At 44.4% G+C, this 284,781-nt stretch overlaps 9 protein-coding genes and 1 long non-coding RNA gene across 28 annotated transcripts in view; 4 read left to right on the top strand and 6 right to left on the bottom strand.

The window, feature by feature from the left end:
* IL17RC (interleukin 17 receptor C) overlaps positions 1–24,768 on the bottom strand; it is a 43,940-nt gene extending 19,172 nt beyond the window's left edge. The window contains exons 1-8 of one of the 5 annotated variants that reach the window (XM_078388785.1): positions 17,247–24,768; positions 16,176–16,328; positions 15,530–15,613; positions 15,319–15,428; positions 9,388–9,505; positions 9,239–9,283; positions 3,326–3,471; positions 691–747 (exon numbers count right to left, since the gene is read on the bottom strand). In XM_078388785.1, the coding sequence (XP_078244911.1) occupies positions 691–747; positions 3,326–3,471; positions 9,239–9,283; positions 9,388–9,505; positions 15,319–15,428; positions 15,530–15,613; positions 16,176–16,260 (645 nt within the window). In that variant the 5' untranslated portion in view covers positions 16,261–16,328; positions 17,247–24,768. Of the gene's footprint in view, positions 1–690; positions 748–3,325; positions 3,472–9,238; positions 9,284–9,387; positions 9,506–15,318; positions 15,429–15,529; positions 15,614–16,175 lie in introns of all 5 variants that reach the window. The other 4 variants (XM_078388786.1, XM_078388784.1, XM_078388787.1 and 1 more) reach the window with 4 other exon arrangements.
* Positions 24,769–31,355: 6,587 nt separating this feature from the next.
* On the bottom strand, positions 31,356–83,156 carry IL17RE (interleukin 17 receptor E). Of its 6 annotated transcripts, none has more exons than XM_072989259.2 (17): positions 82,701–83,156; positions 71,990–72,147; positions 64,498–64,513; positions 58,937–59,089; positions 57,776–57,879; positions 56,044–56,167; positions 54,657–54,796; positions 53,682–53,750; positions 52,826–52,892; positions 50,183–50,370; positions 49,354–49,401; positions 47,777–47,822; positions 39,651–39,802; positions 39,443–39,511; positions 39,034–39,085; positions 35,045–35,152; positions 31,356–33,010 (listed from the first exon to the last, which is right to left on the bottom strand). In XM_072989259.2, exons 2-17 carry the CDS (start codon positions 72,104–72,106, stop codon positions 32,316–32,318), a joined length of 2,148 nt encoding a protein of 715 aa, XP_072845360.2. In that variant the 5' UTR covers positions 72,107–72,147; positions 82,701–83,156; the 3' UTR covers positions 31,356–32,315. The 6 variants fall into 6 exon arrangements, with proteins under 6 accessions (XP_072845360.2, XP_072845363.2, XP_078244907.1 ...); XM_072989262.2 differs by lacking the exon at positions 82,701–83,156 and adding an exon at positions 76,535–77,912; XM_078388781.1 differs by lacking the exon at positions 82,701–83,156 and adding an exon at positions 74,834–76,527.
* Positions 64,626–72,997, top strand: LOC140704320 (uncharacterized). 2 transcript variants are annotated; one of them, XR_013542780.1, is made up of 4 exons: positions 64,626–66,531; positions 70,247–70,386; positions 70,505–70,633; positions 72,874–72,997. It is a non-coding gene; the product is annotated as an uncharacterized LOC140704320 (long non-coding RNA). The 2 variants fall into 2 exon arrangements; XR_012083441.2 differs by lacking the exon at positions 72,874–72,997 and adding an exon at positions 71,419–71,537.
* Positions 83,157–94,288: 11,132 nt separating the features above from the next.
* JAGN1 (jagunal vesicle mediated transporter 1) lies at positions 94,289–98,035 on the bottom strand. Its single transcript, XM_020795456.3, has 2 exons — positions 97,881–98,035; positions 94,289–95,784 (listed from the first exon to the last, which is right to left on the bottom strand). Exons 1-2 carry the CDS (start codon positions 97,967–97,969, stop codon positions 95,322–95,324), a joined length of 552 nt encoding a protein of 183 aa, XP_020651115.1. The 5' UTR covers positions 97,970–98,035; the 3' UTR covers positions 94,289–95,321.
* A 48-nt stretch (positions 98,036–98,083) lies between these two features.
* Positions 98,084–113,956, top strand: RPUSD3 (RNA pseudouridine synthase D3). Of its 3 annotated transcripts, none has more exons than XM_020795452.3 (9): positions 98,085–98,331; positions 99,836–99,978; positions 101,746–101,790; positions 103,004–103,100; positions 106,790–106,897; positions 107,381–107,465; positions 108,223–108,349; positions 110,293–110,432; positions 112,835–113,956. In XM_020795452.3, the coding sequence occupies exons 1-9, from the start codon at positions 98,195–98,197 to the stop codon at positions 113,042–113,044; spliced, it is 1,092 nt and encodes a 363-aa protein (XP_020651111.3). In that variant the 5' UTR covers positions 98,085–98,194; the 3' UTR covers positions 113,045–113,956. The 3 variants fall into 3 exon arrangements, with proteins under 3 accessions (XP_020651113.3, XP_020651111.3, XP_072845358.2); XM_072989257.2 differs by having other exon boundaries at positions 98,193–98,331; positions 98,563–99,978; XM_020795454.3 differs by lacking the exon at positions 101,746–101,790 and having other exon boundaries at positions 98,084–98,331.
* A 1,132-nt stretch (positions 113,957–115,088) lies between these two features.
* Positions 115,089–167,566, bottom strand: TTLL3 (tubulin tyrosine ligase like 3). Its single transcript, XM_072987052.2, has 19 exons — positions 167,407–167,566; positions 166,767–166,885; positions 159,971–160,082; positions 159,787–159,882; positions 158,684–158,854; positions 144,573–144,639; positions 143,417–143,512; positions 140,874–140,959; positions 140,581–140,755; positions 140,395–140,450; positions 139,196–139,324; positions 138,889–139,003; positions 137,243–137,371; positions 135,198–135,390; positions 133,334–133,491; positions 131,905–132,148; positions 130,157–130,592; positions 128,106–128,661; positions 115,089–119,117 (listed from the first exon to the last, which is right to left on the bottom strand). The coding sequence occupies exons 1-19, from the start codon at positions 167,407–167,409 to the stop codon at positions 118,879–118,881; spliced, it is 3,180 nt and encodes a 1,059-aa protein (XP_072843153.2). The 5' UTR covers positions 167,410–167,566; the 3' UTR covers positions 115,089–118,878.
* A 71-nt stretch (positions 167,567–167,637) lies between these two features.
* TADA3 (transcriptional adaptor 3) lies at positions 167,638–185,155 on the top strand. 3 transcript variants are annotated; one of them, XM_020795462.3, is made up of 9 exons: positions 167,638–168,096; positions 168,786–169,005; positions 171,792–172,042; positions 173,408–173,513; positions 177,004–177,136; positions 178,018–178,121; positions 178,339–178,448; positions 178,624–178,809; positions 181,081–185,155. In XM_020795462.3, the coding sequence occupies exons 2-9, from the start codon at positions 168,799–168,801 to the stop codon at positions 181,271–181,273; spliced, it is 1,290 nt and encodes a 429-aa protein (XP_020651121.1). In that variant the 5' UTR covers positions 167,638–168,096; positions 168,786–168,798; the 3' UTR covers positions 181,274–185,155. The 3 variants fall into 3 exon arrangements, with proteins under 3 accessions (XP_020651121.1, XP_020651122.1, XP_020651120.1); XM_020795463.3 differs by lacking the exon at positions 167,638–168,096 and adding an exon at positions 168,117–168,311; XM_020795461.3 differs by lacking the exon at positions 167,638–168,096 and adding an exon at positions 168,117–168,554.
* Positions 185,156–186,780: 1,625 nt separating this feature from the next.
* On the top strand, positions 186,781–228,085 carry CAMK1 (calcium/calmodulin dependent protein kinase I). Of its 2 annotated transcripts, none has more exons than XM_072989253.2 (12): positions 186,781–186,960; positions 195,134–195,295; positions 201,273–201,404; positions 206,409–206,483; positions 206,953–207,091; positions 216,882–217,008; positions 218,397–218,472; positions 220,765–220,877; positions 220,994–221,072; positions 223,388–223,475; positions 224,230–224,326; positions 226,478–228,085. In XM_072989253.2, exons 2-12 carry the CDS (start codon positions 195,210–195,212, stop codon positions 226,540–226,542), a joined length of 1,077 nt encoding a protein of 358 aa, XP_072845354.1. In that variant the 5' UTR covers positions 186,781–186,960; positions 195,134–195,209; the 3' UTR covers positions 226,543–228,085. The 2 variants fall into 2 exon arrangements, with proteins under 2 accessions (XP_072845354.1, XP_072845355.1); XM_072989254.2 differs by lacking the exon at positions 186,781–186,960 and adding an exon at positions 191,207–194,673.
* A 160-nt stretch (positions 228,086–228,245) lies between these two features.
* Positions 228,246–241,961, bottom strand: OGG1 (8-oxoguanine DNA glycosylase). Its single transcript, XM_072989256.2, has 7 exons — positions 241,587–241,961; positions 238,986–239,359; positions 237,511–237,690; positions 234,820–235,001; positions 234,418–234,565; positions 232,138–232,187; positions 228,246–229,911 (listed from the first exon to the last, which is right to left on the bottom strand). The coding sequence occupies exons 1-7, from the start codon at positions 241,844–241,846 to the stop codon at positions 229,807–229,809; spliced, it is 1,299 nt and encodes a 432-aa protein (XP_072845357.2). The 5' UTR covers positions 241,847–241,961; the 3' UTR covers positions 228,246–229,806.
* A 2,055-nt stretch (positions 241,962–244,016) lies between these two features.
* Positions 244,017–269,444, bottom strand: BRPF1 (bromodomain and PHD finger containing 1). Of its 4 annotated transcripts, none has more exons than XM_020795423.3 (14): positions 269,264–269,444; positions 264,078–264,687; positions 261,010–261,969; positions 257,997–258,198; positions 256,990–257,124; positions 255,640–255,786; positions 254,146–254,452; positions 252,587–252,892; positions 250,694–250,978; positions 248,598–248,745; positions 247,378–247,514; positions 247,144–247,262; positions 245,096–245,250; positions 244,017–244,906 (listed from the first exon to the last, which is right to left on the bottom strand). In XM_020795423.3, exons 2-14 carry the CDS (start codon positions 264,671–264,673, stop codon positions 244,723–244,725), a joined length of 3,681 nt encoding a protein of 1,226 aa, XP_020651082.3. In that variant the 5' UTR covers positions 264,674–264,687; positions 269,264–269,444; the 3' UTR covers positions 244,017–244,722. The 4 variants fall into 4 exon arrangements, with proteins under 4 accessions (XP_020651082.3, XP_020651084.3, XP_020651085.3 ...); XM_020795425.3 differs by having other exon boundaries at positions 255,658–255,786; XM_020795426.3 differs by lacking the exon at positions 256,990–257,124.
* Between the last annotated feature and the right edge of the window lie 15,337 nt (positions 269,445–284,781).

The following is a 284,781-nucleotide window of genomic DNA, read 5'->3' as shown; positions in this document are numbered from 1 at the left end:
TTGATATGTGCCCAAATTGAAATGAGCACCAGCTTGAATTCTGTAGATACTCTTATTTATTAGCTTATCTATGAATCCATCTGTCTGTCTCTATGTATTTTAATTTCATGCAAAAAAAGAGTGCTTACTGTTTTAAAGAAATCATTACAATTCAATAAGAAGCAATTGAACATTAAGGAAGCAAAACAAAAAGCTTGTGGGCATTAGGCATAATAACACATACACAGTGTCACCAAAAGTGCTCAGTAGAGCTACTTTAATGGATCAAAAGTACATTTAGTGAATGGTTTTTTAAAAAAGCACTCTACTCTTCTGCACATATATCCTCACAATTTTCAGTGTGGTATAGTGGACAGAGTGACAAACTAGGACTCTGGAGAACAGGGTTTGAATCCCTGCTTGGCCACGAAAACTCACTAGGGGAGGGTAACGATTAAAACTATTCTTTAAATATCACAGTTATTTTGAAAGCCCTATTAGGGTCCCTATAGGTCGATTCTGAATTGATGGCACAGGACACACCCATTTAAGGAAGCCAACCAGTGAGCCCAGAAATTCAAATCGGGGCTGCTTTGTGTGTGTTTTCTTTTAAAGTGATAATGTAATAGTTGCAGCAGGAGGGAACAAATGTATTCAGATGTAATAATGGGGTTCAGCAATACAAAGAGTAGTGGGAATGTAAATCCTTACCTGCAGGCATAGACAGGGAAGCACCCAGGAAATAGGTATGCTCACATTCTCAGGCCCCTGAAAATATAAGAAAGGGCATCAAGAAGAGTGAGTCACAGAAACTCCCCTGGGGTTCAATTCTCTCCTGCCCCAGTACCTCTTAGGTATTAATAGGATTCAGCTAAACAGAGTTCACGAGAAGAGAAGACTCCCTGGAAAAGACCCTGATGTTGGAAAAGTGTGATGGCAAGAGGAGAAGGGGACGACCGAGGATGAGATGGCTGGAGAGTGTCATCAAAGCAACCAACATGACTTTGAGCCAACTCCAGGAGGCAGTGGAAGACAGGAGGGCCTGGTGTGCTCTGGTCCATGGGGTCACGAAGAGTCGGGACACGACTAAATGACTAAGCAACAACAACAAACAGAGTTTAGGTGCTCCTTTCTGAGTTTCAAGAAGCCAGATCAAGTAAGAGAAAAAGCTATTCCTTGTGTTTGTTTGTTTCTTTTCAAAGAAGATATACCTGTTTAAGACCAGGGTCTTTCCTGCATGCTGCAGATCAATCAGATGCAACCTTACCAAACAAAGGCAGCAGGCAGTTTTTCTGTTTCAACATCTATAAATTTTCCATGATAAGGAAAGAGAAACAGCAGTAGGAAAACAAGGGAGGGAAACAAAGGGAGACACCATCACTTTGATCCCACACTGTAAAAGGACGAAATATGTATTCATTGTAAGGTGTGATCTGACCTTGAGTAGGGAAATCACTCTTATGTTCATTGTACAAAAAAAAATTCTGACTGAAGAAAATTGTCTTTTACCTTGGAACTGGAGATAAAGAATATGGGGTAACCCAAAGGTGATTTGGGAGTACAGAAGCAGATAAAGACATTTCTCAATTTGCTGGTTGAATTTTGATTATAAGTTTTGCAAACAGATGGACCTGGGAACTAGAAACGAACTTCTGCATTTACAGACTGTATATCTTCATAGCATTGCTGTTAACAATGAGACCTAGAGACTTAACTCTTTCTTGTGCTTGAAACATGAAATTCTCAGGAACACAATGTAGAAGCTTCTGTGTTGTTATTTGTGGTGAGGTAAGAATTAAGGGACTGCCCAACCACCTTATATATGTATTCGCGAAGGCTTTCACGGCCGGGATCTAATGGTTGTTGTGGGTTTTTCGGGCTTCTTGGCCGTGTTCTGAAGGTGGTTCTTCCTAACGTTTCGCCAGTCTCTGTGGCCGGCATCTTCAGAGGACAGCAAACTGTGCTCAGTTTGCTGTCCTCTGAAGATGCCAGCCACAGAGACTGGCGAAACGTTAGGAAGAACCACCTTCAGAACACGGCCAAGAAGCCCGAAAAACCCACAACAACCACCTTATATATCTCCTGAGAAATCTATTATGTGGGATAGGAAGCAACAGTTAGAACTGGATATGGAAAAACTGATTGGTTCAAAATTGGGAAAGGAGTACAACAAGGCTGTATATTGTCCCCCGGCTTATTTAACTTATATGCAGAATACATCATGCGGAAGGCTGGACTGGAGGAATCTGAAGCCAGAATTAAGATTGCTAGAAGAAATATCAACAACCTCCGATATGCAGATGATACCACTCTGATGGCAGAAAGTGAGGAGGAATTAAAGAACCTCTTGAAGGAGGAGAGCGCAAAAAATGGTCTGAAGCTCAACATAAAAAAAAAACCCTAAGATCATGGCCACTAGTCCCATCATCTCCTGGCAAATAGAAAGGAAAGATATGGAGGCAGTGACAGATATTGCTTTCAATTAGTAAGACGCCCATGGATAAAGAGTGGGCTTGGCACCTCTGTGGCGGGACCATGTGCCCCAGTCTGAGGAGGCCCACGAGAAAGTCCACGGATCATGAATGGTTTAGAGCAGAGGTCCCCAACACCCGGTCCGTGGCCTGGTGCCGGTCCGTGACCTGAGCCGGACCAGGCTGTGAAGACAGACCTCCTGCCCCAACTCCTGCACGCACTCACCCCCACACAGCCTGTCTGTGCCTGTGCACGCGCTCCAGCATCCCTGTGCGAGTGCTGTGCTGCCATTTGCGCATGCACACAAGTATGAGCGCACCCGCACAAATGCCATGCCACTGTTTTGCGCATGTGCACGAGTACGCTCACACTCATTCACGCAAGAGAGAGAGCACTCATTCACACATACAGATGAGCACAGGGGGTGCCCCGCCTTCCCCAGCCGGTCCGCGGGGTGAAAAAGGTTGGGGACCCCTAGTTTAGAGTGAAGCCCTGATGGTGAACTCTTTTTTGCTGCCTGAGTTAAAGGACAGTTACGTTAAATGTAAAGAAATTGAGGGACCCGTTGGTCCAAATGAAGTTATTCATAGTACTCCATTGTTTGGAAATAAAAGCATTTGTGAGAGATAATTTACTATTATCCATGGTTTTCAGTATCCACAGCGGACCCTGGAACCAACCCCAGTGGATATGGGTGTGTGGAGGTGTTTTCCTACTGCATATATATTTTTTTTCTTTGAGTGCAGTTTCCTGGATCATCCAGGTACCAGGTCCACTGGTGGTACCAGCTGGACAATTCTGAGAATTTCAGCCCAGAAGAAGTAACTATGGCGATCTCTAACCTAGCAGAGATCAGGCAGGGCCCTTCACTTACTGTCAACATGGTTGTCCCTTCGCCCATGCTTTCAAATTTACTTGTCTGATTCAGATACAGCAGTAGGTGGAAATGTAGTCCTTCAGGTACATCTGACACATGAAGCACAGCCTCCTCTGGGCCCACTGAGGCCTCCAACTTGGGCACTGAAAGAGAAATGTTCTCATCAACATTCCCGTATGCATTCACAATTCCACAACGGATCCATGGCATCCATAAGTCAACAGTCCTATGACTGAGCCAGAAGTTGGAATGTTCCATTTAAAAAAACAACAACATGCTGCCCGGCAGCTTACCTTGTGACTATCAGTTTCCTGATCTCATTCCATTCTCTTTTGCAGATTCCTTACCACTTGCCCAGAGAAAATAAAGGGAAGTATTTTTTTTGCTCCCATTTGAAGCCAGTTCTGATGTTGCACCTTGGAAATCTTTATCTTAAAAATTGCACAAGAGGAATCAAATAAATATTTCTTTTGCCACTTAGGACTGACAACAGAATGTCAAAAACCCTGACATATTCCCGTCAAAATACTCCTTAAAAGGCAGTAAAATGTACCTTTCTAAAGGTACACCCTAAAAAGTCACCTTCTGATTACTATTTGCATTCTTCATTGTCCAAAAATGTAATTACGGGTAACTAGTAGTAGTAGGCATCCTTCAGTCTCGAAAGACTATGGTATCGTGCTCTGTATGGAGGACTTGGAACAGCGTCTAGTGTGGCTGAGGAGGCCAATTCGAGAGTGACAATCCCTTCCACACTGGAGACAAATCCAATCTGTCCCCTGTCCAGCTCCCTGGTTTTGCTTCCTTTGTGACTTCCTCTTTGCCTCAGCCTGCTGGACAAGGGTCTCTTCAAATTGGGCGAGGCCGTGATGCACCGCCTGCCTCCAGGCTGAACGATCAGATGTCAGAGTTTCCCATCTGTTGAGGTCTATTCCTAAGGCCTTCAGATCTCGCTTGCAGATATCCTTGTATCGCAGCTGTGGTCTCCCTCTGGGGCGATTTCCCTGCACTAATTCTCCATATAGGAGATCCTTTGGAATCCGACCATCAGCCATTCTCACAACGTGCCCAAGCCAGCGTAGACGTCGCTGTTTCAGTAATGTATGCATGCTGAAAATTCCAGCTCGTTCTAGGACTACTCTATTTGGAACTCTGTCCTGCCAGGTGATACCAAAAATCCGTCGTAGGCAACGCATATGGAAGGTGTTCAGCTTCCTCTCCTGCCGGGCACAAAGGGTCCAGGACTCGCTGCAGTACAGGAGTGTGCTCAGGACATAGGCTCTATAGACCTGGATCTTGGTATGTGTTGTCAGTTTCTTATTGAGCCATACTCTCTTTGTGAGTCTAGAGAACATGGTGGCTGCTTTCCCAATGCGTTTATCCAGCTCGACATCTAGAGAGAGGGTGTCAGAGATGGTTGAGCCAAGGTACACAAAGTCATGAACAACCTCCAATTCTTGTGTGGAGATGGTAATAGAGGGAGGTGAGTCCACACCCTGGCCCATGACTTGTGTTTTCTTCAGGCTGATTGTTAGTCCAAAGTCTTGGCAGGCCTTGCTGAAACGGTTCATGAGTTGTTGGAGGTCTTCAGCAGAGTGGGCAACAATGGCTGCATCGTCTGCAAAGAGGAAGTCCCTCATGCATTTCAGCTGGACTTTGGTCTTTGCTCTCAATCTAGAGAGATTAAAGAGCTTTCCATCTGATCTAGTCCGGATGAGTCCGGGTAACTATGTTGTTTCTAATTGGTTACTTCCAAGTTCAGAGTTGGACGCACCGGGATTCAAAACTAAAGATGTCTGAAGAGTTAAGCACTGAAAACCCTGGATATGTGCATATTAATAGGTCAGCTTTTGGTTTCTCTCGCGTCTGAATTTCTTAAAAGATCTTTCCCTCCTGGATATACCAAAAAAGCGATTACCAGGAATTTGAAATCAAAACTGAAATTGAACGAAATTCACACGGATTCCTATTCCTGAGTAGCTCTTTGTCAGGAGCTTCAGGTGGCCTTCTTTCCCCCTACTGTTTCTACTGAAAACTTGGCATATAATGTTCATAGCAAGAGTGAAGAGGGCAGATACCAATCAGGTATTGCAATGGGGGGGGGAGGCAGAATTAAGAAATATTTTCTTCTTTTTTGGACAGGAATGTTCAGAATCCCTCCACATTCATGACCACTGGCACTCAGACAAGGATCTGAGGACATCTGCCTCCTCTTATCACTGGAGTTCCTTGTAATGTGTGCCTAGGTGGGAATGGCAGCAGGTCAGGACAGAACATGTGAGGGAACAGATGGGAAATAATGGCCCATTTTCTTATATAAAAAGGATTAAGAAAACTACTGTAGTTAGCCTAGCAGTCTCTGATTGAGACCAATGCTTTGCTCTCCTGCTGCCTCAAAGGGACTCAGCCTCCCTCATGAGGAGACACTGGGTCCATTTGCCATCCTATGAAGCTGCGCCGCAAGGATTCACTCTGTTCATGCCCCAGAACTACACTATCTCTTTGCTACAGTGTAACTTTTAGATAGGGTAGAGATTTGCTTTTATTATTTTCTGGTGTGTTATCTTCCTGAATGCTTGCAGATCTATCTTCACATTTGCTCCTGTATTTTGAAAAAAAAATATTGTAACTCTGGAACTTTTACCCCTTTGCCATTTTGAATTGTTTTTCTTTTTAATGAATTACAAAAATCCTCTCACACAGCTGTCTGGATTTTCAACTGAAAGGGTTTGTGGTATCGAAGCACTTTGCCCTCCAGCGAGCTGGACTCTCAATTTGCCGACTTTGGAAGGATGGAAGACTGAGTCAACCCTGAGCTGGCTATCTGAGCCTATCAGGATTGAACTCAGGTTGCGAGCGGAGTCCTGACTGCAGTAGTGCAGTTTAACTACTGTGTCACAAGGCTCCTCAATCACACAGGCTGGAAATGAACCAAAACCAGAATGATTCTAACTGCACCAACCCTCCCCCCCCCCAGAAAAAATTACAGAATCTCCTGACATGGATCCAGAAAGGTATGAGTAGGAATGCTCTGAAAGTGGTCTGGTTCACTCCGACAACAGCCAGCCAGAAAAAGAAATGAAACAGCCTGTCCCTGAAGCAGACAAAATAGTAGGACAAATTCCTATCTGATTGCACCTTTAATCTCAGGAGAGATAAGATTTTATCACCTTCTAATTGTGAAGCTGCTGCTTATATATATATTTTGCCTCTCAAAGTAAAATCCAGGCAATAATGGTGGTGGCGCTGTGGGACATGGTGGCGCTGTGGGCTAAACCGCAGAAGCCTGTGCTGCAGGGTCAGAAGACCAGCAGTCGTAAGATCGAATCCACGCAATGGAGTGAGCTCCCATCACTTGTCCCAGTTCCCGCCAACCTAGCGGTTCGAAAGCATGCAAATGCGAGTAGATAAATAGGGACCACCTTGGTGGGAAGGTAACAGTGTTCGGTGTCTAAGTCGCACTGGCCACGTGACCACGGAAGATTGTCTTTGGACAAAACGCTGGCTCTGTGGCTTGGAAACGGGGATGAGCACCACCCCCTAGAGTTGAACACGACTGGACAAAAATTGTTAAGGGGAACCTTCACCTTTACCTTTACCAAAGTAAAATCCAGGCAATAATGGACAGAAGCATAAATGGAGAAGAGCTGCAGTGGCAAAGCACATATCTTTTTTAATGCAGAAGGTCCAGGGTTGCAAATTAGGTAATTCCTGGAACTACAATGAAAAACAACTGTTTGTGCACCTGTAGAGCTGCTGCCGCCAGTGCAAACAAAACAGTACCAGATAGATCAATGGTATGACTTAGTACGTACTAGGGAACTTCCTATGTTGCTTTCGAAGATCACAGCATGGACCAAGAAGAAGCTGTTGAAACGGTATCTGCCAGCACCTTTTCTTTAGCCAATCACATTGTATTCCAGAACTCCTACTGTGTCTCCAGGCATTTTAGTCACTCTTTTTAATAACCTAGTTTAAATAAGGGAACTGCCAGGAGTCTGATGCCAAGTACTCTAATGTCACGCAATCTGAACAGATTATGCAAGTAAAGGTATTACAAATCTTCATCCAGTTTCTAAATTATCGTCAGCATACATGTACAACATTTTCAAATGTCTCTCTACTCTTCTGAGGACTAGAATTTTGCTACTTAAAAAAATGAAAGCTGTGATCCCCAGAATGTCAAGTCTCTAAAAAGATTCCATGCTTGCATGATAATCGTGGCTCTTACTAGCAAAGTCTCAGCGATGATGGCTTACATAGGATTCTTCCAGACATACTTTTATTGGAGTTTTTGCACCCACATATGCTGCCTTTAGCAAGTTTGGCTGGAAAGGACTTTTTTGGGCTGGGGTGACTGCCAGTCTATCCAGCACTAATAAATTGTTCCTTCCCTGCCTCTGAATTCAAAGCCTCTCTGCTCTGAGGTTTCCCTCTTCTTTCGAGTCTGTTGAAGTCTATAGCCGAAAGCAGTCATGTTTGTTGATTTGCTGTTTGATCTGTTCAATTGTAAGCAAATGAAATTGTTTTTCGTACTAACGTCTCAGAGTGAGTTACTGAGATTGAAAGTACCAGTTAATGAGAAAAGCAATGTTCTTTTTCTGGAGAACTTGAAGCTATTCTGTTCCATGAGTTCCTGACCTTCTGCTGCTCAGCCAGAGAAATTTAACCAGAAATTAAATTGCAACAACATTTTCCTTTGTCCTGCACAGGATTGGTGCTGATTAATTTGCAGCATCCAAATGGTGTTCATCTGGTTCTGGTTTGTTTTGCATGAATCACAATGAAAATCTGATGCATTTATTCCCCTAGAGATGTATTTTTAATCGTGATTTTTTTTGTGCTCAGTTATTCTCATTCTCTTGTGCATATAATGCACAGAATGTGTATTGATGCCAATGGGATGTCCTCTCTGGTATATATAGTGATGTACATGACAGCAGGGATTTATCATCTCACATAGCACCCTTTTGCCCTGTTATTATTTCATTTCCATTTCTGCTTGGTCATGTTCTCCTAGCTCCACAATAGCAAATTTTCCTCTGCTTTGTTTTCATTTCCTTTTTGCTATTTGGGGGCTTTTAAAAAAGCAGCTACATTGAATTATGTGTATTAATGGCAGGAGATAAAACAAAACAGACAAAACATCTCACAGCTGCAGGAGCCTTTTCTGCTGCTGTGGTTTTAACTTGATACCTGGTCTTCTATTTGGGTAGGTGGTTTGTTTGGTTTTTTTTGGCAATACAGTAATGCAATTTAGCACTAAACCACTCTTGCATTATGCCACTTTTTTAAAAAAATGCTGAATCAATGCAGTGAGATTTTGGACAGGTAGAGAAGGTAGAGAAGGATACAACATCTATGAGTTACAATAGCCTTTGCTGTGGCTTTTGCCAGCAACTCCATACAGTTTCTGGAGTTTAGCATTGCATCTTTCAGCACTAACCCACCACTGTTAAAAAAATTGCACCATTCCTGTTATTTGGTACAGTACTTTGCAATGTCGCACCCCCAAAACCAGCTCAAGGTGGATAGCATATCAGAGTATGGAAGTACGTAAGTACATAATGAGTGGAAAAACATAAAAGATTGATTTGCAAATGTATGAAGTCCCTTCTGATCCTTCCACATGGAAGCTTACGATTTCTCAAGAACACACCTGATTGCCAGATGTTGCTACAGTGTGCAGACAAGAAAAAAAAAGGAGTATTTTCTCCCCCAAAAACTTATCTGGAACTTTAGTTTGATCTGGCTGGCAGTTCTTCACATGCTAAAAAAAGGTTTCATGGGGATTTCCTGAATAAACTAAAGTTACTGATCGAACTGGCTGCAGCTTATGTGCCTGATCCCTATCAGTGTCTCAGCAGGGGAGAAGTACAGTATTGGCAAATTGAAGGCAGGGCTACATACCTTGGCAGAGGCGAACAGCATCTTGAGCTTTATGCCAGGTACAATCTGTGGGAAGGAAAGGCCGCAGAGTAATCAGGCCAGGACAAGAGACTGGTTTTAATTCAAAGTTTGATCGGCTTCTAATTGAGGGAGGCTTGAAGGCAACTCACCTGGGCCGTAGTGTGTGAGTTGTAACAAACCCGCAGACGGATAGGGAGGGTTGGTGAAGGCTGTGACATACAACTCCCCACGAATAGCAACTGGGAAGCAGTCAAAATGGAGGAAACCCTAGGAAGGAAAGGAACAGAAAAGTCAGTAATGGATGGACATTACTATAAGGTTGTGGCACCTTAGAGACTGATAAATTTTATCTTACATACGATTTTGTGGAGCCTGGCCCACCTCTTCAGATGCACAGAGTTCGGATGCATCCTCTATGTAGTACATATGACTCTCACACCCACATCTTGGGAAAGTTAGAAGGCAAGTTGGAGGCTCTGACTACAGCTCTCAGAATCCCTCAGCCAGGATGGCCAGTGCTGACTAAGTGACTCTGGGAGTTGTAGTCCAAAAAATGACTTCCCAAATCTAGTCCCCTCTAGGAGACACAAGGAAAGAAGTTGTTATTACCTGCAGGACTTGAAAGCTAGTTTGTTTGTGGGGCTTCATGGTATCATCCACCCAGTTGTGTACAGGGAACCCAGGGTTTGAAAAACAATAAGAATAATGGCCGACTTGTGTGGTTCTCATTAGGATATCTCTGATCAGCCACTGTGGGAACAAATTGCTGGGCTAGACGGGAATTTGGTAGAGGTCTAATGCAGAAATTACCATAACAAAACCGCATAATGATTTTAAGCACAACTCTGCATTTCGAAAGTCAATGGAATTCAGTGGCGGGGATGGAGATTTCTGAGTCACAGCATGGAGTACATGGAGCTCTGGGTTCGGGATAGGGTGGGGCAAAGAGAGGAAGTGGTGGGCAGGCTGACTCACCCACACGTCCTACAACGTGTTGTCTGCCAGGAACTCTACCAGAAGTCACAACCTGCACCGGCAACGCCGCACTAAGCAAACTCATCCTCTCCATGTTCCCCCTTGAATCCCACTCTGGAAAATAGGGCCTCTGTTGCCTCTTTCAACACAACAACTGTACAGATATCAACACCTCTCTCTTTCCTCCATGTGGAGCTGCTGCTGCTGCTTCCTCTTCTACTGGAGGTTGGGCATCATAACAGCTGTTTTTAATTTCAACATGTTTGCTTAAAACCAGACATTCTCTCTCTCTCTCTCTCTCTCTCTCTCTTTGCCATGGCCATAAACAGAACATGGCAGAAACAGAGGCCAAATGATAATTGTGTAAGTTACGTAACAAACCTTATAAGGTGGTGTGTGAAGAACTGTTTCCAGTCTGTGGCCCCCTTCAAATGTGTCCAGGGCCCCCCAGGGGGCAATATGACTCCCTATTGAGAATGGCTGGTCTAAATAATGATATTAGGCTGCATCTAAACCAGTCCCTAAGGTTTTCTTTTCAGCCAACAAATTATTCTCTTTCCTGCTCTTTTTTCTCAATTATTTTACCTTTGATGATCAGTTGGAACAAAGCTATCTTTTTGGTTTTGATTACTGTTTTCTGACAAATGTAAAGATCTCATGCCCTGCTCCTTCAAATCTGCCTCCCCTAAATAATTTTACTAGAGATCTGAAATGCCATTATTTTGGTTTGGGAGAGGAAGAAAGACAGGCAGGCAAACCATGGAGGCTGATGACTCCTGATTTGACAGGACAGTTAATCTATATTGGGTTTTAGTCCAAACTTTACAAGAGACACGGAATCCTATCCCACCATAGGTCCAGCACCTTGATCAGCTCTTTTAAAATGTCAATTTAAACCCAAAGCAAATTCATATCCGCAGCAGAAACTGGCCTCCTCTGTAGGTTATTCTCCTCCCTGCATTTTATCTACTGCAGGGGGAGAAATGTTAATTTTTGGCACCAGGAGAGGGGAAGAGGGTTATGACTTTGATTGGTCCAAAGTGGCACCACCCACACACAACAAACTTTACATTACAGCCTAACTCTGAGAGAAAGAAAGGCGGGCAATTTAATAGGTGAAGTACTATACACGTGCATCATAGGAGCATGCAAGCATCTATGTACTAAGGAAGATAAGGTATAATTGTTTCCTTTCCTGATTTAAAAATGTAAAAAAAAATCCCTAATGTTCAATATGCTTTTACAAATGAGACACACACCCCTTGGAATCCTGAGATCACCACTACTTGAAAATCACTATTATAGAAAATAATAAATCTAGAATGGCAAGTGCTATTCAGCAAATGTCCTTTATAGCTGCAAACAGCCTGGAACCAGATTATCTGAAACTGCATAAGCCAACCTCTAGTCATGAGATTGGCTGCAGGGGACCGGCTCAAGGGGTTATTCCAGTAATGTGGTTCATCAGATTTGCAGGCACAAAACACACACACACACACACACACACACACACACACACACACACACACACACACACAAGTTGTTGTAACTGTTGCTGATATTTTTGTATATTTCAGTTGCAAAGGAAGGTTGTTATTTTAGTTAATTATACTCCTGTTTCTCTTGTTTCACGTGCCTACTTTGTAAATCAGGTTTTTATTTTGACCAGCAGGATAAAAATAGGGGAAAAAACAAATAAAATGAAAATATAATATGTTAATATTTTAAATAAGCTAGTGTGAACTGAGCAGCTTCCTTTATTGTTTTGATAGAAGGACACCATGCCACTACTTTGTCTTTACCTCTTTAATATGTTTTCTGTAGTAAGGGTCTAAGACTCTCTGCTCTTGATCAGCCCTTGTTCCTCCCTAGTGTGTCTCTATGGGTTTGAATCCTTCTCCAGTAATTTTTATTTTTTCATTCCCCCACCCCCATATTAGCAAGCTGAGCACAGAAACAGTAATGAACAGAAAAGCAATCAAATATGCTTAACCTTTTGCCTATTCCACCTGAACGGGCCTTGCTGAAACTGTATTTCAGTGTGACCCCATGGCAAAGTGCAACGCAAAAACCGATTGATTTCCATGGTTTACAACCATCGGGGAAAACTGGTGGACTTAGAGTAGCAACCATTAACTAGAACTGTCACTGGGAAGCATGGGAACATCGGACGCCAGACCCACTGGCCCATCCAGCCTGATGGTGTTAATGAATGATGAGATCCAAGCCTACCCCCCACCCCACTTACTACAGTACATGACACAAAACTAATCACAAGTATTTCCAGTCCTTTTTCATGGTCTCTCTGTGCATTCTGCTCACTGAGAAAAGAATATGATTTTTTTAAAGGTAATTCAGGGCACATGGATAGTAGCCGTCTGGGTTTCAGAGACCTGGGGATAGAACCTCAGGCCTGCAGCAAGCAAAGCAGAAGCAAGAGTCTAAGTAAGGGCTTGTCTATATGGCTGGGCTGGAGAAGGGGCCAGAGTAGGCTGAATAGGGCATCTAGGAGGTCTGTTGTGCCCTTTGGTGCAATCCTCACATCAACTGGAATATGGACCTCAAGCAACCCTATTTGGGCCACTGCAGCCTAGATGTCGGTTTGCCAGTACAGTGGACCCTCTACTTACATAATTAATCCATATTGGAACGGTGGCTGCAGGTCGAAAAGTCTGTAGGTCGAGGCTCCATTGACCTACAATGCATTGAAAACCGATTAATCCATAACCAGCCACTTTTGTTCTATTTTTGTTCCACTTTGGTTTTTTTCTGGTCTGTAGGTCGATTCTCCAGATCTAAGTCGAACCTAAATTTTGCAGCCAGAGAAGTCTGTAACTCGAAAAGTCTGTAAGTCAAGCCATCTGTAAGTCAAGGGTCCACTGTATAGTGAAGTGGCTTGAGAAGAGAGCCACTTCACTGTATTGGCACATGAATCACTTCTTTGGCTCTGTGGAAGAGCTCAGGATGTGGTGGTGGGGAATTAAGGATGTGTGAGAGCACTGAATATGCACTGCATCACTTGAAAGAACAGCATTAGATATGTGTACCAGGTATGTGTGCCTAATACATATATTAATACAGATACCTAAACTGTAATACACATATCTCATGTTGTTTCTAAAGCGATGCAGCACATAATAGCTGGTCTAATATACACTTAAATTTTTTTCCCGCTTCCTTGATCCCTCCACAGAGCAGTGTCTAGTTTGCCAATAACGTGAAGTGGCACTCTTCTTAAGCCACTTTATAATATTAGCAAATTGAACAAGGAAGGCTTGCCTTGGTTCATTTCCAACAACTGCACATGCTGGAAACAGACCAAAAAAGGAGCAATCTTACAGACACCAAAGAAGTAGAAGCCAGAAATTTGCAGGTAGGACCGCTCTGAGGGTGGACTGGTTAGTGCTCCAGCAAATATGTCATCTGCTCGTTGTCTTTAGGAGTGAACCAGGCCATTCCTGCAGAAGAGCGAACAGCAAGCTAAATGCCTTTTGCCTCTTCTGCATCAACTTCTTGGTGATGGCAGTAACTGGGTTTCAGATATCAGATTCACTTCCTAACAACTGGCTTTACGGGGACTAAAGGAGAGTATACTCAAAGTGGTGAGATACTACCATGCAGCTCATAGTGGTGGCCCTTCCATCTCCCAACTGCCATCAGAAGTGGTTCTGAGGTGATTCCACTTTGGCCTGAGGGAATGGGAGACAAAGCAGATAAAATATGAGACGCTGATTATCATTCAGCTCCCAGGGTTGGCTCGTCCCTCTAGTTACCAGAATAACTTCTGAGGAAATAATTTTGTCCTGAGGGGATGCTTGAAGAAGTCAGGACCAGAAAGCAAAAGGAGAAGAGAAAGAGAAGAAGAGAAGAAAGAGGAGAGGAATAACCCAGCAAAACATGCCAGCACAGAAAAAGAACAGAGGTAAAGTGCAAAACTGAAGCCCAGTTGAATCCAGAATACTGTATATATATTTCCATCATCTTGGCAAGTCAGTCAATCACCACCATCATGTTTTCCCCTCTTCTCTACCCTTTTCCTTATGTCTCATTTCTTTTAAATTGTAAGCCTTAGAGCACAGACTTCCGAATTATTGTTTTTCTTAAGTCACTATGGAAGACATTTTTGCTTGAAGAGCAGTCTAAGCATTCCTTACATTAACTAAAGCCAATTGATTAATCAACCAATCAATCACTTTAATAGTTACTCATCCACATGCCCTTTCCCCCTAAACCCCAGTGATACAACCACACAGAGGGAACAGCTAAGGCGACTGAAAGCTGTGTTTTCTTCTCCTCATACAAGACTTTGCTCATGCAATTGGAGAGATCAGGTGAGGTGTGAGTGACACCAGACAACCTTAGCATCAGCAGAACCGGGGAACTTGGAGGGCCATTTGCTTGGATGTGGGCCTCAGCACATGCCTAATCATGTCAATCTCTGAGAGTAAAGACTAGACACGATATTTTTAAATATATTTTTCAGCACAGTGACCAAATTCCGCAGGAATTCCCCCAACTAGAATTCTGGTAGCTTTAGTCAAAACATTTAGGTTTTTAAAGGAGTTTCAGGAGACATACTTATTTTTTGCCAAGGCTCTGTCTGCAGCTACAGCCATTAAACATGGAGAACAGCATGGTTGGGGCTTTTTAATCTCCATGGGAAATGCACAGTATTAGAAGACCCATAATTTTTTTGATCAGCACCTTCTGTAGAGCCTAATGAGCAGAGAGCCTGCTAGCCCCTAATGCCTTGTAGTTGCCATGGAGTTCAAAAGGCTCTATCCATGTCCTTCTTCATGCTTAATGATTGTCACTGCAGAAAGAACCTGGACAAAGGACACACGTATATCCTGATAACTGCTCTAAGGGGTTAGATTTTTTTGGCCAAAGCTACCAGAATTCTAGCTGGCAGAATTCCTGCTGAATATTGGTAGATATAGTGGGGGAAAAAAAAATCCAAAAATGCCATGCCTAGTAAAAGCAGTGAAAATGGCAGGATGTGACAGAAGAAGGGAGTGAGGGACCACTGCACATCCCTATCCACACAGGATGGATCCTCCTTGGTATCCGTCTACTTCCAAGGATGCAGGTGACAAGCTACTTACCAGGCTGCTGTTGTTCCAGTCATGACCATGGGGAAGCCTAATCTCTACCGTAACACACCGGGAAGAAGGATATGTCCAAGATGAAAGCAGTACATGTGTCTGCAGGACTTCTGAGGACAGAGAGAATAAAGGAGAACACAATCAGATGGCCAGAGAGGGGACTTTTAGATAGCAAGATGGGGATGCTCTAGATAAGTGGCTTCTAGCTCACCCCCAGTGTTGCCATGATGTCTCTTGGATGACATGCTGCTCTTTTCTGCTCCTCCATTTTGCTTTGCATCCAGTGCAGGCGGCTCTACAAGGAAATGGAAGAAAGGTGTCACTTGATGTTAAAATATGAACAGGCCATGCTCTAAGACAACTTCGTAACTTTTTTTTCCAAGCAGAGACCATGCCACAGCATAGGGGAAGGCAACATGCAGTATGTGGGCTGTATGTGGACTCCCCAGGAGTTCAAATACATCTCCCAGCACCTATAGGCAGACCATTCCCTGATTCACAGAAAATGGGGTGGGGGTGGGGAGAGGAATTAAAGTCAGAAAGCCTCCTTTCTATGGCACATGGGAGAATTTTTCCATGAGAGAAGCGTAGAACACTCCTAACATATTTTTAGGTTTATTAAAATTGGGCCACTTGAGGGCACAAGGAGGGGGTCAGTTATATACTCAAATAAGTAAGGGGGGAAATTGAGGGTGGGATTCATGGGCACAGGTGCATGTTTCCAAGATCATGAGGTGGGCGTTTCTCAGCCACAGATCAACAAGCCTAACGAAAAGGGGCAGGAAGGCCAGGTATCTCATCCAGATGACAAGGGTACGGACAGATCAAGGCATAGATGCCGCCACCATCTTTCTCACCCAGCAGGCCAAGGCGTAGTGTCACCTGCACACAAGGGATGCAGTCTTTCTGTTTCTGGCACCGAAGCGTGTTGCTCATCTCCATGTGGGTCAGCGTCAGGATTGCACCTCGGTCGGGATCGGGCACTGTTTCTCCACACAACCCATCCACCTCTAAGACACACACACACAAAAATAAACTATACCATTCCCCTGTAAATCACTCAGGGTTACAGCTGCATTTATGGAGTGGATTTAAGACTGTGGTGTAGGAATGTGCACCCCCACCTGAAGAGGCTTCTCCAGGAATGGTTTCATCAACATACTGGACCATGGAGGTACTCAAACGGTCTTTAATAACTCAATCTTATTATCGCTCATTATTGTTTTGACTTATTTACCGCCCACAGTGCTTAAAGCACTCTCTGGGTGGTCTACAACATAATTGTGCTAGGAACACTTTGATCTCCAGCAACCTGGATACTCGTTTTACCAACCTCTGGAGGATGAAAGGCTGAGACAACCTTGTGCCAGCTATCTGAATCTGTTGGGACTGAATTTGGCTCATGAGCAGAGGCTTGATTGCAGTACTGCAGTTCAAACACTGTGCCATGCATCCTGGGTCAACAGACTGAGGGGTCAGAGTTGTCCAGGAACGAGTAACACTGCACCCCCTACCCCATGCACTGGTTTCCTGCATCCCACACCCAGTCTGTTCATCCCTCTTCACTGTTGCTTAGTTCTCCTCACTAGCCCCTGTCCACCTGTCACTCCTCACCCGGACTGAGTTCCACTCATTAGCCCCAACATCCCAGCCCTATTCAAGTTGGGCCAGTAGCTCCCAGACAGAGGACAGTTTCCAAAGAGCCTGAGAGGTGCAATTGCTGGAAGTGGCCTATTTTCAGCATCACCACTGGATGAGTATGGCTTCAAGTGGTTGAGTGCCTTCAAGTCATTGCAGCTGATGATCTGGTGGTTTCGGGACAGGAGGGGGGAAATGGGTGTGCCACCCCCGAATCCGAATCCCTGGGCCAGGGATGAGGATTTTATTCACTTGCCAGATCAAGGGTCCCACAGGACATCCAGGCATACCTTTGTTAGCACGCAGAATCCTGGTGGCAGCTCTTGCCACGCTTCTGCTGATATCTCCCCCTTGTCTTCCTCCTTCCCCTCCCCTCCTATTCCAGGTTCAGCCCCTTCCATTCCACTGGTCCTCCCCCCCCCCAGTGATTTACACCATAGTAGTTTCAGTCTCCAGCAAAAACACATATTTTTCTAAAGGGTCTCTCTATAGTCAGTCTGGAAACAAGCCGTCTCTAAATATTTGCATTGTGACAGGAATAGCTGGCAAGAATGTACTGTTGCAAAAAAAAGGGGAAAAGGCATGTCGCTGACCTCCCAGCCAAGATACTCAACTTAGTTTTGAAGTCGTTCAGGGAAGTAAATGACATTATCAGCTCTGCTGATCAAAAAATCATGGCATTTCAATGGTTTTAGTTCTAGATAAACTACAACCCTGGTTGAGGGAGCACTGTACTTATTGAAGGGATACCCTTATATGTATTAGGTGCATTAAAGGAGGACAACATCATAGCTGGGTACCCTCAGATCTATCTGCTGCTACTCAGATCAGATCAGACTTACAGACTAGCCAAAAACAAAATGGTGCTCCTACCGATTCCAGAAACAGAATGTGGTTGGATTGGTCATGGGACAGTGACTCTCACTGCACTTCAAAGCAACAGGTTAGCTTCCAGGTGTAGGGGGAGAACCTTTAAGGAGAGAATGTGTGCCAAGGGGCTTAGAATAGACTGTGTGGCATCTGGCACACCTGTAACGTCTTGCTGCTGCCTCCTAGCACCTCTGTCCTGTTGGAGTTTTATTTCCAACCTCATACACTGTCTGTAGTTTGTGTGACTAGAGGGCACTTTTCTGGGCTGAGGTGAATATCTATTTTTCCAGCACTAAGCAATTGTTAATTTCAGCCTTTGAATTCAAAGAGAGACCCACCTCTCTGGAGTGTGTCCCCCCTGTATCTCTGTTGGTGACAGTTTTTTGTTTGCTGTTGATCTGTTTGGTTTGTTGCTAAAAATGCATGCAGTAAAGAAGCATACACAAGTCTATAATTGAATTAAATATAAGTAAAGACATGGTTTTTTTTATTCTTTCTCCTGCAAATGTCTCAGAGTAAGTTATCAAGACCTCAAGTGCCAGCTAATGAGAAAGAGGTGGACTCTGTTAAACTTGTAAGATATTCTCTTCTGTGAGTCTCTGTACTTCTATTGTGTAATGAAAGGGAATTTTACCAGAAATTAAAATCTCTGCAACATGTCCTAAGGCAGCTGCTTCATTTCATAGGCCAGCTCTGAAAACGGGTTAAAGCTTGTAATGAATCCAGAGCAGTCACAAGAATTAATAGATGGCCCTAAGATAGACAGTATCTCCTGGGCCCCATTCCTGTTTCTAACTCTTCACAATTTAACTGGATCTGCTAGTTGCTAGAACATCACTTGCCTTTTGCGCACGTCAACAATGTGACGGCGAGCTATTGCAAAACAGAAAGGGCATGTGCTTTAAAACCACAACAATGGGTGTAAAACGAGGCGGTCTGACTGGTTTCATGACACACTGGGTAGATGGCATGCTATTAGCACAGAGGCGGGGAATAGCTCTCTGATTGCTACAAAAACAAAACAAAGTAAACACTTACCCAGAATCCTGCAGCCTAGACCCTGTGGACAGAAAAAAAAATGTCAGGTTCAAGGGCTGATAAGGATCCTGTCAAATACAAGCCACTTTTTCTCACTCCTACCCCAGAGTGCGACCGGTCTGGCTGAAGATTGAATGACACTGCTTTTACAGTTGTGTATGCCATTTGTCTTAAACGTACCAAATCCATGCCAAATATGGGAGAGATTCTCCCAAAATGGCAATCTGAGAGTTCAGCCAGTTACACATTTTTTCTTGTCATCAGATGCCGAAAACGGTGTACATCTAATGACAAGAAAAATGTGCAACTCTCAGAAAAGATCTCTTTGCCAGGAGCAATCTCCCCTGAAGTGACCTTTCTGGTCATAAGAGAATTGCTCCAGCCCGGCTCCAAAGAAAGCACTAGCCCTGCTGATGGACCAAAAAGGTCCAGCTTGGGTATGAACTGGCCTTGGCTGGCGTGCTATTGCCTCTAGGTTGTATGTGTGATCAGCGGGAAATAGCTTATGTTGGACTGTGCCACAAGCGGTCTAAGATGCAAGCTATATGCCTATGTAATCATTCCCTCAATATGAGAAGACTGTTTTTCTTGCTGTTGTTCTATGTACTTAGATATTTTTCTCTCACACAATGCAGAGATTGAGTGTCAACATCAGGTTCTGCAGAGACCCAGGTTCCAGCCTCAGCCATGAGTTCATTAGAACCTTCCAGAACACAGAGGCAACGATCCTGTGGCTTTAACTTACATGCAGTGTAAAGGGATGTAAACTGTGTGGAGATTTCTTCAAAATTAAGCATTTATTATTCTTCCCCATCAAAGGTCCCAAAGCTGTCTAGGGACCCCTTTCATTGTGGGCAAGCTATTAGGGGCTGCAAGACAAGAGGGAGTCTTTAATTTCCTAAGCTCACAGCCAGTGGGATAACTTTACCAGTGCTTGTTAATTTTAGAAATTAGACAAACTCCCCCCCCCCCTCATCTTACAGCCCCCAGGATCTTCCCCATGCTGAAAGTTATCCCAAGGGTGCCCTGGGACATTTGGGAGCAGAATCAGAAAAAGTTACTTTGAAAGAAAGAAAGAAAGAAAGAAAGAAAGAAAGAAAGAAAGAAAGAAAGAAAGAAAGAAAGAAAGAAAGAAAGAAAGAAAGAAAGAAAGAAAGAAAGAAAGAAAGAAAGAAAGAAAGAAAGAAAGAAAGACAGACAGACAGACAGACAGACAGACAGACAGAAAGAAAGAAAGAAAGAAAGAAAGAAAGAAAGAAAGAAAGAAATTTTCTTTAATTTTCTTTAATTTTTACATTAAAAAAGCATTTTTAATAGGGTAAAATCATCCCTTCTCAGAAAGCATAGGTTTCTTTCTCCCAAAATGGCCTACTTCTCATATATAAATATACACTCTAGTTTTAGTATCCTGCTCTGAAAGGAATAAACTATTTAACAAGAGCAACAACTCCTATAAAGTGACCTGCAACATCCCCCCCCCACAAGAAAACACTTTGTGACGCCCCCCCCCTTAGGGATCATGATCCTCAGGCCGGGAAACACTGCTCTAAGGAGATGATGCAGGGGGTCATCTGCTTTTCCTAGCTTCCACCCCAAAGTGAAAACATTCCCTTCTAGTTCTCCCCAAAAGCCTGCTTAGCATAACTGAGGGTTTCAGGGTTGTTTCTTATGGAGCCAGTAGCCTACATCAACATTTATTAAGATGTTGGGCTTTTCAGTTTTTGAAACCACCACAAGAAATCAATTTATTCTTCGTCTGACCCATAAGACAAGCCCCTTGTTTTCTAGGATCTGCACCCGTGTCATTATCAACAATCAAGCACACAAGCTGATGGCTGTCTTCTTGATTTAGGAATAACTCATACGAACGGTTGCTGCCTGATTAATCTTCTTAAAGGCCAGGCTGCGACTGAAGAGAAAGAAAAAGAGCCAGGGTAAACGGGAAGGGCAGCCACTATACTGGCATAACCTGACCGGCTCCTTCTTTGCACTTCACGCGGGCACAATAACCTTTTATTCTGGCACTTGGCATTTATCGTCTCCTTGGTGACGAGCTCGAGGACACCTTGGCGGTGCCCAGGCAAAAAAAAAGGCTGTGGGAGCGCCGGCAACAGTAACAAAAACATGCAGAGGAGATGATGACCATTCCTGAGCAACCACAACACTCCTGTTGTTTTTTTTTGCTTCGTGCGAGATCCAGTCCATGCTGAGCACAAGGAGGAGGGGGGCACAGACTTATTGCTAGTTTATTTAAATTATTTTAAACATATAATTTATAAGAGGGGAAGGGTGAGCAAATTACGCCTGAACTCCCACAAGAAGAGAAAATGACTAAACTGACGACGTAGTGTGAGAAGGTAAAAAGTAAAGGTTCCCCTTGACATTTTTAGTCCAGTCGTGTCCGACTCTAAGGGGCAGTGCTCATCCCATTTTCAAGCCGTAGAGCCAGCAGTTGTCCAAAGACAGTTTCCGTTGTCACATGGCCAGCGTGACTAGGGAACGCCGTTTTACTTTCCCACCGAGGTGGTACCTACAGTATTTATCTACCTGCATTTGCATGCTTTCAAACTGCTAGGTTGGTGAGGAGCTGGGACAAAGCGACGGGAGCTCACTCCGTCGCGTGGATTCGATCTTACGACTGCTGGTCTTCTGACCCTGCAGCACAGAGGCTTCTGCAGTTTAGCCCGCAGCGCCACCATGTCCCCGTTAACAAGATTAACTGGAAAAGACATGAAAGGTAAAGAAAGTTAAAAGGTGGCAGGAAAAGAAGAAGACCTAATACGAGATGCATTGACTGAGCAAAGGAATGCACAGCCTTTAGTAAGAGAGGCGTGAGCAGGGCGTTAAATGACAAGGCCTTTGGGAGGTTCAAAAGGCTGCCACATCATGTCAAGTGACTTGATGTCACTCAACAACAACAGAGAGGCAAGGGAACATTTCCTTACCCTCTGAGGTTAAAAAGTTTAGAAGGTGAAGCCACAAGATGTTCCACATATTAGGTCACGCATCAATTTGTCACCCCAGGCATTGTGTGTGTGTGTGCACACGTGTGTGTATATGTGTGTATCAATGAAACATCACCACCACCATACCCTTTATCAAGTCCATTCAGCTGTCTACTGAAGGCAGGACACTAGTCCCTGGAACTTTGCTGTGTTAAAAAAGGCACCCAAGTTCAAACAGACACGCAGACGAACTCAGATTCCTGGAACTCATAAAACAAGCACGTGGGGAAAAGTTGTATCAGAGTTCATAGTTCTTAAAGACGGTACCTAAGTGTGCATACCACAGTTCGGCGAAAGGTTGGAGGCTGAAATATGTGCCTGGACAGAGGCGTGGGTACGTCTTATCTGCATCTAATCTTTCTCCAAAGCCCTTTTGCTACTGAACAACCTAGGTCGCTAAATTATCGTATAAATGCAGGATGCTCGTCCACAGACTTTTGTTGTGTTAAAGGCACCCACCCAGCAACCACAGCTGTATTTCCTCCCTAAATCTATGACATTCGGCCATATACATTATATACACAAAACCCCATGCCTACTTGCACATTATGTCAACTAAATAATTTAGAACAAGGAGGACCTGTCACAGGGAGGGGCGTTCTTAAGCTAATCAATAACATCCTTTTTCGAGGTACTTCTTTACTTTCCCAAGCCTAGTTTTTTGGAGACACAACCACTGAGCTTGCTCAGTTTTCAATGAGCAGCAGTTTTGACCCTTTGAAGAAGCCCTCCTTCGTTTCTTAACTTGAAAGGAAAACTTGCAAATCTTGAGTTTTTCCCCCAAGCCTCCTAGCAACTTCTCTCGCGTGGGTGGTGCAGTTTTGGCAGTTTTAGGATTCTAGGCTCTGAGTCACACTTGTCCACTTCTGTTTTACAAGGAGTGTTGTGGAATGATGCATACCCTACATTATTTTGTCATATGTACTGTGAAGATGCTGCTTCCACATTAAATCCAGTGTGGGTCTCTCACATCTTTCTCACCAGGAAGCCAAGCTGGATAGGATAGTGAATAGCTCTAAAAGCTAGAGGTCAGCTTTCAATACAACAGTGCCACTGGGGCTTGGAAAAGCAGGTTTGGGGTTTTTTTTCTCTTAAGAGTACCACTTTGGAACCCAATTTTTTCCCTTTCTTTTATACTCAATCTTTCTTCTAGCAAGGGGACTCAAGACGGCTGACAAAACTTTAAAAATAAAAGATTTCTCTCTCTTTGAATCATGCTAGCAAGAGAATTGTAATTTCATGCTGAGAGAGAAACAGACAAATACATACATGCCATTAGACCAGTGATGAGGAGTCAAGAGAGAAAATATCAGAAAGGAAAGCAGACTGATCAGATCAGAGCCAAGAAAGTAAAGGGACTTGTCAGCAAGAGAAGTCCTGCCTCCCACTTCCATGACGAGGCCTAGGCCTACCTGTGAGCAGTTGACAGTGTCCAGAATTGCTGAGGGATGAAAGCAGGCAAAGGGTATATGTGGAAAGATCAGGGCAAGGACCCAGATCCACATTGCTAGGATCCTTGATGAGCTAAGCAATAGCTATACCCCATAATACGTCATCACAGACCCTTTCCTCTCCATCTCAGGACTTGTCTTCCTGCAGAACAAATCAGGTCCCGCCTGAAGAACATGGATAGCACCCGGCTGGGTTCATTTCCTTGTTTTCTCCCTTCGGGAAGTGAGTCTCCTTCTAGCATTCCCAGCTCTTACAAGCCAGTGCAGAGGCTGGCATGTAAGAGGCTCTTTGCCAAGCCTCAGCCTCACTTCCCAAACCGCAGGAGCAAGGACAGCCCAGGATCTGAATATCAAAGCAGGATGCTCGGTCTCTTTTTTCCCAACCACGTTTGCCAGGATTTCAGCCGGCAAAGGATTTTAAGTCAGTGTTTCTCTCTTTTTTATGATACCTAAGTGATTACGTCAAAGAGGAATAAAGGTGGAGAGAGCGTAGCAGGAACTAGAAATGGGCTTGGAGGCGGGACAGGCTTGGCTTTGGCCTGGGCCTAATGCCAGAAATCGAGCTGAAGAGAAGTTTAAAAGGCTAAGGGAAGAAACATTCCCAGCCGGGTTTAAAATCTTACCCATTTCCCAAATCTTAGCTGGAGAAAAACTTAAGTTTCAGAACATTTCAGAATGTTGTCTCCAAAAGTTGACAAAGTACAGTAATGTACTGAGGCTCTAACCTTTTCCAAAATACTTCTGACTTGTTTACTTCTATCTCCTGGCTCTTGTGGCTTGCCTATAATTTAAGCCTTTAAGCCTTCAAAACGCCGGACCAGCCTTTCATCTCAGTTTCCAAGAGGAAACTCAGGAAACGGGTTCACTCCCTTGAGGTCTTGGTTGTGGACGGGGAGAAGCCGAGACAGGGAGAGAGGGACCAACAACCTGTAGGGTCTTCCAGGGACCTTCAGGCATCATCCTACCCACAGACAGACAGCTAGCTCCTCAGCTGCTGGGATTGGAAGTCTCCAGGTTGGAGGACGCCAATCTGGACAAGAGGGAAACCATCCTCTAGGTGGGAACCCTTCTTCAGGTGATGTGCCTGTATTTGGTTGCACTGAGGATACTCCTCATGGGGAGGGGGCTTCTGGTAGTGGGCAATGCGATTGTTAGGAACATAGAGCGAGGGGTGTGTGATGGTTGTGAAGACTGCATGGTGACTTGCCTGCCTGGTGCAAAGGTTGCGGACATCACATCTCGTCTGGGTAGGCTGGTAGAGAGTGCTGGGGACGAGGCAGCAGTGGTGGTGTATGTCGGCACCACCAACGTGGGGAAATGTACCTCCAACAGGACCTCAAAGGTAGCATTCTCGGAAGTGCTACCTGTCCCTCTCTCGAGGCCAGCTGGGCAGGCGGAGCTCATGACTCTCAATGCGCGGATGAGACGGTGGTGTCAGGGGGAGGGGTTTAGATTCATTAGGCACTGGGGAACATTTTGGGAAAATCCAGGCCTGTACAAGAGGGACGGGCTTCACTTGAACGAACACAGAACCAGACTGATGGCAGGTGACTTAAAAAAGGTGGCAGAGCAGCATTTTTCTTCTTCGGCTGGAACGGATTAATTGCATTTCAATGGGGAATGGTGCTTCGACTTATGACCATTTTGAGTTACGCCCATCTTCCGGAATGGATTAAGCTCATAAGTCGAGGCATCGCTGTAATTAATTAATGAATTGCAGAGAAGTGAATTGATATTGTATTCTAGGAAGATTCCACATGTGGAGCTGATTCTTCTAGGTACTGGACACCCAACCCAGTTGAGGAAGATGTCTTGAATTTTTTTCTGAGTTTCAATTCAAGGAGACACTTGAATGTTGCAATTTTGCAAACAACTTGCATATTGGTGCTGTTGCCTAGGATTTGGGTGTGTAGACTGTTGTTATAGTTGCTCATGTTATATAACTGTGAATAAGACTCATTTTGTGAAATTATGTTTACAAGGTTCATCAATAGATATTGAAGCAAATAGATCCATAGAACTTAAAAAGAGTTACACACACAGCCCCCAAGGGCTCAAATATAGTCCCAGCAGCCTGCTCCAACCATTTAAAAAAGGCATTGTATTTTTTTTTTAAATTGCCCTGTTTCCTGTAGGGAGTGTGGGGTAATTTTGCCACATTTGGGGGTCCCCAAATTTAAAAAAATGATTTGCCACTAAGGGATGCATGTGGCTATTACACTTAAAATTTTTTAAAAAGAAACTTGTTCTCAGGTGAGTAGGTGTGGGTGCCGGTCATGGTGGGGGTAGGACTTCTCTGTGGGCCTCCCCCCCCCCATCTCCATTATATTTGTTTTGCTGGCTGTATTTATAGTGTTCTTGTGAGTGAGCGTCTGGCCTTATTAAAAAATCAAAACTCATTGCAAATATGCTGTAAGATTAATTAGGAGAACTGTGCTTAAAATGTTATGTATTTATACAGTATATGCAGTTGGTATACTGCCGCGCTTTGTGACAACCCCATTACTGTACTCTAGGGCAATGAACACAGAAAATAAAGCATAAAAACTCAAATAATCCTTCCTATAAATAACAATATAAATTGGTTGTTGTGGGTTTTTCGGGCTTCTTAGCCGTGTTCTGAAGGTGGTTCTTCCTAATGTTTCGCCAGTCTCTGTGGCTGGCATCTTCAGAGGACAGCAACCTGTGCTCTGGGTAAGGCTTGAGAGTGGAGTATTTATGGCTGTGAGAAGGCCTTCTCACAAACAAGCCTTCTCACAGCCATAAATACTCCACTCTCAAGCCTTACCCAGAGCACAGGTTGCTGTCCTCTGAAGATGCCAGCCACAGAGACTGGCGAAACATTAGGAAGAACCACCTTCAGAACACGGCCAAGAAGCCCGAAAAACCCACAACAACCATTAGATCCCGGTCGTGAAAGCCTTCGCGAATAGAACAATATAAATTAATCACACAACAGAAAAACATATGGTGACCTCCAGATGTAGGTCATAAAATCATTAGCCCAGGGGCAGCATGTTTTTAAAAGCTTCTTTGTAAAGTTCCGCCTTGACACGTTTTCTAAAAATACAGAGGGAGACGGCTTGGGCGCACCTCCACTGAAGACATTCATTGTGAACACACAAGGATCTCCCTTGTCTTGTAACTGGGGGCAGGGTGGGGCGAGGCGGGGAGAGGCTTTGGGGTGGGACTTTGTGCATCCCCATCCACACCATACCTCAAGCCTGACTCAGACTCAGGCTATAGCACCTGGCCTTTCGTTGTCAGGGCTAGGGCCTACTTTGACACAAAGCATCAGCCTTGGGGAGCAGATTTTGGGGGCACAATAACAGCAATCCCCAAACCTTTCCTCATTCCTGTGCCCATTCTTGCCTGTTGGAAGGCACAACCGGGTGTACCACCTGACCTGTTCTGTATCTCCATGGCTCGTTGATTCAGCTGCATGTACAGTTTGCTCTTCTGTTTTGAACAGTGGAGGCCATCTTTTCCTTTGCATCATACAGTGGTGCCTAGACTTACAAACTTAATTGGTTCCAGAACTCCGGTCATAACTCGAAATGGTTGTAAGTCAAAGCACCATTTCCCATAGGAATGCATTGAAATGCAATCAATCCATTCTGGCCAAAGGGGGAAAAAATCACCAAACCCAAAAAAACACTGCAGGACCCATCGGAAACGTGATTAATCCATTCTGGTTGAAGGGGAGGGGAAGCAAACAAATCGCGCAGGACCCTTCGGAAAAGCAAAAAAAAAAAAAAAAAAAAAAAAAAAAAAAAGCAAGGCAAAAAAGCAAACAAACCATGCAAGACCCTTCAGAAATGCAACAAAAGCAAAGCGGAAAGCAAACAAAGCGTGCAAGACCCATCAGAAATGCAAAAAAGCAAAGCAGAAAGCAAACAAACCATGCAAGAGCCACTGGAAATGGGGGGGGGGATTGAAAAAGCCGACAAACCCTGCAAGACCCATTCTAAATGGGGGAGAAAAAAAACCCAAAACTAACAAAGCCTGCAAAACCCATCACAGCGTAGAAACATAATAGCACCACCCAGCCCAAAACCACGCTGCAAAACCCACCCAGAACACTTTTTAAAAAGTAGAAAGAAGCACCTTACCTTACCAGGCAGTCTGAAGACTCCTCCAATCGCACACTCTCTAACTACTGGGGCAAAAGAGCTACAAAGAAGCAGCCTCTTTGCCACCAATGGTTAGCAATTTGAATTCCCTGTCCTTTTTTTGGTTGTAACTCGAAGCTTCGCCCGCAAGTCGAAACAAAATTTTGCGGCCGGAGCTGGTCATAACTCGAAATGGTTATATGTCGGGACGTTCGTAAGTTGAAGCACCACTGTATTGGGAACGTCTGCCTGCTGTCCAAGAGTTCCTGCTGATGGGCTTTGAGCCCAACGGTGGCATTATTCATGAAGCCAAAGGACATTCTCTTTCCTCTAGCCTCCATCTTTGGGTATGATTTTTTTTAAATGGCATGACATTTTTATATAAAGCTTATGGAAACACCATTTTGAATGGCACCCCAAATGAGGACTGCAGGTTAGCTGCAGACAGATGCAAATCTACTCTTCACACATATCCAAATTGCACTATTTTTTGTTGTAATCCTGTGGGCACATTGTCATAGTGAGCATATCAGGGGATGAGCATGAAGTCATGATGGGAAAGTAACACCCTGCTCCTGTCCCTGTTTTAAATTTTTATTTAAAGGTGCTTATGCACACATTTTCAGTTTTGCAATTTTAACTGCACGTTAAAGAAAAAGGTATCACACATCTGCATGTGTGAATAGAGATGCCCAGGAGAAAAAAAATAAAGAAATATTTAAGAAAGAAGTGAGTAAGGATGGCAAACAGGGAAGGTGGGGAAGGGACGGGCAGAAAAATGGCAGGAAAAATAGGGTGGCTCTGTACTGCCCAATACTGTGGTGTGTCTGTGAAAACCAGGGCAAAAAAGAATAGGATTTGGTTCAGTTTTGAAGTGCACTAGGGGGTGATGTCATGTGATATGCCAAGAGTTGCTGTGCATTTGATTTGGATTGTTGGCGTTTTTGCAAACTTGCATGCTTAGCTATGAGGGATCTTTCTGGTCTGGAGTGACTGTCAGTCTATCCAGCACTAACTAATAATGCTTTCCCTGCCTCTGAATTCAAGGAGAGCCCTACATCTCTGCTGAGAGTTTCCCCCCTCTCTTCTTGAGTGTTTTGAAGACTGCTGAAAGCAGTTGTGTTTGTCAGTTTGCTAATGATAAGTGAAGAAATGTGTTTTTTTATTCTTTCTTCTTACAGTATAAATATCTCAGAGTAAGTTATTGAGAGTATAACTGCCAGTTAATGAGAAAGGGAGATAATCTATTCTGGAGAACTTGAACCTATTCTGCTCTGCAAATCCCTATACCTCTGTTGCGCAGTTAGAGGAATTTAACCAAAATTCAAAGCTCTGCAGCATGGATAACATGGGCCCGGCATTGACCTGTAGCTTCAAAGCCCACCTCTACAATTGATTCATTGTGGAGTGCCAGCTAGGGGCTGGTATGTTTACTTTCGGTTAATAATTCATAAAATGTGGACTCATTATAACTTTGCGTATGAGGGAGAAAGATAAAAATATTGTTAAGTTCTTCACTCAGGAAAGCTATTTGGGGCATATGGTATATTATTCAGTCTGATTAAAGAGCAGCAATAAATAGGCCTTTAATTTTTCTTTCTTTACAAAGGCTGGAACTGATAAGGGGAGGAAGAAAGAGTTCGCCCCTCGTTATAGAAACAAGGCCCTGGAGGCCATCTGTTCCTATCTCTGCACCCGGGTCTATCAGATTTTTTGCAATTAGTACAGATAAAATTATAGCCCCTTTTATGCTATAAAGAGAGAACCAATTAGGGCAGGAGAAGTCAGTAGAATTGGTGCTAGGCCTTGCACTTTTTTCTGTCACTGTCCACCATCCCTGGGTTTAATCCACATCAAGAGGCAAACCAGAAAGGATGGTGCCTGATAACAGGTACTACTGACACATCCTCCCATGTCATAAAATGACTATTATTGTTCAAAGAACAGTTGCAGCTATGATGATTAAATCTGTAACTCAGAGGTTAGCCAGGTACCACAAGACACAGTTTACAACTGCAACCAGCTACATTCCAAAGGCTTTGACAATATTAAATAATAACCAAAAACAATGAATTAAAAAAAAGCAAAACTGTTTAATATGAATTGATGCTAAACAACCTTATATTCTGAACACAGAAGCCCTTGGCAGCAATTGTTGTTGTTCAGTCGTTAAGTCGTGTCCAACTCTTTGTGACCCCATGGACCAGAGCACGCCAGGCCCTCCTGTCTTCCACTGCCTCCCGGAGTTGGGTCAAAGTCATGTTGGTCACTTCGATGATACTGTCCAGCCATCTCGTCCTCTGTCGTCCCCTTCTCCTCTTGCCTTCACACTTTCCCAACATCAGGGTCTTTTCCAGGGAGTCTGACAGCATTAGGTCTCCAATTTTATAGGTTTAATTTAACATCAATCTGGATCCAGTTCACAAATATATATTAAATATTGGATGGCTGCAATGTCAGGCAGAAAATTCCATGGGTGGATGAGCTAACACAGGTTACCACCACTCCGAAAGCTACTTTTCCAAGCTTTGGATTAAACACTCTAGATCCAGGGTGAGCAACAAATGGTTACAACAGCCCTTACTGTTCACCGATAGCCATGCTAAGGCTGATGAAAGCTGTAGTCCCAACAGTACCAGAGGGCCCTGTGTCACCCACCTCCATCACAGGTAGCATTTTACTATCACTACAGATATGCCCTCCACTGGACTCTGTTCACACATGCAGTTATAATACTGTAACTGTTGTGTGATAGAAGGAGGAGAAATCAGGCAATGGGCACGCTTGTTTCAACCAGCCACTACATCTTTTGGATGTTCACTTTCTCCTAGGTTTTTTTTTTCAAATTTCTCTTTGGATGCGGATGTGTTTACATTTTCACCACTTGGCAAACTTCTGTAGGCAACTGGCTTGCCACTGGTTACATACACCTGAAGAGCAAAGGCCAAACTCCCTGATATTATGCCCCAAGCTTTTTTTTAGGCGGCTATGAAGCTGACCATAAGAGGAGGCAGAAAAGAGTGCTTAATACTCTCCTACCAGCCAATTTTGCATTAGAAATCTCCATCCCCACTCCCCCAAGACGTCTGCTTTTGGACACATGGATTTCCTAATGTATATTTACAAAGGCAATCAAGCAGGATAGAAAAATGACCATTTTTACTCCAAGATGCACACTTTCCAAGCCAAATGCATACCGGCCCTCAAGGTGATCTGCCAGATGCTTGATAACTGCAGCTGTGTTTGGAGAGTGGGGCAAGCAGGAAAAGAACTGGCCCTTTGTTGCAGTTCTATACAATACGTGGCAGCTGTGATGTTCACCTGGATGCATCTCAAATTAGGAAGCCCTTCTACAGGGATAAGAAACCTTGTTGGACTACATTTCTCATCGGTTTGTACCAGTATACTCCATGTAGAAAGAGGATGAGAGCTGCAGTTCAATTGCAGCTTGTGGCAGCCTAGTCAAAACACATCTGGAGGCCAAGAGGTTTGGGAAAGCTGAGGCAGAATTTGAAATTGTTAACAATAGAATTTGAAATTGTTAACAATCTGCAGAAGTAGTAAAGAAACAGCAAGGCACTCGATATAACCCACATATGCAGGGCCACTGATAAACAACTCCCACCTTACAGAGTGATTTGTATTTAAGTAGGCTGATAAGACTTTGGAGGCAGAATTGTATCTGGAGAGGGGAACTAGAAGCCATTACAATGTGGCAGGCTGCGCCTCGTCCCTCACTGCTAGCCTTTTCTCTGTTCTGGAGTCTTTTTTTTTTTTTTTTACAATAAGGCCTGTAAGTTCTCAAATGTACCTTCAAAGCCCAGATATGTGTTCAAGTGAGAAATTGTGACTCTAGGAAACCACACTGTATGATAACCATGCTTCGTGTGCCCTGCAGGTGAACAGTACAAGTGCCCTGAATATGCACTATTCATAAATGTCATTTTATTATCCTGTTGTAAGGAAAACAGAAAAACAGGAACAGATGTACGACTTGCGTACGAAATGAGTTTAACACACGCAATACAACAAGAGTGCCCTACAAAACTCCTCAGTGACATGTTTGCTTAGTCCCTTTTTTTTTTAAAGACAGGAGACGCCGAAGAGAGGCAGACTGTTAGCCAGGATGAAAATACAGGTGGATTAATGTTTACAGTCATCTCACTGTACTACGTCTCAGAGCATAAATGGCTAGAATGCTAATTTAATTCTTTCTATCTCCACAGGTAAAATAAGAGATTTGCTCAGAAAGGGACACGGACCCCCATTATATTCTTGAGCACCTCACATATCTGGCTAGACCAAATCTGGCTACAGCTCTAAAGGGAGTGACAGCCCTTCTGACCCAACTGTTGAGCAATGTCAGAATTCAATCTGACCAATTCACCAGATGAAATCATAAAGACATTCCTGCGCCTGGTCAAGGACCTGTCAGTACAACTGGCATTGCTGCGCCTGTCCTCTGGGGGGGACACTTTCTCAGAAACTGCAGCTTTTGGGTCCACTGCATGAATTACAGATGACGACACAGACATTTATATTGCACAACCCATCTTTCAGTGCCAAGGCCTTCTTGCCTTTCCTTACCCTTGCGTGTTGCTTGTACTAACTTATCCTGCACTGGGCATCTCCATGGCAACAGTTGCCATTGCTAGCGTAGGAGGGCAGGCCTACCTGTCAACCAGCCTTTCAATAGCTAAGATATTTTGCTGATATCGGCCCTTCCTTTTTTGCAGTGCTGGACTCACGGCTCAGCAGGCTACTGATGCCTGACTTTCTCGGTTCCATTTCTCAGGCCGCTTTGTCACGAGTAACCTGGGTGGCTGCTCAGATTCCCAACCCACACTCCTCCAGCGAAAATTCACATATCTCTTAATCGCCATTCAAGTGCAGCTTGGCCGACGCAGCTTTGGATGAGTGAAAGGGACCAGGGAGCCTGTAAACCTCTCGGTGGGTGTCCTCCAGGATCGATACAGCCAGTTCCTTGGTGCTTTCTTTTTCTCTGCCTTCAGCAGGCGGTACACTAAGGCCTTGGCACTTGCATGGAGCCAGCTGGGTGCTAAGGTGGACGGGCCCTGCAGTATCTTGACGAGTCCTGGTAGTTCCTGAGGCAGGCGGTAGCGGGGAAGAAAGCGCAGCGCACGGGGGATGTCCCGCCGGCCACACAGTTTACTGAAGTAGGCTATGACCCAGTCTCTCTTCTCCACAGTTCCTGATACACCCTGGAGTTCGCCTTGCAAGCAAGCCATGGCTGCCCCAAAAAGGTCATGGGGTTCTGGCGCCTTCCTGCCCTCTCCACTCGCCTTCCCTCGCCAGAGTGCGTAGGCACGCGCACTCCCTGCACTCCACAGGAGAAGCACCTGGCCTTGCTCCCGGCCGACGTGCTCTCGTTGGGCGTACATCCAGGGCAAGATGCCCAGTCGCCCCACAAGGCCCAGCTCCCAGAGGTCCAAGAGAACAGGGCATCCCAGTGCGGAGCGCAGCAGGGCAGCAAAGGCACACACCAACTTCTTGTGCTCTTCTGAATCAGGAGAATAGATCAGCAAGATGGGACGGGAAGGGTGCCTGCTCGGTGCATCTGGAAAAAAGCAAGCAAGCAAGAAAATGTAGCTGGTGGGTGTGGATGGACCCCCAATCCCTGTCATCGAGAATGGCTCTTCCAAGGTTCTCAGTCCCAGTTTAATGGATCTTCTCTGCAGCTGCTCTCTAGAACACATATGGCCGACTCATGGCATGAAAGCCACATGGGGCTCACAGAGACTTTCTGTGCCCATTGCCATGAGTCCCCCACCCCCCAAAGCTGCCACTACTAAATTCAACTCCCTTCATTGCAGTATTTCAAATTTTATTGGGGAAGAAAGCTCTGAAGAGAAATATCTGTTCTGGTGCAATCGTGCTTCTTAAAGACTAGCGGCCATATTTTAATGTAAGCTTTTGTGGACAAGTCCACTTCCTCAGAGGTAAGAGTGGGACTGCATGGCAAGTATTTATACATCGTTCCAAATCAGAAGCTGTAAGTGGACACAAGTCGTTGACCTGGCAATAACTTTTAAAACCCCTGTTGTTATTCAGTTCCCCTCCTAGGAAGCATTGTTCTATAAACCGTGACAGTGATTAGTTAAACCGTGACAGTGATTAGTGGCTAAACTAATCTCAGGCTATAGATAGGGAGCAGGAACAATATGGTAATTAGTATCCCTAAACACCAATGGGGCTTGTGAGGTCCTGTACTTGTTCATGAAAGCTCACATTAAAATCAAATATAGCAGTTTTTAAGTTGTCACAACTTTTTTAAAAATTTTTTATTTTGGGTTTGCCTGATATGCTAGCACAGACTGACATAGTTACCTCTTATGAATCATGCTTCTGATACACTGAACAGATGTTTGGCAAGTTTTGGGAAGCATAACCGTTCACTGGGTTGCTGGAATGTCTCTCTCTCACACACACACATGCAATCTTCTTCATTTAAATTGTGTCACCCACTGTATTGTGCCCAGCTGACTGGTGCAGTGAAAGAGGTATGACAGGGTCTCACAATATTTGGAAGGAAGAGTTTAAACCTCACCCCACATCCTAATATGTAGAAACAGGAGGAGTGGTGTCTGGATTCATAAGTGGATGCCACCATGCAGCAAGACTTTGTTGGCCATTCTCCTTCCACCCTGGCTGTGAATCCTTGCAATTAACCTCTTTCTGAGAGCTTGTTGCCAATTGGAATTAAGCACATAGAACCAAATATGCTCATATTCATCCCTTGTTAATGCCATTCCCTCTCCTTTCTTTGTTGCCTCCCCTACTGTCAAAAATGTAGATTGTAAACTCCTAGGGATCAGGATTTGCCTTAGTTTTGCTCATTTTATTTCATTAAACCCTATGGATATGTTGACAATATTATACAAAATGTTCAAGGGTTGTTTTTTTTTTGGTTCTTATTAATGTATTTCAGCCAAGAAATCAGAAGAAGACGGACACTCAGAAGAACAGGTGATGAAGGAACTGAATAAGTTCATCCGTTGTAAGGATGGGTCATTGGGAGACAAATGCCAGGATCATCCACACAATTGTATTCTCAATTACGATGTATGGTTGTGAAAGATGAAAAGTGACAAAAGCTAATGGGAAGAAAAATTGTTTATTTGAGAGGTGGTTTTGAAGATACCCTGGACTAGATCAAATCAAGCCTGAACTTTCTCTGGAGGCAAAAATGCTGCAGCTGAGGTTGTCCTATTTTGGGTACATCATGAGAAGGCAAGATTCGTTAGGAAAAAAACAACAATAATGCTGGGGAAAAAATTAAGGGCAGCAGGAAAAGAGGGAGCCCAGTTATGGTTTGACTCCCTAAAGGAGGGCCATGGCCTTGGGTTTACCAAGAGCTGAACAGGGCAGTCGAGGACTGGCCATTATGGAGGTCACTTATTCAGAGGGTCACCAAGTCAAAGGCTACTTGACAGGATGTAACAACAACCATTTCCTGAAACTGGCACACATGACTTTTTGATCTACAGCAAAACAAAACATCATGGGCAAGCATGTCCAGTTTCCAAGCTCTGCATTTCCCATCTTCATCTATCTCCCCAAACCACCTTTTTGGTTGTTCGAAACATCTTACCTTTACGTAGCCTGTGAAGACCCCAACGGAGCAGCAGAACGATTGTGACCAGCAATCCCAGTGTAAGACTCACTCCAAAGGCCAGGAGGCCCCAGTGCCTATGTGAAACTAATTAAAGAAAAAGCTTTGAAGGTAGGTATGAAATCTTTACCAAAAGCGATTCTTCACGGCCTTTATATCCCCCAAATACTTTGGGGAAAAACTTAGTGGGTGATTTCTTCATCAAAACACTAATGGACAGAAAAGTTTATGTGGCATTGCTTTAGTTCATTCATTAATCTCTAAGTGCAGAAAGGAGATCGGAGGGAGAAGAGGCCTCCTCCTGTATTTTCCTATCACCTTTTCCAATTTTTTTTCCTTTGAAAAAAGAGCACTGAGGAGGGAAAGGCAGAATCACTGTGGGACAGAGGAATGAACAGAGGTTTATGGAAGAAAGCATGGCTGGAATATGAGCCTCGGGGTGCAGTAGATAAACTGCAGCCAAAACTCTGCTCATGAGCTAGGTTTGATATGAGGTAGCTGGCTCAAGATTCACTTAGCTTTCCATCCTCCCGAATTTGGTAAATTGAGTACCCAGCTTGCTTAGTGGGGGGCAACATGTAGCCTGCATAATTAAATTGTAAACGGTCAGAGAGAGCTATACAGTTGTGCCTCGCTAGACAATTATAATCCGTTCCACTGAAATCGCTATTTAGCGACATCATTGTCTAGCGAAAAGCATTTCCCCATTGGAATGCATTGAAACCTGTTTAATGTGTTCCAATGGGGAAGAATTGTCGTTGTCTAGCGAAGATCAGCCATAGGAAAGCCGCTTTGTGAACCAACAATCAACTGTTTAAATCGCTGTCTTGCGAAGCTTACGTCCCGAAAACACCTGTTTGCAAATGCGGAGGGAGCTGTCAAAATTGTTGTCTAGCGAAAATCAGTTTACGAAGCAGGGACCAAACACTGTCCAGCAAAATTCCCCCATAGGAATCACTGTTTTGTGAATTGCTATAGTGATCCCAAAAAGCCAATGTCTAGCGAAAAAAACTGTCATGTGGGGTAACTGTCTAGCAAGGCACTACTGTATAAGCACCACACTTTTCTTGTTGTTTTGGAATTGTGAACAGGATACTGTTCAATAGTACACTGCAGTATTTTCTTACACGTTGCTCTTGGCCATTTCAGGCTGAAGGTTCTGAACTTCTTTTTTTCTTGGAACAGAGTGGAAATGAGCCATTAAATGCTTACTACTAGCTCCGCTGTAAAATTCTACCATCTCATGAGCTTTCATTGAGAATTCTATTCTATTCTAAGCTGCATGGTCCCAGAGAACTCCCTGAAGGAAGGATGAGCAAACCATTTCTGAGTACAGGCAGGGTTGCCATAAGTAGGAATGCAATTGATGCCCCATAATAATTATTACTACTAATTAACTTGACCAGAACAGTTCTCCATACTAGCGCATAAAGACAAAAGATTTTTGCACCGTGACCAACTGCCGTAAAAAAAACAAGGCCTGCATCATGTCCTACCCAGAGCTTGGACAAATTTGTTTTTGGATTACAAGATGTGAAATTTTATATGCACCAATTTAAATTAATTTAGTGGTGTGTGAAAAAAAAAAACAGTCCTGAAAATGAAAGAGCTTTTAAAACAAGGCTTGAATAGAAGTTTAATAAAAGTAGCTGCAAAACAATCAGTGTTTGCAGGTCATATAATTTGCACCCTCTGTAATGACAGTATTCTGGGTTTTGCAATATCTTGATGTACCAGATTTTTTTTAATTTTACAAGTCTTTATTCCTCCAGACTTTGTAAATTTTAATCACAACAATTATTATCATAATAGCCTGTCAGATTCTGAGTTACAAGCCCTTGTAGTTACAGGAGCTACAGGAATTATACAAATTTCTATTATAAAATTCCTGTTGGTGTACCAGGCCCCTAGACCTCCAGGCTCTGCAGAAAGGATTGTTGATAGATTCATACTGGCCTGACTGGGTGAGCACTGAGAATAATTTTAGTGCATGTCTAGATATGCTAAACAGCTAAGTAATATATGTTACTTTCAAAGATGTTTAATTTTAACAACTTTGATATTTCTAGAGATGTATTCCACGCATTCTGAATTAGCCTTGTTAGTCTATAAGCTCCTGCATTTTTAGAATATAATTAAACATTAGTTTTGGTATTTTAATTGTATTTTTATGCTTCTGTATTGATTTAATTAAGATTAAATTAGAATTTGACTGCAGCTTAAGTTTAAAGGTAAAGGTTCCCCTTGACAATTTTTGTCCAGTCGTGTTCGACTCTAGGGGGCGGTGCTCATCCCCGTTTCCAAGCCATAGAGCCAGCTTTTTGTCCGAAGACAATCTTCCGTGGTCACATGGCCAGTACGACTTAGACACGGAACGCTGTTACCTTCCCACCGAGGTGGTCCCTATTTATCTACTCGCATTTACATGCTTTCGAACTGCTAGGTTGGCGGGAGCTGGGACAAGCGACGGGAGCTCACTCCGTCACGTGGATTCGATCTTACGACTGCTGGTCTTCTGACCCTGCAGCCCACAGCGCCACCACGTCCAGCTTAAGTTTAGTTTTCATATATTTCTAAAGTATATATGCCTACAGTTTTTACCATAGCTATAAAATTTATGGATGTTCTCAATAACTTTTAAGTGTTTTTGTAACTATGGAACATAGAAGCAACGTAGAAGAATAAAACTTATAGAAATAGACAGTGATTTTGCCTGGAATTACAGCAAGAATGAAATGATGCCCAAATTAATTCTGATGTGATTGGAAAGGACTGTCTGTATTCTTTCTGGAATTAACCCTTAACTGCGATAAATGCCAGCTGTGATGAACACAGGCTTCTGATTGTGTACCGGTACCAAGCCGTGGAGACAAATGTCCCACCCCCCTGCACACACATACGCACGCACACCCTGCCCACAGATGCACAGATGTCCCACCCACCCAAGGACGCCCCAACCACACATGCACAAATGCACACACATGTACGGATGCACACATGCCTCAATCACGCATGCATGAATGATGTCGCCCCACCTCCATGCTAAACTAGTCCACGGTTCAAAAAAGCTTGGGATCACTGTCCTAGAGGTCTATAAAGTTCTGTAAGGTACTTAGAAAGTAAGAAAAAACCACTGGGTGAGTCAGGTATAATCTAAACCAAATTGGAAGTGAAGAACAGATTTAAGGAACTACTGTACATTTGGTGGACAGAGTCTGTGAAGAATTATGACTGGAGACTCGTAACACTGTACAGGAGGCAGCAACAAAGAAAAGGAAATGCAAGAAAGCAAAGTGGCTGTCCAATGAGGCCTTACAAATAGCAGAGAAGGGAAAGGAAACAAAATGCAAGGGAGATACGGAAAGCTACAGAAAATTGTGTGGACCACAGCAAACTATGGCAAGTTCTTAAAGAAATGGGGGTGCCTGACCACCTTATCTATCTCCTAAGAAATCTATATGTGGGACAGGAAGCAACAGTTAGAACTGGATATGTAACAACTGATTAGTTCAAAACTGGGAAAGGAGTACAACAAGGCTGTATATTGTCCCCCTGCTTATTTAACTTGTATGCAGCATACATCATATGAATGGCTGGACTGAATAAATCCCAAACTGGAATTAAGATTGTCGGAAGAAATATCAACAACCACAGATATGCAGATGATACCACTCGGATAGCAGAAAGTGAGGAGGAATTAAAGAATCTCTTAATGAGGGTGAAAGAAGAGAGTGCAAAAAATGGTCTGAAGCTCAACATCAAAAAAACTAAGATCATGGCCACTAGTCCCATCATGAAGATGCCAGCCACAGAGACTGGCAAAACGTTAGGAAGAACAACCTTCAGAACACGGCCAAAGAACCCGAAAAACCCAAAACAACCATTAGATCCTGGCCGTGAAAGACTTCGTGAATATAGTATCTCTTTTACTTATCCCACCTCTCATCCAACGTGGCACTGCAACTTACCATCTGGGCAGAGACGCTGTTTGCCAGCAAAGCGCACATCTGAACGCCAGACCTAACAAACAAAAAAGAGAGAAGGCAGGTAGGACACTTGAAAACAGAATGCTGTTAACACACATTTGCACACGTGTTCATTTGCTATTGCCAAATCACAACTGACATCACAACTGATACCTAACTTATTTTGCCATTCTCTAGTGTATTAATATTATTGTTTTGTTTTATTTTAATACTGTTGTTAGCCGCCCAGAGTAGACCTTGGTCTAAATGGGCGGGATACAAATTAAATAAATAAAAAATAAATAAATAATCACTGGTCCATGGGATCCTTAGCAGCCCAACCTTCCACTAAAAATGGCACCTTGCTCAGAAAAGTATACATTGAAATTTAGAAGCAGATGGTGGTCCTTACCAGTACACAGTGATTCAAGGACCGCCAGGGAAGGATGAGGTCCAAATCTGCCAGGGCTGATCCCGCTGGCTGCAAAGCATAAGTAACAAGTTGAGACTCCAAGTTGAAAAGATCTCATTTCCCCCAGCCCTTTCTCAGGTCCTCTTGACTAAAAGACTTAGAAAACCTACGTCAGTTCCCCCATCTTTCTCCCCCTGTAGTCACTTACATGTGTGATAGTATAGACGGGGGGTTCAGGCTCACACTGGTCGGAAGACTTCAGCTGACAATGGGCTGAACTGAAGGAGGATGGAATGCGGGAATTGAAGCTTAAATGCAGCTGCAAAAATGTGACACTCAGAGAGACCGTCCAGGCAGGGCCTAGGGGAGGAAAGAGCACAGTGTTGTCTCAATGGCTTCACTTAATACAGTACTGTACTTTGCTAACTGCCATTAAACAAACATCCCAAGCAGGCCAGCTAAGCAAGCTAACCCCAAGAGAGGCCCAGAGGGAGAAGATGAGAAACGGGGCCTTCTCAGTGGTTGCTCCTCCACTGTGGAATGAACTCCCTCCTATATCTGGCTCCTTTGCTAGTGATTTTTAAAAAGTCATTATTCAGGCAGGCATTCCAAAACATTACATCTCCTGAGTCAGCTGAGCTTATTTAGCCTTAATGTGATCAATGCTGTCATTTAAAATGTTTATTTATGTAAATGTACTTTAATGCTTTTGATTCTATTATTTGCATTTTATTATTTTTATTTTCTGTTCTGTCAAATTGGTATTTTAATTATGCTGTTGCTGTCTTTGTTATAAACCACCCAGAGTGCTTCTCGGTCAGATAGGAGGTATAAAAATGAAATGAAATGAGTAAACAAACAAACAAATAAAACTAAATGTAAGCCTATTAAGCTTTTGCTATTTTCAGAAAAATAGGTATGTTCAACAACTCACCCTATGGCTCTCGATACTAATAGCCCAACAGTACTAACAATCCATACTAATACTGTATGGTTAAATCGTCTTTTTATTTATTTGTGCTTCGCCATTGTTTAAGCTCAAGGCAGCTCGTCCTATAAAAAGGATAAGCATTTTTAACTTAATGCCTGAAATAGCTTATGATTTGATACCGTAAATTCTTTCAACTGTATGTTTTATCTGGGAGGATGGAGCTTTCAGAAAGTGGGGGAAGAATAAAAGATATCTCTTTGATTCTTCCCACTGCTGCAATATCCTTGTGTATAGGATGAGGAGCATATTTATTTATTTATTTATTTATTTATTTATTTATTTATTTATTTGTTTGTTTGTTTGTTTGTTTGTTTGTTTGTTTGTTTGTTTGTTTATTTATTCATTCATTCATTCATTCATTCATTCATTCATTCATTCATTCATTCATTCATTCATTCATTCATTCCATTTATACCCCGCCTATCTGGTCATTGCGACCACTCTAGGCTCTAGAGATTCTTTTCATCTCAAAACAGCCATCCTTTAGTACAGCAATTCTCAACCTTTTTTTTGGCTATGGCCATAAACACAATATGAAAAAAACTATAGGCCAAATCAGGATTTTATCAGTCGCATAGAGAACCTTATAAGGTGGTGTGTGAAAAATTGTTTCCACTCTGTGGCCCCCTTCAAATGTGTCCAGGGCCCCCAGAGTGCCATATGGCCGCTGTTGAGAATAGCTGCCTTGGGACACTATACCTTGTCAGAGGCTCAGGCCCCTGACGTTCATTTATCTTGTCATGCACTTTATTCATTCCCCCTCCCCTCCTTCAGTGGACATACTCAACATTCAGGAGATTCTGGAAGCTTCTAATCGAAGGTCCTCGCATGGCCATTTTGGTAATTTAAGTACTTTTCTTATTCTACATATACTGGGGAGCCTTGGCAACATGCAGAAACCATAAACTTTCAAGCAGGGCAGCAAGGCCCCATTTCACTTGTAAAACGAGAAACACTGGGACCACTTAAATTTAGCACAAAGGGAATTAATGGGGACTACAATACAGAGCAACAGGCACCTCGCTGGCAAAGCAGAAGCATGCCTAGAGATGGGCACTTCGTGTCCTATTAGAAACGAAAGACTGCACCGCAAGTGGTGCCAATTCCTGTCCTGTATGCCCAGAACTGGCCGGTCCACTTACTGGGCTCTGCACAGCACAGGGGTCCACCTTCAACATTGGTGCACCAAGCCAAAAAGGAGCCTGGCCGACTGTTGCCACCTCCCCAGTCAGCTGACCACTGCGGCGCGCAGTCTCCCCAATCAGCCAATGAGTGGTTGGCTACTCAGGGAGGCAGGGAAGAGCAAGCCAGGCTTCTTCCTGGTGCACTGGTGATGAAAGGGGACTCCTGTGCCACACAGAGACCGGTAACCAGGCTGGCCAGTTCTGGTGTGCAGGATGGGAATCAGCACCACCTGTGATGCCATGCCTCATTTCTAATACGATATGAAGTCCCCATTTCTAGACCTGTCCATTTCAAAGAAAGGCCAAATGGGGAGGTGTGTGCATGCACATAGCCTGTGCTTCTTTGAAGAATTGGTGTGTGACTTTCAATCCACAGCTGCCTCAGCTGTAACCTTAAAACAGCTATCACTGCTTTCTGCACCTCTCCTTATTTACATTTAAGAAAGATGCGCTTGGTGAAATCCATCTTGCCATGAACTTTTTGACTTTTAATTTCTTCATACTGGTACAAGCCCATAGAAGTGGTGTTTTTATTTACAAAAGATTGCATATTGTATGATGATTTTAATGGTCTGTAAAGGTACAGTGGTGCCTCGCTTAACAACAATAATCTGTTCAGGAAAATCGCCATTAAGCGAAAACATCGTAAAGTGAAAATAAAAAAATAAAATAAATAAAAAGCCCATTGAAACGCATTGAAAACCTTTCAATGTGTTCCAATGGGCTTAAAACTCACCGTCCAGCAAAGATCCTCCATATGGCGGCCATTTTCGCTGCCTGTATAGTGAGGAATCCAACCCTAAACACAGCGGGGAGCCATTTTATTTACCCGGTGGCCATTTTGAAACTGCCGAAGCAGGGAACCGATCATCGCAAAGCGAAATTCCCCCATTTAGACCATCATTTTGTGATCGCAATTGTGATCGCAAAAAGATCGTTGTAAAGCGGATTCGTCGTAATGCGGAGCAATCGTAAAGCGAGGCACCACTGTATCACCTATTCTTGGATTTGTATTTTATTTGGTTTGGACCACACGGCTCCCCTTTATTTCAAAGGCACTTTCGAAATATTCACTCCAATCAGAAATTCCACTCCTTGCTTTGCTTCTCCATTGGTTCTCCATTCCCAAGAAGTAGGGTAACATCCTCTCCCACTGCTGCTCCTTAGTAAACATGTATTTAGAACCATGATTTGTTTGTTGCTTATTCATTAAGCCGTGTCCAACTCTTCGTGACCCCATGGACCAGAGCACGCTAAGACCTCCTGTCTTTTACTGCCTCCTGGAGTTTGGTCAAATTCATGTTGGTAGCCTTGATGACACTGTCCAATCACCTCATCCTCTGTCGTCCTCTTCTCCTCTTGCCTTCACTCTTTCCCAACATCAGGGTCTTTTCCAGAGAGTCTTCTCTTCTCATGAGATGGCCAAAGTATTGGAGCCTCAGCTTCAGGATCTGCCCTTAGTGAGCACTCAGGGTTGATTTCCTTTAGAATGGATAAGTTTGTTCTCCTTGCCGTCCAGCGGACTCTCAAGAGCCTCCTCCAGAACCACAATTCAAAAGCATCAATTTTTTGGCGGTCACCTTTCTTTATGGCCCAGCTCTCACTTCCATACATCACTACTGGAAAAACCATAGCTTTGACTATGCGGACCTTTGTTGGCAAGGTGATGTCTCTGATTTTTAAGATGCTGTCGAGGTTTGTCATCACTTTCCTCCCAAGAAGCAGGCGTCTTTTAATTTCATGGCTGCTGTCCCCATCTGCAGTGATCATGGAGCCCAAGAAAGTAAAATCTGTCACTGCCTCCGTATCTTCCCCTTCTATTTGCCAGGAGGTTATGGGACCAGTGGCCATGATCTTAGTTTTTTTGAGGTTGAGCTTCAGAACCATGATTAGGACTGACTGATTGCCTTATCCTCAACAAATTTATCTAACAAATAAATTACTAATAAATAAATATTAGTCTTTAAGGTAGCAAAGGACTTTTTTGCTGGCTTCATTGCAACAGACTGAGCTATTCCTCCTGAATCATCTGGTTTGACTACCCACTGCAAAAATTTTTACTTCCTTTTCTCCACTCTGAATATTTATATCCCCATTCAGCTTTATCAAATGATTTTCAGTACTAGTGTTACAAGAGACGGAGAATAAGATTTCTGATTACTTTCTTTATTCCTCATAACATTTTATGTATACCTCTATTTAAACCTCACAACAAGGAATAAAATACCATCTACATTAATTTAATATACAATGGCAAGGCAGCAGACCTTAGTTTCCCATCCCTTTGGGACTCTTCAGTGGGACACAACTAATTAAGGGACATCCACACAGACAGAAGAGGTCACTATTTGGTTTACACCGTCCACTTGTTTTGATTTAAAACAATCCATTTTGCTCTTTTTTGGAGCTCTTTCACTCCATTTTTGACACAGCAGTAGGGCTACAGGGTTTTCCTTTTTTTGACATTATTTGGAGCACTCCTAATTGTCCAATTTTGTAGCCGATGCAGATGGTTAGTCCACACACAAATAAGAGCTGTGGGCGGTGTTGTCTGAGGTGACAACCCTGTGATATATTTGGTGAGTTGTGGTATTGAAAAGAAACCAAGAAAGACCCTCTTCCCACTCTATTTTCATCTACTCTACTATTTTAAATTTTACAATATATTTTCCTACTGATGCAGTGTTATTCTAGACACTGCAGCAGCAGAACCAGAAGTGATGGTGGCGGAACCAGAAGTGGCAGCGGAAGGGGGAATCCCGGCACGGAGCTGCCCTGAGACCCCACTCCAGATCCGCTGCCAGCACCAGCTGCTCTGGATGCACCTGCTGAAGCACCAGCACCGTGGCTGCAGCCACCTTCTCAAATTTGGCTGTGCAGGTGGGGGGAGTAGCAATCTAGCAACTTATGGCTTGTGTGCCGGCAGGAAGGGGTCTGCATGACACAGGTGACACGTGTGCCATAGGTTCACCATGGCTGTTCTAGATAAATGATATACATTGGTGGTATAATGCATACCATGCTAGATAGATGCTGTTTCACTATGTCACTTACTTTATTTAACCAGAGAGAGACAGAGAGAGAGAGTTAGAGACAGAGACAGAGAGAGAGAGAAGTTGCCAGAGCCTACTGAATCATGGCTGCTGAAAAAGGTGGGGAAGGAGGCGGGAAGGGGAGTGTCATTAATCAAAAGGGGGACAAATGAGAGCAATCCAAAGACCTGTCTGGACCCTTCTAATGGGAGAAAAAATGTCAATCGGTGTGAACTGAAGGATCGCTCAAGTGAGAGATAAAATAGATTGTACTAAAAATAAGAATCTTTTAAGCATGAACCAGACCATTCCAAACCCTGCCATGTAGACATGCCCTAAGGCCTGGGTAAGTCTACATTTCCTCATATTCACTTTGTGTGGGTGAAATTTGCTTTCTGTGATGGCAACAAAATCACAACTCCTCCAGATTACAGCTGGAGAAAAACACACTACAAGCTTTCTAAAAATCAACCAAGGGCATTTAATTTTTAAAATTTCCATAACAAACTCCCCTGCTTTCACAAAACTACTTTGGTTAGAAAAATCTTTATCTTATTTTCTACTAGCCACAAGCAAGAACACTTTGTCTTCAAGATCTTATTGTTTATCAATGACACATTTTCTGCTTGCTAACTACAAGTACTGTATATATTTACATTAACGACTGAGTGGCTGCCAACACCCTAGTCCGAAATATCTGAATAACCTCAGCAGAGAGCAGGCTTCTGAGTTCGCTAACAGAGGCCCCCATCCTCTTAAAAGCCTTAGGCACCAACATTTCCACGGGGTATTTGTTAATCAAGGGTTAGAGTCCATTGTTTGCAAGTTTCCCTGGAAAGCAAAGTTTCCCTGGAAGACAATGTGCAAAGAGCCATAACTTAGTCATAGAGCAAATATGCAAGTTTAATCTCTGGCACCTCCAGGAAAACCCTTGGGAAGCAGTGCATAAGACTAGAGATGCACAGATTTGTGTCTTTGGACTACAGCTCCCAGAACCCCCCAGGTAAGCAACTTCTTATCCAAACAAAAAAAATCTTCACATGTCTACTTAAAACTGTGGAAAGTCACTGTCAGTTACAATAGACCAGGAGTTGGAACAGAGAATGCTTGCTGATAAGTTGCAGACCATAAAACGAACTTTTCAAAGCTCTGGAAGAGAATGGGGAAGATAGAACTTCTCTTACATTTTACTAGGATCTTGAGATCCATTATTTAGCCAGGGGCAAAGGCATATTCTTAGGAGAAAAGAACAGAGTGCTTCCAAGTAATTTTTGAGAATAAATAAGAGGGATGTCTTTCCAATGACACCATGAGGGCATATATTTAGGTTGGAAGGTCAATGTCCCCAAAGCAGAATAAGCAGGAAGGCCCCCAGAAGTCACAGTGTTGGCAAGCCATGCTTGAGTGCAGTGGTTCCCAACCTTGGGTAACTCAGATGTTCTTGGACTGTAGTTCCCACAAGTCCTCACCACTAGCTGTGCTGTGCTGGGCTTCTAGAGATGTAGTCCAAGAACACCAGGGTTATCCAAGGTTGGGAACCACTGCTCTAGTGTAAAGTAATACAATGAATGATCCACATTTGAGAGATTCCAAAATTACTTGATTGCACTACTCTTTGTTTTATATACTACAGCTACACAAAGCTTGATGTCTTTCCACAGAAAGATCCATTCTGGTTACCATAAGTTTTCTATTGGCTGTATTACAACCTACATACGATGTCTTTGAGAGGTATTAACTGGGAGGGAATTTCTGTACTGCAGTTAACGTCAATCAAGCAGTAACAGCCAATAATTCTCTCACTACCTCAGAGTCTTTCCCCGCCTTTTTACAGTTAGTCAGAGTTCTAAGAGCAGTATCAGAAGTAGATAGTTAGGGCTAAGTGTTCTGTCAGGTATGTAACCAGTCAGTTAGTCAGTAATGACACTAGTTAACCTGTTAAGCTCAGTGATATAACCAGTTAATAAATTTCCACACAATATGATGCTTGTTTTTATCTACAAAGAACTGTAAATGAACAAAACACTTTATTCTTTCTCATTACCAGAATTCTCTGAGTGAGTTTATTGAGACAACAAGTGCCAGATGAGGTAAACTAACAAATAAGGGATAGTCTACTGAGAGAGTTGCTCAGTCTGCTCTGTAGGTTCCTGACTGAACCATTTTATCAGCTGTGTAATTAGGAGAAAGTTTTACTTTAATTTTGTTAAACCCACACTCAATTTCCTCACACACTCTGTCCCCAAGATTTTCTTCATTTCAACGGTGGTAATTTTCTCCTCTCAATATTGTTAAATAACTAGAAGTCAAAAACTCGTCCTCAGTAAATCCCAATTTATTCCCTCTGTGCTCCTAGAGCAGACACAACATTAGGCTAGACAATCCCAGGCAGGACCTACATATCCAAATGCAGCACAGTCAAGCAGCCAAAATCCTGCTGGTTACAGCAATAGACAATGCAAAAGGTGTAGCTTTTGACGTGAATTGCCTCAAATTACAGACTGAGTTGCATAACATAATGGCTGAAATCTTGTTACTTAGTGCAAGATCTGTAACCTTCAGTCTATTCCTCACTAGTAAGTAAATAAAAGTGTCCCCATCATGGTTCTCTGGTGTGTGCACACATGCACCAAGCCAAAGTGGACACACACAGAGAAGAATAAGCTTATGGACTCTTTATTTACAGCCAAGGAATGTACCCCAAAGTTACAAAGTTTCTTAAACAAAGCAACAGGATTTCAGCCAATCTCTATGATATATTCTTAACTTGAGGCAAGTTGCTTCCCAACGTTACACTGTTTATGTTGCATCAGAATAAAACTCCCAACAGAATTTTAGTCAGTATGTTACAGAGAGAGAAACATGAGGACTCAGTGGAAACACAAGGGCTTCTATTGTCTGTTCTTGAAGGAGACTACTGTGGTTTGACCATCAGGTGTGACTATGTGTGTGTCACAATGAGGAAAAGAGTTTAAAGGGCCAGACAAACAAACCTTTTCTTAATTTGGTGCTTGCAAACCTAACAAGTATGATTTCAGCATTTATAAATCACCCCCTTGGCCTATAAATTTTCCACGATTCCACTGTACCAAACCAGAAATTTGTGCTGTGCTTTAGATGGACTTACCTGCCTCATGAGGGCACTTAATGTGGCTTGAGTTCTTGTACGAGAACTAGAAGAGACCAAAATGATGGAAAATGTTATGATTGGTTATATTAAAACCTGCACTCTATACTCCCACCAGCAAAAGGCAATGAAAAGGGAATTCATAGATCTGGTTTCCAGAATTCCTACAAAAATACACACATGTTCCCGCTCCTTCTATGGTGGGTGGCCTTGAATGTAAGACTTGCACAGACTACACAAGATCATCTAACTCAGCTTCTTCCAATAGGCAGATACATTGCACTTCCCATTATCACTGCCTCCAGGGATGATGGGGGGTCAGAGTCTAATACATCTCAGATGGGCACCACAATGAAAATAAGATAAGCTAGCTGCAGCCCCATAGATCCAGCCCACTGAAACTCATCTAGTGATGAAGATCTCTCTGTGTTCCAGCACTGTGGCACCACTTATTATTATTATTATTATTATTATTATTATTATTATTATTATTATTATTATTATTATTATTATTATTATTATTATTATTATTATTATTATTATTATTATTATTATTATTATTATTATTATTATTATTATTATTATTATTTTATTTATTTATTTATTTATTTATTTTATTTATTTTATTTTATTTTATTTTATTTATATCCCACCTATCTAGTCACACACCTCAACAGTTCTTCCAGATTTCTACTATGGATTTCTGTACCCATTGTTATTTATCTGGAGCAACAACAGCTGCAACCTTCTACATGCTTACTTGAGAGGGAGCTCCACTGCATCCTGTACGGCTCACTTCAGAGGCAACATGGAAATATAAAGCTCAGCAAACTTATTTCTGAAGAATTCTCAGAATCCTGACTTGGCCAGATCTGTGATTTGGACTGTTTATTCCTTTCCTTATTGTAGGCAATGCTTTACACTGTGTAATGATTTATCAGACCGTTGTTCTGGGTTTTTCGGACTCTTTGGCCGTGTTCTGAAGGATCCCGAAAAAACCAGAACCATTAGATCCTGGCCGTGAAAGCCTTCGTGAAAATATTTATCAGACCTTTCTGATGTATTAAAAAAAAACATACACAGAATGAACTGAGAAGTCTTGCACTCTACTGGATCCACCTTGCTTTTCTCAGGACATGTGAAGACATATTTCCATAAAAGCAGGACTAAAATTCACCTGCAATAGCCTATACACTTTCTCCTACTAGAATCCTAGCCATAAGTTTTCATTTCTCTTTAAGATTTCTGAGTGTGGCCTGGGAATGCTCCCCCCCCCCGCCCGCTGAAACATTTTACAGCCTAAAAACACAAATTCCCCACATCATTTTGCATGGCCTGTGGTGAGTCTAATGAGTGAGGAATTGACTCCTGGCATTGCTCAAGTTTCCCGCCCCTGGTTTAGAACTCTGCTATTGAAAGAAACCTTTGAAATCATCTAGACTAACCCCTTGCTCAACACAGGATCAGCAATGCAGACTCTGCAGCTTCAGTGCCCTTGACTCCTGTGAAGCCCTCACTGTTGTAAAGTCTCTCTTGTAAATGAGCAGTGGTAGTGACCAGGCACATGAATGTCTCACCTTGAAGCAGAGCTGGGGATGCACATCAACCCCTCCCAAGATGTATTCCTAGAAAAAAGAAAGTATGTCAGGATTCCCTAAAGGTTTCCTTTTCTATATTATGTCCAACAACCATGGCCTTTCCTGAAGCTGACCACCCGTTTGCATAGCCTCACCATAAGGCAGGAGCCATGAGCGAGTCTTCTTGCTAGAGTTTTCTTTAAAGCAGATTTTCCAGTTGCACAGATGGCCTGTCAGATCTCCAAAGCCAAACCTGGCTCTTTAGGCTGTGTCTGTTACACTGCCATCAAAAAGACCTGCAAACTTTCAGTTCCGCTAAAGGTGAAGAAAAGGAGGCTCCTGCCCAGAAGAAAAAGCCATTTAATATGGCTTGGGCAGTTTGCTTTAAGTATGGAAACCAAGTACTTCCTAACCCTTATATAAATTGTGTAACATGATGTAACCGGTCATTTAAGGTTTTAAAGAACCAATATACATTTCCTGTCTAACTACTATTTCTTCAACTGCACGTCTATCAGTTTCCAACTCCACATTTTGCATCCAGCTGCACCCTAAAGGAAACTCTTGCATCTTGCTACCTGTCTGTATAACTTGGGGTTCAGTAACATGCCATAATATTCCTGTAGCAGTGGGAAGAAAGGGAAAAGCAGCCGGGTGGACTGGGCAAGTACATGGTGGCAACAGGAAAAAAAGGGGAAGAGTGAACAAAGGAGAGAGTGTGCCCTGGAATTCCCCCAAATTTTGGCTACTCATCTCCTATTCGTTAAGACACGAAGGTCACCCATCCCTGCTTTACTAAGTTCGAAGTACGCCCACAGCATTCCTTTACCTGGCCCGATCTGGTCATTGTGGAATTGGGGATGTCTCGACAAACTGCTTCTGGCGAGATGTTTTCCTTCCAACAAAGGGAAGCCGTGGGCTGGACCAGGCAGCGGCCACGCAAAAGCATACTCATCTCGCTCTTCTCACTGTTACTGCTGTCTTGGAACTGTGTGGATGACCAAAGATCTTTGCCAACTGGAGAAGTAGTGCAATGGGGGTGGGAAGTGGAGAGAGAATACAAATTAAAAGAAGTCCCAAACAGACAATGGTTCATTAGAACTTCTAGTGACATGCACGTAATAGTATACGCCACTCATCCCTTCCCCTTTCGCTTAATTTTTCTGCTTCCCTCAGTGTTCAAAACGTTAAAAAGAGTAGCTGGAGAATCAAAATATGTGCTGTATCACTTTTTTAAAAAAGCCAAAGAGAAAGTTTCCTCCCAGAAACTTTTGTTTGCTTTTTCTCTTAAAGGTCTGTTTGAGAGCCTGCTGATCCAGGAGGAAGCTTTCCATTGGTCTTTTATTTTTTTTATAATGGTGCATATTTGCTGTTCTAATAGACACTTAAACATTTTTTCACTTCCTCCCCCCCCCCCCCCCATTGAGCTGAGGAAATGATGAATTTGCTGATATTCTGAAATGGTTCTTTTCTTAAGCCACTTCATTTATTTTATTTATTTATTTATTTATTTTATTTCTATCCCGCCTATCTGATCATATTAGACCACTCTAGGCGGCTTACAGTAAAAACAACAATGTAATTTTAAAACTTTACAGCAGAAACTTAAATAAAATAATAATAATAATAAAGAACAGAATAAGAAAAAAGATCGTCAAGGGTTTTCTGTTGGGAAGGCCCGCCTATACATCAATGTTTTTAGTTGTTTCTTAAAAATGCCCAGCGAGGGAGCCGCGCGAATCTCAGGGGGCAAGTTGTTCCAAAGGCGAGGAGCCACCGCCGAGAAGGCCCGGATTCTGGTCTTTTCCTTTCGGGCCTCTCTCGGCGTTAGGCTCCTCAGCCTTATCTCCTGGCTCGCGCGAGTGACACGGGTAGATCTAGATGGGAGAAGGCGTTCCGCCAAGTATCGAGGTCCTAAACCATTTAGGGCTTTGTAAGTAAGCGTTAACACTTTGAAATCAATGCGGAATCGGATTGGCAGCCAATGCAATGCGGCCAGAGTGGGGGAGATATGTTGGTATCTTCTCAGCCCACTGAGTAGTCTGGCCGCCGCATTCTGCACCACCTGTAGTTTCCGCAGCAATCTCAAAGGTAGCCCCACGTAGAGCGCATTACAGTGGTCTAATCTCGAGACTACAAGCGCATGCACCAGAGTGGTGAGAGACCCCACATCAAGGTAGGGCCGCAGCTGGGCTATCCGCCTGATATTGGCAAATTATTCATGATATTGGCAAATTAGAGGAAGGGTCACTTTTTGTTGATTTCCAGCAATCACATGCTCTGGAAACAAACAAAACCATAGCGATCTAACCCTCATCAAAAGAGTAGACGCTACTGACAAGGGGTCCAGAAAGATGAGGGTAGGAACGCTCTTCGGATTATTTGGTTCACTCCAGTGATAATATTGTGGGATCACTGTCAAAAATGAACCCATTCCCACAGTGGTCTACAAGGCCAGGCTAAATGCCTGTCTGATCACACTCTTAATGAGTTTTGTGGCTAAGCAAAGTGCTCTTAAAAGCACAAAGACTTTGTGGCGATCACCCTGCTCATGTTTGAAGTTATTTGAATACACGAATGGAAGCTATTGGGAGGCGGAGCCAGATAAATCAGAAGGGAGGGGTGAGTCAGGTAAGAGAAGTTTAGTGAGTTAAATGTATTCTCAAAGGCTTTCACAGCGGGGATCTGATGGTTGTTGTAGGTTTTTCAGGCTGTCTGGCCGTGTTCTTGAGGTTTTTCTTCCTAATGTTTCGTCAGTCTCTGTGGCCTGCATCCTCAGAGGACAGAAATCAGAACTCCGTTTTGACTCCAGAGCGCAGACAGAGTTCTGACTCCTGTCCTCTGAGGATGCTGGCCACAGAGACTGACGAAACGTTAGGAAGAAAAACCTCAAGAACACAGCCAGACAGCCCGAAAACCCTACAACAACCATTTAGTGGGTTAGTTCAGTCAGTTAGAGTCAGAGATGAGAGTCTGAAGTAGACGTTAGTCTGTGGTAGTTAGGTAGGGTGGCAGAGTTAGGAGTTAAAGGAGGCAGTTAAAGAGTGTGGAACTTCTAGAGAACTAAGAGAAAACTAAGAGTAAAACAAGTTATTACTAATCTAATGAATACATTAAAGTCTGTGAAGAACCTGTTTAAGCAAACTGTAATCAATAAACCTGTGTTATTCAACCTTGTACTCAGCTTGGACCTCAGTCTTTCTAATTAAATGGTATTGATAGAGGTCAACTGGTGGCAGCAGAAAGAAGAAAACGTGTTGTGGGCCTCAGGCTAGTGAAACAAGCAGGGGCCACGTGGGTAAATGTCAAAGACATCGTTCAGCAAAAATTCTGGCAACCCCACCTCTCACACTGGCCCCTTGATTCTCCACACAGCTAAGCTATTGGTGAAAGATTGCTGCCATAATCTATCTGCAGGCCTAGCAAGAGTATACTGGTGGAGACACTGATCTGGCTCAAAATCAAGACTCACAGATCTCTGGCTGATCCTGGAATGGGCAAACCTTCTTCCGCAAGCTATCCAGATGGTCATACGATGCCTAAAGAAAAGAGGGGAAGTCAGAAAGAGCCCAGCTGGCTATCTTCCAACTTTGCTTTCACTGGTTGTCTTGGGGTTAGAAAGAGGGATAGCCTTCTGCAGCCAAACAGCCCTTCTCCTAAAGGCAGACAATAAGCCCACGCTGCTTTGGATACTGTATTCTGCTTGCTAAACCTGGGAATCCAGCTGGCATAACTTAGTGCAGTGGTCTCCAACCTTGGGCCTCCAGATGTTCTTGGACTTCAACTCCCAGAAATCCTGGCCAGCAAAGGTGGTGGTGAAGGCTTCTGGGAGCTGTAGTTCAAGAACATCTGGAGGCCCAAGGTTGGGGACCACTGACTTAGTGGGTTGGAGCACCTGGCAGAGGGGCTAGCCCAAATCACATACAGAGTGTCTTGTGCTGCTTTGGGCAAGCTGCACAGTCCCAGGACACCCCCAGAAGATGATACTGGTAAACCACTTCTTAGTATTTTATACCTGAAGACACTGGAAGAGTCACTATAAGTCAGAACTGACTTGACAACACTTCATCATCATTGCTGTTGTTGTAATCCTGAAAAGTAGCTACCTTTTCTGTTGGGCAATATGGTGGCCATTGGCTGAAAATCTCTCAGAACTCTGAAAGGTACAGGCACGTCTATCAAAAAACAAAAGTCTGCATGGAATCCATCACAAGGCTCATCTCTGTCTCCATGCACAATCCTTTCATCCCATTCCTTCCAGTTCTGTGTCCTGAACTTCCCTTCAAGCATTTTTTCGGGCCTAGGCTCTTAACATGACACATACACACCTCAATACATAAGCAAGGAAGGAGAAGCTCATATGGCAGCACAGCAGGGTGATTTCTGGAGACCAGGGCCTGGCAGGGAAAAGGGACAAAGGAAAAGGACTATAAAACAGGTGTGAGCAGAATCCAAGTGCCTTATATTATATTATCCATCTTGTTTTTCCTACAGCTCCAAGAGTGCACTGCTAGAGCCCATAGTATTCACATTTAAGAACCTCTGAGCATGTTTTAAGGCCAGAATTTTTTTTCAGGACCAGAATAAGAAGGGGCATCACACAGCTGATCACTCCCTGTTGCTATCAAACCTTACTCATGTCAGCAACCGACATCATATGGTGGGATCAGTCATTTTGCTATTGCTACAAGCAAGTACCTGATAGTCAGAAGGCTTACTTACTTACTTATTTTAAATAGTTTCATTCTGCCTGAAGTAGAACAGAATGTGCTGCCTTATGTATTTCTTCTAACTCAGCCCACACAATGTTCTCTCTATCCTCCTTCACTCTTTTTGCCTCTCCCTTTTCTCTGCAGTGCGATATCTCAACAAGCATGGCCCACATATCTCTGGGTATCTCAAGGAGCCCCCTTTCAGTTCTCTCTCTGTTCTCTGACCAAGACAGATGAAACAGCAGCAGAAGCTAAAGATTATCAGATATCAGGCCACTGATGATGGGATGTTGCCTTCTTCTGCATCCCACCATCTTGTTGCCCAGCTAATCTCCTACTGCTCACACCATCTGGCTTCAACTCTCAGCCAAAGGTCTTTGCCTGGGGTGGGCCAGGACATTTGGCTTCCTGAAGTAAAACAGCAAACTGTGCCCTTGGAAACATGCTTGCTGGGAAATGTCGGAAAATGGAAAAAGGAGAAGTAACTTCTCCATGCTCCAGTGTCTCCCCCATTCCACCAGGTGAATGAATAATCCCCAAGAGCGGTCAAGCTATTCTGGCATCTGAGGTAGGACATTTCACAGTTCCTACCTGCTTGTGGAAAGGTTGGTGCAATTCTTCACACTCCAGAGCCAACTGATGGCAGAGGCGCACCATGACGGCACGGCCCTCAGGAACAGACACCTCAAAGGCTTTTTCTCCTGGCAACCAGGTGTAGTGAAATTCAGGTCCTGGGAAAAGAAAACCGTCCATAGCAGGCATCAGGACAAAGCCCCACCACACTAATGTCCTTTCAAAGGACACCATCTCTCCACAAGAACCTGACATTCTTCAAGTTTGAACAAGTTACTGTTTTGGACTATTCCCTGGACCCCCTGACCATGCTAGCTGGTGGACAATGAGGGTTATAGTATGAAAAAAAAGTAACATTTCTAAGCTCTGATCGTTCTCTCTTATAATTGTGCTTCTCCCATAATTTTCTTTCTAGTTTCCATTTCTATTTGTTTTCTTCTGCGGTACAATGCTTACTACAGAGCTACCTTTCTTGTAGTAGCCCTCTAGCCTACTGCAGAATACGGAGAAATTTGTTGTTGCTGTCAACTTATATATCACTCCATAGTGCTAGAGCATTCTCTGAGGGTTTACAACATAATTATGCAAACAACAATTTGCCCCTCAGCAAGCTGGGTACACAATTGGATACCGATCTTAGAAGGATGGAAGGATGGGTCAATCTCGAGATGGCCACCTGAACTCGTCAGGATAGAACTCAAGTTGTGAGCAGAGGCTTGACTGCAGTACTGCAGTTTAACCACTGCACCGCAGGGCTCAGTTCAGTCTGTATTTAGTCATTTGCACTTGCTAAACCAATACATACACCAAGATGCCATTACATTTTGAAATGAATTATATGGATGTAAGAACATAAGGCACAACAAATGCATTTTATTTAGGGAAAATAGTTAGGAAAAGTATGTATATCTAGCCAAACTGTATGATGCAAAATACATATAAAGAGAAACACAAAAAAGTGTATGAATATTTCAGCAGATTTTATTAAAAGTTATAGAATTTATAATCCAATTTTCCATTAAAAATAAAAATAAAGACTACTAACACTAAAAAAAAACAAGCTATATATAAAAACCATGAAATAAAAGGACAGCTGTAAAATTGCAAACCCATACAGGAACAGGACGGAAAAAGTTTGCAGACTGAAAAAATAAATTTAAAAAACTAAGCAAAACTGTCAAGATTTGTCCATCTCTGGTTTTACCTGTGATCCTCTTTCAGCCTTTATCTTTTACTACTACAGCAGTTCTGTATGCCATAGGTTTTTACCTCCTTTATAATTATTCATTTAATGAGCATCATTTATTCCCACTACGGATTTGGAGCATAGAACGCGAGACCTTTCGGTGCTAGTAGACAGAGGCTGCAATAAACTAGGCCGCTCAGTATTCTGGCTGTATCTTACCTGACTGCTTGTTAGTGACGAAAAGGCTTTGGTTGAGCCTCAGCACCCCAGCAGGAACAGTTTCTAGTGAGACAAGCACCTGCTGGCCACTCTCCACTGGGAAACACTCGAGATGCACCTGCCACTGGGGAAAAGACTGCCATGGTGAGAACAGTAGCCTCTAGTATTTCCAGTTCATGAATTATACTGTGAATCCTGAGTCTTAAAAGAGCAAGTCTCGTTCCCTCATGAAATAAACATTAAAATGGCTGAGCAATTCTGCTTTTCTCCTATTAAAAGCAGATGGAAAAGGTTCAAAGGTTGTGTTGGTACACCATGTGCGGGCACACACAGCACATGATGCATGTGCCCCCATTTCTGTATTTCAGGCTGTAATACCATTCACAGTTATTGGGAATGTACCTTTTTTATCTCCCCCAGAAGCAAAATTTTACATTCAAAATTTATAAATGTAGTTTTCAAAGAAGTAGCCATGTTAGTCTGTGCAAGTAGATCTGGGGACACACACACACACACACACATGACAGCAACTGTAAAAAGGCTAACTGGGAGCTTTCATGGATCCATCCACTTCTTCAGAAAACTCCAGATAGGAAGGTGAGCTTTAAGGTGCTACATTTTTTGTTTCTTTGTTTTCTGTTTTTATTTTTGTCTGGATGAGATTTATACAGATATCCACTGACTAGTTACCAGTGCCTAGAATCATTGAGCTCAGGTTACTTGCAGAGGCCAGGAAACAGGTTTCTGATTCTGTCTGGCCCCTCCAAAGTCCTGCTGACTCCTAAATTTGGCAGAAAAGTGTGATCTGTTGCTGAAAGATACTACTTTGAGTGAGGACTCTGCAAAGATTAGTAGTTTCCTAATGCAGCAGCCTGAGAAAGATTGTAAGACGTAATAACATAAAAAATATATACAGTGGTGCCCCGCATAGTGACGATAATCCGTGCAGCAAAAATCGCTGCAAAGCGATTTCGTCGCTATGCAAATTTAAAAAGCCCATAGGAATGCATTGAAACCCCTTTAATGCGTTCCTATGGGCTTCAAACTCACCTTTAAGCCAAAATCCGCCATCTTTGCTGCCCGGTAAGCGAGGAATCCGGGCGAAAACACAGCGGGCGGCCATTTTTTTTACCCGGCGGCCATTTTGGAACCGCCAATCAGCTGTTGGAAAATCATCACTATGCAATGATCGGTATGCGAAACAAGGTACCGATCATCGCAAAGCGATTTTTCTCTATCTAAATCATCACAATGTGATCGCAAAAGCGATCGCAAAAAATTCATCGCTACTCAGATTCGTCGTTAAACGAGGCGCCCGTTAAGCGAAGCACCACTGTATAAGCAAAATGTTGATGCTATGATTTCCCTGTGTCTCCCACCTTTCTTTCTCAGTAGTGCTCCAGTAACTCTAACAAAGCCATCTGCAACTTCACCTCCATTGTTGTCTACAGCTCCCCTCATCCCTGAGCACCAGCCACTGTGAAAGCTACTGGGAACACTGGGAGAGACTCAGTTTGCAGAAACTGCTCTAAAAGCTGCATAAATGGCAGCACTTCTACTGCTAGAATGCTTTCCTTCGTGCATAACATGAAAGAACATGTTATTTCTGTCTGCTACATTGATCTTAAGAGACACCCACACTTTACAAGGAAAAGAAAGGAGCAGCCTTAGAAATGCATCCAAACTGAAGACCAACCCACTCACAGGAAAAGCAGGGCCATCAAGAACTCACCAATGTCCCTGTATATTCCTGGTTTCTCTGCTTCTTAAAGACCTGAAGCCGGCCAAAGCGGTTAGTTCTCAGAACCAAAAAATTCAGCTCCAGCCCTCTGATGCCTAGAATGGAAAAAGAGAAACAAGACATGTCCAAATCTTGAGAGTGGTAGCCCATGGTAAGAAGTTAGCTTCCAAGTAAATCTTTTCCTGAGCCTCCCCCTTTTTTTCCTGTACCAAAAAACCGGATTCTGCCATGGTTTTTGTCCAAACTTTACAGTACTGTCTCTACACGATGCACTTGGACATCTATGGTGCAAGCCCACAATTATGCTCCTACAACATGAAGCTCCCTTTTTTCAGAAACTTTCAGTTTTGTGAAAGGCAGTTTCTCATCTTGGTGATGACAAACAGATGCTTGGAATTGATTCCATGCTCCACTGTGCTCACGACCTGGGGTTCAAATCCCAGGTAGCCGGCTCAAGGTTGACTCAGCCTTCCATCCTTCCGAGGTCGGTAAAATGAGTACCCAGCTCGCTGGAAGAGGCAATGTGTAGCCTGCATAATTAAATTGCAAACCGCACAGAGAGTGCTTGAAGCGCTATGGGGCGGTATATAAGCAGCACGCTTTGCTTTTTTGCTTTTTTATCCTTCTCAGAATTATTTCGGCCCTAAAATACAGAACTAAAGAAGCATACAGAGGACCCTCGACTTACGGAATTAATCTGTATTGGAACAGTGGCTGCAGGTCGAAAAGTCTGTAGGTCGAGGCTCCATTGACCTACAATGCATTGAAAACTGATTAATCCATAACCGGCCGATTTTGTTCCATTTTGGGCTTTTTCCCCGCTCTGTAGGTCGATTCTCTGGCTGCAAGTCGAACCTAAATTTTGCGGCCAGAGAAGTCTGTAACTCGAAAAGTCTGTAAGTGGACCCATCTGTAAGTTGAGGGTCCACTGTATTTGGGGTCTAAACTGATCTGATTCAGAGTTCAGAAAAGTCACTTTTTGGATTAAAACAGGCTGGAGATCCTAGACATTACAGTCTTGAAAAAAAGTAACTTTTCCAATCTCTTGCTTGAGCCTACAAGGTCCCTAAGGTCCCCAATACCTCCAAACAGAAATTTTATGTTTTCCCCATCTCAGTTTACAACCACCTTCCATCCACTTCTGTCCCATACCTGTAGCGTTTAGAGCCAACTGGATACGGACACACATCTGGCATCCAGGTTGCTGGCATGGCTGAACTGCATTTAGGGCAAGCATGGGCAGAGGCAAGGAGGGGCTCTCCCGGAGCTTCCGCTGGCATCGAGGTTTGGGCAGGGCACCATGCACTGTGGAAGAGAGTGGAAGGATCAGGATGCAGCTCCAGCGCTAACCATACCGCAGCCAACCTTCCGAGTCTTTTAGGCTCACAGGCTTTTAGACTCAGAAAGGCCTTCTAGTGTAAAAGTCTTCATTTTCCAGTCCAACCTGTAATCAATGCAGAAAACTACAAACATCCTTGCTAGAGGGGCCATTCACACTCTGTGTCAATGCGTCTTGCAATCAAGGAATATATCCTACTTCACCTCGTTAGATATTTTGTCCTGACGTTTTAACTGAAGCCTCTGTTTTTGAACTACAACTCCTAGCATTACTCAATCATAATTTTTAAAAGGGTAATTTTCCCAAGTTCTGTGACCAATCCCTCACACCTGCCTTATATGATCATTTAGTCCTTTATTTATTCAACAGAACATTCAGCCTGGATTTGATCTAGCAGTCTGTGGCATCTCTAAACCTCTGCTCCAACAGCACTTTCCAAATGAATTGATTTTCTTTTCCTCTCCTCAACCTTTCTTCACCAACCAGCTTTTGCAATCAGCAATCAGGAATGCCACAAGATGGATGATCTTGGCCTTGGCCTCCAGTGACATATCTTTATTCTTAAGGATCTATTCTGCTTCCTCCATTATTGCCAAGTCTCAGCCTTAACTGACGGGAGGACTGAACCAAAGTACAAGAAATCCTAAAACAAACTGTAATGTCTCCACTGTCAACATTAATGTTATTCAGTTCTTTTGTAGTAGTTATATTTATCTTTTCAAAGTCCATTTGTAGTTCCACTTTTAGGCCACCTTCTTTAACTTTTTTCTTCCCAGTCATTTCAAGTCACTGCTGCTTTCTGCAGCATGTCTTAAATTATACGTATTTCTTCCAACAAATTCCTTAATTTGAATCTAATCCAGGGCTCCTACACTTTTCCAGTCAGTGTAGAAAAGGGAGGTTTTGTAATTTTGTGGCTTGCATAGCAGACCACAACTTCTGAAATTCCTGTTTTTGGTTAACTGATAAAGGTGTAAAAGTGCTGTCCTCTTCTGCATTTGGACATCATAATAGAACCCAGTGCATACCCACATTGAAGTACATCCCATTAAACTCAAGGTAGCTCACCACTGAGTAAACATGCACAGGATTAGGCTACATTTCTTTCTCCGCCCCCCCCCCCCCATGGATCCAGTACCAGAACTCAAATAAGAATGTCTGCTTGAACTATGGTAGCCTGGCCCTCTCTCAGATCTGGGTAAGCAATTCCTAAAAGGTGGGGCTATGTCACTTTCAAAGTAGCCCTGTGCCCAACTACAGTACAACTTAACTACTCTGGCAAGGCAGTCTTGTGTGAGCCAGTTCAAAGGTAAGCCCCACTGCCTTCCATTCACCCTACTCCTGAGGAATACTGCCTGAGAAGAGGCGGATTTCTATTAGGATCAGTTCACACTGTCAGGAAGATACAGAGGCAAGTGGAGAGTTTCTCATCCGACTAGGAGCCATTTGATTTGGTTTCCCTCCCCCATGGGGGGGGGGAATCCTGTGCAACACAGCACCTCACCACAGCATTTCAACTCCTTTTCCATAGCTTACTTCTCCATCCCAGGTGCCTACGGTCTCCAGCTGCTATGGTGGCCAGAAGCAACAGAGGACGGGGTTCCATTCTGGGTTAAAGGTAAAGGTAAAGGTTCCCCTTCATGGATTGCTGCCTTGTCGTGGCGAAGGGGCTTGAGTAACTCAGAGAAGCTATGGGCTATGCCGTGCAGGGACACCCAAGACGGACAGGACATAGTGGAGAGTTCCAACTAAACGCAATCCACCTGGAGTAGGAAATGGCAAGCCACTCCAGTATCTTTGCCAAGAACGCCCCATGATCAGAAACAAAAGGCTAAAAGATATGACGCTAGAAGATGGGCCCCTCAGGTCGGAAGGCGTCCAACATGCTATTGAGGAAGAGTGGAGGACAAGTACAAGTAGCTCCAGAGCTAATGAAGTGGTTGGGCCAAAGCCGAAAGGACGCTCAGCTGTGGACGTGCCTGGAAGTGAAAGGAAAATCCAATGCTGCAAAGAAGAATACTGCATAGGAACCTGGAATGTAAGATCTATGAACGTTGGGAAGCTGGAGGTGGTCAAACAGGAGATGGCAAGAATAAACATCGACATCCTGGGCATCAGTGAACTAAAATGGACGGGAATGGGCGAATTCAGCTCAGATGATTATCATATCTACTATTGTGGGCAAGAATCCCGTAGAAGGAATGGAGTAGCCCTCATAGTCAACAAAAGAGTGGGAAAAGCTGTAATGGGATACAATCTCAAAAATGATAGAATGATGTCAATACGAATCCAAGGCAGACCATTCAACATCACAATAATCCAAGTTTATGCACCAACCAGCATTGCTGAGGAGACTGAAATTGAACAATTCTATGAAGATTTACAACACCTTCTAGAACTGACACCAAAGAAAGATGTTCTTCTCATTCTAGGGGACTGGAATGCTAAAGTAGGGAGCCAAGAGATAAAAGGAACAACAGGGAAGTTTGGCCTTGGAGTTCAGAATGAAGCAGGACAAAGGCTAATAGAGTTTTGTCAAGAGAATAAGCTGGTCATCACAAACACTCTTTTCCAACAACACAAGAGGCGACTCTATACATGGAAATCACCAGATGGGCAATATCGAAATCAGATTGATTATATTCTCTGCAGCCAAAGATGGAGAAGCTCTATACAGTCAGCAAAAACAAGACCTGGAGCTGACTGCGGTTCTGATCATCATCTTCTCATAGCAAAATTCAAGCTTAGACTGAAGAGATTAGGAAAAACCACTGGGCCACTCAGGTATAATCTAAACCAAATCCCTTATGAATACACAGTGGAAGTAAAGAACAGATTTAAGGAACTAGATTTGGTGGACAGAGTGCCTGAAGAACTTTGGATAGAGGCTCGTAACATTGTCCAGGAGGCAGCATCGAAAACCATCCCAAAGAAAAGGAAATGCAAGAAAGCAAAGTGGCTGTCCAACGAGGCCTTAGAAATAGCAGAGAGGAGAAGGGAAGCAAAATGCAAGGGAGATAGGGAAAGTTACAGAAACTTGAATGCAGACTTCCAAAGAATAGCAAGGAGAGACAAGAGGGCCTTCTTAAATGAACAATGCAAAGAAATAGAGGAAGATAACAGAAAAGGAAAGACCAGAGATCTGTTCAGGAAAATTGGACATATTAGAGGAACATTTTGCGCAAAGATGAACATGATAAAAGACAAAAATGGGAGGGACCTAACAGAAGCAGAAGACGTCAAGACGAGGTGGCAAGAATACACAGAGGAATTATATCAGAAAGATTTGGATATCCCGGACAACCCAGACAATGTAGTTGCTGACCTTGAGCCAGACATCCTGGAGAGCGAAGTCAAGTGGGCCTTAGAAAGCCTGGCTAACAACAAGGCCAGTGGAGGTGATGGCATTCCAGTTGAACTATTTAAAATCTTGAAAGATGATGCTGTTAAGGTGCTACATTCAATATGCCAGCAAGTTTGGAAAACTCAACAGTGGCCAGAGGATTGGAAAAGATCAGTCTACATCCCAATCCCAAAGAAAGGCAGTGCCAAAGAATGCTCCAACTACCGTACAATTGCACTCATTTCGCACGCTAGCAAGGTTATGCTCAAAATCCTACAAGGTAGGCTTCAGCAGTATGTGGACCGAGAACTCCCAGAAGTACAAGCTGGATTCCGAAGAGGCAGAGGAACTCGAGACCAAATTGCTAACTTGCGCTGGATTATGGAGAAAGCCAGAGAGTTCCAGAAAAATATCTACTTCTGCTTCATTGATTATGCGAAAGCCTTTGACTGTGTGGACCACAGCAAACTATGGCAAGTTCTTAAAGAAATGGGAGTGCCTGACCACTTTATCTGTCTCCTGAGAAACCTATATGTGGGACAGGAAGCAACAGTTAGAACTGGTCATGGAACAACTGAGTGGTTCAAAATTGGGAAAGGAGTACGGCAAGGCTGTATATTGTCCCCCAGCTTATTTAACTTATATGCAGAATACATCATGCGGAAGGCTGGACTGGAAGAAACCCAAGCCGGAATTAAGATTGCCGGAAGAAATATCAACAACCTCCGATATGCAGATGATACCACTCTGATGGCAGAAAGTGAGGAGGAATTAAAGAACCTTGTAATGAGAGTGAAAGAGGAGAGTGCAAAAAACGGTCTGAAACTCAACATCAAAAAAACTAAGATCATGGCCACTGGTCCCATCACCTCCTGGGAAATAGAAGGGGAAGATATGGAGGCAGTGTCAAATTTTATCTTCCTGGGCTCCATGATCACTGCAGATGGAGACAGCAGCCCTGAAATTAAAAGGCGCCTTCTTCTTGGGAGGAAAGCGATGACAAATCTTGACAGCATCTTGAAAAGCAGAGACATCACCTTGCCAACAAAAGTCCGAATAGTCAAAGCTATGGTTTTTCCTGTCGTGATGTATGGAAGTGAGAGCTGGACCATAAAGAAAGCAGACCGCCGAAGAATTTATGCCTTTGAATTGTGGTGCTGGAGGAGACTCTTGAGAATCCCCTGGACTGCAAGGAGAACAAACCTATCAGTTCTAAAGGAAATCAACCCTGAATGCTCACTTGAAGGACAGATCCTGAAGCTGAGGCTCCAGTACTTTGGCCATCTCATGAGAAGAAAAGAGTCCTTGGAAAAAACCTTGATGTTAGGAAGGTGTGATGGCAAGAGGAGAAGGGGACGACCGAGGATGAGATGGCTGGACAGTGTCTGCGAAGCAACCAACATGAACCTGACACAACTCCGGGAGGCAGTGGAAGACAGGAGGGCCTGGCGTGCTCTGGTCCATGGGGTCACGAAGAGTCGGACACGACTAAACGACTAAACACAAAAGGTTCCCCTTGACCATTTTTGTCCAGTCGTGTTCGACTCTAGGGGGCGGTGCTCATCCCTGTTTCCAAGCCATAGAGCCAGCGTTTTGTCCGAAGATAATCTTCCGTGGTCACATGGCCAGTGCGACTTAGACACGGAACGCTGTTACCTCCCCACCGAGGTGGTCCCTATTTATCTACTTGCATTTATATGCTTTTGAACCGCTAGGTTGGCGGGAGCTTGGACAAGCGACGGGCATTCACTCCGTCGCGTGGATTCGATCTTACGACTGCTTGGTCTTCTGACCCTGCAGCACAGGCTTCTGCGGTTTAGCCCACAGTGCCACCACGTCCCTTTTTCCATTTTGGGGTACAAATTACCATTTCTAGATGTTGTTACTTGTACAGCCTGCAAATGTACCTCCTTTTGTGTAACTATTAAAAGTTACAGGAGCGCTTTCCTTTTTTCTGCATCTGGCCACACTACCTGTTGTGCCCTGATCAACACAGACTAAAAGCACAGGGATGATTGTTTCCTTACTTACCATTTGCTCTGCAATCCTATGAAAAGAAGAAAAAGAAAAGAGTTACTGGGGAAATCCAAAGGTAGAGGGTGGAAAAAGAAACAACAACAACAACAACAAATCATGTAGCACCTTGAAGACTATTATTTTTAATGTGAGGTTTCATGGCTCATGTCCACTTCTTCAGACATATGGAATAATGCTACTGGGGAAATGTGGAAACTCAGTAACCTCCCTTATTCACTCTAAAGCTGCAGAACAGGAAGTACGCTCAAAGTAAACAGTCAAACTGAGCCGGGCTCAATATGAGGAGGTACAAATTGCACAAGTGTTTTGCTAGCTTCCCCCCCCCCCCCCCCGGTCCAAAGACTTCAAGAAGTAAAGAATGTTCTTTTCCACTCCCATATAATTCTATTATAGTATTTCATGAAGAATTTACTGCAAGAAAAACATGGCTCTAATGGTACCTGTACTAGGCAACCATAGCTAGAGGCAAAATACCATTGAATTAAGGTCACCAGGCACAAAAGGACAGGGCTCCTGTCTCTTCAGTAGATGGGTGAAAGAGGTAATTTTGACAGCTGCAGTTTGTCATGAAAGCCACACCTACTAAAACACCCTGTTCTCCACAAATATAAAAAAATGCAAAGTCCTGCCTTCTCTTGTATCTAATCAATTCAACACTGAGTAAACACCATGTGCTGAAGGATCAAGCAATGAGGAGAAGTCTTTTGCCTTATTATCTTGCTTGGAAGCTTTTTAGGGGCATACATTCAACCATGCCAGCCTTGATCTGGACCCTACTGGACATTCTTTACATTCATTTGTGCTGAAATCTGTGCAGGCCCCATGGAAAGGGGGACAGGGCTCCTGAACATTTGTGCAGAAGAGTGAACATTAGCAGGTTATGGATTGTCATGCAAGCTACTCCTGCTGAAATTCCCTCTGCCACACAAGTATTGAATTCGCAGGAACCCTGGCCTGCTTTTCATGCACCCATCCTATTGCTACCCAGTGCCGGTGAAATGCTAACAACCAGAAAGGGATGAGGAACAGGATTTTTAAACATAACTATGTGTCTGTAAAAATCCTGAAGCTGCCAGCTTCCAAGCCTGGAATTAGGCAGATTGAGCCAGCCTCCTCAGACAACACCTCGTGACAGGTGAGGAACAGACAAAGCTACTCAACCCCACAGTTGTCTCTTGCTCTCTAGTGCAGTGGGGAATGTGTATTCCTTCCTTAGCATTGACATTATGGCTTGACAGCCAGTCCAGTTCGCTTTGCACATGGGACATGGGAGGGAGGTGTGGGGCAGCAAAGTGGCTTGAAATAACCCTCCCTGGCATCTTCACAGTTTGCTTCTATTTCATCCCAGACTTATCTGGCATTAATTCAGGACAGGATTGGACTAAATTAGGACTGCCAGATTTCACTAGACTGCAACCTTCATCAGTGACTACGGATAATGGAAATTGTAGTCCCGTGGGAGCATCTGGATGGTGGCACTTTGCCCAACCCCTACTTTAACTTAACCCTAAACAAACAGAGGTGCACCAAAGACAGCAGCCTTCTTGTCTACAGAACACTAATTATGTGTGGCCTAAATGAAAAGTTGAGGCGGGGGAGAAAAACCCAAGCTGAGTAACACTTCTCTACCCAGTCACCTGCAAATGATTCTTATCTCAGGAAAGTGGCAATTGACAAGCGTCCTTCAGCTCCTGTTGTGTTCTCTCTCTGAGGGAGGCTTTGGCTGTATGTGCATGCTGTGCCCACAAATGTGGTTTTCTCTGTGCGCACGAAAGCGACCTCTGTTCTTATCGTGTGTACACACACACACACAGAGCCACACCTTTGATTGAGTAACATCTTGGGCAATAATAACAAATCACTGAAAAGCTTGTGGGCAATGTGTTATCACTGAAATGAGTTTAAACTCTGAGATGCACTACCTGAAATACAAGCCTTTAGTAACTGCAAAGAAGAAACGGCTCACTCCAGAGGAGACCGTTTTGAGGGAGCTGCTCTCTCAGTCTGCAGGAGATTAAGGGAAAGGAGGTAAAACCATTCCATCATCTCTGCTGGGAGACCAACTCCAGTTGGCTTTTCTGACCATTGCCTCCCAACCAAAATGCACAAGGCTGCAGCAGAGCAAGCTGTGCCACACCATAATCTCTGCTAAGGCTTTTCGGTTCTCCTCATCTCTGCTTTTTCATTTTCCTCAACTGTAGCAGCAGCCAGACTATCAGACTGTGAGATGGGGGGGAGAGATGGAAAGCAAGGCCATTTTAAAAGGGCACAGCATGTTGATTTTCCTCTTCTCGCCTCAACACTTTTTCCTTTTGTGTCAACTTCTATTTAGACAGTAAGCCTGAGGGTGGGGACTGTCTAGTTTGTTTATGTAATTGTGTGTAAGCCATTCTGGGAACCTCTTCAAGCAAAAAGTGGTATAAAATTGGTCTCATGAAGGAGGAAATGAATAAAAGCTACACGAGGGGTAGGAAAACAAATACAGCCTTCAATGGCATGAAGACATTGATGGTAAAAAATGTCTCATCTTCAATTCATGCCTCTCATGCAGATTATTAAAGGCTCTGCTGGGGAAACATCTGGATAGCTCAGTGGTTCAGATATCTGACTGCAGAATTGGGGAGTCTGATTCCCCATTGTGCCTCCCTGACAAGGATTGGACCCAGTAATCTATAGAGTCCCTTCCAGCTCTGCAGTTCTATGATGATGATGATGACAGTCAGCAAATAAAAGGTAGCTGAAGGAAAACATGAGGGAAAAGTGCATGCGCAAAAGTATGTGAGCAGATATCTTAACCCAGAGTAACTGTGATACAGAGAACATGGACAGAGAAAATTTATCTCCCTTTTTCTCCCTCCTTGTATTAGAATATAAATATCTATGGCCACCTGTAGAGTCAGGGGTTTGAGAGAGGTAAGAGAAAGTGCCTCTTTATGGACTGCATATTTTACTGACAAATATCATGTAGTGATGATGGCCAACAACTTGGACAGCTTTAGCATCAGACTAATTTATGGAGGGGGAGTGGCCGCTGTGCTACAAGGTCAGAAGACCAGCCCTCATAAGATCTTATCCATGGGACAGAGTGAGTCGCTTGTCCCAGCTCCTGCCAACCTAGCAGTTTGAAAGCAAGCAAAAAATGCGAGTAGATAAACAGGTACCACCACAGTGGGAAGGTAAAAATATTTTGTGTCTAGTCGCGTTGTCCACGTGACCACGGAAACTGTCTACGGACAAACACTGGCTCTACGGCTTGGAGACAGGGACGAGCACTGCCCCCTAGAGACAGACACGACTGGACTAAATGTCAAGGGGAACCTTTACCTTTACCTAATTTATGGAGGGCAAGGCAACTGGTGGCTTTTAAATGTGAGGCTGATATAATACTCCCACCATCAGGGGCAATATGCTTTTTAATACCAGTTTTTGAAAACCATGAGCAGAGGGGCCTGATTGCACCAATATTCTGCTTCTGGGCTTCCTAGAGGCATCTAGTACATCACTGTGGGTCCAGAAAGCTGGATTAGATACATCATGGTTCTTATGTTCTCACTTATTTGCATGAATACATTAAAAAAACATAAAGGTTGTGAATCTGGAATAACCAATTGTTGCCAAGGAGCAAAAATGCTGGGCTAAATTGTTTGTCACAATTATGACACAGCTACTAATATTGAATAGGATTTCTTAATGGACATCTGTGTAAATTCTATAGATCCAGTTAGTATATAGGGTACTAATATAGAGGCTGAGGATGTGATCAGAGGGAAATAGATTACAGTGGGGTCTTGACTTGAGAATTTAATCCGTATTGGAAGGCGGTTCTCAAGTCAAAAAGTCTGTAAATCAAGTCTCCATTGACCTACAGTGCATCCCGTAACAGGCCGTTTTTGTTCCATTTTGGTTTTTTTCTGGTCTGTAAGTCAATTCTCAGGCTGCAAGTCAAACCTACATTTTTGCGGCCAGAGAAGTCTGTAACTCAAAAAGTCTGTAAGTCAAGCCATCTGTAAGTCAAGGGTCCACTGTACCTTTTGGACGGCTTGTGGGGTAGTCCAGTGCAATCAATTTCCTGGCGATCCCATGATGCACTGGGAAATGCCTCTCATGCAGATTATTAAAGGCTCTGCTGGGGAAACATCTGGATAGCTCAGTGGTTCAGATATCTGACTGCAGAATTGGGGAGTCTGATTCCCCATTGTGCCTCCCTGACAAGGATTGGACCCAGTAATCTATAGAGTCCCTTCCAGCTCTGCAGTTCTATGATGATGATGATGACAGTCAGCAAATAAAAGGTAGCTGAAGGAAAACATGAGGGAAAAGTGCATGCGCAAAAGTATGTGAGCAGATATCTTAACCCAGAGTAACTGTGATACAGAGAACATGGACAGAGAAAATTTATCTCCCTTTTTCTCCCTCCTTGTATTAGAATATAAATATCTATGGCCACCTGTAGAGTCAGGGGTTTGAGAGAGGTAAGAGAAAGTGCCTCTTTATGGACTGCATATTTTACTGACAAATATCATGTAGTGATGATGGCCAACAACTTGGACAGCTTTAGCATCAGACTAATTTATGGAGGGGGAGTGGCCGCTGTGCTACAAGGTCAGAAGACCAGCCCTCATAAGATCTTATCCATGGGACAGAGTGAGTCGCTTGTCCCAGCTCCTGCCAACCTAGCAGTTTGAAAGCAAGCAAAAAATGCGAGTAGATAAACAGGTACCACCACAGTGGGAAGGTAAAAATATTTTGTGTCTAGTCGCGTTGTCCACGTGACCACGGAAACTGTCTACGGACAAACACTGGCTCTACGGCTTGGAGACAGGGACGAGCACTGCCCCCTAGAGACAGACACGACTGGACTAAATGTGCTCAAGATGGAGAGTTTTTGGTCCAGCTGTAAGGTTATTACTTCAGAGGGCCAGGCTGAAATAAATTTGGAATGGAAGGGTCGCTTTAAGAGAGATTGCTCCCTGCAAAGTAACCCTTTCCAGTGCAACCCAGTGGGCATCTTTCCAGCAATTAGACAATTAATTTAGCCGATTTGTATAGGACACAGCTTTCATCTTCCTGTCACTGTTCCTTGTTTTCAACAAGGGCACAACAGGCAGAAAATCCACATGTCAGCTTTTCCTGGGATGGAAATGTTGACACTTGAAAACGTCTGCACGTCAGGGTTTTGTCAGTCATGAAATCATTTACCTTGGAAGAGTACTGCCTAAAGTAAAAACAAAAATTCTAGGCAGGATAAATAAACAACATTCATGAGAGGAGCTTGCATGTGCCACTGCCACACTAAAAGAATAAGGGAGGTTTACTGTCTTGGCGCCAAGGCAGCAGCAACGCAACTACAATTGCTGACCGGTCAGTTTATAATCTTAATTGCAGCTTCATAGGGAGCAATGGTGAAAACTGGATATAAACTTTATGACATCTTCCCCAAACTCCTGCCCTTCAAGCTGGCTAGGGGTGATGGGAGTTATAGCTCAACATTATCTAGAACCCATCAAGTTGCAGAATACAGGATCATCACCAAGAAGTGATTGCAGACAAGAGGAAAAAGTAGCATTGCCAGTTCCTATACAAAAGGAGTTTCTGTGCTATAAAGGCATAGAACTCTGTTTAAATTTCTGTTTATAGCATCAGAAATGGGTGGCAACAAAGGAATGTTTCTCAGTAAAAGTTGGCCCTAATGAGAAAACTTCCAGTTGTTAAATGTCTTGCCCATTTTTGTGTATTTGTACAGGGCGTGCGAGCCTCAGGCCTTCCTCTAAAAGTTAGAGGCTCCAAAGTTCAGAGAGCTTATGGTCATGGAAAGGAAGAAAGAACCGAGTCGGGGGGCAGTGCTGACCCTGTAAACAAGAACCAAGGAAACGCTTCATAAAGGTAAGGTTGTTTTTGTTTTAAAGACAAGAGGGCAGGACTCTCCAGTTCTATGGGGCACAACTGGGGGGGGGGGGGAGGAATGAACAGTAAAAATACCTCCTCACACTTCTGTCCACAGATGACACACAACAAATATAGGAAGCTTAACTTCCACCTTCCTGCCACGACACACAATAAATCGATTTTACACTTTGATGCAGCACACAACAACACATGACATGGGTGAAATCATGTGCTGAAGGATAAGGTACGTAGTAATTTTCCTGGACCTACCTCCTTCCAACTGAGTTGGAACATGCCTGTGTAAAAATATCCATATCTTAAATAGCAAAAACAACAACAACAACAACAACAACAACAAAAACCGCACATGCACAAACAATGCTAAAAAGAATGAGCAAAGGGTTCAGGTCCTTTCCTCAAACATGCTAATACGCTATGCACCAGCGAAGGAGACAAACAAGATGCACATATCTGTGGTCTGAGAACTGATAACCCTCTGCCCCAACTTGATTTTGCTGGCCCTGAATAGCTTGCATTTTGCCCTGCACCTGAGGAGTTGTTCCTATATGGCAACCTGGAGATGAATACTGTGCCCGCTGAATGGAGCTTACAGTCCTTCTGTATCATATTCTGCACTTGTTTATATACCCCAGCCCACCTTTCTTTGTTTCAGCAGCCTAAAATTAGGACAAATAGAAATCACTTGGCTACTGGTCATAGTTCAAGGACGAGAAGCGAGTGTAGCCTCTGTGTGCTGCTGGACAGCATTTTTCTGCAGCCCCTGCCACTGGTTATCGCTTACCAGGGATGATAGGAACTGTCATCCCACGATATCTGTTGGACCACACCTTCTCTACCCTTGCATCAGATTCTTCTCATCCCACCCATGCTATAAGGCTCCAGTCCAATCTCAGCTCCATGATTGCTTTCCTGGGGAACCGCAGCCGTGTCATAATGCCAGCATTGCTCATGGACTAGTAATGGAATGCTTGAAATTGCTCAGCACACCACCTCTTTTCCCATGCACAGCTTTCAGCAATCTGAATGACTCTGTTGGTCACGACATCACACAACCGCGTGTCAGAGCCAGATTGGAAGCAAGCAGGGCAAACCCACTCCCAGACCAAGGGGTGTCCCGGACATAGGAGAGGAGACATCTTGGACACCTGAAATAAGAAGCTGCATGGAACTCAGAAAGCTTGCTGCACTTCTCCTGCTTCACAAAGCACGAGAGATCAGATTTTGGAATGGCTCATTTTCTGGACTACAACTCCCATGCAGAGCCAGCATAAGCCACGGCCATGCTGACTAGGGGGCTCTGGGAGCCGTAGTCCAATAAAGTAAAAGTTCCAAACTCTGCAAGAAAGAAGCATGCTGAAGAGTACATGTTTCCACGACCATTCAACCCCATGCTTAGCACCCACATGCCCACCCTCCCTCCCTTCGAGCAATCATAAATGATCTTATACTCTAGTTATAAGAAAATATCCACAATTTTAAAACCCTCTATTGCACGGTGGGGTGGACCATCCCTTTCCCGCACCACCACCCTCCACCTCACATTACCAAATCTTTGCCCAAGTAAACCAAAGCTCCTTACAAAGTTGGTGAAGACTTGCAGGTGGGCGAGCGGCAGGTGACTCCGAGGTGCAGCAGGCAGAAGGCTCAGCAGAAAAGCAGTGGGGAGCAGGAGGGCGCTTGGCGTGGGGCTCCCCATGGGGTGCCGCGCTGGAGCTCAGCTGGGCCGCGGGAACATGGCTGTTGTTAAACAGTTAAACAGTCAGAACCTTTCCACATAACTTAGGCTAGGCAGGCAGCCTCAAGGCAAGTCTCCACCCCTGTGTCTCAGTGCGCTGCTCAGCCTTGCCCTGCCTCAACCTCACCGCTCTTGCTTGGCTGCATTCCTTGGCTTGCTACTGCTGCAGCTGCTGTTTCTGCTGGTACCTGGGACCACCAGAGGAGCATTATCTGACTATTTCAGCTGTCATTTCCCTTCGGGATTCTCTGTCTTCCCTCTGCGAGTGTGCAACCCAGCCTGGATTAATCATTTCTAGTTTTGAGTAAGGGTCTAAAGGGCAGTCAGTACCTTTGCAACAAACCCCCCCCCCAGGACACATTCTTTCAGAACAGATAAGGCAGAATTGAGCAGAAAAGTAGACCTGGATTCCCTGGAAGATCTATGAAGACGGTTCTGAGCATTCAGGTGTGAAATTTTTATCCATGACTGTGAATTCCCCATTCAAAATTTCTGGGCTCGGAATTTTTTTAAAACTATAAAGCATATATCTTTGTTACAGACTCTGGTTGATAAAGCTTTGGCTTCTAGTCAAAAGCAAACAGATCCCCTAAAGCTGAATTCTGTTCACCCATGCTCTTCAGAGGTAGAGCCCATCTTACAACACTTTTTGTTCTGAAGCAATACGTTGGCAATCTCTTTCTACAGCCTTGCAGAATAGGTAACTATTTTTCCTTTTTTCCTGCAAGGAATTGAGGCCGAAGAAACAATGGATAGATACTGCCAGAGATAGCTCGCTTCAGAATTACCCTATGGGTGTGCTGTCTGGATTGTCCCTTCTAGTAAATAAGATACAGTGGTGCCTCGCTTAACAGGCTCTCCATTTAGCGATGAAATCGCTTAGCGATGACTTTTTCGGATTGTTTTTGCGCCTCATTTAGCGATGGTCCCTATGGGCGATTTTCGCTTAGCGATGGTTGGGACCATGCTTCGCATAGCAATTACATTTTGGGTCCCCTGTTTCACTTAACGATGGTTTAAACAGCCTCATGTTTGCTGTTTTTTAAATGTTTTCCTGTTATTTATAAAGTTAAAGTTTACTGTTCAAAATGTTTGAAATCATAAAGTGCACTTAATAAACCCTTTGTTAACCAAATTTGACTTTATTCTGACTCTTCTTTGATTTGTTGGTGTATTTTTCCCCCATTGAGATGCACTGAATAGGTTTCAATGCATTTCAATTGGGGAACCGCGTTTCGATTAGCGATGTTTCCTATGGCAATTTTCGCTTAAGGAGGCAATTCGTTCCTATTGGAACATATTATACGGTTTTCAATGCATTTCAATGGGAAACCGCGTTTCACTTACCAATGAAATCACTTAGCAGCGATTTTTTTCAGAACGAATTAACATCGCTAAGCGAGGCACCACTGTATTCAGCTCTATGGATCTGCTTTATGGCATCTCTGCAGGATAATAAATTAAAAGATTCCTTGTATTTATAGGTCACCCTCATCACTGAACCTATTGCAGCTATCCTTGATTTCCAAATACAAATCCATTGCAAATGGCTGTTTACTTCTACCAGGATCCCACCTGTAAAATAGGAATAATACTTTGGCTGATAGAACTGCTCCAAGAGAACTGAGGACACAGAGCAGAAATATCAGCCCCAAATTTTGCACTTTATTTTGTGGGCTGTGAACACTGTGGAACCTGTGCCAGTCACATTTCTACAGTAAGCTATAAACGCAGACCAGGTTTGCCCATTCTAATGAGGAGAAGTGAAAGCCAAGAGAAGGGAGAACATTTATGTACTACTGCTTAGGCAGGTGAGAAAGAGTTCCATTTTCCTAACAGCTACGTGCTACAAAGCCTACAAAAGGAAGAAGGGTGTGTCTGGTTGTTCAGGCAGTGGAGATGAAAGAAAACAAAGCTGCATTAACCATGCTGGCTGAGTGTAGATGATGAAAAATTTAGTCCTCCACATTTGGAGAGCATCTGGCCTGGAAAGTCTGGGAAGATGCAGGATCTAACTAAGCCTAGGAAAATGCAGAGCTTAGGAAAAGTTAGGTTTTTGGACAATTACAGGCCATGCTGGCTGAGGAATTTTTAAACACAAAACAACCTTATCCAAGCTCTGAAAAAGGATGATGATGATGATGATGATGATGATGATGATGATGATGATGATGATGATGATGATGATGATGATGATGATGATAATAATAATAATAATAATAATAATAATAATAATAATAATAATAATAATCTATCAAGTAAATTCTAACTTATGGTGACCCTTTTCAGGGTTTCCTAGAGTACTCAGATGTAGTTTCCCATCCCCTTAGTTTGGGGATATCTTGGGACTCTGTAGCTTGCCCAAGGTCACATAGGCTGGCTGTACTTACAAGAGGCGCAATGGGAAACTGAATACCTAATCCCTGGCTCTAGAGCGGGATATCTAAACCACTGAGTTATCCAACCAAGGGGAATGGAAGGAGAAAGAAAGGGAAAGGCTCCTACCAAAGTAGTGTGGAAGAAGGAGATTTAAAAAAAAAAATAGACAAAGGAAACAGGAAGAAAATAGAGAGTGCTGAAAGTTTTGAATGTGCCACTTTCTCTCCAAAAATTCCAAACCTTCCCAGGCTGCTCTGACTAAAATACTACTTCCCAGTTCCTCCCTTTCCCTCTCAACCCTAATCTTACCTCACCATCTGTTGTCCTTCCTGCTGTCCTTCATCAAGAGTTTCAACATACGGAATCTAATTTGGTTTTTCACAGAATCTCAAGGTTTAGTGTGCAGGAGCCCGGTGCAAAGCTGCAGCTCTAGAAGTCAGACACAGAACTGAGGAAACATTTGCCCCTGGAAGCACATGCTCAGCACACATCAGCTGCAGAAATGAACCTCAACGTGTACATCTTTTCACATAAATACTATTTCTCTTCATGCATTCTTGATTTGAGCCTCTTAACGGGAACCACTGCTCATTTATTGAGAATAACTTCTTACCGTTTTTTTGTCTTCTTTATTCTTTTTATTTTTTTTTGTTTTTGCTGATCTAACAGGAGATCCTACCTTCTTGCCTGTCCCTGCCAGACTTCACTCCACTCCTGCTATAAGGTTTGCACTGAGAACAACAGCATCAAGGGACACACAGAAAATGATATGTTGATGCCCCAGCTAAACCCCCTTGTTATGCTTATCTTAGCAGTAGAAAGCTCCTATCGAACAGATTCTTCCCATGGATTGTTAGGGAGTTCATCCTTTTCTTGGCTGCTGGTGATAGTACATACCATTCTAGAGACACTCCCAAGACATCCTAGCCAGCTTTTAAGATTTCAGTGCCAATGGTAATAATGTACTACTTGTCTTCTAATGCTAGCTCTCACCCCCCCACCCCCACCCCTCTACTCAGGGCATGACGTCCCAAAATGGACTGTCTGGGGGAAGGTGCAGCTTGGTTCACCTTTCCTATAGTAAAAATTGTATACATTGCAATCGGTTGGAAAAAAAAACACACTATTAGGACATCTGAGTCTTGGTTTTAGGGGTACAGTATACCAATAATCAGGTGGTATTAAAGGGTGCCAAAGTTAAACCTCAAACAAGAGGGAAAAGAGGAAACACAAATCTGAACATCTCTGTTTTAAGTCTAGCCACTCTAAATAGAAGCAGCTGAGCTTCAGGTTTGTGCAATCTACTTTTGTATTTTTTTATTACTGGACCCTTTAGGTCCAAATATAGTCAGGCACAAGAAACACATTTTTTTTCTTTAAACAAATTTTAAGTTCATAAATCAAATCAAAAAAGCTGAATAAATTGCCACCGCCACCACTTTTTTTTTAACAAACCAACAGTGGCCAAAAGTAAACAAAAATGAGTGATTCTGCTCCTGTTAAATAAAGGGACTCAGATATCTTAGTAATACTATCCAACAAACACCAACAGAGCATGGACAGAGTTCCTACTCCAGTCCTCTGAAGATGCCCATGGCCGCAGAGACTGGCGAAATGTCAGGAAGAACAACTTTCAGAACACGGCCAAAGAGCCCGAAAAACCCACAACTATTAGATCCCGGCCGTGAAACCCTTCACGAATATATTGGACTCAGAAATCCTTGAAGAGCTACTGCAGAAGACTCAGAGATCCAGCAAGAAGGTCCTGATTTATTAATGTGTGCTCTGTCTAGTATTTGCGATATTTTTCCAGCTAAGTTTAAACTTACCTACACCTTCTGGTTCCCAGGCACATTGAATTCCCCTGCCTCATTCATGTCTCCTCCAGACAGCGTCTGACCGTGTTTCTCCCCCCACACACACACACACATACGCACACCTTCTCCACCAACGAAAAAGTCTTGCTATAAAACTCAAGTGGAGAAGAAACTGGGACATGCTCTGGGTGACCTGGTTTAGCTGAGGTTTCCTGTAAGGCTGACTCGACAGGTAATAAGAACGTTTCACACGCCAGCTTGAAAGCCAGTGTGGTAAAAGAAGCACGTGCAAAGGAGGAGGAGGAGGAAGAGGAGGAAGGAGGAGGAGGAGGAGGAGACGGAAGAAAGCACTAGTCTCATCCCTCTCAGGAGCCAGCCAGCCAGGCCCGCCTTGGCCACACCTGTGCTTGGGCTTCTTTGCTCTCTCAGCGTAGCATCACGTGGAAGCAACAGTTGTTTCTTAAGGGCAGAAATACTCCCAGCAAAGCGTAGGAGTCCACAGGCTTCGGGAACCAGACAGCCTCGCTGTGGTGAGCAAGCCCTGTGTAAATATTGTTCAGTCCAAAAACAGTCTCGATTCTCAGAGTTTAATTTCTCAAAGTAGAGAATCCATACCCTAAAAGTCTCACTGGCCAGTATCCTGGTGCTCCTCTTAGTTACAGAGTAGATCCACTGAATAATCTGCTAATACCATTGAAGGTATGATCCCATGGGCATATGACTCACATTTTGGACGGCTTATGAGCCCTTGCCCAGTGATAACATGATGTCTGGGCAATAGCGCTTCAGTCCAATTCCACTCCATGTCCAAAATGGATCTTTTTGGTCCAGCAGTAGGAAGACTACTTCTGGAGACCGGGCTGGAGCAATTCCCCAACAGACAGAAAGGGTCACTTCAATGAAGATTGCTCCTGGCAGCAATCCCCCTTAAAGCCACCTTTTTCTGCTGTGAACAGACATGCACCTTTCTTGCTGTCTAATCACATCCTCAGTCAGTGAGTCTGACTCTAACTGGGACTAAAAGGAAGACACTGGTCATCATCTCTTACCATAGTACAGTGTCCCAGTACACCTGTGAATTCTCAGGTCTAAAGGTGACTTTCCCATTAAGATCCATGATAACGCCATCTGCTCCACAGGTGGATTATAAACACAGCAGCTGATGTGCAAATGTTTTTTCTTCTAGTAATAATATACTGTTGTGATGGTTATGGTGCAGAATATTTTCAGAGACCTTGAACCTGATATAGCAATTGAGAACCATCAAGCTTTAAAAAGACCCACACTGGGTGAAGAGGGATGAAAAAAACCCTGCTAGAACAAGTCTGTTGATATGGATGATTAAAGCTGCCTGCATTGGGGGGGGGGCATTCAGTGGAGGTTGGATGTAAGATTTCTTTATTAGAACCCTCACTTAAATATGTATCCCACTACTACTGTTTAGAATGCTTATACAAAGGTAATGTTAGTGGTCCTTGACAACAAACCTGTAGTCATATTATTTATTTACTGTATTACTACCTCACCACTTGCCACCCATACAATTTCAATAATGAAGTTCTGGATAGTATAGATGAATTTGACCCAACTCCAGGAAGCAGTGGAAGACAGGAGAGCCTGGCGTGCTCTGGTCCATGGGGTCACGAAGAGTTGGACATGACTTAATCACTAAACAACAACAACATGCCTATCCAGTGAGTTGAATGGGGTGGGTGAGCCTCAGTGGGGAAAAAAAACAGATACGATATGATCATTAGAGCATGTTAGGTGCCAGTCACAACGAATGCTTGTACTGGGTCTTTGATTTAACATTTCATCCATAGCCATTTATCATTCATTAGAGTAGGGCAGTGATAGGGAATGTGTAGTCCACCAGACGTTCTTCAACTCTCATCAGATCTAGACAGCATAGCCAACTGTGAGAGATGATGGCAAGTATACTTTGAACTCCAGAGCCAGAAGGGTATGATGAGAGTGGAATATGGATCATTGAGCCCAGCCTCTGTCAAGGAGTCACAACAGAGAATGGAACTCCCACCCTCTGCTTCACAACCAGATACTTAAACCAATGACCTATCCAGCAATTCACTGGGCTATCCTGCAGTTCAGCCATATCTGGAGGGCCACACATTCCCCATCCCTGGATAGAGTTTCAGAAGACTTTAAAGTTCCTAGCATCCTACAGACAGCATGGCCAGTGCCCATACTGTTTGGGGGCCTCTCGCAGTTGTACTCCAAAGCTTTGACCCTAGGGTAAAATCACAGAATTATAGTTGGAGGGAATCCTGAGAGTCATCTGGTCTAACCCCACGGACTAGTTTTCCATTGGGTAGTTTTCCAAGCCCTGGAGCAAGGGGCCATTCTCAAATTAAGAACTAAAATTGAATCTGGCAAATCCTTCATGTTGTGGAAACATTTGTCCATCTGTGGGGTTCAATGTACTCTTGAAAGGTTAAAATTAGATGCAGGGTGATGAGAATATCCAAAAACCAATATTTTTTTCATTTAAACCATTCAAATAATAAACCACAGCTCAGTTGATACATGATTCCAAAGCTGAATCAATTAAAATTTAGATTGATAGCACCTGGCGGTTGAATTAAAACTGTTTTCAAACATTGTACTTCCTACAGAAAGGATGCCATGTAGTGATACCACACATATTTTACATGGAGAAGGCTTACTGAAAAGGAACAGGTAGCAGCTGTTTGCCTAAATAATCTTCTGCCAGCTGAAGTAGACAATGGTTTGAGATATGTCCATATCACCTAGTCCTCTATGTTAGTCAACATTACATTACATAATGCTTGGCAGGGCTCAGAATGCTTCACATATATTATCTTGCTGCTAATTCTTACAAAAACCCAGTAGCTTTAAGTAGGTCAATGTCATTATCCCCATGTTGCAACTAGGGGAACTGAGTGTGAGGTAGCAGCTTGCCTAAGGCACCTAGTGAGTTCACAGCCAACACAAAATTCAAAGCAGGGATTTCAGTATTTGTGGCTCTGTCACATGTTCTGTATGCTATTCTCCAAAATTACCTAAACCTACATCACTCCTAACTAAGGACACATCTATACTAGCTGTCTTAGAGTGGGCTGATGTGAGCTAACAGAGTTGCTTGGGGTTGGGTGGAGGTGTGATATGTCATTTAGTGTGATCCTGACATCCAGATCAGAGTTCAAGATACCCTATTTGGACTGGCTCCTTCCAATGTTGTGAAGTGGCAAATAAGTGAAGTACTTTGGGATATCAGCAAATTGAACACCTCCTCTCCTTTAAAAATGTAAGCTGCCTTGGGGCCCTTCTTAAGGAGAAAGGCAAGGTAAAAATATTTTCATAAAATTATTGAATAACTGAGTTGGAATGGGGCCTCTAAGGCCATCGAATCCAACACTCTGCTCAAAGCAGGAATCCAAATCAAAGCAGATCTTACAGATGGTTATCCAATTTTATCTTGAATGCCTTGAAGTGCTCATCACCTCCCGAGGTAGTTGATTCCACTGTCATACTACCTTTTCCCTTTTTTAATTTTTTTTTTTATTTTTAACAAAGGGTAACAGGAAGGAAAAAGGGATTGAGGTTAAAAGGAAGAGGAGGAACAATTACATACTAATATCAATTCTATACATATTGCCATATCAACATTCCAAATTGCTCTTTTTGCTATTTTCTGCCTTCCAGATTTAAGTTCTCATTCTAATGCATGTTCTTCAAGCGATGTCTAATGACTCAAACCATTTGTAGAATAAGTCCCATCTTTCAGTTGCCTTTTGTAGAGGACAGTCCTTCATCACTCCTGATAAAATGTCCATTTCTGCTGTTTCCCGGATCTTCTCTATAAGATCTTGTTTCGGTACCATCGGACTTTTCCATTTTTTGGCATAAAGAATTCTAGCTGCAGTGACTATGTATATAACTATATACAGTACTTCTTTGCCTTATCTATGTTATCAAGTGTCATACTCAATAAAAACAGTTCTGGGGTTAGTGGAACCTTACAAAACAATATTTGTTGCAGCACAGCATGTACTCTTTTCCAATACTGTTTCGCTACTCTACATGACCACCACATATGATAATAAGTCGTACTACTTTTTCCTGAAATTCAACCAAAATCTGGCTTCCTGTAGCTTGAGTCTATTATATGTCTTGCACTCTGGGATGATCGAGAACAGCTCCTGCCCCTCCTCTGTAGAATGACATTTCAAGTATTTGAAAAGTGTTATTGTATCTTCCCAGTCTTCTTTTCTCAAGGCTAAACATGTCCATTTCCTTCAGTCCTTCCTCATTGGACTTGGTTTCCAGTTCCCTGATCATCCTTGTTGCCCTCCTCTGAACATGCTCCGGTTTGCTGCCATTCTTCTTAAAGAGTGGTGTCCAGAACTGGACACAGTACTCTAGATGAACAGAGGACTGAAAGGAGGGGGACTAGTACCTCACAGGATTTGGAGACTATACTTTTGTTGATGCATCCTAAAATCGCATTTGCCTTTTCTCTAGGATTAATGTAAGGCTGATCAGTCTGTAGTTCCCTGGTTCCCTCTTTTTTGTCCAACACTGCAGCTGTTTTGTGTATCTCGTTTTGTGGTGCCAATACAATTTATATTTACTATACAGTATAAAGTCAGGACCTTCAATACGATACACCCATACAATGAAGCGACGTCGTAGAGCATTGTCTTATGTATTGGTTAGGCAGCGGAATCCTGCCTGGTGTGAACCTCCTTGGATCCATTTCTAGAAAACCTTTCAGCAGGATGTTTTGCTGCCATAGATAGATAGATAGATAGATAGATAGATAGATAGATAGATAGATAGATAGATAGATAGATAGATAGATAGATAGATAGATAGATAGATAGATAGATAGATAGATAGATAGATAGATAGATAGATAGATAGATAGATAGATAGATAGATAGATAGATAGATAGATAGATAGATAGATAGATAGATAGATAGATAGATAGATAGATAGATAGATAGATAGATAGATAGATAGATAGATAGATAGATAGATAGATAGATAGATAGATAGATAGATAGATAGATAGATAGATAGATAGATAGATAGATAGATAGATAGATAGATAGATAGATAGATAGATAGATAGATAGATAGATAGATAGATAGATAGATAGATAGATAGATAGATAGATAGATAGATAGATAGATAGATAGATAGATAGATAGATAGATAGATAGATAGATAGATAGATAGATAGATAGATAGATAGATAGATAGATAGATAGATAGATAGATAGATAGATAGATAGATAGATAGATAGATAGATAGATAGATAGATAGATAGATAGATAGATAGATAGATAGATAGATAGATAGATAGATAGATAGATAGATAGATAGATAGATAGATAGATAGATAGATAGATAGATAGATAGATAGATAGATAGATAGATAGATAGATAGATAGATAGATAGATAGATAGATAGATAGATAGATAGATAGATAGATAGATAGATAGATAGATAGATAGATAGATAGATAGATAGATAGATAGATAGATAGATAGATAGATAGATAGATAGATAGATAGATAGATAGATAGATAGATAGATAGATAGATAGATAGATAGATAGATAGATAGATAGATAGATAGATAGATAGATAGATAGATAGATAGATAGATAGATAGATAGATAGATAGATAGATAGATAGATAGATAGATAGATAGATAGATAGATAGATAGATAGATAGATAGATAGATAGATAGATAGATAGATAGATAGATAGATAGATAGATAGATAGATAGATAGATAGATAGATAGATAGATAGATAGATAGATAGATAGATAGATAGATAGATAGATAGATAGATAGATAGATAGATAGATAGATAGATAGATAGATAGATAGATAGATAGATAGATAGATAGATAGATAGATAGATAGATAGATAGATAGATAGATAGATAGATAGATAGATAGATAGATAGATAGATAGATAGATAGATAGATAGATAGATAGATAGATAGATAGATAGATAGATAGATAGATAGATTAGATAAAGAGCAAAGGGCACCTTCATCCCCTCACATCAAGCTGCAGCATAACCAACGCCAGTGAAGTCATTTTGGTACATGAAGCAGGAGATCCTGGTGGCCCACCTTTTCAAGTATTTTAAGAAGAATAACCAATAACCCGGTTTCCTCCTTTCCAGCTGTAGGGCTGATCTGTGCATATAACCCATCCCTGTAGTTCTGGTAAAAATGGAAAGACTGGTGGTTCTCAGTGAAGAGCCCAAAGGAAAGAGGTTAAAATGCAAATAAAAACCGCTATGGATTAGCACCCGGAGCAGCCCGTTTGTAAATGAGAAAATACTTACCCAGCGGTTCTTTCTCCTTTTACTCTTCCTCCTCTCCCCGTCCTGTTTCTTTCTCAGTGCTCTGATTTTCCTCTCTTTTTTTCCCTTTCAGAAAAGGAAGACTGCAGGACATTCTCTCTTTCTCTTCATTCCTCGGGAAGCGCTCAAAACGTTCAGGAGGGCAACAACCGGGCGGGGGGGGCGGGGGAGCCTTCGGAAACCATGGATGCCCTAATCCTGTTGGCGCCTTCTCGGCTGATTAGGAAAGGTTCCAGACATCAGCAGCGAGGGAACAAAGATAGGACCGTCGATGAGAATATCTAGAAACTGAATTTTAAAAATGCAAAGTTGGGCTGCTTATATAGCATCCCGTCGCACCTTAAAGCAGGCGCTGGGAAGTTTGCAGATTCACCCTGCAGGCTCCGCGTTGCCCCGCCCCTTTCCGCGTGAGGTGGTTGTGAGAGTGAGGAGCGGGAAGAGTGAGCCGAGGGCCGCGTGCCGTTCTCTGCCGCCCCCTCGATGTGGGGCTCAGAGACCTGGCCCCGGAGGGCCCTCTCAGACCAGGCAGCCCAGAAGCCCTGCAGAACCAAGTGGTGGTGGTGGTACTAGGAACCCTACGAGCGGGAAAGCCTGGGAGGACTTTTATTTATTTATTTATTTATTTATTTATTTAGTTAGTTAGTTAGTTAGTTAGTTAGTTAGTTAGTTAGTTAGTTAGTTATATCCCCTATCTGGTCAATTACGACCACTCTAGGCGGCTTACAACATAAAATACACAGATAAATATAAATATAAAAAGGATTATTGCATAATAAACAAGAAAGAGAGAGAGAGAGAAAGAGAAAGAAAGAAAAAAAGAAAGAAAAAGAAAAGGGTTATAAGGATCGAAAGAGGAGGAGAGACGAGGGAAAAAGGAAAAGCTGGCGACAAGGGAATTAAATAGTTTTTTAAATGGACTGTTGTGCTCTGCTTTTAAATGTGTTTTTAGTCTTTATTTTATTGGCCGTTTTTAATATAATGCTTGTTTTAATGCTTCTGTTCACATTTGTATACTCCCTGTGTTTAGCGTTTAAATATCGCCTTTTAATTGTTGTAAGCTGCCTTGGGTCCTTTTGAGGAGAAAGGTGGGGTAAAAAAAATAGGATGGTTGGGAATGGAGAAATGAAGACAACCTCTGGACCGGGAAAGGCTTTTGGGAGCCATCTGAAGAAACAGAAAGATTCAGAAATTACTAACCTCCTCCCAAAACATTTTATTGGGGAGGGAAGAAAGAGCAAGGAAGGGACGAGAAAGAGAGGGGGAGAAGCAGCAAAACAGGGGAGAAAGAGAGGAGAATTGGGAAGCCCCTACCTACAAGGAAAGACAGAGGGAAGAAGGAAAGAGAAGGCTTGAAGCAGTGGATTCAGAACTGGGGATTCTGCCCATGTTGTTGTCATCATTAATGTTCGGGTCTCCAGCCATCCCGACATACTCGCCCCATCTTGGACCCCCATGGCAGCAGCCATCATCATGAAACACAACTTGGGCTTCGAAGCCAGTTGATATTATGAGCAAAGAGGTGCCCAAGGACTTTGAACCCTCTGAAGTCGTTAGTGATATACCTAAAGTTATATTGAATATATTGTTGTTAGTGTTACACCCAAAGTTATATTGAATGTTGATATAAAAACAACTGCCTCTGCCTGTCACCTTGGAACTTGAGACCGCTTCAGAAAAATTTATGGAATCCAGTTACAGAGGTGAATACTTAATTTACCGACCTTGGAAGAGCAGAAGGCTGAGTCAGCCTTGCGTAAGATACAGTACCAGAATCCACTGGGATTGAACACAAGTCGTGAGCAGAGTTTTGACTATAGTACTGCACTTTCACAACTGTGCCATGAGGCTTCTTTACGTAATGTTAATTAACTAAAATGTATTAACCTGATTTAAAAACAAAGCCCTGGGGCTCCCCTTAGTATTAATATCAAGTAATACATAAATAAAATTAAAATATAAAAAGTAAAGTGAAGGGGTCCAGTTAATACAAATAGAATATATATGTATCGTAGCCTAACTGTAGCCATCTTGCTTTCTGTAACTGCTTTGCTGCATAAAGATTAAGTTTCTGTTTACTAGACAAGAACAGATAAAGGAGAGAGGACTCCTGCATTCCGTTGGTTGTAAGTAACTGGACTAATGAGGAGTTTGTCTTTGAACTGATAAGAGATTTGGGTGTCTAACAGGGAACCCAGGAAGGATGAATTATGGCCGGTTGCCTAGCTTTTTTCCCCTCCTTCTCCACACCCCTTTGTCTCCCTTTTTTCAGGTTAAACTTACAAAAATGTGTACTTTGTAATAAGGGGGCGCACGTCTCTGCATGTTTTCCGCATGTGAAGTTTGCACCTATTTGCTTGCTTTCAGCTGAATATAAACAAATGTCTATCGGATCTCTCTGTCTCTGTCTGATTGATTAATGTGTTAGAGACAGGCAAAAACCAGGAATTAGTTTGGGCACCCTTCAAAAGTAAAAAAAAGTAAAGAAATACTTCTATTCTTATTTGCCCTGAAACTCCTACCATGGACAATTTAACTGGATGGCCTCATATCTGAGATGTAGAGTGATGATTTTATAGATATATATTTCCTTGCAGATATGAGTGAAGGGGAACAAGACTTTTGTGGCAAAATAACTTTGTAACAATGGCATACTAGTGCAATTTCCAATGGACACTACCTTGATAACACAAAAAACTAATAGTGTCAATATTTTCGATTTAAAATTTAAAGAATTGTTTTTCATTTGCTCCAAGAATTCCACACTCTGTATCAAAAGTAGCAAACCTTTCTCAAACATCTTCCCCACCAAGCTTTCTTTTTTAGGTTAATATTAAGGCAGAGATGAACAAAGTGAGGCTTGTGAGCTGCACATAGTGCCCCCCAAAGCATCTCCAACGCTAGCTGAGAATACTATCATTTTTTAAAAAATGAATTTATTTTTAAATTCCTCCCTCAGCCTCTTTCTCCTCTTAGAAGCCTCTAGAATTGACTGGAGTGACTTGGAGTATCCCATAAGACATTCCCTCAAAAAAATATTTTTTTTTCAAAGCTTGTTGGCATTGTCCACATCTGTTTTGAGCACACAGAAAGAACTCGGTGTTACATAAGAAAGTTCTAGAGCTTGGCCACATGTTGTGATATTCCTGGTTTTGTGGTGGGGTTTAGCATGCTTGAAATGGCTTTAAAAATATCCAACGTACAGCTAAACACATTTTTGGGTCAGAAAGTAAGTTTTTAAAAACACCCACAAGAGGGGTTCTTTTAATTCAATCTATTAATGCTGTTTATTTGGAATAATTTTGGCATGTGTGAAGATCAGGAAAAAACCTCTTAACTGTTAAGGGCACTATGACAATGGAACTACTGTACCTCAAGAGGTGTTGGGCACTCCATTGTTGGAGGCATTCAACATAAAAATGGACAACCGTCTGTCAGATCTGCTTTGATTTGGATTCCTGCGTTGAGCAGAGGGTTGGACTCAGTGGCCTTATCAGTCCCTTCCAACTCAATTATTCTATGTTATAAATCTATGTTAATCTTAAACACACTTACCCAGAGCTGGTAGGTTGCTGTCTTGCAGGATTAAATGGCAGGACAGTTTCCCATCTGCCTCCGAGAAAGAAAAATGGAACAAGTGGGAGGGCATGTATCTCTGACTTGTTTTGATTCCTCGTAAAGCCAGCCCTGAGTCAGGACATCACACACATTTAATCTCGACAAAGACATACAGAGACTTTGCCATTTAAACACCTTTCATAGCAACGTACAAAGGCTGGAAATGCTTCTCTTTTGGGGAGGGGGAGAGTTCTGTCAGTTGGGGGGTTTGGGATTTGTAGTCCAAACAGTAAGCTTTCCAAAATCTGGAATATTATTCTTTTCATTATTCCAGACATCTGGACAGCTGTTGGTGTTTTAGCCAGTGATAGGGTGGTAAATTTTGAAGTGTAGGATACATGCACCATCCACGCTGCAGTAGTTCTAAGGACAGTCCAAAACGGTGAGCACTGCAGATGTTTTATAATTTCTGTGTATCCCAAAGAACAGGCCATAAAAGGAGCTGTGCTGGGTCAAAGGAAAGGACTGAAATCTTATTGTTTATTGTAATGAGTCATACTAGAGGAGGTCCATTGAATCAGTGAGGACTTGGTGAACCAAGACTCCCATACGTTCAGTTGATTCAATGGGCCCATTCTCGTTGCATCATATTATGCTAAGGAACAGGATTTCAGCAGAGGCTCCTAGGAAGCCCACAATGTTGAGAATTTGTTAATGTATTCTCATTGGACATAAGCAGAGTTAGGAGACACCAGGTTGCAAAGACACTATAATACTGAGAGAGTAAAATTCAACTTAATTTACAAATACACAGAGAGCATAGACATTACTTTAGCAACATGACGTAACATGATACAATACACAGCACAGAAATAAGTGATCTGACTTAACAGCAGATAACAGGTCCCCTTTTTATACATTCTTGGGAGCAATCACAAAATACTGTACATTACTTCATTTTACACTTACATAAGGTTACATCATTTTCTCTAGCTGCACAACATCAAGTCTTCAACCTTGGTACACACACCTGAATAGACTTAGTACATGACTCAGGTAAAACCAGCCATTTTACTTTCTACTATACAACATTAATATTTAATACATATTCAGATCAAAATCTCAACACACAAGCAGGCCAACAACACTCTTCCGCTCATGTTCTCCGGCTATTGCTATTGATAAACAGACTGTCTATGATACTGGAGATAAATTAATATCCATCATGAGAGGTAGAACATTTAAAATAGCCTCATTCTTCATAAATTTGTTTGCTCATTCCATTTGGCCACACAGAGCTCCCATTCTTCTTTGAGGATGTATACTAAGGGATTGTGTTGAAGGTTTAATTTAAATAAATAGATAACTGGAGAAACAGGGTGACCGTAAGAAGAATCTGCTCGATCAGACCACAGGTCTATCTAATCAAATATTTGGTTCATATGGTGGCCACCAATTTGTTTATGAGAAACCAATAAGCAGGACAGAAGGGTGATAGCACCTTCCTTGTGTACCCCAGCATCTAGTACTGACAGGCATATGCTGTATGTATACCCACTAATACTGGACGCCATATATCTCCTTCATGACTATTGACCATTGATACTTTGCCCACTATTTGTGTAACCTGCTTGTCAGGCTGTGCCCACTGCTGACCACATCTTATAGCCAGCTGAGTCCACAAATTTAACTCTTCCCCACTAGTGTGTGCAAGATATGGATTTGTATATGCAGAACGTGAATGAAGAAAATATGGTTTTAAAGTAGTCAGGGACATTCAGGGGAGTAGTCAGCTCTGTTGCGGAGAGGTATACCGGGAATTTATTTTCTGTGTACTGTAACTTGCCTTCTGTTGATCCTCCAATTTCATGGGAAGCTCTAATTCACTCATGCTCTACTTCAGAAAGATTAAGAAGAGTAGGTTGAAAGGCAGATAGTATGGTTGGGAAGCAGCTTGTACTTCCAAGTACGTACTCCTCTTCCTATGATGAGCAAGTCTCTTAGCCCACATCTCTCCCTAAACAGGACTGCTGTTATAGTTTCCTAAAAGTTTTTTATATTGGTTGTTGTGGGTTTTTCGGGCTCTTTGGCCGTGTTCTGAAGGATGTTCTTCCTGACGTTTTGCCAGTCTCTGTGGCCGGCATCTTCAGAGGACTGGAGTAGACTCCTGCTCTAGTCCTCTGAAGATGCCCATGGCCACAGAGACTGGCGAGACGTCAGGAAGAACAACCTTCAGAACACGGCCAAAAAGCCCGAAAAACCCACAACAACCACCCGATCCCAGCTGTGAAAGCCTCCGAGAATACAGTTTTTTATATTATTTGTTTTAATACTTTAAGCCACCCTCAGTCCTCTTGAGGAGAAAGGAGGGCATAAATATTTAAAATAAATAAGTAATGTTTCTAAAAAGTGAGTGACTAATTCAATAACATATTTAAAAGAAAAAGGAAAAAAAGTGAGTGATTGAATTAGATTGCTGTCTAGTTAGTTCTGCAACAAGTGGGTCTTACATTTATGAGATTGTTGCTTCATGTCAGGTTTAGGAATTTGTGATCCTCCAAATGTTATTGAAATACAACTCATAACATACCTGATTACTGGCCTGGCGGGCTGGTGCTGTAGAGAGTGTTGCACAACTGTAATTTTCTAGTAAATTTCCTTATTGTTGTACAGCAGAAGTACAAAGACTTACAGAGGAGAAGAGGGAATAGAAGAGCCTCAATGAAATAGTTAAGCCTCACTTTGACCAGATTTAGCCATAGTATGTCCCTATAGCCACTTAATGGGTTGGGACATGGTGGCGCTGTGGGTTAAACCGCAGAAGCCTCTGTGCTGTAAGGTCTGTAGATCTTCAGCTGTAAGATCGAATCCATGCAACGGAGTGAGCTCCCGTCGCTTGTCCCAGCTCCCGCCAACCTACCAGTTTGAAAGCATGTAAAAATGTGAGTAGATAAATAGAGACCACCTCAGTGGGAAGGTAATAGCGTTCTGTGTCTAAGTCGCACTGGCCATGGGACCACAGAAGATTGTCTTCAGACAAACGCTGGCTCTATGGCTTGGAAACAGGGATGAGCAATGCCCCCTAGAGTTGAACACGACTGGACAAAAATTGCCAAGGGGAACCTTTACCTTTACCTATAACTACTTAATAGCAGTTGGACAAAGAACATCCTTCCCTCTTCAATGTAAGCACTGCTGTGTTTTGTGTTTTTTGTTTTAATTTACCAATCATGGCCACATATCAAAGCCTCAGCAGAAAAAAAGGATAAGGCAAAGATAAGGCTACACAGGGAGACTCCACGGTGTGTTAAAGAGAGCACCAAATAAAGAGGTATGATTTGCTGCATGGAAAAAAAATGAGAAGCAAAGCTATCAAAGGAATAGTAGACAATTAGGAACTGAGAAGGGTAAGCATTGATTAACAGATATAATCACAGAACCAGAAAGTGGGTGGGGAGAAGCTGGTGAACAGTTATCTTTTTGAAAAGGAGTGGGTGGGGAAACTATTTGATGTAAGAAACAACATAAAAGAAAATAGCAGTCATATCATACTACTCTCTCATTGTAGATTCTGCTAAAACAGTGCAAGCCAATCTATTTTTTTAAATAAATTCCTAACTTGCTTGCAATTAACCTCCCTCACTTTCATTGAAATGGTCAGTGTTGCATAATGGAAGGATCAAATCTCCACTTGATCACGGAAACTCACTGGAGGTGGGTGTGGAACTAGGAAAACCATTCCTTAAATATAGCAGTTTTAGAATAGGTAGCTTTGTTAATCTATGTGTGCATATCAAAAGAAAAATATAATATATAGATGACACAAACATTGTGGCACCTTTAATGTGAGCTTACATGGGCAAGTCTGAAAAGTGGACTTGTGAAAGCTCACATTATAATATAGCAGTTAGTATTTTAAGATGCCACATTTTGCCTTCTTTATTTTTTATTTTTCTTTTGTGGCCTTATAGGCCAGATGGGCGGGGTATCAACCAACCAACCAACCAACCAACCAACCAACCAACCAACCAACCAACCAACCAACCAACCAACCAACCAACCAACCAACCAAACAAACAAACAAACAAACAAACAAACAAACAAACAAACAAACAAACAAATTTTTGTTTTGCTTTAAATATGTCACTTACCTTGAAAGCCCTATTAGGGTCACTAGAAGTCAGATCTGACTTGATGGCACATTCATGCACGCACATAAAAAAACACACTTTTAATTCCTAAAACATAACAGGAATTATGTTTTGCTGATGATACTCTTGTACTAATGGCACTTTCCCAGCATTTCTCTAACTCAACATTTTAGGGCTGCCTGGAAATTAGAGTTGTTGTCATCTCTCATAACCGCAGAGCAGCGGATTGCCAAAACTTGTTCTAGATAACCACAGGTTTCAATCTGTGCTTCCACATCACAGACGCCAAGCATTCTTCTGTATCAAGGACCATTCCTATTTTCTGAAGTCTATCAGTATTTTGCTTTGTTTTGTTTTCTGTCTCTTGAAAACACTGTTTTAAAATGTTGTTTGTTTCAATTCCTCAAGCATCCTTCCCCAATCTGTTACCACCACCACCACCACCACCCCAATGCACTGGGACATCACCAACATCCAGCCAGGTTGAAGAACACCATGAATTATATCTTCAGGGCTCAGCCTGAAACCCCAAGAAACATTGGGCTTGAAGGGTGGTGGTGTGTATATAGATGCATCTGGGCTCTAGTGTGCTTTTATATAGATTTATGTGCACGCACATCAGGTTGACTTATGAAACAGATGTTCCAGACAGACAGGAGATGGACTGTAACCCCGAGTTGTGAATTTGTGTGAGTGGGATGGCACTCAAGTTAGTAATCCTTGACACAATGTCCTTTCTTGCATCCTCTTCTTTCTCTGCTGGCATAAGATTGCAGATCTGCTCTTAATTAGCTATGGCTAGCTCTCTTTTTTGATCTTTCAGTTGTTGGCTGATAGAGCCATCAATATCGATTGCTGTTTTTTCACCTGCGAGGATAACATTTTGTTCTCTATGGAACTGGACTTATAGAAGGATTGGTTTCTATTGCGCCTTGTGAGAAACTTGACATACCAGCACAAGACTACTGAGATGGGTGGGTGTCCCCACTTTGGCTAACAGCCTTCAAGCAGAGGCTAGACAGTCATCCGTAGGAGATGCCCCAGCTCTGTAACTTTACCTGTTTATTCAAGCCTTTCTTGTGCACTTACCATCTGTAATGTGATTTTGTACTGTGTACTCCATGATTGTGCCTGGCTTTGAAATCCTGAGATCCTGCATTTCTAAATATCCATCCATCCATCCATCCGGACACACTCCAACAACAACCTCGATCCCATGTGTAGGGTATCCATGGCCTTCCAGATGTTGTTGGAGTTCAGCTTCCACAATCCTTAGCTGTTAGCCATGCCAGATTTGACTGACAGCAGATAAAAATTCCAAGAACATCTAAAGGACAACGTTAAGTACCCAGTTCTGTCTTCTATGACATGTAAATGCCACCTTCAGAAGAGTTTCTGTACCTTTCCTCTTTCTCCTTCAGAGGGAATTGGTGCCAGAAAAATCTAACATCAGAAAGGCAATATACAATAAACCACAGAACAGTGGTTCTCAGCCTTGGGTAATCCAGGTATTCTTCAACTGCAACTCCCAGAAGCCTCTACCACTAGCTGGTGCTGGCTGGGGTTTCTGGGAGTTGCAGTTTAAGGTTGATTTAAGTAATTAAGTAAGGGCAGCTATAAAAGTGGTGGGAGGGTTTTTGCCAACAGGCCACCCAACTATCCTCTGGTTGCACAACTGACAGCTGACAAAACTCCTGTGCCATTACTCTCATGTGTGTGGTTTCGCACTAGGATTTTTAGCCACGTGTATTAATTGACTTAGCCAGAGCATGTAGGTTATTAGCATTCATTTTGTGAATGGCTAATTTTAAGTGTCATAGGATATTTTGAAGTTTTAATTGCAACTGAGCGACATGACCTGCCCCTTTGAAAATGGGACTTTTTGCTGCTTTACACAAGGGAATTTCGAGGGGAAAATAGGGCTAGAAACTACCTTACCAAAAATTTCCAGTATACCAGCAGAATAAGAGATTCTTATCATGGTTCAGATGTTAGTGATACTGCATTTGTCACTGCTAATAATTGTGCGTTTGAATATGCTCTTCGCCAAACCACTGTAAATTCATAGATATCTGAACCTCTAAGGCTGTTCTCTGTGTGTTTGAAGAAAGGGACTGTGTTCCATGAAAGTTAAGGGGGGGGGGTGTCCCATAGCATCTTGCTGGTTTTCCCCCTGAAAACTGACCTTTTAAATGTGACCTGTGTCTTAATGCCATCTTCATCCCCTCAATGAACCAAAGTGCAATCTGCAAACGAATGTTTGACTTCTAGTCATTGCTATTGCTTCCTCCATGCATTTGTTATTTTTGCTCCCTTTACTTCCCACAGGCAAATGTTAATATATAAGTGCTTTGGTTGCAGGGAATTATTTTCTTTGGACTTAAGCTCTGTGCACATTTATGGTACTTTATTTTTTAAAAAAGCCCAAGCAGAGGAAAAAAATACTCAAAGGCACCCATCTGACCCTGCCAACTGAAAGAAGGGTTGCTCCTCTGAGCAGGGATCCTGACCAAACTTCACATAGCCTCTGCCCCTTCCCTGCAGAGGGTAGGAGCAAACAGCCAGGTCCCAAAAGAAATGTCAGGGCACCTATTTGTAACAATACTGCAGCTGTATCGCCTTTCCACTTCCTTTTGAGCTGCAACATCCCATCAGTCCTAGCTGGGGCAGGCAACGGAATGGTATAAAAGGGAGCTGCAGCCTTAAAACATCTGGAGGGCCATACAGTGGTGCCTCGCTAGACAGTTACCCCGCATGACAGGTTTTTTTGCTAGACATTGACTTTTTGCGATCGCTATAGCGATTCGCAAAACAGCTATTCCTATTGGGGAATTTCGCTGGACAATGTTTGGTCCCTGCTTCGCAAACCAATTTTTGCTAGACGATTTTCACAGCTCCCTCCGTGCTCGCAAAACAGGTGTTTTCAGGACCTAAGCTTCACAAGACAGCTATTTAAACAGCTGAGCGGCAGTTCGCAAAGCGGCTTTCCTATGGCCAATCTTTGCTAGACGACGATTCTTCCCCATTGGAACGCATTACAGGTTTCAATGCATTCCAATGGGGAAATGCTTTTCGGCAGACGATGATTTCGCTAAACAGCGATTTCAGTGGAACGGATTATCGTCTAGTGAGGCACCACTGTAATTGTTCACCCTGCTATAGATAAGTGGGAATTAGAAACCTTTACTGACTATTCAGAGATCAACCAATAGGTTTTGATCTGCTTTCTCACCACCTCATCCTACAATGTGGCATTATAAGGCCCTGTACTGCCTCTGAAGAAAGAACAAAACCCACAAGAATGAGTGTGACTCTTATTCTGGAAGTTCCCCAGGTCTCCTCCCTCTCATCCTTTAAGAGGAGGCTAGATTTTTATTTTTCCAGGAAGCATTTAAGGGCATCCTCCCTTAAGTCATTTTGCATATTTGCTTTCCAGAGTCCAACAGTGTTTCGGGGTTTATTTGATGCATATATTCATCTTATTTGCTTTGTTGGGCGTTTGGGGTTTTTATTTCCTCTTTGTACGCTGCTTAGAGTCGTGTCCCACAATAAGTCTATGGTATTTAAATTTACAAAATAAATAAATAAGTAAACTGCAACAACAACTGCCAATAAGAACTTGATGTACAGCCTGGAAGAAGATGGTTTATCATTGAGAGATCACGATTTGTTTTTTTGTTTGTTTGTTTGATATTCTTAACGGTAGATTAAACCTACTCCTGCATTTCTATCGCAACGAGATCCATATAACTGACTCTCCCCCAAGAGTCCCAGGGATTTTTAGACTCCCCATCAATCCAACATTCTTACATGGAATCTGACACAACTCTCGCCTCAGAAAAGACCCACCTGCCAAGTTAGCTCTTCAAGTTAGCTCTTTTATTTGGTACACAAGCACATAAGATGGGGTGGTGAAATCCATGAACCAGGAATGGGGTGGCAGCATCCGTCTCTGGGGCACCCAAGCGGTCCAAAGAGAAGGCAAGAGTAAGGATGGAATCCCAAGGAGAAAGGATCAAGAAAAGCAGGCCAGACTTGGGAGAATCAGCATCATTCCCAGGACCCAAATTTGATGCTTGGCCTACAGCAGGCCTTCTTTGGCAGGGCAGGGGGAACCATTAAGCTTGAGAGCTTGGCCACCGTGGAGGGAGAAGGCGGCTTTCTTCTCTGCCGGGAAGGTCTTTCCAACAGTGTTAAGAGAGTACAGCTTTCCCCTGAACTAGGAAATTGGTTTTTTTGGGGGGAGGGGGGAAAATACACCTCCCAGAATCCCTCAGCGGTCATGTTAGCTAGGTGACTCTGAGGTGTGTTGTCCAAAAAGAAAAAGAAAAGAAAAATGTCCAAGTTCTGGCTATTGGAGAAAATAAAGGCTGCACCAAGCACACATCTGTTAACAGGGCTGGGAGTTTTCAACTGGTTGTATGCCAAGGATCCCCAGCTTCACTGTGATCTGTTCTGCCTCCCAACTGGTTTCAAGTGAGCCATGATAGTACCCTAAGGAGTCATTCCCTCCCCCAGTGCAAAGTTGTCTCGACCTGGTTCAAAGTTCATTCAATGAATCCGGAGCCTCCACAGCCTCTTCCCACCCCTCTATCCACAAAGGTAACAGCGACCTTTTCTTTGGTCAGAGGATTCCCCTAAACCGGTCCCGAAGTTGTCCAAGTTTGCAGTTGTTAGTCTTTGGTGGGTGGGATGGAAGACACCTATGCAGGACACAACTTTTGCTTAGCTCCCATGCAGCCCCTGTGATGTTTTAATTTGCTTGACTCAGTAGGGAGGCAGAATGGCTGCAACATCTGCAACATCATCTCCCTCTACTTGAGCAGGACACCCGCCCCCCACCCCACCCCCAGCCCCAAGACAGTGCCTCCTACATGCAACTCCCTCCCCACTTGTCTCATTTCTTCTTTTTCTCTTGGGTGCTGGTGAACCAGGAGTCCAGGAGCTTCTTACTGTAATAAAGCTGCCAGCCATGAACCTGCACAGCGATCACAATGAGCAGGTACATGACGGACACAGCGGAGAAGCCAAAGATGAAACGGTAGGCCTTTCCATGGCGGTAGAGCTGCTGTGCCATTGGAAACATCTCCATGCTGCCATAGATGAGCGGCGCTATCGAGAAGAGGCCAGTGCTGATCATGGAGATCACCAAGTAGCTAATGTTGTTTCGGGGGAAGGAGAGGAGTCCAAAGAGCGAAGGGACGATACTAAGCAAGTATGGGTATTCCCATTGGTAAGGCATGGCCACCTGGTCATGGGGCAGGAGTTTGAAGTGAGCTACGCACATCTGAGCCACCACCAGCAGCCACAGTGACACCTGCATGTAGATCAGTTTCTTGATCTCAGACTTGAGAGACACGCTGCAGAAACCAGAGAGAAAGAGATAAAGAAAGGAAGGTTAAGCAAGAGCTAATGCTAACTCTAACTGCAAAGTGTTAACTTGGACTATCATAATCTTCCATCAGTCTGGTTTTAAAATAATATAAAATATAACTGACAGAGTTTGTGCACAGCAGTTTTGAGCATTATCATTAGGGAAAAAAACACTTGCAGAGTAAAACGATGTTCTCCCTTGTGTGTGTTTGTGCCAGTAGTAGAAAGTAAAAAAAAAGATCACTTGGTCTTTGTTACAAACATTAAATAACTTTTACTGTTTAAAACACATGTTGTTATTGTTTAGTCATTTAGTCGTGTCCAACTCTTTGTGACCATAGCCATGTAGAATATAATAAACTACCAGTGTTTTGTTACTTGTTACATAGCCACCCAGAGTAGACCCAGTCTAGATGGGTGGGGTATAAATCTAATAAAATAAATAAATAAACTTGTACTTGACTTTATTATTATTTATTATTTATTTTATTTATATCCCGCCTATCTAGCCAACTCAGGACCACTGTATATGATTTTTAAAACTTGACAGACATACAGTATTTACTCTAACAACTAAATCTCGCATCCTATAACATGTCTAACATATACCTGTCAGACCGTACCCTACTATATAACGTATTTGCCATATCTGGCCCTATGAAATCCTGTCACCCTTATCAAAGACTGCTGGCTCATGCTTTATGTTTATCTATCTGGCTGGCGCCAGACACATTCTGATTGGTCAGAAAGCTTCTTTATGTCAATATCACATTCTAGTCTTTCCATATTAACATATATACACTTATGTAGCAAACAGGGTCATACAGTATTTAACCCCACACTGATACAGTGTTAATTTATTCTTACACTTGCATGTCTGAAAAAGTGGACTTTTCCACTTAGGCTCACATTAAAATACTGTATAGCACTTTGTCTTTAAGGTGCCACATTTTTGTCTTTATTTTTTCATTTTTCTTTTCTTTTTGTCCAACATGCTTAATGTGCACTTAACACATTTATATTTCTAAGATGCACAGATCTTTTAAGAGTCTAAAGAATGGTAACGGAAATCAAGTCACCAACTTTTTTTTCCTTGCCACTTTAATCAGCTGCATAACAGGAGAAATTCCACAGACAAGGATTCTCCTATTCTGCAGGTAGCTCCCATCCATCTGTTCATCAGCTGTTAAATAACTGATTAATAATAATTTAGCATTTTAATCCACTAGACCTGAAAAGGTTTCCATGGAGGCCTATATAGTGATTGATAAAGCAAGCCAATTTCTGCCTACAGAGTCACAACATACAAAGATAGGCCTTCATGGCACCAAGAAGTTGGCAACCAGCTTAGCAGGCTGCTCACTTTCTTCCACCTACTGTATCTTCTGCTTCCATTTGACTTGCCAAAACAAGGCAGGGAAACCTGCGGCCCTGGCTCTGCAACAGCCATCAGCACTAGTCAGTACAACCAATAGTGAGGGATCATGAGAGCGGAAGGCCACTCGTTTCCCCAGCCCTGTACTAAAACAGCGATTAGCCAGATACTCTGCACGACGATATTAAAACACTTATCAATTTAAAAAACATTGAGAAGCCTGCTCCTAGGGCTGCCAAATCAAAAACTGAAAAGGTCATCAATGAATATATGGAAAAGGGCAGCATAGTTCAACTCCTGCGACGTTGCTGGAACCAGTTGTATTGGCTCTTGCCTTTCCATTGGGCCATTTCAGCGACGTGGAGAGGAGGGATCTGCTGCTTGGGTAACAGCCTATCCTCCATATTACTTTACCCAGGCTTCATGCTCTGGAGAGGACACGCCTCGATTCAGAGCATGTTACCATAGTCTCTCGAGACTGAAGGATGCCTATGGAGTTCCTAATCCTCCTCTGCCCAGGCTGGGGACAAATGCATTCAGCCCAGTTCCAGAAGCAGCAACCAGGGACAACCCACGAAGGGAGGACATGACTAAAGGAGGGGCCTTTGCAGCTCGATGCCACGGAAGGGGGACCGGCGACGGCGTGCACGTTGCAGAACCTGGAGCGGCTCTGGTTTTCCAATGGCGTGCACGCCCCCCCCTCCTCACCTCATTTGGAAATGCTCGGCCACGCGCTCCCGGTGCCGGAAGTCGCTGCCGTCGGTTCCCGTGGCTCGAGGTCCCGCGCGGGAAGCCATCTCTCAAGCGGGGGGGGGGGCACCACGCCAGCCGACGTCACCACAGGATGACGCCAGGTACGCATGCGCGGCAAATACTTCGTCTGCGCTTCCCCCAGCGAGTTCTCCCCTCTAGGTGGCGCTTCACAATCCCTCTCTAACGGGAAACGAACCAACGAGTGAAAGGCGGGCCTGTTTTGTTCGTGCAGAACTACATCTCCCAGCAGACCCCCCTCCAGCTTCCAAATGGCGGCTCCGTCTTTCTGCGCGCGAGCGTTCGAGTGGAACTCTCTGCTTTTATCCCGGTCGCTCGTGATGTTCCGCTCCGGTCCTTGGCCCCTGGTCCGTGGAAGGCTGCGGGCGCCTCTTAGCACGCTTGCCTGGTAGGAGGCTCGTGAGGAAGCGGGCTGGGTGTAAAACCTGGGTCGAGGAGCGAGTCGCCATTCCTGCTTAGAATTATCTGTTTCTCATGGCAGGGCTTCTGTCGTCATGGTGTATGACAAGCAGGCAGAAATCCAGCCGGTGGAGTTCTGCCCGGCACGGCAGTACTGTATTTGGGGGGGGGGGGGGGGAAGAGAAGCATCTCTTGTTAAATGTATTTTTTTTTTTTTTAGAGATACAGGGGAAGCCTCAGAATGAGCCCAGGAAAAGGGCAGTGTGCGCTTTCTGGAGAAGTTACAAGATGTGTGTGTGTGTCGTGTTTCTTCTCCTCGCTACAACGCCACATGGACAGTTTAAATACCTTAGTATTTAACGACACAGAAAGATATGTACAGATTAATTTGAGCTCCCTAGGATTTAGCCCTGGAGCCTGTTTATGGTACTGTACTTAATTATGAAAAGTAAACATAAAAACCTCAAAGTATCTGGAATGTTTCTTTATTTCATGGATGATCTAACGTTAAGAAGTACGAATCCTAAGATGGGTGTCTGACTCTTCGTGACCCTATGGACCAGAGCACGCCAGGCCCTCCTATTTTCCACTGCCTCCCCGAGTTGTGTCAAATTCATGTTGGTCGCTTCAATGACACTGTCCAACCACCTCATCCTCCGTCGTCCCCTTCTCCTCTTGCCTTCACACTTTCCCAACATCAGGGTCTTTTCCAGGGAGTCTTCTCTTCTCATGAGATGGCCAAAGAATTGGAGCTTCAGCTTCAGGATCTGTCCTTCCAGATGGGATGGGATGAGTATAGCTCAAATATGTTTGTTAACAAAGTGGAAGATAGGCCAGGAAATTGGTGGAGTTGCTTAGGCAGAAGAAAGGTTGGTTGTAGTTATTTAGTTATTTGAAATTTGAGGAAAGTAGCAAATCTTTGTAAGTGCCTAGCAGCCCACTCCAAGTTTACATTTAAGTTCTGTTGACTCCCATGCGGAGGTGGCAGGGAGAGTACATGCAGTACCCCAGAGTTTTGGCTATGTATCACAAAGTATCCTATGAGAGGCATGGAGACAGGCAAACAAGAACACTTTCTTTATGTCTGCTGTTGAATTCATCAGGAGTTACACCTTCTGGTGATCCTTGTCCGTGGTCAGAAGCACAAGTTCTCTAAAGAGATATTTAAAATTCCAACTTCCTCCTTGTGTATGGCACCTGTTTTCTTCATCTCTTGCACACTATGAAACCTTTAGTGGGGGATAGCTCAATTCTGTCATTCAGGACTGTTGTTAGCAGCCCAGGGTCACTCACTGGTAGAGACTGGATGTTCATTTCGACATACATTTCCAATAATTGTTGCAAGAAGGGAGGCAATCCAGGCGGCAGTGCGTGGAATAGTAAAAACTGGTGATGTCAAGATGTCAAATGGAAAGAAGGAAACTTAAACCTGGCTGGCTAGTGCGGTATGCAGTGGGGACACTTTTTACAGTTTTTTTCCCCTTTTCTTCCAGGTACCAGATGGTCTTAAAGGGAAAAGGCTTGGGAAAACCAGTGACAGAGGATTTCAGCAGAGTCAGCATCTTGGAGCCTGGAAAACCACGGAGCCGCGAGGAACTGCTGAAGCTGCTGGAAACATCTGTCATTCACAGAGACGGTGTGTACACTTTGGTTATTTCCCATATTGTTAAAGGCAAGGGGTGGAGGGACCCAGCTGTTGATGCCCACCAACTCTTGTCATTCTTGATCATTGGCCCTATTGCCTCTAACGGCTGTCAGCTTAGATGGCTTCCATGGAAGATTATGTTAATCAGTGTATAGAATCCTCTTGTACAATTCTGTACGTGAATTAGCCATAAGAATACAGCTGCCTTGGATAGCAGGTGCTGCGGTGGACTAGTGGCAGCAGTAAAATGTCAACCCCTCTGTAAGAAGAAAAAAATGTTTGTGCTTGACCTTTCCTGCCCTTTTTCCAGGCATGATAGGGGGTATTGTCACAGTACCAACACTGAAGTAAGGTCCAGCAGCGCATCCTTCTATATAAGAGGTGACAAAGCATCTTTGTTAGCAAGCATGACGATTGCTCTGTGGAATCTCAGATTTAGAAACTGTATGCCACCCTGAATGCCATTGTTAAGGGTTAGCAGTGGGAGACAGTTTCTGATTTTGTGCCCCCTTGTAAACTCCGTATAGATGGAGCTATGAGAATCATGGTACATGCCTGGTAAACTGATTCTGCTTCGTGGGTCACAGACCTGCTGTAAACAGATGTGGGGAAAACCTGATTTAAAACGAGTTGGCAGTATGCATACCCCCCCATGCTTTATGTGTCAAGAGATTCCAAACTTTGCACTGAGATTCATTCTATAGCTTTAGAATTGTTTGCAGAATATAATTTACCTGTACTGTCAAATTGCTAGACCAGCTGAACATTATCAAATCAAATAAATTTTATTGTCATATTAAGTATATACATAGTATACCCATACAACAAAATTCACACAGACACCTAGAGACCAGACCCACATGCACACACACACAAAATCCCCAAACACTCCCCACCCACTAGAAATTAGGTTTCAGCAGTTTGTTCTGTTATGTTTGTTCTGTTAAATCCATTTTATTTAATTGCTGAAATAATTATGGTTTATTGCAGTTTGAATTCTGTGCCATATTTGTCTTCTATTTGGAGTGTGTATTCTGGAATACACACATTATGATAAACGAGTGACCATTCTCTCTTTCTCTCTCTCTCTCCCTCAGAACAAACACAATTGTACAACTATGTGCTCCCTTCTCTCTCCTAAATGTTTAGAACAGTAGCTGAAATCCTGTTGTTTAGTATTGTAAGTTGCAACTAGTGTAGGCCCATTGAATCAATGGGAATTTGATGAGTCAGCTCCTCAGTAAGTTCCATTGATTCAGTTGACCCTACTGTAGTTGCAACTGTTTGTTTGGCTTACACTTTTCTCCTCAGAAGGACCCAGGGTGGCTTACATAATTAAAAGACAGTATTTAATCCTGACAACAGTGAGTATGCAAATACTAAAAAGGATAAAATGGATACCATGCTAAAGAAATGGTAGACAAAAGCAACACCAAAACATGTTCAAAGCAGTAAAGGCACAATAATCCATTTTAATACCCCGTTAAAGGAAAGCTACTAAACTCAGCAGCAGGATTTTGGCTATCGACTGTCGAAAGGATATGAGGGGAAAGAGACTGAAAATCGGCAACACAGAGTTGGAGAACAGACAGGTGTGCTTTAGGACAGAAGCTTCTTTGCTGAAGTATTGGGAATCCCATTCAGAGCTTTCCTGTGTTCTGAATTGCAGCAGAAACTATCAATGTGAGTTCCCCCCCCCAACAAACAAAGGCTTGGCTTGACTATTGTTCCTGATGTTGCTGGTTGTTTGTATTTCAGATTCATTTGTGGCCATCAATAAACCACCTGGTTTGCCCGTGGCAGGTATGCAGGTATATCTCTGCTTTACACTTTACTTAGGGAAGTATGACAAGGAAGATATACTAGAAGACATTATAGAACAGGAAGTTCTGTTGCAAAGACAGATGTGCTCCCAAAGTAAAAATAGTGGTAAGGATGACGGAAGAAACAAGACGCTTGTTAGAGAGGGCAAGGGTCTCTCATGAACAATGAGTAGTGCAGATTTCTTTTTCCAGTCCAAGACTCTGCAGATTTGTTGCACTGAACTCCCATCATTGCGAAATGACTGGAAGGATTGAGAATCATAGAATGACTGAGCTGTAAGGGTCTTATAAGGCTATCGGGCCCAACCCACTGTCTGTTCAGGAATCCATATAAAAGCAGATCTGATAGATGGTTGTCCCATTTTCTCTTGGATGCTTCTAACATTGGAGCACTCACTATTTCCCGAGGAAGTTCCATTGTCATACTGTTCTCACAGTTAAGAAGTTTTCCTGATATTCAGTCTAAATCTGGCTTCTTGTAGCTTGAGTCCATTATTGTGTGCTCTACCCTCTGGGATGATCGAGAACAGATCCTGCCCCTCCTCTGTATGACTACCTTTCAGGTATTTGAAAACTGCTGTCATATCTCCCCTCACTCTTCTTAAGGCTAAATATGCCCAGTACTTTCAGTTTTTATAAGGGTTTTTTTCTTTTTTCTTGAATCATTATTACAACAAAATAGTACAGACCTTTCATTAGAAATGTATAATCTAATACATTCACATGTACCTTCACCTCTCATCTGCATTAGATTAGAACAGTCATTCTCAATCTTTTTTTGGCCATGGCTATAAACACAATAGGAAAGAAAAAGAGGCTGAATGAGGATTGTATGCGTCTCATAATGAACCTTATAAGGTGGCGTGTGAAGAATTGTTTCTAGTCTGTGGCCCCCTTCAAATGTGCCAGGACCCCCTAGAGGGCCCCTGTTGAGAATGGTTGAATTAGAATATAGCACCAAAGATTGACGTGGGAGGCATCTGGAAAGTAAGTCTTGTTATTGTTATTAACGTTTTTTTAAAAAAGGAAACAAATGTGTTGCAAAGATCAGTGAGGACTGTAATATACTGCAAATATATTTTAGTTGCTGGAGACATATCAGGTTGGGGGCAATAGAGAAATAAATACTAGGTCCCTAGTTAGGCTCTGATGACATTGATGAGTTTTGTTTTGTTTTTTCATCCTAACAAAAGGCAGACCAGAAGAGCTGACTTTGCTGTCTCTTCTACCAGATCTAAGCCAGAAGCTGGACCTCCCACGGGATCTCCAGGTGATCAGAGCAGCTGGAAAGTAAGTAGCTGAGGCAAAGTTTGGGTGAAAACTACTGATAAAGGATATGTCATTTTAGAAAGTGATGTGAAAGCTACTCTCCAGAGCAACTGGAAAAAAATAAACTATTGGGAGCAGATGGGATATTAAAAGAATTATTCACAGCTACAGACATAGAAGCTATCAAAATTTTAACAAAATTATGCCGGCATATAAGGAAAATGAAATAATAGTCCATAGCCTAGAAATGTTTTAATGTTCTGATCCCAGGATATGCCAAAGTTTGCAGAAGCCATCATGTTACCTTTTCATGCAAGCAAACTGATCTCAAGATTTTGCAACAACGAAGGTTTTATCATATGTGGAATGAAAGCATAGGACACTGGATTTAAGGAAGGAAGAAGGACTAGATAGCATATTGCATATATGCACTAACTAATAGAACACAGCTGGCTGGATAGCTGAGTGAGTTAGGTATCTGGCTGCAGAGCCAGAGGTTGGGAGTCTGATTCTTCACTGTTCTTCCTGGGAGAAGAGCCAGCCTGGGTGGCCTCGGGCAAGCTGCACAGTCCCAGGGCACCCCCAGAAGAAGGGAATGGTAAACCACTTCTGAGTATTCTCTATGTAGAAAAACATGGAAAAGCTTGCCATGAGTCAGAATCGACTTGATGGCATGGGATTATTATATTACTAGAACACAGCAAAATATGTTAGAGAAAAATGAATTTGTGCATTATAGATTTATGGATCATGAAAAGCTGTGGACTGTTCTTTTAAAAATGATGGATAGATGACAGCATTTAATTGTCCTGATGCATAACAGTGGGCCCTCTACTTACGAACTTAATCTGTTCCGGAAGGAAGTTTGTAAGTCGAAAAGTTTGTAAGTCGAATCAGCATTTCCCATAGGAATGCATTGAAAACCATTTAATCCGTTGCGGCTGTTTCTGGTTCTTAAGTCAAGCAGCGGTTTGTAACTCAAATCATTAGTTCTCATAGGAACTAATGCAAAGTCGGTTAATCCTAGGGGCAGAATTTTTTTCTTTTTTTCCTTTTAACCTAAGATGACTTAGGTTTTAAAAAAGGAAAGAAAAGAGGGAGGGAAGGAGGGAACAGACACCTTTTCAACAGAACACCTGAAAAAGTAAATTTTCAGCCAAGACAAGCACCTTTCTGGGGGAAAAGGGACAGCAAATGAGAGAGAGAACAAGCACTTTTCAGACAACAGAACACCTTGAAAAACACTCCTCAGCACAAAGAGAGACATGGCTCTGAACTCCATTTTTACCCTGCTTGCAAGCAAGCTTTCTTCCCAACAGAATTCATCAGCACAAAGCGAGACATGGCTCTGAACTCCATGTTTACCCTGCTTGCAAGCAAACTTTCTTCCCAACAGAATTCCTCAGCACAAAGAGAGACATGCATCCACATTTTAACCAGACAGATTCAGAACACACGCACACGCACACCCAGAGACACACACAGCGAGGAAAGCTTCCAGCAAGCATGCAGCCATTTTAAAACTGTAAAATCTGCCCAGGAAGACCCATGGCTCCATTGCAAAAATGCCCTTTGTGTGCACATTTTATCCAGACAGATTCAGAACACACACACACACACAGAACAAGGAATGTTTCCAGCAAGCATGCAGCCATTTAAAACTGTAAAATCTACCCAGCGAGACCCATCAGAGCTCAGACCCCCCCACCTAGCCCTACCCCCCCACCAATGAGCTGCAAAAAAACCTCTACAGTAAAGTAAAAACATACTGTAGTATACTCACCCAGAACAGGCAGTGTCTCTGCTTAAAAAAATAATGTAAAAAATAAAAAATCCAAACTTTTTTTTAAAAAGCCAAAAAAAAAAAATAGAATACTGTACTGTAATGTACTGTCTGTACGGCACTGTACCAGTACCAGGCAGTCTGAAGACTGTCTCTCTATCCACTCTGTAAATGCTGGGAAGAGAAAGGAAGCAGACAACCACCCTCTTTGCTGGCCAACGGTTAACTGAAAGTTCAAGTTTCGCTCTTTCCCCGCCTCCCTCACCAGCTTTTTGTTGTTCATAACTTGAACCACAGGTTCCTAAGTAGGGCCCACTGTTTCTATGAATTGGGTTTGTAACTCGGGCACATGTTCATAAGTAGGGCGTGTTGTTTTCTATGAGATTGGGTTCGTAACTTGAAACGTTCGTAACTAGGGCGTAAGTAGAGGGCCCACTTACTCTAGATGAGACTACTGTGAGGGCAGAATACAGTGGTGCCCCGCTTGAAAACAATCATCCATTCCAGGAAAATCGCTGTTAAGTGAAATTGTTGTCAAGCGGAAAAAAAACCATTGGAATGCATTGAAAACCGGTTAATGCGTTCCAATGGGGGAAAATACCTGATCGTCCAGCGAAGATCCTCCAGCCATGGGCAGCCATTTTACGATCACTGTGTTGCGAAAATAGGTCCGGAAAACAGCGGGGGGCCATTTTGAGAACCGCTAATAAGCTGTTTTTTATCGTCGTCCAGCAAAAAAACATTCCTGAAGCAGGGACTGAATTGACGTAAAGCAAAAAAAGCCATAGAAACATCGTAAAGTGATTTCGTCATCTAACGTCAAGCGGGGCACCACTGTATGAAGAAACAGAATGCTTTCCAAAGGTGTGAAACAAAGGTGTAATTTGCAGCCCTATTCAATATGTATGCAGAACAGAAATTTGTAATAAATTCAAATGAAGGATGAGATCAAATTGGTAACAGGAACATCAGTAATTTGAGGCATGCAGGTGGCACATCACTGGCAGAAAATAGCAACACTGTGAAATGCATGTGCCAGAAAATAGCAACAACGTGAAATGCTACTTTATGAAGGATAAAAAAATAAATTGCAAAAATAGAATTACAAAACATTAAGAAGGCAAAGATAATGACCGCAGAAGAATTGTGTGACTTTAATGTTGTCAATGAAGAAATCAAAATTGTCACATATTTTCTATATCTTGCCTCAAAACATCAGCCAAAATACAGACTGCTGCCAAGAAGTCAGAGCAGGGCTGTGACTTTGAAGGGCAGCCATGAAGGAACTAGAAAAGACCTTAAGAGTAAGGAGCGAAGCCAAAAACATAAAATCATTCATACTGTGGTATTCCTGATTAAAGATGTGAAACCTGGGCAGCAAAAACAACTGACGGGGAAAAAAAAAAAGATAGACTTGTCTGAAATGTTGTGTTGTGAGAGAACTTTGTGGATACTGTGGATGACCAGGAAGACAAAGTGGGTACAAGGTCAAATCAAGCTTAAACTTACCGTGTTTCCCCGAAAATAAAACAGGGTCTTATATTAATTTTTGCTCCAAAAAACGCAGTAGGGCTTATTTTCAGGGGATGTTTTATTTTTTTTCCATGTAGAACAATCTACATTTATTCAAATACAGTCATGTCATCTTCTGGTTGCTGCACAAGGTTGGAGGCCGGCGTTTCGCTTAACTAGGGCTTATTTTTGGGGGTAGGGCTTATATTACGAGCATCCTGAAAAATCACATGATTGAGAGACAGAGAGAGAGAAAGAGAAAACTGGGTAAGCAGAGGGAGAATGAGCTTACCGTGAATGGTTCTGGGCAAATCTCTTTCCATGGTTTGTCCGTAGAATGAGATGTGATAGGTATGTTTCACATAAATGATGAAGTTGATATAAAAGATTTTTTTTAAAAAAAAACTTCTTACAGAGAAAGTTCTGGACTTGTTCTGCTTTCAAGTTGTCAGAGTACAATTCGTGACGCTCACAATTTCTACATTCAGTCTCGGAGTGCAAAACAACCTACTGCTACCTACTAGTGAGTTCAGAGTTTTTCACATTGTCTTGTTTCTTCCGCGGGTGGTGGTTGTGGAATCTGGAGTGGAAAAACCTCTAGAGGCTAATTTTTCTGGTCTACAATAGCTGTGCTTCCCCCTCCTGACCCCCCCAACTGAAGAATCTGGAAATATGCTTCCTGTTTTGTAAAGCCCTTAGAGCAGGAATATTAAAAACTTAAAATCCTAGGGGGTGGAGGGGGTGTCTTTGTATCTGTTTTAAAGGAGAACTGCCATTCTTGGAGGCACCTTGGACTGTGGCAATTCTCATTCATTTTGATGTGGCCAAAAAAAGTACCTTTCCTCAAGGATGGGAGGAATAGGCAGCTCTGACGTCTTCCCAGCTGAGTAGGTCCCCATGAATCCTGTATTGAATTCCCTTAAGTAAAAAAGGAAAGGGCTGTATTCAAGACGATCCCGTGTCAATAATCTGATAGTGAACCAACCCTCTCTCTCTCTCTCTCCAGTGCCATTTGTACCCGGATTCCTGCGGCCTTGGAGGGCAACATTTGTACATTCCTCAAGATGATGCAGGTTGAAGGTTTTAACTTGGTGAGAGCAGAGCTAACACGGAAGGGAAGGGGCTTCTGGGTGGTGGTTGTAAAGCCTGGGTTGGGCAACAGGGCCCCGGCTGACATCCAGAGGCATCTCCCCGGCAACCTGGAGACTCGCCCACCACCACTCTAGAAGTTTTGGCTTAGGAGATCCCTCTTATCTTCTAATCTAAAGGCCAATTTGGCCATGTTTTTCGACAGAACCTGGGACACCCCCCCCCGCCCCACTTCTCCAGTTTTTCTGTTTGGTCGCTAGAGGGCACAAAGGTTTAGCTCTCTAGGGTCTAGGACAGGCACGTGCTGCCCCTGGGATCTCTGGAGGTTGCCTCCAGGGAGGGAGAGCCTGTAGCCTTCTAGGGACTGTTTAGCCCTTGCCTGCATAGCCAAAAGTCAAGGACTGTGATATTTGTGGTCCAGCATCCTGGAAAACACACTTTCCCCGCATCAGCCGTACGAAGTCTGCTCCAAGTTATTACAGATTTCAACTTCTGCCTGCCGCAGAGAACATAGCGGGTGGTTGGGGATGATGGAAGAGGTGGTGCAGCATCCCAGCAAGGGATGGAGAAAGCTGCTCTGGCACTTTTGCTGCTTTTCCCGTGTAGGGAGAAGTTGAGTACTTCTGTGGTATTCCAAGAGTCCTAACTTGTCTGACCTGGCCCCCCAACTGGGGTCTAGCGGCTCGAACCGGGGGTAGGGAGGACCTGGGCTTGCTTGTTAGGAAGTACAATAACTCGTGGTCTCTGTGTGATGTGCAGGTGGTGCCAGTGGCTTCTCCTTCCCATCGAAGCATCAAAAGGAAAGAGGTGAAGAACACACTGACCCGATATAAGGTGCTGGACTCCCGAGAAGGCTGTGCGTTGCTGCAGCTGCAGCCAATGACGGGTATGTGTTGCAGAGGCCAGATGGAGTAGGAACTGCCTGGGATTGACGGGGAAGGGCCTTGGGGGGAAGTGAAACAAGTGGAGAAACGGATGGCTGCCGGAGGTGATAAAGTAGACAGCAATAAAGGGTGGAGAGAAGCGAAGAATGCCATGACATCTGAAAGACTCAATACACGAGCATTCATGCTTTGTAGTCGAGTCAGACTATAATTAATATTGGTTTGTAAGGTGCTGCAGTGCTCGTGGCTCTGTCTGCTGCAGAAAGCTTAAAGACAAAAGCCTCACTTGCTACGGTGGTTGAGGGCTAGCTCACCTGGCACTAAGCCAGCTTGAAGCTCTACTGAATCTACCCTGTTTCCCCAAAAATAAGACCTAACCTGAAGATAAGCCCTAGTATGATTTTTTGGGATGCTCGTAATATAAGCCCTACCCCAAAAATAAGCCCCAGTTAACTGAAACCCTGCTCTCCACCCTTGTGCAGCAACCAGAATTATTTATTTATTTATTTTATTTTATTTTATTTTATTTTATTTTATTTTATTTTATTTATATCCTCCTATCTGGTCGGGTGATATTTGAATAAATGTAGATGGTTGTACATGAAAAAAAAACATCCCCTGAAAATAAGCGCTAATGCATTTTTGGAGCAAAAATTAATATAAGACATTGCCTTATTTTTGGGGAAACACGGTATATTCCTCCCTGCCTTGGGATTTGGGGAATTAATGAAGACTATTCTTATCCTGGCCTGTTAGGCTAGCATAGTGACTGTGAGTTTGGTCCAAGAGGCGTTTGGATCTGGATAAGTCAGCTAACTTCCCTGCTCCTTTTCGTCCTCTGCCAGCTTATTTCAGCCATCCTGGGGGCAGTTCTGTGGGCACAAAAGGTTTCTGCCCATTTTGAACCCACCCAGTCTAGAAGATCTTTTGAGTCTGCACCACCCCTTTAGGGATGCAAAGCACACGGGCATGACCTCTGAGGATCCGTAGGAGAGCTGTCCAGATCAGTGGTTCTTAACCTTTTTGAAAGAAACGCCCCCTTGAGCCATTGAGGAAGTTATCATCGCCCCCCTCCCCGCGGTGATATCTTATTTATTTATTTATTTATTTGTTTGTTTGTTTGTTTGTTTATTTATTTATTTATTTATTTATTTATTTATTTATTTATTTATTTATTTATTTATTTATTTATTTATTTATTTATTTATTTATTTATTTAAGACACTTAAATCCAATGACCCCTGAAAACAAAATTAAATTCCAAGAAAATGAAATGCCTCCAAAAAGTAACATTTAATGATTTAGTTGCAAGTGAATTTTAAGACGCAAAAAGAAATATAAAAAGGGCATAAAAACAAATGCAGGAACTAAAAAAATTTCAAGACTAAAATTCTGAAACTAAATTAAAATTGGAGGAAAATATATATTCATGCACACTGTAAAAAGGCTGCAGCCATCTTCACAGGTTTGGCTTGCTCCAGTGCCCCCCTACCGCCCCCTTCTGCTCCAGCGCCCCCACGCCGCCCCTTTGCATTCTACTGCCCCCCTGAAAAATGAAATCGCCCCCTGGGGGGCATTATCGCCCACGTTAAGAACCACTGGTCCAGATCTTCCTTTCATTGGGGGGCACATGCCTTCTCTGGGTAGTTTATCTCTCCTTCTCTTAGCTGCAGTCTTAATCTCCAACAAGTGGAGGGAGTAATGCAACCCAAACTGTGTCCTCTTGTTTACTAAATCCAGAGTACAAAATCTGGCTTTCCCGGGTGCAGAATCAAGCTGCCGTAGTTCCTTTTATTTGGAGGAAGTGGATAGGTTTTCTATCAGTCCTGCTTCAGAGTCTTAATTCAGGGCCACGCCGTGCATGTTTTTTGCCTGGGGCCCTCTGTAGAAATGTTCTCCCTTGGGTTCCCCTTCCTCATTCCCTGTTTCTCTCTTTCTCTGCCAGTTTTTTCCAGTCAGCTCCTGGTGCACCTGACCCTGATCTTCAGCCCTGTTCTAGGGGACCATGTATATTCTGCCCGTGTGGGGACTGTGTTGGGGCAGCCTTTTCTTCTGCCAGCTGAGAGCACCCTGCCACGGACACAGGTACTGGATAGAGGAGGTGAAGCTGGTCCTTCTTGGTATTAGACATACAGAGCAAGGCTATGTAACTTTTGGCCTTCCGGGAGCTTTTGGCTTCAACTGCGGAACCCTGAGACAATGATGAGGCCATGGTGACCTATTTGGAGAATTCTGATCTTCAAAGTCTGAGGGACCAAAGGTGGCTGACTTCCCTTTATAGAGCAGTGGTTCCCAGTCTTGGGTCCCCAGATGTTCTTGGACTACAACTTCCAGAAATCCTGACCAGCACGGCTAGCGGTGAAGGCTTCTGGAAGTTTTAGTCCAAGAACATCTGGGGACCCCAGGTTGGAAACCACTGCTTTAGAGCCATGTAGCAGGTTATCAGGGAAGGGGAATTAGGATTGCTTAAGTGACACATTACACGTAGGAAATGTTTGTTTTGGGGACTGGCGTCTTACAGCATGATAGTTGTGGGATTTTGGGAGTAGCCACCTAAAAAAGCTGATGTTTCGCATCTCTGTAACCCCTTGCAACTTGTTAAAATTCATGATGATGTAGTGATCCTGTGGGCTTCCAGAGGCCTCTGGTGGGGCCACTGTGAGATACAGGAAGCTGGACTAGATGGGCCCTTGGCCTGATCCAGCAGGGCTCTTCTCATGTTCTTATAATGATGATACTCTTAGCAGGAGGTAAGAGCTATTTGCTTTTTAGACCAACAGCAATCTTGAGCAAACCTAGGGACGGAGCAAAATGTCTCCTGCTAGCCACCTGCTGTAAAAATTGCAGATCTTTCCACATTTGAGCCGAAGCAGCTGTTAGAGATGGAGCAGAAGACATTCAGATTTTAATATGAAGCTATCAAACCAGAATTTCCTGAGCTGTGCAGTAGAATATGTGTGTCAGGCGATGGAGATCTGCAGGCAGTTGAGGACCAGTTTTCATTTTGGCCAGCAGTTTTAGGGATGTTTTCCTGGCTTTGCAGAGCTAGATTTCCTTTTTGTTTTCCTTTATTTACATATTTGTTGCTTACTGTTTTTGTTATAATTTTTTGCTTAAAATTGCCATTCGTGTGCCTTACTTATATCCCTTAATTGGATAAAGACGTCATTAATCAGTGTTTTTAGTTCCTGGAATATGAGTTCCATGTTGATTGAACTGCCTGTTCTTTCCTTTTACGTATCTCAGTGGGTAGGTGCTGTTAAGGCTTCAGAGCACTGCATTTTTGTGGTTCTCTTCTGTCCAAACAATTTCCAACCATCAAGACATGTAGGAAAGAAAGAACAAACAGTCCAGTCAGTACAGATCATGGAAGCCATGTTCCAGGAAGCAAATACACTGATTAATATCCAGTAGCCAATTGAGGTATTAGGAAGATGTGGAACAGCAATTTTAAGTAAAAGCAAAACTGTTAAATAAATAATAATAAATAGGATAAAATAATACTAATGCTAGTACTGTAAAGCCATGGCAACATTCCTGAAGATGTGCTGCCAGTTTTCAATGACTTAAAAAAAATTAGTGCAAAAAGATTAGAAGGATTTTGGAGGTGTGCACAAAAAAAGTGGCATTAGGAATGCATGAGATCCACAAGATGTGTGATGTTCTCCCCCATATTAGAGAAAAGTGTGTCTATGTTACTGAAAATGTATAAAGATACATATTTGAACACTGGAGGCATTCAACAGAAAATTGGCCAACCCTCTATCAGATCTGCTTTGATTTGGATTCCTACATTGAGCAGAGGTTGGACTCAGTGGCCTTATCGGTCCCTTCCAACTCCATGATTCTATGAGTATCCTCTGATTTTATAGTTACCTAATTTTCCTTAATTATATTAAGGATAATTACTTGCAGAAAGGGTATACAATTGGAGGAATAGGTATGAAAATGTATACATCTTTTTGTGGAACTGGGAGAAAAATACAGTGAGGGTGGGGGATCTCTTGGGTCCCCTTCCCTCCTTCAGCCCTCCAAAATGTGTAAAATATAGGATGTGGCCCTCACACTGAAAACTTTGGAGACCTCTGATTCTAACTCATTGACCAAGTTGGTATAAATTTACTGGAAGGGGAAAAAGAGAAGCACAAAACAGGTCTTTATGCTGCTCTTACACAGCTGAGTGGGGCTTGCCAGTCTTAAAAGTTTTTAAGTACCCAAAGGAGATTGTGACCTGTGAGATTTATCTCATAGAATCTGTTTTGGACCCAAGTGACATCAAAATGTCCAGTTCTCCAAGTTAAAAAGTCCCTGCTCTGCCTAGCCTTGGCCTGAAGTCCCTATCTTGGCACTCTTTCCTTTTATGTTGCACGGAGTAAAATATGACTCTCACTTTAAACAAAAGTCAGGTCAGGACTGTAAACACTGCATTGTTACAAATGGGTACAGTTGTGATTCATTCCACTCTCATCATGTCCCCTTCTCGGTAGATCTTGGAAGAATCTCTCCTGAACCGGCTCTGTGTCCAGCAACGGCATGTCCATCGCTTGCCGCTTCATCTCCACCTGCACCAGCTCCTCCTCCCGGCCGCCGGCTCCTCTTCTTCCAACCCTGTGCTCACTGCTCCTCCTCCGCCATTTTTCCTGAAGACTCTTCATCTTCTGGGACTTACTTTCCCACAGGAGACGAACAAGCCGTGAGACGAAGATGTTCAGAGCAGGTTCCCCAAACCAGGAGGTGCTGTGTGAGAGGGTTTGGCAGCCTCAAAAAAACCAGAAGCAGGTCTTTTGGGAAAGAGGCCACCTCTTGCTGCTGAAAGGAAGAACAGTCTTACCTTGTGTTGGCAAGATGTTTATTTGTTTCATTTCTAGGCTGCTTTTCTCTCCTGGGGGGGAAACCCAAGGCAGCTCACAAAAGTGATGAGGAAGGAAGCAGGACATTTCTAAGAGGAAGGCCACCCGCCTAGCCCTCACCCAAGCAACCGAAGCTACTTCAAGGCGTTCTTTTCTTTTTCTCTTGAAGCCAACACCAAGATCTGCTTCGGTTCTCAGATTTTTGTTTTTTCCCCCCAGAGGAACAGAGCCTAGATGGGCTGGTAACCAGCAGTCCCACTGTGTGTACATGCTGGTGCCATAGCAACTCATGGGTGTCTTTAGAAGCTGGCCAGAAAAGGTGAGGCACCACCTCACTCCCACTAAAACCAGCAAGAATACTGTGCTCTCCTTGGGAGCAGTGGGTTTGTGCCTTCCTCATGTTGTGTGGGTGAATCTCAGTGGAATCAATAAAAAATATGTTCAGTGTTCTTCCTTGCAGAAGAGGCAGAGGAAATGGCGGGGCAGTCCAGTAGATTGCCTGCTTGCGGGGGGGGGGGGGAGTTAGCACACAGGCCTTGTTCACCTAGAGACTGGAACTGTCTCAGGGAAATGGGATTCAGGCCACTCTTCCCCTTCCCTCTTTAAATAAATTAAACTGATTAAGTGGCGGCCCTGCCAAGAGTGTGGAAATGTTGAAATTTCAGTGCAATTTTTTTTTTAGTTCAAATGTATTTACCTCAAACTCTCTTTTGGCAGAAATATGGTACTTAATGGTCCCAAATAAATTGCTTTTGTCTATTCTGTGTCTTTTATTTACAGATTCTTCACTGATTTATATGTCAAATTTGTGTTTCAATACTAGTATTCTCTTGGCAGCTTAAATGCAAAAAAATTAATAATAATAATAAATAGGAGTAAAAATCCCTAGCACGGGTAAAGCAAAATCACCATTTAATAATTAAATGCCATGTGGTGCGGGCGGAGGGAGGACAGGACAAAATGTCTCTTTACCTGGTGATGAAGAGAAAGTAGATGCCTGAGGAGAGTTTCAGAAACAGGGCAACACTCCTCCCAGGTTTCTCTCCCCAGGTACTATGATTTTGGTTTCCAGCAGCACATGTGAAGGCAGGAATATTTCACAGGACAAAATCCTATTAGTTGCACTTACTGACATAAACAGAGTTAGCATAAATCATTGCAGCAAATTTCCACAGCTTAAGAAGTAACCCAGGCTTTTGCTCAGGTGCAGAGTTGTGCCATAAATTGCCAAGATTTGTGCCAATCACGTTACACCAGTGTGAAAACACAATAGGTTTTCAATCACTGGTCTTTTCAGTTGGGGAAATAATTAAAGAGGTGGCTTAAAATATCTTCATCTTGCCTCTGACTACTTTCCCATTAATTGTTTTGAAGGGATCACTAATCTGAAAGAATGTCTGTTCTTTACATCTTTAAATTCATTAAGAGTGTATGTTCCTTTCCCCCGTCCCCCATCCAAAAATTGAGTAGTCAAGCTGATGGCTTGGTACAAATTAAGATTAGGTGTCAATGTTTTATGGACTTTGAACATGTTTTTTTAAACTAACACCAGTTGGTTATTTTACTTCACAATAGCTTTTTCTAGTAGAGTAACTTGAGAGCTTTGTTGAACATCCAGAATGTGAGAAGGCCTTTAAAAGGAGGTGACACAAAATTGGGAGCATCAAGTTCTTCTTGGTTGCTTTATAACAAGAGGTTGTAAGTTGAATTATGTATTACACAGCTCGATCAATGCCCTTTGAGAGTGATTTTGGGCCTGAGTACAGAAATTTTCCTTGGCTACCTTTTCCTTTCTCTGCTAAATATGATGGTTTTCTCCATTTTGACAAAACAAAAGTAACACAGCTCCTTCCTTCAAAGCATTAAAAACTATTTACAAAAATCAGCGTAATAGGCTACAAATGGAGTTTATTCTGCGTATTCACGGATTTTATTCTCTTTCAAAGACAGAATGCACAAATCACCTTCAGGATCTGATCATGTGAGAAACAAAACCTGAAAAGAATCACCAAGGAAAATTATATAGTTCTGCATATAATCGCGCAAAATGTGTGTTCCTGATGAAACTTGAGGGGAACCTTGATTCAGCAGAAATCTAGGTCTTTAAAATCAGAAGTGGTTTCTAAAAACTAGGCATACCACCATCCCCATTTACAAACAGAAAGGGCTCAAAAGAGGCTGCTCTGAGCCTACCTCCGTAGAGGCCAAGCAAGCTCGGGTGGAAGTTGTCTGCCAGTTCAAAGCCTCACACACAAAGACAGAACCTCAGACTGTACCACAAGACTGTGGAAGAAAGGTTGAAGGGGAGGGGCAGGGTTATGGGTTTTGTTGTTGGACTCCAATCACCCTCAGCCTTATCCAGTCAGTACAGACACTGGTTAGCGATGACGCTGAGGATCCCTTGCAAAATTTGGAGAGGCAGCATATTATGGTGGGCTACAACTCTCACTGCCCCTGAGTTATCGCTGGGGATGCTGGGAGCTGTAATCCAAAACTGGAAGACACCTGTCAGGGAAAGGCTTCAGTCTGAAGGGAACATGGAAGGAACCTTTTAATTTCCAGGGCCACTTCCTGAGCTGGCACTGTGGAAGACCTGCCGGAAGGCAGTATTATGTCTGTAAAAGATAATACCATGGATTGTTAAAATCATATATTTTTTTCTTCCATTAGCAGTGACACCCAGAACCTGTAACAACATTATGTCTTCCTTGCAGGTAGGCCTCTGGCAAATCCCACATTACTGTGGTACAGTACCTAACAGTAATCTAGATGTAACAGGCTGAAATACATCTATTTACAGGGCAGTGCCTAGCATTCTGTCACAGTTCAGTGTGATTTCAGAAAAACAATCCAGTGTAGACAGGAATGTGACCCATTGTGTACTGTCAAATCAGAACTGACTTAATAGCAACCCCTAATGGAGCTTTCAAGGTAAGTGAGATGTTTAAGGAAAGGTTACCAGTTCTATCCCTCAGAGAGGTTCCATGGTTGAGGGGGGATTTGAACCCAGGTCCTACAGAGTCCTAGTCTCTCTCTATCCACAACATGACATGGACCGCTCCCATAACCCATGCTAATTAGCAATGCTGTCTGAGTTGATGGGAGTTGTACCTAGCAACATACAAAAGGCTCCAGGTTTCCCTGCCATGACATTCCTGCAGAGAGGACAAGCTGCACTTTTATCTTCTGGGAATTATTCATGGTTCTGAAAGGACAAAAAACAAGGACTGGATCTTGATCTGCCTCCTCCTATTTCCCCTCTCCCACCAGCAGGCTCCTTGGCTCAGTTTTTCACTTTTGAACATTTTATTTCCAGATGTGCAGGATTAAACTCCCAGCATCCCCAACCTGCCCATCTGTCCTGGTTGGTGATGAGTGAGAGACTCATTAAAGTCTTTCACATCAAGAGGACACCGGCTTGTGTGAGGCTGATCTTATAATAAACATCTGGTTAAACATCATTGAGCACTGACCCAAATACATGAAATTTAACAAAAAAAATTTGAAAAGGTGAATGGGGATCTTTTGTTATGGGCATAGGATCATAGCAAATCAGGGCTCTATAGTTTTCCTCTGAAAAGGGAAGGATGCCTCATGGCACAGTTGTTAAAGTTCAGTACTGCAGTCAGGACTCTGTTCATGACCTGAGTTTAATCCTGACAGACTCAGTTGGTTCAAGGTTGACTCAGCCTTCCATCTTTCCAAGGTTGGTAAACTGAGTATCCAGCTTGCTGGGGGAGAGCCATGTATAGCCTGCATAATTACAGTGGTACCTCGATTTAAGAACTTAATCCATATTGGGACTGCGTTCTTAAATTGAAACATTCTTAAGTCGAAGCACCATTTCCCATAGGAATGCATTGAAAACCATTTAATCTGTACCTGCTGTTTTTCGTTCTTAAATCGAGACGCTGTTCTTAAGTCACAAAGCCGGTTAATTTGTATCTACTGCTAGGGGGTGATTTGTTTTTTTTTTAAATTCTTTTTTAGACCTAAGGTGAACTTAGGTCAAAAAAGGGCAGGAAAGGTATTTCCCCCCCTCTTTTTTTGGTTTGAGGCTCCGTTCTCAAGTCGAAGCAAATTTTTTCTGAACGGGGCTGTTCTTAACTTGAATCGTTTTCATGTAGGGACGTTCTCAAGTCGGGGCACCACTGTAAATTGTAAACCACCCAGAGAGTGCTTTAAGCACTAGGGGACATTAGATAAGCAGCACACTTTGCTTTGCTTTAGGATAAAATGTAACTAACATAATGGTTATCCTATCAGCACTCAGGAAATCCAATCATGACTGCAAATATGATCATGAGATCCTGTAAGAGCTTGATTGCACAAAAATACTTGCTTTCACAATGGACTCACTGCTCAAATTATCCATAGTATCTTTTTAGGAGAGTCTATTTTTCACGCTATGTTAACATAGTGAACGCTTGGTCTGCTATCTTCTCCTTTCACCTGCCTCTCATGCTCTAGTAGCAACCAGAGCAACAAAATAGTAAGAGGTTAACACTTCCCTGCAATGAAGAGACAGTAATACAAAAATATGCCACTTCCTGATCTTGCCTATCTGGCAGTTGTTAAAAGCCCAGGAAGTGATGCCAGGAAAATAAGTGGCATTGTTCCTTGAAACCTACCGAAAGAACAGTACCTCTCTACATAGGGAGCTGCAGTACTTGCCTCCTTGATTAGTAGTTTTTCAATTAATACATGTATCTTTTCAAAATGCCTGCCATCTGTTGTACACATAGTTTGCAAGGAAATTTCCCACATGGATATAAAAACGAGGTTATTTTCTTTTTCCCACCACCTATGTTCACGCTGTATTTCTCTGCCTTAAAGATAAGTGTTTGCGTTTTGGTAGATGCTAATCCCAGACCTTGCCATGTTATAGCACAAGTTTAAACAGCAGTTTGTCTTTACTAGAAAGCCATTTTGAGGAGATAATAGCAAGTAGGCAAGAAGTCCCGCTCGCTCAGAGGTGTACGCATAGGAAATATTGTCATGGTGGGGAAATTCTCACTGCTCTCCTCTACCTTGGCCCTTCACGGTGTCGCTCACTCACTCCCGGCAGCTCTGCATCTTCTTTTTTTCCCAATAGCCTTCTTTTCTTGCACAGTTTCTTAAGAGAGTCTCTGTTTCCCAGGATAAGGGATCAAAGACTTCTGAAAACCATCCAGCCACAAAAAGGGGAAAGTTCCCATAAAAATTATGGCTGTAGGAATTTAATTCCTCACTTTGACAGTTCTGCCAGGAAAGGTTAAAGAGCCCCACTGATCTCCCAGACTCTTAACAGCTCATGCAGGGACTGTATTATTCCACTGAACGTCTTCTAGGATTCCATAACAGAAGTGAAGTGTTACTCACGCCCCACTTTTCCTTGTATTTTATGATACCGAAGGCACAGAGTTGGTCGCCATGGTGGAATTATTCCATGTGGTTTCACCCTCTTTTCCCCTCCGCACGGGGCAAGATGGATACGTATTTTTCTAAAGCCCGGTAGACATGGAGGGAGCTTCAGCTGTTGCAGCTGCTGCTAGGCATGTGAGAGTGAGAAAATTACTGGATCAGAAGAAAGCATGATTGCCAAAGTTATGATGCTGGTCAACATCTCCACTCCTGCTTTGTTCCGCTGCAAGACAGCTTCGGAAGGCTCCCAGAGGCGTAGGAAGGCAGAGAACAGCTTTCTAGAGATTGACTTGGTCAGCAAGGCATTGAAGGTCAGGATCCGTAGTCGTTCCACGAGCACTCAGGGACACTCCATATACCTGGTTTTGGTAAGAGTTGTCCACCTTGTGGTAGCGTAGCCTGGGGACTATAGGCAGCAAAGGTCTGGCTCTATGGCAGCAGCGCAGCTCTTGCAAACTTGCCACGGCCTTTCTGTTTTTGCAGTAGAGGCAGGGAAGCTTGCAGAGTCGAGCGCGTCCTGGGGAAGAACCAATACAGTACATGGGCTTAATGACACAAGATACAGTGGGGTCTTGACTTGAGAACTTAATCCGTATTGGAAGGTGGTTCTCAAGTCAAAAAGTTCTCAGGTCAAATCTGAATTTCCCATAGGAATGCATTGAAAACCATTTGATCCGTATCTGCTCTTTTCCGTCCATAGAAACTAATGGGAAGCTGCTATTCTGCCTTCGATCACTAGAGGGGGATATTTTGTTTCTTTTTTTCTTAGGTCAAGAAAGGTTCAGGGAAGGCAGGGAAAATACAGTCCAGGCAGTCCAGTACCAGGCAGTCCGAAGACTGTCTCCCAATCCACTCTCTAAACGCTGGGAGGAGTGAGGAAGCAGACAGGCACCCTTTTCACTGGCCAACAGTTAACTGAAAGTTCAAATTTTGCACTTTCCCTGCCTCCCACGTGGGTTTTTTTTCAGTTCTTAACTCAAATCTAAGTATGTAAGTCAAGTCAATATTTTCCTATGAGAGTGGTTCTTAAGTCAAAATGTTCTTAACTCGAGCCGTTCTTAAGTCAAGACCCCACTGTACTGGGAAGTGCGAAATGTCCCTCGAATGCAGATGGCCAGGTATACAGCCACTCACAGTCAGGGAAAGGAAGACACATGCAGCCATCTCCAAAATGAGATAAAAAACAACGTGGTCGGGTCCAGTGGGATAACAGGGGGGCGGGGCGGGAGAGAATTTTTAAAAAGTAGGTAAAGCCCATCCAAAATCCACCATACATTAACCTATAGCTACCAGCAGACCACAAACCAAGACACTAGAGGTATTAGTCAATGCAGCAATGGGAACGTCTGAACACTGTACTGCATGCGCCGTCACGGAAGACGCTCATGACAACAGGACTGAAAGCCTGTGGATTGAAAGACACACCAATTTCAATGCCACTAGAGGACAGAAGCCCTCCAAAATGAGCACCCATTAGAGAGAGAACACTTGAACATGATATTAGTATAGAGGAACAACACACTTTACAATATAAACAATGGAAGGAAATAATGTTTTGTGAAAAGCTTTGCGGGCTTAAAGCTGAGCAAAGCTTGCTTCAGTATTTGGCAAGCACCAGCACAATACCTTGTGCTTTTAGCACCTGAAATGCAATGGTTTCCTGTCACATATCTCAGGCATAGGACGTATTTCAGGTCAGTATTCCATGTTACTGAGCATGATCAGTCCTCATTAAGCTTTTTTAGCTCTCTCCCAAATTCTCAGGGTTTCCCACAGGTAAACCATGGTCCAAGTGGGGAGGGGTGTGTGGCTTCTTCCTGCAGTGACAGGATGTCCTCCTCCCTGATTTTAGGCCCCACCCCAAATATTTTGTATACCTCTGTGAAGTTTAGAATTCCCCTCAGCCTCCGTATACATTCACCACTTTTGGCTACGTAAGGACAAATACACAAATACTGAGTTTCCTACTAGTCTACATGACGTATCTATGGAAGAACCCTCTATACCTTTTAAAAAGACAGCATTTATTATCATTAGCTCAGGAAAACATTGTTGGATTCTGCTCTCCACTTAACTGTGAAATAAATACCAGTGTCTCCTGGAATAAAGGTTCAGTGATGGAGAAAGATTCATCTGTTGGATTCAGAGTGTTACACAAATGTAAAAGGCAAAGGAAATGCCAAGCTTACAGTGATCTCACTAGGCAGAGTGGTGTAGGAAAACAGAAGACTCCTATTGCCCATTCCATGGAGTGACTTTGTTTAAATCTTAAAAATGCATTTTTGTGTTGACACCCCTGACTTTCAAGGCCATTGAGAAAGGCACATGTTAATCATGAAATACCTTGCACTCCTGCTCAGTCATTGGATTGTTCCATTGTCTTATTCAGGGATTTTTCTTCAGTCCATGATGAACTCTTGGCATACACTGTGTTGTATTACCCCTTACACATGTTTGTTCACACAGTACAAAGACATTGGTTATATACCCATTACAGGTTGGGGAAGGGCAACATCATACTAAGTTACAGGTGTTCCATTTTTGTTGTTGTTTAGTCGTTTAGTCATGTCCGACTCTTCGTGACCCCATGGACCAGAGAACCCCAGGCCCTCCTGTCTTCCACTGCCTCCCACAGTTGGGTCAAATTCATGTAGGTAGCTTCAATGACACTGTCCAACCATCTCGCCCTCTGTCGTACCCTCCTCCTCTTGCCTTCACACTTTCCCAACATCAGGGTCTTTTCCAAGGAGTCGGCTTCTCATGAGATGGCCGAAGAATTGGAGCCTCAGCTTCAGGATCTGTCCTTTCAGTGAGCACTCAGGGTTGGTTTCCTGCAGAATTGATAGGTTTGTTCTCCTTGCAGTCCAGGGGACTCTCAAGAGTCTCTTCCAGCACCACAATTCAAAAGCATAAATTCTTTGGCTGTCAGCTTTCTTTATGGTCCAGCTCTCACTTCCATACATGGTTACAGGAAAAACCATAGCATTGACTATGTGGACTTTTGTTGGCAAGGTGATGTCTCTGCTTTTTAAGATGCTGTGTAGGTTTGTCATTGCTTTCCTCCCAAGAAGCAGGCGTCTTTTAATTTTGTGGCTGCTGTCACCATCTGCAGTGATCATGGAGCCCAAGAAAGTAAAATCTGTCACTGCCTCCATATTTTCCCCTTCTATTTGCCAGGAGGTGATGGGACCAGTGGCCATGATCTTAGTTTTTTTTTTTTTTTTTTTTTTTGATGCTGAGCTTCAGACCATTTTTTGTGCTCTCCTGTTTCACCCTCATTACTGTCACCCAAATGCTAGAAAGCTTTCAGCAGCGAATGTTCACATATTTTCAGGATTTTTTGTTTGAAGCCATCATTTGAAAAGTTGCAGTTGAGGCATTATAGCAGGAGTGAGTAAAGGCGTCCCTCCAGAATCTATTGTTTGCAGCTACCAACATTCCTACCCCCTGGCTACCCTCCTACAGTATGCTCTGTGGCTCTACAGACAGCTAGAGTTCTTGTCCCAGTGATGTAAAGATCCAACAGCATTCCATGAGCTTGGGAAAGGTTCCGGTTATGGGGATTACACGGCACATGTGTGAATACCTTCTTATTGGGAAGATGCTGAGCTCTCCTTCCTTGCACTATTCGTCCAGCTCTTATTACAAGAGTTGCAATAACAAGCCCAAACACTGGCTGAAATCCTGTTGTGGAAGTTACACTGTGCGACTTGGATGAGATCATCAGCCATGGCGAAGCCATTTCAGGGGAATTAAAAGCTTCCTATCTCCATCTCAAGGTTCAAGGAATCCCTAAGGATCCCATTCTTTCTGGGAAATCCTTCAGGAGCTGCAGAGGGAGGGAGGGAACTCTAAAGCTTCAAAATTGCTGCCAGGACTGATGGCAGTCAATTGGGGGCTTTAAAGTGTTTCCTCCTCTGTTCCACAGCTTTCAAAGGCTTTCCAAGGATGAAAGGGATCCTTGAGAACTGGGAGTGGGTGGGAAGTAGGAAGCTTTCAATTTTCCCCAAATGACTGCAACATGACCATGGATGATCATGTCATCCAAGCTGCATGGCATAACTTGTGCAATACAATTCCAGCTACTGAATTTGGTATTGAGTGCCATGTTCTGCATTTTGAAAACCTCTACTTCCATATTCAAAATTAATATTCAAGTTTCTAGACCTCGGGGTTGCACAGGTAGGCTGAAACATATCCTGGCAGTGTCTGGTAGAAGATCAGAAGTAGAGGAGTAGGCACCAGGAAGTATATATAATTGCAAACCACTCTAACCCTCTGCATAACCAGTGGGAATAGAAGAAAATGATGACAAATTAATAGATATACAAATTAGCTAACTCTTGCACCAAAAAAGAGTTATCTCAGTGATGAATTTTTGATTTATTGATAAACAATATAATTTCTTACACAGGCTTAAAAGGCTAAAGGAGAATTCAGATCCTTTTGTTAATCAAAATCAAGGAGAAACAGTGCCTGAGCATCTCACTACATGCCATGACTGGCTAGGGGTGGGCCTTGATGAGCACCAAGGACAGGGGAATCAAGCTCCAAAAATAATGCATCAACTAGCTTGAAATGGTTCCACCGAGCCTTCATTTAGCTTAGAACAGGAGTCTTCGACTTTTTCTGCTGTTGTGGAACCCACCTCTGAACTCCAACCTGTAATATGGGACCTACTTTTAATGTTCTTACTCTGTACAACTTTCACCTTGTCTTGTTTCATCCACTTACTGCAAAAACACTTTAGAACACCAATAACTAGATAATGGTAGTAGTACGCAGAAGCAGTAGCTCACCCATGATGGGCAGTAAACTAGAGTAAACACAGGAACACAGGAAAGTGTCCTATAATAATGTAGATCTTTAGTCCATCTAGCCCAGTATTTTTTTTAAAAAAAAGTTGACCAATCCCAGTCAAACAGACTGAATTGACCCCCAAAATTTAACGGGTTTAGTTTCCAAGTAAAAACTTTAATAAAACATTAAAGATGAAACTTTCAACAGGAAATCACATTCTGCCATATTCAGGATACAAATGGCATACTAACTACATTGCATACGGTAATATACACTCAATGTGATCACATCACAAAACATTCCAGGTGGACTACTTGCTTAATCAACTTACTGCTGTCCTCAAGAGATCAACTAAAGGAAGCCACAAGTCACTAAGTCTTTGTCCTTCCTCATAGTTCACCACGTTACTTCTTACCTGGATCTCTAAAGCCTCTCTCATCAGCCTCAAATTCCAAGAGTGTGATTGAAACAGCTTTTTAGTTTCATTAAAGTGGATACGGTGCCCAGTTCCCCAGCCATGTTTTGCTAATGCAGACTTTTCTTCTTGGCCCAGTCTAAGATAATGCTGATGTTCCTTGCATCAAATTTCAGTGCTTCTTCCTGTCTGTCCGATATATGTCGAACCACATGAACATGAAATCTCATAAACACCAGGCACCCCCAAACCCAAAGAATCTTTTCACAGGCTGCATGCACTGACTGCTCTTTTTAAAGGGTCTAAATAGCTCAGTACTTTTATGTATGTATGTATGTATGTATGTATGTATGTATGTATGTATGTATGTATGTATGTATGTATGTATGTATGTATGTATGTATGTATGTGTGTGTGTGTGTGTGTGTGTGTGTGTGTGTGTGTGTTTGTGTGTTTGTTTGTTTGTTTGTTTGTTTGTTTGTTTGTGTGAAATGGAGAATAAAAGAGAAGAAAAGAGAGAGAGAGAGAGCCATCCCCTCATACGTCTGTAGAGGAGGAAAAGGATAAAGAGGAAAGAGAGGTAGAGGCAGTGAAAGTTATAGAAAATATGAAGGAGTTAAAGGCGGGAAAAGAGGGGGAGGAGTCAGGGAGAAGGAGGAGAAAGGAGATAAGAGACAAGAAAAGTGGTGGGTTTGGAAGAAGAACGGCAGGAGGTAGAAGGAGAGACCAGAGTGTTTAAGGTACCACAGAAGGAAGGATTGGGCTGTGAAAGTCGGGAGCACAAAGAAGCAGAGATAAAAAGGTAGGAAGGAAAACTGATTATAGAAGGACTAGGACCGGAGGAATGGGCGGTCTTAGTCTACCCTTGAGGACAGGGTCCCTGGAGGAAGGTGATCTGACCACAACCAGTTCAGCCAAACAAGAAGCCACACGAAGGAGACTGGTCTCGTCGTCCCTGTTGCAGGACGATATGTGAGGTGAGGAGTGGCTGTTTGAGAAAGCCAACGGACCAGGAGCGATTCAGAGAGGCCTTCCGTTAAAGAAAAATAGTTATGAAGAAACGTTGCCCTTGTTATGGACAGATGTTCCTGCTGGTGTTGAACATGTTGATCCCATAGAGGTCATCATTGAGAAACCACCAAGTTTTCTTAATAAAGAGTTTGTTGTTAAAGAACCCTCTCTCTTGTCGTTTCCCGCCAAAACTAAGGAACTGGAACTGTCAGATACCGACAAAGAACTAGATCATAGTTTGTTTGTTTCACTCTTCGCCCAATGAAGGGAGTGAAGGCAGTGTAGAATAGCTAAAAAGTGTATTCAATCATTATCATCTCATCATCAGAGCTACAAAAATTTACGTACTGCGCCAATACTTAACAGATACTTAGGTTTTTGGTCAAAACTTGTATCTGTTATATAATACTAGTGAATGTTTTATAATTTTTATTGACGGTGCCTGGTATTTCTGAATAGTCATCTTAGAACTGAAGAGCCGAAAAGTCTTGTTGAGTCCAGCTCCTGTCAAGGAGACACAGCAAGGAATTGAAGTCGCAGGATTCTTTCTTACCAGACCTTTGTGGAGATTCCAGGTCTTCCCTACTAGGCACGGGCAGACTTCTGTCTTTTGACTGCAATTCCTAGCATTTTCCAATAATTACTCAGGCATAATCCCATGAGCTGCATTCCAAAAATATGAATATTGCTCAAACCTATTCCCTGCTGATCTCCTACCCAAAAACTCAGGAAGCTTAACCCTGCTTAGCTCCCAAAAATCAGACAACTTCAGGGTCATGTGGCAGTAAGACATGTTGATGGATAAGTCATGAGATTAAATTGATTTTTAAAAATGAACAACCACTTGCTCTTGTTCACCCTCAATGCCATGTAACTTCAAACACAAATAAACTTAAATCATCCCATTCTCAACCATCCCAAGCACAAATGGTTCATCCAAACTCGTTCCCTTCTGACTCAGTTTCTGACTTAAAAAAAAACTTTCTTAAACCATTGCCCTGAACCACAAGGCCCTCTTCCCCTCTCAGTTCAGAAGGAAGGGGGCAGGGGCTTTAAGTGTATACACTAGCTAGCACAACACTTCAGAGTACATTCTTCCATTTGCTTCTGTCACCATGGTGCCAAGAATCTCCTCCATAAAGCCCTGCATACCAGGAGCCCCTAACCCAGCAGTAAAAGGCCAAATGGCACTCTGGTAGGAAAAAACGTAGGTTGGAGGGGCACAATCCAACAATAATCTGCTGCTTGTTGCTGCTGCTTGGGCAGCTGGCTTGGAAGCCTGCATGGTCGTTTCGACCCTTTCTGGCTGAAGAGACCACAATGACCCCTTCTCTCTTCAGCACAGTACAGTACCTGTTTCTACATGGATATAGCTTCTGACTTCCACAGTTTGCCTTGAGTCCAACCATCTGATGAATGCCTATTTTTTATTACATCATTTCCATGCCGCCTTTCTTCCAATGTAGATTAGTACCGAAGGCAGCTTGCAAACGATTTAAAAAACGGTACAGCTAATAACCCCAATAAATTATAATACTAAAACCCATTTAGACATATAGGTCAATATTCTGTTTCAGGAAAATCATGCGTGGAAGGGTTCAGTCCATGTGTGATTCCTTTTCTAATACAATATTGCTCAAACAAGTAACCTCTTGCAACAGTGTAAAGCCTCTTGGTTTCCAATGGGGTGGTCTCTGGCTTCTGCACATGCAAACCAGAAATTACCAGGATGAATGCAGGGCACTGCCAAAAACAAAGCCCTAACATTCTGCATTTTTAAACAGAATACTGGTGAGACGATTTAAAAGACTGTTGATGAGGGGAAAAAAACACTTTAAAACACTTCAGAAAACACAGAAAGCCAGAGCAAAAATGTACCTCATCTTGTACTTTTTTCAAGTCCCCAATTCAATTGCTGAAAGCCAGCCGGGAGGGGGGCCACCTGGATTTCTGAGAGTGTTCCATCATTCTGGGGGCAACTACTGGAAAGGCCCAAATGTGCCATGAGAGCAATGGGACCACAAAGAACAGCCTCCACTACAGATCTTAAGTAGGAGATAGAGTCCTTCAAATAGCCTAGAACAGAGGTCGTCAACCCCCAGCCTGCGGCCCCGTGCAGGTTCGTGGCCTGGGCTGGACCAGGCCGCAAAGACAGACCTCCCACTCCCCCACACACTCCCTCCTCACAGCTGCTTTGTGCACATGCGCACATGCCAGCACCAGCGTGAGCATTCCCTCACCCTTTCACGCATGCGCCTGAGTGCCTGAGTGCCCACGCAAAGGGGTTGGCAAGCATGCGCGCTGGCATGCAGGTGCCCCTGTGCATGCGCAAAAGGGTGGGGGAGCGCTCACACCAGCGCTGGTGGGTGGGCGGGCACTCCCCCACCACTTCATGCATGTGCCCAAGAGAGCGCATGCACCTGCAGGGGGAGGTGCATTCCTTGGAGGCTCAGCCAGGCCGCGGTCCCAAAAAGGTTGTGCACCGCTGGCCTAGAAGACCCAAGTCATATCCTAGGGTGTAATCGGTCATAGCCAGCTGGCGCTATGAAGCATATCAGCACAATTGTTGCTTCAAACCACTGCAAACCTTTTGCTTATGAGAACCTGACCTAAGAACATAGGCTGGTCACAGAATCAATTTTCTTCCTTCATATGTAGGTCTCTCCGTGCTTTCTTCCCTCCACTGTAGTCCCTGAGTTGCACACAGCCTGCCCGCCCCCTCCGCCCCATTACCAAACGGACCCTTCACTCCCCCTATGCCCACAGAGAGATTAAAGACAATCATTCTACGACTGATCTATCCACCCTAACATCCCTCGGCCATCACGCAAGCTGGCCTGTACTTTCTGTCAAAATCCTTTATTGGGATGGAGAGTCCAGCTCCCCTAGACATGATTTCCCACCCATCTCGCCCCAGGCAAGTGTTTCCCAGACCTCTACGTGCCATGATTCCCTGTCTGCAGAACAAGCCTGAGGCCGGGGTGGTTCCCGGGGGTCACCGGAAGATCCCGTCCCTCCTCAGCTGCCGCCTTCTGATCATAGATGCTCTAATGGCATTCAGCTCAGCAGCAGAAGATAAATCCATTCCCAAAGAGGACAGAGGAGTTGGGGGCAGGGGCATGTTTTGCACAAAACAGTGCCTGACGCCCCACAGGTGCTCTTGCCTCCTGGGCTTCCCAGGAGAGGAGGACGCCAGGTGAGCACGGGAGAAGGGCAGACCCCTGGAGCCCGAGAAAGCCTGCCTCTCCTGCAGCTGTAACTTCTGACACAGCTCCCTACCTGCTGTTTGGGCCGCCTTCCCAGGTCCTTGCGCCTCCAAACCTGCAAGCTTGGAGACCTTGGGGTGATGAACGGCAGGTTCCCGTGGGCCAGCAGCCAGCCTATGAGAGTTGGACTTGGCGCAGAGGGGAGCTGGGCAGGTCCTCTTGTCCCCCGGGATGACGGTGGCGGTCGCCATGCTGTGTGCGATCAGCACCCTTCTGTTCGGGGGTTCGGGTCTGAGCTTGTTGGGCAGTTTATACCTCTGAGATGGCGAAGAGTCCTTGCCGGGTGGCGCTTTCGTCTTCACTTTGTTCTCTTTCCCAGAGGCGGCTGCTTCCACACCCTTCCCATTTGTTGAGGTTGCTGCTGCTGCCCAGCATGGGGTAGGTGCCCGTGGGATGCTGGGGTTACTGCGTCGATAGACCAGCTTCAAAGGCTTGGGCTGCTGTGGAGCACAGCTGTTCCCGGTATCACTGGGTACAGGGCTTCTGTGGGATGTGTTCCGTGGCTTCTTGACCATGGAGCCTTCTACCAAGAGGCTAGTGCCAACGTAATGGGGAATCTCCACTGCAGCCTGCAAGCAAAAGAGGGAAGTAATGCACAACTACTTACGTAGGAGGCACAGTTTGGCTCAGGTGGCGGGAGTACGGCAACAGGAATAAATACAGCAATGACAGAATTGCCACGAAATTTCTCAAGGTCTCCAAGGGTTCCACTTTCAGGGACCGAGTTGAACCTCTGAGATGTACCTGCATCTGATGCTGTGTGATTTTGCAATGGTCAACATCACTCATGGCACACTAGGATGTAACTTCAGATTATTACTAGGAAACGGTGAGAAATCAAACACATTAAAAAGAGTCTCGTGATGCTTCCCTTTACAGCTCTTAGTTCCACCTGTGCCCTTTGTACGCGGAACACAAGTTGCAATGTAACGATGGTTCAAAGTAGGATTCACATTTGAATGTGCACTGTTTTATCAATACAAAGACAGAACTAACAATCAGAAGGTCCTGGAAAAAGATACAGATTTATTTTGCTTTCATATTTGGGAACTGCCTAGGAAAGCTAAACAGAGGCTGGTTCAGATAAGCCATGTACAGATGTCACAGGTAGGTAATGTGAATAACTATTTATTTAAAATAATTTTGCCTCGCCTTTCTCCTTAAAAAGGACCCAAGGCGGCTTGCATCATTAAAATACAACATTTAAAGATAAAAACAGTAAGTACACAAATACTAAAAAAGGACAAACAAATTTGACACTAAAACACAGTAAATAAAAGCAACACCAAAAACACATTCAAAGCAGTAAGGCACAACCATCCATTAAAAAACCCCGCTCAAGCAGCCAGTCACTAAGGGAAAGTCTGCCTTAAGAGAAAGGTCTTAGCCTGCTTGGGGAAGGACAGCCAAGATGGGGCCAGTCTGGCCTCCTGTGGGAGGGAGTTCCAAAGTCTGGGAGCAGCCACAGAGAAGGCCCATTCCTTGTCTCCATCAAACGTATCTGTGAAGGTGGTGGGATCAAGAGAAAGACTTATCTTGATGATCTTAACACTTGAGCAGGCTCATAAAGGAAGATGTGGCCCCTGAGATAGCTTGGGCCCAAGCTATTTAGGGCTTTATAGGTTAGAACCAGCACTTTGGATTGTGCCCTAAAACGGATCAACAGCCAGTGGAGTTGCTGTGTTGGGGGGGGTTATGTGATCCCTGTGGCCAACCCCAATTAGCAATCTGGCTGCCACAATTTGGACATGCTGAAGTTTCCGGACACTTTCCAGAGTCAGCCCCATGTAGAGAAACAGAACAGAACAGAATAAAACAGAACAGAACAGAATAGAAATAAACACAAACAAGTTAATATATTTTAACATGGGGGAAAAAAGATGACTGTTCTGACTTCATTTATTCTGATTGTCTGCATCTGGGAAAGCAGATCATATGATCAAGAAAGAAGGAGCAGCAGAACTCTGGGGAAGGTTTACTAGGAAAGTTAAATAAATAAAAGCTTACCAAAAGGCAGGGAGAGGCAGCGGAGGCCAACCCCTGAAACTAAGGCAGGCCATTTACCTGCTTGTAAATGAGCTCAAAGTTTCCAGTGTTGCAGTTGCGGTCATACTTCCGATCAATGACCACACGGAGGGTATCTTCCTGTACACTGGCACACAATCGGGTGGTGACGGCAGTAGAGGCGGCCATGGTAGGGCTGGCGTTGATCTCTATCAGCCACGGCTGGTAGTTTTCTCCAAAGAGAAAGTCTGCGCCGTAGAGCTCGAAGCTGTTTTTGCGGAACTCCACCAAGTCCTGGGAGGTCTGCACGGCGTGAATAATTGCTGCCTTCATGCCAGGCACGATCACCTGAGACCAAGCCTCTGGTGCTCCTGTCTCCCTCAGGTGGGCCTGGAACTGCTCCGATGACCACATGTTGTCAGGGGGGAGCTCGGAGTGGCGGTTAAGGGAGTTCTCATAGTGCTTTTGGACGGAATTATTGCAGAGGTGGATAGAGCTGGATGGCAGAGAAAGACGGGGTCAGTAACCAAGAGCTGATCCGATGCAACAGGTAACAAACAGCTCTAGACCTGAAGATACAGATTCCGTTCTCACTAAAGGAGCGTAACAATGTGACCCAGATGGACCCTATGGTCCAGTCTCACCATTCTTGAGTCAGACCACTGGTCCACCCAATTCAGCATTGACTCCATTGACTGGAAGTGGCTCTTCATGATTTCAAATATGAAACTTTCCCAGATGTATCCGGAGTTCTGAGGGGCCTAACTTGGGACTGTCTGGCTGCAAAGCATGTGCTCTACCCATGAGGTGCTCCCATTCTAAATTTGTCTCCCATCCACAGTCCTCAGAGGCGTTTCGTTCCAACTAGGGGAAGATGACCTTGCGTTGCTACGTAGCACCTCCCGGCTCTCGCCTTCACCTCTTCAGCACTCTCACTGTCTTCTGAACCAATTCTAACCTCTCAAACACTACAGGGCCCTCACTCTGCTCCCTCAACACAACACTCCTGCCAACTGTTCATGCTCCCTTTCCTTATTCCTGCAGACAAAGCTAAACTCCCAATTCCTTTTTCATGCCCATTTTAAATAGACAACCCTTCCTCTGTTCTGCCATTCTCCTCCCCCCCCCACCCTCCCGTTGTTCTCTTTGCCATTAGTTCAAATTGTTTTGGTCCTGTTAATATAGGCAGATTTTAACAGGGTATCAACAAACCTGCTTAGAATTGTGAGGGCTTTACTAGAAACTCTTCATGATGTCCTGACAGGACAGCACAATTCTCACTACAGTGGTGCCTCGCATAGCGAGGGTTAATCCGTTCCGGATTAACCCTTGCTATGTGAAACATCGCTCAACGGAACCGAAAACGCCATAGAAACGCATTAAACTTAGTTTAATGCGTTCCTATGGCTCTTAAACTCACCGTTGAGCGAAGTTCCTCCATAGCGCAGGCATTTTCGCGCCCTCGGTAAGCAAGGGCAGGGCGCGAAAACGCTTCACGCGGCCATTTTTTCCTTCCGGCGGCCATTTTGGAAACGCCAATCAGCTGTTCTTCCGACATCACTATGCGACCAATCGGTAAGCGAAATGCTTACCGATCGTCGCACAGCGATTTTTGTGCATAGGGGCCATTGGTATGCGATCGCAAAACCTCCCTCGTTATGCGGATTCATCGTTGTACGGTGTGCTCGTTATGCGAGGCACCACTGTACTTCTCTCTCTCTCTCTCTCTCTTCATGTCTCATTTGCACACCCACACAGGATTTAAATCAGGATCTAGCCGAGGGGGAATTGTGCAATGCAAAACTCACGTATCCAGGTTGTGCAGGGAAAAAGGCTGCGTAGAGAAGCGAATGTAGCTGTGCCGGTAGAACCAAATGGTAAGGGGGTTCCAGTCGGTCACCAGGAACCACTGGCGCAGATCAAACTTGGTGCCAAAGATGAGCAAGGGTGTCTCGATGTATTTCTGTACAACCCACTTGCCATCCTTGACAATCATGGGGTCACAGTCCACTAGCTTCACAATTTCCTCTAAGCGGTCCATGCACATGATGCCTGTGAGAAGCGACAGAATGCCACAGATCAGGCATGCTGTTGACGCAGATGCATTTCATTGCAACTTTTCAACCCTCGTTTCATCTGTTTTTAGGTGACTTCATTTTATTAAATCCTATGCTCACTGGCAGGGACGTGGTGGCGCTGCGGGCTAAACCGCAGAAGCCTGTGCTGCAGGGTCAGAAGACAAAGCAGTCGTAAGATCGAATCCACGCGATGGAGTGAGTGCCCGTCGCTCGTCCCAGCTCCCGCCAACCTAGTGGTTCGAAAGCATGCAAATGCGAGTAGATAAATAGGTACCAACTCGGTGGGAAGGTAAACAGCGTTCCGTGTCTAAGTCGCACTGGCCATGTGACCATGGAAGATTGTCTTCGGACAAAACGCTGGCTCTATGGCTTGGCAATGGGGATGAGCACCGCCCCCTACAGTCGAACACGACTGGACAAAAATTGTCAAGGGGAACCTTTACCTTTATGCTCACTGGCAAGTGTTGGTTTGGCCAGAAGACGCAGATCAGATGCACTCCTATATCGCTCTTACCAAGCCATAAGAACACAGAGTGAGCCTTATACTGAGTTAGCTCATTAGCCAGTGTAGCTCAGTACCATATTTTCCATGTATAAGACTATACTTTTGTCTAAAATCTTTAGACTAAAAAATAAGGATCGTCTTATACATGGAAGTAAGCTGAGGAGAGAACAAAAACAAATGGAGGGGAAAGCAGGGATCAAAGCGATCCTGAAGCGCTTTGATTCCTTTCCCCCTACGCTTGCTAAGGCCCACTTAGATTTCTTAATTTTGGATTAGAAAGGGGGGGGTCTTATACATGGGGGTGTCTTATATACAGAAAAATACGGTAATTGCCTTCTCTGACTGGCAGCAGATTTCTAGGGTTTCCTGGAAGCATTACCTGGGATGGAACTTGGGACATTCAACCTGCAAAGCACATGCTCTGCCACAGAGCTACAGTTCTTTCCTCAAACAGAGTAGAAGCCTCTTTCTGCAGAGGTCAACAGAATAGACATCCTCTCGTAACCCAAACAACCTTACAGAAGAGAGGTTCCACTTTTGAGGGCAACAAAGTTAACGGAGATCTTTAATCAAGATGCAATCCACTGCAGCATTCTTCTTGATGCAATTTGGACAATTAGCCCTTTTCTCAACGTGCAGCTTCCCTTCTCTTACCTCTGCCACGGGATTTGGCTCCTGGCTTAACAATCCAGATGTTCCTGTCGCCTTCCATGCCCAGTTGTGGAACGACTTTTGCCAGTCGGTACAAGACATCTTCACATCGCTCAACATGAGCCCCGGTCTCCGCTGTCTCTGCCCCATCACTGTAACCACTTAGAACAAAGGCCTCAACCGTCATTCTGCTATTGTGCCTCAGTCAATTCAAACAAGTACCTACATGCTATACATCTACCTCAATCGTGACTGAACCTACATTTCCCATCATAGACTTCAGCCTATGTTCTTAGGTCAGCACAAAGCTTAGAGAATAAAAGAAACCTTGAAAGCCAGAGCTTGGAAGTAACATATTTAAAGGAACAATATTACTGGTACCAGATAATTTTTTCAGATAACAATGTTACTACAACCTTATTACTTTACATAATCAGTGTGGCTGATTTTTTTTAACCGGTCATTTGGGGATATCCATTTCAATACAGTGGTGCCTCGCTTAACGATTGCCTCGTTAAATGATGAAACAGCTATACGATGACTGTTTTGCGATCGCTTTTGCAATCGCAAAACAATATTTTAATAGGCAAAATTCGCTTCCCGACAATCGGTTCCCTGCTTCGGGAACAGATTCTTCGCATAACGACGTTTTTAAAACAGCTGATCGGTGGCTTCAAAATGGCTGCCTGCTGTGTAAAATGGCTCCCCACTGTGTTTTTTGATGAATTCCTCGCTTCGCAGGCACCAAAAATGGCCGCCCCTATGGAGGATCTTTGCTGGACGGTGAGTTTTTCAGCCCATTGGAACGCATTGAACGGGTTTTCAATGCGTTTCAATGGGATTGTTTATTTCGTTTAATGAGGATTTCGCTGGAACGGATTATCCTTGTTAAGTGAGGCACCACTTTATTTTCAAGTGTATTTTTAAAAATATACTAAGCAGCAACTTCCTAGCAGCCACTAGAACAGCAAGTCACTTTTAACAAAGAGTAACAATAGGTTGCTTTGGTAACAGATGGCCACCGCTGCAGTCATTTGTGCAATAGGTTGTCTTTAAAACTAGAGTGTTGCCTATCAAATATGATATTCTAAACTCTGCTGAAAGTTTGTAGGGGGTTCTGCTCACCATCTAGATCCTAGGCCCCCAAAAGAAATAAGATCTCATGTGACTGACATTTCTAACAGTCAAAGAAGAGGAATTCTGCCCACAGCAGGTTCTGGACCTTTTTCCAGATGTTCCCCGATTGCCACCTCTTTTTCTCTACCTACTCAATTATTGCAATGCTGAGCAGCGCCTTTGATTGTTTCCTTTATTTGTGCTAGAAGTCTGTTATTTCAGAGTTTAAAGAGGGCGGCTTTGTGCCATGTGATCACAGGATCACCCTTCCCCTGATGCTGGAGAGAAGGGCAGAAAGACAAGAAGGAAAAAGACAGAAGGTGGAGAAAGGCAAGGTTGTAGAGAGGACACCAACACCAAGTGCATTTTAATTGTGCCTATTACATTATTTCCATTAACTGTGAGTTGCTTTGGGTACTCTACGGGGAGGAAGGCAGCATATTAAGTACATATATACAATTTGTGTTTTAGTTTTACCTGCTATATCCCATCTGTAAGGATCAAGTGGCAAACCCAAAGCATAAGTCTTAGATTTTCTTTGAGAACCAGATTCCATTATCTCAAATTATTTGGGGGGGGGGAGTATGGAACAGTGTGGGAAGGGGATGCCCCTAAATCAGAACAAGTACATACACATGATGAAGATTTACATTAATACAGTTTTGATTTGTTTCATGTCCCCTGTTATATCCAGCCATATAATCTTAGAAACGGGCACTGGTTGAATTCCTGACCCTCTATATATACTTACTGGACAACCTGATAGTAACCTTCCATAAACTCTTCCCAGTTTTCCTTTGCGAACAGCAAGGATGATCCAGATTCTCTGTCAATGTCCTGGTGCTTCAAGCTGCTCAGGTGCTCCTCGCAGGCACGAATTGCAGTCTGAATCAGATGGGCTGAGAGACGTACTCCTCTCTTATGGCCAATCGCTTGCTTAGTCCCTGCAAACAAAAAGCTGTTGAGCCACTTCTCTCTTGGGCACATAATAGGACTGCCTGATGGCAGGGGGAAAGACAAGAGGCACTATACTGGCAGAGTCAAGGCAACTGGCATGCGCCACAAATAGAGATATGGGCCGTTTTCATAAACAAAGCTTGCATTGATTCTTCTTGCCTCCCTGTTCTAAAAGTACCATCTGTATGACTGATACTAAAGCAAAGTGTTCTGCTTATATACCTCCCCATGGTGCTTAAAGCACTCTCTAGGTGGCTTACCATTCAATTATGCAAGCTACACATTGCCCCTCCCTGCGAGTTGGGTACTCAGTTTATCAACCTTGGAAAGATGGGAGGTTGAGTCAACCTAGAACAGGCTACCTGAGTCTGTTGGAATCAAACTCAAGTCACAAGCAGTGTCTTGACTGGAGTACAGTCGTGCCCCGCTGGATGATTACCCCGTTTAATGATGAATCCGCTTAATGCTGAAGTTTTTGTGATCGCGTTGATCGGTTCCCTGTTTCGGGAACCGATTTTTTGCTTTACGTCAATTGACAAATAGCTGATCGTCGGGTTTCAAAATGGCCCCTCGCTGTTTTCTAGGACAGATACAGACACTGAAAATGGCTGCTGTATGGAGGATCTTTGCTGGACGAACAGGTATTCAGCCCATTGGAACGCATTGAATGGTTTTCAATGCGTTTCAATGGGTTTATTAATTTCGTTTGATGACGTTTTCGCTCTACAGCGATTTCTCTGGAACGAATTAACGTTGTCAAGCGAGGCACCACTGTACTGTAGTTTAACCACTGGGCCACAAGGTTATAATTAATAGTAAATTTCCTTTCTGTACTCTCTATTGAACGCTTTCCAACTTAAAGTCCAAGTTGTGTGGTGCTGGTGCAATTACAGTTTGGGTGCATCAGCTCATGGAATAATCAGAAAGAACATTTAAGGAAGAAAATTCCAGCATGTTGTCCGAAGTGTGAAGTAACAAAACTCAAAAGTCATGGGTCCTAACACATTTATTGCCGTATAAGCACTCATGGACCAGAGCTTTACTACAAGAGGAGCCCAAGAGGACTTGTCTCGGACATTTTCATATGGCAGACTTAAAGCAGTTTTTGTTTCGCTGTTCAATAGACATATGAAGTGTACATCAGACAAAATGTGCATCTGCATTTCAAACACCTCTATCTAGTTATCTCTTCCACATGAATAACAGCCACCTAACCAAAAAGTCAATTGCAGTTAAGGGTCAGCTAGAGAAAATATCTCTGCTTTTTTAAATGCAGGGCACTGAAGCCATGTAATAATTCAGAGGCTGCATTCCAGATGATGCTATTGAGAAACCTCTAACAAATGTCTGATTTTTACCCAGGGCACAGAAACAGGTTAAAGAGGGAAGACATGAGACAAATGACAAAAGGAAAACAAGGACACTGCATCTCCTGGTCAACTCTAGGTCATTTGATGCATTATGTTAATCTCGTAAAGGTAAGGAGAAAACAGAGTTTGAGGACCATGTATCCCAAATTTAGTACTTCGGGCTCATACAGATGGAGCATTTGTTGAACTTTATGTAGACAGATTATAGCAATGTCTCCCCACAATTCAGATGATGCAAGAATTAAACTGATATCAACCATGACAAAAAAACAATAGAACTCCTTATACTCACCAGACACACTTGTGAACAACCTTATCAAAGGAGCACCAGTCCTTGAGATAGCTCGGGCCCAAGCCATTTAGGGTTTTATAGGTTACAGGCAACATCTATGCATGCTGGGTGCCGGTGGTAGTCTTATACTTCGTGGGCTTTCCTTTTTAACACCTAGCTCCCACCAGCTGCACATACCTGAAGACACCTGGTCACTTGGGGACTCATTCTCACTGTTGTTCAGTGCTGCCATGAAAGCAGGTTTACTCCAGTATCGTTTCACCACCACTTTGAGAAGACTCCTGGCCGCAGTGAGCTTGAAGTCCTCTACAATGGACAAGAGGGAGAACACTTAATTCCCTCTTCTGTCCTTAGAAGTGTGCCCATCCCCTACTCGCCTCCAATTTTAATCCTGTCCCATCTCCAGGGCTCAAAATGGAATTAACCAAGATGGAGAATATGACCGTTTTTGGTTTGTTTGCTTTTACAAAAACCATGTTGTATAAAAGTATGGTTTATAGGTTAATCTTTTATAATAGTCACGACAAGAACTGCAAAAATGTAAGTAAGCTGGAACATGACATTTCTATTAGGAAATCTCACAGAGTGTTTACTGATGTGTACTTTAAAACTTTTATATTTTGTCTTGGGTCCTGGGGTAGAGATTGAAATAAGTGTAGTACGTAGATGGGTAAGCAATGGGAAGAAAACCTTATCATTCTAGATTGAAAATATATTTCAGTGCCTCTGAATAAGAGTGTATTGAAAAGTGTATTAAACATATTTCAGCCAATTATTCCTGAAAGAAAATATAATCCATATAGTTCTTTAGAAAGTTTTCAAAATACTTTAGGAGGTATTCCATTTCTTTGCATCTGCTTTACTACAAGAGGAGCCCAAGAGGACTTGTCTCAGACATTTTCATATGGCAGACTTAAAGCAGTTTTTGTTTCGCTTTTCAATAGACATATGAAGTGTACATCAGACAAAATGTGCATCTGCATTTCAAACACCTCTATCTAGTTATCTCTTCCACATGAATAACAGCCACCTAACCAAAAAGTCAATTGCAGTTAAGGGTCAGCTAGAGAAAATATTTCTGCTTTTTTAAATGCAGGGCACTGAAGCCATGTAGTAATTCAGAGGCTGCATTCCAGATGATGCTATTGCAGAAATGTAGCAATGGCTAGTCAGCGATATTCTCTTACTACAAAATGAATTTGTGATTAATACCTGAAGAACTCGACATGTGGTTTGAACGTTTTTTTCCTTGTCAAATTTGGCTCTTGGAAGAAAACACCACTCTCAATTAAAGATCAGATGTAGCTGAAGGAGGAGGATGGATCCAACAAACATCTTTGGCACAAAGAAGTGAGAGCACCCTCCCCATTTTTTTTCAACAGAGAGGCAAACGTATTAGGAAAACAAATCTCTTCACAGCCTGTCAGCTTTAGTACCATGAATAATCATCATCCAGGGGACAGTCTTCCCCTGACCACTACCTTGATTGGGTAGACATCCCCTTCACAAGACTCCCTACTGTACTGACATATGCCCAGTGTCTCCTACAAGACAATCCTGTAGTATAAGGCATCTCTTGCCCTGAAGGGAAGGAAAGCCACGATGGTATAGAGCAGTGGTTCCCAACCTTGGGTCCATGGGGGTCCTTGGACTACATACACCTCCCAGGAAATGTGGTCAACACAGCTGCTGGTGAAGGCTTCTGGGAGTTTTAGTCCAAGAACATCTGGGGACCTAAGAACAGGAACCACTGGAATAGAGGAAACGAGATTTCTTTACAGGAGTGTCTTTCTCCCAAGAAGAGTATTGTCAACAGTCCTCACCAATAAAGGCATGTTTTTCATCCGCAGCTCCAAGACGGTAACACCGTGGGAAAAACGTATCAGCATCAGCCTCATCAAACCATGGCAGGTTTCGCAGATTCAGACACAGCCCTACCTGAGAAAAAGGGGAAATTTGTACAGCGTTTGGATTTCCACGTCCCAGCAACACTCTTCCTTTTGCCCACAAGCCCATCATTTTGTCCAGGGCCTGCAGGCTGCTGTATTTGGATTAATTTCCCCCAGTACATGATGCCATACTTAACACCATAGGGTGGCCCAGTCCTTTATGGAAGTGGATTTGGCCCACCTTGGTGGTAAAGGAGCCTGCCTTGGCAAAGTGATTCATCATCTGATCCTTGCGTAGGAAGCGGCAGTCAATGACGTCGCGCCGATTGGTCCAGATGAAGTAAGGGGTCTGGTTGCGAACCAACCTTGACTGCCAATGAAAGAGGCACAGCAGACATTAAAAGTGTGAACGCCTAGTGCAGGCGTCTTCAAACCGGTGTTTTGGAGAATCCGTGATCCCTCCCCACTGGCCATGTTGGCTGAGGCCTCCAGTCCAAAAATCTAGAGTGCATCAGGAAGAGGGAAGTTGACCTAGTGCAAGAGCACAGAAGCTGGCAAATAATGGAGGAGGTACAGGAAAAATGCTGGGTGCAAGTGATGGGAGGAGGTAAAACAAGGGCAGATGATGTTGAAGTGGAAGGATTCAAGAAGATCAAGCAGAAAATCTGACAGCAACAGAGGCATGTCACAATGTTGTTGTGAAGGTAAAATGGGAGGGAAGACCGTACAACTACTCCTAAAGCTTGTCTGCACACCCATTTTGTACAGGCTAAATAGGGTTCCTAGGAGGCCCAGTATGCCATTGGGTGTGATCTTTCCATTCAAATTGCATGTGGAGCTGAAGCAATCCAGTTTGAGCAATGAGGGGGACTCTTGTTTGCTTTTTTAAAAAAGAGCAAGTCGGGGGGGAAGCAAACAAAAATCCTCTTGCCCCTCCCCCCCGCCATTCTGCTTGCCGCTTTTAAAGAAGCCAAGTCAAGCCAAACTTGGTGTGCATATGTGTGCACAAACACAGCTTCCAAAAGCAGCCTCCTTGCACTGCTTCTACGGAGCCCAGGGAGTGTTTGATTTGCCTATATTTGCTCTTTTATCAAGCCACTTCACAATACTGGTTAAATTGAAAGAGGAAGCTGTCCTTTGGTCTTTTCCCAGTGATCACATGTGCTGGAGAAGAACCAAAGCAGACGGAAGCAGAAGCAGAATGGTGCAGACAGGAACGCTCTGGGGGGCAGGCTGGTGCGTTCTAGCAAAGACAACGTCTGATCGCCATCTTTAAGAGTGCACCAGCCTGTGCCTGCGGCGCTCCAGACAGTTGGCTCAGCGCCCATCCGACTGCACTCTGCTTTTCTTCTTAGTTCTTTAGAAAAAAAGGCAGAAGAAAAGTCTAAAAATACCCAAAACATTTAAGGGGCAAGTGTTCAACCTGCAGACTGAACTAACCATGAGGCTATAGGTACTATTCGTGTCATTATCCTCTTCCTCTTCCTCTTCTTCATCTGCAGAAGAAAGAAACGGAGAAAGAAATCAAGCAAGGGGGGGGTCCGGACCAGCGGAATGCTTATATACAGGCATGGAAGGGAGTGTCATTGGAAACCCAATAGATGGTGATGCTCCCGCAGGCCTTACCATCGTCAGGCATATCATTGTCGTCGTCATCTTCGTCACACTCATCATCAAGGGCACGTTGCCGCTTAGTGGTGACTTTTGGCAATGTGGGGAACTTTCTCTCCACCCAGCCCCGACCAAGCAGTCGCCTCCTGATCACAGGGTAAGGGCCATGCACCATGAAGATCTTCCTTTGCTGGGGAGAACAGAAGGAAGGGTGTTATAAAAGAGAACCTCTTTGAGGTGAAGAGGGAAGACTGTCAAGACACAGAACGTCCAAAAAAATAGGGGAAGGTTGAGCCGGCCTCCCTCACCTTGATAGCCCTCTCCACATACTGCCGGGCTTGTTTGAGGCGCTCAGGATTGAGGGACAAGTTGAAGTTGATCCTTCTTTGCCCATCTATGAGAGAAAAAGCATATCCTGAGGACAGGGAAAGAAAGGCTTGGAGAAAGGGAAGGGTTAGCGGTCCTCACTTTATGACCTCTGTCTTCTGCCTAAGGCACTGGTTCTTAACCTTTGTTACTCAGATGTTTTTGGACTGCAACTCCCAGAAGCCTTCACCATCAGCTCTGCTGGCTGGGGTTTCTGGGAGTTGCAGTTCAAAAACACCTGAGTAACAAAGGTTAAGAACCACTGGCCTAAGGCACTGAGGAATCTGCTCCCTCCCATTCTTTGTCTGACAACCAGGAGATCAAGTGATGCACAGGTAAAAGCCCATCGGTGCAAGCAATGACAATAAATCTTAGGGAAGTAAGGGCACAATGAGAAGCTTGTGGGAACAGAATGAACAGAGCCAAAACAACCCCCTGAGAAGAACGTTTATGATGTTTGAAATGTTCCCATTTATTTAAGAAAAAAGCAGGTAAGAAGGAACGTCATGAACTGTTGTACAAGTAAGCATGTTGTAGACAGAAAGCAGATGTGAGAACGTGACTTTTTTCTTCGTCTGTCATAATTAAAGAACTTCGGGTCCTCCACAGATATTGAATGTTGGGAGACAAGGAAGTTATTCTTAAAATATTGCAAAGTTCTGTTTGTCAACTTAAAATGCAGCAATCCCCATAAACTCAGACAGCTTAAAATAGTACATGGCGGGATGCTTACTTCCAACACGGACTGTCTGCCCTAGCTGTACATCCCAGGCTGGACAAACGAGGAGGACCCGGAAGGAGAAAACAAGGAAGCAGGGCTTCTCGGCAGCTGCTCTCAGCTCTGGAATGAGCTGCCATCGGAACTTCGCCTGCCCCCCTCCCTGGTGACTTTTAAGAAATGTGTAAAAACCTTCTTATTTTGGCAGGCTTTTCAAAACATTCCATATGAATAGCCACTGAGAGTATCAGCCCATCATTTTTTATTGCTGCCTGTTTTTAAGTATAATGCCATTTTAATTATGCTTATATTATTTTATGTTATCACTCTTATGAATTTATTTAATTTTATTTATTTATTTATTTACAGTATTGATTTATCTATTTGCTTGTTTGTTTGATTTATCTATCGCCCATCTGACAGTTTTATTACATGGCATAATAAAACAGACGATACAATAACAGGACAAAGCATAAATTAATCAATACAAAATTAAACAAATAAAAACATCAGTAAATATTAATATAAAAAAGGAAAATGAAAAAGATGGTTGAACAATAAGTTGAATCAAGATAGAGTCCGGGAAGCCCTGTCTAAAAAGGAGTACATTCCCTCTCATTGCTTGTGCTTGATACTTGACTCAAAAAATACTACTTTCCATGGAAAAAAAGTGTTTTTGAGATTAATTCCTTAGACAGCTGTTGTTTCTTTGTTCTGTGCAATATTGGGAAATGGAACAAAGTCACTTGCATGGCACCATGTGTATTGCATTTTAGAAAATAGATCTTAAGTAATTTTCATTGGTTTCTGTTTTGAATTATCAACCAATATATACTGTATTTTTAAAAAAAAATCATCACATGTCCTTACGTAATGGGATTCTACTTCTGAAGAGAAAATTTCTTGTTGGAGTATCTGATTTTAATATGTGAGCAACATTTCTTTCTGCCAATTTGCATTTCTCATAAATTATATAAATTTAGTTGATTTAAAAAAAAAATAAAAAGGAATGCTTTTAAGTTTATTGAAAGTTCCCAGTGAGGGCACCAGGTGAATTTCAGGCTGGAGGACATTCCATAATTGTGGGGCTACTGCCAAGAAAGCCCAGTTTCTAGTGATTGATTTCTGGGCCTCTCTCGAGGTCATAAACCTCAACCACCCAGTCTGGGAAGATCTTAACTGGATGGGCCAATCTAGTCGGAAGGAGGCATTCTGTCGGATAACGAGGTCCCAAACCTTTGAAGTGCCCAGAGTGACCATTGTTCAGATGGGCATTACAGAAATTGAATGAATGAGTGAGTGAGTGAAAAGAAGGGGAGGGACAGACAAGTATGTTGAGAGCAAGGCTATCAATAGCTACCCCTTATGATGGCTACAGTATATATTAACTTCTCCAGGATCACAGGCAATACACCTCTGCATATCAGCTGATGGAAAAGAGCAGGAGAAAAGCATTGCACTCAATCAAACCTTGTTTTGGCTTCTCAGAGACATCTGGATGGCCACTGCAAGAAAAAGGCTGCTAGACCAGACAAGCCTTTGGTCTGATTCAACATAGTTTCTCTTATATTTCCAGGAAAAAAATGTGGCTACTGGAAGAGATGGCTTCGTTCTAAAGAGTTGGAAAGGGCAGTAAGTACTCATGTCCTGGATGTTTTCCTAACATGAACAGTCAGAACCGGGGTGGTGGTGGTGGGGTGAGCGGTAGCAACTGGCTTGCCCACAGCTCAGAGCACAAGGAACCCAGGGAGCCTCCTGGTCACTCACCTTCTGCCCTGCCTCTGCTGGTATTGGGAGCAGTGGCTGGCTGGCGGCGAGTGGCGCGCTGACTTTTATGTTCTCCATCAAGCCTCAGTTTTCCAACTAAGATAAAAAAATATTTTAAAACAAAAACACGGTGAGGGTTTAAATAGCAACAAACCACATCAATGAAGTTTTGCAGATGTGAAGAGGGAAGACTGCCAAGGCACATCATGTCCAAAAATTGTTTAAGGCATACTGCAACTTATAGAGAGGTATCCTAGATAGAGCAGAACAAGGGAATAGAAGCCTTGTTAAAATCAGAAGTGGTTTATTAGATGAAGCAGATAAAAATGGCATGTAATTCATGGAATGAAGGCAGATTCTTTTCTGAAGGGAAGGGCTGTCAGCCTGTGTTTCTAAAACCAAGTGGCACAGGACCATCCAGCAGTAACATTGCTCCCACACAGATACCACCACAGCTCTCACATGGGTCAGCTGTTTTGTGTATCAGTACAAAGTTCTCATGCATGACCAGATATGGTTTGATTGTATTTCTGCGTTGAGAAGGGGGTTGGCCTTGATGGCATTGCATGCCCCTTCCAACTTCACTATTCTATGATTCTATCATTCACACTTGTCAAAAAAACCCAGCAGTGACAATTGCTTTGTGTTTGGGTGAGAAGTGGTTAACTGATGACAGAAGGAGTTAGCAGCTGTGGTTTTCCCTCTCTTGATGTCATTTTGAGGATGGTAGTGAGCACAAGAATGTAACCTATAGCCTAGTGGTTCCCAACCCTGGGTCTCCAGATGTGCTTAAACTAAAATTCCCAGAAGCCTTCTCCATTAGCTGTGCTAGTCAGGATTTCTGGGAATTGTAGTCCAAGAACATCTGGGGACACAAGACTGGGAAGCACTTCTGCAGACCATCTTGATTGCTGCCATTGGTATTGTCAACATACATGCTGCTCTTTGCTATGTAAAGCCTGGTATGTTTTATCCTGATAGCAATGCAGACATGATATTGCGCAATAATATCAGGCTATTTCTTCATATTCTGGATCATGCGTAAAGAAGCAAAGTACCCCACATTCATAAACCAGAAGGTTTTTTTAAACATATTGAATATGATATGTCTTTGGCACTGGAAAACAAACTTGTCATGAAGCAGATACTACTTTACCAGCTCTTTCGGGTATTCTGTTCCTCGTAGGATCACTGTTCCCTCCTCCTTTACTCTTTGAACCCACCTGTGAAACACCAGTAGAGATACTGAGATTATCCAGGTTCCTTTGTTACTAAAGACTTGCCTCCCCACAAATTCCCAGGATTGTCCTACCATGAAGACAACAACAAAATGATAAAGTGAAGGATAAGGACTAAAGACTTTAAAACTCCCACGATCTATCTCTCATAGTTCAGGGATAGGGAATATGTGGTCCTCCAGATGTTGTGGACCTGTAATTTCTGTCATCCCTCACAACCACCTGTATCAGACAGGGCTTATAAAATGAGCAGGCCAAGAATACCTGGAAGACCACATGTTCCTCCACCTTCTCCTAGCAAAAATCTGGAATTCAGAGCAAGCAACCATTTCCATTGTTTGTGTGCAAAACCATATCTGAGCATCCATCCCACCAGAACAGATCACTGGCATGCCTCCTCAATAACACTACAGAATAGAAGCAACTCCCCAAAATTTTAGGCAGCAAAAATCCTGTTCAATCCTTACTGCTCTAGGAAAACTGCACATCTGCTCTGAAGTGTCCAGTGAAATAAAGAGATGAACAGAGCTTGCTTATGGTCAAAGAAATGATGTTTCCCTACTTTAACTAGCTGTTTAAAATTTAATTGGAGATCTACATAGTGAAAGATTCTAGAGTCCTTAAATTTTCTAAATTGCTGCCAGAAATTTCAAATCCTTTTTCTGTTGAAAAAACAACAACAAAGTACGTACAAAACACCATTACTGTTTGCATGAAACTTGATTCTTGGATCTTCAGGCTAGGAAAGGCAGACCCTGTTAACATCACCAAAAAGCTACCCAGGGCCATTCACCTGCATATTCTTGGTGCCAGCTCCACTGTCTGTACGACAACTCACAGTGAATGGGTATGTCGGTCATGGCGCAACACCTGGCCACCTGGCAGAGACAAGGTGACAGTTCACTGTTGTGGATAAGCTAACTAACTGAATCCCACCCTCTACCCAAGCCAATATCCCACCAAAGAAGTCTGGCCAAATCAGATTCACACAGACATCTGTAACATAGTACAGCAACCCATCATGACACAAAGAAAAAAATCTTAGTTTTTACGCAGTGCTAGAGAAATATACACTCAACACATCACACATACCTACAAACATAGGAGAGTCATTTGACCATTATAACTTGTAACCACAATAGATGGTTTCTATGGTTCCCAGCCTTGGGCAACCCAAGTGTTCTTGGACTGCAACTCCCAGAAACCTTGGCCATCTCAGCTGGTGGTGAAGGCTTCTGGGAATTGCAGTCCAAGAACAACTAGGCTACCCAAGCTTGGGAGCCACTGCTGTAGATTCTCCAGCTGGGCTCATGAGGGAGTAGTAATAAGTTAAAATGACAACACTGCATTTCTGTATCCTCTAGAACTGCGGATGGTGGTTTATGTCTCTGGCTGTGGACCCAGAGATTGAGAGTTTGATTCCGCACTGTGCGTCCTTTATACAAGGGCTGGGAATTGATGATCTATCTGTAGGGTTCCTTCCAGGACCTTCTGCAGTTCTAAGATGATGATGAATGGTTTCTTCTCAAGAACAGAAATGAAATTTCCATACAAAAAGGAGCAGAGAGAATAGTTTCTATATCAATTCAAACATGGGGCCAGCAGCAATCCCTTGCCCACCCCCAGGAATCAGATACAAGTGCAGAAATATCTTCCCACCTGTCTACATGGAGTCCAGCCACTCCCACAGGCTAATTGTTCTGATTGCAATTATTTTCTCCCCTCCAAAACCTAAAGGAACAATTTCCACGTTGCTTCTCTACCACTCCCCAAGTGCAAAGTTCTTACATAAAAACAGCTCCACCTCCCAGTTAAAAACCACCACCACCAGTTTTAAAGACAGGACACTATCCTGAAAGCTAATGGATCATAACAAAGACGGAAAGGCCTCTGATGATCTATGCAAGGGCCATTTGCCTTAACAAGAAGTAATCCTGGGACACTAGGAGCCGAGGGAGGCTTCGGTCAGACTCGAGCCTGAGTGGGTAAACCTTTCTCCTCATTTCACCCCTCTATCGGGCTTTACCCTTGCAAAATTTCTCCCATCACCAGCACCGTCCGCGATGTCCGGGGTGAGCGGGGTGGGGGTGGGTGGGCAAGAAGGGCGTCTGCCTGTCTCCCGAATATTCAATGTATTGTATTATTTTAATGGTACGTTGTGGTCCTCCCCCTCCTCCTCCTCCTCCCGAAAAATCCCCTGCGAGCACTCCTGCCCCGTATCCCCCCCTCCCCTGCCCTGAAGCATCCTCTCCCAGCCTCCCCTTCCCTCGGGCCCACCTCCCCGGGACTCGCGCCGCGCCGAAGAAGGGGTGCCAATGGAGCGGCTGAAGGCGCTTCGAGTTCCCGCCGGCCTTCCTCTTTCATGCCCCAGACTGTTTGGTGTCGCCATGGGAACCGCGGGCGGGCGGGGGGAGGGCGTGTCCTACCAGAATGGCTGGCTCTGACCCCGCCCCCTCGCCCCGCCCCTTTGGGAAAAGGGAAGCACTCTTTCCTATTCTAACAGAGTTCAGCGGTCTGGCGCTCTGTAGGGACCGGAGGACTGCGTGGTGGTGGTAGTTGGGGGTCCAATGGCGTTGCAATTTGGGCGGCTAGGTGTGAGATTCCCAAAAATATCCCCCCTCCCTGGAAGGGAAAAAAATAATAGTACTTTTTCCCCCCTTCCCTTTGCCCGTCAGCATGGAGGCCTAGTCAGCAGAGAGGTGGGGAGTCTTTCCTCGTATGTAATGGATCTTATTTTAAAGCCGCTTTCCCCGTTCATCTCTCGTCCCGTTTGAAGGGCCGAAGGCTCCTTATCTGTCCCTTAAGGGGATTTTGATACCAGGGCAAACACACCTTTTCTCTTGGTAGGACGGAGAAAAGGCGCTCGTTTGTGATCCCTGCCACGTGGCATTGGATGCAAAGGATTTTTGAAGGAAGGCTTGCAGCCAGCAATTTGTTGTTGTGATTGGCAGAAAAAGCCAGGGGAGGTATTAAAAAAATAACAGACAGTACAACTCATTTTAGTTATAGATGTCCCTGTGAAAGGTTGCCATAAAATCAGAACAGACTTGACAGCACAGCACATCATTATTATAGGACAGGATAAAATGGAAGCCTGTTTTAGTGGCATGAAAGAAAGTGCTGTGTCAGTGGCTCTACCCACGTTTGTGGCATGGTTGCCCCTCTCCTTTGCTATCTTTCACCAATTCCTGAAGGGCACGTTGTTCCAGCATTTTATTTACAACACTTCATTCTATCGTACATGACCCATGTTTTTACACTTACTCCATCTCTTTGTTATATATTGAAAACTTTTATTAATAAGCTTATATGCTTTAACTAAATAATATGGTAAATGAAAATAGCCAAAAGGGACACTCTAACTTCATTTACTTTGGAAGTGGTTCATACTGGTCCCCTATTACCTCTGATATATCATCTACATTTATTATCTCCCCCTGCCCTGTGCTTCAAGCGCAAGCAAGCGGAGTCTGGAGACATTTGCCCCTTAACGATGTAAGCATTGATGGACCAAATTTCTTGTAAAACGTTTATAGACACCAGTAGGATGATGTGTGGCTCAGGGCTCAGAAGTAAAACAAGACCTCTGGAGCCTAGGCCTACCTTGAAAGAGAGGGTAAATGACAGTGTCATTTACCTGGAACTTGTTAGAATGTTCAGCATTAATCTGTGACATCAAAGTATATTAGAACCACTTCATAGGCCAAAATTCTATTGCATTTTCCCAGTGCTTCTGCCTCAATAAATAACCAGACAATCCACTCCATGAGACAGGAACTTCCCTATTGCCAAAATATGTGGGAATGTGTCTGTTACATACAGCACTGATGTTACCTGTCTGTCATGGGTTTGGAGGGAAAGTTCCATCCTATGGGGAGTGGAAGGCGGGACATCAGGAGGAGGGGCTGTACTGTATATAAATGTGAAACCTGTGTGGTGAGAGGAGATGCTGAGAGACACTGGGTTGTGACGAAGCAGCAGCTGGGAAGAAGAAGCTGTTGTGGGAGTCTGTGTGTCAGACAGGGTACTACTGTGTGTCAGAGTACCAACCTGATAGGTTCAGGTGTCTGTTGGTTAGCCAGAACTGATAGGTTCAGGGTCTGCGCTTCAACTTAAGGGTTCTGGGTGAACCAAACTGTATGCTTGTATGAGTGAGAATAAGCCACGTTACTTTATCTTATTTACCTGATTGTTTATTTTTCCCTGTGTGTATTTAAAATAAACCTTATTCTTTTTATTGTTTAAAAATCCATCCCTGGTCTGTGTGACTTCTTAAAGGGAATGGTTGGTGGCAGCTTAGTGTAACTGTGTGACATATCCCAGTAGGTCTGGGTTTGTCACATTGATTGGTGTCCAGCGTGTGGGATACGACTGGTCCAGTTGTCCAGTGGTCCAGCAAAGCCTTGGCAAGTGTGCCCAGAGCAAGGGGGGTCTAGTCAGGGACAGTCTGAGGCGCGTAGGTAATCTTCTAGGTGTACCTCACGGGGAGGTGCGCTAGTAGAAGAACGTGCCAACTGGGGAGACTTAGATTAAGGTGCTCTGAGGCAGCCTAGTTTTGGCGGGAAAAAGCTGAGGCAAAACTGCGTAGTAACAGTGAGCTAGCTTGCCAGCTGAGAGGCCCAGCAGAGGGGGGTAGGCTCTGACTCGATACTGTTGCAAGGTTAGTGCTGAAGAACAGCAGCAATCTCTAGGGAGAGCTGGTTCTGAGGCAAAAAGGAAAAAAGTGGTCGTTTTATTCTGAGGCTTGACTTTTTAAAGTAGCCTGTTCTGAGGGGGGATTATGCCCTTGACTCGAAGCCAGATGGCCGAAATGAGTGAAGTGAAAGACCCCCAGATTGACCAAGGTTCTGAGGATGAATTTGGCTCAGTGCAGGGTGACAGCACAGGAGAGCAGAACCCAGAACTTAGAAAATTGCTCCTAGCCCAACAGCATGAACTGAGGATGAGGCAATTTGAAAGGGAGGAAAGGGAGAAACAGAGACAATTTGAATTGGCATTGGAGAGAGAGAAAATGGCGTTTGAATTAAGAAAACTGGAACTGATGAACCAGAACAATAATAACAATAGGGATTCTGAGGGAGGCCATTTGTCTAAGGCTGACCTGAAGAAATTCCCTGTGTACCACAAGGGAGATTGTCCCGAGGTGTTCTTTTCCTTAGTGGAAAGAGCGTTTGTGGACTTCTCAGTGAGGGAAACTGAGAAGATGACCATCATGCGATCTTTAATCAGTGGTAGCCTGGCTGAGGTTTATGCCGAGATGCCTGAGGAACTGATGAAAGATTTTGCAGAGTTTAAAAAACTGGTGTTTGCCAGACATGGGATAAATGCAGAACAGCTGAGACAAAGATTCAGGTCCCTCACAAAAAAGCCAGAGCAGACTTTTACCCAAGTGGGGGCCCAATTGGTGAGGCTGCTTGAGAAATGGCTATCGCAGGAGGGAACAGAGACCTATGAGCAGCTTAAAGACTTGATAGCACTGGAACAGTTCTATTCAGTCCTGCAGGGGGAATTGAAATTCCAGGTGAGGGAAAGGAAACCGAAGTCTGTGGCAGCAGCCGCAGAGATCGCAGATTTTATTTCCCAAATAAGAAAGCCCTTGGGTGAGGGGAAATCTGTAGGGAAACCCAAAGAAACCTACAGCAAGTACTCTCAGGGACCAGGGAAAAGCCAGCAAGGGGGAGGGGCCCATGGTGAAGGGAAGCCCTCAGACATGAAACTAAGACCTCAGATTTTGGAGGGAAAACCAAAACAAGATGAGAGAGAATCAAAATACACCAGAAAATGCTATTTCTGTCAGGGAAAGGGTCATCTAATCTCAGATTGTGAGAAATTAAAGCAGCTAAAAGGAATGGTGCCTCAGGATTCTAGTCAGACCAAGCCAAAAGCTGTGTTCTGTGTCCAGAAAGAGCAAGGCTCAGTGTCACTGAGGGAGCCTGTTGCCATGGCTACTCAGTCTGGGACAGTTACATCTGCTGATCAGGCTGAGGAAAATGGTCCTCTTATAGAGGTAAAGCGCTGCTTGCTGGTGAAAACAGATTCTCAGTTGTTTGAGACAGCCGGGGTGGACGTAGGAATACTTGACCGTCAGTATAGGGGGCTGCGGGACACTTGTTCCCAGGTAACCCTGTGCCATCCAGATATCATCCCTAGGGAGTTTATAATCCCAAATGAGAGCATGAAGGTGGCAGGGATTGAGGGGCAGGTAATCTCTCTGCCAGTAGCAGAGGTACCTGTCAACTTTCAAGGCTGGAGGGGAGCTTGGCGGCTAGCGATTTCATCGACTCTGCCAGCAGCCGTGCTCGTGGGAAATGACCTGGCTGAACATGTGAAACGGGTGCTAGTGATTACACGCTCACAAGCCACCACAGGGACAGTTCAGGGGGGTAATGATGAGCCAGAGACGGAAGCAGAGGGGAGTTCAGAAGCTGTGGTGGAAACCTTAACCACAGACGGCAGATTTGGACAGGAGCAAAAGGCAGACGCCACTCTCCAAAAGTGTTTTGAACAGGTGACTGACGCCCAGCTAACACCTGAAACCCCAGTGAGATTTCTGGAGAAAAAGGGGATTTTATATAGAGAGACCCTGAGGAATATCTCAAAAGGGGGAGATGGGATCAGAAGTCAGCTGGTGGTACCTGAAAAGTATCGCCCCATGATCTTACAAAGGGGGCACTCTGACATGTTTGCTGCACACTTAGGGGTGAACAAAACACAGCAGAGAATCACACAGAATTTCTACTGGCCTGACATAGGGAAGCAGATCAGGGAGTTCTGTAAACAATGTGATGTGTGTCAAAGGCAGGGGAATAACCGCGACAGGACCAAAGCAAAGTTGTGCCCTTTGCCTGTGATTGACACTCCGTTCAAATGCATAGGGGTGGATATTGTGGGACCTTTGCCCAAGGCCACAAAGAGGGGGAACAGGTTCATTCTAACAATTGTGGACCATGCCACAAGGTATCCTGAAGCCATACCCTTGACTAACATTGAAACTAACACAGTGGCAGATGCTTTGGTGGGGTATATGTCCAGGATGGGATTTGCCTCAGAGATAATCACAGATTTGGGCGCATCGTTCACATCAAAGCTCATGAAACGCTTATGGCAAATCTGTGGAATTAAGCACAAGGAAACCACTGCTTATCATCCTGAGAGTAATGGGTTAACTGAGAAGTTCAATGGGACTCTAATGCGCATGATTAGGGCTTACTTGGCAGAGAATCCAAACAATTGGGACCAGAAGCTACAATCCCTTTTGTTTGCTTATCGATCAGTGCCACAAGCCAGTACCGGGTTCAGTCCATTTGAACTTTTATTTGGGAGAAGGGTGAAAGGGCCCCTTGATTTGATCAAACAAAATTGGGAGCAGATCACCCAGGATGACCCACAAGACGTTGTAACATACATAGACACCTTGATGAATGACCTGAGGAGAAATCTAGAGCTGGCAGCAGAAAACCTGCAAGCTCAGAAGGTCAGACAGAAAACATGGTATGACCACAAAGCTAGAGAGAGGCACTTTGACCCAGGGGAGGAAGTGCTTTGGCTTAGGCCCTGCAGGGAGAATAAAATGCAGCTCAAATGGGCAGGACCATATAGGGTCATTTCCAAGATGTCAGACCTGAACTACCTAATAGAGCAGGAGGAGAACCAAGCAAGGAGGGTGGTTCATGTGAATGCCCTAAAACCCTACTACAGAGGGGAACAGAGGGTTCTATTTGCTATAAAAGCAGCTGAGAGTGAGGAAGCTGAATTACCCTTCTGGGAGGGTAGAGGGGAAGTAAAATACAACCCAGAGGAGGTAAAGATCAGTCCTGTACTCACCCAAGACCAGCAGCAAGAACTAAAAATGCTGCTTAGTAAATATCAACAGGTGTTTTCCAACAAGCCGGGGATAGTGAAGGGAGTGATGCATCGGATCCACACAGGGGATGCACCCCCGCAGGCAGTATCCCCATACCGAGTAACGGGACCCTATAGGGACAAGGTGCGGAAGGAGCTGGACGAGATGCTGAGGGAGAACATAATCGTCCCCTCTTCTAGTCCTTGGTCCTCTCCGATAGTCCTTGTGGACAAGCCTGATGGGAGCATTAGGTTTTGCGTCGATTACAGGAAATTAAACCGTGTAACCACTCCTGATGCCTACCCAATGCCCAGGCTAGACAACCTGATTGAAACCATAGGGGGTTGTCGGTTCATCTCATCATTGGACCTGGTAAAGGGATATTGGCAATTAAGAATTGATCCCAGGGATCAAGAAAAGACTGCCTTTTGGTCTCTATGAGTTTCAAGTCCTGAGCTTTGGTCTCAGAAATGCACCAGCCACATTTCAAAGGCTGATGGACCAGACCTTGACAGGGCTCAGTGACTTTACAGTGGCCTACATTGACGACATAGGGATCTTCAGTAATACCTGGGAAGATCACCTGATACACCTGGAGTTAGTGCTGCAGAGGTTAAGTGCAGCAGGGCTCACAGTAAAGGCCAGCAAGTGTCAGCTGGGTAGCCCAGAAATAAAATACTTGGGTCACATGGTAGGGGGAGGAATGATAAAACCCCTGGAGGCCAAAATAGAAGCTGTTCGTGATTGGCCTAGACCCAACACCAAGAAAAAGGTCAAATCATTTCTTGGGTTGGTGGGCTACTACAGAAAGTTCATCCCGAGGTTTAGCGAGATTGCGGCTCCGCTGACCGATCTGACGAGGAAGAAGGCTGATGACCGCATCCCGTGGACCAGCGACTGTGAGGCGGCGTTCCAGAGGTTGAAGGAGGCGCTAATCAACTATTCAGTCCTGCGGGCTCCAGACTTCGACCGGGAGTTCATCATCTACACCGATGCGTCTAACAGCGGGGTAGGAGCAGTTCTGTGCCAGGAGGATGAGAATGGTGACCAACATCCAGTGTCCTACCTGAGTAGGAAACTTCAAAAAGGTGAGAGACATTTGGCAACCGTGGAGAAGGAGTGTTTGGCCATAGTCTACGCGATCCAGAAGGCCAAGCCTTACATCTGGGGAAGACATTTTATTCTGTGTACTGACCATTCACCATTGCAATGGTTAAAGACAATGAAAACCCACAATAGCAAACTTATGAGGTGGGCTTTAAACCTACAGGACTATGACTTTGAAGTGAAGGTGGTCAGAGGGTCAGTGAACTGTGTTGCTGACGCCTTATCAAGAAGACCTGAAGAATGAAGACGGCGAAAGAAACATGGACTATGTGTATATATTGTGAACAAAAAGTTAAATGTACCTGGTTTTGAATTGGTTTGTATGAATAAAGGTAAATTGATGTAATGTATATGGTAAATGTTTAAATGTCTAATTGCTATGGTTAACTTAGAATGTAAGTATAAGTAAGTATAATATGGTATGTATAACTGTTTTTGTGTATTTTATCAAGGTTGTTTTTTTGGTGAAAAGCACCTTAGCTTTCCCCCTACAAAACAACTTATAAAGAGGGGAGGTGTTACATACAGCACTGATGTTACCTGTCTGTCATGGGTTTGGAGGGAAAGTTCCATCCTATGGGGAGTGGAAGGCGGGACATCAGGAGGAGGGGCTGTACTGTATATAAATGTGAAACCTGTGTGGTGAGAGGAGATGCTGAGAGACACTGGGTTGTGACGAAGCAGCAGCTGGGAAGAAGAAGCTGTTGTGGGAGTCTGTGTGTCAGACAGGGTACTACTGTGTGTCAGAGTACCAACCTGATAGGTTCAGGTGTCTGTTGGTTAGCCAGAACTGATAGGTTCAGGGTCTGTGCTTCAACTTAAGGGTTCTGGGTGAACCAAACTGTATGCTTGTATGAGTGAGAATAAGCCACGTTACTTTATCTTATTTACCTGATTGTTTATTTTTCCCTGTGTGTATTTAAAATAAACCTTATTCTTTTTATTGTTTAAAAATCCATCCCTGGTCTGTGTGACTTCTTAAAGGGAATGGTTGGTGGCAGCTTAGTGTAACTGTGTGACATATCCCAGTAGGTCTGGGTTTGTCACAGTGTCAATTTGACTATCCTCCTTCTGACAACTATATGAAGGATAATGTACAGCCAAAATGTTACATTGCGCACATAAGGGGAGGAGAGGACCAACTGTTTCAGTGTTAAGACCATTGAGAGAGAGGCCTTTCTCTCAGTCCCACCCTGACAGATGTGTCTGATCACCCCCATCCTTGCTGTCCTTCTGCAAAGACCTTTCTCTTCAGGAAAGGCTTCCCTCTGTGACTGGCTGCTTGAGTGGGATTTTTAAACGGATTGCCTTAGTGCTTTGAATGTGTTCTTAGTATTGCTTTTGTTTACCATTTCTTAGAGTATTTATTTGGTCCTGTTGAGTATTTACATACATATTATTTTTGGCTTTAAATAATGTATTTTAGTGATGTAAGGCACGCTCTTTTTAAATCAGAAAGGTGGGGTAGTGGTAGTGCTTTAAATAAAATAAATGAGTAAGTGTCCCGTTATTGGGAGGAAGGCTGCCTATAAATGAAACAAAATGAATGAATAAAACAAAACAAACATCTGATTGGCAAAATCACATGTTATGTATCACAAAGCCCAGTGGAAAACTAGAAATACTGCAGCAAGGTGCTATATCTGGGCTTTATTTACAGCACTACTACTAATTATATACTGTAATGTTAAAAAGAGACAACAGGATCCTATCCATTTCTTCCTTAACAGTAGCACAGGAGAGACAGAAAACTACCATCTCTTAGCTAGGGCTGGATCAGAGAGGACAGAAAATAGCAGCTGCACATTGTTTTGAGCCACACAACCACAGCATCCTCCGGGCCTCTGTTCCACTTTATCTTATTCATATGGCACCCAGTCATTCTAGAGTCATACTCATTGTAGTGGGTTTACTACTTTGCAAAACGAACAAACGAATACCTTGCTTTTGAAGATTGACACATACAAGCCATTATGAGACTCTCAAGCAGATGTACACAATAGGGAAGTGGCTCCGTTTCTCACTTCTTGCCCTCAGCAATGGCGTAACGGAGCTAAAAGTCTCAGCATTAAAACACTGAGGCTTTGTGTCATCTGCCATCACCAGGGCCTCCTTGCTCTTTCTTGGCTTAGCTGTAATTTTCACAGCACATACCGGGAATGAGGAACAATTTATCCCAAGATCAACATTGGCATGGGCATTGTTCTAAAATAAGTATTTAGGCTTGGTCTTGGTCTTCAGTGGGCAATCAAAATGTGCAAGCTTTACCAAGGATCTATTCTTGATGGAGACTGAAACTATAAAAATGGGTTTGTTGATCTGGATAACAGAACTGCTTGCCTCTTTGGACTCTCCTTGATGGTGGCCAACTATGGAAACTGCCACGGTAAAAACCAGCACTTCAGAATCTACCACTGGACCCAAAAATGGTCTGAACTTCCCAAACCCATCAAAGTGTAAAAAGTGTGTGTGCCCATTTTTAAAAATTGCAGCATGAGGATTTGTTTTGTCACCAGTGCATCAGGTCAGGAAGTAGGAAGCAACACTCAAGTTTATTTTTAACTCAGCTGTCTCTTGACCACAACAGAAGATGAGCCTGAGGAACCCACAAGACTACTAGTACTACTACTTTGTAAGAAAGGGAACTGCTTAAATCACAACTTTACATCTTGTCAAAATAAGAGCAGAGGCCTTGCTAGCAAGGTGGTGCTGGAGAGAAACGGCTGAAGGAGGCAGTTTCCATCAGAGTTTCCCTGTGGCAGAGGTGTGGATGGGGACAGAAAGCATAGGAACAGGGTGCAGTGCTGTGCACAGAACACTCTGATCCCGGGGGGGGGGGGGGGAGGTAAGGGAACATGGACTGGAGAAAGCCATCTCTCCAGAGACTGGGGGGGGGGGACTTGGCACAGATGGGCAGTCATCGTCTCCAGCAGCCAGCTTGCCTGCAAAATCACAGTCCTGCTTGGGAGATATCCCAAAGCAGTCACTCTCTGGATGCTCAAAGGTTGGGGGCGAGATGGTTCAGGCCTCATTTGCTAGGCCCCCATGACACAGACAAAGGCAGCTTTCTGTCAGCTACTGGAGGCAACTTTTGCATGCAGAGCACTGAGCCGAAGGCTGCTAGAACAAACCAACCCTCCTCCCTGCTCCCACCACAAGGATTTGGCCACTAAGAGATGCAAGTAAGACAAATTACAGCAAGTGATCAGTTATTTTAAAAAAAGGATATCAAGTCAACACAGTCTTAAACCAGCACAGTTTTCTTCCAAAAATATTAAAAAGAACCCTCCCTTCCCCTGGGCACACTGGCGAGCATGGTGTACATTTAGCTGGGATAGCCCCCGCAGGTCTGGCTGCTTCTCATCTCACTCCTGAACTGTGGCCTTCTCTGTTGCCCCAGCAAGGTGGCTGTGCAGAGAGAATGAGAAAGCAAAGCTGTGGATTCCAGCCCTTGGTCTAGAACTAGGAAAGGAAAAGAGAAGAGAGAGATTTAATATAAAGGTGGTTTAAACAAACTGCTATTCTAGTTTCCTCAGAGGCGCATAACAGCCATATTTTTATATGCAATCATAAAATGATGTGACCAGTGCCGTGTTTAGGACTAAGTCCAAGAGAGATATTAATAGAAATTCATAAGTAAAAGCACCTGGATTTTTGCTCACTCCTTTTACATTGCTCCAAAGGCCCACAACTGCTCTTTGCAGTTCCTGCTTTTTCATTGATACTATCAGTGCTCTACAGATCATTTAGCACTAATCTCATGCAACAGGGACTTCTAAAAAGAATTACTTGATTCCCACTGAAATCTGCGCTGAAGTGAATCTCTGCAGTCAGAATTCCTGCCAGAACCAAGTCCACTGGTCTAACTCTCAGTGGCAAACTGCCATGAGAGGGCAGGCATGTGGTATCACATACCAGTCACTTGGTGCATGAAAATACATTATCTATGCTGACCTCTTAATTAGTGACAATCTGCTGCTGAAATTTACACCGATGCACTTACCAGTATAAATTTTTCAACTGAATTCCAGCCAATGAATATACTCTGAGTAACACTTTAGCATACTTTCTCTGTAATGAACTCAAGCTGTAAGCAATACTAGGGGATTAAACACTGTCTGGTGCATGGGTTAAAACTCCCAAAACTCTGCTCACCACCTGGGTTCAATCCCAGGTAGCCAGCTTGAGGTTCACTTAGCCTTTCAACTTTATGAGGTTGATAAATTGGTTGCTCGGCTTGCTTTGGGGGGGGGCAATGTGTAGCCTGCATAATTAAATTACAAACTGCCCTGAGAATGCTTTAAGCATATTGATTTTTCTTTTTGCTTTAAGAAATAATAAATGATTCAATATAGTGAACTTCCAAGAAGTCAAGAAGGCATTTGAACAGATAGTTCTTATGTCTACTGATAATAATACAAAGATTCAGTTTTCGTTCTAAGAGCATTTAGCAAACAGTATTCATAATTAGGTTCTCCTTTTTGGTCTCTAACTTGTTTTCTACTTTGTTCAGAGACCACCTTTCATTCTTGCTTCACCCCCTGCCACTACTGCTCCCACCAAGATCTACCCGGATCACCCGCGCGAGCCAGGAGGTGAGGTTGAGGAGCCTGACGCCGAGGGAGGCCCAGAGGGAAAAGAAATGAAACCGGGCCTTCTCGACGGTGGCTCTTCGCCTCTGGAATAACCTTCCTCCGGAGATTCGCGAGGCTCTACGCTGGGGTACTTTTAAAAGCCAATTAAAAACATGGATGTACATCCAGGCATTCCCTCCTGTCAGCACTTCTCTTTTCTTTCTCGCTATTTTTTATTTTCTATATTTTTTGCACTGTATCTGTTATTATGTCATCATGCTTTTGTGTTATTTTAATGTATATATGTTATGTTGGAAGCCGCCCAGAGTGGTAGAATATACCAGATGGGCGGGATATAAATCAAATAAATAAATAAATACATTCACTCTCCCTTCTATATATGATGCTAACAGTCTGAGGACACACCAGCGAGGTTCTTACAACCTACTGCTCAATGCTGGCATTCCATTTCATACCACTTCTGTAACATCTAATAGATTCTTACATTCTTGAGGAACTCCTCTGCCACAATGCGAGCCCTGGCATTGACTGACAGCTTCATCTCGCTGATTTCCTTATCAATTTCTTCCATGAAATGAATGACAAAGTCCACCAACTTGTGCTTATACATCTGCTCTGTATGGAAATTTGTGATCAAAAAGCTAATGTCATAGCCCTAGGACAAAAGAGAAACAGCACATCATTAACATCTGCTAACCTAAGATTAGCCTCATCATTCTTTGTACTAAGCACACCAAAAAAAAAAGTAATCTGACTTCTGTTGATAGCAGCATCAAGGCTGAACTCACATTAGATGCTTTTGTATTTTGGACATACCAGAAAATGACTGGACTTGCTGGAAAAGACAGTAAGGCTAGAAAAAAAATTAAGAAAGGAAAAGAAGACCTCATATGAGGTGAATTAATAAAGAATGGCAAAGTTTTGAGTTTGTAAGACTTGAGCAGGGCTGCTAAGGAAAAACCTTTTGAAAGTAACTAATTCATAGCTACCATGAATTGGAAACTAACTGCTGGCCCATAATAACAACAAAAAAACGGTGGGGTTTTCCGCCTTTCCAAAAGTGATATCTGTAAATTGAAAGAGCTGAGAAAATGAACAGATTACTTTGTAGAAGCGGATGCAGACCCTGTCGACTGTGTCAGCACTTAGCTACTGATACTTCAACAGTGATTATGGTACAAATGTTTTATACTCTCCTGTAAGGCCACTGCTAACTATTGCACCGATGGGTTAAAAACAGTGAACGGAAATCACTACTGCTAACCAACCACCCTTTAATGGCAAAAGGCATTTCTGAGGAAGCTTATCCTTACTCAAGTATGGCACCTTGCACAAGTTAGTGTTACAACTTCTATCCAAGGAATAGGCTGGTTCACATATTGTTAGTAGTGAATGAAATCCAGTGTTAAGTCACAGCTGGAGTAGGCCCAATCTGAATCAATTCAGGTTTGGTGGTTCAACACTTCTGTAAATTCCACTGCTTCAGTGGATCTAGCTGGGATTTACTACTGGATTTCAGTCTCTGTCTCAAAGGCAAAGAAAGAAGCATCTTGTCCAATGGCCTCGACTTCTGTCTGGTCTCCTCACCTCCACTGATTTTCGACGTAAAATGTAGAAGTTCTCCGCTCTCATCATCATGAACCGCATAAATTTGTGACAGAGAATCTTCTCAATCTCGTCCGCCTGCAAAAAAGGAAGAGAAACCCATCAGAATTTTCCTCAGGCTCAATCAGTGAATACCCTGTCTCTCATTTCCTATGCTTGTTCCTACCTGCTTCACAGCAATGCTAATTCGCACAGAATTGATGGATCCTTCAATGAGGACTTTCTCTTTCTCATTTCTGCTGATGATCACTGGCTGCAATAGGAGCTCCTTGCTGCTTCTGTAAACCAAGAGACAGAGAGATCTATATCAAAGGTTGAAGAAACATATGGGTCTCTCCTCTGGATGGATTCCAGCACAACATGGTCCACTATTAACTTTCCAACTCCACTGAATTGGCAGTTCTAAACATGAGCTTCACACAATCCATCCTCCAACTAATACAAGCGTTTTTACATGCTAATGTACCTCTGTAGGAACAGGGAAAACAGTCTTCATGCAGCAATCTTTGCTTGGAAAAGGAAGATAAACTACCCTTCCGTACCAACCACTGTGTGAAAATTTACCCATAAGATAATTGTTTTGGAGGACGGCAGGAGAAGAAAGCCAGCAGGATATGAGTCAGAGACACTCTACTGTCAATCCCTGTCTCAAAAAGATGACACCACAATGTTTAACTCAGTTATGGAACCAGACACATTTAAACATGAGCATAAGCTACCAGTTCATATTTTCCATTCATACTTATGCACATGAGCATAAGTAAAGCTACCATTTCATATTTTTCACCCAGAATCTTTTCTCAGATGTGCTTCTCTAAGTAAGGACAATTAAGACATTTTGCTGCCGGAGACAGAACAGGAAATGCTACTCCCGAATCAAGCTGAGTATTTTATTTATTTATTTGATTTATACCCCGCCTATCTGGCCTGTAAAACCTGTAGTACCCAAAGCCAGCCAAATTATTTTTGCAGATTAGGTACAGCCATGTCTGCTATAAAAAAAAACAAAGCACCCACACAATTTCTAGATTGCTTCAAAATAGCCTATAAATGGCATCCCCATGAGGCACAGCAGGGGATGACATCCACACCATTAGTTGATATCCCTAGATTTCCAAGAGAGATTAACAACAATAAAATTCAGAATGCATCAGTATGTGAATCTGCTGATGAATGGTGAAGAGGGACATGACATTTGAATCCCCCTATTCATTTTCCAGAGCAGGCAGAGCAACTTCAGTGAATCTGGGTCCATTTGTACCTGTGCTCAGATATTAGGGAGCCACACCTGCTGATTTTACAACACTGAAGTACTCAACATTTACTCTACACCTTGTTATAAACAGTAACAGGGTGACTCTGGCTTACTGTAGCTGACCACCGTTTTTGTTATGTACTCTCATGTAGTTTCAAAATTATGGGCACCCTAATAAATATGAGTTTATGTGAGCTATTTAAGGAGTGAATTTACAAATACAATCCCCCAATGAGTTTCCATGGCCAAGTGGGGATTTGAAACCAGGCCTTCCGTATCTGAACTAGTATCTACTGACTTATCAATGGTCTGAAAATATTAAAAATATTAAAAGAATAATCCTAGAAATATGTATTTCTAACAATGAAGTTACTGGAACTGGCCTGGCCACTAGAGGAGGCCAGAGACCATGCTGTCTCTATCATTTGCCATTAAAATAGCATTCTCTAAAATCCATATTTTTCAGGCTCTGTGGCAGGGTGGGAAAGCTTAGAACCAATCCCCCATGAATACAGGGGTTCTGCTATATTAACATGTCCTGGAACTGTTGCAAAGATAGTGATAGAAAAGTGAGTACCAGAAACTTGCTGTACAGGAACAAAATTTCTGGTTTCCCCACTATATGTCTAAAGTCAGCTAATACAGCCACATGACTCACAATGCATTAGTCATGTTTGCATTTTGATATTACCAATTTGATTCAGAGTTTGGACCTTCTATAAATACTTCTGTGTGCTTGCTAGCCATGATACAATAAGATTTTTGAGCACAACAGCATGTGCAAGCATTCTTAATGTAATTGTTTCTTTGTTTAATTAATTTCCAACTCTCTTTTCTCACTCATTTTTTAACAGATCCAACTGGATTTTAATAGCCAATTCCTACATTTTAAAATAAAAATATAATCCAACACATGTTTATCACTGTATTAACTATCCAGGTTTTCAACAACTTGTCATAGTTGCTTTAAACAGGGTTTTACATACAAAATCTAAAAAGTTTCCATTTACTGTAAAAACATTCTACCACTCATTACTATGGAAAAAGGCTAAGGTGAACAAACACTTACTGTTCAAAATCTTCTTTTCCTGCCTGTACAAACCTATAACCCTTAACAAGAAAACTTTAATATCGAATTCTACAAATACTATCTCAGTATGCAAAACCTTGCAGTCATGCACATTCAGTGAATGAAATCTGTCTAGTTTCTGAAACTGCTGTTAATTACTCAACTCTTTTGTAATCTTATATATGAAGCCGAGTTCCCCAAAACAAGAAAGATAATCTTAAGAAACATGTTACAGAAAAGCTGCCTGCCAGATTCTTGCCAGGATAGCAGCGGATGCAGCACAGGTATTTCAGTTACCATGGCAAAAGCTACAAGAACCAAATGCTCCAGAATCAAGCAGAAGCACTCTTTTGAGCCTCCTCAGCATTTGCAATATTAATCTACTGGCAGCAATTTAAGAATGCAAGAAGCCCTGAAGGGCCAGATCAAAGGCCTCATTCGTTCAGAACTCTGTAATGCTGCAAAGCAGTACATAAGCATCATAATACAACCAACTTTTGAAGTTCCCCACTGACTGATAAAGAGAGCCATACGGCCTCTAATCCTGGATATAATGGCTGAAATACAATTGTTAAAGAAATGGCAAAACTTTCAGAGGCAAATTACAACAGGTCAGGAAATTAATGTAGACACTACTGGATGCATGAAGGGTTATATGACTCAATAGACAACAGATGACATCTACAGAGATTTCTTAACTTGTAGCAATTCCTTTCCAAAACTTGTGCTACTTGCATAACCCTGCAAGAGGATTTCAGCTAATATATGGCCATCATTGCAAGCCTTCTATTCTATAAATTTGTCCAGCTTCTTTTACTGCAAGCCACACTGGAGGCCATCATTACATCTTGTGCTAGAGAATTCCATGCTTTAAATATGTGCTGCATGAAAGAGGAGGCTGGCTGGATAGCTCAGTGGTAGAGGTATCTGGATGCGGAGAGAAAGGTTGGCCTTGGCAATCTGCTCAGTCCCAGGATGCCTTCAGAAGGGTCTCATAAACCGCTTCCAAGTACTTTCTACCTAGAAAACTCTGAAAAGGGTCACCGTAAGTCAGAATTGATTTGACAGCTAATGATTATAGTTATATGAAATTTCTTTTTACCTACCCAGTCATTTAGTTTGACTGTATGAGCACAGGTTCAAAAATTTTGGAAAATTCCCCTGTGTACACCATGCATTATTTCCAGTATTTTTATCATGCTATTCCCTCTTTTCTGGAAACCAGCATTCCCCAATGTGGTGTCCTGCAGATGTTTTGCAACTTAACTCCCATTAGCCTCAGACAGCATAGCTGATGGTCAAGCACCACTGGAGCTATAGTGCAAAACATCTGCTGTACACTTCTTGAGATGAGCTGTTTAAAGCGCATGTCTCCACAGGTCATCTATAGCCCCTGCTGGAATGGTTGGGAGCACTCTAAAAAAAATCACTGACTACTGTATGTGACATTCATGCTGGAGCATTCCAACCTGTCCCTAACGGGGACAACTCCATCCCAGATTAGTCTAGGTTTGGAGCCTACTGTTTATGCAGAGCAATTAAGATCAGTCCAAATAAACATGGCTTTCTTTCTGTGCAATTGCCTAGATCAGGGGTCTCCAAACTATGGCCCGCAGGCCACATCTGCCCCACCTTGCCATTTTATCCGGCCCATTCCCTTCAGCCCGTCCATGCCTGCGCATATAGGGGGTTTGCACATGTGCCTGTTCCTTTAGCCCTCAAATATGTTTAAAATATCAGGTGTAGCCCTCACAGTCAAAGGTTTGGAGACCCCTGGCCTAGATAACTCCAAAGTGAGGTTGGGGATTCATTCTTCCTACACACAAAGGAGTGAAGATTGGACAGATCTCTCTCTTCTCCCCCACTACTGTTCTGCTTTCTGCACTTACAAACATGGGTGTGGTGGTGAGCACACATACAAATGTATGCGGAGTGCATGTTTGTGTATCTGCATTGCACGAATGCGCGGGATTTGGTCACAGTGTGCATCATTTTAAAGCTCTTTGTGGGGAAAAGGGGTGAAGGAGCAGGTAAATAAATGCATGGAAGTGTATGTGTGCATCCGTGCAACACACTGATCCTTCCCTTCCACTAGATCAATGGGCTCCACTTAACTCCATCCAGATTCTCAGTTGCTCCTCCTCAACTTGCACCCCCTTCCATCTCACACTTTTTTACTTCCTCTGCAGAGCAAGAGAAAAGACAAATTTGTTTATATCCAGAAGTCGCTTCTTATTAAGCCTCTTAATGATATTGGCTTTGAAACCATTGGGTTTGATTAAAATAATCTAACCTAGCCTAACCATTCAAAAGTTGCTTACACTAGCTTACTCCTTGCTGCTAGTATGGCCATACTCCTGCTTTTCATTTTCCACAGTGACCTTGGGAAGCCTGCCCTAAGGACATGAAGGAATATCTCCAAATATTGCTGATTTCTGAACAACTGGTATTCAGTGACACACTGCTGCTAAATTTAAGTTCCAGTTAGGTAAAGGTTCCCCTTGACATTTAGTCAGTCATGTCCAACTCCAGGGGACGGTGCTCATCCCCATTTCCAAGCTGCTGAGCTAGTGTTTGTCTGAAGAGTTTCCGTTGTCACGTGGTCAGCACAGCTATACACGGAATGCTGTTTACCTTCCCACCAAGGTGGTACCTATTTATCTACTCGCATTTGCATGCTTTCGAACTGCTAGGTTGGCAAGGAGCTGGGACAAAGCAACAGGAGCTCACTCCGTCACATGGATTTGATCTTGCAACTGCTGGTCTTCTGACTCTGCAGCACACAAAGGCTTCTGCGGTTTAGCCCGCAGCACCACCACGTCCACTATCACTAAATAACACAACCCATCTTCCTTAAAGTGCTTGAATTGCATTTCAGTGCCATTTAAACCAGTGGTCATTCGTGTGCATGACATTTGAGGGTTTTTTTTAAGATTCCAACTTCCAAAGGCCTAAATCTTTGTGGGAGGGTCTTGCTGCCCATTATACTTTGTATAAGGCAACCGCAAATAACTGTACTTCCCCCAAAGACCTAGGCCTCCTAGCAATTACTGGGATAATTTCCTTTTTGTACAGGAAGTAGGTCAGAGACAGTCTAGAGAAGCCCTGTTCCAAGTCTGTCTGTGGGCAGGAATTCCTAGAATTGCCTGTGGAATTTATGGAGAACTCTAGGAATTGGAGCCCTGCAAAAGAAAAAAGAAAAAGAAAAGGGGGGGGGGGAAGAGACTAGAACCACACACCTCTAGTGGTTGTTACTTGTGAGACCCAACTGATAAAATCATTCACATTATATGACATACTTCCTTTTGTCTATTCTGAATACATTGCCAATTAGCATCTTCAGGTAATCTTGAAGTCTAACACTGTTGCTTTTTCCTGCACTGAAGGTCTGTTAAATATTTTAGTTGCCCCTTTACACAACTTTTCTGGTCCTATGATATTTTTTCTAACTTAAGACAGAAAAACTACAGTATAGACAACAACCCAAATGTTGTCATAACTAAAATCATTCCATTACTGGTTACTTTGTACAATCCTCTTTGCTAATAACATGAAGCATGAATATTACTACTGCATGCAAAGACCATGCTTTCACTTATATAACCACTCATAACCCCAAATATCTTTCCTAGTCAGTCACTGCTAGTATTGTGAAATTAAGATACTTATTTTAATCAATGAGCATCGTTTTACAGCTGCGCTGAACCTCATTTCTCCCCTCTGCCCTGGACAAAGCATGGTTTATTAGATTTATGCAACAGCTAGAAAAGACATATTAGATTCATGCAATAAAGGAAAAAATGATTAAAAAGTTAAAATCTTTAGAAGGTCACTACTGCTGATGCAGAAAAGTCTACGAGAAACTCCAGAGAACATGGGAAAAGAGAAAATATGTTTTTTTACTGTCGGTGAACTCTTAACAAATAACAACTTAGAGTTTTGGAAGTTCTTATGATGTGGATACTTTGGAACAAGTTCATGGAAGAAGTCCTCAACAGTAGATTAGACTATCTGGGAAGGTGGGGAACTCTCCTACACCGGATACTTTTAAGAAAAGGCTAGACAGTTATATGTTAAGAATGTTGCAACTGTCAATTTTCCATATAGATGGAAGGTTGGGCTCAACGTCCCTTGGGATTCTCTCTAGCTCTACATGAGTCTCCCTTTCTCTAACCTCCATAACACTTTTGATGTATCCCATTCAATTCTTCCATGGTTTTGCAGTACAATTTTTTCCTACCTTTAAATATTTTTTTTACTCCCCATTCTTTCCCATGTGTTGTATCTGCAAAGAGATTCTTGCACATCATCATTATAGAATGGCAGAGCTGGAAGGGACCCTATGGAGCACCAAGCCCAGCTCCTGACAAGGAGACACAGTGGGAAACTCTGGCTCTGCAGCCAGATGCCTAAACCAACTGAACTATCCAGCAGTTACCTTTTTATTGCACCTCCCCTGTAACTGTCATTTAGTCTTCTTCCTGTTGTTCAACATTTAAACCATTTTTAAAGTGTCAGTCTAAGGCAATCCATCAACTTTAGGTGGAAAACTGAACAAGGCTACGCCCGAAAACTTCCAGATCTCAGGCATATAAAGCATAAAACGGTTCCATATTTTTTCTTCCCACACACACACACCTGACTTCAACCTCCGGCTTGTTGTGCCGTTCTACCACTTGGGACGAAAAGTTCTCCAGGCACAGGGCGGCCTGCAGAGTAGCACGCACAGCATTGAGATAGGGGCGGAGGGTGGCGGTCTGTAAGGAAAGAAACCAGACATGACAGGCATGACAAATTCTATCAACAAGACCAGAAGCCCAGGGTCTAGCTCGCATCCTCCTCGCTGCAAGATGGGATCACAAGGCCATCAGTAAGATCTCCAGTGAGCAGTAGCCATCGGTCCAGAAGGCGGTGCCTTTTCTCAACCCTTTTGAGGTGGGAAAAGACCCAACAGCCTCTTCCCTCGTCCGTTCCCTCGATCTGGACTGACACTACGTGAAATATCTTCACAGCATCTCTCTCCCCGTCTCCTTCCTTTTCATGCTTGCTAACGTCTACGGACACCCCACGCAACCACCTTAACATCCTCTCTTCCTCTTTGAACCAGCCTCACCTTCCCAACCTTGGCTCTGCCCTGCTGGACACATCCTGCTCTTCCCGCAACCTCCCCCCAAAAAACCCAGCTTTAACGTCTGGGCCTTCTCTCCTCCCTTCCCAACTCGGCCCAAAGACGTCCCCTCGCAACAGCCGCCTGCCGCCCCCGCCCCAACCCCCTCACCATTGCAGCAAAAGCAGTTGCGGCGACAGCCTGAGAGCTTGGTCCCGAGAGCGGAAACGGAAGCTGCCGCCGCCAAAGGAAAATAGATCCTCCACTTCCGGAAAATATGGACTGATCCAAAGGGCCCTGGAATGGGGGGGACAATATCCTGCCATAGGTGCTTCTACTCCGTCCCAGTTAATACAAAAGGGAGAGAAAGCTTTCCAAGTAAAACACCGAAAGGATTGCAATCATCCTCGTGCACGGACTTGGTTTCTCTAATCTGCTCCTGCCAGCCACCACCCCCTCCATTTCTGAGTTGGTACAACCCAGCCTCCCTGCCTCCATATTTGGGAACAAGAGAGCCCGTGGGCGGGACCTAAGAAACCGCAACCAATTAGCGGGAGAATAAGGTGGTGGGGAGAAGAAGAAGAAGAAAAAAAACCCGAACTTGCACCACCCACAGAACCTGGCGCTCAGCCAATAGAGGCGGGGCAAGAGCGAGGGGCGTTAAGCCAATGGGAGGGCGCGGCTCCTTCTGAAGGGAGAGGCCGGAAGGGAATTCTGTGGAACTGGAGGAAGCGGTCGGCGGGCGAGCTCATTTTTGTATACCCCCCCCATTTTTTCCGTGGTCGTCGAGTGGCCCGTCTGCTCGCGCTCTCTCAGCGGCGTGGGGGGGAGGGGGGTGCTTCCCTTCCCTGCGCGCTCACGGTGGGTGTAACCCGGAAGGTGCCCCTGGAACCGGAAACAGCCCCAGTCATTTTTTTCCCCCTCCTCCTTCCAGCGCCCCCTCCTGGCACAATCCATCTCCCCGTCCCCCCTTTTTTTTCATTCATCTCTTTCTTGGTCGTGGAGAATCCTCAGTGTTTCCACCTCTTCATTTTTTTTCCTTCCTAAAAGCAGCTGCCTCCCCACCTCCTCCCGAGGCACGTCCTTTTTTTTTTCCTCGTTTCGTGTTCCCTTGTTGGTAAAGCCGGCTAACCCTGTAAAGCCAGTCCCCGCAAATGCCCCTGTCGATGTGCTCCATTCATATCTGCCTCCAACCCTCTTCTCTTGCATCCCGTGTCTTCTCTTTCCTTTTGTCACATAGCAGCTTCATCGTTCCCATCCCTTTTAAACCCAGCTGTTGCTCCTCGGTACTGGATGCCTTTGTCTTGTTCTTCATTTCAGTAAGACCTGCATTCATATTTTTGCAAGTTTCTTTACTTTGATCAGCTCTCTTGTCTCTCTTTTTTTTAATTAGTAAGATCTCTTCTGGGCTAATTTGTCTGATTTCTACTTCATCTCAGCCCATCCCTGGGTAGTTGTCACTTTTCCATTTAACTATCTTGGGCAGGCATTGTATTTCTTTTGCTTGCATCTGTTACACCTGGCATTTGTGTTGCTTTTCCTTTCCACAGACCCAGTTGCATCATGTCTGAGCTAAAGGACTGTCCTCTTCAGTTCCATGATTTTAAGTCTGTGGATCACCTCAAGGTGTGCCCCCGCTACACAGCTGTACTGGCCCGTTCTGAAGATGATGGTATTGGTATTGAAGAACTGGACACCTTGCAACTGGAGCTTGAAACACTGCTGTCTTCTGCTAGTCGCCGACTTCGAGTGTTGGAGACCGAGACTCAGGTTAGATGGTAATCTGTAATAATAATTTTAGAACTGCAGAGCTGGAAGTGACCCTATGGGTCACTGAGTCCAGCCCCTGTCAAGGAGACACATTGGGGAATTGAACTCTCAACCTCTGGCTTCGTCAGCTATCCAGCAGTTCTGAATGGGAATGCTTTAGCTTATGTTTTCTGGATAACTTTCCCTCCTATGGGACAAACAATTGATAAAGCAGGAATTGTTCCTACAGAAGTCAAGGGTCAAGCAAGATTTTCTATTAATTTTATAGGCCTGACACATAGATGGCGCAGCCCATGTAGTCTTGTGGTCACATCTACTAGCTGTGTGTGGTCAGCTGGGAGGCCATTATGGACTGGAATACTTAACTCATGTAGATCTTGAAAAATCAATCAGATGCATAAGGTTGGGGGGGGATCTGATTAAATAATGCCTTTACATTTTCTGTGGGAAGTATGGCTCCTCATTTCGGTGCAGTGGCAATCCCAGTTTTTCTTGCCTCTGCTGCAACAGCTCACTGTCCTGGACACTGTGGTGAAAATGTCCTGCCTGGTCTACTCCATTCTATGCATGTGTCTTGCATACTGTCCACAAAGCACCCTGAGCTACTTGATTGAAAATATGGGCCATGCACTGCACCTGTTTCATCTTTTCAGCTTGTGTGACTGCATCCATGTTTGCCCATCATCTGTGACAAACAGATGTCACTTTTAAAATATATCACCTGTGCCCTGTCCAGCTACTGCTGTGCCAGTTGTCTGACACAGCAATATAAATCTGGCACCACCCTGTTGCAAAGGGTTGTTCGGGATAGCGATTGGTAATGGGGTGCCAGTTCTGCTATAAACTTGTGGAAACCAGTGTTCTTTTGAGTATTCACGAGAGAGAATGGCTGGTCATCTAGGGCTATCATCTCCCCTAGACACCCAAGTAATCCCGGCATTTTTACATTTGCAAATCACCTTTTCCTATTCTTCCAAGGTATCCTGGAACTTATTCGTGGTATGGGCCTGGCATTTGCTGCTTCCCACTTGTTGTTATTTGCCCATCTACCTCTCTGCTTCCCTGGGCTGGGGGCTAAACTTCTGCCCTCTGATGCCATTGGAGCATGTCTGTAGTTCACTCATACCTGTCTCACTTTGAAGCAGAGACTTCTCTGCCACATTAGCACATTTTCCCTTCCCCCTCTCCTATTCCTCCTAGTAGAAGCTCAGTAGAAGGCATTCCAGCAGCCTTCCCCAAGTGCCTACTTCCATCACACCCACATTTCATGCTGCATGCTGACTCCACCCAAATAACTGTATCTGATTTTGCTACAGCAGAACACAAACCTTCTAATGAAAACCACACAAGCACACATGCAGACACAACATCTATTAACTTAATACAGCTGCCTACATATAACTAAATCTTACTTTCCTACCTGATATACCCCAACAGGGGTTAAACCTAATATTTCCCTGTTGGTTTATAATGTATTAATCTATGAATCTACAAATCCTAAATCTTATTCCTAAATTTATTAAGTTAGCAATATACAATGAGATGTAGAGAATGAAAATATAAGTTGAGTATTAAGAAAAAGACTTAGAGGAAACTGCTGCAGTGCAGGCTTTCAGTGGAGCATTTCCTAACAGCAAGTGTTCAGAGGATTTATAAGCGGCTATGCCTACCTTTCACAAGGGATGTGGTGGCGCTGCGGGTTAAACCGCAGAAGTCTCTATGCTGCAAGGTCAGAAGACCAGCTGTCATAAGATCGAATCCATGAGATGGAGTGAGCTGTCGCTTGTCCCAGCTGATGCCAACTTAGCAGTTTGAAAGTATGTAAAAATGTGAGTAGATAAATAGGTACCACCTAAGTGGGAAGGTAACGGCATTCCCTGTCTAGTCGCGCTGGCCACGTGGCCATGGAATTTGTTTTTGGACAAACGCTGGCTCTGCGGCTTGGAAATGGGGATGAACACTGCGCCATAGAGTTGGACACGACGGGACTAAATGTCAAGGGAAACCTTTAACTATGCCTACCTTTCAGTTGGAAAGAATCAATGTGAAAAAAAATACTTTCTGGTGTCCATGCCTTCTTCTAGATTTCATTGGTGCGGACAGACATTATTGACAAGTTTTGCTCTATGCCCACCCCCCTCCCTGTGGAAACCCATGACAACCCCAATCAGGAGTCACTGAGTTCTCTGTGCCTGCTGCCATTGGTGCCAAAGTGTCCTTAAGTTTCATTCCCTAAGAAATCACTCCAGGATGCCTGAGGAATGAGTTTCATTTTTAGTTTTTCCCCTAGCAAGCATAAACCTAGCTTTTTGGTTTCTGACCTATAGGAATAAATAGGATTTCAAATATTAAGAATTATTATTAAAGTTACTTCGAACTATCGGATTTAGATTTGGAAAAATTCAGGACTATCCAAATGTGACATTATGTGGTGAATAAAATAATTCCAAAACCAAATGTGCATCCTTAGTGAAAAAGCCTCAAACCAATACTTTTCCATGTGCCTGCTAAGCTCCTCTGATCCCGTCTCTATAAATGTATAGAAATTAATAAGGCAGTCTCTCAAGAGGTTCGGTGTAACATAGGCTGAGAAGACGATGCTTCTTGATGTGAATTGGATCTTGTGAGGTGTTAAACAGCAATCACCCACCCATATTTTGGGAACCTTCATTTAGCACCCTGATGTTTTCATTTTCCCCTGAAGTAGTGGGCGCCAAGGATTCTTGCCATAGTTCTAGAGCAGTGATCATCTTGGACAAATCTTCTGGTTTTATTTCTTTTCCCAGATTCTGACAGACTGGCAAGACAAGAAAGGAGACAGGCGGTTTTTGAAGCTGGGCAAGGAGCATGAAGTGGGCACTCCTATTAAACATGGCAAGCCTAAGAAGCAGAAGCTGGAAGGGAAAGGAGGCCACAGCACTGGGCAGGGACCTGGCCGGCCCAAATCCAAGAACTTACAACCGAAAATCCAAGAATATGAATTTCCAGATGACCCAATTGATGTGCCCCGTATTCCTAAAAATGATGCTCCCAATAGGTACGTAGGAGAAAGAGTTCCATGGTCCTATTTATGTTCTTGTGCTCATAGGCAACCATCGTATTGTGAAATGTGTACATTCTCTCTGCAGTCCTTACAGTAAGGTTGAACCAATATTATTCTTGGGCTACGTGCGATCCAGAGTCGAGTTCAATGTGACCCTCAGACTAGTTTTGAAAGCTCCCCCCGCACACACCATGTCCAACCTGTTCTAACTTCTGATAAGAGGGATCTATCCCTCTTCCAATAGTTCATTGGGGGAAGAGACAGAGAGAGAAAAAGATGTCAGAAATGGACAAAAGGACAGGCCTCACCCACATTTGGCTTTAGCCTTCCTCACGGTTTGTTCATGACACTGAATGTATTACTCCTGAGAGTCTATGTCCCTTGTGTATTCTCTTGGGACCTGCTTATATCCAGAGCTACTTCAGTATAACACACCTTAATTTTGGGTTTACCTTGAGGGAAAAAAATAAGACAAGGGAGCAGGAATATGTGTATCACTTTATAGAACAAACCATCCTTCTTGAATTTCTAGTGTGCAAGGGTGTCAAACATAGACCCTCATCCTCACCATCTTGGAGAGGTTAGTTAGCTGGGATGATCAATATCCTGTGGTTATCATTATTCACAGGTCTGTTTAAATGACTTTTATCCCACCTTCCTCCAGGACTGGGACTCTCACAAGAAACTTAAAAACAGGTGCAGTACGACCCCTGCATCCGTGGGATTGTTATCTGCAGTTTCACTTATCCATGGTTTGAAAATATTGAAAATATTAAATTAAAGAATGATGTCATTACTACAACCGGCTACTAGATGCAGCCCGAGACAAAGCTATCTATAAGGTCCGTTATTCAGTTTTTTCAGTATCTGCGGCGGCTTGGAACCAATCCCTTGTGGATATCTAGATTTTCCTGATAAAGGCAGGTAGAGATGAAAACAGACAAAAAACTAAACCATAATTAAATGGATCATAATTTTAAAAGGAGTAGAGTGAAGAAGCTGTTTATAAACGACTTTAAAAGATATTTCTCAGCAATTTTTTTAAAACCTTTTTTTCTCAGGAGCCAGTCAGTTGCTCAAAGTTTGTCTGAAGAGAAGTGTCTGGGCCTGCTGGCAGGAGGACAGTGGCGAAGGGGCAGCCTAGTTTTCCTTGGCAGGGCCTTCTACCTCTGGAAGCAGCCACTCAATGTTTGCAGCGCGTGAAGAGAACAGGCACTTATAAGCAACTCTGCCTTTCCCCATGGCCTCTCGATGTGCCCACCAAACCTTAATAAAGTCTCGTTGCCTTTCCGAGCAAATAAGTCCTGCCTACAGTTTTGCTGGCTTTTCAGTGCTGCTGTGTTGTTTTTTTGGTTTCAGATTCTGGGCCTCTGTGGAGCCATATTGTTCTGACCTCACTAACGAGGAACTACGTACTCTAGAAGAGCTCCTCAAGCCCCCGGAAGACGAAGCTGAACACTACAAGGTAAAAAAGGATCGTGATAGAAACCAGTGTCCCCTGCTGACAAGTTCCGGGCTTAGGTTTCTTGCTTCCCACCTCCCAGCCATTTTGTCTAACTGTGGCTGTGTTTCTTTGATGCTTTTGTGACTGGGGGGGGGGGGAATGCCCCTCCCCAAAGTTGCTAAGCTGTTGGATGTTTCTGCAGTAGTAGAGCACACTCTCCTGGAACGTCACAGCTGCTTCTGGGAGGAGCTGCTACCCATTCTTCTTCGTTCTCACAGGTGCTGGAGGGCTTGCTTAATTGCCTTTCCTTGGGCCAATCATAATGGCACGATGTAACCATTGTCCTATCTGAACTCTGCAAACTATCTGTATACAACTTCTTGCTCATCCTTTGCTCAACTTCCAGGCTTGGCTGCCACTAGACATGGAGCTGTTGTCAGACTGGGCATGTGGCTTGTTGTTGTTGTTGTTTAGTCATTAAGTCGTGTCCGACTCTTCGTGATCCCATGGACCAGAGCACGCCAGGCCCTCCTGTCGTCCACTACCTCCCGGAGTTTGGTCAAATTCATGTTGGTAGCTTTGATGACACTCTCCATCCATCTCATCCTCTGTCGTCCCCTTCTCCTCTTGCCTTCACACTTTTCTAACATCAAGGTCTTTTCCAGGGTGTCCTCTCTTCTCATGAGATGGCCAAAGTATTGGAGCCTCAGCTTCAGGATCTGTCCTTCCAGTGAGCACTCAGGGTTGACTTCTTTCAAAATGGTTAGGTTTGTTCTTCTTGCAGTCCAGGGGACTCTCAAGAACCTCCTCCAGCACCACAATTCAAAAGCATCAATTCTTCGGTGTTCAGCTTTCTTTATGGTCCAGCTCTCATTTCCATACATTGCTACTGGAAAAACCATACCTTTGACTATTTGGGCCTTTGTCGGCAAGTTGATGTCTCTGCTTTTTAGGATGCTGTCTAGGTTTTTCATTGCTTTCCTCCCAAGAAGCAGGCATGTCTTAATTTCGTGGCTGCTGTCACCATCTGCAGTGATCATGGAGCCCAAGAAAGTAAAATCTGTCACTGCCTCCATATCTTCCCCTTCTATTTCCCAGGAAGTGATGGGACCAGTGGCCATGATCTTAGTTTTTTTGATGTTGAGTTTAAGACCGTTTTTTGCACTCTCCTCTTTCACCCTCATTACAAGGTTCTTTAATTCCTCCTCACTTTCTGCCATCAGAGTGCTCTGGTAGTGCTGTCCTCTGAAGATGCCGGCCACAGAGACTGGCAAAACATTAGGAAGAACAACCTTCAGAACATGGCCAAAGAGCCCAAAAAACCCACAACAACTATTAGATCCTGGTCATGAAAGCCTTCGCAAATCCATTAAATAGTTCAACTGGAATGCCATCACCTCCACTGGCCTTGTTGTTAGCCATGCTTTCTAAGGCCCACTTGACTTCACTCTCCAGAATGTCTGGCTCAAAATCAGCAGCCACACTATCTGGATAACGTAGATAAGATGAAGATAAGCTTCTGGTTTTTTTTAGCACCTCAGTACTGTATTTTTTTCTCCCCTCAGCTAGTCATTTTATCTCAGTTTCTTAATGTGTTGCACTATATTTACTTTCTCTTCTTGATATTTTTCTGTGTTAGTTTATCTTCTGCTATTTTATCATTAATTTGTTCTGATCTTTGGTTTTATGTTCTTCAGCATACTGAGAACTATGCAGTTAAGAGGGGTGGATTATGTCACAATAAATTAAAACCCTTCTTCTTTTCTATTTTATTCTTTGCTTTTTTTTCACTGTCTGGTGGGATGGGAGTGCTGGGATGGCTTGTAGAACCACAAAAACACTGAGTAAGGGATCTTAGAGGTCAGACTGGGTTCAGACACCACCTTGGCCTGTTAAGATTTTAAACACTTTCAGACATTTTGTTAGTTTTGATAACTCAAAGTGTTTTCTAAAAGTTGTTGTTTAGAGTAGGAGTGGGCAACTTTGGAAAGACTTTGGCCAGATTTTTGCCTCATGGACATATCCTGGGCCACACAGAAGGCCCCCAAGTAATTAGAAATTGCTGAATATGAAAGAAAGAAGAACACACAGAAGTGTCTGGACAGCTACTTCCATTTTTTTTTCTGGACCCACCCCCACCCTGAGTGAAAATAGCCACAAAAATAGGACAGCACTGGCTTTTATTCTTTGCACCAGCTGGCAGGAAGTTCGTTCTTGCATGCCACAAAAACGTGGCCCACAGTGGTCTTCCTCTTGTTTAAGTGTCTGAGAGCGGAAATCTACCTGGTAACTGATTCTCACTTAAGCCGAACATGCCCAGGTTGAAATGAAGCTGGTGAAATTTGCTAGTAATAAACATTTAAAAAGAATTACCATTATTTTGGTAATGTAGCAAGATGAGAGTGGAGCAGCTCCAGTCCTCTTTTATAAAGCAGGTCCTGTGAGCCTGTCTTAGCATGTTGGTTAAATTAAAGGGACTTTTAAAAAAAATAGTGTGGGTTCTTTAATTAGTAACAGATGTGTTTCTGTGTGAGTTTTGATAGATCAGAGTCTACTTTTTCAGACACAAAGCGTATGCTGAATAGACCTCAGACTCTACTGCCATGCATGACATCCTGGCTTTCTTCAGCAGGTCGTTCTTACCTCCACACCCATTTTGTACCTGTCTCTCATTTGAGCACCGGCTGGCCATCCAGACAGCGACTGCTCTCTTTGGAGACAAGAGAGCATTGTTCTGCATGCAGAGAGAACAACCTTCCTTCTACCCATTATCACTGCTTTGAGTGACCTGGCCATTTTAGTTGCTTGGAACAAGCTGAGGAGAATATCACAGCAGGCAGGAAAGGGAAGGTGCTGGACCTATTGAGGGAATAATTCACATACTGTATTTGGAATAGAAAGAAATTCAAACGTAGATAGAACTGAAGCTGAGAGATTTGTCCCTTCAGGCCTAGGGCTTTCAGTGTTCATTCTTCAAAGTTTGGGTGTGGATCACTGAGTATGCAACTACGTACTGTACATTAATCTTGAATAACAGTTACTGCTATTTTATGGTGAGAGGCTTCTCTGCTGTAACATCTGGCAAGCAGATAACAACGCATTCCTCGTTATCTAGGGATAATGAGTCCTGTTTAATTTAGCCAGAGCACATGAGAGAGGATTTCCTTTCGAGTCTTTTTTTTTAAAAAAGAGAATTCCTGAAATAATAGGATAGAACAAACTTGAGGAATAAAATGTTAAAATGCGGAGGGGGCAGGGAAAGCAAAACTGACATATTTTTTCTCCTTTCATTATTTTGTTCAGTTGAAACAGAGGAAGCATAAAGGGAGATGAAAGGAGAGAGAAAAAGCAAGAGATCCATTGGTGTGATCCACGTTACAGCTGGATCTTAAAAAAGAGGAGGACAATATAGTCCTAATAAGGACTGAGGCAGAATTGGGACCTTTTCTTGAATGCTCTGCTCACCTTCTGAACTGTTGCATGTTAATTCAGTGTTGTTCTGCCTTTCTAGATCCCACCCCTGGGGAAGCATTACTCTCAACGCTGGGCCCAGGAAGACATGTTAGAGGAACAGAAGGATGGGGCTCGGGCTGCAGCTACTGCTGACAAGAAGAAGGGCATTTTGGCAGAACTGGATACAAAAGGTATCTCCCGCTTCTCCATGGAATTTCTTTCAGAGTAGACAAACCAAAAGCGAGTTCCATCTTTTTCTGTAGCTCACCGATCCAGCCCATGCTTTATATCGGGAAAGGCTACCAGAGTTGCAGTTCAAGATCTGATGGGCCTCTCTTTCCCACCCTTGCTTTTTGTAAGTGAGGCTACATGTTTAAATCTGCAGTTACAGTGGGGTCTTGACTTGAGAACTTAATCCGTATTGGAAGGCGGTTCTCAAGTCAAAAAGTCTATAAGTCAAGTCTCCATTGACCTACAGTGCATTGAAAACCGATTAATCCCGTAACAGGCCGTTTTTGTTCCATTTTGGTTTTTTTCTGGTCTGTAAGTCAAATCTCAGTCTGCAAGTCAAACGTAAATTTTGCGGCCAGAGAAGTCTGTAACTCAAAAAGTCTGTAAGTCAAGCCGTCTGTAAGTCAAGGGTCCACTGTATGCATTTTGAGATATAAAAGGTTAGGAATGGACATGTATTGGCTGGTGGCTCCTAAAAGCATGAGTAGAGAACCTGTGGCCACCCACTGCCACTCCCATCTGCGCTAGTAGGCATGAACTGGAGAGAGATTATGGGAATTGCAGTACAAGAGCCTCTGGGGGAAGCAAACACTGTTGTTTTTTTGCTGCTGTGCTTGCTCAGCTTTGCCTGAAAGACTGACCATGCTCAAATTGATGGAAGACTTTTCCTTTATCATGCGCCCAGGGGGTTCGCTTCCTTCACCTTGAAGTAGTGTGATCAGAATTCCCAGTTCTCCTACCATATAACTCGTGAGCATGGCTGGCCATTTTCTTTAGTGTTGCCATTTCGTCAAATGCCGCCATGCTTTTCTACCCTAGTGCTTCATTCCCTTCTCTCCAGATGTTGATGCTTTGCTGAAGAAGTCGGAATCCCAGCACGAACAGCCTGAGGATGGCTGCCCCTTTGGACCTCTGACCCAGCGTCTCCTGCAGGCGCTTGTAGAAGTAAGCATTGGATATGCAGGTCTAGTTGGGTCTGGTTTCTCAGAGGCAGGGTATAAAGATCAGGCTTTCTAAGCTGGGGTAGGCAGCTTTGGATCCTGGAGATACTTTGGACCTCCCAGCATTTCTGATCATGGGCAATGAGGTTTGAAACCCCTATAGGAGGGCAGCAGGTGGCTGCTTTCATCCCTAAGCCTCTCCTTTCCTCCTCACTGTGTAGGAGAACATAATCTCCCCTATTGATGATTCACCGATCCCTGAGATAGCAGGCAAGGATTCTACAGCGGACGGTGCCAGCACGTCCCCTCGCAGCCAGAACAAGCCCTTCAGGTGAGCCTCCATTTGTGTTTGCAGTGAATGAAATCAGTCTTTTGTCCGTTTATCACTTTATTTTTGAAAAATTCCCCGCATGGTATCTTGGGGTAGGGCGAGGCGTGTCTAAGACTGACCACATCGAGTGCCGAGCTTTGCCATCGGGTTGCTTCTCTTGACTTCCCTTCTCTAGCGTGCCCCACACCAAGTCTCTGGAAGGACGTATCAAAGAAGAACTGATTGCTCAAGGCCTGCTCGAGTCAGAGGACCGGCCTGCGGAGGACTCGGAGGATGAAGTGTTAGCTGAACTGCGGAAGAGGCAGGCTGAGCTGAAAGCCCTGAGCATGCACAACCGGAACAAAAAGGCTGAGTTGCTCAGGTGAGATTACGGAAAGGGAGAGGGTTCAGTAGCTTTAATGTATTTGCTTTCTTGCCCTCAGTCGGAGGCACTGGTCAAAATCCTGTTACTTTACATAGTAAATTGCCACTATAATAGACTGTTGAATCAATGGGGATTTAGTGGCTCAATTCCTCTGTGGTTTCCATATATATACACACACAGTGGTGCCTCGCTTAACGAGCGCACCGTTTAACGAAGAATCCACATAGCGATGCGTTTTTTGCGATTGCTAATGCGATCGCATTGCGACGTTTTGAATGGCAAAACATCGCATTGTGGTGATCGGTAAGTGTTTTGCTTACCGATCTTCGCATTGCGATGTTCTAAAAACAGCTGATTGGCAGTTCCAAAATGGCCGATGGAAGAAAAAAATGGCCGCCCGCTCCATTTTCGCGCCCTGCCCTCGCTTACCAGGCGGCGAAAATGGCGGCCGGATGGGGGAATCTTCGCATAGCGTTGAGTTTTCGCCCCATAGGAACGCATTAAATGGAGTTTAATGTGTTCCTATGGGTTCCCCCCCCCCCGCATAGCAACGAATTCAACAAATCCTGGAACGGATTAACATCGCTATGCGGGGCACCACTGTGTGTGTGTGTTTGTGTATATATACACACACACACACACACACACACACACACACACACACACACACGCATATACAGTATATATATACAGTATATATATACAAATAGGTGTGTGTATATATGTATATATACGTGTGTGTGTGTGTATGTATATGAGGCCGCTGAAAAAAATTGATATAACTCGGGTTCTTTTTGCACATATATGTGTGTGTGTGACCGCTGAAAAAAATTGGCAGGAATGTTTACATTGTTTTGAACTGCATCACTACATTTCTTTTGATTTGAACCTATAGCAGACTGCAGTGCTGTTGACTTTTGTGTCAAATCATTTTCTCTACTGAAAAGGATAAAAAGCTGATCCCACAGGTACAAATACTCAACTGTCCCACACACTATGCCAGAACACAGACAGAGTTCTAAGTCCTGTCCTCTGAAGATCCCGGCCACAGAGACTGGTGAAACGTTAGGAAGAACAACCTTCAGAACACAGCCAAACAGCCCGAAAAACCTACAACAACCATCAGAAGGCCGTGAAAGCCTTCGATAATACATTTTCTCTACTGTTTCTTGGGACAACCAGCCTCCCCCTTGTCCACTTTTTTAAAAAACTGCAGAATTGATATACAGTGGTGCCTTGCTTAACGAGCGCACCGTACAACGACGAAATCGCATAGCGATCCCTTTTTTGGGATCGCTAATGCGATCGCTCAATGTTTTTTTAATAGGGCAAAATTCGCTTTGCGAAGACCGGTAAGCGTTTCGCTTACCGATCTTCGCAAAATGAAGCCTGACGATCAGCTGTTCGGCGGCCAAAATGGCCGCTGGAAGCCCTGAAATGGCCCAAAATGGCCGCGCGCAGCGTTTTCGCGCCCTCGTTAAGCGAGGGAAGGGCGCGAAAATGGCTGCCGGCCATTAAGAAGCATCGCTGAACGGTGAGTATTCGGCCCATTTGGAACGCATTAAACCATGTTTAATGCATTCCAATGGAATTCCCTGCCCCGTTCAACGATGGCACCACTGTATTGATAAAATGGTACGAGCTTTCTTGTCCTCCCCTTTTCCTTTTCCTCATTTATTCATTTGTCCCCTTATTTCCCTGAATATTCCCTGAATTTCCCTCTCAGTTCTCAGCTTTCATTTTTCTTTTCCCGATTGAACTGCAGCGAGAAGAGCAAGTAGGTTTAACAAGACTTGCAAAGTATTGTGAAGAGCACGGTTAAAAAAATAAGAGAGAGGATATGTTAATGCAACTCTTTTTTTACAGTTCAAAGAAGGAAATGTCCCTTTCTCTGTTCAAGCTCTCTTTCACCTGCAGGAGGGCAGTGGAGCTGTCTCCTTCTGAGCAATGTATTTATGCCTGCGGTGATTGCTACTAGCAATTTATTGATATCCCTTTAGGTTTTTTTAAGGGTACAAGTGCAGAGCCCATGAAGTAGGCAACTCTCCCCAAACCCCAACCCCTTCACAAAGGAAATAAGTCAACTGTAACATTCGCATGTGCTGAAACAATACGTGATCGGTACATTTCTCGGCAAGGATGAAATAAACTGATTGCTGAGGCAAATTAATCAATGTTAGCCATGTGTTGTGTGGACGGAAAAATTTGAAACTATCCAAATTACGACAAGAACTGTGTAACCAGGGTTTTGTCCTGTTCCATTTTTAGGAGGGCCAAGGATGAGATGAATCGACAGGAGCTGCGGCAACGGGTCCGAATGGCGGATAATGAAGTCATGGATGCGTTCCGCAAGATAATGGCAGCACGACAGAAGAAGCGCACCCCAACAAAGAAGGAGAAAGACCAGGCTTGGAAGAGCTTGAAGGAGCGTGAAAGCATCCTGAAACTGCTTGATTGCTAATACTGGCCTTTGGGTGCAAAACATTTGTCTACGTTCCTACGTTTGAACTTCAGTCTCTGTAGGGCTTGGCTTAAGGGAGGAGTCTGCTGAAAACTTAAGACTATAGCCGCTCCTTTCATTGGCTTACCAGCATCCTGTCTGGCCATTTTGTAGCCAGGGATCCATTGAGGCTGGGCCTTGGCAGCATCCCACCTCTTCTTGGGCATTGCTGTGACATGGGGGGGGGGGGGGCTGGATCACTAAAGGTGGCAGTCCCTCTTTGATATTCATAGGGCCCATCTCGCTGTGTCCAGGCGATGGAGGCAGCCTGCCTTGGATTGTGGCATAACACACCAGCTTTCACAGCCCATCTGTAGCATAAAATGGGGGTTGCTCTTGAGGGGTGGCTTGGATTTACTTACTTCTTACCTTTTGTTTTGCTTCCTGTGAACAATCAGAAGCTACAGGCACAATGAATGTCCTATCTGGGAGGGGAAAAAATCCCTAAGTGCCTGAATGATATGTACTTGGGGAACTGTTTATTGACCTTTTTGTGCACTTCTGGGAGCAGGCTTGAGTTAAAATGGCCAGTGAAACATGGGTGCTTGCACTTTCCCATAGGTGGTCCAAGTAGGAATGTTTAGTGTCCAGCTCTGAACACAAGAGGGAAATACTGTATATGTCTTCTGTTGAACCTTCCCCAGTGGCAGTCCAAGCAGTGCCAAAGGTGGGACTGCTGCCTTGTGGCTGGAGGCGTTTCTGAGCCTGGGAGGCAGCCCCAGACGCTTCCCACCTTGTTTTCTGTTCTACTCAGCTCTTTATATGGTGATCATGGTGGACCACATGCTTTTTCTTTTGCCTGACTGAATTATGGTCAGCCTCTGTGTAACCAAGTGTAGGAAGGCCATTTGATCCTTGATGGAAAAATGCGGCTAAGCTGAGGATAACACTCAGCAGGGGCAGATATTAGAAGGTGGCCAAGACAGAGTTGGTTGTTTTGGTGAGATGAACCGAGTGACTTGACATCACCTCCATCTTTGCATGCAGACTGGTAGCAGAATTATAAGGAGCCTGGAATCATTTGTGAGGATAACAACAATTGGTATCGAGAGTCACTTTCTAACTTTCTCCGAACTGTCTTTTACTCCTGGGCTCACAGAAGCACTATTTCCTGGCCTAAGCCCCATGACAGTGGAGTTTGGGGAGAGGGGGAGAACAGCAGCTCCCTTTTGGACAAAGAAACAGGTAGGATCCCCAAACCCCATCCTCCTGGCCAGTGCGATAACACCTCCGATCTTCAAACAGGAAGAACAAAGCTCGGCTCGGTGGCCCAAAGGGGCTTCCAGTGGGTTGAATCAATAGAGAGAATCCACAAATCTCCTAGCAACATATCAGGCCAAGATGTATAAACATTTTATAGCTGGAGGTAATGGGAAGGAAAGACAGGCAGGTAAGCACGTGTTGTAAGCCAGATGTTCCTGATGTTGGGTTACAGCTCCCACAGTTCTGCGCCCTTTAATAAGCTAGCTAGTGCCAATGAAAGATACAGTTCAACCACATCTGGAGGGCCACTTGTTAGCTACCTCCCTGCTGTAGGTCAGGCATAGCACAAGGGGCCTTGATTGTACAGGCGTTACAGCCACCGCAGCAGGTCAATCACATGGTGTTCGGAACAGTTCTGGTTGGCTCCTGCCTTTGTCCCAGACACATTCTGCCTGCTGCACCTTCACCCCTGCCAGCCTTCCCACCTTTTCAATGTTTGACTCCACACTGACAAGACAGCTAGAACAGTGCATTTTCTTTTTTCTTCTCTTCTTTTTTTAAAAAACCCATTCAGGCCTTTTTTTTTTCCATTCCTCACACACCAGCATGTTTCCGAGCTGCTCTGTTGTGCCTGTTCAGCAGATGGATAAATGCTTCCTAGGCTTCTACTTAAAATGGAAGTGACTTTGGGGACACCCAGAAAATAGAAGCAAGTGTGTGTTGGGGAGAGGAGTACAGAAACCTAGGACGAGAAGCTGGCCTTTGGGAAAGGAACATATTAGTTCTTCACATGCTGTGGTCTGTTGTAGATTTGCAACAACTGAGCACCTTGGTAGAATTCTCCCAGAGTGTCAATAAACCCATAACTACAAGAATGATGTTAGTGGTGTGTTTTTTGATAATATTTTTTAATCCTCTGGAAAAGGCTCAAGCGGGCATTCAAAGGATAGCCTACCAGACAATGCCTTCCTATGTAAATTGCATGCCTTTTGCTACAGCTAATCAAGACTTCTAAGTTTTCAAGACAAGCTGATTTTGGCTTGATATGGCTTTCTGCCAAGCAAATTTTAATAATGAATCAATGCACAAGAAATGTCAACTTTTCTTGTGTTCTGTCAAGAGACAGAGGTAGTGGGAGTGAGATGAGAAAGGTAAGGAGTGCAGTAAGTAAGATTTACAGTATTTGCATAGTAGAAAGAGCAAATGAAGATTAAGGCACAGCAGAGCACTCTGCCATGGTTCATGAAGCTAATGTTTTTGTTATTGGCAATGTGTAGGAGAGTAGAAAAGAAGAAATGTTCCAAAAATTAGTTCCTGTGGCTAAGAGACCATTAATGTGGAATGAGTTAGGCTAATGGAGCATGTTTTTAATGCATTTCATCTTGCATGCTTTCATCTTGGGTATAGAAGGAGGGGGGAAATGTTGCTGGGAGCTCCCTATACATAACTGAAAAGCAGTGGGAAAACGTTTTCAGAACTGTGCAGTTTGTGCATCATAATGGTCCACCAACATAAAGTTCCATCTTGATATTTTAATACTGACAAAATTTCTTAGCCTGTGACCCTGATGATTAACAAGATGACATTTTCTGCTTTTTAGAACATTGTTCCAAGCCTTCTGCCTCTCCTGTCCAGGGTTGTGTTGTTGCATCAAAAAATGGAAGATGAAGTATGATTTGTGTAGTAGTTAGAGGTTAGGTCTGGGACTATGAAATGACAGGTGCTGAATTCTGATTTCCTGGAGGATGGTGAATCAGCTTCAGCTTTAAGACCTCTAGGAGAGATCTAAAGTACTAAGCCCAGTCCTCCAGATAGTTCCAGTACCTTGCATAGATCCCTCAAAGTTCAGACTAAAACCCAGAGTGCAACTCTTGCAGAATCAGAGTCCCCACCAGCTCCTCAGTGGGACGACCTAGTGAAAGTTACTTTCTATTAACCTAACTTAATGTACTGTCTTGTGAGGGTGAAGTGAAAGGAGAAAGAATCATATACATCAGGATAGGCAACTGTGGTCCTCCAGAGGTTTTGGCCTACAGTACCCAGGAGTCCTCACTGTTGGCTGTGCTGATGGGAATTGTAGGCTGGGGGGAAAAAAAAGTACAGAAGGTCACAGTAGCTCACTGGAGATTAACTCTCTAAACAGCTCTTTAGAAGTTCAGAATAAAAAGGCAACAGAAGTCTTGTCAGTGTGGGCAGCTCTCTGAGCCGTGCAATATTGATTAGATTTTGGGATCCGGTGTGTGTTGCCTTCGAGAAAGTAGGGAATGTGTGGCCCTCCAGATGTTGTTGAAACTCAGTGGTCATCATCCCTGATGATTCACTGGGTTGCTGATAGCCAGAGTCCTACAATGTCTAGGAGTCGCCACCCCCCTCACCCCCGGTGCTTTATAATGACTGGTATGTTGCAGGGAAGCAGTTTGTTGTGAGAGAGGGCTTACTCTGAAATAGGCTTTAACCCATCCTTCCACTTTTTTGCTTCACAGGCCAGCTTCTAGTGTTTGCCCTGTTGGCTGAGGGCTGCTGCTGATCTCTTGCCAGGATTGCAGAGCTAGGTAGACCCAGATTTAGACCATGGCATTGCAAATTTCAAGCACAACTATAGGCTGGAATTTGGGGAAGAGATAATGCTTTTTTTTTTTTTTTTTTTTTTACAAAATAAACTCCAATGCCTATAGCTATAACTTGCCTTTTTGGCACTTGGGCAAGCAGCACAGAATACACCCCCATATCAACTTTGTAAAAAAAATGATACAGTCCTACAAGACGGAGTTGCTGGATTGTGCGCTGGTAAGCATCTCCCTTCCTCTACAGGGGATCAGCAACATTGTCAGGACTACAAAAGCAAATCAAAAGTATGTGTCTGTGAGAGAGGGAGAGAGGTGTGTATTAATATACACACTGATGTATATATAATACAGTTTTACCATACTGTATAAATAAACTGACTTTTTGTGCTGTCTGGCCCACGGCCCAGTTTATCAAGCTCTGTGTAATCCTGCCATCCACTGGAGGGGGTTGGGGAGAAGTATGGTACATAGACACTTGCACCATCTCCCATTCTTGGTTCAAGGCCTGGTGTCCCATCATATGGCAGTAGATTAAGGGGCTCCATCAATCCTAGAAGTCTGGATCACTATGCCTTCACCATGAGCAGCTGGGGGAAGCGCTCTGTGTGGTCAGCCTCCTTCTGGCCACTTCCTGCTCCAGTTGGTGGAGCCCAAGGTGACCAGTGCTCAATCCGGATGCTTCCACCTCTGTATGCACTGGATGTTTGGGTCCTGTCCCCCCTCCCCCCCAGCCATTGGGAATCACAGTGGGGGTGTCTTTGCAAATGAGGAGGTGAGACTTGACTTCCCTGCCGCAAGTTAGGTGTCCTTATGCCACCTGACCGCCCCGGCTGCTTTTAGCTTTGCCAGATGAGGACAGACCGAGCATTGTCCTCACTCTCGCTGCCTGCTGCCCTGGGGCAAAGCTGGATGCGCTCTGCCTGGTCCCTTGAGGCAAAGCCCCGCCAGCTCTCTTCTCTCTCTCTCTGGTATCCTGGAATAAAGCCGGCTGCCCTAGTTAGGGCTCTGCCAATATGTGCCTTCAGAGTGAACTAAGAGGAACCTGATCCCTGGATCCCGTAGCAGTCTGAGGATGTGCATTTTCTTAATGAAGGGCGTTCTGGAAAAGGCTTCAGAAGAGGAGGCAGGCTCGAGGTTCCCGCAGGAAGACGGTCTCTATCTAGGCTCTTCCTATGCGTGAATGCAAATTCACCTGTCGTGCTGCAGCTCGGGGGGGGGGGGGCGGGGAGCGTGGTGCAGCTTCCTAGCAGAGAAAAGTTCGGGTTGCTCCTCACACGGGAAGTCCCCCCATGCCGTCGAAGTGGCGTGTGGAGCTTTTATAACTGTGTATCGTAACAAGGGAGCCCTGGCAAGTGGCGGCGGGAGGGAAGGCTCGGGAGCAAGGGGGGGGGAAAACCCCGCAGAAACCAGGTTGGAGGAACAGAAAGGGCAGGATTTTCACCGCGTCGAAAAACGCCCCTGCATTACCCCCTCGCCTCATTGCTCGGGGAGATGCGCGTATGCATGCATTTTATGAATGGGCGCGTTCCGCTGCTTTAGCCCGCCCGGCCCCACCCATCTCGCGCCCCACCAGCCCGAGTTAATTTTAGTGCAATCCCGTGGCCTGCAGGGCAACGCCCGCCTCTCGGGCCGGCGCCGATTGGCTCCCTTCGCGTGTCGAGCCCCGCCTGCTCGCGGTGACGTCTTTGCTGGGGGGGGCGCGCGCCTGACGGGCGAGCGGCGAAGGGAGAGCGGCGATTTTCGAAGGCTCGGCGGCGCGCAGCTTGCGCGGGGAGGGAAGGAGGGAGAAGGCGGGCAGGCAGGCGGGCAGGGACCGCTCCGGCCGGAAGGCGTGATCTAGGGAACCCACCTTTGCAAGCCACAGATAAAAAAGAAAAGGTGAGGGGCGGTTTAGGACCGAGCGGGGTGGGCTGGTGGGTTGAGTGAGTGAGTGGCATTGCCCATCGCGCCTTGTTTGCACCGCGTGAGCGAGCCTCCCGGGGTCCCTGTGTGGGCTGCGGGTCGTCCTGAGTGTGTGTGTGTGTGTGTGTATATATGTTTGCCATGACTTGCCCATGTGGCATATAAGTGGGAGAGCGGAGGTGGTCCTCCCTGTGCCCGCACTTGCCACCGTCCGCGGGTATATGTGTGTGAGAGTACCGGATCAGGGTTCGTATCTCCTTGCCATCGCTGTGTAAATGTTTATGGGCGGGCGTTCCATCCTGATCCCTTCTCTCTGCATACAGACGGGAGGGTCTCCTAAGTGTGTGTGTGTGTGTGTGTGTGTGTGTGTGTGTGTGTGTGTGTGTGTGTGTGTGTGTGTGTGTGTGTTCAATTCCAGTCTGTAAAGGCTGGTAGCTTTCCTTTGCTCTGCACCTGCCTACCTGCCTACCTTTGCGATGCTTTTCGTGCTTGTATTTACCTTGCTGGACACAGTGGGACTTCAGGCACAGTGAACAGAGGCATGCAGTTGTTTTGCAAGACTGGAATTATGCCCCGTACTGCCCTTTCCTTGAGTTGATGACTCTGCCCTCTTGGTCTGTGTCTCCAGGCGGGTGGGGGACGGGAAGGGGGGGGACGACATGCAGTTGTTTCTCTCCTCAGTGTGTAGAAGGTTTGTGTGAGATGACCTTGAACCTGTAGGATTGTAGGTTCTAATGTATAGTTCTGTCTGAGCAGGTATCGGTCTGCTCTGTGCAATGTTTCCACCGCCTGTACAGGGTTCTGTATGGTATTTCCTATGTGATGTACCTGGTATCTTTGTGTGCAAATTGTTGCTCATGCCAGTATCCATATTTTCATGCTGTGCTGCGTGTGTGTCTTTGAACCCAGTACCCATCAGTGATCTTTGTGCGAAGAGATATCAGTGGAATGTGTCATGTACCTTTCTTTGTATCATCGTGCCAGTGGGAAGAGACCCATGTGATATATTCCTTTGTCTCTGTACCGATATACCTATCTTTGCGTGGATGTCTAAGCTGCCTTTTTTTTATACAGCTGCGAGAACACAAAACACATCTGAGGGCAGAGGTGGGCATAGGCTTTGCTTTTCATTGACTCCCATGTGTGATTATTTGCTGTGAAATCAGCAGTGTCTGAGTATGCAACTCTCTCTGTGTGTGAGAGAGATAATAAGAATAAAAGTATGAACATGAACGTGTGATTGCCATTTTACTGATCTGCATCTGGGTGTGAATGTTACATAATTGTTTTGCCGACAAGAACCTGTCTCTTTTCAAATCTACTGTTATCTCCCTGTAGTACATAGCGTCTTTCTGAATGTGACGATACTCCGGTGGCTGCGTGTTAGTTTAATGCACACATTTCCTTCTGAGGGTGCACATTTATGTTTTGTTACTTTATTTGTTGTTAGGCTGTTTCTAAACAGCCCCTCAACATGATAAATTTGCAAAATTGTTTTCCATTCCTTCTCTTGAATCGTCCACTATTGTTTTATGCTGTCAAGTCCCATCTAACTTAGGGTGACTCCCATGTGAGAGGCATGTGAGATATTTAAGGGGTGGATTTACCAGTGCCATGGTTGAGTGGGGATTTGAACCCAGGTCTCCGGAGACCTAGCTCATCACTACATCATATTGGTTCTTGATAGATGTGTTAAAGCTGGCTGGATAGCTCTGTGGTTTAGGCATCTGGCTGCACAGGCAAAAAACTGGGAGGTGGATTCTCCACTTTGTCTCCAGTGAGTGGAGCCCAGCCCGTGGAGCCTTGGGTAAGCTGCACAGTGCCAGGATGTCCCCAGAAAAAAAAAGGAATGGTAAATGACTTCTGTGTATTCTCTACCTAGGAAACCCTGTAAATGGCCACCGTAAGTCAGAACTGACTTGATGGGACATAATTATTTTTTTTATTAGATATTTTAAAGATCTGTCTTGTGCTAATTATTTTATACTTGCTGGAGGAAATGCAGAAGTGGAGGGAGTTCTGTTTACTAAAGAACGGAAATGCCAGAGGAAGTGGAAGCTTTGTTTAATAATAAGGGAGGGGAGGGCGAAAGCCGCCTTGGCCTGCACTACTTATACATGCTTACCTAGGAATGGCTCTTTAGGGGCTTGCTTTTGAGAAAAACAAGAATACAGATTACATCGCAAGTTTTGTTGTGTGGGATTCAGATGCCTCTCTAGCCCACCTCCATTTTCACATTTTTCTCAGCAGTCAAGTTCTGTTGTTTGGCGGTTGAAAATGGGATTTCTCACTCAGGAACATTGTTCCTTCTAATCTGATTGATTTGTACTGTACATATTTTGGACGGTGGCACTGGGAACAGCATAGGTGTAAGGAGAGCCAAGCTGTTTTCTTGACTGTTTCTGGTTTTTTTTTATAAATAAAATGAAAAAAAAATTGCATGTTGGACATTCTCTTATTTTACTACCCTCCCAAAAGCTATCACTTAGTAAGATACAGAGGGATGCTTAAAGGGCTCAGACAGGGTCCTGGTTGGTCCTTTCCACCGCATGGCTTCAGAGGCAGCAAAGAAGCCCTCCTTGTTAGCTTCTTCCTAGCACGGTAGTTATACATTCGGGCAAATAGCAGGATGGTTTTCCCATTGTATTTCCCCGCAGTTATGCAACCCACCTAACCCTGGATATCAGACATTCTGTATATTGTGTGACAGGCAGCTGGCATAGCTATGGCAACATGATGGGAAATACCAGTTCCCCTGTCCTACCTCTGATTCAGAAAGGTGCATCAGCATTCTCTCTGCATTTGTGCTTGTGCATTTGCCTTTGGTCCCTGTATGTATGTGTGGCATGAGGTGGGGAAGTGCTCCTTGTTTATGCATTTGCTGGTGGAGGGCTGTGTTTTTCCTCTATACCGGTATCTGTCTGGCATTGCCGTGTTCCGTGCCTGCCACTCCTGACAATGCTGAGCTATCTTTATCTGTTTTGCTTTGTCTGTGTCTATGTCTTGACTTTACTAAGAGCTAGAGGTCATGTGGATAGCTTCTTGAACCTCTTTAGCATTGATTGCCCTGTGACAGGAGCTGACAATAGAGAGAGATCTGATCGGATGTAGTACAGAGCTGGGGGGAGGAGGAAGACTTCAAGCTTGGAAGGTTGGCTGTGTGTTTTCCAGGAACTCTACTAGATGGAACCTGAAGCTAAAGACATATCCTTAGAGTTAAAGAATTCCATGCATGGAGATTTCTTTTAAGAGCCAAAACCGAAGGGATGTCAAAAGGCACGCCACACTGAAACTTGCTCTCTATAGCTTCAAGCCTTGGTCATTATAGTAGCAGTTTTTGGTGAGAAGAGCAGATCATTTGGTACAGTACAAGTCCTTACAGTACTATAGGTAAAGGTAAAGGTTCCCCTTGACAATTTTTGTCCACTCGTGTTCGACTCTAGGGGGCGGTGCTCATCCCCGTTTCCAAGCCATAGAGCCAGCGTTTTGTCCGAAGACAATCTTCCGTGGTCACATGGCCAGTGCGACTTAGACACGGAACGCTGTTACCTTCCCACCGAGGTGGTCCCTATTTATCTACTCGCATTTGCATGCATTCGAACCGCTAGGTTGGCGGGAGCTGGGACAAGTGACGGGAGCTCACTCCGTCGCGTGGATTCGATCTTACGACTGCTTGGTCTTCTGACCCTGCAGCACAGGCTTTTGCGGTTTAGCCCACAGCGCCACCACGTCCCTATAGCCTTCATCTTGAGCTAAGTCATTCTGTCCATCTATCTCAAGCTCCCTGAGGCCTTCAGAGCTGCTAATGCCTTTCAGAGAAGCCAGTAAAGGTTGTTGTGGGTTTTTTCGGGCTCTTTGGCCGTGTTCTGAAGGTTGTTCTTCCTAATGTTTCGCCACTCTCTGTGGCCAGCATCTTCAGATATCTCACATACCTTCCTGGCCTCTGAAGATGCCGGCCACAGAGACTGGTGAAACATTAGGAAGAACAACATTCAGAACACGGCCAAAGAGCCCAAAAAACCCACAACAACCATTAGATCCCGGCCGTGAAAGCCTTTGTGAATATAAGCCAGTAATGGTTTAAATAAGCTGCGAGTGAGCCCTCATCTTTTAATCCTATGCAGTGCCAGCCCTACCATTAGGCAGACGGGAGTGACTGCCGAGACCATAGTATTTGGTAGTCATAAAAAAGGTAACAAATAGTAGTTGGTTAGTCATTTATTATTCTTGAACTGGGCTATTTGGATCCATTAATTTTAAGGGATGTATTGCTCTTAAGTATGGCTGAGTCTAGATCCAACTCATGGCAATTTTATGTTGGGCAGGAGGGGAAGTGCTTGCAGAACGATCTTCCTTAGGTGCCCAAATAACATGGTTGACTTTGACTATGATGCACATTGATTGCAGGGGAATAGATGAAGCACCATTCACCCCACTGTTTCACATGGAAAACTCTTCTTGTAATGGTTCTGATCATGCAGCTTGGGAGATCCAGATCTGACCCTTTCCAGATGGCATGAACCCAGGGAGCATTCTTGCCTTTGCGCTACTTACATCCACACCACGCAGGCAGTAAGCTATGTAAACCCTCTCTTCCCTGGTTTGAATAGCAATGCTACGCACCTCAGCTGTATTATGCACAGGTACCTCCCAGTTTCGAACGTACCTCATTTTGAGATGCTAATGTACATACAAAACAAAAACAAGTAACTGCAGTCCATAAGAAGAGAAATCTTTTGGAGTCTTTCGTGCAGGGGAAAAGGCATTAAAGAGCCCACTGCCTAAATGTGTGATATTGGGAGCTGGCACGCTTTACCTTGTGTTCCAGCAACTCTTTCTGGAACTGCTTCCTGCTTTTTCTAGGGAATGTTTGAAACATTGTGCTGAGAAAAGCAGAAGATAAGATTTCACTCTGTATTGAACCAACTGGTGTGGCAATCTTACTAGTGCAAGAATAGACTCATCCACTGGATCTGAGGGCCACCAGGTGAACTTTTGGGGTACAGGCCAGGGTATATGGCACACTTTCCTGTGTCTTCCTGCAACAGCTTCCCGCTATTTCCTATCAGCCAGCATCTGCTCTCTGAGATGTTCACTTTCCATTTTGCCATATAGTAGGGCCACATGTTCTCATTTATTTTGCTCTCCTTGGTGTTTATCTTAATAGTTAAGGGCGTAATGCTCTGGTGTAGTAGACAGAGCCATGGACTAAGACTCAGGAGACCCAGGTTCATGTTCCTGCTTGGGCAAGAACTAACTGGGAGGCAGAGTGGTGCTGGCTAGTAAAACTCCTATTTAAATATCTCACATACCTGAAAAGATGGCTGTTGTGGGTTTTTTTTGGGGTGTTTGGCCATGTTCTGGAGGTTTTTCTTCCTCACATTTCACCAGTCTCTGTGGCCATGGGCATCTTCAGAGGACAGGACTTAGAACTCTGTGTTCATCGGATCCTGGCTGTGAAAGCCTTCGAGAATACATACCTGAAGAGCCCTCTTCGAGTCACTATGAGTCATATGTGACTGGATAGCACATAATCAACCAACGAAAGAAGGGAACAAAGGAAGAGAGCTTTTTGCAATTGCTGCTGCTACTACCCTTCCTTCTTCTTTTCCTCTTTCTCTAACATCCCAGGCAGTATTCGTTGCTGATGACAAATGAGTGGGGCAGCAAGAAAAAAGACAGATGAGGCCTTGCAGTTTGCAACTTCATTTACCTGAATGTCCTCTATTTATTTCCTTCCCCATCCCCTTGAAAAACATCCAAGGCATGGTAGACATCCTGGGCTGGGGGGTGAAGGATTAAGCACCCCCCTCCTTCTTGCAATTTTCTCTATTTAAACAGGGCCCCTTCGCAAATTTGAGGCTTTCGCTTTAAAGGTAGGTGAAACTAGTAAAGTGGTCCTTCAGGCTTCGGCTCAAGTCAGGATAGATTCCCAGCTATAACGTAACTATTGGCCACTTATGCAATTCTGTGAAGAGGATCTGCAGTTATATAATATTGACTAACGAGTATAAGAGCAAGTCTTTTAGATGAGTCTTATGTGACACTCAGCTGAGTCCTTCATCTATTTATTGGTTTATTTAGCTGTTGCATTTGGCTTGGATTTCAGCATGGCATTTAGCACCTTGTTATCTAGGTGGGATAATTCCATACTAAGCCAACCCAGGCATAGAGTTACTTTTTTCCTTGGAGGGGAACATGTCATTCAATCGGCATGTGGTTAATTCATAGATGAAAGCTAATGTTTAAATATGTCTGCTGAGTTGTAAAGTTCACCATGAAACTGCTGTTTTGGCCAAGCTGGAATCCTGATTGTATCAGATAGAGAGTGCTGTGCTGCTTTTACACATTCACACCTGCAGATATGTGTGCACACACGCATGCATGCATGGATGCAATGAATTTATGCACACCTCCCCCATGGTTAGCTTGTAGGATTAAAGAGACAGACTGAGCCTGTTGATGTTACATTGTGTGTTAGATGGTTTAGCCATCCCCCATTTCCCACTTTACAAATGGCATAAGTTTGCTTAATTGGTTTTTAAGTGACAAAACTACACCCTGTCCATCTGGAAGGCACCAATGATTTTGGTTCCTAAAATTCACATGTAGAGAGTTAAATTAGTTTAGCCAAAAGATCTGAATCATCTTCTGCTCTTTAGTGTCTGTGCTGTTGTCACAGAGGTGAAGGACTCATTATTTTAAAAAAAGGCATGCTACATCTCTTATAGACAGGTCACCAGTTCAGAAGGATAGGGTGAGTCTTCTCCCTTGTTCCCTTTGTCAACTATAAAGAAAAATATTAGCATCTTGGGACAACGGGCAGTCTATAGGAGAATGCCTTCTCTTTAACATGTTAGCTTTCTAGGGGGATGGTTTTTTTTTTTTAAACATGGGGAAGAATCTCCAGGAGGTACATCCTTGTGTGCGTTGATGGCAGGTTGCTCTGGGAAAGGCGAAGCAATACGGGCTCACCCTGACTCCATTTCCTTGAGTGGATGTTACCCAATAGAGCTTGCCCTTCCTCTAACCAGGGTGTCTCTGCCCTTCAGCGGAGACCATGCCTGCTTGTATGGCAGGAACCTGAGCCAAGAGGAACTTGGGTTGTCCTTGTGTGACTTTATACTGAAAGTGGATCTTTCTTTGCAGCGAGGAGGGAGGGGAACGGGCATTATGTAACTCGGCTTTCAAAATGTCTGTGCGCCGTATATTTTATGATTTTAATTTTACTTTATTATTATTTTTTAAAAATGCATCATTTCTTTTTCAGCCTAAGGCAGTCGTAGTTCAGCCAAAACAAAAGTCAAACAGATGAGACTGAAAACACAGACGGGGTCGTGCTTAGTCTGCACAGAAGCAAGCCACCGAATGCGGGTGGGTGGGTGGAAATATTACTTATGGAGGACTGGCTCGCTGAATCTCCAAAGGAGGGAGTGGGCAAAGAGCCTAGGAATTTTTAAGGGGCCTGTGTGACAATCGTCAGAGGGTTCTGCCCTCCGGCAGACACCGGTCCGGGCAGAGGGAAGAGCTGTCTTTTTGCCGTGTTGCAGGAGCTGTAGCTGTTGCCATGGAGACAGCAGTCATGTTACCAAATAGGATAAAGTCTGAGCAATATGCTTAAGGGCACCAAGATGAAATAAATTGGGAAGAGGTGCGCTTGAGATGAGTGGAAGTGGCAAGGAGTTTTAGGTAAGGCGACGCACGCTCCCCCCCCCCCCCCCGTCTCCCGGCCTCCGCCCCTTATCCTCAGGAGATCTCCTGCTCTGCTGCTTGTCACAGTGAGGGCCCAGCTCCTGTTGAGCAGGTCGTGGCCTCTCTGAGGGGCTTGCCAGAGACAGCTGAGCTGCAAGGAGACAGTTTCAGAAGATTTTTTTTTTTTGCATGCATTCTGAGCAAATGTTTTTAAACTTCAGCCGCTTCACAGCAAATAGGGTGCCCCATGGGCTCTGGGATTGTCATGCTGATTGGTTTCACGCCCCCCCTTTCACTGGAAGGCCATGTGCTGTGCAAGACTTGAATGTGCTAAGGGGCATCTGTTTTGTGTTGCCCCTCTTTTATTCTTCTCTGAGGTCGTGCTTCGCTTCTGGACACAATCCTGCCTTGAGATCCTGTCTGTTTTAACACCCTGTGTCTGTCCTTGCCTCGGTAGGTTCTCAGCTGGCCGCCGCTGCCTTCCCCTCTGATCCTGAACATTTGGTGGCCCACAGTTTAGCTTAGGAAGAACCATGCCTTTGGAAAAGGAGGATCCCAGCTGGAAGAAGCATGCTGCAGATATCCGGGAGATCTATGAATTCCGGGAAGTCCTGGGCACGTGAGTTCATGCAATTGCTTTCTGAGGTTATTTGGGTTGTCACTGATCCCTTTAAGGTAGGACTGAGCAGGCTACTAGGATCAACTTTGTGCGAGACTCTCTCTCACACACACTCCAAACCACAGAGATCACCAAAAGTGAAGTACTGGTTGGCCATGGCTGGACAGAGTAAATTTATATCGCTAATTGAATAAAAAGGGTGCCTCTGAGCATGTAACTCATTGTCAGTGTACTAGTGTTGTCAATATCTGGATTTTTTTACACACAAATTTATTTCCAATTCTTCCAGTTAAAAGCTATTTTAGTTTTAGCAAACTAGGAGGTGATGGGTGGTGGGAACAGGGAAGATTGTTGTTCCTCTTGGAAGATAGCTGGAATTCAGAAGCCATTTGCAAATCTCTTCCAAATCAGCCAGAACCAGGAGGTCCCAACTGATCTATCTTTGATGTGTGTTCCAAGGATTTGTTCCTACTGAGGCTGGTTTGTTCTTCTATTAAGCCTGGTTTGTTTGACTACATGTCCCATCATTCCCAGATTTGTGCAGGATATGTGGGGGGCACCCAATTGAAGAAAGGTAGCCTTTGTTAACATAACGTAGGATTTCCCAGCCATTTGAGAGTCCTATTTCACTTTTGATTATTTTAAGTTGTTTGCAGATGGATGACTGCAAGAGCTACTGGTCCTGCTCATTGTATAGCTTTTGAGGAAAAGTCATTAAATGAGCCATTATGTTTTATTCACGCCTGGCTACTGCTTATAACTTAGAGACCTTTGGAAACCAAAACCCAAAACAATTTCAAGTTGAAGTAGCTACCAGGATATATATATTTTTTTCTCCCACATCAAGGTGGCCAAACTTGTAGAAAGTGTCTAGAGAAGGTAGGGACAAACATCCTGAGTTAAACTGCCAATTGTCAAAGCATCAGTCCCACGTAGAGGAGCTGACCGGACTGCCTGCTGAATCTTATTTGAGCTTTGGCAACAGGATAGCATCCTTCACCATGTGGAAGAGCATCCGGTCAGCTTTGGGGATGAGAGCAAGAACTGCATGGCCTATGGTAATTCTTTCCTGGCTAGAAAGAGCAGGAAGAACAGAAAGGAACTGCTGTTGATCCCAGCAACTACTGCTTTAAGCATTTGGTTTATTTTGTACAACGACAGGACTGACTCTGAGATGGTGCATAGTTAAAAGTGCTTTGTCTTCCTTGTACAATTGCCTTCAATAAGAGCCAGCATTGTACTAATACATTTCGAGGTGTAGGGTCTCATTGGGGTAGAGGCCATAGCCACCTCATGCCCCTTCTGCCCCCACCCCTGTAAGAAGAGTCCAGTAATTGAGGCAGCTGAATGTCCTTATGAATCATTAAGAGCCACTTGATGGCTCTTAATTGACTATTCAGGATCAAGCCATAACCACCCCCACCCCCATTACTTTGCATTACAGCAGGAATAACTTGTTCCTGAGCAAATGCCTTTCTTTCCCAGGTACTTTGAGTATTGCAACTAAGCTCTGAGCGAATAGGGCGTCCTGAGGGGGGTGGCAGATAATGTCATAGCTCCTGCTACTTAGAAAGTCCGCCTGACATTGACCCTGTGAGTCATGGGTCTGGTGCATCATTAGTGAGAACTTTGTAAAGTCAGGGACAGAGATATTTGTAGCCTTATCTAAAATTGTTTGGCCTTCTTGCTCACTCATCATTCTCCATTTTCTTAAAAGGATAGAATCTTGGTGAAAAACCAAGTATATTGCAGATATGATGGGTCTGTAGATCATTGATTGGTCATGTTCACCTCAGAATGGGTTGAAATTCAGGTTTTTTCCCCCTCTGGCACTTTGGAAGGAGCTATAACCGTCCTCCCTCTTCACCTCGCTGGTGACAAATCACACTACTGGGATCATGATTTACCATTTTCCACCAGTTTTTACTTCAGGATATTAGGGGAATGGGTTGTGCCCCTAAAGGACTACATGTCTCTGTTGTCTATGTTCATGTTTTTTCTAGAATAGCTTTCTCTAGCATGGCATCAGACAGATAGGTTGGATTATAACTCCCATTCTGATGTGGATGGTGGGACTTGTTGTCTGGCACATTTGAAGGATGCTGGTTCTGGAATTCCGCCTTAGATCATGTGGTGGCCTGTCATGGACATTTTTAGGATCACATGGTTGCAGCAGTCAGCTGCTAAATGGGGCAAAGTAGAAGGAGGGGAAAATGTGGAGCAGGATTCAGAGCCCATATTTTGGTACAAGTAAGTTCCTTCTAAACATTTACTCTTCCACCCACCCTGAATTATCAATATACTCCACCTCAAGATTTGTGCCAGGGCTGGGCCTGCAGATGTTGAATGTGTTTTGGAATGAGATGGTCTCAAATATTAGTACAGGCCTTGGTCAATATTGACAGATCTAAGCTACTGCTTAAGTATCTGGACAACCCATAGAACCCTAACATTTTTTATTTTTTTTTTCAGAGTGGGAGGGATTTATTTCCCATGGCTGAGGTGGTGAGGCCTCTGTGTGACTTATGCCAGGAGCCATTTTCAGTCTCACTTTTCTCCAGCTTTGTTTTATCAAACGGATGTAATCCATGTGAGATATTTGTGAACAAAGGTAGACTTAAGAAATCAATGTTTATATTCAGCGTGGGAGAAGAAAAATGTTTACTCCCCTCCCCAAAGGCTGCTTTGTCTCTCCCACCTCCTTATAGTCCCATCCTTCTTCCCACATAGCAGTTTTCCCCAATATTGTGCCCTCCTGATGTGCTGGATTACAACTCCCATGATCCCCTAGCACGATGCTCAGTGGCAGAGTGTGGAAAATTTTCACATCCTCCTTCCCCTGAATTGTTTTCAACTGCAGCTCCATCAGACTCTTACCATTGGCCATAATGGGGGGTGCTGATGGAGATTAGTATCCAGAATTTCTGGTAGGACAAAGTTGGTCTGTCCTGGGTGGGGATGATGGGAGGTGTAATTAAACAAATCAGGAGGACACCAGGTGGGGGAAGGATTTATGGCAAGGAGCTTGATCTCTGTCTGAAGGCCAGGAGCTATGTTTGACCCCCGGAGGTAGAGCTGGCCGCCAGCAAAGTTGCCTAGACTGGTTTCTTTTCAGAGTGGAGAGAGGCCAGGCTGGAGACGGGTAAGACACTTAGGCAGGATTAATGTGTTAATTACAGAAAGGATGAAAAGGTGAGAGTGCACAGAAGTCTCCATAAATACCTTGGAGGTCCATTTCCCAGTGTTGAGAAAAATTTCTCAAGTGCCTTGGAATGGGGGTGGGGAAGCCCTCTCCGTTGGCTGCTCCTTTTTCTGTTTCCAAGACGAGATGTGAGTTGCGCAACAATACTTCGTGACAAGTCAATGTTGTTTTGAGTGGTTGCTATGTTTATCTTGTGTGCTTTTTAAGGGCAAACTGTGCATTACATGGTTCATGCTTTTTGAAATGCCTGCTTAAGCTGGCCGCTTTTACTCTGAAGAAGAAGCAGGCGATACACCTGAACATGCTCCCAAATTGGGTGGGAGCGTGTACTGTACAAGGTTTTCCTTCAAGCTTCTCTCCCCACCAGGTGCTTTGCAACCCCTAGAAGTGGGGTCTGCATGTATAGCAGCTAGGTGAGGGCAGCTTCCTGCCGACAGCTGACAGGGAGCACGTTTCAGAGAGCTCCCCCACAAGCTGGCTGCCTCTTCGTCAAAATAAAAGTGGCTGTCATAAGCCTGCCTCTTCAAAGATATAAATAACTTAACATTTTACACCACTGAAGCAGCAGCCTCTAATCCACCAAAGCTTATGTCATCTTCAGCGTGGTAGCCTTTAAGATGCCATGAAGTTCTTTGTTGCGTTTGCTGTAACCAGCTACCATGATGGCTAACAAGAATCTGCAAGGTCATGCCATTCCTACAAGGCCGAAGCCTCCGTGCAGATTGAATTCCTGTTCGCAACCTTCTTTTCCACAGGCAGCTACAGTGGTTTAAAAGCGCTGAAGTACATGCTTAGAGAGACATCACAATTCTAAGTAATGACTGTGCACGGGAGAATATGGCACGGTGGGCTTTTGAAAAAAAGTAATTAAACAATTGGGACAAACAAGCATTGTCTTATATCACCAGAGGCAGGGTCCTAACAGTGATGGAGATGGGAGTAGCCCAATCCATTGGCGCTATGAAAAAGAGAAGACAGCTCAAGTACTTTTAACAATTGTCTGGAAGAAGAAATTCAGTAGGAAAGGCTCGTGTAGCAAGCTCCATCTCCTGAAATTCCCCCTTCTGCACGGCTGTTAAATACAGAGGCCTCCTTGTCTTCTTCTTCCTGTAGCCACCCTATCAACCCAACTAGGTGACAGGTTTTGTAAGGCATCCTTTTTAGAACTCTTAACTTTTCACAAGAACCTAAGAAGCCTCTACTGAAGCAGATTGAAGGGCTTATTCAGTTCAGCATTCCATTTCCCACTGTGGATGACCTACGGCTTTGGGATGTTCACATGGAGCCAAAACAAGGCTGCTACGCCCTTGTGCCCTGTTGTTCCCTGGCAGCTGGTACTCAGAGGCATGTGGCCTTTGATCCTGGATATAGCATAGAGGGCCCTTGAGGAATAGCCATTGATTGCCTTTTCCTCCATGACTCTTCCTGGACCATAAAAAGCAGCTGGCAAATGGAGATCTTCTGGTGGGCAACGGTGGTGTCTACCCACTGTGGTTGGTGAGGCAGAAAGCGAAACTCTGGTGGGCAGAGCTAGAAGGGACGAGTAAATCTTGGGGCAAAAGAGGGTATTCACTGGGCACAAATAGGCATATAGAAAGGCAGGCAAGCAGCCATTTGCACACACAGACATCAGGAGGGAAACAAAGGCAGGGCATAAGTAGTGCAGATGGTGTGGCCTTGATACCCTTGGAATCGCTGACTTGCTGAAGTTTGTCTTGACCCGTGCCTCTTTTGGCTTGAACACTCTTAGGTCTGTAAACAAAACAAGACTTCCTTCTAGCTTTGCAGTGAAGATTTATTTTTCCTTGAACTCATGCCATTGCCCTGCCCCCTTTTTATCGCTGTTATAGATAGAACTGAGATACCAGAGAACTGTAATCACAAACACTGAAGATAAGCAAGGGGATGGTCTCAGTAGCTTCCTTTGTGTGTTGAAGAAAGCACAGTCCAGGCCTGTAGAGAAAGCTCTCTCTCTGTGTGTGTGTGTGTGTGTGTGTGTGTGTGTGTGTGTGTGTGTGTGTGTGTGTGTGTGTGTGTGTGTTTGAATGCATGCAGGTGCATGGGCCCATGTGCACCTGTCCATGCAGGGGAACAACAACACATGCTTGTGGATGAAAGAAGCTGTCTGCTGGGGCATAATAGTCTTGTTTCTCCCCTTGCCAGGCAAGTATCAGGATTTCACCCTTCTGTGACTTTCCGTCCCTTCCTTGTCCCTCTTCAGATGCTAGTAGGACTGTGCTAGATTTGCTCTTACCCAAAACTGATCTGCACAGCTCCACCAGCATCGTCGTCATGAGGATCACCACCTCATAAGCCATAGAGAATCTTTTTTTCCTACCTGGCACAGTTTTCCCAAGGCCTTGCCCAGTGAACCTTCCCTTCTCACTCCTTTCCTCCTGGCACATTCTCTCTCTTGCCTGCCTGCCCGCCTGGTGCCATCTCTCACAGGTTCTGCTATAAATAGCAGAGATTCTGCAGGTTGCTGTGGTGACAATGGCTGAGTGAGAGATCCAGCTGAGTGAATGGGGAGGGGCCAGTGCTGGCAAGGAAGGCAGGGGAAGAGGGTGAGGGGACTTGCATTAGGAACCTGGGACTCACTGGCTTCACACACACCCCCAAGCCATGGCTCAGCCCAATGGAATACCAACCATTCTTGACCCCCTCTCTTTGCTTACTAGGGTCCCTGCATCAATCTGGCCAAGGATGGTAGACCGTGCTCCTTTGGGGGCACATCAGGTGTCCATGCGGTCCCCAACAATCATTTCTGTTTTCCAGGGGTGCCTTCTCAGAAGTGGTGCTGGCTGAAGAGAAATCAACCCAGAAGCTGGTGGCCATCAAATGCATTGCAAAGAAGGTGCTGGAAGGGAAGGAGAGCAGCATTGAGAATGAGATTGCGGTGCTACACAAGTGGGTAGTGCTCTTCCGCCTTTCCCCCCATCCTCTTGGACCCGTGGTGCTGCTAGAGCACATTTTGAGAAAGTTCCCTTATTTGGACGACAATTTCCAGAATCCCTCAGCCGGCCTGGTTAAAAAAAAAAAAAGGAACTTTTCCAGGCTATGTGAACGGTTTTATGTCCTTGAGTTGAGAGAGTGGGGAAAAATAGTGAAAGTAGTGAAAATTAGTAGTAGTAGAGAGAATAGGGAGTCATTCAAGCAGGCAAAAAACGAAAAGCAAAACTGGTATGTAAAGAATGGGGAATGTAGTATGAAAAATGAACTTTGCTTAAGCTGTGGATCTCGAGAGAGATTCAGGCAAAAAAAAAACTTTTCTCAGCTTTAGATGTGGAGGGAATAATGTAGTCCAGAAGTAACTTTCCTGAGCTTTAGTCTCTCCTTAAGCAACTTCTAAATGTACTGAGAGAGAGCAGCAGCCTATGAAGAAGGCACCAACAGACAGCCCAGTGTCAACACCTTGACTCACATAAATATTCAAGATCCCCCCCATCCCAAAGACTGGGGGTAGGCACTGCAAGGTCTTTTTCTCTCACTTATTTTTTTTTAATTGTTGTGATGGCGGTTTCCCTGACACCTACGTGATTACAGGTGCTGATTTTCATATTTTGATCACATACCAGAATGGATGAAGTTCTCCCTTGTTAAATTACAATGGTAATACAGTCTAGAGTCCTATCTTTATTACTGGGAAAAATAATCAGCTAATCATCATTATATTTGTAGCTAGTTGCTTCCAAGTTCTGTGTGCCAATATCTAATGTATGCCTTGGCTTCTGTGAGTGCAGCTCTACAAAGATATACATACAGTATGAGCATGCCTCCATGTGCTTGAAATCTCTTCCTCCCTATATGTGCGACACCGTTGTGGACCTCTATGTGTGCTTCCTCACATGTCAAGAGCCCTCTGAAACAGCCACATGTACTCATAATTCCCTTATCCCCCTATCTGGGTTGGGATATCGGTCTTTCTGAAAATAGTCTAGGTTGGCATTGTGGAAGCTCCTCTTGTGCCCAGAGCAAACCACATGATCATTCCTGTGCCTCTCTTAATGCTCAGCAAGGGCACGAAATCTGCATCCTTTGGTGGGAACGAGGGGGTGAGACATTTAGAAAACGTTGCTGCTCCATCGGGTGTCACTGTTCTGTCGACAGAGCCCACCGGGTCATGTTGTCAATGTTCTAGGGATGTATTTATAAGCTTTTCAGGGCAGCACGCTTTGAAGAACTAAAGCAGACTCTTGTCCGGTCAAAAGCAGAAATCACAGAGTGTCCGAGTTTGGAAAAAGGGATGCTTCTGGACTACAACTTCCAGGATACCGCAGCCACCAGGGCCGCTGAATATGCTGGTTGGGGAGGATGCTGGAATTGTAATCTCTGGCCTGGTTCCAATTAGTGGTCCCAATTTAGAGCAGACCCCTTGAATCCGTGGGATTTATGTACGTTTTTAGCAATGAATTCAGTACTCTAGCTGGAGTACCAATTGGATTTCGACCACTACAATAAAACTTTCCAAGTTCTGCAAAATGGATGGTGGAAAGAGGCAACTTAATTCAAAAGAAAGGAAGTGGGCAGATCTTTGAAGACAGCCTCTGGGATATATACCTTACTCCCTTTAACCCATTGAGATAGCCCCCTACCTCTATTGCTGATCTTTCTGCCATATCACCAACTTTCAGGGTGTCGTGAAGGCAAAAATTAACCAGATTTTTATTTTATAACAAGGTGTACTTACAGCATGCAACTTGTTTTTTATTGATTTAGTCTCATTTGTAGGCCACATTTCTCCTGATGAGAGGAAACAAGGTGGTTCACTATGTTAAAACAAGTAAAAGCACAACATGTTGCCCAGTTTAACTACAAATACATTAACTGATTAAATGCATTTAAAACTTAAAAAAACAAACTCATGTGGGGACTCATTTAGGGTTATTAAATGCCTGCATGAAATGAAGAAGTGGGTCTTCAGCGGTCAGCAGAAAGATAAAAGGGAAGGGGGTCAACCTAACCTCCCGAGGGGGAGCTTTCCCGAACCTGGGAGCAGCCACGGAGAAGGCCCTCTCCTGAGAGTCTGCATCTGCCATCCCAGTGATGGCAACAAGACTGAGAGGAGGGCCTCCTCTGAAGATCTTAAGAAGTGGGAAGGCTCACGTGGGGACATATATATAGTCCTTTAAACAAACTTCTACTCAGACTCAGGGTAGGGGAGGTGGCAAGGGCTTCAAAAGCTAGCAAAGGGCTCTGTATGCAGGCTGTGTGTCGCCCACAACTATTCTAGGGAGTTGTGAGCGATCTCCCCAGCAGCTTATTTCAAGAAGGAATCTTAAGCTGCATCGGACAAGATGGGAAGAGATGGTTGGGGTTAAGGAAAGACACCAGAACCGTGTCTCCTGGTCCTTGTTTCCTAGTAACATCAATTAATTGCAGCACATCGCCTGGATATTAAGGTTCCTTTGGTGTGTAGTCTGAGATTGTTGTACAGTGGTGCCTCACATTACGACATTAATTCGTTCCAGCGAAATTGCTGTAGAACGAAAACGTCGTGATGCAAAAATAAAAAGCTCATTGAAACACATTGAAATCCCTTCAATACGTTCCAGTGGGCTGGAAACTCACAGTCCAGCGAAGATCCTCCATAGGGCGGCCATTTTCGGTGCCTGTGCAGCGAGGAATCCGTCCGAGTAAACAGCGGGGAGCCATTTTATTTGCCCGGCGGCCATTTTGAAACCGCCAATCAGCTGGAGGAAAATCGTTGTTTTGCAAAGAATCGGTTCCCGAAGCAGGGAACCGATCATCGCAAAGTGAAAAAAACCCATTCAGACCATCATTTTGCGATCGCAATTGCAATCGCAAAAGATCATCGTAATGCGGTTTCATCGTAATGCGGGGCAATCGTAAAGCGCACCACTGTATTTCATACATTTTCTTCTGACAAAGAAACCAGTCGTTACCAAATTCTTGTAGGTGGCCCCTCATGTTGGCCTCCGGTTTCTACCCCCCCTTTCAAATTGGATTCACTGCAATATTTTTTTAAAATTGAAAATGAAATTATAATATTAGCAAGTCCAGTGTGGCCTGGTGAAATAACCTTGGAAGCTTTTCTGCACTACTGTGGCTTCCTGTTGGGTAAGGCCGTGGGGTTACTGATGAATTTTCACTGAATTGCCCCTTGACACTGCTCCCTTAATTGCCCCCTTTATGTCAGTCCTTTTCTCTGCATGGTGCTGACTTCAGAGGACCCTTCAGTTACTGGTTTCCTTTCATTATTTCTGCTTTTCTGTTCCTTTGTAGCAAAATAGTTATACAGTACAGTTGTCATCTTGGTAGTGAAGGAGAGCTGAGGAAACTTCCCTTCCTTTTGTCACCAAAACAAAGGCTGGATTTTAAATTTTCAGCTTTGCCACGATCTACCCTGACTTTTCATGAGAGCCCTTCTACAAATTTCTTGTTGGCTGATATCACTGTCAAGTGATGTAAGGCCTCATGTCCATGTTATATTGTACGTTCCAGAAAATTAATTATATATATTTCTTTTTTTACTATTTCAGAAGCCTAATCCTTCATGTCAGAATCATTCCAACCCATTTAAAAAAAACAATTTGACTGTTGTAAAAAAAATTGTATATACAAGAATATTCTGCATTTTTTTTTAAATTTAAAAATAAACACACCAAAAACCTTTTGTTTTATACCCTGTCCTTCAAAAGGAAATTTAAATTCTTTACTAACTGTGTGGACATTACCCCAGCACATAATAAGATTTAGTAGCATCATAAACATTCACTCACATGATTTCATTAATCCTTACATCCACCCTTCAATGTATTATTGTGATTCCTTTATTGCCCGTGTATGTTTGAGAGTGTGATGTCTTAAAGCTGACACATGGTAGCTCACTTATAGGTGAGTTCATGGAAGAGGCTAGGTTTGTCTGTGGGATCTTTCTGGTTCACAGCTTAGTCTTGCAGCTACTCTACTGTTTCATAAAAAAAAAAACTTAGGTGTACAGCTAGCTGTATGTACACCATCCAAAAGTATGCTTGGACAATAATTTTTTTTATTTTACTGATGTATAGTAGGATCCTCTTATTTACAGAATCAGTATCTGTTGATTCACTTATCCATGGTCTTTAAATATTAAAAGGAAAATCCTAGAAATATATATTTCTAAAGATGGAAGTTACTAGTACTGGCCACTAGTGGGATCCAGAGACCATGCTATGTGTAGCATTCACTATGATCCATGTTTTTAGTATGAAGGAAACCACCCTCTCCCCAATTTCTAGGCTAGTTGTGAGCTGGCCCACTCACATTTCATTGTGCACTGCGGGGGTCCTCTTCCAGTGTTTTTCTAATCTGGGCAGGAGCTCGAGCTGCTCTTCCCCATCTCCTCCAGCAGCAGACCACACCAAAGAGATGGGACAGGGGTCCTCTGTGTGCAGCCCGTGAGTGGTTGGCTGCTGGAGGAGGCAGGGATGCCAAAGTGTCAGGATGGTTCCAAACTCGGGGCTGAAAACTTAAAGAATCAAGGTGAGGTGCATTGGTAATGTCAGATATCACAAGCCCTCTCCTCAGATAAAGGAATGGGCTCCTCAGATAAAGGAATGGGCTTCAATGAATTCTTCCTTACACAAAACTAGCATGGGAGGTCCCCTTCACATTTCTTTTCTCCTCCGCAAAGCCTGCTTTTCTGTATAAAGCTACTAGAGGAAGCAATGTTGCCTAAGTGATGTTTGTTTGGCCAGGACTAGCGATACAGGGGACAGGAACTGCCCTCTGGAAAGTCCCTCAGATTTGGAGCAGCCATGAAGGCTAGAAAAGCAGCCTAAACCAGAAGGGAAGGAGCCGTGTTGGGAAGCAAGTAGATTAATATTTCATTTTGGTGGAGGTAGAGCAAGGATAGCTTAAAGATGTCTGTATCTTGTCTCCTAATTGGGATGATCTCTTCTCTTCTGGCAGGATCAAGCATCCCAATATTGTGGCTCTGGATGACATCTATGAGAGTGGGGGACATCTCTACCTCGTCATGCAGCTGTGAGTTGAGAACTGGAAAACCGCAGGCCTCGGGTTTCACCGCCTGATGGACAAGTGTGTGGGATGCTCTGGGCTTCTTGGGATGTCATGGGGGCACGCGTGTGGCATCTCATTAAACATCTGGCCCTATTTTTAGAAAAGACAATGCAGTCACCTCAGGCAGCTGATTTTGGGCGTGAGAGAAAGGACAACAAGTGGTTAGTGATTGGGTTTATTATTATTATATTTTTTACTTGTCATGATGGGAAAGGGTCTCATAAGCATTTTCCCCCATCACAGGGAGTAAAAATAAATAAATAAAAAGAAATGAAATAACGAAGGCAGTAAAATTTTCTGCCTTATACACTGAATTCATGTGGGTGGCTTTACATACCTTAAATCAGGTGAGTAGGGGAGCAGCACTATTTGCTACCCTGCCTTAGGCAGCCATGTTTGAATAGGTCTTATTTGTAGTGTTCCTCTTTTTTAGGGTCTCAGGTGGGGAGCTTTTTGATCGGATTGTGGAGAAAGGATTTTACACAGAGCGAGATGCCAGTCAGCTCATCCGACAGATCCTAGATGCTGTAAAATATCTGCACGACATGGGTGTCGTACACCGTGACCTGAAGGTGGGTGTTCTCTCTTTTTGGCCAGAGACATCAGCTCATCAAGGCTGCCTCAGAGGTGCATTTGAAGAAATGTCTGTATAATAGTTGAGACGCCGTTTGTACAGTGAGCAACTGCATCAGTGGCTTTAAAAAAAAGCCAACAGCAGGTGTACTCCATTGTCTGATTTGATACCATGGTGTATGTAGAGAGGAAGGAGGGAAGGGAATCTTTAATCCTTTCTCCTCTGCTGCCATCCTGATCTGGGAGTGTGCTTTCTATTTGTACCAAGAGGAAAATTTCCTTTTTGCCTGTGGAAACTTTTCTTCCAATACAAGTATGCTCCAGGGATGTTGGCAAGTCTTTGAGTCTGAGTCCCAAATACAGTCCGAATACTTGAGACCAAGTCCCAAGCTTCTAGTCGGAGCTGCTATTAAAAGCAAGCTTTATCCCCCAGAAAAATAGGGAAGGATTGGTGGGTTCTGACCCAGACTTGAGTCCAAGCCAAGTCACTGGTGCAGCTTAAGTCCGACTCGACAGTGAGCCCTGCATATCGGGTCTCCATCCCCGGTGCCCTCCAGCTATTCTTGATCTGGACTGAGACTTCAGTGGGTAAAAGGTAAAAATCTTTCTACTTACTGCACCAGCCTCTCGATCCAAATCTGATCCCTTGCACCCGCTGTTGACTTTCTAAAATCTCATGATTACATGAATGTCACCAAGCCGATTGTTGGTTCCTTATATGGTACCCACGACAGTATGCAAAGAGTGAGATACTGTTATCCATGAACATTACAAAGGATTGTGCAGGAAAGGTGTCTTACAGTATTTTTTCAAAAGAAACATAAAGTTCAATAAATGCAGGGGCGTAGGTTATAGCATAAGAAAAACTGCTTGATAGACTCAGCATGGGTGGAAACAGAGGTGCAAATTTAGTATTAGGACTTGCCCTCCCCAGTTGATGCTCTTCAAACAGCAAAGGATTGAATCAAAAGCAAGCAAAAGAAAACTAGTTGTGATTGTGAGTGACTTCAGTTATCATTGCATTAACCAGATAAATGAACACTCCAGTACATTGAGGACACCATGTGAACTATTATGCCTTTGAACCAATAGAAATTGAGGTAATAAAAGTTGATTGAATAATGATGGATGGTGCTGAATTATCTTTAGCCATGTAAATGTTACCAAGCTGCTTGGGACTAGTGACACAACATGACTGAGTTTGGATGTGTATGTGGGTGGGACAAACGTTGCCTAGGAAAAAATAATACAACTGAGTTGCATTGAGTGTTGAAGGAGACCAGCCCCCCGAATTTAGGTTGCTGTTGTTTTGTAGGAAAAACTGCTTAGAATTGAGTGCTGTTTTTGATGTATTTGCAAAATTACTCGGCGGACCTGGAAAAGGACATGAGAATGGAAAAGCACAGCTTGTGTTAATCTGTTCATATGGAAGAGATGTCTCATACACGCTGTTCATGGAAACTTTGAGGAAGTCTCTTGTCTGACTTTCCTTGTTCCTCCTTCGTGCCATTTGAAGTAGAAAGTTTTTACTGCCCTGATGACAAATCTTCTGGCATGTGTTCTTGTTAGTTCCATCTGAAAAAAATATATATTTCACCTCATCTGGCTGGGACAAAAAAAAAAGAGAGTAAACTTCCTATCAGCTTAGTGGTTCTTCCAAGATAGAAAAGAGCCTCGCATTGAAGCAGAATTTATGCAGGGACGTGCACAGTGAAAATGTTCACAATTCTTTTCTTTTGGGTTCTTTCATGGTTGCCTCTTTCATTATTATTATTTTTTTTCTATTGGTCCTTTCATTTTGCATGAAAGAGACAAGGTCTTTGGGGTTTCCTGTTTGTGTTCCCCCATTTGTGTTTTCTAGCTTTCCAAAGCTGTAAAAACTTTTCTGAAAAGGAGACACATGGCAGCAGAGAATCAATGTATTCCAACAGTATATGAGAAAGAAAAATCATCATCAGACCTATTCAGGAACCCATTATCACCAGTCCTATGCACAGAGGAAAAAAAAAATCTTACTCACCCACCAACCAATTAGGAAACTGGTAAAATACTCAACCATTAGAAGAGAGAAAATAACAGCATGAGTTCGGTGTTATTTGCTCAGCTCAACAAACCTTCTGGGCTTAGGGTAGTACAAAGGGGAAAAAAGATAAGGAAATAGTCAACTAGTCAGGTGCTGGCTGCATGGATATAAAACACCCACTCACCTAAGCAAGCAGCAATAGCACAACACCAAGAACAACAAGCAGCAGCACACAAGAGAAAAATGCCACCACCAGAAAGTCCGGTGTCACCCCAGTCATGAAGTCTAAACCCGACCCATATCTCCCACAGAAATAAACAAGGCAACCCTCCAAAGCCTCACCAAAATATACACCTTTAGCAAAATCTATACACAGTAAAATTGCCAAATAAGAATTTTTAAAAAGCAGTCAAACAGAATAAGCACTCCTTCGCACGAAGGGGAGCAAATAACAAAATAAAACAAAACACATCTGGCCTTTCTCCCCAAAACCAATAAAAAATAAGCAAGCAAATAAAAGTAGAAAATACAATCAAAGCCATGAAACCGACATGTCCACTATATGATGACATTTCTTCCCCCCTTCACTTCGTACCTTCTGTTCTCTTCTCCAGGCAGCAGCAAAAATAATCCGAGGAAGGAAAGAAAAAGAAAAGTCTGCAAAGAAATTGGGAGGAAAAGGATATTAAAACAAAACAAAACAGAACAAACAAACAAAAAAAAACCCTGCTGGCACAGTCAGCAAATATAATCTAAAGAAATGTTGATTTATGGTGACCCTATAAATGTGTGACTTCCAAAATGTCATGTCCTCAACAGTTCTGTTCAGCTCTTGTAAACTCAAGGCTGTGGTTTCCTTTATGGGGTCAATCTATCTCATATTTGGTCTTCCTCTTTTCCTTCTGCCTTCAATTTTTCCCAGCATTATTGTCTTTTCCAGATAATCTTGACTTTTTATGATGTTCCCAAAGCATAACAGCCTCATTTTTGTCATTTTTGCCTCCAGATAATGTTCAGGTTTGATTTGCTCTAGAACCTACTTGTTTGCCTTTCTGGCAGTCCAGGGTATCCACAAAGCTCTCCTCCAGCACTATATTTCAAACACATAAACTTTCTTCCTGTCAGCAGTTTTCACTTTCATCTCTGTACAGCTTTCACACCTGTACATACTAACTGGGAATAGAATTCCTTCTGTGTCTCAGTCTTACTCTGGTTTCTTGGCTGTAACTTTCATTTGGATTGACAAATGGGGAAAATACAGACAATCAAGAAAAAAGATCGAAAAAGAAGAAAAGGATCCAAAATAGAGCACAATAGGCCAGACAGGCAGCAGTTCAAGATGGAGAGCACCAGGAGATCAGCACACAGTAATCCCACAAGTAAAGACTGAAGGATAGAGCACTGTCGTCTTGTGATTTTTAGAGATTCAAAATTTCCACTTCTCCCTGAGCATTCTGATTGGCTGCTGACAGTCCTGTGATGCTATTAGATGAAAAATTTCTGAGGCAATTTAACAAAGGGTGAATGAAAGGGCATCAAAAAGTTATACAGTATGCAAGAGGAAACATGAAACTTTCAAGTACCCCTCTTTTATAAACATGAATCATTTATGTTTAAGAAGCTATATTTCAATAATCATTGAAAGAATATAAATTACATGAAAGAGAGCCTCATGTTTTGAGTATTATATTTAAACCTAGAAGGCCCTTTAGGTCCATCAGGTTTTAGGTTCATTCAAATCACTGGGCCTCACAGATGTGTTGACTCCCAAATCTCCCTTGATTCAGTAGGCCTACTGTCATGTGGCATACTGTGCTGAGCTACAGGATTCTAGCCATTAAATATTTGATGGTGTGGAATAGTTTTTGTTGTTGTTTAGTTATTTAGTCGTGTCCGACTCTTCGTGGCCCCATGGACCAGAGCACGCCAGGCCCTCCTGTCTTCCACTGCCTCCCGGAATTTGGTCAAATTCATGTTGGTCGCTTCGATGACACTGTCCAACCATCTTGTCCTCTGTCGTCCCCTTCTCCTCTTGCCTTCACACTTTTGTCTTTACTACCCATCTAAAGTAAGGTAAGCAAGGAGCCAAAGGAGCCAGCTTCGCTTCTCTCTGGAAGATATTCTGCCATGGGTAGGGTTGCCAGATAGGAGGACATAGAAAGACAAAAAAGGGCACAGAGGAGGACGTACCATAACCCCCCGCTTTCCTCCAGCCTCAGCTGCAAACACACAGTTCTCCTCGCTGTTTTTCAAAGCAAAACAAAACCCTCTGGTGGTGCCAGCTGTACAAAGGCAGGAGCGCTAGAGCGCTTTCCAGGCTCCCTGGGGGAAACCTCAAGACGAGGAAGGAGAGTGCAGGGAAAAAGCAACGGGGGGGGGGTTTCCTGTGGAGGCGGTGGTTTTGTGGAGGGTTTTGCCACCCTAAGATGAACCAGCAGGGAAAGTGGGAAAGCTCAGGGATCAGCCAGGCTTCCCTTCAAGCTCCCGCCGAGTTTTTCAGCTGCGTTCCTCTCGGGGAGCAAAGAGGAGGAGTTGAGCAAACAGGACGCGTGGTTCTGATTCATTGGATCTTGAAGCTGTCTCAAAGCGGGGGGGAGGAGAGGAGGAGGAGTTGCTGCTGCTGCTGCTGCTGCTCACCTGTGGGAAGGAAAGCGCCTGGCTGCGTGTCGCTGAAAGTCTCTCCCTCGCCAGAGAGAAGCGGCTCCAGTGGGTCAGGGAGATGCGTGGCTCCTGGCTCTCGCCCGCCTGCCCGCACCATGCGCTCTAAGACACGGCCCCCTGTGAGTGTGACACACCCAAAAGCCAGACATTTTAAAGGTTTTTAGCTTTGCCTGCTGGATGGAGGACATTAGGCTAAAAAGGAGGACATGTCCTCCTTTTGCTGGGCATCTGGCAACCCTAGCCATGGGAGTGTTGCTACCAAAAAAGGCTGTGCCTCAAGTTGCCTGTCCACCGAGCCTCTCCAAGTGGTGTGTGGGGGGGTATATATGATAGGGCTTCTGAGAACAGCTGGAAGTTATGGGCAGGCTCACAAGGAAGCGAGTGACCCTTCAGATGTCCTGTGCCAAATGTATTAGGACAACCCAGGACCTCTCCTCTCTTTGTGTCCTGCAGAGCAGTGGTCCCCAACCTTGGGCCTCCAGATGTTCTTGGACTTCAACTCCCAGAAATCCTGGCCAGCAGAGGTGGTGGTGAAGGCTTCTGGGAGTTATAATCCAAGAACATCTGGAGGCCCAAGGTTGGGGATCACTGCTGCAGAGCATTCTCCCTTCCTCACCTCAGCTGCTTTACTCCATTGTGTAGAAAAAAATAGCTCAAAGCCCTTTCTGGGGGAAATGAGACCAGAGAGGTTTGTGGCAGGCAGATAAAGTGGAGAACCTGGCCTTTTCATCCAGTGTCTTTGCCTTAGGCTGGCAGAGGCCAACGTCTCTGAAGTCAGGTTGTATATATGCCAGGGTGGCCCCTCTTCCAGAAAGCAACAAATTATGCTAGCAAGATTCCCTGATATGTTTTGTGGAAGTTACAAAAGATGTTCAGATAACAAGGTGTAATTTAGCTCTTCTGATGAGCCCCACTAATAACACCACTGATTTTACTTCTTATGTTGCCATGTTCTACCAAGTTGGTGATTTCCGGATCTGCTCGGTCAGCCAGAATCTCTCAGCCAGGATTGCCAGCGACCATGTTGACACAGAGTTTCTGGGAGTTGTAGTCCGAAAAGCAACTTTTCTGTGCTCTGATCTGCTGTCGCCCGCGTTGGATTTTTCCAAGTCAAAGAAGAAGATGCCTTCTTGCCTTTTTTCTCAGGCAATATAATCGGGTGGAGGGTGGTTGGAGTCCTCTATCTTGGAAATTCTTTCTAAAGGGGCATACGTATCTGTGGTGAAGAAACTGTCTTCTGCAGGGTAGGTAGGAATTGATTATTTTTTAAAAAGCAAATTGATTTAAATCACGATTAAAATTTTAAAAATCAGTCTTTTAATTTAAATTGTCAAAAAAAATCTGATTTGAAAGAATAAATAAATCGTGATTTAAATCATTTTGCTTTAAATCAAATCCATCCTGCTTCCTGGCTGCTGATCTTTTAACTAAGGAGGTCAGTGTTCCTATGCCTTTAGGTGTCATTCAGTCTGAGCCACAATTTCCATACCAAAAGCACATAGTCGACATCCTTGTTGTTCCCTCTGTGCATCTCAGAAAGAAAGATAAGTGTGTTTTCCTGCAATAACTAAACAAAGTATGGGATTCTGGGCCTTGGATTCTGAGTGTGAAAGGGGTGCTAAGTTGCTTTAAGAAGAAAATGGTGTTTTAGTATAACTCTTCCCTTTAGGTAAATTGTATCTTTATCCCCCCCCTTTTTTTTTTCAAATTCAGCCCTTTCTAGCAGGAGGAAAATCCCATTCGCCCCCAATATATCAGTTACCATTGATACTTTGAAAACAGCATATGTCCTGAGACTTGTTCAGAGAAGACCTTATGGATGGACGGATGGACGGGACGGGACGGGACGGGACGGGACGGGACTACAGCCTTCAGGATCTCTCATTCAGCATAGTCTTGTTGGTTGGGAATTATGCCGGTTGGATGTTACATTAACTTTTCTTAGCTCCATTTTTTTGCTCCCTCTGCTCTGATTCAGAGCAACTGCCAAGCTGGTAAACAGTAACATGAGCTTTGTCTTGTCGTCACTTTTCACTACAGCTGCTGATCAGAGATCAGAGGCTGCCCTGATTTGTGCCAGAATTTGTGACAGCAGTTTTTGAATGTGGTTGTTCTGGGTTTTTCGGGCTCTTTGGCCGTGTTCTGAAGGATGTTCTTCCTGACGTTTCGCCAGTCTCTGTGGCCGACATCTTCAGAGGACAGCAAGCAGTTTTTGAGAGCATTGTCAAATTTATGGGTATCTTTCATTGGCCTAGAATTTAAGTTTCATGGCACACAGATGGTGGACTGAGAAGGCAAGAAAAAGAAGGGAAAGCATCAAAGCAAGAGGATAAAGAAGAGGAAGATTCAAAGGTGCACTGAGAAAAAAAAATTGAGGCCCAGTTTAGCAGTCACTGACTTCAATCTAAGCCTTTCCTGGAGACAGCACAAGAGATGCTGCTGAAGAAGGAAATACTTTGGACTTTCAGTATATTTATTTCAGCACACTTTTTGAGCTCTTCTGTTTGTTCAGTGTTTCCTCTTTATTACATTCAGTATAATTGATCACACAGGTGAATCTCTAGATTAACCTGAGCATTTTTTTTTCTGTATGATTCTTGCTTTCAAAGATCTCTGGCTATACAGTGAAGCATATGAACTGTTGTGTTAAAGGATAGGAACAAGTATGGATCATGTGCGTGTTGTCAGAAATAGTTGCTATTGGTTTCATTATTTTTAATTTATATTGCACATTCAATGCACAATCGATTTACAGTGTTAATTTGTCCATAGATTCCTCAGAAGTAATTTACACTATTTCCATTTTATAACTAAGGGATCAATATTAGCTGTTCAAGAGTAGTCGGTGGGCTTATCGCCAAGAAGGGAACTAACAATACATGAAGCAGCATAGTATGTTAAAAGGGAAAAAAAATACTACATTTCTGTAGCTTTTACTTAGGGTGTATATGTGTGTGTTTTGTAACGTCAAGTCAGAATCAATGTATAAGCGACTTTAATAGAGCTTTCAAATGAGATACTTAAGGAGTGGTTTTACCAGTTCCACTCCCCCAATCACTTTTTATGGCTGAGCAGGCATTGAACCCTGTTCTCTAGAGTCCTGTCACTCTGTCCAGTACACCACACTGGTAATCCTCCCTGAATCCTGTCTGGTTTACTTCTGAACGGATCCATTTAAAGATTCCACCGTCAAATGCTTAAAAATCCATGTCCAGTTACTTGGCTGCCTGTTTGCAGTTCTGAAATCTGACTCAGGATTTCTTCAGAGCTTTCTTCAGTGCTGTAACGTCACGTCAGAGCATTCAACATTTAGTCAGGAGCCATTTAATATTATTTGATTGCTTAGACTGTTGCAGTTCTTCCTTATGGAAATGATGTCTCCTTAATGGATCCTCTTCAGTGGCAGAGCTTTCTGGCAGTAAAGTGGGAAGAACATCACATTCTGATATTTTCCTTTGCTGCTTGACCAAGTCTCCAAAACCACATAATGAGGTTCTTTCTGTGTAATGATCACTGCACAAGAGTGTAGTGATGTTATTGTGCAGCAGAGCAAATCAGCATTCTATGAGGCAATTCTAAAAATGGGGGCTGCCTAAACAATTATAACTTTAAAATGGAACTTTGGGTTAGGACCACATTTTGCACAGATGTAGCAAAAGTCTGCTCTTGATTTGTGCCAAATTTGGGTGTCAGTGTCAGGCTATTTCCTGGAGTTTTGAATCACGGATACAGAAGCATGTTATTTCACAATCATAAACCCAGAGGTTGTTTGGAAGAATCTAATTATCATATTTTCATTATTAGCAGTAAGATTTCAGAAATTGTGAATCACATGGGCTTGGAGACCTGCAGTCCTCTATCCTCCAAACTTAGAATCATGTAATCAGAGAATTGTAGAGCTGGATATAGTCTGGATATAGACACCACACTTCAAGAAGGATGCTGACAAATTGGATCAAGTTCATAGGAGGGCAACAAAGATGATCAGGGGGCTGGAAACCAAGCCTTGTGAGGAAAGACTGAAAGAATTGGACATGTTTAGCCTTGAGAATGACAGAGGGGTGATGTGATAACACTTTTCAAATACTTAAAAGGCTGTCATACAGAGGAGAGGCAGGATCTGTTCTCGATCATCCCAGAGTGCAGGACACGCAATAATGGGCTCAAGTCACAGGAAGCCAGATTGAAGTTGAATATCAGGAAAAACTTCCTAACCGTCAGAGCAGTATGGCAGTGGAACCAGTTACCTTGAGAGGTAGTGAGTGCTCCAATACTGGAGGCATTGAAGACAAACTTAGACAACCACCTGGCAGATCTCCTTTGATTTGTATTCCTGCACTGAGCAGGGGGTTGGACTTGATGGCCTTATAGGCCCCTTCCAACTTCACTCTTCTGTGATTCTATTATTTGTTCACACCATATTTCAGGCGATTTTCTTTCTGTTGTAGATTTTGAAAACAAACTAAAGTTTATTACAAAAGAAGTAACACACTATACTTAGATTTGAGTAGTATTGGCTTACTGTTCTGGCTGTTTTTTTTTAAAAACTAATGTTTCTTATACTATAGAAATGAAAAAGAAACTGTATTGTTTAAAGCCAATATGCTTTTAAAAATGTTATGAACAACAGTAATGAGTTACTTTTTAAAAACTGAAACAACTAAACTGCCTTTTAAAGTAGTGTTCTAAGCTCTGTTACCTCAGAAATGTATTATGGAGTTTTTCTTTCCAAAATGGTGTTTACTTTGTTAGGCCAAGACAAGGTCTTGCTGCCCCATTTCAAAAAATCAGGTTTCAGAAATAACTTGATCAGATTTCTTCATTGTTTTTTTCTCTCCATGTCACTGTTTTTTATCCATGTTCTCTTTTTGTCCAAACATATCTCTGTAAGATTTTAGGATAATGGGGTGGGCAATTTTATAGTTTTTATATTTTTCTTTTGCATATTTTTCTTTTTCTTTTGCAATATTTTTCTTATATTTTTTTCTTTTTCTCTATTGCCTTGAGGCTTTCTTCATCTATATTCAGTCTGAACCTGCACTGTAGTTTAATATATTATGTGTTAAATTCTTTCCATTCTTTCTTCTTTACCTTTAACTCATCAGCCTGAAAATCTGCTGTATTACAGTCTGGATGAAGACTCCAAGATTATGATCAGCGACTTTGGCCTATCAAAGATAGAGGGTTCAGGCACTGTCATGTCTACGGCCTGTGGGACTCCTGGTTATGTGGGTGAGCTCCAAACGTTGTCTCCCCCCTCCTCATTTGCAGACAATAGGAAATAGCAAAGAAAACTTGGTGTGTTCATACAGCCAAAACCTCTGTTCATGAAGGTAGGATTACACCATCGCTATACTTTAACCCAGTCTTATGGGGCCCAAGATATGGGAAAAGAACCTCCCATTTAGTGTTGATCTGTAATGCTCTCCCTAGTGCTCCCATCTTCCTGCAGTCTAGCAAAACAAGTTGCCAAGACAGATCTCAGAGGGTTAAAGAGGAAATAAGGCCTCATTTTCAGTGGGGTGGTAAATTCACGGGTGGGCCAAACCATTTTGTGTCAGCTCCCTCCATACAGAGCTAGCATGCTGGAGAACCCGTCTCTTTGACTTGCTAGCTGACGGTGTGTGCCCGGATGTTACAGAGAACATTCAGCCTGTCGTGAAGTCTGAAAGAATGTAGCTCATTCCCATTTTCAGTCTCGGCGAGAACTAAGCTTACATTCAACCACCAGATTTAAGTCTATACAGCAGGAGGGAAAGTGCCTTTGATCTTGAAGCCTGTATCACTATCCTAACAAGCCAGACAAGGTTGGAGGAAGAGCGTTGCCCCTACTCTTGGCTTCTCTGTGAGAAGAATAAATGAAATTTCATGGGGATTCACCGTGGGGGAGGGGAACAGATGCGGTTAAGCTCCCTTACAAGTCAGATTCTGGCTTCAAACCTGCAGGCTGGTGTTTTCCCTCTCCCCACCATAATGGTCTGTGATGAAACTTAAAAGGAATGAAATCAGGGGTGTTGCAGAGGATAAGGAAAAAGGTTGGAGCAAGGTACAGCTGGCTGGCTGGATAGCTCAGTGGTTTAGGTATCTGGCTTGGGGAGCCAGAGTTTGGGAGTTCAATTCCTCACTGGGCCTCCAGGGAGAAGAGCCAGCCTGGGTGGCTTTTGGGCAAGCGCCCCTCCCCCCCCAGAAGTAAATCACTTCTTCTCTACCTAGGAAATATTGTCTATTATTATTAAGGTATAGCTGGCCAGTTGGCTATTTAGCTCACCTTCCTTTTGAGCCAGGCCTGAAAATTGTCCTGGGAAGTGAGGAAGGTAGCCTATAATAAGAAGTGGGATTTATTTATTAATTTGAAACACTTTCTTGCCACACATTTCCTCAGAGAGTACACTCCAGATCCCATCATTCCCTATCATTGGCCATGTTTTCTGAAGCTGACAAGAGCTGAAGTTAGCCTGGAGGACTAACGGTTTGCCCATAGCTGCCTTAAAAGAAACTTCCTGAGGCAAGGCTTATATTTGGCAATAGAGATGACATGAGGGCCCGTGGGATCCTTCAGCCTGTAATGGTCACATTCTTTTTTTCTTTCTTTCTTCCCCAATCCTCCTGGTATGATCCAGCTCCTGAGGTGTTGGCGCAGAAACCTTACAGCAAGGCTGTGGACTGCTGGTCAATTGGAGTCATCGCCTATATCTTGTATGTATCAAGTTGAAATGGCAGAAAAAGAGGCAAATGGAGGGAGGTGCATTCTCTCTCCAGTCCTTTCTGGATGCTTCTCTTCCCCCCCCCCCATGGGAGTCCCAGTGATGTTTGACACACAGCCTTTGTCTGTCTTGGCTGACTTTAGCAGCACATTAATGTGCCTGCTTGTCAATTCCTTTTTTCCCCTCTCATATGGCTTGGGAAGGTTTCTCGTATGGACACTCTTTTTGGAATATGGAGAACTAGAAATTTCACTTTTTCTGCCCAGACCATGACTTCTTTCTCATGAGTTGCCTGCACCTGTTCAAACCTGCGATGTGATCTTCTGCACTGCTGCAAAAGGGTTGGATTGTCACCCCCTGCTGCAAAAGATGTTCCTGGATCTTTCTTACAAATATCTTTGGGAGACGTTTATCAAATGCTACTGTGAGATAGAGGGATGCTTGAGGAACCTGTTTTTCCAAATTTTGAAACCTGTGCCATTCTAGACTGAAGTTTGAGCCTGCTTTTGAGATAAAATATATTGTAAAAGACAGATTGAGTATATTGTGCAGATTTTTATTTTTTTATATTTTTTAGGAATAGGTTAATGCAGAAGTGGAACAGAATGTGTTCATGGGTGGACGCACATAAAAAGAGACAGAACAGAAATAGAATAAAGAAATTGCATATTTTTATACTTGTTCTTTTTCCCTTTTCCTTTTCAAAAAGGCATTTATAATGCTTTGTGTGTGTTATGTGCTGCAAAGTCACTTATAAGTTATGCCACCTATGAATTACTTTTTTTCCAAGAGGTCTTATCTTTAACAGCTCTGCTCAAGTCTAAACTAAAACCAGTGGTTTGACTCAGCCCAACTGATGTCAGAGCTTCCTTTTTTCTTGATGCCTCTGACTTTTCCCAGCACTATTGCCTTTCCAGTGAGTCTTCTATCCTCATGATATGCCCAAAGCATGATAGCCTCAGTTTAGTCATTTTCACTCATAGTGAGAGTTTAAGCTTGATGTGATCTGGAACACACTTATTTGTCTTTTTAGCAGTCTGTGGTATCTGTAAGACCACTCTCCGCCACACAAGGGGTTTCAAATGAATCCATTTTCTCCCCTGTCACATTTCTTCATTTTCCAACAATTGAAATATACAGATATTAAAAAAAAATAGCATAGGTATAACATGAAGCTGTACCTATGCCAAGCAATCATCAGAGATAATTAGTTAGCATAAAGCTGGTATTTAAAAATCAGCCCACCCTCTTCTATGATGAGGAGAACGTGACAACCTCTTGCCAACAAGAGGATAACGTTGGGGCTAAGTGAGCTGACAAGCATTATATAGATGGGGGGGGGGCTGGTGGGAAAAGAAAACAACTGTAAATGTCTTTAGTAGATCAATGGAGGGGAGCTTTAGAGGTTGATTTTTAGAGGGACAGGCAGCTACGTGGTGGGAGGGAGGGATGTTCCGACCCTGAAGTCTTGAGCTGCATAGACCTTGACTCCTTCTTTGGTCCACTCTTTTTCTTTAAGGTGGATAAAGGTAATAGGACGTGGTGGCACTCCATGGACGTGGTGGCACTGCGGGCTAAACCACAGAAGCCTGTGCTGCAGGGTCAGAAGACCAAGCAGTCGTAAGATCGAATCCACGTGACGGAGTGAGCTCCCGTCGCTTGTCCCAGCTCCCGCCAACCTAGGGGTTCGAAAGCATGCAAATGCAAGTAGATAAATAGGGACCACCTCGGTGGGAAGGTAACAGTGTTCCGTGTCTAAGTCGCACTGGCCATGTGACCACGGAGGATTGTCTTCGGACAAAACGCTGGCTCTGTGGCTTGGAAATGGGGATGAGCACCGCCCCCTAGAGTCGAACACGACTGGACAAAAATTGTCAAGGGGAACCTTTACTTTTACTCTACCTAACTCACTGAGACTGGGTAGGAAATATTTTGTTTATTTGTTTATTTAATATGTTTTTACCCTGCCTTTTTCCTTAAAAAGGAGCCAAGGTGGCTTTCATCATAGCAGGTTCACTTTTTACCTTGTTGCAGGCATGGTTTCCAGGCAAGGGCCTCAACCCGTCATTGTAGCTTTAATTCCCTCTTTCTAGTCAATGCTGTGCATCTACTCCTCTGCTCTACAGGCCAGAATGTAACCTACTCCCTTTATTTTTCTCCTCTCCCTCTGTGCGTGCCTCATTTCTCCACCCTGGGTTGCTTGTTCCCAGGCTGCATTTCCCCCTCAACCTGATACGTACCCTGAAAAGTCACGCGCACACCTTGTCCCACTCTTTCCCCTCAGATTGTGTGGCTATCCCCCATTCTACGATGAGAACGACACAAAGCTCTTTGAGCAAATCCTGAAGGCCGAATATGAATTTGATTCACCCTATTGGGATGACATCTCAGAATCAGGTGAGAAGAAAGATCTGGTAGCATCTTTGGACACCAGAATCAAGTCGAGTTAGGCTGCGGGTGGTGACGATGCTGATAAACTCACGCTTGGTCACTCACGTTCTTTTCACTCCTAGCCAAAGATTTCATCCGGCATTTAATGGAGAGGGATCCCAAGAAGCGCTTCACCTGTGAGCAAGCACTACAGCACCCATGGTAAGGAGCTCAGATCCCATTCTCCGTTTGGCTTTGAACTAGGCCTGTTCTCTGTTGTCCGTTTGTAAAATGAGAAAATTTGGTAGCAGACTTTCAGGCCTGCTTACCTGAAAGTCAGCCCCATCGAAATCAGAAGGACTCAACAGATATGTACAGAATGGCTCTGCTAATGTCTTATCTCACACGGGACCAAGTGAGCCTCCACCTGTTGTTAAACTGTAACTCATATCTCCCTATCCAGCATTGCTAAAAGTGAGAGAGGATGGCAATTGGAGTCCACTCATATCACAGGTGCCAGAGGTTCCTCATACCTGTCATGGGGCTTGTCATAAGAGTGAATGCAAAAGACACTGGAGCTTTGTGTAGGAAAAGCCCTTGCTTAGCGTTATGCTTTGTATGCAGTGCGCCCCATGTTTCATCTTTGGTTCCTCTAGTTATAGGGGCAGGAGGGCTCAGGGATCAGGAGGAGCCCTGCTAGGATAGGACTTTGGATAACTGATCTTTATTCTTTGTCTTTTAAATGATTTCATCCTGGCAATGATCTAAAATAAGTATTAAAATTACGATGTTTTAAATGATTTTTTTATATTTGTTATATTATGATGTTTTATCATGTGTGTAAGCCGCCCCGAGTAGACTTTGTCTTGGGGGGGCGGGGTAAACATCTAATAAACTAAAGTAAAGTCCAGAGATACAATTAGCCAAATAGACTTGAGGGAGCCCCCGAATGTTGTAAGGCCAGCGGCCACTCCAAATAAGCAAAGTCACTGAGTTTACTATCTAACATGGGGTTGGGGACCTAAAGAGGTTTGGAGATATGTCCCTCACCCCTGGCCGTGTTAGGTAGGGGTCGTTGACGTTGTAGGCCAAAACATCTGGAGGGCCCAAGGGTTCCACAGACTTGACCTAAAATGCATCTTTCCCACATTGCGTAAGATCCTGAAATCCAGAGTCAGAAATAAGTTGGTTACACCTCTTAGTGGCAGGGTTAGGAAGATCGTTGCCATGGCCCCAAAAAGAGGGTTGGGAGGCACAGCTCTTCAGATGTTGTGCCACTCCTATGAGCACTAGCCAGCTCAGCCATGGAGGGAGGAGACCTTATGGGAATTTCAGCCCAAGGTCAAGCATCGGTTTGTAATTTAATTGATTTTTTTTGCATAAAACCAACATAGAAAGGGTTTGACAGTGTTATCATATATTTGGCTGTTGTGGGTTTTTCGGGCTCTTTGGCTGTGTTCTGAAGATGGTTCTTATTTATTTATTTTTATTTATTTATTCCATTTATACCCCACCTATCTGTTTGTCGCGAACACTCTAGGCGGCTTACAACATAACATATAAAACAAGCATATATATAACATAATTAACATAATTAGAAAAAAAAGAAAGAAAAATTTTCTCCATGAGAACAAGATAAATTATAACAGATAAGAAGAGAAGAAAAATTAAGAATTAACTGGGAGGGGGGAAAGGCCTGCCTAAATATCCATGTTTTCAGTTGTTTTTTAAAACTCTCCAGCGAGGGAGCTGCGCGAATCTCCGGAGATAAGTTGTTCTTCCTAGCGTTTCGCCAGTCTCTGTGGCCGGCATCTTCAGAGGACAGCACTCTGTGCTCTGGTGTAGTTGGCTTGGTAGTGCAGTATTTATGGCTGTGAGATAGGCTTTTGTCTTTTTCTGTAGATGGGTGATGCTGGCCACAGAGACTGGCGAAACGTTAGGAAGAACAACCTTCAGAACATGGCCAAAGAGCCTGAAAAACCCACAACAACCATTAGATCCCGGCTGTGAAAGCCTTCGGAAATACATATCATATATTTGTCTAGTTTTAATTGATTGATCGATTGATTGATTGATTGATTGATTGATTGATTAATATGCCGCCCACTCTACCCCAAAGGTCTCTAGTTGTGGGTCTAGACCACGTTTACCTGATAGAATGTGAAAGTACAAGGAGAGATGGAAAATAACGACTTTTTGAAAAACAATAATAATGTTTCTGTGACTCTTGTACTGTCGATAGGCTGGTTTCTTTATCCCCATAATGTCTAAATTGTACATTTGTACATAAAACAACCACAGATCTCCAGTAAAGGCTGTTCCAAGCTTTGGGAAAACAGAAGGCTATTTTTATATATTTATTTTGTACAGTTAATTTTGTGTGGATAATTCAAGTGTCCAGCTGCTGATAGCAAACAAAACAGAAGCTAGAGAGATCAGTTTCCTTGAATTCAGTGTAAATCTTGATACTGTACCTTTCCTACATGTTTTTAGATACATTGTTTATAAGAACCATTTTGATTTCCTTTTCTGCCCAGGATTGCTGGTGACACTGCATTGGATAAGAACATCCATCAGTCAGTGAGTGAGCAGATAAAAAAGAATTTTGCCAAGAGCAAGTGGAAAGTAAGTATAACTCTTGCAACGAAGTAGGTGTGGCTCGTGGAAGACAGGAGGGCCTGGGGTCACAAAGAGTCACGACTTCACAGCTAAACAACAACAGGAGTGGCTTATGAAGTGTGAGATGTAAATCAGTGCCTGCTCAAATTAAAGTTACAATTGTGAGTGCAAAATCTCTGTTGGCTAGAATGTTCCTGTTTTTGTTGTCTGCTTCTGAATTGCATTAATATTCATAAGGTGATTCGTATGCACCTTTTGGAACGTATCTCTAGTCTATAGACCTGCAGTGGTTTTCTATACCAGGTTAACAGTCTCACTTGTCCTCACAGAATCCGGGGAACATCTCATTGGTTGAGGGTGTTGGGAGGACCCTCAGGAGAATTCCCCTTTAGCCTTTTCAGACTGTGCTTTTCCAAATGCTTTGAGCAGAGAGAACAACATTATTTGGATCAGTCTACCCCAAGCCTGAACCCTCCAGATGGACTGGTTGTAAATCCCCTGCATCGCCAGTCAGCTTGGCCACTGGCATGATGGGAGTTGTAGTCCAGCACATTTGAAGGGCACCAGATGAAGGAAGAAGGGTGTATAGATAACACTTCTGGTGACAGGTGTTTGCTGACCATCCTTTCTCAATGGCCAGAGTGAGTGGGAAAAGAACAAAGCCATTAATTATTTTAGTGCTTTGCTAGAGTCTCCTCTATTTTAATGCCTCTTTCTTTGTGTGTGTGTGTGTGTGTGTTTGTGCTCCCTTTCTGTGTAGCAAGCCTTCAATGCAACTGCTGTGGTAAGGCATATGAGGAAGCTACAGCTTGGAACCAGCCTAGAGGGACCTGGACAAGCCATGCAGGAAAGCAACGGTGAGAAGTCGGGAGCACCCTGGGTGGAGGGAGTGGCATATTCTCCACGGTGTTGGGGAATGACATCAGGAGAAAGCTGAATACCGTGGTACCTCGACTTGTGAACTTAATCTGTATTGGAATTAAGTTCCCATGTCGAAAAGTTCGTAAGTCGAGTCAAACTTTCCCATTGGTATGCATTGAAAACCATTTAATCCATACCTGCTGTTTTTCGTTCTTAAGTTGAGGCGCCGTTCTTAAGTCGAAGCATTAGTTCCCATAGGAACTAATGCAAAGCCGGTTAATCCGTATCTACCACTAGGGGGCGATTTAAAAAAATTTTTTTCTTCTTCTTTTGACCCAAGGTGAACTTAGGTCAAAAAAGGGCAGAAAAGTGTTTTTTTTTTTTTTTTTCTTTTGGTTTGTAAGTCGAGGCTCTGTTCGCAGGTTGAAGTGACTTTTTGCGAACGGAGCCATTCGTAACTCGAATCGTTCGCAAGTAAGGACATCTGCAAGTCAAGGTACCACTCAGTATCTCACTATTTCACCTTTGAATCCTGATGTCAAATATGGAGGCAATGTCATTCATAGCAGAGTTTGATAACTATCATTTATTTTATTTTCTGGAATATTTATGTCTCATGCTAAATCTGGAGGTCTCTGGGTAAGACACTGTAAATAGTAGAAACCAATCCAAATTGAATATAATTAATAAGAATAAAGAGAAGACAAAAATGTGTTCAATTTGTATCCTGCCTATCTCCCCAAAAGTGGACCCAAGATGGCTTACGGCATAATTGAAATAAAAGTACAGTTTTAAACATATCCATAATCCAAAAAGCCAGAACCAAGCCATGGTAACTGGAGATATGAAGTTTAGGAAGTTTTAAATTTGGTTCCAGAACAAGGTCAATTTAAATGATAAGCAAGCCTCTGTAATGGAATACCACAGTAAAGAATGTCTTCATTTTATTTAACATTTGATCTATGCAGTTTCTAATTGTTGACCCTTGATGTGATGGTGCTAAATACCAGATCTGATATTGATTTTACAGTAGGATTCCCGTATCCGCTGGGGATTGGTTCTAAGCCCCCAGTGAATATTGAAGACTGTGGATAATAAAGAACTCTCATTCTTACTCTCACAGACACTTGTGGTGTTAAAGGGGAAAAATATTTTCACATGCATTAACAGAACTGGTCACTAGAGGGCGAGAGAGACCATGCTATGTAGTCTTTGTAAACAAGTGTACATAGCATGGTCTCTGGTTCCATCTAGTGTCCAGTTCTGGTAATATATGTGAAAATATTTTTTCTATTTTAAAAAAATATTTTAAATATTTTCAGACTGTGAGTACTGATCTTGTGAAGGGGGTCATACTGTACTTTAATTTTTTTGCACTTCGAACCTTAGTACCTTGTTTCCCCAAAAATAAGACAGGGTCTTATATTAATTTTTGCTCCAAAATGCATTAGGGCTTATTTTCAGGGGATGTTGTTGTTGTTGTTGTTGTTAACAATAATTCATCTTCTGGTTGCTGCACAGTGGTGGAGAGCGGGGTTTCACTTAACTGGCTTATGTTTTGGTTAGGGCTTATATTACGAGCATCCTGAAAAATCATACTAGGGCTTATTTTCAGGTTAGGTCTTATTTTTGGGGAAACAGAGTAGCAAATCTGAAATCAGTGGCAGATGCTAAATCCTCAATGCTCAACCCCAGTCCCATCCCTGGCTCCCTACTGTAGATTTCCTCTCCACATAGCATGTTGTTGGATCATGGGGCATGTTTTAGCAGTTTCCAAGGCCTGTGGATCAGTAAGAACACAGTGGCTTGTTTTAGAATTGTATCCTTCAATTATATTTCTCTTTGTACAAGTTGTGTGATGTTTGGTCATTGTGATAATTATTTTAAGCCTAGTAAGCATTTGATGTGTTTTGGGTATTATTAGTTGGCCAAGCATCCCATTATGATGTTTTGGGTGATGTTTCTCCTTAAATTTTGATGATGACCCAAAGTCTATGGTTGTAACATGGGATTTGTTTCTCTTGTTTATAGACCCCCTTTCCCAATAAGGGGACTTAAAGTGGCTTTACTTTGTTGCTAGTGATAATACAGCGTGCTTACTGCTGAATCCAGCCCTAACAGACCTTTTCTTCTTTTGTCTGCTTCAGGCTCCCCATCCAGTAGCAGTGAGGAATCTTTGGAGGATGGTTCTCACCACCAAACTCGGGACTGAATGTTCTCCACTGGACAGATGGCAGTGCCAGCACCAACTCATCGTTGTTGGGTGGGCTGTTCCAAGCCCAGCTCTCTCCCACGTTGCCACAGACAGTGCCAAGGAGGGGTCTGGGGGGTTGCCACCTCGTCCCTCCTAGCAAAGTGTGGTCGAGCCCCTTAGCGCAGAGGGGCCGAAGGCTTTCCCTTGACCAGGCACACCCTCCTGAACGCATTGGGGGGGCGGGGAGAGTGGAGGTGATCTTTCATCATCCACCCAGTTCTCGGAGGAGATCCTTTCCTCTCTCGTTAAGGTTTCCCTCTGGACACAACCCAACAGGATGTGTCTCTGCCTGGCCTCTATTCACCCTTTAGCCTAAGCCAAAAAGACGGTCTTCTTCCTTACCCCAACATGTGGATAATGTGCCCCTTTTCCTCACCTCCCCATTTCCCAAAAAAACACCTGGTGGGGCCATTCAGGCCTTTTGCACACAGCCGCTGAAGGTGGGGCTTGATCTCTAGATGGAGACGTGTCTGTGGAGCCTGAAGGATCCTCTCCCATCAGTGGACTAACAAAGGCCCTCATTCATCCCATGCACTTCAGACGAGACCTCCTCGGTAAGGGCTCACAGTACTTGCAGCCCCAGAGGGATACCCAGGCACGGACTGCAGGGGGAAAGGATGCCGCTTTGTTTGCAGAGATGGCGGTCCTCAGACTCGCCCTGGGGGTGCCCCTCCAGCTGTCAGGGCTTGGAGGTCCCCCACAAGGGACCACATTGCTTTGCTGGGGGACCCCCTAGGCCTCTTCTGAGGTCCTTTGACTGTCAGCGGAGGGAAGCCTAATTTTAAAAAGTTACGGTTGGGGTTAAAAACACCACAACTGCCCTCAAGAGGCACACGTTTCTCTTCTAGTTGGCAGTGGGTGGAAAACAGCTGTCCAGTTTTTCCATGTGTTTCAGAGGTTGAAATGGAGAGCTAGCCTGCTTGGAGGGCCACCTCTTGGCCATTGCCTAGATCTGGAGCAATTCTGCAACTGTTTTGTTTTCTTTTGTTTTTAAATGGTGGGTGTTTTTTTTTTGGTGGGGACAAAGGGAAGAAAAAGTGCACATAGGCACACAGGCATATTTGGTCTTTTTCTAACAGCCTGCATAAAATAGATGGCGAGTGCAAGGCCGAGGCCCGTCTCCTTGTTACAGGAAGTGACTCACCCCCTCCAGCGTTCAACTGACCGGTCCATCTGCCACACCAGTGCAATGCCAGGTCCACAGCCTGGGTGAAAAATCTCATTGTGGGACTTCTCTTTTAAAATAATAACAATAACCTTGGTTTATCTTCACCCAGTCTAACCCTGGCACCACCCATTCATTGGGCAGAACCAGGATCTTTCTTGCTGCCTACTCTCTCTTTTCCTTGCTCTTCTGTTGGACCTGGAAGCTTAACAGTTCTTCATTTTGCTCTGTTGTCCTCTCTGGTTTCGCATACTGTTGGTTCAAGAGGAACTTTCTAACTTGAAGTTTCTATTTTGCTGCTTGTTCTTGTATTAAAAAAAAGAAAAGAAAAAAAAAGGAAGCATGCATGGCTTTATCTGGCCCATGGATGTGATAGGCTGGAAGAAAAGGCAGAAGCTACCATGACTCTCTCAGCAACCAAACGTGGGAGTCGTTGTGCAGACACAGTGGCTGAAAAAAAATGGGCTAGATATAAGAACTGTAGAAGACAACCCACTGTTGCTTGTTATTTATTATTCTTGACAACAGCACTTAGAAATTGGTTAAACACTTTATAAAAGGATTAAAAATAAATAGGTCTCTGCCCAAAGCAGCTTACAGTCTAGAAGTAATCAGGATAAAAGGAAGCAGGGTGACTAAAGGGAGTATCAGGGTTTGCTGGAACTGCAGACAATACAAACACTGGCCACGAGCCAGCCCAATGTGGTGTGCTTTCTAAAATTCCCACTCCTTTTGACAAGGAGAGTCAAGCACATCTTTAAGCCCTTCCGCTCCAATCAGCAAATGTTAAAAAGCTTTGGCTGCAGCCCACCCACAGTTTTGGGTTGTTATACAGACAAAATTTGAACCTTCATTATAGAAACAAATTGAAAGGATGTGAGAAAAGGAGATTGAGGGATAAAACGTTAAGTTGCTGAGCCTCAGTAATACACTGGAGAACAGCCTTCAGGACATAAAGGGAAGCAAGAGAAAATGATGTTTGATATACATGAATATACAAACACTCTGGGATGGAGGAAGAGGGCCTATTTTTACAAGGCTAAGAAATAAAGGCATTTTTAAGAGGCGCTTCTCAGCAGCTGGAATGGGCACGGCGGCATCAAACTAGCAGTGAGGTCAAAGTACCTTTCAGGATGATCCTTGTTTAGCAATGGGTTTTAATAACTCAAGAGTAGCTGTTCCAAACACTGAGCAACCAGCAAATATCCTAGAGCTCTCATCTCTACATAGATTGCAGATTTCAGGTTCTCATTTAAAGAAAAATCTAAAGCACAGACCTGTCCACACAGGAAGCTGGATGCGACCTGCGGCAACAGCTTTGCATTTACAGTTGTACATTGCCACATTGCATATAAATGAAAGGGAAGGCTGTGAAATAAAAGCATAACCTCTCTCACACCACTTTCAAATATATATTTCCCCCTCCTTTCAATATCCGTGACATCTTGGCCAACATTCTGACCACAGTGAGAGTTAGGCTGAGGAGACCCAACTAGCTTGAGGTGTGGGAAGGGGGGAACGTGGCGACCCTTTACTGCTAGTCGTGCTGCCCACCTCACACTGTCACAGGGTCTAGCTGAGTGTTTAATTAGACCGTGTGTAATGCCACTTCTGAAGTGAGGTAACCGTTCCATCTTTTAGTCCGAACTTTAAATGTATGGCCCAGGTTTTGGTAGGGAGGGAATGGGCCTGAGAGAGAGAGAGAGAGAGAGAGAGAGAAATGGTCTATTCTACGCTATAATACTGTATCACCAAAGCAAAGGACGGAAACAACAAGAAAAGCATTCTATATTACATGGCTGCTACACATCAAGTTTATATCACAAAGAAACCCCTGGGGGGAAGGAGAGCGGAGGAAACATCCAGGAAAAGTGGCTCATTTAGGTGTGCCAAACACAAAACTCCTCAGACTTTCTTCAACAGCTCTGACGGTGCCCCGTTTTCAGGGTGGAGGTTTCTCTCTGACTCCAGCCCTGCAGCAGAAGTAGTTTTTGACTCGCCAGATACATACATACACACACACACACAAACATGATAGCGAAGATAAAGAGGAATTATTATGTTAAGGTAGAATAGCTGCTCCGGGCAACTTTGGCACAGCGGAGTTTGGCGTCTGTATCTGAAGCTTCCTGGTATTTTCTCAGATCAGCACAAAAGAGAACCTGGAAAGGGAAGGAAAGGCAGCCCGAATTAGGAGCATGTTGACAGAGGGAGGCCTGAAGAAGAGCGTGACCTATGGGTTAGAGCACAGGGGGATTATCAAGGGGTTAATATGCCCTCTTGAAAAGACGGGGCCCTTGAGGGGGCTCAGAGGATGCCAACGTGCCTGTGCGCCTGTGCGGTGGGACTCATTTGCCCATTTGTAATTTCTCACAAGGAAGGCCACTAAAGGGTCACAAGGTGGGTGCAGATGTTTGAGAGTGCAAGCATACCTCAATGTTCCCTTGGGGCCAGCTGAAAATGTTTCGCTACCTCAAACAAAGAATAAGAGGGCACCCTATTCCCTCAAATCCATATGCATACATGATAACGACTGGCCTTTGTGTTTTCAGCACTGGCCCCAGGATAAGGCCTTCAACCCCCTGAGGGCAGATGGCTTTTTCAGGGGTCAAGGAGCCATTTAGAGGTGCTTGCCTCACTCTGCCTGGCGGCAGGGCTGCTCCTGTTCTCGTGCAGAGCAGTCTTCAAAAACAACGACAACAACAAGCAGGCAAATGGTCCTTAGTTCTTAACTGAGACAAGCTGGGTGTCTTTTGGGGAGTAAAGTTGTCTAGAAAGAAAGTAAATATAAATGACAGAATTTTGAGTGTGGTCAGATGGGCATTTATCCCACTGTTTGGTCTACTTCAGGGACAGACTGGTTCGCTCTTTTTTTGGTGATCACACAATGTAACTGCCGGAGTGAACCAAATTGTCCCCTGAGGATTCCTACCCTCACCTTTCTGACCCCCTGTCAGGGGCTTCTACTTTCCGAGTGTGAGTTTGATCCATGTCCAGCAGACCAAACAGACCAAGAAGGGAGCCTTAAGCTGTCGAGGCTCCTTCACCTGTCAGTTGGCTGTATCGTGAAGCAAGCCACTTCAGGATATCGGCAAACTGAAAAATCATCTGCTGCTGAGCTGAGGGACAGGAGAACTGATGTTATTTTATAAATAAGCTGATGCTGATATGCTGATCATGAAAAATGAGTTGCCTTGTCTGAAGAGCCAGTCAAGAAATCACCCCCTGTTTTTCATTTAATCCTTTAAGACAAAACAAAGATATATTTTTTTACATTTTTTGTAAGTGATGCAGCACATCAGGCTTGGTCTACAAGAATTTTTTTAAAAAAATCACTTCTCCTCCTCTGCCAAGGAGCAGAGAACATCTTCAATTTGTTGGTATTCTGAAGTGGATTTAACCACTTCACAATATTGGAAATTCAAACTGGAAGGAGCCAGACCGAACAGGGTCACTTGATATGCCACTTAGATGTCAGGATCACACCAAATGGCATATCACCTCATTAACTGATCTCAGGTGACCCTACTTAGCCTGCTCCTAGAGTACCGGTGAAGACAAGCTTCTGTCTACACAAAGCTGGATAAACGGCAGCCATCTAACCATTTTGCCCATTCCTGGTACATACAGACAGAAGGAAATAACTTTTTCATAAAACCCAAAATCAATTTGTAGCATTTGCTGCCCCCAAACAGAACAATATCCATTAGCATAGGAGATGTGAGGCAGGACTGGATAAAAAAAAATCATGGAAGAAAATCACTAAGCTTAGGATCAGAATTTCTGATCAGGATATCTGGGAAGAGGCTTCATCCACAAGTGAGATGAGGTCTCTGGATATACAAGGAATATTGAGATTTGCAGAAGTAATTCAAATTAAACAAAGCAATAAATGAAGGAACACCCTCAAGAAACAATAAAAGCAGACTGCACCTCTGTTTCCTTACACTGCGCAGGGGGAAAAGTGGGGGTTTCATTTAAAAAGTAAAATCGGAGGAGGAAACGAGAATGCAGAAGGAAGGATGGATAGAGAAATGGGAGACGCACAGGTTGTGAACGTTACTTTTTTAACATATAGATCTAGGATCCCACAGGGTAAGGTTCTAAGGACGCTGAACTGTTTACCTCAGATTAGCTCCTGCACTTGAACAATGTAACTGCAAGTCAAGTGTGGGAAATCTGTGGCACTCCAAATGCCCCTATTAGGTCTCAGCAGAAAATGACCCACAGTGAAGGGGAAAAAAAACCAATCTCAGTAACATCTGAAGAGCCTCAGATTGCCGATAACGAGCACAAGGGATAACTGTAGGTCCCGCTCTTGTATCTCACTACCCACAACGCCCACAGTCAGCAGAGCAGGACAAAAGGGATTCAAACACATTTCTCACCGCTTGTGCCCATCCAGCGTATGGTCCCCACAGGCTCCGGAAGAAGTTCCCTGGAAGAAGAGCAACCAAGGAGCAGTCAGCTTATGAGGCAGTTGCAAAGGAGCAAAGTTGATTTGCCTTGACATTCGAGTACAGCCTGCGAGAGTGATCTTTGGGTCAACAATGGAACTCCCACCATTGCGGGATTCACAGAGCTGCAGCTTAAAAAATGAATTTTCCCCAAGCTCTGCTAAAAAGCCAATGTTTTATTTTATCCTAATATAAACCATTACACAATTATATTTTACATTGGACAGAATCCTACTGGACTGTCACCACGGTGGAAGGGCAAGGGTATAAACTGCAAGGGTGAACCGCTGCCGGCTAAGAAGATGCTGCTGCTTCTGTCTCTCATTGCGTGCCAGTCGCGTGAGCTGGTGAGCAGCAAGGGACATACAGGGCAGCTTGTTAACTAGCGGAAATTTACTGCTGTACTTGTGCCGCTGCAACAAACCGATTGGATCCTACTCATCATTCTAGTCAGACACACGTAGGAAGGTGAAAAAAAGGGCAGAAGCAAATGGCTTGAGACCAGCTGCAGCCCACCATGCCCCAAGGAGCACTGCCCCCCAAAGCCTTTTGCTATTGCTGCTCCCAGACTCTGGAACTCCCTCCCACTGGAGGCTAGACTGGCCCCATCTTTATTCTCCTTCTGCAAGCAGATGAAGACCTTTCTCTCCAGGCGAGCTTTCCCTCAGTGAATGGCTGCTGAGTGGGTTTTTAAAAAAGGGATTGTTGTACTCTCTGGCATTTAATGCATTTTGGTATTATATTCATTAAAATCCTTTTAGTATTGTATATGCACTGTTACTAGCTTAAATGCTGTTTTTTTATTTAATGTAAGCCGCCTTACGTCCTTTTTAAGGAGAAAGGCAGGTTAAAAATATTTTAAATAAACCCCCCAAAAATGTTTGTCCCCTTAGGACTCATTTGAGGAGTAAATGAATCTTACTTTTTTCACACAGCGACACATAGAACTGTGGAATTCACTTCCTCAGGATGTGAGTTTAAGTGGCTTTAGAAAAAGATGAAGATTGATTTCTAGAGGCTGACGCAACCGATAGCTGCTCGTTATATGCAACTTTCAAGAAAACAACTACTGAAGAAAACAGAAGCGTAAGAAGCTATCTTCTGCCAAGCCATACCTTGAGTCCATTTAACTCAGGGGTTCCTATCCTTGGGTCACCCAGGTGTTCTTGGGCTGCAATTCCCAGAAACCTCCACTACCAGATGTGCGAGCTGGGGTTTCTGGGAGTTGCAGTCCAAGAACACCTGGGTGACCCAAGTTTGGGAAACACAGATCTAATTTATCAAATGGAATGGACACCATCTCTCCAGGACTCCAGGCGGCCGTATCTGGAGATGTGAGCACAACCTTGAGCTTTCCACATGCAAAAACATTTGCTCTACCATCAACCAAGCTCCTACAGTGGAACCTCTACTTAAGAACTTAATCCGTTTTGGAATGGTGTTCTTAAGTTGAAATGTTCTTAAGTTGAAGCAAGATTTCCCATAGGAATGGACTGAAAACCAATTAATCCGTTCTGGCTGTTTTTTTGTTATGTAGAGGTGTTCGTACATTGAAGCATTAGTTCCCATAGGAACTAATGCAAAGCTGGTTAATATGTACTCTACCACTAGGGGAGAATTTTGTTTTAACCTAAGATGACCTAAGGTTAAAAAAAGAGCAGGAAAGTTTTTTTTTCCTGTTCTTATCTTGGATTTCTGTTCTCAAGTAGAAGCAACATTTAGCAAATGGAGCTGTTCTTAAGTTGGATTGTTCTTAAGTAGGGACGTTCTTAAGTAGAGACCCCACTGTATCTCTTAATAACGGTGGGAGAGGGCTACTGCCTTCACACCCTGCTCAGGGGTTTCTCTTGGACATCTGGTCAGTTGCTATGGCAACAAAAGGGTGGATCAGACAGGCCTTTGACTGATCTATGAGGATTGTTGTTCTGTTTTTAGGTATATTTTCTGGAACTGCCCCTGAGATGCAATAGCCAACTCTGTTCCTGTCTGAAAGTTGTGCCTTTGAAACTCGAATGTTCAAATACTGAACATTCGAAGATACAGCAACTAGGGGATACAGCAACTAGCATGAGAAACTAGACCTCAGTTGTGAAATGTGAACAGTCTGAAGCCATGTGCTGAACAAAAAAGGCAGGAAGAGGCAACGCTGTGTGATGTTCTGGCTGATCCCAATCACAGCCTCCCACCCCTCTTCAACCATTCAGCCCTCACCGATCTCTCGATGCACCCGCTCGGTCACGCTACGGGCCCCCATGCCCAGCTCTTGGCCATAGTACCGCTTGGCAACCTGCCATATATGGGTGTCCACTGGCACCGCCTCGGTCTTGTCCAGCGACATGAGACACACACAATCAGCCACCTGAAAGAGAAGCCGAGGCAGTGAGTGTCTCACAACAACGGTCCTTGGTCTCTCACCCTCCCCCGCTCCCCACAAGAAAACAGTGATACTGTAATTGCCCACGGCAAGTTCAACCCAGCCCTTCATGAGAACGTCATTTCCACCACCCCCTCTCATATACACAAAACACACACACACCCCACATATGGTCGCCACCCTCTTGAACTCAGTTGATCTCCGCTTTAGCAGAGTTAAGTGATCCAGGTTACACTCACCTTGGCTCCCACCCCGGGAAGGGTGCACAAGGCGTGCCGAGCCTGCTCGTAAGGGACGGCACGCAACTGCTGCAGGCCCGCAGCGCCCCCGAGAGTTTTCAGGACGGCACGGGCACTCTCACTAACAAACCGTGCCCGATACCCAAAACCCAGATCCCTCAGCCGGGCTTCTGTGTCAGCTCCTGCAACAGGTTACCCAAAGAAGGATCATTTCCTTTAGAAGAAACACGGATCACCAAAGAAGAGAAGAAAAGCATGTGGTCTAGAAAAATACCCTGAAACCTAGTGCATCACCAGTCAATGAATCACTCACGTTAAAGAATATAAAAGGTACAGCACAAGCTACAGGAAGCCGGGTATCAGGAAAAACTTCCTAACTGTTAGAGCAGTACGACAACGGAACCCAATTATGTCAGGAGGTGGGGAGCACTCCAACACTGGAGGCATTCAAGAGAAAAGTAGACAGCCCTCTGTCAGGTCTGCTTATTACATGGATTCCTGCCTTGAGCAAGGGGTTGGACTTGATGGCCTTAGAGGCCCTCTCCATCTCAGTTATTCTATGATTCTATCCTTTTAGATCAACTATGGAGATGACAAAGGAGCAGAGTCATTGTCCTATCTTTTGTGTCTCAGGAACTGGATTACCATCCAAGCAAGCGCAGGCTGAAATAAACCTGTTCGTCTTAAAGGAGTCTCAGTTCCAAAGCTTTTTTTTTTGTTTCATGTTTATTATACCTGTTGAAACCCTGCTGCCTCTTTGACCATTGTGCTATTTGTATTTCACATTCCAGAAACAAATTCCTCAGGACTCCTAGGCTGATTGAGGGCTTTCGGATGTTGTAGTCCAATACACAAGAGACCCCACCAGGTCATGGGAGAAAGGATAGCTCAGTTCCTATGCATGCCATGCCATGCCTTGCTGCTTCACTCCAGGTTTGTGTGAATAAGGCACAACCACCTGTGATTTCCAAAATCCTCCTGCTGGCTAATTATGAGAGGAAAGGGATTGGTGCCGAGCAAATTCACATACTTTGCCCCACAATTCAATGGGTGAATCCTTGTCCCTCAATGCTCTTAGAAAGTTCCAGCAAACCCACTAACCGCCTCCAAAGATTAGGGGACGTTTGGCCACTCAGAGGATTTGTGTGTCAAGTCTCAGAAGCCTCAGGCAGTACGACTGGACATTGTGGGACTTAACACCCTATTACATCCGGAGGGTCAAGGGTTCCCCATACATACCCTAGAGCAGTGGTTCTCAATCCACAGAATGTAAAGTTTTCATAACAGTGGCAGCTCCCGAGTTGCAGAATGCTCTCCCTTGGGAGGCCAGGTTGGCTCCCTCCCTTTTATCATTTTGCCCTCCGTTAAAGACCTGCCTTTTCAGGCAGGCTTTTAATAATTACAACTTGAGTCCCCGGATACTAGATTTTTATTTATTTATTTATTTATTTATTTATTTATTTATTCAATTTATATGCCGCCCAAACTACCCAGAGGTCTCTGGGCGGCTTACAATAATTAAAATTCAATTGTTCTCCGGTGTGGGTTTTTTAATGCTTTTTAAAAAATTGTTATTGTATGATGAATTAATTGCTTTTAAAATATTGTAAGTTTAATCGTTTTTTAACTTTGTAAGCATTGCCACTTGTTTTAATTTTCTGAGCTGCCTTGGGTCCCCTTCACTCGGAGGAAGGTGATCTAAAAATGAACCAAATAAGCAGAAGAGGAATTAAAGCAGGGCTGAAGAAAACTGTGGCCCAGCCAGATGGGAATGGGAGCCTAAAATCACCAGAAGGCCCACAGACTCTTCAGCCCTGATTTTGACACCCAGGAGAAACGGAATGCAGCAGGCACCACAGAATCCAAGAGAGTCTCGTAAGACTGGCAAATAGAACTGGCCCTGACCAAAGACCTCCCTCCAAGATTTACAAAACACTGAACAGAAGTTACCTTTTTAAAAAAATAATCTCAGTAGAGCATCTAGACTTCTCCCAAGCACAAACGCAAATACATACTGCAAAGATTTTCTGACATGTATCTGATTTGGCCCAAAATGCAATATTCTGTGCTCTGCTGCATTCAGGGAGGAAAACAATCGGTGCCAGGTGTTTTTATTTATTAATGGTTAACTTCTTCATGTATTAGTAGTTAGAACAATATATGATTTATTTATTTTTTATTGTTGTAAATCATTCAGAACACTGTAGTGCGTTGCACTAACTGGGCAATATATAAATAAAATAAAATAAACCAGTCCTGCTGAGTTTCAGCTAGATTTCTCCTTGATCTGTTGTGTTCAAAAGTTCTCTCAGAGAACTTAAATACATAAAGTCTCAGAAGTCTTTCATTAAGGTCTTCATTTTATATAGTTTGAATATCATGTCATAGACGTATTATTTATCATTGTGAAAGAACATATGCCATACTCCATATTTTTTTCAATTTTTCCGGTAAAAGCCCCAAAAATGGCTTTGGGGGGGAAAAAAACTACAGTTCTTTTTTTGTGTTTTTCTGTTTTTTTTCCCCCTGGGCCTTTCCATCTCTAGCCTGGAATGGTAACTTCTTTGGACTACAACTCCCAGAATCCTGCAGCCATCTGTCTGGTGGATTTTGGGAGAGGGAGTCCCTAAAAGGAACCCCTCTTCCCCCCCCACCTCTGAGTCTGAGAGCAGCCGTCAAGAACATCCTTACCGGCCATTGCCTGCAGGGAGGGAAAGGCATGGTATGTTTTGGTGTCCAGTTGACAGAGGCGGCGCCCAAAGGCCTGGCACAGGTGCTGAATCATGTTGGTGATGCGGGACAGGTGGTTGTTGGAGGTGCAGATGAAGGAAAAGAGGCACTCCACAGGGTCCTGGCGCAGCACCCGCACCCCTGAGAAGGCAGAAGGAGGCGGTCAACCACACGCCTGGTGGACTCATGAACCCTGAAGCACAGGGACCCTGAGAATAAGCTGAATGGGGTTGCCTCCTCCTCCTCCCTCCAAACACACAGCCAGCTCTCGGCATTCAAGGCGATGTGTATGTCGCTCTGCAGGATTCGTGACCGAATAGTGACACAACCATTGGAATCGAGTGTATTAGGTGTAAAAAAAAAAAGCATAAACATGATGGCCAGGATGCTCTTCCATGATGTCAGGAGTTCCCAGCCTTGGGGAAACCCAGGGGTTCTTGGACTGCAACTCCCAGAGGGCCTTCATCACTAGCTGTGCTGGCTGGGGTGCCTGGGAGTTGCGGTTCAAGAACACCAGGGTTGCTCAAGGCTGGGAAGCCCTGCATCGCGTGATCCCAGATGGGTGATCAATAACTGTTCTCCCTACTCCAGCAGGCTGTCCTTTGCATGTCCAGGCCTGTACTGCTAGCACAACCAAGAGTGTGTGATCAGTTACACAGCAAGGGGCCTGCTTCCGTGGGATGAGGCTTATTTTCAGAAGGAGAGAAAAGAAGCTGAGTAGGACTGCTAGCGGTCAGAGGGTGGGGGCTCTAATACCACCTTATGGCTTCCCATCCATCTTTTTTTCCCCAAATGTATTAAATTGGCAACAGCCAAATCATGTAGCAAGTTCATGGTATGAGCCTGGTGTTTATCCTTAAAGGAATCAGAGATTTCTCTGTGTAACAGAGGTTTGTTTTTTACTGCATCATTTGACTGTATCATTTGTGTGTGACAACGAGGACCAGAATGCTTATTTCTTAAAATAAAAATGGGGGTCAATGAAGAAAAATAGCTGTACCAGCTTGTGTGAAACTGAACACTCTGTGTCACACAACACAGCTCTGAGGCAAGCCTATTGTTGCCAAATAAAGGGCACACCAGACGGAGTCTCCTGTCCCTCTCTTGAAATACGCTGATACTCTGACTTGCACCCTTTCGTTCTTTTCCCGGTAAGAAGACTGCAGGGTGCAGTGGTGACAGTATTGGACTGAGACTCAAGAAAGCTGGCTTCAAAACTCACTGGGTGACCTCCAATCAGTCCCTATCTCCCAGCTTTAACCTCTTCCAGGAGGTTGTTCTGAGCATCAAAATGGAGAAGAGGAAAAGCAATACTGTCTTGAGCTCCATGGAAGAAAAAATAGTACATAAACAGAGCAAATAATAAAACAGGAATAATAATACTCATCTTTAATCAAGCCATCAAGCCCCAGCGACACTCCTTTGCTTTCACCTACCTGGGAACTTCAGAGCGACTTCCCGGAAATGTGAGTCAACGTAAGACCAACCCTGGTACAACGCAGATAAATTTACGTGTAGCTGGAAATAGTCCTGGAGGATCTGTGAGGGAGTCAACCCGTCCATCCCTCGGAGCAGTTCTCCTGACACATGGCTGCCAGAGCGGTCGCTCGTTCCAGGACGACTCGCGTCCGGCTGCGACTGTTTCTTCCCTTTCTTCAACGGTGGTTCAGAGAGGGCCTCTTCCTCCCGGCTGCCCTCTTCTTTCTCCTCATCATGCAGCGTGTACCACAGCTGCTCCTCGGACTGGGTGAGGGTCCAAACCCGTCCTGCTAGCACACCTGTCCAGTAGCCAGGACTGGTTTCGGTCCACCTGTGAGAAACACAAGCCTGCTTAGCAGGAGAGACAGGCCACCGAAAGGGGGAACAGGGAGACAGATGATGACAGATGATGGCTGAGACAGAGAGGACCAAAGTGGTTGGCCCCTGGCCATTTGTTTCTACTGGACGACAAAGCTACCACACACCAGTAAACAGTCAGTGGCTTTCAGGTGAAGTGGAGGATGTAGGCCTTGCTACCACTGTTGAATTAAAACCCAACAGGGTCATCGCAGTCAGCTTCTACAGATTTGGCCACCACCTTTGTCTAAGGTAGCAAAACATTTTGGACCATTTTCGAAAGACAAGCTAAGGGGTCTCCACCTCTCCTTTAGGTCAGTGCCTCAAAACTGTGTCCAGAGGGCAGCAAGGCTAAGCAGAATCTGTAGGGCCTCAAAGCCAACATTTGACCCATCAAGAAATCAAATACTTAATCCAAGTATCTGCATCTGGATACAGGGACCTAGGTATGAAAAGTCTGAGAGAAGCCAACCTATACGGTTGCATCATCAAAGAAACAATGAAAAAGCAATGGCTTCATATACCTCTTGTTCACACACACCTCCATGTAAAGAAAGCTCAGGCACACTGATAAAAGGGCATATACAGTTAATGCAGGGATGTACAACTTTTCAGGCCTTACGGAATGAGTCTGAGGATGGATTGGGACCAAGAGCAGTGCTGCATACACAGGAACACTCATCTTTCTTCACTGAGTGGGATGGGAGAGCCTTTTTTTCTCACCTCCTGACCCAGAGATCCTCCTACAGATCTCTTTCCTGACGAAAGCACATCTCTGTAAAAATGAGATATCCCCAGTATGTGGATAATCACCGCCGGGGTGGGGGTGGGCTGCACACTTGGGAGGAGTGGCATTTAAGACCTTGGGGATGGTTGGGCACTTCTAATAGAGCTACACTGTGCTCTGATCTGCTGTGTACACCCATCTGCACACCGAACCAGGAATGCAGCCTCTCAGCAGCAAATGTTTAAATGTTAGCTTGCTTTCTAATTTCCAGTCCTCCACTGCTGACAAGGAATCAGGCAGAAGATTAGCATTGTTGGTTACTCATACAGACTTCGAGACACTCTCAATGCCTTCCTGTAGCATCCAGTTCCAGACTCTGAAACTCCCCAGCAAACGAGGTCAGTTTGCTCCCTCTTGTTTGTCCTTTGCAAGCCGTGAGAGCTTTCAGCCCCTGAGCTGCTCTAATATTAAAAGAGGATTCAACTGCCTGGTGCAAGCTCAATTTTTTAAAACTGGCAGTTTTTTATATTCAGATTTCATCAAAATCTTGTTTTAAATTCCAAATTTTAATGCAGTTAGCTGCTTGATTGTCAAAGGAAATGTGATATATTAGATGAATAAACACAGCTGTTTTCCACAAGAGAGTCCTTTGGCCTGGTGATGTTACAGCTCCTTAACAAACATAGCTAATGCTCTCTAAGATCAAAGCAAATTCCCCTATACCTACAGATACAGAAAATAATATCAATTTTTCTTACATGTCTGGAACAAGCATGACCAAAGTGTAACAGCTCTTGGGCTACAGTGGTGGGTGGGCTGTGTGAGGACCCACGGGGATCAAAGCACAAGGAGTTATCAGTCAGACAGTAGGGACTCATTTACGAACAAGTGGGTCCTAAATCAAATCTAGCCTGAACCTATCTCTGGAGGCAAAAAAAAAATGTTGAAACTGAAGCTGTCCTACTTCGGGCACATCATGGGAAGAAAGGATTCTCTGGACAACACAACAATGCTGTGAAAGGTGGAAGGCAGCAGGAAAAGAGGAAGACTAACAATGAGATGGATTGACTCTCTACAGAAACCACAGGCTTGCGTGTTACAAGAGCTGAGGAGGGCTGTTGAGGCCAGGGCATTTTGAAGATTGCTCCTTCCCCTAGGGTTATGATATGTCGGAAGCGACTTGATGGCACAACAACAACGATAACAACAATTTTACTCCTCCAGGATCCCTCCCTACGCCCTTTGCAAGGCTTTTTTTTTTGTCTCTTTAGAAACGCAGCAGTGCCACAGCATCGCTCCATCTCCATGCCCAGAAGAGCTGCACCGCCTAACGAGGTTGCAAAAAAAAAAAAAATAGGAGACGGATCGGCCATCATAAGCTAAAGGCAATACGGGAGAGGCCATTCAATCGAGGGCCAGCCTTTCCCGCGCAGGTTGCAGTTCCCGACGAGGAGCCGCGAGGGGGCGCACTAACCGGAAGGTCTGCCCACCGCAGAGCACCAGCTCGAGCCGGAGTTCGGCGCGCGGGCACGGCAGGGAGCGCCAGGGAGTCGCTCGAGGCAGCGGGGCCGGGCGGGAGTTCATGTCGTCCCTTCCTTTCTGCCGCTGCTTCCCGAGGTTGGGAGCGGCGATGCCGAGGCGGCTCCGGCCGCAGCTGCTGAGGCCGCAACAGCCAGCGGCTTGGGCGCGAGACCCGCAGCAGCTTCGAGCTCGCAAAAAAAGAGAAATCACCATAGAGTTGGAGGGAGGGGTCGCGCAGGGATAGACGGAGTCCAGCTCTGGTCTCTCTAGGCTGCGAGAACCACCATAGAGTTGGAGGGAGGGGTCGCGCAGGGGTAGACGGAGTCCAGCGCTGGTCGCTCTAGGCTGCGAGAATCACCATAGAGTTGGAGGAGGGGTCGCGCAGGGGTAGACGGAGTCCAGCGCTTGTCGCTCTAGGCTGCGAGACCCTGCCTTTGTGGCCCAGTGGGGCGGATGTAGTCGCCTGAAAGGGTGTCGAAGCAAGTCTTTCCCGTCTTAAGGGTCAGGCGGGAGAGAGAGATTGGGGGAAGAGGTGCGGGGGGGTTGCCCTGCTCTTGTGAAATACTGTAGTTTCCTAAATGATTAGGTGGAGAAGTGGGTTCCCCCCAACACACACACACCCTTTCCTCTTGCCTGCCTGGACTGTGGTCCCCATGGAAGTTAATACCATCATCACAACAGGAAGAAAGGTTCTTGGGGTAGCCGAAAAATTGACTCACTTTTCTTTTGCCAAAATAAATTTATTTAGCCTTTTACTGTGCTCACGATGCTCTTTTGGCTGCAAGAAGATCTGGATCATCTCTCACAGATATGTAAACATCAAGCTTTGGACTCTTGTCTACAGTGTTTGTGCACCATTCCTCAAAGGGGTGCCCTTAGAGCCGGAGGAATTGGATTTCATCTACGAAAGCTATTTAATTTTTTTAGTGCTCTGATAAAAGGTATCATCCCTTTGTGAAGACTTAATTCAGGTTTCCCTCCTGGAAAATGCCACAATAATTCTGCTAGTCTTTTTTTAAAAAAATCTATTGAATGGCCTGCCATTCTCCCCCACCTCCACCCCCCGTAAAATAAAGCAGAGGCTGGTGTATTTTATAGTAGTAATATTAAATGTCATACACACCTTCTTCATCACTGTTACCAAATATGGCCCATAGGATGCTCTGTTTAGCCTGCTCCTGAAGGCTAACCTTGTTGCTTTCTGTCAGTTGCTGCAATGAGACCTGGCTTTGTGAACCATACATAGGTTATATGGAAGAGTGGTATGTATATGTTATAAAATAAAAAGATCTAGCAATCTAGGCAACTTGCCTATACAGTATATGGAATCATATAGCTAGTAGAGATCCCAAGCGTCATTAAGTTGAGCCCCCTGCAGAAACAGGAAATCTACATCCCTGACATATGGCCAACTTGGTTTCATTTAAAATACCTTCCAGGAGGGCCCACCACATATAAAAGTAGGCTGTTCCAGTGTCACATAGTTTTTAGTGCCGGGAAGTACTTCTGGATGGCTTATTGAAATTATCTTTCTTGTAATTTGGGTCTTGCTTGTAATTTGGATCCTACTCAAAGTTTCAGTCCTACTCTCTGAGGCCACAGAAAACAGTGTGTTCCTTTTTTTTCTTTTTTTTGCTTGACACCTGCTGGAATATTGGGAAATGGCTCTCATATCACCTCAATATTATCTTCTTCAGGCTAAAGATACACAGCTCCCTCAAATGTTCCTCAATAGGGCTTGGTTTCCAGATCCTTGATAGCCGTTTTAAACTGCAGTGCCTAGAACTGGGCACACAGTACTCCAGCAGAGGTCTGAACAACGTTGAGTGGCACTTTTCTTGATCTGAACATTGTACTTCTATTAATGCTGTGTGGCATTAAATTAGCTTTTATAATACAGTATTTCATATTTCAAATAATTTATACTCTGATTCACTTTTAAGTAAAAAGCTCTGCTCATGACCTGAATTCGATTCCAATGGGCTCAGCTTGCTCAAGGTTCACTCAGCCTTCTATCCTTCTGAGGTCGGTACACTGAGTACCCAGCTCACTAGGAGAGGAGGGCAATGCGTAGCCTGCATAATTAAATTGAAAACTGCCTAGAGAGTGCTTTAAGTGCTATGGGGCAGTGTATAAGCAGCACACTTTGCTCTTAAGCACTATGGGGTGTTATATAAGCAGTAACACATTTAAACAGTACAGTCTAATGGTTGCAATAGTGCTAATCAGAACAACAGAGGTATTATAGTTCACTTGGCAGTTTCCGGCTGCTTTCTGATCAGGAATGAAGAGCGGTGTGCAACGCTTACAAGACTGTCACACTGGGGGGGGGGGGAATCCCCTCACCCTTTTATAGTAACATAAAGAGGAACGGACAAGTTGGTTCCAAAAGAGCCATTTTATTTTCTAAGAATCAATAGAGATCTTCTTCCTTCAAAATAAATACAAGTACAAATGCCCACCCGGCTGCAGCAGAAAGAAGAGCCGGATTCCTAAAGGGTTTGGGGGGGGGGGTCAGGCAGAGCCAAGTTCCAAAAAGCTATAGTATCAAAATGTGCGAGTGAAAAGACAGCGGCCCTGCTCTGCAGAATGTCGGTCGGGCTGGGCCAAGGAAAGGCTGATGTATCTTTGAGAGGTGCAATGATGCCAAGGACTGGGGGCGGGGAGAACGGGAACCAGGTTCTGTATGTGTGGGTATAGAGCAGCCCAAATAATTTACATTCTCCCACTATAGTACAGTATTTTACAACGGCCTAGAGCCTCAGGACCCAGGGCGGAGGGGGGAGGGGGCTTGTCCTCGGGAGAGAGATATACAGGCAGCTGGGTCTTGCTCACGCAGCTGGTCAGGGCGATGCCAGATATGGAACAAGGAAGGGCAGGCTGGCACAAGAGGTAGGCTTGCCCACGTGGAGGGCGCAGTGCTCTGTGGGTGTGCCCAGCACACTACAGGGGCCGTCGGGTGCTCTGCACGTGCTCCTGCGGCCTGGCCAAAGGCCCAGGCGTCTCAAGGCTGGAGCTCCCCACCGCCCTCTCCCCCGTACAGTCCAGCTGCACAAAGCGAGCACCCAGGGCGGGAGCCCCTCGGAGGGTCAGTCGCTCTCACTGGAGTCACTGCTCTGCTCTCCTTGCACCTTGTTGCGGTGCTGCATGGCACGATGGTAGGCGATCTGGACAGATTTGCGGATGTTTGATTTGCGTCCTTCCAGCATCTTCTCCTTGTCCAGGTCCTGGTTTACACCCAGGGGCACGAGTTTGGTGCGGGGCAACCACTGCCTGCAAAAAAGAAAAAAAGAAATAAGCAAAACTCGTAACAAGAGGTCTCCTGAAAGGACAGGACCACTCCTGTCCCAAGCTCCACTCCCCACCTTCAGCATGGCAACTCTCCCATCTAGTCTTGACTCAGCTGTGACCCAACAGGGCAGCCCCATTTCTGTAGCTTCCAGAGACAGGCAAAGTCCTTACCAGGTACGTTTGTTGTCAAAGAAAAGGACCAGGTAGAGATGCTCCTGTGCTTCCTGAGTCATCTGTTCTCCCAGCTTCAGCACCTCCAAGGGAGGCACAGGAATGGGGACACCGTGGTGGAACATCCCTTCCCGTGGCATCTTAGGATCAATGATCTGCCAAGAGAAGAAGGGGAAAAAATTGGGCACTAGGGAACGGCTGGATAGCTCAGTAGTTTAGGTCTCTGGCTGCGGAGCTAGAGGCTGAGAATTCAATTCCCCACTGTACCTCCCTGGCAAGGGGTGGACATGATGATCCATAGGGTCTCTTCCAGCTCTGCAGTTCTAAGATTATTATTTCATTCTGGAAGGAAAGCCACCCATATGGAAAAGTATTGCAGACATGCCCACACAGAGGCAGGACAGGCAAGCAGGTTTGTGGTCTACGAGCAGAGAAGGGGCTGAGAATTATGGCAAGCTAAGACAGAACACTGGAATTAGGCAACTTGTCCCAGTTTCACTATGAAGCTCACCAAGTGGTCGTTTGCCAGTTGGTCTGTCTCAGCCCAGCCTGCATACCATGCCTTGACCTTCTCAGGGATGGGCAAATAGACCTTGGCTTTAGTTGCAAACAGCCAGGGTAATCCTGCACTGGAGTTTTAAGGGTCATGTGCTTAATGTACGGACCACCAGTTGCTCACTCACAGTGCCCATACATGGATAATAGAGTGAATTTAGAGTTAACTCCTCCCCAACTAGCTTTTCTGGATTCCATTTTTTTCCTCCAGCTTACTTGAAACACATTTCCTGTATATGGTGTAATAGAACATAACAGTTTACAAAAATGCCAGATTCTGTGCTCTGCATACATAGCTACAGCACTCTTGTCTTTATAACTGTACAATGTGGGTTTAGAAAAGGGCGAAGCTGAATGCTATCCAGTGTCTGCTGGCGGACAAGTGGGGGAACCAGCAAAAGGTGCTGACGGGAGAACGCAGGCCTATACAGTGGTACCTCGACTTATTAACTTAATCCGTATTGGAACGATGTTCGTACGTCAAAAAATTCGTAAGTCGGAGTACCATTTCCCATTGAAATGCATGAGAACGGAATTAATCCATTCCAGCATTTCACAAGGCAAAAAAGCAGGAGGAATGGGCTGGAAATTCCAATTTTCCGCCCTTTCCCCCTGCCTTTTCGGCTTTGGAGGTCTCAAACGGCTTCCTCCGATGTCGGGGGGAAAGCCCTTGAGACCTCTGAAGGTGCTGATCGCGGCGGCGGGGACCCCCAGGGAGGTCTCCCAGGGCTTGCCCGGCACCATGGGAGACCTCCCTGGGGGTCCCCGCCGCCACGATCGGCGGCTTCAGAGCTCTCAAAGAGCTTTCCCTCGACGTCGGAGGAAGCCCTTTGAAAGCTCCAAAGACAGGGAGAAAGGGCTGGAAATTCTAACTTCCCGCCCTTTCTCCCTGCCTTTTTGCAGGGAGCCATTTCTGAACGGCTCCGTTGGCAAAAAATGGCACTGACATGCGAACGGAGCCTCGTCCTCGTTTGTAGGTCGAGCTAGGTTCGCAAGTTGATGCCAATTTTTGCCAATGGAGCTGTTCGTAAATCGAAAAGTCCATATGTAGGGCCATTCGTAAGTCGAGGGTTGACTGTATAGTGTTTAGGCGACAAACTCAGGAAAGAGAGGCACAGCCATGTGAAAGTGAGGATTTTTCATGCCTTCATCCACCCACTCCTCAGCTTTAAAAAATATTCCCCTTCTCTTAGAAACCCTTAGTTTAAAAAAACTAAGGAATAAATTTCTGCTGAAACTGCTGGGTTTACATTCGGTAGCATTTTCTATGCTCCAGGGTGACCGTGGCCTGCTGAAGTTCTCCTAGTGATCTGCCCTTGATAACTTCGAGTCTTACTCTTACACTCCCACTGCACTCGGCAGAGTCATAGCCTCACTGTCTGCTGTCTGTGATTTTGAAAGGTTCCCAAGTACCCAGTCTGCAGTATCCTCAGCTCTTTCGACTTTCACAGGTGTTGTGTGTGTATATATCCTGTATATTGCTGTAAACTCACCAGGGCTGGATAAGATGGATAACCTCGGCATTTGGCCCACACCAGGTCCAAGGCATCCAGAGGAGAGTCTTCATCCTCAGACAGCCACCCAGCTGATCGGCCAATGCTCTTGCGCACCACTGTGCAAAGGCACAACAAGAGAGCAGAAGGGAGTAATTGACATTCTTCTCTCTCTCCCCCTTCCCCCCGGTCTCTGGACAAGAAACCCAGAGGAAATGATTCCCAGATACTTACTGCCATGGCCCACCCCTCGGCCAGCACCCACTGAGTAAGACTCATTCTCTGTTCCTGACGAGTCTTCACTGCTGTCCTCTGGGAAATTCACGCGGGAAAAAGAGGGCTTCCCTCTGCCTTGTTTGGAGGGAGTAGTGCTAGGGAGAGAAACGGAATTAACCTTGAGTGCCTAGACATTATCTTCTCCAGAAGCCTGAACCAGAAACTCCCCTTAAAAAGCATTCATAACTGAGAGGTGAAGTAAAAAAGGAATGATGCCTCCACCCTGAGAAGCCTAGGAGGAAGTGACGGTGAGAACAAAGTGCTCCAAAATCTTCCCACATTAAGTGTCAAGAAATCTTGCCATGAGAGCTAGGAGCGAGCATGGCTAACAAAAAGAGGGCTGAACGGAGTTTCTCATGGGGGCATTTAGGGAAATGACACAAAGACAAAAACCTATGTGTGATCAAAACAATGCCTGTTTAACTCAGCATCCTGCTTCCTACGCTAGCCAAACACATTCCTATGGGAAGTCCTGCCCATTGCGGGTGCCACTCAGCTCCCTCTGGAGGTAGCATAAAAAGCCATCATAACTTGTAGCCACTGATAGTCTGAACATACAAGAATCTCTGAGGTCCCCTTACCTAACACCCCCCCAAACACACCTGCATTTGGAAGGGTATCTGGAACTAAATTACTTTGATTTCTGGCCTTTCCTTGGACCACTTAAGAAAAACAAACAAACTAAAATGACATCTACTAATTTGCTCCTAGCTGGCAAGGGAATGTGGTGTGCCTAAACAAGTGTCCAATTCTTCACGAGGCACATCTAAAAGATACAAGCATGCCTGTAGGTGTGTGAAGATTTTGTGGCAAGTGCCTGGGTCTCTATGAGAGAGGATCACCTTCCGTCTTGACAAGGACAGGTGCCCTTGCCCAAGCCACTGATTTACGTAAATTGTTCCCTGTTCAGTAGGCTATCTGGAACATACACATTTGTGTGTATGTGTGTGTCAGAGGAAAAAAAGATTTTGAGGCTGCTAGTGTATGTCTCTCTCTGTGTGCTTGTACACATCAAACACGATGATCCCTGGTGTTGCACAGGACAGACTTCAAGTCTGCCGCCAGAAAACCCCCTCTTTTTTTGAGGCTCTTCAGCCACCCCAACCTGCTCTGTACTCTCTGATCGAAAGCCCGCAAGGTCACTGCCGCCTCACTGGCTGTTTGCGAAGGGCTGGTACCTGGTGCGGTCAGAGGCGGCGCTGCTGCTGCTGGTGCTGCTTGACTCAGAGTCAGAGCTGCTGCGAGGAAGGTTATAGTCACTGCGATACACCAGGAAACTCTTCTTGACCGGCTGATTGCCACTGCTGAAGCCATTGGCTGGCAGGTCTGGAGAAAAAGAAAGTGGGAGAGAGACAGGAACAGAGAGGCCATTGGCTAAATCAGAACAGGCACCAGCCAAGGTTCTCCCATTTGAACTCACCAGGTAGGCAAGGATGTTTTGGGTTTTTTTTTTGTTTGTTTGTTTTTTTTTTTTTTTTTTTGCTGACCACTGACGAAAAAAACAGGTCCTCAAAGGCTAGATCTCAACACAGATGCATTGGTTGCATTCAGTGTCTGTGCCAAGGTTTGACATTTTGTATGTACAGAGTGCTAAAACAAGAGAAGTCTGGAAGTTGAGTCATGGCAAGTGGACTTTCTTTCTTATTAGGCTGAAATGTTTCGATACTTGTTCAAGTAGCTTCTTAAGTCTGAGGAGAGCTGGTAGGAGACCCCTCAGACTGAAGAAGCTACTTGGATGAACAGTGAAACATTTCAACCTAATAAGAAAGAAGTCCAGTTGCCATGACTCCTCACCTGGATGACTGAGAATCTTCACAGAAGTAAAATAAGTGTATACAAAATGCAACATAGGAGAAGTAGTGGATGCCTTATTGCAACAGGGTAGGATCCTAGTGTGTGAAGTGTGAAGGCAAGAGGAGAAGGGGACGTCAGAGGACGAGATGGTTGGACAGTGTCATCGAAGCTACCAACATGAATTTGACCCAACTCCGGGAGGCAGTGGAAGAGTGGAGGGCCTCGCATGCTCTGGTCCATGGGGTCACGAAGAGTCCGAAACGATTAAATGACTAAACGACGACGAGGATCCTAGCATGCTTAAAGGAGGCAATAGTAAGGCTGTTGCTGAAAAAGCTCTCCTTAGATCCCGCAATACTGAATAACTATGGACCTAATATCCCATTCTTGGGCAATGTTCTGGAGCAGGTCATGGCTTCTCAGCTCCAGAGGTTCCTGGAGGAGGCGGATTATCTAGATATTTTGCAGTGGCTTAGGCCCTTTCTGGAGGAGAGAACTCAGAAGGTGGCGCTGGGGGGGGGGATTCCAGTTTGGCACACTGGCTGCTGGCCTGTGTGTGTGTGTGTGTGGGGGGGTGTCCCTCAGGTTCTGTTTTGCCTCCTATGTCATTTAACATCTACATGAAACCACTGCCTATAGAATGCATCAGGAAACTTCAGCAGGTCTAAAACCGCAGCCAGATTGCTAACTGCAGCTGGTTACAGGAATCACATAATAACCCCCCTGTTACAGCAGCTCCACCGGCTGCCAATCCGTTTCCGGGCAGAATTCGAAGTGATGGTTCTAACCTATAAGGCATTAAACGGCTTGAGCCCAAGCTACCTCAAGGACCCCTCTCTCTTTATGAGCTTGCTCACATGTTAAGGTCATCAGGGGAGGCCTTCCCCTCGCTCCTGCCATCTTCACAGGAAGAGACAAGCGGATGTTGCCTGGAATCATTCCAGCAATGGAATTGGTTCCATTGGTACCTTGATACCCAGATGAACCCACATGGATAGGATCACACTGACATTAACCCATTTGGCGACCACCACAGATTCACACTACCAAGGAGTGTTGCATAGTTTTACAGTGCTCTGAGGTCACTCATTGTTCAAGTGCCATGTCTTCGACCTTTGACTTTGATACATGGCCTCTGATTTGTAAAGAAGGTATTTCCAGCTTTCTAGTCTGAACTATTACCGGGGGGGGGGGGGGGAGAAAAACCCTTTCAAATCTTGCTTGCTAACTCACACTAGAAGGGAGGCAGACTAGAAATGAATAGGGTCTGCAGAGTTCATTTGTTTGTTTGTTTGTTTGATTTATACACCGCCCATCTGGCCTAAAAGACCACTCTAGGTCTTCCTATTGCACATGTGCAATTAACATATTCCTCCAAGAGGGATCCCTCCCCCCAACACACACACACAAGGGAAAGGACGACGGCTCACACACCCCTGGCCAAAGCCCCCTTCTCAGCCAGGCTCCAGGCGTCACTCACCAAGAGGTCCATCGTCAGCAGATTTGTCGCTATCGCTGTCCGAGCTGGAGCTGGGGCGTGGGCTCCTCCCCCTCTTGCGCTGCCGCTGAGAGCCCATGATTGGCAGCTGTGGGGGCCCCACTGGGCTGTTCCCGTGGCCTGGCGCAAGCTGGCTGTCACGGTTCTTGGGTGGACGCCCAGGACGCTTGGGGGGCCCGGCCGTCTTAGGATTCTTCTTGGAGAAAAGCACGGAAGTCCTTCTGCCCACTTCTTGGGCTTGGGTGGAGGAAGAGTTGGGGCCAAGGCCTAGGATTAAAAGGGGCAGCATTTGCTCAGGAAAGGAAGTTCAGCATCTTCATGCAGTATCTTTCCCAGGCACAGCCTGGAAAAAGTAGTAGTTGTTTTGTTAATCACAGCTCCCAAAATCTCACAGCGGCTAAGCTGACTACCAGAGTCTGGGAAACAGGGTAAATCTGATTTAAATCGAATTGATTTAAATCAAATTGATTTACATCACAATTTAAATCACAGTTTAAATAATTATGTCTTTAAAATGGATTTTTAAAAAGACTGAAATTTAAAAATCATTTTTTAAAATTTACATCATGATTTAAATTGTGATATAAATCAAATTGATTTTTTAAAAGTCATTGCTTTTTATCCTCCCTGCTGGAAGCTATCATCCAAAAAAGGCCTTTTTTCAATGTGCTGGATTCCCAGGCGGGGAAGCTAAAGAGACTAGTTTTAAGGAATTGTCCACACTTTGAATTGGTCACTCTTCTGTCACTCCTCCCACCTGTGGGAGCTACCCATAATGACAGACGGACAAGCTACAAACAAAGGAAACTCGGCAATTTCCTTTCAGTATACACTTGTGTGTCCCATTTTGACACAAGAGTCCCATCAATACCAAAAAAAGTGGGGGGGGGGGGCTGACCCTTAAACCCCATGCAATGTGGAAACCCAATCTCAGCCCTGCTTTGCACAGCCTCCCAAACACACTTCCAGGATCTGGACCCCGCATGGCTTTTGAAGAATTTCCCCATCACATTGCTGTTTAACACTTAATTGTGCTCTTCAACACGCTGGGAAGCAAAAGATGGATTTGGACGAAAGCGACCCAGTGTCCACTCAGGTCACATACTGGGTGAATATTGGGCACTGAATAGGAGTAGAGTCAAGGAAGTGGTATATTATACCTAGAGTGGTATAATATACCAGATGGGCGGGATATAAATCAAATAAATAAATAAAATAAATAAAATAAAATAAAATAAATAAATAAATAAATAGAATCTCAGCTCTCCTTCTTTTCCTACAGAATCACGTAAGAATCTGCAGGATCAGAAGACGGTTCAGAGGTGGGGGAGGCCAAGGCCAAATCCGGCCCCTCTGGAGGTCCCAAAGAAATCTCCTGGGGTCTCACAGATGGCTATGCCCTTTTCTCTGAAACCCCACTATTTGGGGGGTCCCTCTGCTTCTGTGTGGTGTTCCTCTCCAATCCCAATCCTCTCCCAACCATTACTGGCAGGAAGAGCATTACACTAAAAAAATACACTGTTGTTTCCGATTCTACCCTTCTGCCTTTGGCCCTGCCTGTTTATGGGACTGCGGCCACTGTCACCCCCATCGAGAACATACGCGCAGCTGCATGCGGCCTTCGTGCCGACAGCTGTCTCCTCAACCTTGGGCTGGTCCAACACGGCAAAGACCTGACCGTCGACATATCCTGGTGTGTGTTTGTTTGTGTGCCTGTGCAAATCCTCTGAAAATGCAGGCGTTCCCCAGAACAGCTCACCCCAATCTTAGAAGACTCTGCGTATAACAAGAGGAGCCTCTGGCCGGGGGCGGGGGGGGGAGGAAGGAGAGGGGGGCAAGACAACTCCATGCAGCCGAACCCCACCCGCAACCAACCTTTGCCGGTTTCCTGGCTGCTGCTCTCTTCAGCGGCACTGTCGGTTTGAGTGTCCTTCTCACAGGGGTTATGGGTGGGCAGAATGATGCGGGCCAAGGGGCCGTGCCCATCCCTCCCCGTCTCCCGCTGGTGGGCCAGTTTGCGCCGCAAGGCCGTGATCTCCTTCTTGATCATCTTGGCCCGCCGACAGCGGCCTACGCTCTGCTTCCCGGCGCTCACCTCGGCCAGGCGCTCCAGCAGGAGGTTCAGCTGATCTTCCAGGGGCAGATGCTTCTGGTTCTCAGAGAGCAGCAGCCGTTCCTCATCTAGGTCAGGAAAGAAGGAGGAGACTGTTCAGGGTCCTTCATGAGTAGGTCATGTTGCTACTGAGCAACGAGGCCCAAGAAGCCAGGCCAGGCCGTGAGAAGTGTCCTGCAAATGAAGTGGCCGTGGGCTTAGTTGCAGGCCTTCTCTCCGTCCCCCAAAGAAAGGAGGAAATGCAGCTGGATTGAAGTGAACCCGCAAAGGAGGTTTCCATACGCTGGGAAATTTGAATTAACTCCCAGTAATTTCTGTAGAAGGGACGTGGTGGCACTGCAGGCTAAACCGCAGAAGCCTGTGCTGCAGGGTCAGAAGACCAAGCAGTCATAAGATCGAATCCACGTGACGGAGTGAGCTCCCGTCGCTTGTCCCAGCTCCCGCCAACCTAGCGGTTCGAAAGCATGCAAATGCAAGTAGATAAATAGGGACCACCTCGGTGGGAAGGTAACAGCGTTCCGTGTCTAAGTCGCACTGGCCATGTGACCACGGAAGATTGTCTTCGGACAAACGCTGGCTCTATGGCTTGGAAATGGGGATGAGCAACGCCCCCTAGAGTCGAACACGACTGGACAAAAATTGTCAAGGGGAACCTTTACCCTTTACCTAATTTCTGTAAACTTTTTAAAATCATTGTCACCTTCCACGAAACAGATTCCCGCATCCTGATTTGTGGTAATAAAATGAAATTAAAAATCTATTCCATTTCTCCTCGTGCCAGGACTGGGGTGGGGAGGGGTTCTTCTATTAAGTAACCAACCAGAGGTGCTTTCTTGACTGCCAATACTTTAAAAATCTGTTTTTGTCTTCATCCTTTCCTCAAAGGGAAGAAACACCTTCCTTTTCAGGTGCAGGACAATGTCTTCAAATTCCAAGAAATGAATGCACATATTTTTTACATAACGCAGCATCTGAGCTTCTCAGAGGCATACATCTAGCTTACTGGAAACAAGATTCGACACTGGCCAAAATCTTGTTATTTAGTACAGTCCATAACACTGGAGTAGGCCCACTGCATCAATGGGGATTTGGTGAGTCAATTTCTCCTTTAGTTCCATGGATTCAAATGGCCTGACTCTAAATGTGACTTACTTTACCTAAGTCACAGTTAGCAGAGGCCTGTCTGAATCAATGGAACCTTTGGAGGATTTGACTCCATCCATGGAACCTATGGAACATTCAATGGACTTAAGCAACAGGGTTCTGACCACTGGATGGACCCCTAACCTGGTCTCTTACATGTTCTGTACAAGTGACTAACCGTTCTCGGTGCTCCGCAGAGGGGCCTCATCCCCAGCCATGGGGAAGTGCATGCCTGTCTCAAAGTCAATGCCCATCTTTTCGGCTTGCCGGCGGGCCTGCCGGAGCACGGCGCCTCCTTGTTCCCGCAACCGGACCGCTGCCCGGTAGAAGATGGTGTCTTTGGCATTGTACTTCAGGCAGTTGCTGACAATCAGATTGAAGTCCTCCTCAAACTCGTCCAGGTTCAAGTAGCGATAGCTCTCTAGCTTCTGCTTCATGGTGTAAAAGTCCATAGGCTTCTTGATGTGGTCCAGGTAGTCCGGGACCTGCAGTGGACAGAGAGCGGGGCAGCTAAGAGACTGGGGGCCCATCGACCCGGAGGAATCCCTGCTCCAAGGAGAGAAAAAGTTAATGCAGTCCTGAATACAGAGGCCCCTTAAAGCTCTTGCCCATCCTGGGGCAATCTCCCCACTTAAGAGGGGTACTGCCATTCAGCGTGGGCACACACACACCCCTGCACACTTCAAAGCATCATCCACAACCCTCCGCAATGGGAACATTGTTAAAAAAATGAATTCACCTTCAAAAATAGAGGACGGCCCATTTTGAGAGAGACTCTGGCAGAGACAGCCTGGTCCAATCCACCTCCTAATGGACAAGCCAAACCCCCTTGAGCCCTGATCAGCAACACAGGCGCCCCGCCCCTCCTCTGTTCACCAGCCATCCAGAGTTCTCAGTCTCTCTAGCTCAGGTATACTTGGTGCTTTCTGGATGTGCTGGCACTGGAACTCCTGTCATTTCTTTCAGAAGGCATGATATGGTGGACGGCTGCCCCGTGCCTTCGCCCTGTGTGGATACCCATGCATTATCAGAGACTGGACAAGTTACTCTTTTCATTTAATTATGTATTTTACACCACCCAGAATCCCCCAGGCAGCAGGATTCTGGATAGATTCTGAAGCTGTCACCCTGAAAAAGTCACTTTTCTAGGCTGTTCCTGTTATCTCAGCATTGATTTCCTTAGGAAACATGGCCTGTTTCAAACATTTTCTTTTCATGAAGGGATAGATAGATAGATAGATAGATAGATAGATAGATAGATAGATAGATAGAGAGAGAGAGAGAGAGAGAGAGAGAGAGAGAGAGAGAGAGAGAGAGAGAGAGAGAGAGAGAGAGGAGATGTGTTGCTGAATTCTTTTCATTCAGGCATGAACCGCCAGGTGGTTTGGACTACAATCCCTATAATCCCCCACCACTGGCCTTGTTTGACGGACCTTCTAGGAATTGTGAGTCCAAAACATTTGAGGAGGGAGGCTTCTTTGCCCCTGTTTTAAGCTAACACTGGCTTTCTACACTTCCTCCTTCCCTACAGCTCTGTGGGCAGAAATATTCTCTAATCCTGGACAAGAAGATTTCTCTGTACAAATGTGCAGGACCAGCAAAGTTGCAAGGCCAGCCTCAGGGCTGGATGGGAACAGAGCAAAGTATAAATTGGGGGTGGAGGGGTTCTTACTTCGTAGAGTTCTGTTACCTCAGACAGCGGGACCGGCTGGCTGAAGATATTGCCCGTGTCCTTCTCCTGGAGCTGCTCGAGCGTCCGGCGCAGGAGAATGAGGAAGGGGGTCAACTGCATCTCTAGCGCCACTTGCTGAATTTTAATCTGGAACACAGAAGAGAGGCGGGGGGGGGGAGAGAAGTGTCACTGAAGGTTTGGCTAGCAGGAGGACTCTGCCATCCCTGAGTGGGGGGACCCCTGAAGTAGCATGGGGTTAGGCAGCACAAGCAACTAGGAAGAGGGGCAGAGATCAGAGGGCCCCCCCCCCCACTGCTCTGAGGAGAGTTGGGGATAAAAGGGGACAAACAGCAAGCACCTGGTTTTATCAGTTCCTCAGGCATTTCACTCCCATCCCTCTGCACTGTTTGACAGGAAAACTCCCTCCCCTCGAGACTCCTGAAGGGTGGATTCACGTCCCTGCAGCCCCCAATCTCCCACACACCCCCAGTGGGCTTTCCATCCTTATGGACCATTTCCCACATTCTTCCGTCTGACGTGAAACTCCTGGAGGCATCAGCAAATTCTAGTCTTAAGAGTGTGCATGCTCTTGGCTTGCACAGGACGCCAGCGTATCCACTGGCCTAAAGGTCACTCCGAATGAATGGAGTGCATGTTCTTGAACGGGCCTGTTTTCCCTAGGAACTGTGCACCACAAGAGACATTTGGTATGGTAAGTTAGCTGTTACTCTGGATGCCTCGCCTGTGATATCCCCAATAAGACAAGGCCCTGATCAGGCACACCTCTAGCTCCTGCTTTGCTCCAGTAGGGTTGGAACTCAGCCTGGGAAGGGGCTCTTCACTCTCCGGACACAAGGGGCTGTGCCCAGGAACCGATGGCTACCAGCTGGCAAGCAGTAATCATTGCCTAAACCACCCACCCCCACCAATTTCTTTGGCTTCTCTCTTTTTTTTTTCATTGACAACTTCCCCAGCAGGGCTTCTATCCTCTCTCTCCACATTCCACAGGGAAGCCTGGCACTCCTGATTTATTTTTTTGTCTTGGAAATGTTGCTCTTTTTTTTTGGAGAACAACTCCCAGAATCCTCCAGCCAGCGCTGTCAGAGAAGAGAAGGGGGGTCTGGGAACAGCAGAAGAAGAGAAAAAAACAAAAAACATTTTCCCCCAATATTTTGGTCACTAGGCCACCCTGCAAAGTTCAATTGTTCCCCTGCTCCCCCTTTCTAAAGAGTCCCATGTTCCCCTCCTAGATACTGTGGGGGGGTGGGTGGGGGAGTGTCCTTCCCTAACCTTTCCCAGGGGAGGAAGCCTCGGCCTCCCCCCGGCATCTCCCTTTCCCAGGGTGGTTACCGTCTCTCTCTTGAGCTTCTCCCGCTTGCGAATTAACTCCACCAGCAAGCGTGCTCGTTCCAGGTCGTGGCGGAGGCGCTGCCAGGATTTCAGCTGTTCTTTCAGGGCCCAGTTCTTATCCTCTGTGTTATCCCGCTGCAGGAACATCAGAGTCTATGAGAGGAAATGGCAAGCCTTCCCCCTGCCTTGCTGCCACTGGTTTAAGGAGACCTGCAGTGAAATTCTGCCAGACTTTGCTGCTGGGAGCTGAGGCTTTTTTGGAGGGGGTGCGAATAGCAGAGTGAGGGCCACTTTGGAGGTCTCACAAGAATGGGTCTCTCCTTCCTTCCAAGCAGGCGAAACGAAGGAAGGAAGAGGCAAGAAGCTTCTTTACACAGAATGCCACCTCCATGCCCAGCACAGTCTACTCTGATTGGCAGCAATTTCTCCAGGGTCTTGGAAGAAGAAAAGGGCTTCCCAATTCAAGCCAAGCCTCCCAAGCCCTGGGTGAGCAGTTGTGGCACTCCAGGCATTGTGGGCTTGCAACCTGCTCCAATCTCCCCCCCCATCAGCTGTGCTAATGGGAGAGGAAGTCCAGCAACGCTCAGAGGGCCAGAGTTGTCCACCCAAACAGCAAGAACTGAACCTTCGACTTGCCAAAGAGGGCCTTGAGCGGATTCAAGTTCAGGAGGATGTGAATTTCAGCAAGAAGAAACTCACCCATCTCCACAACCCGCCTCCTCCCTCAGACACCCCAGACTGGGGGGGGGGGGAATCCCTCACCAGAGCTGGCCACAAAGGAGAGCCTCACGCTCAGCTTCCCCCCCCTCCCCAGAAAACAACAACAACAACCCCATGCTCCTTCAGCCCACTCAACACCCACAAGCAGAGGAGGGCCGGGCCCATGGCCTTCTCCTCCTGAGCTGCACACAGACAGACACAGCAGCCCCTCCTCTCTGCTCTTCCTGCCCAGGCCACCCACCCAGCCCGCCTCTTGCCTTGCCCCCAAAGCTCAAGGGAAACCACACCTGCTCCGTCTTGGAGACAGGAGGAGGAGGAGGAGCCGGCCTCCCGGGCTCGCAGTTCCGATGCGACTGCAGGTGGGTCTGGAGCCGGCGCAGCAAGGGCACCCCATTGCGGGACTGCCTCTTCAGGGTCCAGTAGCTGTGCAGCCTCTGCATGAACTGGCTCTTCCTCTGCATGGTCAAGCGGTTGGTGATCTTACTCAGCCTGGAGGGAAAAGAGGGGAGAGGGTCAGCCGGGCGCCACAGCACAGGGTACTCGGGGCAGGACGGCCTGAACAAGGCAACGGCCCACCCAATGGTAATGCAGTGGCAACCACAAAGGAAACACCTCATCAGCGGCTTCTTTCCTGTTTCCAGCACATAGGCTTGCAGGCCCACCTTCCAGCAGAATGCACACTCTCTGTTTGGGGAATGAAGCTTTTCCCCCTCACGCACCAGGCGGACTGACACTGTTTATGCATAGAAGGAGAAGACCAATTCAACAGGGGTGTGCCAAGGAAATATGGGGAGTGCCTTTGTTATTGATCTTGCTGCCAAACTCTTCATGAGAATGGTTAGTTCCGTTTCATAGGCGATTAACACATTTCTGCTCTGGTCCTGTTCTCACAGAGGAAGAAAAAACAAAACAAAAAGGAAAGTGTGCTGCTTATATACTGCCCCCTAGTACTTAAAACACTTTCTGGGTAGTTGACCAACCTCAAAAGAATGGAAAGCTGAGTGAACCTTGAGCCAGCTACCTGGGACTGAACCCAGGTCATGAGCAGAGTTTTGGCTGCAGTAACGCAGTTTAGGGACGTAATGGCGCTGCGGGCTAAACCGCAGAAGCCTCTGTGCTGCATGGTTGGAAGACATGCAGTTGTAAGATGGAATCCATGCGACGGAGTGAGCTCCCATTGCTTGTTCCAGCTTCTGCCAACCTAGCAGTTCAAAAGCATGTAAAAATGCGAGTAGATAAATAGGTACCACCTTGGTGGGAAGGTAAGGGTGTTCCGTGTCTAGTTGCACTGGCCACGTGACCACGGAAACTGTCTTTGGACAAACACTGGCTCCATGGCTTGGAAACAGGGAAGAGCACCACGCCCTAGAGTCAGACAACACTGGACTAAATGCCAAGGGGAACCTTTACTGCAGTTTAACCATTGAATCACAAGGCTCCAAAGAAGAGTTAAAAAGAAAGGAAGGGAAGGAAGGAAGAGGACCATCCTTATCTATAGAGCTGTTTGCTAATGACAACACCAGTACAAGGGTCCTCTCCACCCTACCCCATCCCAGTTTACAAATGCTTGCTTTACAACCCCTTGCTTTTACAACCATTCCAATACTAGCTTATACGTATTCACGGCCAGGATCTGGCAAAACCTTCAGAACACAGCCAAAGAACCCGAAAAACCCACAACAACCACTAGTTAATACCTTCAGTGTCCAAAACTCATCTTTTATGGCCACTGTGATCACCAGTGCAAAATGGCACTTAGAAAAATTGGACAGGAGTGCCCAGCAAGCAAGCATGGCAGCAAGAAAGCAGAAGGGATTGAGAGAAGAAAGAAAACGGCAGGAGCCAGTGAGGGAAAGTGGGGGGGGGGGGGAGGAAGAAGGAAGACAGGAGATGGTTGAATGGGAATACACAGTGTCATCAAGGTGGTTTGCGGCAGACGTGGCTCCAGGGTGCTAATCCAGGTTGGCACAAAAGTAAAATGTAAAGCCTTTCACAGGGAAAGGAGTAAGAGAAATCTTATACTGTATATTATATGCATTACTTCACAGAACACAGCCCAAATGGTTTAAAAAAAAGCAGGCAGTGGTCAGGGTTAACAGCGACTGCCATCCAACAGCCTCTGAAGGCCAGAGCATGCCAACTCCTGGGTTACAGCACTGAGGAAACCTTCAGATGCCTGCCATACTCAAACCCCAGTTCCCCTTCAGAAGTTTGCGGTGTGGCCTTAGGCAAGTCTTCCTCAGCCTACCAAATCTCATAGCTTATTTAGAAAAGCACTATGCCACAAAGTCCCCGGCAAGACAGAAGATGTATTTATCTGTTTATTCAAGACATTTATATTCCGCTCTATGTCCCGAGATCTCAGGGCAGAGTACAACAATTAAAATGTAAAACAACTGACTATCTTAAACCCATTCAAAACCATTCCGAAACTGCAAAATTAAAACAACAACAGTAGAGGACCCTCCATCTTAAAACCATGATCCTTAATCCCAGAAGGCTTTGGTGGATGATTATGTTTTAAGTTGGTGCCAAAATCAGGTTAGTGTCAGTGCCAATTGAGTCCCTAAGGACTCAACTGGCGAGAGAGTTCCATAACTGCAGCACTACAGCCGAGAAAGTGTCTCCAGTATAAAGGAACATTCTCCATGGTGGGACATGAATGGGATAAACAAACATGTAGGCTTGCCCTTAACAATGTCTTCACAAATACTCAAAGCCGTCTGTATTAGGTGACATTGTTGTTGTTTTTTTAAATAAACCCAAACCAGTCTACTGTATACGCAAGTTTTGGGATTGATATCTGCAGTGCTTGAAATGTTTACTCCTGCCCTCAAGGCCAATGAACTTGGAATTCTCAAGCTAAGCTCTACAGACTTGCCTGCCTAAAACCTCCTCCTGCTCTCCCAAGATGCTGCTGAGGACAAACACAGTGGCTGACATCCTCTTACGCAGTTGTACAAACAGAGTAACTCTCAGAAGCGAATTGCCATAAACTAAGAAATCTCTGTAGTCATCATCTGTTGCGTACTGAGTTATGTGACTTGGATTGCAACACGTAGTGCCAATGAAGATGTCTTAACTTACAGCAATTCGTGTCCCATTTGCCTAACTGCAAACAGGATTTCAGCCGTTGTTGGCGAGAAGGAAACTTACAGAGTTTGGATAAGTCACCTGCTTAGATTACAACTCCCAGAAACTTCTGGGAATTGTAGTCCAAAAGAGGGATCTGGAAGATCTGCCATTCTTGGCATTGTCAGGAATCTCGAGTAACAGCCTGGGGACAGAGGGAGACCCTACCTGTGGGGAGGAATGCAGGGCACTGACACCACTGGAGCAGCTGCTCTCTTCTCTGCCAGGATCTTCCTGGCCTTTTTCATTTTGATTCGGGACTTGGCCTTGGCCTTCTTCACCTTCTCTGAACTCCAGCCTTTCCCATCCTCTTCCTCTTCCTCCTCCTCCTCCTCTCCTTCACTGTGTGAGAGGGTGGGCAGGCGGCGCATGGAGCCAGGCGGCGTGTGGATGTCACAGTAAGCTGTCTTGCGGACACTGAAGGAGGTGCCGTTGGCCCCCGTCTCCCGGACTGGCTCCATCTTCATGTAGAGCACAGCCTGCTGAGCGCAGGTCACGTGGAAGGCCGTGTAGCAGTTAGCCTTGTGGCACTGGATGCAGGCCCCCGAGCCTCGCTGCTTGCAGATGTAGCAGGTCAGCTTCCAGCGAGCGGGCGGGATGTGCTCTATGCTGTCAATGGGCTCCAGGAAGACTGTGTTGGCGAAGCAGACCTCAGGAATCCAGAGGGCGCACACCACGTGGGCCCAGCGCCCATCGTCCGTCTGTTTGAAAGCGCCCCCTTTGTTGGGACACAGGGCGCAGTCCACGGCCCGGGAGGGCGACTGGAGGCAACGGCGGCAGAGCCACTGGCCCTCAGGGATGTAGGGGACGCCATAGCACTCCTGGTGCACGGCCAGGTTGCACATGTCACAAAAGAGGATGACGTTGCTGTTCTGACACTCCCCGTCGTTGCAGATGCAGCACACGGCATCCTCGTCCACCAAGGCATTCGGGTCGCCCTTGTTGTGGCTCTCAAAGTAGGACTCCTTCTCCAGCCGGTCCATCAAGTACTCAAAGATCTCCTGGGGGATGGGGCTGACCCCTTCCGTCTTCCGCCGCTCGTTCATGATGTCCAGCCAGATATAGTCTTCTTCATCCATGTCGTACTCAACCTCTTCATCCAGCTCTTCCGCGGACTTCTCAATGTATCTGGGAAGGAAGTGGGGGAGACAATATGGATTCAGCAGCCAGGAGGGACTGAAGACAGCTCAAGACAACTGAGCAGCTCCAGCATCTGCCTCCATGCTTAGGCCTGAGAAAACAAGCATGGAGGCAGACGCTGGAGAGTCTATAGCTCTGTCAACCATTGCTGCTTCTCTGCACCAGAGAAGTAGAAAAGCTACTTTTTGGACTACAACTCCCAGAATACCTCAGCCAACGTCTGGCTGGGAATATTTTGAGATTTGTAGTCCTCCTGAGTGCCCCAGCTTGCTGGCGGGGGTGGGTGGTAATGTGTAGCCTGCATAATTAAATTGTAAACCACCCAGAAAGTGCTTTAAGGGCTATGGGAATGGTATATAAGCAGCACACTTCGATTTCTTTTATTTATTTTGCTTTTCCTGAGCTCTGCTCCGTGCTTCACTCATCTATATAGTTATGTTATGTGCTATCTAGTCAGAACTGACTTATAGTGACTCTTAAATATCTTACTTTCAAGTAATATCTTACTTTCAAGTAAGTGAGATATTTAAGGAGTGCTTTGACTGGTTCTGCTGACTGGATGGCTCAGCGGTTTACGTATCTGGCAGCGGAGCCAGAGGTAGAGAGTTCAATTCGGCACCGTGCCTCCTGAGAGCACAGCCAGCCTGTGTGGCCTTGGGCAAGCTGCAGAGTCCCAGGGCGCCCCTAGAAGATGGGAATGGCAAACCCTTTCTAAAGTATTCCATACCTGGAAAACCCTGAAAAGCATTGCCAAAAAAAGTCAGAATTGACTTGACAGCACAAAATTGTTATTATTATTTACTAGTCCTCCTCCCTCAGTGAGTTTCCACAGCCAAGCGGGAATTGGTCCTAGTTCATCACTGTACTTGCTATCTTACACTAGTGACCTATCTGTATCAATCTATGTATTTATAGGTTTATTTATATTGATAGGTTTATAGTTATACAGATCATACTTTTAAAAAATTATTTATTTTATTTATTTGATTTATATAAAAATCTTAGCCTTAACTATACAGAATGCTGGTCTTTACAAATTACAAACAATCTCCTCCAATTGTAGGAGTATACCGATTAGCCATGTACTGTACTTGGTATCCAAATATTAAGACCTGCCCATAGACCTAGAGCAACCACACACTACTTATAACCCGTGTTATTCCATCTTAAATATATACGATGACTGAGATGCTCTCTTCCTGTTAGTATAAGCTAAGCAGCGACATAATTATCTTCTTCTCTAGGCTGAGCACTGCCGTTGATGCCTTCCAAGCCCATTTATTTCTGCTCATCTTCACTCCGGTGTGTGAAAGCTACAACCCTCATGATGCTTTTGAACTCTAATGGCCAACAGCCCCAGCGAGCCTAGCCAGCAGTTAGGAGTGATTGGTCTCCCTGCCCCCAAAGCATCTGGAGGCCCCTGATGCTTAACCCTGACATAAGGCAAAAGACTTCCCTTGCCACTCTATGAACATCCCTTGTCTAAGGCAGAGATGGAGATCACGTGGCCGTCCAGACATTGTTAAACTACAACTCCCATCCTCCCTAGTTAACACAGTTCGTTACAAAGAATGACACAATTGCAATCCAACAACCTTTAAAGGGCCAGTTTTCCTCCACTCTAGTCTAAGAAAATTCTGCTACTCCAGATGGCTGAGCCAGACAGACAATCAGAAAAACGTTCTCAGAGATCAACAGAGTGTACTTTTCTGAATCAGGAGGATTTGGCAGGGGGTGGAGGGACAGAGGAAGGAGAATCAACCTGCAGGCCACAGTATTTTCTTTCCACTTTCTGTCAACACTGGATGGGAGTACTGGAAGAAGCTTTCTTCCCAGGGAGGGAGACTTCCTGCTCATTTCTTCACTTTGCCCTATGGATACAGACTGCCTCGCTTGTCTAGCTGGGAAAGGTGTGGACAGCAGAGACTCTACAAGAGAGAAGGATAAAAAGGTGCACCAGCACTCGTCTCAAGCACATCCGGATGGTTCCCCCTCCACTTGAGATACTTCCGATTAAATGACTCCGCAAAGCCTTTTGAGCCAGTTCCGTGATATCTCGCTCCCCCCCTCCCCCGGCAACACACCACAAGTCATACCTGTAATAGGAAGTGGGGCGAGGCGGAGCATCGGGCGTGTCCTGGTCCAGCTCACGGTATACAGCCTCCGGAAGCTTAGGTGTGTTGCCCGCAGAGGCACTGTGGTGGTGGTGATTGGAGTCCTTGCGTTTCTCCTTGTTCTTGTGTTTGCCCGCTTTGGGGGCCACAGACGGGGTTTCCGTGTTCTCCTTGTTGCTGTTGTTCTCCGGGGCCTCCTCAGGGGCCTCGTCGTCCTCTGACACAACGTCCAAGTTGTCAAAAATGCTGATGCGGTGCACGCGGCCATGCAGGTCCACCTCCACCATGCGCTGAGCCTGAGCATAGGTCATGACCTCACGCCCCGGGGACTGCGACGTCTCGGAGGGGCTGGGCGACTGCTTGTTGGCCGCCCGGCCGTGCCTGCCCTTCTTCTTGTGCTTACGCAGTGGGGTGCTCTGGGGAGGTGGTGGGTTGTCATGGTCATAATGGTACAGGTGATATTCAATCCCGCTGTAGCTCTTGTAGATTTTGCGACAGGTGTCCACCGGACATTCGTAGGGCGGCTTGGTTGCCCGCAGGTTGTGGCAGAAAGTCTTGACATCGAAGTCCACCCCCATGGTGCCTCCCAGCTCTATAAGGAAGAGGAATGAACAAATAGGGAAGCGAAGGCTAGCACACTGCACAAAGACTAATAACCAATCCCCTTGCTCAACAGATCCAAATTGTCTGTACAGGGGAGGGGAGATACAAGCCTCAAAGAACAGACTCTCGGCTTGTTAAAAGAATCTGCCCAACTCCCAGACTGATTGAATACAGTAGTTCCCAACCTTGGGCAACCCAGATGTTCTTGGACTGCATTGCCCAGAAGCCTTCACCACAAAGTGTGCCGGACGGGGTTTCTGGGAGTTGCAGTCCAAGAACACCTGGGTTCCCCGAGGTTGGAAACCACTGATAAAGCACACAGAGATTTGAAAGACAAGCACACACCAGGATGGGGGTGGCAGCATGTCAGTCTCAAACTGCAGACTGGTGGCACTGGCATCACAATATACATCAGAGATTGTTGCACAAAACTGTGTACATTGCAGTACTTCCATTATTCTTTAACAAGCATAATTCTCCATCCTGTCTCTTCTGTTTTACTGCTGAACCATTCAATCAGCAACAAGTGTAACAGCAATATATGTAAAATAAGTAAGTAGAGAAGGGAGGTCAGTCCATTGAAGCTAAATCCTGCTCACAATATGTTCCAATATGTTCATTTGCCTAGGCAGAGACCAGAACATCCTTTGGTTGGCCATTTGCCTAACCCTTTCCCTTTCTTCCTAGAAGTTTCCTTCTCCTAAACCTCCTCATATTATTTGTTCTCTGTTGCCTGTAGAGTAGCAGCTTTGTGGCACAGCAGCTAAACTACAGTACTGCAGTCAAAACTCTGCTCATGACCCACTTTAATCCCAGATAACCAGCTCAAGGTTGACTCAGACTTTCATTTTTCTGAGATCAGTAAACTGAATACAGTACGCAGCTTGCTAGGGATGGGTGGGGGTGCAATGTATAATCTGCATAATTAAATTGTAAACTGCCCGGAGAGTGCATTAAGTGCCATGGGGTAGTACAGTATATAAGCAACATGTTTTGCTTTTTCCATTTTGCTACCTCTACTGTAACCCAGCCTCCCTGAAATATCTTTGATGACACAGACCTGGTACATTTGCCTTTGTTGTTGTGAATATGCAAACTGTGAAGGGAAGACACACAACACCAAACATGCAGCAGGATGTGCATGTAAGCCACAGCCTCATGCCAATTCTCTGGAATCGGTCTAGCAAATTTGAGTGGTATATCTTCTCTTCATGCTATGGTCACCACAACAGATACTAATGATGTCATGTGAAGGGTAAAGCCGCTTTCACCTTTCACAAATCCCTCCACCAAACGCAAACTGTAAGCTCTCGAGGCAAGGGATCCTTCTCACTTTTATGATCTATTCATGGCCTAGCATATGGCTATCATGAATGCCAACACCAAATGTTTAGCAGCTGTCAGGCTGAGACAGGAAGAGTCCGAGTTTGGGAATATCAGCCATACCCAGAGTAGTCAAGGTACCTCTACACCTTAACTACATAGGCTGATAACCTGCTCATTGTTATCCAGGTTCTGGTAATATCCTCTTTGTTGTTTAGTCATTAAGTCGTGTTCAACTCTTCGTGACCCCCATGGACCAGAGCACGCCAGGCCCTCCTGTCTTCCACTGCCTCCCGGAGTTGGGGGTCAAATTCCTATTTGCACTGTAATGCTATTGTAATTGGGGGGTATCCTTGAAGATTTCTTAGAAATTCTCTTGGGAGTTTTGACACAATGGCTCCAGTCTCCTCTTTTTCCAGGCATAATTCAAGATTCCAGTGATCAGCTGACAAAGCCTCACATGGCTTTGGATCCAAATGCCTCAAAGACTAACATCTTTCTTTGGAAGCCATCCATTCTTCAAGGCCACCTCCTTCTGAAGTGAAGTGGGTGGGATGCCAGTGGCGAGAGAGACACCATCCTGAGCGGCTTGCCTCGCGCTGGCTCTGAGGCTTTTCAGGACTAGTTAAGGACTTCCATTCACCTTTCTTTTCAATATACATTTTCAGATCCATTTTGATGCTGGAGCGTTATCTATTTTATTAACATTACACCTATGCTACTGCTTTCATATTTACTGATGATGCTTTAAAAAAAAAAAACCTCTACGCATCTGTGAGAGCCTCTGGACTAAAACAAGGGTTGTAAATATTTACAACAAAATAGAAGAAGCCACCTGCCCCACGCCTGGCTCTTGTCATTTACATACAGCTCTCTCTCCAAGGAACAGTCATGCAGGGAACAGGTTTCAAGGTTGAGGAAAGGTGGGAGAGTGGTAGAAAAATATCTGGTTGTGACCCTGCCGTACAAACCCTATTACAGATGCAACTCTCACAACATCTCACCAGTCATGTAGGAAATAGGTATTTCAGGATAGGCAAGTGGAAGAAGAATAAGAATAAGAGGGGATGCCCATATATGGCTACATTACCCTGCTGCAAACCATATAGCCTGCCACTCATCCTGTGGTACCCCACTAACGGCAAAGGAAGTGAAAAGTAAAAGGGAGGAGGTCAGGCCTTTTGTAACAGAATGATCATGCCAGTAATAGCAGTGACTAAGTGTGGGAGTGAGGGAAGGACTTTGCCAGTCCACAACCACTTCTTGCTGATGTGAACTCTACACACTCGTCAGATGGCCCCTCACTGATCACAGGACAAATTTTTAGAGACAGAGGAAATCTGGTTTGCCCTTATCAAAAGGCCCTCACCTCAAGGGCACAAGTCTCAAGAGACAAAAATAAAGAGGGAATAGGGAAAAAATGGAAAGGAGCAGAATACCAGTTTATTATCTTGTTCTTCCAAATGCACATCTCTGTATTTTGCTCCTATCATCTCGTAGTGTTCTGATAGCTGCAGAGGAAATAACTAATACAAGGTGTCAAGCAATCTATGTGACACTGACTCCCTCAGCATTACAGGAATCAGACTGTACTGGGAGTGAAAACAACAGTGTGTATGCATGCACACACACGCATATGTACATACCACTCATTATTGCTTGTTCCTGCTAAATTCACATTGCCCTCCTCAGTGTGAAAGTACTCACATGTGTGAGGAACATGGAACTGAGGGAAAACAAGTGAAGAAGGATAACAATAAACTCACAAGACTTTTCTCTAAACTAAGTAACTCCTACAATGACCTCTTCATCTCTGGGGCATCCTCTGCTTAGGCAAATTATAGGAACAAGGAAAGATAGGACAGGAAACCGGATATGCCACTCAATACCCTATACCTCTGGTTCTACAATGCTTCTCTCATCCCACAATATGCAACTAGTTTTAGAGTGAGTCTTGACCACAAGAAGGGGTTTTCAAGCCTCCCACTTGGCACCCTACTTTTGCCATCTATATACACTTGTGGTTTTTACAGAAAATAGAAATAATGAGAGAGTGAACAAGAACTATGACGGAGAGATGTCAGCCTACGCACTTTCCTTGTTACATCTTTATAATGCACAGTGTGAGGCCAGGACATTTTGCTGCCTGAGGCAAATGACAAGGTGACAATCCCCTCCATTCCATCTACAGAAGACAGCTGGATTAACAGTTCAGTTTTACTTCAGCACTGGCAACAGGACAGCATCCTCCCCCCACACCTGAGATCAGCAGGCTAGTGTCGGGGTTGGAGGTTCAGCTCCATCCTCAATGAATGAATGAATGGCTAAGGGCTCTGAAGGAATGGCTGGGTGGCCATTACCCTCACTCCGGCATCTGTTGCCTGAGAAAGATACCCCACGCTACCTACCTCACACTAGGGCCGGGGCTGGACCAGCAGCTATGTAGTAAGCCACAGAGGGCAGCCAAGATGCTACCAAAAACATCGCCCGCCTCCTTTCCCACCTTCTGTAGCTTCAGGAAACAAGCAAGGCAGAACTGGCCCAAGACCGGACAAAAGGAAACCAGCCTGCACTCTTGAACACACACCCCTGACTTAAGTCAACCCAACACTTGCCCAGCCACGTGTGCCTGGGAGCTGCAGGGAGAGGAAGCAAAGGAGGAAGTTGGCAGGGACTCTGATCGCAAACTGCCTCCTCTCGGCCTCCCTTCGGAAAGAGAGAGAGAGAAGACACACGGGAGGTGTCAATCCAGACGTGACAACCGTGGTTCATACAAAATGTTGACCTCGCCCTGTCTCCCTATAGGGCCTGTAGCTGTAAGGAAGGGGTTGGGTAGGTGGAGGGAAGCAACCGGGGGTGCGTGTGTGTGTGTGTCACACTGGCTCCCATCACACCCTCCCTCGGCACCCTCTGTCTCTCCGGGCCATGGATCTTGAGCAAAGGGGGCTCGGGAAGGGTCGGGGGGGGGGGGAGAGAGAGAAAGGAAGGCGGCGGGGTGGACCGGAGGGCAAGCCTTCTTCCCACCGGCCCCCAAAAGAGCAGCACACGGCACGACCTCCCCCCCCTTGAACTTGCCCCAGCCTGCCCTTGCTTGCTTTCTTCCTGCCCGCCCCCCCAAAAGGGCGAGGGGGGCTCCCCTTTCCCTTTCCCGCGGGAAGAGCCCTGCCTGCCTTTGGATCCCAGGCCGTGTTGCAGCTCTTCCCTGCCCGCCTGCCCGCCCGCTGCCTCGCCCGCTTTCTCACCGAGCCCGGCTCAGGCCCCAGGCCGCCGGTGGCTTCGAGGCTGCAGGGCGGAAGGGCCCATGGGCCCCCCAGGCCGGCGCGGCCCGGACAATGGAGGAGGAGGAGGCTCCGGCGGCGGCGGCTCCGGCGGCAGCGGCAGCACCAGCAGTCGCTCCTGCGCGGGGAGGCCCCGCTGGAGTAAAGCGGCTCCTTGGCAACCGCACTTTCGCCACGGCCGGGGCTCGAGCCTTGCCAGACCTCCTGCTCCCTCTCCCTTTGGGGGTATATGCGTGTGTATGCCTGTAAACGCAGAGGAATATTAAATCCCCTCCGCCTCCGTCCCGTCGAGACTTAAGACACCCGGAGAAACCCAGCGCCCACAACCCGAAGTCGAATCTGCCAGCGCGAATCGCAAGCCTCGGCTGATGTCGCAAGCGGGGTTCTCTCTCTCGCGCGCGGGGGGGGTTGAGTTGCTGTTCAGGACGCCTGGGTCCTTTCCCCCCCACCCCCAAAGCTGAATCTCTGCCCACCTACATACACCCAGCTGTTGGGGAAAGGGAGTCTCCCTTTGGCACGGATTAGGGGAAGGGAATCCCCCTGGCACGTGAGGAAGCGGTGATCCTGGGGCCATTTCAGCAGTGGGGGGGGGTGGTTTTCCCTGCGGTAGGCAGTAAGTAGGGCGTTGCACAATGAAGCCTCTGGCAGGTCCCCCCCCCCTCCCCGGGCTCGGAGTGTGTTGACTTTCTACTTAAGAGACGTCCCGAAGCTCAAAGGGTCAATTTCCAAAAACGTCGCAGGTGCACATGTTTCGTTTCCCACCGGGATCACTTCCCTGTATACATGTTCATGTAGGAGTTTTGTGGTGGCCATTCATTCGGGGTTATGTGCACTTATGGATTTGTTTTCCGAGTGCTCAAAGTACTTTGCCTACGTTGTCTCAAAAATGTTTATGGGGAGGCCAGGATTATTCATACGTGGCTAGTGGGTTTGTGGTAGAACCACATAGGTGAGATTCGAACCTGTGACTTTTCCGGCACACAGCTCATTCTTTTTAATCTTTAGTCTGAGAAAGAAGTCTCGTTGCAATCATTAATATTTACTACCCCAGAGGGTTGTGCTATTATCCATGATCATACTAGAGAACAATAGATATGGCAGAACTTAGAAAAGTTAAGTGTTTGGAATACAGGGTCAATGCTGATTGGGTGATTGTGGGTTGTTGTCTCTCAAAAAGTGTATTTTTCAAGGTTTGAGCTATGATATACTCTGCACAGGCTCAAAGGCACAGCTTGCCTTCAGTTTTATTATGTAGTATAGCTATGCTTGCAACACCTTTCCAGCCCATGGCGAACCTTACCAAACTTCAGTGGTGTTGTTAGGTGCTGTCAAATTGCTTCTGTGATCTTCAAAAGGTCTTCTTGGGTCTTGGGGATTCAAGCTTGTGGCTTCATTTATTAAGTCAATCCGTCTTCTTATCTTATTCTGATGACATTTAGTGTCAGCTAATAATGTTTAATGGTATCTATTTAATTTATAGGCCGACTTTCTCCAGATTGGAGGGAATTAAGAAGGCTCACAGTGGTTGTTCTGGGTTTTTCGGGCTCTTTGGCCGTGTTCTGAAGGTTGTTCTTCCTGACGTTTCACCAGTCTCTGTAGCCAGCATCTTCAGAGGACAGCAACCTGTACTCTGGTTCAGAGTACAGGCTGCTGTCCCCTGAAGATGCCGGCTACAGAGACTGGTGAAACGTCAGGAAGAACAACCTTCAAAACACGGCCAAAGAGCCCGAAAAACCCAGAACAACCATTAGATCCCAGCCGTGAAAGCTTTCACGAATATAAGGCTCACAGTGTTTGAAATAATGCAATTATTCTTAAATAATAACAACAGTAATAAATCGGTGTTAGAACTTTTTAAATTCAGTGACTCCTGTAGACCAGAAAATGTTGATTAGACATTATAAGAAAGAAAAACAACTGTCAGTGACTGAGATATTATACGCATTAAGATTAAACAGTGTTTATGTAATTCCCAGTGGACAGCTACTCAGAGGCTATTGCAAAAACAAAATAAGTGCAGTGGCACGATATACAACTTCTTTTTTTTTCTTTTTTGCTGCTGTCAGTAAGACTGGAAATTTCTATGGGGGAGCCATATTAGTCTGTTGCAGCAAAACCAAGAAAGAATTTTGTAAGGTTAGCCAAGTTTTATTTGGCACAAACTTTTGGGGATTGTCATTGACTTCAGATAAAACGTGTTGTCTTTCAGGTCCCACAAGAGTCTGTTGTTTTTGTAGAATACTGTAGTGGTACTGTATATCATGTGAAATCACTGTGGGGCAAGTACATGCTCTAGGCACTGGTTCTTAACCTTTGTTACTCAGATGTTTTTGGACTGCAGCTCCCAGAAGCCTTCACCATCTGCTCTGCTGGCTGAGGTTTCTGGGAGTTGCAGTTCAAAAACACCTGAGTAACAAAGGTTAAGAACCACTGCTCTAGAGCCTGGAACGTGGATATTTTAGAAACACCCCTCCTTGTACGACCTCCTGAACTGAGAGCTGGTGCAGATTTCCTAGGTTCAAGTATTGTACATTTATTGTTGTTCACCAAAAAGACCATAAAGTGGAACCTGCTACAATGTAGCTCTATTTTTTATGAAATTGCCACCCAAGGAAAGGATGTCATTGTATTCAAAAGAGGGAGAAAACATTCTCTATCTAAACATCGTTTTGCGGTCGCTATTTGGAATGATGTGTTTGGATTTGTGTGGTGATACAACTGCTTCATCATCATATTGGGTTTTGATTGGACAGGTTTTGATATGGTGCTTTTTCAAGCTGTGTCAATTTTTTTTGAGAAGCCGACCAAAGTGCTGATGAAAATAGATAGATAGATACCTTTTGGCATTGAAAAGAGACATTGGAGCCCAGCACCATATTGCAGCTGAGCTCTGTATCCTGTTCTGTCTTCACATACAGGAGGAGATGAGATTGATTGCATTCAGTGACCATTTTTAACACTAAAGAGTCTTGCGGCATATTAAAGACTAGAAAAGTTTATTTGGCGTAAACGTGGTTAGACTGCAGTGATGAGGAGAGCTGCAGTACAGTGAAGATTATGCCAAATCCTGTCTTCCTGTCTTTGCAAAGCAGAAAGCAAAAGTGTGCTGCTGAAGTGCCCCTAAGTGCTTAAAGCACTCTCTGGGCAGTTTACAATTTAATTATGCAGGCTACACATTTTCCCCCACCTCAGCAAACTCAATTTACCGAGCTCAGAAGGATAGAAGTGCTGAGTGAACCTCAAGCCGACTATCTGGGATCGAACCCGAATTGTGAGCATAGTTTTGGTCAGTAAAGTACTGTTGTTGTTGTTGTTTAGTCGTTTAGTCGTGTCCGACTCTTCGTGACCCCATGGACCAGAGCACACCAAGCCCTCCTGTCTTCCACTGCCTCCTTCGGTCAAAGTCATGTTGTTCGCTTTGATGACACTGTCCAACCATCTCGCCCTCTGTTGTCCCCTTCTCCTCCTGCCTTCACACTTTCCTAACATCAGGGTCTTTTCCAGGGAGTCTTCTCGTCTCCTGAGATGGCCAAAGTATTGGAGCCTCAGCTTCAGGATCTGTCCTTCCAGTGAGCACTCAGGCTTGATTTCCTTTTTATGGATAGGTTTGTTCTCCTTGCAGTCCAGGAGACTCTCAAGAGCCTCCTTCAGCACCACAGTTCAAAAGCATCAATTCTTCAGCGGTCAGCTTTCTTTATGGTCCAGTTCTCACTTCCATACATCACAACAGGGAAAACCATAGCTTTGACTATGCGTACTTTTGTCGGCAAGGTGATATCTCTGCTTTTTAAGCTGCTGTGTAGGTTTGTCATTGCTTTCCTCCCAAGAAGCAGGGGTCTTTTAATTTCATGGCTGCTGTCACCATCTGCAGTGATCATGGAGCCCAAGAAAGTAAAATCTGTCACTGCCTCCATATCTTCCTCTTCTATTTGCCAGGAAGTGATGGGACCAGTGGTCATGATCTTAGTTTTTTTGATGTTGAGCTTCAGACCGTTTTTGGCATTCTTCTCTTTCACCCTCATTACAAGGTTCTTTAATTCCTCCTCACTTTCTGCCATCAGAGTGGTATTATCTGCATATTGGAGATTGTTGATATTTCTTCCGGCAATCTTAATTCCGGTTTGGGATTCCTCCAGTCCATCTGTTGGAGCATTCTTTGGCACTGCCCTTCCTTGGGATTGGGATGTAGACTGATCTTTTCCGGTCCTCTGGCCACTGTTGAGTTTTCCAAACTTGCTGGCATATTGAATGTAGCACCTTAACAGCGTCCTCTTTTATGATTTTAAATAGTTCAACTGGAATGCCATCACCTCCACTGGCCTTGTTATTAGCCAAGCTTTCTAAGGCCCACTTGACTTCACTCTCCAGGATGTCTGGCTGAAGGCCAGCAACCACATTATCTGGGTTGTCCGGGATATACAAATCTTTCTGGTCTAATTCCTCTGTGTATTCTTGCCACCTCTTCTTGATGTCTTCTGCTTCTGTTATGTCCCTCCCATTTTTGTCCTTCATCATGTCCATCTTTGCACAAAATGTACTACAGTTTAACCACTGTGCCACGAGGCCCCTTTACAAGCCACAAGACTTTGTTTTTGTCACACAGAAAATTTTAGAAATGTATGCCTCTTTGCTTTTGCTATGGAATTTCCAGGAAGACAATAATATTAAATACCACCATATTAGACCAAGGTTGCTGGGATAAAGATGTATTTGCTTGTAGCTAATTCATTTCATTTATTTACTTAAACTATTTTTTTTACCCCACCTTTCTCCTAAATAAGGACCCGAGGTGGCTTACATCATTTAAAACACTATATTAAAAGCTGAAAATGTTCACATATTTAAAAATAAGTAAATATCATTATATTAAAAACGTTAGGTAAAAGCATTGTTAAAAACAACAAAAATGCAAACCATCCCATTTAAAAACTTCTCTTAGACAGCCAGTCACTAAGGAAAAGCCTCCCTGAAGAAGGAGGGAGAGAGAAGGCCTTCTCCCGTGTTCCCACCAAATGCACCTGTGAGGGTGGTGGAACCAAGAGCAAGGCTTCCCCTTATTATTTTAACGCCCAAACTGGCTCATAAAAGGAAATGCAGTCTTCGAGATAGTTTGGACTCAAACCTTTTAGGGCTTTATAGGTTAAAACCAATACAGTGGTGCCTCGCATAACGATGTTAATTGGTTCCATTAAAAACATTGTTATGTGAAAACATCGTTAAGTGAACCACCATTTCCCATAGGAATGCATTGAAAACCGGTTAATCCGTTCCAATAGGAGCCTATTCAATACATTTCAATGGTGAAAAAAAAATCACCAAAAATTCAAAAAGACTCAGAACGAAGCCAAATTACTTTAACGAAGGTTTTATTAGGTGCATTAACGATTCCAAGCATTTTAAACATTTTTAAACATTTTAGAATATTTTTAAAATAGCAAAAACAGGGCTGTCAAAAAAATGTTAAGCGAAACAGGGGACCTAAAACTGTCATTGTTAAGTGAAGCAAGGTCCCAAACATCGTTATGCGAAAATCCCCCATAGGAAACATCGTTAGGTGAGGTGGCAAAATTTCCAGCAAAGGCCATCGTTATGCGAATTCATCATTGAGCGAGGCACTCGTTAAGCGAGGCACCACTGTACTTTGAATTGTGCCCAGAAACAGCTTGACAGCCAGTGGAGCCGCCGTAACAGGGGCGTTATGTGATCCCTCTAACCAGCCCTGGTTAACAAACTGCTTGTTTTAGACCTGTTGAAGTTTCCAAACGCTTTCGAAAGGCAATCCCCCATAGAGCATATTACAGTAATCCAGCTGGGATGTAACTGAGGCATGTGTCACCATGGCAAGATCAGACCTGTCCAGGAACACGCGCAGCTTGTGCACTACGTTCTTGAGCTAAATCCATTGTTAGCCCCAACCAGCATTGTTAATATGTGCCATCGAGGTGCTTCTGGCTTCTGGCAACACTTAGTGACCTCCAGAAGGTCTATTGTTAACAGACCTATTCAGGGCTTGCAAATCCAAATCTGTGTCTTCCTTTTTTGAGTCAGTTCCTTTCATATTTGTCCTTCTCTTTTCTTACTGCTTTCTGCTTTGCCCAGCATTATTGTTCTTTTCCATTAAGTCACATCTTCTCAGGAGGTACTGAAAGTATAACAGGCTCAGTGTCACCATTTTTGTTTCCAATGAAAGTTCAGGCTTGATTTAATCTGGCATCAATTGCTTTTCTTTCTAATGGCCCCATAGTATCCCTAAAGCTGTCCTCCAACATCACATTTAAAACGAATCATTTTTACCCCAGTAAGCTTTCTATAATCTCCAGCTTTGTCATCTGTACATGGCAATTAGGAATACTGTAAGGTGGATAATCTCCAGCAAGGCATCCTTACACTCGAATATCTCCTCTCGTTCCTCTATAGCTGTGCTGCTTAAGTTTCAGTCTTCTTCAGATTTCTTGACTCTACTCTCCAAAAAGACTTAACTTATGGAATCCATGAGCTTTCCTAAATCATCACATAATCTGAGTGCAATTTATTCAATAGGTCTACTCTGGTTAAGAATGCACCCCATTATTTCTACTCCGAGAAATAGCTGTCACTTGTTTTTGTTGTTTAGTCGTTAAGTCGTGTCTGACTCTTCGTGACCCCCATGGACCAGAGCACGCCAGGCCCTCCTGTCTTCCACTGCCTCCCGGAGTTCGGTCAAAGTCATGTTGGTTGCGTCGGTGACACTGTCCAACCATCTCGTCCTCAGTCGTCCCCTTCTCCTCTTGCCTTCACACTTTCCCAACATCAGGGTCTTTTCCAGGGAGTCTTCTCATCTCATGAGGTGGCCAAAGTACTGGAGCCTCAGCTTCAGGATCTGTTCTTCCAGTGAGCACTCAGGGTTGATTTCAAATCTGTATGAAAATAGGGAAACTGAAATCTTTTCACTGCATTTCAAATATCCTGGTTATGAATATGATATGGCAGTTTTGGGCTCACAAGAAGCAAGTATAGTTTGGTGCAGCTAAATGAATCTAAGTATGGACCCATCAAACAGGAAGCAGTGCTAGCCTTAAAAAAATAGAATAATGGTTGGACTTTTCAAATCTACGGCATCATTAAAGGGAAAGTCTCCAAGAGGTGGCGCTGTGGCATTAACGAACTATATTAACGAATCGTAGTAGAGTTGTTGGAGTCTGAATAAGGAGTAGGTCCTCTACAGCAGGGAAGTGACAGCAGATGTAGCTCTGTTGTTCGCTGCTGACTTTTCATTAAGATTACACACTTCTCTCTCTCTGTAGAGTTTTCAACCCAAAAGCACTGTGCATTTGAGATTCCAAGCAGCAACTTCAAAGGAAGCAACCCTCTGTTACAAGCAAAGCAACGAGAATGGAGGATAGTCGATTCCTCAGAGATGCGAGAAAAAGTGGGTTGGCAGGAAGACAGGATCATTCCCAGCTTCAAGCTGCTGAGTGAATGCAGTCCAGCGATAAAGGAAACACAAATTATCATAGGATCTGGAAGGGACCTTAACATAAGAATGCAAGATTCCATGCAGAACATCAGATCAAGTCCATTTTCTCTGCTCATGCTCTTGGAAAGTTCTTCAATAGAGAATGGCGGAAACAATCATTTCTCATTTGTCCTCAGCATCTGGATATTGCAGATACATTGCCTCTGTACTTTCAGATGATGGTGGTGGGGATTTATTTTACTTAAGCTATATTCCATGCATCTGAGGAAGTGGTCTGCAGTTCACAAAAAATTATGCCAAATAAGATATCTTGATCTTCAAAGATTATGCCACGATCTTCTGCTTCAACAGATTAATATGGCCTGATGGAAGTTATAGCAACATCTGTGCATATGGTGCTTTACAGAATATAAGAGTATAGTTTACTGCCTCAAGGGGTTTACGCTGTAAAACCTGGAACAGGGAACATACTGTTATTCTTGTGCATAACTATTTTCATAGCACAATCACAGAATTCCCGTTCCTGGAGACATCTGATCTGGCCATGTTGACACATGCCTTCATTATATCCCGGCTGGATAATTGAAACACACTCTACATGGGGCTGCCTCTGAAAGTGTTGGGAAACTTCAGTGGATCCAAAATGCAGCACCAGATTGCTAAGTGGGACTGGCCACAGGGTTCACATAATAACCCCCCTGTTAAAGCCATTGTGGCTGCCATTCTGTATCTGGGCAGAATTAAAAGTGATGGTTCTAACCTTTAAAGTCCTAAATGGCTTTGGCCCAGGTTATCTCAAGGGCCACATCTTTCTTTATGAGCCTGCTCAAATGGTAAAATCATCAGGAGATGCCATCCTCTTGGTCCCGCCACATTCATAGGTGTGTTTGGTGGTGACACAAGAGAAGGCCTTGTTTGTTGCTGCTCCCAGACTTTGGAACTCCCTCCCACATGGGGCCAGGCTGGTCCCTTCTTTACTGTCCCGCAAGGAAGCAAAGACTTTTCTCTCCAAGCAAACTTTCCCTGAGTGAATGGTTGCTGAGTTGATTTTTTAAAATGGATTGTTGTACCTTATTGCATTGAATGTGTTTTGATGTTGCTTATGTTTTTTTGGGGGGGATTGTATTTATTAATTCTTTTAGTATTGTATACTCATTATTATTAGCTTAAGTACAGTTTTTTAATTAGTGTAAGCCGCCTTGGGTCCTTGTTAAGGTGAAAGGCAGATTTAAATACAGTAGTACAAATAATTTAAAAAAATAATAATAATTGTAGGACAGCATGTAATCTGGGGAGGGGAAATTGAAGCCAAGATTCCCATTGTGCCCAGCCTGCATGGCCCATGGTCAGGGATAATGGGAGCTGTAGTCCCACAACATCTGGAGCGCTACTGCTTCCCTACTTCTGCATTGTACAAATAGATGCATTTCTTCTTAAAACCAAATGTTCCATATCCTATGCTCATTTGGTCTGAATGCTCTGTGTTAGGGAGTAACAGTCTGAAACAAGACATGGTTAATTGATTAACCATCCACAGCATCCTCTGTCAGCAAAACATACGTACTATTTGATTGTCCAGAAAACCCAAAGGTCAGGCTGTAAGCACAGGACAGGGAATTATAATAACAACTGCATGCCACCAAGTTGATTATGAGTTACCGTAACCCTCCGAGAGTTTTCTAGGTATAAAGTGCTCAGAAATGGTTTACAAATCCCTTCTTGTGGTGCTGTAGTCCGTAAAAAGGGCAGGGCAAGTAACCCCATCAGTCAGACATGTTCCATATAATCTTCCCTGGCCCTTCTCCTGAACCCTGCCTCCACAGCCAGATATCCAACCCATTGATAAAAACTGACTGGTCACCATAACTAGAGGGGGAAAAAACCGCTGCATCTGTTTAATTTTTTTTTAAATACAGTCTCGATTCTGTGACCTTGGCTGTTGATTACACTGTTTCAGTTCTTCTAAGGCAGCTGCAGACTTGATTATTTTGAACATATGGTTAATATGACAGAGGATTTCAGGGGTTTAGGTATATGGCTGTGGAGCCAGAGGTTGGGGGGTTCACTTCCTTGCTGTGCATCCTGTGAGTAGAGCCAGCCTTTGTGGCCTTTGGCAAACCGCACAGACCCACAATCCCTCCAGAAGACGGGGAATGGTAGGCCATTTCTATTCTTCTCCTGAAAAGCCCTGAGAAGGGTCACCATAAGTCAGAGCAGATTCACATGTTTATTAGTATTAATCCTTCCTTTGGGAAAAATGTGTACGTATTGATAATGTATGAGCGGGCTATCAGGGTCTCTATTTTAATGGAACAGTGCATCCATTAGGAATCTGAGAATATACTGTCTTGTTGAACTCTCTCTGTGTGTACGTTTGTGTGTAAACACAGGTGGCCTTTACGGCATGGATAGAGTGTCTGTTTTGCATGCATAAAGTTGTGTATCCAGTCCCTGGCGTATCCAGATATGGCCTTGTGTGAAACTCTGGAGAGCAGTTGCCAGTCTGTGTAGGTGACACTAAGTTAGATGAACCAACAGTCAGGCTTTGGGTAAGGCAATTTCCTTGGTTCTGAAGAAGAAAAAGGAAGACTCGCGATGGCAATCTAGTGCTACCAAATACGTACTTTTCTGTAACTCCAGCCCTGCAAAAACAGGGAATGACGTCGTCATCTTCGTTTGAGCACGTCTGCTGTGGCATTGGGGCCCCTGAGCGAGCCAATTATTTTCATTAATCATAGAACCTTTATGAGGAGAGATCTATAATTATCACATGCTGTTCCCCCCCCCCAAAGTCCAATAGCAGCTGTGAGCTAAGCTAGGCTCTGCATTTCCCATTTCTAGCACATCTCGACTCAAAGGTTGAAAACCTGAGACTTTAAATAAAACAAGTAACCTGAAATGAGAAACAAGAGACTTGGTAGGTCAAACAAAGCTGTTTCTTTTTTTTTCACTTATTAAGTCTTTCCCTACAGCTCTCCTTGGGCTTTATGACAGGAATAGGGAGGTTTGACCCTTAGAGGATGATGGACTGCAACTCCCACTATCCCTCAGCATTAGGTATATTACCCAAAACTGGAGGGAATAACAATTTAAAAAAGAAAGAAACGTTTTTTGGCGGACCGCACGTTCCTTGTTCCTGCTTTATGGCCGCTCCATGCATTTAGCAAAACCGTAATTGAGCCCAACAGAATCTGCCGCCATGATTTTGATGGTCTTGAAAGTGATGCGTCCCTCTCCTGCAGTCTTTGATCTGGAAATGTGTCCCTGGACTTAGCAGCTGGTGAGAGAGGTCCCCCTCAACCAGCATTCCTAGACCTAGACCCCTCCAGATGCATGGACTGTAGCTCCCATTGCCCAGCCAGCTAAAGACGATGGGCGACTCTAGTCCGACTCATCTGAAGGGACTCAGGTGGAGGAAGGCTGGCTTATAATGTGAACTAGGCAGGGTGGGTTTGGTTTACAAGGGCCTTGTAAGGACTAAGATGAAATCTTTTATTGTTTTGACAACACATTAAATCAAATTGATTTAAATCATGATTTAAATTTTAAAAATCAGATTTTTTGATGATTTAAATAAAAAACCATTTAAAAATTTCAATTGTGATGTAAATCAATTTGATTAAAAAAGTAATTGATTTTTATCCACTCTCAAATTGGTTTCTCTCTCTCTCTCTCTCTCTCTCTCTCTCTCTCTCACACACACACACACACACACACACACACACACACACACACAAACCAGTGTGCCATATCATCATTCAAAGCAGGCAGGTTTTTGATCCTAAAGGTGCTCTTGGACTGCAGTTTTTAATCACACCTGGCTGGTCTAGCCATCCTGGTGAAGGATGGTGGAAACTGCAGTCCCAAGGGGTTTGTTTGTGTGAGAGGGTGAGCCGTGCTTCCTGTTGGAGTTTTTAAGCAGCTAGCGTGGCTAGTGTGTGTGTGCCTTGGCGTCTGCACCCTAGCCTGAGGTGCCGGATGGCACCGGTTGCCATGGAGCGAACGAGCTCCGGTTGCCATGAAGTTTGTTCAGAACATCCTGTCTCTCACCCAAAGTGGCCATTTGGGTGGTGATGACTCATACCAGGCAAAGAGGACCTGCCCCATCAAAAGGCAGGATTATGTGAATCATTGGTCCTTCCAAAGAGAGATTTGTGAATGGGAAGAAGAATGGAGGAGGACTCTCTGTGTCATAGCAGTATTTTCTTAGCTCTGTGCTTGTGACTGAGGGATGAGTCTCCCTGACCCAATGGCAGCAAAGCATTGACAGCCGTTACAAGTGTAATTCAGTCTTTTTTTTAAAAAAAATATTATAAATTCCACAACCAACAAATTGACATTTTCCTATGATATGATGCAGTGATAACCATTGACAAAGATGTGTGAGTTTGGAAACGTTACATCTAGGACTTCAGCACTCAGAATTTCCCCTATGACCATAGTGCCTGGATCGCTCAGTGGCCAGAGGTTGGGAGTTCGATTCCCCACTGTGCCTCCTTTACAGGGGCTGGACTTGATAATCCGTCTTCCAGCTCTGCAGTTCCAAGATTATTATGAGGTTTGGGGAGCTGTAGTTCAATGAAGTAATTTCCCATGCTCTGAATCCTGTGTACATCTAGTGGAATTTACTCCCAGGTAAGTACCCAATTGCAGACTGAAGGAAAAAATCTAAGTAACTACATAGAACCTACATGTTCAAAAGAAGTATAACTCTGAAGACTAGTTGCTAGGTACAGAAAAAAGAAAGGAAGAAGAAATACATAGAGCAGATGTGTCAAACTCGAGGCCTGCGGGCCGAATCCAGCCCACTGGGCCATTTCATGTGGCCCTCGCTGTGTTGCCTTCTACTGTGCAATACACAATACACAGATACTTACTTGGTCACCCATAATGCTCTGCAAGGATGCCGGGAATCTGCCCAGTGGGACTTCTAATTCCAAGCAGCGAAGGGTCAGAAAGTGGTAGTTGAATGAGAAGGATTATATTTAATATGATAAAGATTAGATGCATTTATTTATACAGTTTTACAGATACAACCGGCCCTTTGAGGGCAACCATAATGCTGATGTGGCCCAAGAAGAAATAGAGTTTTACACTTCTGACATAGAGATGATACCCTTTTAAATATATTGTTTGTGGACTTCCTGGAGGCATCAGGCTGCCAGCCAAAATGTATTGTTGATCTACAAGGGCCGTTGGTAGAACTAAGATGAAGTCCTTTATTGTTTTGACAACACAGTTTTCAAGGTAGATTTTTAAGGATCCTTTAATTCTTATTTTTTTGAGATGCAGTAAAAGAGATTTGGGGATCATTGGGTCTTAGCCTTATGATACAGGATGAGTAGCAACTTTTTCTTCTGTTGAAAGGGCAGTGTGAGGTAAAGACAATGTTTCTTTTGATAGACGACCTCCAGGTTTTCAATAGCTGGTAATAAATACCGTTTTCTAAAGCGTTCTGCGGTGACAGTTCTGATTTTCCTTTGCTGCCAAGTGGGCTAGAAACATCTTTCCCACATTATCTGTCAATGTAGTTGCAATTCCCAAGATATATTGTATTACCTCAGGTACAGTTCTTGTGGATATAAGGCTGCGGGGTGTGTGTGTGTGTGTGCGCGCACATTTCACACACTCCCTTCCCGCCAGCACCCTCAGCCCTACTGGCTGCAGTATTTCCAAAAAAGGTAACTTTCTTCTTCTGCTGTGAAAAACAGCAGCTCAGCTCAGAGGGGAACAAGAACATTCAAGGATGTGTGGCAGATGGTATCATTGGCTCTGCCAGTCGAAAAGTCCTGGTGTTTTGATCCTGTGAGCCTTGGCTCTATGATAGCACTTCTGCGTATCAGACGTTGTCGTGCCAAAGCTACTATTCTGAAACCTGGATAAATGGGACAAGAGGATCAAGCAGCAGAAAGGGCAAAGCTGTATGCTGGAAAAGAGTTAAGGGCAGAGAGGTAGGGAATGGAGGGGTTGTAAAGAAACGGGGAGTAGGAGAGGCACAGCCATACAGTGGTGAAATTTCCAAAGAAATAACCATGTTAGTCTGTCCCAGCATGTTGGCAAAAGTGCCACTGTATTTCTCTCCCTTCCCCCCCCCCCCCCTTGTTTCCCATATTTAATTTTCCCAAGATAGTGCCATTCTTTCCTTATTTGGATCCACCTAGGCTAAGTTTATTTACAGTTGTCTTCCGGGATCATCACACGTTTATGTGCCTTTCCAGTAAAGGAATATATGAAGTGAAAAGAAGGAGTTCACATCTGGAAAAGGAGAGTTTCACAATCATGACAATAAGCAGTAGTTGAAAGCTAACTTGGGGGGGGGGTCCTGTAATGTCCTATAAACACTGGGCCCTCGTTTAGCTGGCTGAGGGAGCTTCCTTTCAAAGATTTGCTGAAGCAAGGAATTGGGGATCAGGAAGCGGCTTCGGCGTCATCTTGATCACCAGCCTCCCCAGTCGAGGTTGCCATCGGTGCCTTCTATGCAGGTCAAAGGGCTGGCACTGCCCATTCCATCTGTTCGACAAATTAGAATGTCTCCCAGGAAGCAAGCAAGCCTCTTTGTAAGTGAACGGGTGCTTCCTGGACTAAAAGTCAAAGGCAGTTCAAAGGCAGGGAAGGGATAACGGATGGGCCTTTGAAGTGGCATTACTGCTGCCTGGGTTGGCCTTCCCGCCGGTTTTGGAACAAGCCCGGGCATCCTGCCAGCTGCTGCAGCAGCATGTTTTATTCACCGCGGTCCAGGCCTGCGCCTTCCTTTCACGAGGAGCAAAGATAAAGTAGGCCACACCACCCTGCAGTGGGAGTAGTGTCTCTTTTTCCATCTGTTTTGCTGGCTTTCAGCAACTGCGCTTTACAGGTTGGGCTGCTGCTTCTGTTGTACGTGTGAAAAACCCCACCAGAGAGACTAGAGGGTCTAGGGCTGGACAGCTGCTACAAGAGTAAAAATAGTCTCCTTCGTTGACATAAAATATTGTGATCTGAAGGCAAGGGTGGGTAATACCTTTATTGGACCCCTAAAATATCACAGACATTAGTTTTGACCCAATACAGGTCTTCATCAGGCTGGACACCAGAGAGCTGCGGGTGGTGTAGGAAAAACAGAAATCCCACAACTCATAGTCAAATGGCCTTGCTAGCTTCTTTCAAAATGAGCAGGTACAGGGTTCCTCAGATGGTGCTGATTGGGATGCCTATCCCAGTCTCGTTAGACAAAGGCTTGCCAGTCATCTGGCATTCCTCCTCATACCCCATCACCCTATTCTGAAATACAGGGTTTGTTTTTGGTTGGGGGGGGGGGTAGAAGCACACAGAAACTTGGCAACTGCTATATTGGAGAAGTTGGTATAAAATTTAGTCTGCACACTAGGTGATTCCAGTTGCAGCCAAATTAACAGTTTTACCTAGTGATTGAATTAAAACGTAACCCTCAGTTCCCAATCATGCTTGGGCAATGTTTAATGTCTGTGCTTGGCTGCAGACATAGTGCTGTAGTTGGCTATTCAGGGTATCTCCTATAGTCTGACACGAAAAATCAGGGTTTCTCCCATCCACCAGCCAGGTTAAACATTTTTCTCTGAACTAAAGTGGAAAAGAACGCAGTGGGCCTTGGTTGCCATTTCTGGGGTGTCTTTGGGCAGACAGAATATTTGATCTGAAAACTCCAGACCTGTGAGGACCAGTTATTTCAAGGATTTTGCATGGCTGGGAAAAGAGGGCCAAAAGTCGTTTGCAAGTCACCAGTTCAGAAGTCTGGAAAGAGGGATCCCAATCCCAGCAAAACAGGATGGTGCAAAGAAAGAGAAGGGGTTGCACAGAAGAAGAAGAAAGAAAAAATGGGGTGGCAGAGAAAGAAAAGAGGGGAGCAGAGAAAAGCTGTGGCAGGTCAGGCGGATGCAGAAAAAAAGGGTAAAAAGAGAACATATGATATCAAAAAGATAGAGCAATGTGTGGAGAAAACAAAGGAGGGAAAAAATTGTGACTTCATCCCCTTTTGATTCTGCCCCTGCCCTGCTGCCCGTGAAGTTGATTT

The sequence above is a fragment of the Pogona vitticeps genome, chromosome 2 (assembly GCF_051106095.1).
Source record: "Pogona vitticeps strain Pit_001003342236 chromosome 2, PviZW2.1, whole genome shotgun sequence".
Classification (NCBI taxonomy): Eukaryota; Metazoa; Chordata; class Lepidosauria; order Squamata; family Agamidae; genus Pogona; species Pogona vitticeps.
Note: the sequence above shows the minus strand (reverse complement) of the source record. Positions and strands in the feature narration are given on the sequence as shown.

What these genes read in the sequence shown, in the direction of transcription:
- CAMK1 (XM_072989253.2), top strand. Translation starts at nt 195,210, where the DNA reads ATGCCTTTGGAAAAGGAGGATCCCAGCTGGAAGAAGCATGCTGCAGAT. An exon ending in CAAGCACTACAGCACCCATG is followed by an intron (nt 221,073 to 223,387) that starts GTAAGGAGCTCA and finishes TTTTCTGCCCAG; the next exon opens with GATTGCTGGTGACACTGCAT. An exon ending in TTGCCAAGAGCAAGTGGAAA is followed by an intron (nt 223,476 to 224,229) that starts GTAAGTATAACT and finishes CTTTCTGTGTAG; the next exon opens with CAAGCCTTCAATGCAACTGC.
- JAGN1 (XM_020795456.3), bottom strand. Translation starts at nt 97,969, where the DNA reads ATGGCTTCCCGCGCGGGACCTCGAGCCACGGGAACCGACGGCAGCGAC. An exon ending in GCCGAGCATTTCCAAATGAG is followed by an intron (nt 95,785 to 97,880) that starts GTGAGGAGGGGG and finishes TGGTTTCTGCAG; the next exon opens with CGTGTCTCTCAAGTCTGAGA.
- OGG1 (XM_072989256.2), bottom strand. Translation starts at nt 241,846, where the DNA reads ATGGTGATTTCTCTTTTTTTGCGAGCTCGAAGCTGCTGCGGGTCTCGC. An exon ending in AGTCGCTCTGAAGTTCCCAG is followed by an intron (nt 237,691 to 238,985) that starts GTAGGTGAAAGC and finishes CTGCCTTCTCAG; the next exon opens with GGGTGCGGGTGCTGCGCCAG. An exon ending in TTCCCGGGGTGGGAGCCAAG is followed by an intron (nt 234,566 to 234,819) that starts GTGAGTGTAACC and finishes CTTCTCTTTCAG; the next exon opens with GTGGCTGATTGTGTGTGTCT.
- TTLL3 (XM_072987052.2), bottom strand. An exon ending in CAGAGGAGTTCCTCAAGAAT is followed by an intron (nt 144,640 to 158,683) that starts GTAAGAATCTAT and finishes GGTGTTTCACAG; the next exon opens with GTGGGTTCAAAGAGTAAAGG. An exon ending in TCCCTGCACAACCTGGATAC is followed by an intron (nt 130,593 to 131,904) that starts GTGAGTTTTGCA and finishes TCTGCCATCCAG; the next exon opens with CTCTATCCACCTCTGCAATA.
- IL17RE (XM_072989259.2), bottom strand. Translation starts at nt 72,106, where the DNA reads ATGGGGAGCCCCACGCCAAGCGCCCTCCTGCTCCCCACTGCTTTTCTG. An exon ending in CCAGGATCAGCCAGAGATCT is followed by an intron (nt 50,371 to 52,825) that starts GTGAGTCTTGAT and finishes CTACTTCTCCAG; the next exon opens with TTGGCAAAGATCTTTGGTCA. An exon ending in CCGTCTATACTATCACACAT is followed by an intron (nt 39,512 to 39,650) that starts GTAAGTGACTAC and finishes TATGCTTTGCAG; the next exon opens with CCAGCGGGATCAGCCCTGGC.
- BRPF1 (XM_020795423.3), bottom strand. Translation starts at nt 264,673, where the DNA reads ATGGGGGTGGACTTCGATGTCAAGACTTTCTGCCACAACCTGCGGGCA. An exon ending in CGCCCCACTTCCTATTACAG is followed by an intron (nt 261,970 to 264,077) that starts GTATGACTTGTG and finishes CTTCCTTCCCAG; the next exon opens with ATACATTGAGAAGTCCGCGG. An exon ending in TGCTGACGATGGACCTCTTG is followed by an intron (nt 248,746 to 250,693) that starts GTGAGTGACGCC and finishes CTTTTTCTCCAG; the next exon opens with ACCTGCCAGCCAATGGCTTC.
- RPUSD3 (XM_020795452.3), top strand. Translation starts at nt 98,195, where the DNA reads ATGGCGGCTCCGTCTTTCTGCGCGCGAGCGTTCGAGTGGAACTCTCTG. An exon ending in CCTCTTAGCACGCTTGCCTG is followed by an intron (nt 98,332 to 99,835) that starts GTAGGAGGCTCG and finishes CTTTTCTTCCAG; the next exon opens with GTACCAGATGGTCTTAAAGG. An exon ending in AGGTTGAAGGTTTTAACTTG is followed by an intron (nt 107,466 to 108,222) that starts GTGAGAGCAGAG and finishes TGTGATGTGCAG; the next exon opens with GTGGTGCCAGTGGCTTCTCC.
- TADA3 (XM_020795461.3), top strand. Translation starts at nt 168,529, where the DNA reads ATGCCTTTGTCTTGTTCTTCATTTCA. An exon ending in ACGAAGCTGAACACTACAAG is followed by an intron (nt 173,514 to 177,003) that starts GTAAAAAAGGAT and finishes CTGCCTTTCTAG; the next exon opens with ATCCCACCCCTGGGGAAGCA. An exon ending in AAAAAGGCTGAGTTGCTCAG is followed by an intron (nt 178,810 to 181,080) that starts GTGAGATTACGG and finishes TTCCATTTTTAG; the next exon opens with GAGGGCCAAGGATGAGATGA.